A 288358-nucleotide genomic window follows, 5' to 3' on the forward strand; every position below is an offset into this window, starting at 1 on the left:
AATACATTTGTTTGGAGACATAGGAGGAACACTAAACATTACAAGAACGCTAGTCAAATATTGAAAGAGGAAGAAAGAAGAGTTTAAGCTTTAGAAAGAGTTGTTCAAAGGAGAGACATCCGAAGAGCAAAAAGACAATTGAGACAAGTAGTTCATAGATAAAATTAACTTAGCATCCTAGAAAGGTTCCTCAGAAGTACCAAGGAACGGAGTGGGCAAGTCCCCATTTTTTATAAACTTACAGAGCTCAGTTTTCCCATCTTAGATGTTCCAAAGTAGAAAGGTGAAAAGAAAAGTCAGACTAGACCACCTTCCCCTATCAAGAATCAAGACACTAGCACTTCGCATTCTACTTGTCAGGTATTGGCCCTGTACGAAATTACTACTCCTCTAGTTGTTAATTTCCTGCCATACACTGCCAGAACAATCATGGCTGCTCCATGGGTAGTGGCAATAGGACCACTAGCACTAATAGCTTACCATCCCCTCCTGACTAGGTCAAGAAAGAATTTCCCAAAATTCTCAAGAGATGGGAAGGTTACTACAAATGAACATATTAAAGCTTTCTTTGTAGCTACACACATCTTAGGTGTTGGGCATGAGGATGTCACCGTAATATTATTTTTGGAGACCTTGGTAGATGGTGTGGTAGACTGGTTCTATCATCTTGATGATGGCTAGATTATTGATTGGGATACAATGAGAACTAAATTTGAGACAAGGTTCAAAACTGTGAAAGATGAACATGCCATGTTAACACATTTGACTTCAATTAAAAAGAAATCCACTATGAGTATGATAGACTTTGTTGCCAAGTTCAATAAGATTATTAGTAGAATCCCAACTGCTAATAAACCTACAACCAGTAATTTGAAAACTTTCTTCATCAGTATGATGCCTTCAGATGTCAATTATGATTTGAGAAGAGCACATCCCACGGATTTAGCAGCTGCGCAAAAGAAGGCAATTGAACTTGAAGATGATTTGATCTCTATGGGAAAATGGAAGCAAGAACTTCAAACTAAAGGAAGTTCCAATAATACCACATCATCTAATGAGATGATTCAGAAATTGTCAAATGAGCTAGTAGCAGTAAAGAAGCAATTACCTGGATTCAATAATTCCTATCAGTGGAATTATCAGAACCTACCAAGAAGGAACAACGATGGTAGATTCCTGCAACTCACAGGGTTGCAACCCAGGTTACAACTTGAAGCAGCACCAAAGAAAGGAAACATGTGTGTTTTTCCCTTAACCATGGATCATGATAGTGAGAATTGCTCAGAGATTGCTCGTATGATGCAGTTACTGTCGACCAATGAATTGAATACTGCAACTCCTTGTCCTGAATCCAATTTGTATTCAAATGGTGACTGTGGAAATTTATATTTAGAATATGAACCAGATTCTAAACCAAGTGGTGAATGTTATGCAACCATTAATGAAACTTCATATACAGTGCTTACTCAAGGCCAAAGGTTGAAGAGTCAATCTTCTAATCATGCCCACAAAAATGATTCTAGTCCTTTGGCAAATAACATGCATACTGATCAAGGAGTATACACTTCAAAAATGGGTAAGGAAAAATTACCTTTTGATTTTATTCAATTCTGTGAAGAATGAAAAATTTGAATTTCCCCTATAGATTATTTGAAGTCTCACCCTTCTGAGTTAAAGAGACTGCTAGATTGGTATAAAGGGAACACATCAAAATTGAATCATAGTGTGACCATTGAGAAAGAAGATGAAACCTTGACCTTTGCCTTGTTTAATCAAGAAGATTCTACTATTTTAGCAACATCTCCCAGGCAAAAACCCAACCCATTTTATATTTCATTGTAAATCAATGGGTGTAAATTAAACAACTGCATAATAGATTCAAGTGCATCAGATAATGTTAGGCCCTACTCTATGGCCAAAACCCTAGATCTTAACCTCACTAAAGTGTATGGGTGATGTTACTCAATGGATGCTAAACAAGTTCCCTTCCTCAAGAAAATCAAAGATGCCCAAGTAGCCTTAGCTTCACATCCAGAACAGAAGCTCTTATTGACCATTCTAGTAGCTGAAATTCCAGCAAGCTATGGATTACTTTTAAGTAGAAGTTTCTATCGAGACTTAGGAGGAGAAATAAAGCTAGACTGGTCTCAAGTAGTCATACCTATTGGGAATAAGAAAGTTAAGTTAGAACCCGAAGAAAAGGAAAAATTCACGGTTTTAAAATTGGATGATCCTAAGGCCCAAATCCTCTATCAAGAACTAGAATTTAGTAATTACATGTTATTTACTAAAGGAGCTCTAGATGAACAAAGGGATGAAGATCAAAGAAAAGGAACTATGAATGGGAACAAAGATGTAATAGGCATATGGACACTTGAATTTTATGGAAGTTGTGCTTCCTTGGGGTCTAGCGCAGGTGTAGTGTTAATATCCCTAGAAGGAGAACCTGAACCCATGGCCTTCAAATTAGAATTTGGGAATACGAATAACACTACAGAGTATGAGTCCTTATTACTGGGGATAATAATAGCAAAAGAAAGGGGGATAAATATCCTAAAAGCTCAAGGTGATGTAGAGCTCATTGTGAGACAAATAAAAGGACAATATTCTGTGAAAAATCATAAGCTAAAGAATTATAGGAATAGAGTTTGGGATGAGATAGAAGGCCTAGGAACCTTTTCTATTGAATCAATTTCGAGGGAGATGAACACTAAGGCTAATTCCCTTTTAGTCTCCACCTCTCTATTACTTCCTCATCCAAACTTCAAAAATAAAAAGTATCAAATTGAAATTGTGTATCGATCCTCTATCCCAGACAATGTAGAATCTTGGCAAGTCTTTAATGATGATAAGAGTTTGTAGCTATTCCTTGAAAATGATAGTCTAGTTTTGAACATGAATCCAATGAAGGCAATCATGAAAGCTCTGATGTTAAAAGGAAATAGAATCAAAATGGAGAAGTTCAACTGAAAGGTAATATTACTCCCCCATACTTTGTGGCTTTAGAAAAACTATTTAATAGACATGATGCTTACATAAAGAAAAAGAGAGTAGAAAAGGGGCCCACCATGGGTGAATATGGAGTAAACATTGGAGATACTCATGATCCTAAAATGATTAATATTGGGAAATGTTGTTCACCTGAAGAGAAAGAGGCCGCAAGAAAATTATTCATAGAATATAGAGATGTTTTTGCTTGGAGTTATGAAGATTTGAAAAGATATCGAGGTGGGGAAGTGAAACATCAAATCCCACTCAAACCTAATGTAGTCCCTTTTCAGCAAAAACAAAGGAATTATAATCCTAAAGTCCCAGATGCCATGTTTTTGACAAATAGATAAAATGTTGAAAGCAAGAATCATCTACCCAATTCATCAATCCACCTAGATAGCTAACATAGTACCCATCAGAAAGAAGAATGGAGAGATAAGGATCTATGTTGATTTTCACAATTTGAACCAGGCATCTCTAAAGGATAACTTCACTATTCCCAATCTGGATTACTTGCTACAAACGGTGGCAGGATTTGAAATGATGTTCATGCTCGATGGGTTCTTAGATTACAATCAAGTTGAAGTAGAAGAGAAGGATCAGCATAAGATGACATTCACCACTCCTTGGGGTACATTTGCATATTGTAGAATGCCTTTTGGACTTATCAATGTTGGTGCTATGTTCCAAAGATGTATGAGCAAGACATTCACTAATCTGAAAGATCGAATCATAGTTATATACCTGGATGACCTCACTATATTCTTGAAAAAGAGGAAAGATCATATGGAAGATTTGAGGAAAGTTTTACAAAGATGCTAAGAGTTGGAATCTCTCTCAATCCAAAGAAATCAATTTTGTATGTGATAGAGGGAAAACTCCTTGGTCATATAGTGTCCTAGGAAGGCATTAGAATTGATCCTGAATGAGTGGAAGTCATTCAAAGATTAAGCTTGCCTTCAAATAAAATAGAAGTTAAATCATTCTTCAGGCAATTGAATTTCCTTAGAAGTTTTGTGCCAGATTTTGTAGAAACCACTAAGCATATAGTGGATATGATGAAAGGGAATTCAAATTTCAAATGGAATGAGGCGAGAAAGTGGGCCTTTTAGGATATAAAAACTACTATTGCAAATGCCCCGATATTATGTCATTCAAATTATAAATGAGATTTCATCATTTATTGTTATGCTTTTGAACATACTCTATCTACGATACTTATGCAAAACAATGATGAAGGAGTACAAGCTCCAATAGCTTTCATGAGCATACCTTTGAAAAATCATGAACTAAAATATTCACAGATTGAAAAGCATGCTTATGTAGTGGTCAAGTCACTCAAAAAAAATTTATTCTATATCTTGCATTCACATTCTATAGTGTTCGTCCCAGATATAGCAGTAAAGAGTGTGTTAATGCAGTAGGATGTAGGTTGTAATGTTAGAGGAGTGTGGGTAGAGTATGATATAGAAATCAAGCCTACCAAGCTAATAGGGGGAAATTCCCTATGTAAGGGGATTGCAAAAAACAAGATCATTGAAGAATCATAAGAATAGGGGGAGAAGTAGTTGGTTTTAGCTTTAGATCTCTATGATTCATGGTTTGAGAATATTTCTTATCTGCTAACATTTGGTGAATGTCCAGAAGGCTTAATTGCAAGACAAAAAAGAGATCTTAAATTGAAAGCAACTAAGTATGTGATTTGGGATGGAAAATTATTTTAAAAATCCATTGATGGAACTTTCCTTAGGTGCATGGACAAGCAACAACAAGAAAATTTGTTGAGAACATTTCATGATGAAGCTTGCAAAGGACACTTTTCATCTTTAGTCACAGCTTTTAAAATACTAAGGCAGTGTTATTATTGGCTTGGAATGTTTAAAGATGCCTATGCCTGGGTAGCAAGATGTGAGAAATGCAAGATGTTTTTTGGGCGTCCTCAATTAGCTACTCTATCGTTAAGACCTGTCATCATCGAAGGACCTTTTCAATAATGGGGTCTCGACTTTATTGGTCTGATTAATCTAGCATCCACTACATGTCACTAGTATGTAATAACTACAACTGACTACTTCACTAAGTGGGTGGAAGCTAAAGCTACCAAGAAAACTACTTTTGAGGTGGTATGCGAATTCATAAAACATACTAGTCATGTTTGGTGTTCCCATTAAAGTAGTGATGGACAATGCATCTTATTTTTCTTCAATTGAAATTACCAATTTTTGTTTTGAGTATGGGATTATTGTCGATCATTCATCTAATTATTTCCCTCAAGGAAATGGTCAAGCTGAGTCTAGTAACAAGAATTTGATGAATATTGCTAAGAAATTGGTTTCAGATAATCAAAAGACTTGGCATAAAAAGATTCATGAAGCACTCTAGGCAAATAGAGTGACACCTAAAAGGGCAATCGACATATCTCCTTTTGAATTAGTTTATGGAACTGAGGTTAATCTTCCCTTACCTTTGGAATTAGCCACAAATAAACTCAGAAAAATGATTGAAGATGATATTTATAAAGATGGCCTAGAGAAGAGGATTATGTACCTGAGCAAACTTGAAGAGGAAAGAGAGGAAATTGTAGATCACATCACACAGCATCAGATGTGAGTGAAGGATCTATTTGATAAGAAAGCAAGAACACAAAAATTCATGGTAGGAGACAATGTGTTACTCTAGGATAAGCATAATGCTCCCAAAGGTATGCATAAAAAATTTGATACTTTATGGAAGGGTCCATTCAGAATTCATTAGGCATTTGGGAATAATTATTTCAAACTGGCTTATCAAGATGGAGAAGTGTTGCCCCTGACCTATAATGGTCAGGATTTGAAACTTTACCAGATTGTAAACTAACATGTAACCCATGTATTGTATTTTAGTTAGTTTTAGTTTCTTCCTATGTTTCCTTAGGTAGCTTTCCTTCCTTTACCTTTGTTTCCTTTTTTTTCTCTGTTTTGTTTTGTTGTGTTGCCACCTTTTATTCTTTTGTGAAACTAGAGATTTTGAGTTCCTCACTTGGGTATGCTCTACCCAAGTCCCTAGTCAGAGCCAGCTGTTGTGCCACTTTTTATCCCATATCCATGATGCAAAGTGGAAAATGTTATGTCATTGGTTAAGTCTAGGTGTGTCTAGATCAAGTTTCAATCTTTCTTAAGTATAAAGTTTCTCCATTGGATTATCCATTCTTCCCTTCCAATGCATCACATGGCCAGGTGGGTTCCCTCTATGTCAGGAGTTTGTGGGTAGTCTAGGACCTAATCTGATGGAGATTCTGGAAATTCACAAAGTGGTTTTCGATAGTGGACTTGTTTATGGTTTATCATGTTTTTCATGTAAAAATATGAAGCTTGCTGAAAAATAGAGAATTGCCTTCTCCTCGGCGGGTTTTCTACCCTTGAAGGTGATTTTTCGTAGAGATTAACAAATGAGGCTTACAGATTAAAACAAGAAGGAAATGAGTTTTTCTATGGATAAGTGATATCTTCATTATAGTCTTCTACCTTGGGAAGCACTCGAGATTCATCATAGTACTCAGAATCACCTAAATCTAAAGTGACTTCTCCATGGCAAGCTTTCGACCCATGAAGTCAATTTTTTTGACTAAGGCATTTGTGAAAGAAAAAGACAAGTAAGTGGGTCCCTCTTTGACTTTAGTAGCCCTTTTGTGATTTTTGAAACTAAGAGGCATATTGACTTAAAGGATAAAGTGAAAATAAAAGCATGGGCAAAAAAATGGAAATCGCCTTCTCCTAGGCAGGTTTCCAACCCTTGAAGGTGATTTTCCATATCCAGGAAGAAATTGGCTTTGTAAGCAAATTGGGTACACAAATTGCACGTAAGACATCTTAAGATGACAAGGGAAATAAGCTAATCATGGTTGGAGAAGTGTAGTTAGTAGAATTTGGTTGAGTGGATATTTCATTATGGAGTACTATGTTCTTAATTCTCCAAGACTAGGTGAAAGATGGGAAGATAAGTATGTAATAAAGGAAAGTTACCATTGGGCCAATGAAAATAGTGAAAAGACATGGAAAAGTCTGTTAGAAACCCCCACATTTACTAGTTCAACGGATTTATTATTTAATTCGCTCGTGTGGCATGGATCTTGAAAATTGAGGGGTAGATTAAGATTTCTATATAGAGAGAAACATAACAGTTTTTCAAATTACCATTTTTTTCTTGAACTATTATGTTGTTGAATTGCACAACTTTTTCAAATCTCTTATACTTGCAAATTCTATCCCCTGTGCTTCCTTCAATTTTAAGGTTTCAATCCACTTCTATCTCAAATAAAATGGCCTCCAAATTTGTTGGGTTTGATGGACTTAATGGGATCAAATCCACACTACAAAATTTCATAGATACCTCGCTTCATTTCTTTGACATGCAAGAATTTCAAAGGAGGTTGAGGTCGGAGCCAATTCACCCTATAACTGAGAAACTCCAACGAAGTGTGTTAATGGAAGAAACTAGTTTCCCGATGGCCGTGCAAGCTCCAAAATTTATTTTTGAATGCATAAATAATTACAATTTGGACACCAGGAAAATTTTATTACCTGATCATACAGTGCTAATGTCAATTGATAGGAAAATTGTGGTGAATTGTCTCTGAGTCCTAGAACAAGAAGAATTTTCAGAATTGACAATAGGAGGGGCAATGTCTGAGTTCTCCTTGAAGAAAATGGTGTGGAGAAAAGAAATTATGAGGTCCTAGTTCCAAAAGCCCCAGGGCGCTAGAAGTAAGGTTCCTAAGACTCTATTTGGCACCAATCTCAAGCCCAAAATCATAGACATTTTGGTTCTCTTGCACAGACTGAAAGGTGAGGTAGAAGCACTTAATTTTATTGAACAATATTTCTTTCTAGTGCAAATTATCTATTCAGATACACATTATGTTGACTAGGCCTCTGAATTAAGTGAGCATCTATCTAGAGCCCTTAGCACCGCAAAATTTTACAACACATTTTACATGTCTTCTTTCCTGATTTATATGTTAGCTTCTCCACAACTATCATCAAGCCTTTCCAGAATAGAGAACTTCCCTAATGATGTAAAAAGCTATGTATTATATCCATGCTTACAATTGCAAAATAGCTATGCAAAATATGTCAAAGTTAATGACTCATTTATGATGAGAATCTATAGGGAACTCCAAGGATGCCCAAAGAGGAGGTTCAGCCTGGAGGTACTGGAGGCCTTAGTCAGTTTGGTAGCTATTTTATCTAGCTCTCATCCTTTTCATATTTGTGTCTTGCAGCTTTTGACAAATTTCCTTTAAAGCTGCCCAGATATCTAAGTGATATGATCATGCTAATAGAGATCATGAGGCAAGCAATCCAGGTGAAAGTGTTGAGTGCAAGCTTGAAGAAGAAAGGGTATGAATTCCCTATGAAGGTTGGGGCTTACAATTGCAAGTCTCACTTTGATGCTAAAAATATGCTCAAAGCATTTGAGACCAAGTATAAGTTAGAAGAATATGAGGTCATGACACCTATGTTCGATCCAAATGGGTATGCAAGAGAGGTTTTACAGATTGGCAGTGTGATCAAACATGTTACCACTATCAAAGACTATTGGGTGGACTGTAGAAATGAATCTAAGAGCAAAGATCGTGCTTTTGCTAGGTTCACAGTGGAGTAGATCAAAACATATGGCATCAATTTTGATGTAGAAGGCTTAGAGGATGATGGCCAAAATATGTATAGCAATACATATTTAACTAACTTAAGGGGGATTCCCATCAGTTCCAAACCATATTTAGATGTGGAGGAAGATTTTGATATCATGATGGCTAGGATCATCAATAGAACTGGGAAATGGGTTGAGTGGATAGCTAAAAACAGTCAGAGTAAGAGCACAGCCACTCAAGCTTCTTCGACAACTGCTACCCTGACTTCTTCTCAAAGTGCCACACCAGGTGTGATAGCAACAACCACTCAAGGACTATCTCAACCTGTAGGAGGAGGTGACCAACCCCCAGATAAGAACATTTCAATAACTCAGACTTGTCAAGATGGTTCACTGCCAGTTATTGGAACCCATACTGGTGCTGAAGAAAAGAAGATGGAAGAGCCAAAGGACACGGCTTCCACTCTAGTCCCATCCCCTCATGCCACTCAAGTCCCATCTCCTCACACTACCCCAGTTCCTTCTCCTCATCATAGCCTTGTTCCATCAATAAGTGCTTCACTTCTGAGGCCAAGTGGTTCCCCTATACAAATAGTAGAGTTAAGAGATGGAAAGAATAGTAGTAGTGAGTGTACTGAATCTGATGAGGCAACAAAAAAAACCTAGGAGGTGGAGAAAATTTAAAACTCTTCTAGGCTCATTTCCCAAGATCCAAAGAACCCTTTATCCTCAATTGCAATGCTCGTGACCCTAGCTAAAACGAAGATGTTTAGCATAGAATCACTTGGGCTAGACTCCAAGGTAATAAGTATTGATTCTTGGTTGGAGGACACTTTGGAAAGGAAGAGAAAAAGGAGAGATGAAGGTGCCCCTGCCAAGGATACTATTTCTCTTGCAGTTCACTTTGGATCTGCATTAGCAAAAGTTAAGAAGTAGAAGACTTTGTCCATACTTGGGCAAGATCCAGAAATAGGGCACTTGAAAATGGAAATAGCCAAGCTGAACAAAAGAGGGAGAATCAAGGACATGATGGTTGATGATTTCACTCTACATTCAGTTGACCTTGGAGAGGCCAAACATGATACAAAGGCTGGCTTGTAGAGGTCAAGTAATGAAGTAATAGAAGGAAAGTTAGAAATTCTTAAGTTGTCAAAGATTAGGATGAAAGCTGAGATAGAGGAGTTGAACAAGTTCATCAGGAAACTAGTCACCTCGTTGGAAACTATCTATGGTGTATTAGTGATTGAGAATCCTACTACTGCTGAAGTGCAAGCCCTCATTTCTCAACTTCAAGAAGATAGACACTTTGGCTAGATTGGAAAGGAATGGATTGAGAAGCTCAAATTAGAAGGAGTTTCCATCATAGAAAAAATTAGTAATGTTATCCTTAGACTAGAAATAGAAAAGGATAACCTCTTATCAAATAGCAATACTCTGGCTAGAGAAAGGGCAAAGTGTGATGATTACATCTCCCTTCTAAAGATGATCATCCAAATGAAGGCAAAGGAAGCAATTGAAGCAAAGATCTTGAAGAAGGGAAATGAACCTTTGTTGGAGTGGCTTCAAAGGATGTAGTTCAAGCTAGAAATGATTCAACTGGCTGAAAAGTGACTCAAAGAAACAAAGGATAAAGCAAAGAAGACTGAAGATAGAGGATTCAAATTCATGAAAGGGTTACACACTAATTCACAAACTAGTAGCCAAGGAAAGGCTCTCATTGGAACAGATGTAATGAAAGGTAACTTTTCTATATTTTTGGATAATCTATCTGAAGTGACTTCTAGTAGTCAAAATAGAGTTGCAAAACTCTAGACACTTAGTAGATGTATACACGTGGCCACAAAGGAGTTTCCAAATCAATTGAATTTTGTGAAAGAGTGGCTAGGGAACATTCAAAATGGCTCTTGAGATTCACCAACATACAAGTGTCCAACCATGAAGAGCTAATTCCAATTATAGTTTCTGCAAAGGCATATAGAGCGAAAACAAAAATGGGGAAGAAGTATAAATGGTTTACATTATGCCCTCTTTTCATTTTCTTTTGTAATTTTTGTAATACGAGAAATTGGCATCTTGCCATTTGTCATTTTTAGAAGATGAACCGATTAAGCTTCTATTGTAACAGTCATCTTGAAACTCTATATGTATGAAATTGAAAGACTAATGAAAGGTCAACAAATTTTTGGTGTGAGATACTTTATGTTGCAGAGACAATTAATGGTATTGTGTGTCAATTATTTCCTATTCCATTTTCTATCATTTCTAGTTTGTGTTTTCTCTTTTGTCTGAATTGAAGCAAGGAAAGAACATAGTTTCACTCCCTTTTTTTGAGGTAGTGAAAAAATGTGATAAGAATTGTTATTGTTTGTTTAGAGAGAGATCTCTTTAAGTGTTTTCCCCTTAACTAGCTGTAGTTTAAATTTGAATTAGCTAAGTTGGATGTTGGCTAGAGTGTTGTTAAGCCTCATGAATGCATAATATGTTCATGAACTTAATCAAATTTGTAGAAATCTTCATTTTGCCTGAGGTAGATTCTATTTAAGTCTAACTTGGTTTTACCTCTTCTATTCTTGGGTCAAGAACATACCTTGAATTAGCTTTAGGAACAAAACATAATTCACTAAAGATCTATCATAGGGAGTTGTACCTATCAATTCAAAGAAAATCAAGTTTATCCATAAGTGCCTTTTCAACTGTTTGTAACCAGATATTGTTCCAAACTTGGGTATTAAATGGTCATAATCAAAAGAACAAATCTATTTACCAACACTACTATAACCTTAGGTTAACTTGAACTTCCCATGAAGCTATGATGGCTTAGACTTTAACTGTTGTAGTTACCCCTTTACATCATCACAACTTAGAATGTCTTAAGTGAAAAATAGGTCATGACCTCATGATTTCAATGAATCTCCTCTTTGCAACTCAAACTTGAAGGTAAACACTAACACCTATGATTTTGTGATGACCACATTGATGACTATTTTGCAACTTCATAGTTATATAGACAGTCAAACATTATAATAGAGAGATGAAATGTTCAAGACAATTTCGGGACATCACAACTTAAAGAACTTTAGAGGCATGAATTATAATATATGAAAATGATCAATGGACTCGGGGATATGAAAATAAATGTATAAATAAGGTTTTTCATGTATCCCTATTTTATACTTGATGTCAATTTATGAGCAATTCGCCAAAACATGATACACGTTTATTTTCTAGGTTTTTTCATAAGGATGACAACATTTTTAGAAACCCTAAGCAAAAAAACATACTCTCTTCCTAATTTTCATAAGGTATCAAAAAAAAATTTGGATGGGTGAAAATTAAAACCATCAATGGCTCTATCTAGAGATGATGGATAACTTGTATCCATGCAAGAATTTAGAACTTCTGGGATAAGCAGACCACATACATGACAACTTTGGAGGGAAACACCTGACAAAATAGGGGAAAACAATAGAATAAACAAGAAAAAACCAAACAGTATAAAGATTTACATATAATATAAAACTTAACTAATATTCATGGAAAGATAAGCATTTCAATAGAAATGCCTCTTCAAGATTGTCCATGAACTAGCAATTGTATAATATCACTTGATAACTCCTTTATGAAATAAGAGTCTTCTCCCCAATTTTCATGAACATGATATGGTCTATATGGTCCTAACTAGATGGGATCAAACTTTCCATGTTTTCCTTTGTCTTCTAATATCAAATTCCATAACAATACCATATCTTTAGGGTAAAACTTTCTTGATACTATCCTCTTGTCATATAAATGCTTAACTTGGACTCACAATTTTGCATTTTTGGCAGAAGCATCTCTTCTTGTTTCATCCAATTGCATAATGTCATCCATTCTAATATGCATTTCATTAATAAGATCATCATCATAATTCTGAGCAAACTTGTGTATACCCTTAAGTTGTTATGAGGTGGCCTAGCTTGTATTCCATATAACAGATCAAATAGTGCACATCCTATAGCCTTCTTCATTATCACTCTATTAGCCCAGAGTGCTAATGGCAATTTGGAATCCCATGCTTTTTTATTTTCTTCTAGGATCCTCTTGATGATCTTCAACAAATTCTTGTTGCTCGATTCTGCCTACCCATTTCCTTGGGGATGGTATGAGGAAGGTTTTGACCTTGTAATACCATACTTGTCACAAAATTTTATAAATTCTTTAGACCTAAGCACATGGCATTATAAGTTACAATATTTTAAAGGCATCCAAATCTGGTAATAATGTTATTCAGCAAAAAGTTGTACTTTACTAGTAGCATTCCTAGTAGGAATGTTTTCTACCGACATTGTAAAATAATTTTGTTGCCAAAATGATCCATGAATAACTAGTACTAGATTTGGTTGAAATTTCACCTATGAAATCCATTCCCCATTATTGGAAAGGTGCTTGTACTTATACTAATTTCAAGGGCTTTTTTTTGGAGAATTTTACCTTTCCACTGAGTCTTTGACAAGGATCACACATTCTCACAAGTTCATATGCATCTTTGAAAATAGTAGGCCACCAAAATTCTACTTTGATTATTTTATGAGTTGTTGTTTTAGCCATATAATGCCCTTCGCATACTCCACTATACATTCCATTCAAGATTGTGACTAAATGATCTTTATCAACACATTTGTGTAGTACACCCTCCATACTTCTCCACCATAGCTATCCACTCACCATGGTATACTTGATAGCCTATAACTTTAAGTTCCTTCTCTAATTATCACTCAAGCCTAGTGGAGCTTTCATGTATTGAAAATTAAATATTACATCTTTATACCAATCATAGGTATCCATATCACATAGTCCATTTATGCCATCATCATCAAGTTGATTTATCTGATTTGCTTCAAGGTTTGCCTCTGTCATCAGCTTGGCAAGTCCTTTCCCTCTCACCAACTCGGTAATCTGAATATTTATATTGAATTCTTAGATCATGTTGATCCATCTACATCTTCTCCCTAAAACTTCCTATTGTCAAAAAATGTCCTTTAATGCAGCACTTGGAACAAAGGTAATCACATTAGCACCCATTAGGTAACATCTAAATTCCTTAACTGCCTTGACTAATGCATAAGCCTACTTTTCATTTATGTCATATTTCAATTTTGTAGCCTACAATGATTTACTAAAAAATACTATTGGCTGCTCCTACCCATCCTCATTCTTCTATAATAAAAGTGTTGCAACAGTATGGAATGAGGCAAAGGAGAATATGTGTATTGGCTTAGAGTAAGGGGTCCTTAAAATAGGAGCATCTTTTATTTCTTGTTTTATTTTTTGAAAATTCATGCTTAGTTCTTCATCCCATCTGATCTTAGAACCTTTCTTCAACATTTTAGAGATCGGTCTACTTATTTCAGAAAAGTTTGTAACAAATCTTCTGAGGAAATTGATTTGCCCAAAGAAAGATTGAATCCCCTTTACATTCATAGGCTTTTGAATCTTGTATATAGTGTCTACTCTTTCAGGGTCTATCTTGACTCCTTCTTTTCCAACCAAGTGGCCCAGCAACTTACCTTCAATAATAGTAAAGGCACATTTTCTAGGATTCAAAAAAATATCATACTTAAGAGCTCTAATAAATACCTTCTCAAGATGCATACAATGGTAATTTTCATCCTTTGAATATGCTGTCAAATCATCTTGATACACCACTAAGCATGTATTAATCATGTCTACAAAGGCCACATCCATGGCTCTCTAAAAAGTGGCACCATCATCAATTAGGCCAAAAGGTATTCTATTGTAAACATATGTTCCCCAAGGGGTTGTAAATGTTGTCTTATACTGCTCTGATTCTTTTACAACTACCTGATTGTATATAGAGAAATCATCCATCATAGACATCAATTTTGATCCATTAACTATTTGCAGCATGGCTTCCATGTTTGGAAACCATAATTGTATTTTAGTGAAGAAATGTTTAGATTCATAAAATCAACACATAACCTTATGTCACCATTCTTCTTCCTGACAGGAACCAAGTTTGATACCCAGGAAGACTGCCTAATTGGTTTGATGATCCTTGCATCCCTTAACTTTATCAATTCTTCTTGCATCTTTGGTGCCAAAGTTGAATTCATAGGCCTCTGTTTCTGTTTGAAAAGTTTAGCTCCTTACTTCAATGGGACTTCATGCTGAAAGAGATCCTCTCTAGAGGCCTTCAAATCATCATAAGACCAGGCAAATACATGTTTGTATTTCCTCAGTAATTCAATCAAGGTCTACCTAATTTTAGGAGATAATTTCTTCCCTATATACACCTTCTTAGGTGCTTTTATGGTTCCAAGATTTACCTCCTTTAAATCCCTTGCATCATATTATTTTTCATTTGTCTTAAATCTATCATGATTGTCAAAAATAGTTTATAACACAATCGGCCCTTTAGGGATCTTATTTGTTTTCAACTAATCAACTTCTTCACCAAAAATGATATCCTTACCATCTATTCTTTCCACAAGTGTTGCGCAATCAATTTCCTATCCCCAAAATTGGTCCTCATAGTTTATAAATCTTATAATATCCTTGTTTTCCTCAAATACTTGCCAATTTTGGATATTATTAGGGACTAAGAGTCTAGTTTGTACCTCCACTTTTGATAGGCCAACAAAAGTTACATCATTTGGTTTTATAGAAATGTTAGCAAGCAATCAACCATCTTGTTATTACTCCTATCCTTCCCTGTTATCCCAAAAGCATCAAATATTTCTATCATATCCCAAACAACATTTCTATATTGCTTCAATCTTTTGTTCTTAGAAACATATACTTGTCTTACTTGGGAAACAATTAGCTCATAATCACCAATAATATATAAACACTCAATACCATGTTTGTGAGCCAATATCAATCCTAACAGTAAGGCCTCATACTCTCCTATATTATTTGTACATGGAAAGTTCAAAGTAAAAGAGAACTTATAGATCCAACCATCAGGAGAAATCAAAAGAATACTTGCTCCTGATCCTTCTTTACAATAAGCTCCATCAAAGTACACCATCCAGAGATCTCCTTTTTTAGATTTTGACTCATCTTTGATCCTATTTGGGTCATTTAGATAAGGTTTGGTCATGTTTTCATCATAATTTGCAAAAAGTTTTATAAAATGCAAGAAATGTTAAAAAGTTATCAAAAAACTTTTAGAAAAGGTTGCATAATTGTAATTTGACTCCCTAATAGCAAAAAATGATTTGAAAAGTTGTTGCAACTATTGGGGATTCCTACATAAGCCCTTTTAGGTGGGTGGTAGAAAAAAAATGATGTACTTTTGCATTCTAATCAATAAAATAACTCAAATTTCCTACCATTTATGTTGTAGCAAGGTATACAAACACACTAGGGTGATCAATCTACAATTCTAGATAGGTTGATGAAATACCTTTCCAATGCACTTGGTTTGAAGTCCTGATCAATCTCTTAACTCAAGATATTGTTGTTTTTGTAGAAGTTGTTCTAAAAAGTTATCATACCTAGGGTTTTAATCAAAATTTTCCATAACGTGGGATTTCACCATGGGAATCTAATGGCCTCTAGTGACATCCAAGTATTAACCATGTAAATTAAGATGCATTTCATTTCAATTTTGTATGTGTAGGTGGCAAAGAGAAATTTGATGCCCTAGGCATGCATGATCCATGTGCATGCTTATAGCATCGATCAACATCTCCCATAACTTGCTCCAAAAGAGTCACTAGACCTTGTAATCAGGTTTTTTTTTAAATTATGCATGCCCCTTCATTTTCCAATTGTTAATTTGAATTTTGGGCCTTTGGAAAGTATACCTCCTTTGTATTTGGAGACCTAATAGGGCTAATTGCCTAGAGAAGAAACTAGGTAAAACCTAATTTGTTCATACCTTCTAGTCCTAGTGCTTTGGCATGTTTAGTAACCCCCAAAAGGGTATTTAAATATTTTTTTCATAGGGTTATGTTGAGATTTCTGAAGTTAAGCCTCATTTTCATGAAAAAGGGCTGCAAGCCTAAAGAGTGGGTTTGTGAAGCAACTAGTGCCTAAATGTTGCATAGTTTGGTTTTAACCATCAATACACCTTATTTTGGACCTAAATAGACCAAAAGTACATCCTTGAGTCTTCCATGGTCCTATTGTGTGTTTTTGCGATCTTCTGTCAAAATTGTTATTTTATTCCTATGAGCAACTTGTGATAAGTTGTCTTGTGTATAGAGGTCTGCCTTGTTTGGGATAGGTTGTGATAACCTTAACCTCCTATTGAACACTTTTGATTTGTGTTTGAACACTTTGGCAGGGTTAGAGACACTTGTATTAGGTATTCCTTTAGTAAAGAGGATCTAAAGGGCTAGTTATTCTCTCAAGGCTTACTATACCAGGATCCATTTCCTCACATACCAAGATTGAGGACCTTGCTTCAATCTATATAAAGCTTTCATTTTTCTATATACCATATATTTATCTTGAGTCAATGGAAAATCATCGAGTTGTTCAATGTAAACCTCTTCCTCGAGTTTTCCATTAAGAAAAGTTGGCTTTCAACATCCATATAATATACCTTGAAATTCTTGTTAGATGCATAAGCCAAAATTATTATTATTTCTTCAATTATAGAAATAGGGGAAAAAGTTTCCTCAAAATCAATTCCTTCTTGTTTTGAATAACCTTTGCATACTAACCTTTCTTTGTTCCTTACTGCTTCTCCTTGTTCATTCATCTTGTTTATGAATACTCACTTAGTGAAAATGATATTCTCATCTTTAGGTCTAGGGACCAATTCCCATGTCTTTTTCTTTTCAATATGCTCAAGTTCTACTTCCATAGCCTTTATCCAAAATTCATCTTTAAAAGTTGCATCTACAGTCTTAGGTTCAACTTGTGATATCAAACATAATTCTTCACTTACGTTGTTCCTTGTCATCTCTACCTAATTTGTACTTCCAATAATCTAATCCACATGATGATTCCTTGCAACATACCTTAGCATTCCTTGTTATGTTCCAACTTTTTCTCTAGGTTCTATTCTAGGCTCTATTTTGGGTTCTTCTCTAGGTTCTTTTTCCTGTGAATCTTTCTTAGTGTTATAAGATACTCTTACTCATCATTCTGATGATTAGGCATCTAATTAACATTTTCATTATCATCATAATAATAATAAAGTATCCTTTCCTAAATATTAAAATTTTTGTTTTCATATTAGTGATTTTAACAATAGTTCTCAATCTCTAATTAAAACATCTATATGCATTGATTTTCAATGAATATCCAAGAAATGTACCTTCATCATGTCTACTATCAAAATTGCCTATATCACTTATCTTTTGATATAACATTTACTTCCAAACATTCTAAATTATTTCACTATAGGTGTATGATCAAAGCAAAGTTCATAGGGTGTCTTACTAGTACCTTTTCTGATATGTACTTTGTTCATACTATGTAATGTGGTGTTTACTTCTTATCTCCAATAGATATGTGATACATTACCTTCAAACAACATGTTGGTTTTTCAAAACTATAGGTCCCAAAACATTACTAGGATGTAGAATGAAGGTAGATGCCTATGGGTTAGCTACTTCCCATACTCAGTAAGAAATCAATCAGATCTAGACCAACTTCAACAAAGCACAAAAGGATTTCTACACTTTAGGCTCTGAAGGGCCAAGGCAGGTGCATCTAAGGATTAATTTCTTATCTATTCTATGATCTTCTCCATTATATATCTATCTCTTATAGCAAAAAAATGGTCAACTATCTTCTTGAATTTGTAAATAACTCCTTGGTTTACAACAACCAACTATAACTCATAGGAAAGCTATTACAAATAAGTGAATGATCCACAATGTAGCTCTTTGTTACAAAAAATTAAACAATTGATTTTGATTTTAAAATATGTATTATGCAACCAAATGACAGTATCAATTTGCATCTGAATTGATGACTGGTGCCTTATCCATTATTACACAAAGTTAAACTAATAATCCTTGACCTATTTTAATTGACTTGCAATTAAACACCCTAAATTCCATTCTTATGACATTCCTACCATATACTTAGAAACCCTATCAATTCATGGAAGAATTTACTTAATTCCTTGAATTAAAAGCAACAACAAACTAACATACAACCTATCCTAGCTGAATTAAATTGAAAGAACTTTGCTCATTTAATCTCAAAGTAATAAGCACATAATAATGGAGACAGAAATCAGAGACACAAATATTCAGAACTTTATCTTTGTATTGATCTTCCTTGAAAATAATACAATACTAATATGAAACTCAAGACATAACTCAGAATATGAAAAAATTTGTCCTTCAATATTCACTATATTCTTAGAGTATAGAGACAACATACAATTGACATAAAAAATTGGACCAATCACAATAGCATAAACACTAAAATTATACAAGACTTGGCCCTTCACTCCACATCTTGGAAATCCTTTTATAGACAAGGATTGTAACAAGCTTTAGATGGGAGGACACATGTCAAAATCTAATTCCAAAGCAAATAAAAATATATTTTTACATTATTACTTTATAAAACATTCTTTGTATCTGGACAAAATTGGGGAAGTAGTTTTGAAATTGGCAGGTGGGACTTTCTTCAAATGTCTTCAACATGAATTTTTTTGTACTTTAACAACCTGTCACTTTCATTTCCCTTTCTTCACGTTGTCTCTTCTTCCTTTTTGTTGTGACTTTAACTACTCAATCACTTTCCTTGGATGGTAAGGCCTTTATGCTAGCTATGACCTCCCAAATTGTTATATCAATTTCAATGTTAGGCAAGGTGGGCATCTCTAATCTTGTTCAACTCTTCAAGGCACTTATTCCATTTGGCATATCTAATGGCCTCGACCTCAACATTCATTTTACCCATCTCTGACTCTAGTTTATACAACACATCAATCAAATCATATACCACCACAATGTCTACCTCAACATCATAGTATGTCATTAACCTAGAGTGATTCAAAATGTCATCAAAAGAGAATGACCATTCTTGCCAATCCTTCACTACTCGATTACTATTCAATATGCTAGGCATAAAATTTGATGTTCCTGTAGCAATTTTTTTCATCTTATTTTGAATCAACTGCAATTTTCCTGCAAAGAAATCATTTAATTCTTTCACCCTATGAATTAATTTCCTAATAGAGATGATCAACCCTTTTGGAAATTCTTTCTTTTGTATCAACATGGGCACAAGCCTCTCAAAAAAATGGGTGTAAGGGCCCCATGTAGTGAATAAGGGAGACAAAAAGGCAATTTCCTCAGAGTAATGGTACTCTTCCCCTTGTAAAATAATATAGTTGTTATGCACATTATGTGAAGCATATTTCAAGAACCTATTTTATGGATCAACAAATTCTTTAGGGTCTTGATTTCTATCTCTTTGCTAGATTCTAGTTCCTCTTCATTAGTGGTCATGGCTTGTCCTATTATATCCTTTACTTCGGGTGTATAGCCCTATATTTTCACACCTTTGTCCTCAATCTCAATGGTAGATCTAATAGTGTTCTGCAAAACCACTATCTCATTTTCCAATTGGAGATTCTTGTGTTCCAAAACATAATATTTTTTCATCTCCTCTTCATAGTGTCTCATGGTCTTGATGTACCTCTCATAGGCTCTTGCTAACTATTCTTCCAAGACATCAATTTGTTCTTTCCTAACAATGATGTTGAAGTCAAAAATCCATAGATTTGGCTACTTGAGGTGGAATGGACATTCCATAATATCACATTTCCCATAGGGGACTCCTTAATTTCCATAAGGGTTGGCTTTTGGTTTTCTGGATCTAAACTCCATATTGTCATGGTTTGGGCATCAATGTTATATCTAGACCCTCTCAACTGCCCCTATTGATTCTTATCTTCAAATGAGATAGTTCTTTCTTGACTCCTCATTTGATCTAATAGGAATGAAGAACTAATATCCCATCCTGGGAAGACAATCATGTCGCTCCTCTATATCAGCTCCCTTGCCTCTTCCATAGTTAAAGCCTCACTTATAAGATCATACTCTTGTAGCTTCTTGACCATCTTAGCTACTATCTCATTAGAGTCACCTAGCTTCATCTGCAATGACAATTCATTTTGCTTCAACTTAAACAAGAAGCTTTTGAATTCTTCTATTTTGATGAGGTTTTCATCATTCATGAACTCATTAGCCTCAATGATTTTGCCACCAATCATTTGAGCTTGAAGCTTCAAATTTTGGGTCCTTTGTTCATCTTCGATGGCTTGAGCCATCAAGTGGCTTCTTCTTGCATTGTCAAAATACTGATTGCTCCTTGGTAAAATTTGTAAGGCCTTTTCTTTTTCCTTTTGTGGAATCTCTACCATCTTTTGCTTCTTTCTCTTCTAATGAGCCTATTCTGAGCTTTTCAGTTGCTCCTCATCATCACTAACTTCAACAATAATGTCCTAATCAATAGATTCAAGGTCTACTATATTTATAATCTCTTCAAGAACTTGAGATGAATTTTCATCAAAATTCTCAATGTATTTATTGAATCTAGACCAGTAATCCACCCATGATAAAATCCCTTGAAGGATGGATCATCATTTTTCATTTCCTTCTCAAAACTCACTACATCTCTAAATTTTATCATCATTTCTCTACAAATATTCTCATCCAAAAAATCTATAATTACATCAACTTCCCATAAACCCTTGGATGGAGGCAGGTTATATCCCCTCATCTATTTCAATGCATTCCTAACCACACTATAAGGGTAATATGTTCTAGCTAGGGAAGTTGGAAAATTATAATCTCTTAGGAAGGCATCAGTTTTCTTGATTTCCTTTTTTCCAATGTCAAAACCTCCCACTTTGGAGCATCTACACAAAATATATCCCTTCTTGACATTTCAACCTAGGTATTCTATATTCAATGAAATTAATTGCCAGAAGACTTCTAAAATTCGTAATCTTTTTGGAACATATTTTGAGAGAAGGTGTGGGGGCTGAGGGTATCCATAAACCCTAATGACTCTATAATCTTCAAAAATAAAAAAAATTACCCATTCATGCCCTAATTGCTTTCCCTCATCATAACACAGGTTGGGCTTAACCAATTTCCTAACACTCTTAGGTACTCTTTCTATTATAGCCCCTAACATATTCATAACATGGTATACAAAATAATTATAAAAAGAAATAGTATTTGAATAAGGGTAGAATCTTTTCCATACCCTTATCCATTGTTGTACAAGCAGTCTCTATTCCCATTCCTCTGTACTCTCAAAGTAACTTTGATTGATGAATTGTATATTCTTGTACATAATTAGGTGCATGAGTAGGCCCTTAGATAAAACAATGAAACTCTTGGTCCACTCCTTAAGTTGGAGCCTGCCATAGGGGGGCATTGGGTAGTGATGAAATATATAATTTTCCATCTTCCTTCCTATGTTACAACAATCTCATCATGAATTCTACCAGCTATTTATGTAGCATAATCATACCCTACATTAGTGTGCAGGTCCTGAATGTTCAATTCCATGATGTAGTGTGCACTAGTAGCATTCATGGTTCCATCTAAACCTAGGACTTTGTTCAAACCAAACATCGTGTTCTAAAGATATCTCTAAAAATATTCAAGAGGCTTAAAGTCTCCCAACTTCTTTGGTATCTCTCCTTTCTCCTTCTTTGACATTGGGATGTGTCTAGTCATAGCTCTACCCATGTAGAATTTTTTATGATTGCTAAAATTCTCATTGAATTTGTCAGTGTCAATTGGTAATGACATAGGTCCTCCCAAGTCAAAAGCTTCAATGAATGCTTCTTTTTCCAATGCACAGAGTATACTTCTATCTCTTCTATGAAATGCTTCATTGACTAGGTTGTATGATTTAATCAGTGCATTGACTAAATCAACATCTACAAAAACCTCAAGCATGATCAACTTCCCCAAATTCCTAGTCCAAGGGTTGGAAATATGAACCTTTTCCACCTTATTCTTGTAAAAGTACCAAAATAGCTCACTTTCGTTCCTTGTAGGCACCTCTACATCTCTGCAAAAATAGTAGGCGTCTCTAAATGTATGGTCATTAACAATTGGAGATTAGAGGAACCTGGTAAAATCTATAACCACTCATCTACAAAAGGGTTGGGGATTTTTCCTTTTGCTACAGTTTCCTCAATTTGCACCTATGTGATGAAGTCTCCCTCCTTTTGTGCCGTAGCTTCAAGTATCACAATAATTTCAAACTCTGTATACTAAAATTTTCTTTGCATGTTGGATTCTACTCTAAAACATCAAACAATATGAAACTGGTAATGAAAATCCTTGTTCTTTCTATTTTTATCCATTTCTAAAAATAGATTGTGACATTAATTTCATTAAAATTGGCATGCTTGAAATCCTTTTAGTTCTTCAGAAGTTGCATTATTTTTCAAATTGTACATTGTTTGTACCTCCAGCTCATCATCCCTTTTGCCAGCTCGAACATGCACTTTTTAGCCTTGTCTTATGCCTTTAACACTGAAAGTTGTGAAGTGGCAATCAATTCTTAATTTCTACTTCTCAAAAGTTTCCTTTTTTTCTTTGTTTCCGGCTGCAACCATGTGAAATGGGTTATTCTAACTATTTCACAACTTTGCCACCTAATTCTTCCATAGCTAGGTTCACCATCTAATGTCACACTTCAAGTCATTCTCCACTTCGCAACTCTATCTTCCTATTTACCGCATGGACCTATGAAGCAAAAAAAACATCATCTAACTCTTTATCGCCTCCTTGCAACTTTTTATTATTCCCCTATACTAACCATGGAGAGTTGGCGATGACCATCAAACTGACCTTATTGTTGCATTGCAACATTGAAACAAGTTGTGAGTGAGCACCCTGCGAAGTAGAAAATTCATAGAACTTGACCATCTCACAGCTTCACAACCTTTTAACTTTTTATTTCTTTAACTGCAATGACCTAGTGAAACAACTACTTGACATATTATCGCAACATCACTTCTTGGAAATCTAACCACAGCTTGATACTTGCGACGACACAAAACCACTTATCTCCAAATCATTGCTCACATTCTTAACCATCACTTTAAGCCTGCAAAGTAGTGAAACCCTTTGAAATAATCACCTTACAACTTCTCCATGACTTATGATTTAACATCTTTATCACACTTGATGCTACGAAAACCATAACTTCTAACCTTGTCACCACTTCGCAGCCGCCAGACACATAATACTTTTAAACTGTGCGATGTTGCGATAACTATTCTGATTGACTACTAGTTTGTTTTGCGGCTTCACAACCAAAGAATTTAACTCGTGATCAAATATTGCAATGGTGCGATGACTATATATCTCTTCTTTGCTACCTTAACCTCATATCATCTTTAACTATAGGCGATGAAGTGATAGCCTTAATCTTGACTACCTAGGTTACCTTTCACACCTTCACAACTCAAATTTCATCATCTATCTTATTGTCAGTGAAGATATGACACAAGGCTATTGTTGCTTCTCTATTGTAACCCTAGCTCAAATTTAACTATCTGTGATGTAGTGATAGCTTAGAACTTTGACTGCCATGGTTATGATTTGCATCATCACAACTTAAAAAATCTTAATCTAATCCCAAGCTACAACCTTGCAATCCTTAGTTAATCTCCTCTTCACATCTCTGACTTGAAATTTAGCATTAACACCTGCAATGCTATGATGACCCTTTTGATGATTTCTTCATGGCTTCCTGGCTATCAAAATAGTTAAATGGAAAAATGGGGAGATGTTGCGATTGAAAAAATTTCGCAAAGTTGCAACTTAAAATCACATAGGGATATGACTTATAATATGAAAAATAACTAAAGGACTTAAGGATATGAAAATTTTAACTTATAACCTAAGTTTTAATAGCATCCTTATTTTCTACTTGCACACCAACCTTATGAATAATTCATCAAAACATAGGGTATGGTATTGGTTCTAGGGCTTTCTCTTAAGGATGACAACATTTTTAGAAACCCTAAGCAATTAAAAACCAGTTTCTTCCTAATTTTCACAAGATACAAAAAAAATTTAACTGAGTGAAAAATTAGGCCATCACAACATAACTCTAGCTACCTCACTAACTGATCTATTCCTACTTTCTGCTATTCCTTCCTAGTGTGGTGTGTTTGGAGCTGAAAGTTGTCTCTTAATTCCATGATCCTCAAAAAATATGTTACATTCATTTGAAGTGAAGACTCCTCCTCTATCTAATCTCAACCATTTTATCTTCAAATCTAATTCATTCTCTACTCTACTTTTGAATAACTTGAATTTCTCAAAAGCTTCATATTTATCTCTATGAAATACTACCCACACCATCCTTGAAAAATCATCAATAATAAGAATAAAATACATTTCACCATAGAATGTTATTTTTCTTGTAGAACCACATAAATCGGTGTGTGCAATCTCCAACTTAACTAGTGTAGTGATACCTTGCTTGGAAATTAACTCTTCTTGTATTTTTCCACAACATATTCTTTGCAAACCATGTTAGAGGGTTTCACAATCTTAGGTAGATCTCTTGATGCATTTATTGTACTAATCTTCACAATGTTATCAAAGTTGATGTGACAAAATCTCTTATGCCATAATCAATTTTCATCCACTTTTGCAACCAAATATGTCATCTTAGTAGGATTCAATTGAAAAACATTATCTTTAGTCCTTGTACCTATTCCAATGAATTTACCATATTTGTCTTTGATTATGCAAGTCTTATCAATGAATTGCAATTGACATCCCTTATCCATCAACAAAATAGAGATCCTTAGGGTTAGTTTTTCCATCAATAGTAATAGATCTTTCCTTTAATAAGACAAGCCTCTTATTTCCAACTCCAACTACTCCTCCATCATAACTTTTAAACTCAAAAAATTTATTCATATCTCCAGTTGTATGATGAGAGCACTCACTATCTATAATCCAAATTTCAAACTTTTTCTTTTTTACATGTGATAGTAAAGTTTTCTCTTCTTTTACATCTTTTTTAGTTCTTTAATAACAAAAAATCCAATTTCATCATCTTCATCATCACTTTTTGGAAAATTTATCATCTTGAAATCAAATTCATCAGCGAACAAGAAATCTAGCGTAATCTTGGATTTATAATGCTTTCTAGGTTTTACCTTCTTTACTTTCAAGACATTGAGATGAGAAATGACCAAATTCTTTGCAAGTCTAGCAAGCAAAAGATTTTCTACCTTTAGGTTCCCTTTTCATATGTAATGCAAGTCCTTCATCAATATCCTCATCTTCTTCTTGCTTTGTTTCCCATTCTATAGCATAATCTCCACTTATGCTAGCACTCCTTGTTAATATAGGTTTGTCTTTTTGTACACAAAAAATGGTTTATGTCCTAGTTATTCCTTATTTTTGCTTCAATCTTTGTTCAAATCCTTGCAACTTCCCAAGTAGTGTCTCATTGGTAAAGTTGGGTGTGATAGGAATAATTTATCCAATAGTTTGTATCTTGTTCTCATAAATAGGTGGAAAATATTTCAAAATCTTCCACAAAATATCATCTTCAGTAACAACTCCATCACAACTCTCAATTCTTGAAACAATCTTATATATCCTAACAAAATATCCCCTTATTAATTCATCCTTGTGCATCCTATCACTATCAAAAATATCTTTCCAATTTTGAAGTTTAGATTTCTTTGCAAATACATCACCTTAAAAATACTTTGTAACTTGATCCAAATTGTGTGTGCAAGTTGAAAGCTTTTTACCTCAACATATTTTAATTTTGGAAGAGCCGATAGCAATACTTCTCTAGCATACATATTGCACATGAATACATTTTTCTCCTCTTGTGTACATGAATCTAGCTTTGTCATCTATCATTGCCTTGTTTTCCCTTATGATCATCCAAAAATCAACTCCCATGCATAGAAAATGAGTTTCCATTTTTTGTTTCAAATTGTCATAGTTCTCTCCATAAAATTTTGGACTTTACTTCCTAAATGTAGCTATGGATCTCCTTAAGATGTTAAACTTCCTGATCAAGGACCTGATGCTCTAATACCAATTGTTAGAAAGTAAAGCACACCAATACAACTTGGGGGGCGGGGGGGGTGTGGGTGTGGGGCGGTGAATCAATTATGCACTTAAAAAAACTTAAATATACTTTATCAAACCTAAATCATGTAACCAATAGATGCAACAACCATAAGATAACAACCATGCACAACGACACAATATTTGCTAACTAGGGAAACCCTTGATCAAAGGGAAAAACCTAGTGGGAATAATGCACACAAGATGATGTACTAACATAAAAGTTCCTTGTGAAAGGATATAACCCTATTAGAAGTCAATTACATACAATTAGTATATGTAGCCTTTGTTAGGAGACTTTGAATCCCTACTAGAAGATTCCAACTCTATTAGGAGCTAATAAGAAGTTAATTTAACACATTGCCCAAATTGCTTTAGAACTGTCTTCACTAAACAATTCTCAGGATAACATATCCAAGGGTGAATAAACCAATACAACAAAATTCTTTGCCAATACACTTGCTTTAAAAATCTCAACACATCATCAACATCATCCTCTACTCTGATCTCATCAAATTTAAATCCCAAGCTCATAATGTTGAAAAAAATTATATAATTGTATGTTGCCTTTGATGGTACACAAAATATCAAGCCTTATTGAGCAATTCAATGATTGTCGAGCTCACTCGGGTGTTGAAGATAGTTTCCTATGTGTTTCAAGCATTCTAGTTATAACCAAGTTTAGAGTTAGTTCTTACTGAGCTCACTCAAGCATCAAAGGAAAATCCTATGTTAACTGAGTTCACTCAGTTACCAAAGGAAATTTGGCATGGATCCTGAGTTGATCAATTTCACTCGGTTACCAAAGGAAAATTAGTTTAGAATCAATATTGACTGAGTTGGGTTGGTTAATAAAGAGTTTCTTTAAGTTGATTGAGTACTCAATTCTATATTAGTCGACTGATAACATATTGAGTTTGATTGATTTATTGGTTAATGCTAGCTAACTTAACAGATGAAAATTGTTTATTTGAAAGAATATTCAAGACAACTTGATAAGTTTATTCATTTAGGTATAAGGTCAAGTTGAGGATTGAAGAGTGAAGAAGCATGGGATTGAAGAAGATGAATTAAGGAAGCAAATTGGAAGGATATCAAAGTATCTGCATTAGTTAAATTGCAAAGAGCATTGTGATCAAGGAGGATCAAGTATTTAAGCTAGAATAGAGATTTGAAATCAGCAAAGATAGTTGCATCAACAATTAGGTCAAGTTATTGTTACTCTCTAATAATTCTAGTAGTGAATCAAATCTCCTAATAGAGTTAGCCTAACAACTATTTTCCAAATCCTCTAACAAGGTGGCATTTCTAGATTGAAGTGTCTGAAGACCTCTAACAAGGCCACTCCTAACAAGGTGAATTAATTCCTTTGACATGGTCACACCTAACAATGTGTTTTGTAACCATTAACTGGGTTGGCTCCTAATAGGACTCACTTTAGAAGAGTGAAAAATAGTAACTAGTTACAATTGGCGGTTTTCCCAAATTGGGTTTCCACATTAAATCTTGGTGTCTCATGTGTTCATGTTATTTTCATTATGTTTCTATAACTAAGTTACCTATCTCATGTGTTCATGTTATTTTCCTTATGTTTCTATAACTAAGTTAAGTAAGGTTAATCACATTTAAATATCTTAAGATCTGCATGTTCAGTGCTAACCAAGTAACAATAATATATTTAGTGTTAACTAAGCTACAACAAAATATTCAGTGTTAACCAAGTTACAACAAGTTAGTGGTTTTATATTGTGTTGAAATATTAAAGGAACTTTTGGATTTTTTTTTGTGGTAATTGATTCTCCCCTCCCCTCTCAATTACTCCTTTCCATTTCCAATAATTGGTATCAGAGCATTTGGTGCTTGCAAATAAGGTTTCAAGGATCTAAGCTAAATATCAAGATGTCTTACAGAAGGGAGACTCCGAAGCTAAATAGAGATAACTTCTAAGCATGCGACAAACTTATAAAGCTACATTTGGAAACCATTGGAGACACAGGCCTAAAATATCTGGATAAAAAATATATGACACCTATTGGACCTTTGTCTATGGATCAAATTGTGGAAAAGAAGAATCATAACATAATGATGATTGAAATTGCCTCTACTCTCAATTATGTTGAATTTGATGAAGTCAAAGATTGTTCTACTACTCATGAAATGTGGAACAAGATGAAAGATATATATGGAGGAGATGATAATGTGAGGAGAGCTAAGGCAAAAATTCTAAGAGGTCAATTTGATCAGATGAAGTGAGAGAAGATGAAAACATTGCACAATATAGTGTGTATCATTGCAAAATAGAAGCACTTCCATTTAGGACTAATTTAGCCCTCCAAGTAGATGATCTAGGGTCATAGAAAGCATCTTGAGTGGGTATTTAACTAGATCTAGCTTTTCCCCCTGTTTTTCTTCTCTCTCCCCTGTTCCCAGCTCTTTTTTGGCAGCCTTCTTTGAAGATCTAAGATCTTTGACTTTTTGGGTCAAGGATAACCTTCTAGGTCAAGGTCAACCTTGACCTTGACCTAGGTCAAGGATGATCTCAACCTTAACCTAGGTCAAAGTTGACCTCAACCTTGACCCTAGGTCCAAATTTTAGATTCCAGAGGTTTCGAGATATCAAGCTTTGGAAAGTTCTATTTCCCACTTCCGGGTCAGCTATTTTGGATTTTAGAATGATAAAATCTTATATTGTATTTAATTTAGGTCCATTTTTAGGGGTTAAGGCTTAATTGGAATTTAATTCTCCTATGTTAACCTCTCTAGAAGTTTGTACCCTAGACTAGTATAGAAGGAAGCCTTCCTCTCTCATTTGGAGAGGAGGAGGAAGTTTTCTATGATCCAATTTTTCTACAATACACTTTTATGATCAAGCTTCCAAGCATTCAAGCATTCAATTCATCAAGGAGATCCATTGACAACTATTGAAGGATCTAATCTCTTTGGAGCCATCTTGTTGAAATTTTGAACATCCACATTCATTCAAGCTTTCTTTTATTCCAAGATCCATTCCAGATTGGTATTGAAGATCTAATGCAATTTATTTGAGACATCCTGCATTCAATTCTACTTTCATTTGGAGCATCCATACTTTTGGATTCAAGGATTCGAATCCTCCATAAGGATTACAACATAAGCAAGGTGAATAGTTCCATTTACTTTGTTTATCTATATTGCAATTTCAATTTCAAGTTTGAATCCAAACTGGGGTTTAACTAAGGAAATCCCCTCATCCAACAAACAAAACCCTTTTTCTTGTAGGAGCAGGTGTGGGACAATGAATATTAGTGTAGATTTGAGTAACTTATTTGGAAAACTTTCTGGATCCGTAAACATAATTTTTGTTAGAGCAGTGCAAGTCAAGGTAAGAAATAAAGGGGTAAGATCTTACCCCAGCTTTGGGTCAAAGTTGACCTTCTTTAGGAAGACAAAAGGTTTCTAGGTTTTCTCTATTTCTACATTTCTATTCTAGATCTAGTTGCAAGATTTCCTAAAACTATACACAGACATCAGAAAATAGCATTTTCCAGATTTACCCTACTTCAAGGTTAGTATTTTTTTTCAATTCAATCAAGATTTCAATACATATTTTCTATAACAAAATATAAGGTATTTTCCTTTATTCATATTCTCCATAGATTGATTATTTTTTGCAATTAACCTTTTTTTTGTTGATCAATTTGATTTCTCCTTTAGGAATTTGGATTTAGAGGTAGATCTTACATTTCTTTCACCCCTCTACATTTTGATACACACTTTTTGTTGATTATACATTTTGGTGAGCACTTGTTGTGGATCATACATTTTGTTGGACCTGCGATAGACAACTCTCTTTTATGGTGTTAGATCTTGCATGTATTGGATACTTATTATGTATTCTAGATTAGAAGGTTGCATTTTTTATTTATATCAGGCTCACCAAAATGTAAGATATAAAAATATATGAATGAATAAGATATACAATAATGCACATAAAAGATATCCTAAACCCATATTTTAATACACTTAATCTCCTTACAATTCATATGTATGTATAAAATGGGTTTAGGGTCTATTTCTTGTGCATAATTCTAAATCCTATTCATCCATATATTTTTATATCTTACACTGCATACGCTCTGCTCAGTTGTTGCACACATGCACTTTCAATATTTTTTTTTTCAAGGTACTCCTCTCCCTTTATGGATTAATGATTAATCCTTAAAGCATGGATTTTTTATTTTTATAGGATCTCTTGATCCCTCCAGTCTCAAAATCCTTTGATCCCATAAGGTTGAAGGTGTCATTAAGGTTATTTTACTTTTGGTTTTACTCTCATGGAATAGAATATTCCTAAGGGTGAATCTTTGATGGGTTGACTAGTGAGTAGGCACATTCACTAGGTGGATCAATTCCATCTTTCCAGTTGCACTATTTCCTTGTGTAGTTCACAATGGGACACAAATTCTCATTGGGTGAGATAATCTCTCTCTCTCTCTCTCTCTCTCTCTCTCTCTCTCTCTCTCTCTCTCTCTCTCACACACACACACACACACACACACACACACACACACACACACATTTACGTCAGGTTCACCAAAATGTAAGATATACAAATATATGAATGAATAGGATTTACAATAATGCACATAAAAGATATCCTAAACCCATATTTTTATACACTTTGTCTCCTTACAATTCATATGTATGTATAAAAATATGGGTTTAGGGTCTATTTCTTGTGCATTATTCTAGATCCTATTCATCCATATATTTTCATATCTTACATTGCATATGCTTTGCTCAAAATCCTTTGATCCCATAAGGTCGAAGGTGTCCTTAAGGTTGGATCTCTTTTACTTTTGGTTTTACTCTCATGGAATAGAATATTCCTAAGGGTGAATCTTTGATGGGCTAACTAGTGAGTAGGCATATTCACTAGGTGGATCAATTCCATCTTTCCAGTTGCACTATTTCCTTGTGTGGTTCACAATGGGACATAAATTCTCATTGGGTGAGATAATCTCTCTCTCTCTCTCTCTCTCTCTCTCTCTCTCTCTCTCTCTCTCTCTCTCTCTCTCTCTCTCTCTCTCTCTCTCTCTCTATCTATCTATCTCTCTCTCTCTCTCTCTCTCTCTCACACACACACACACACACACACACACACACATTTACGTTGGGTTCACCAAAATGTAAGATATAAAAATATATGAATGAATAGGATTTACAATAATGCACATAAAAGATATCCTAAACCCATATTTTTAAACACTTTGTCTCCTTACAATTCATGTGTATGTATAAAAATATGGGTTTAGGGTCTATTTCTTGTGCATTATTCTAAATCCTATTCATCCATATATTTTCATATCTTACATTGCATATGCTTTGCTCAGTTATTGCACACATGCACTTTCTATATATATATATATATATATATATAAATAAAATTTCAAGGTACTTCTCTCCCTCATCCTTAAAGCATGGATTTTTTATTTTTATAGGATCTCTTGATCCCTCCTGTCTCAAAATCCTTTGATCCCATAAGGTCAAAGGTATCCTTAAGGTTGGATCTCTTTTACTTTTGGTTTTACTCTCATGGAATAGAATATTCCTAAGGGTGAATCTTTGATGGGTTGACTAGTGAGTAGGCATATTCACTAGGTGGATCAATTCCATCTTTCCAATTGCACTATTTCCTTGTGTGGTTCACAATGGGACATAAATTCTCATTGGGTGAGATAATCTCTCTCTCTCTCTCTTCCTTCTAGAGATGTCTCTCGTATTGTGATCTTGGAGTTGATGAGGACTTGAGTCCCTGGGCACTTGAGAGTATCTTTGTCACTTTGATTTCAATAAGATTATCTATTCATTATGATCTCCTTTACCAAGAGTTTGCATCAAGTCCATACTCTTGCTAAAGTGGGGGCTAAATGTATCATCAGAAAATGGAAGCACTTCCATTTAGGATGGGTTTAGCCCTCTAAGTAGGTGGTTTGGGATCATGTCAAGTGCCTTGAGTGGGTATTTTACTAGATCTGACCTTTTGCCCTTGTTTTGCTTCTCTCTCCCTTGCTTCCAGCTCTTTTCTTGTAGTATTTTCTAAAGATATGAGATCTTTGACTTTTTGGGTCAAGGACAACCTTGATCTTAACCTAGGTTAAGGATGACCTTGACCCTAACCTAGGTCAACATTGACCTTGACCCTGACCCTAGGTCCAAATATCATATTCCGAAGGTTTCATGATATTGAGCTTTGGAAAGTTTTATTTCCTGCTTCCGAGTTGATTATTTTGGATTTCAAAATGGTAAGCTCTTAAGTTGTATTTAATTTAGGTCCATTTTTAGGGGTTAAGGCTTAATTGGAATTTAATTCTCCTATGTCAACCTCTCTAGAAGTTCATGCCCTAGATTAGTATAAAAGGAAGCCTTCCTCTCTCATTTGGAGAGGAGGAGGAAGTTTTTCAATGATCCAATTTTTCTACAATACACTTTCATGATCAAGCATCCAAGAATTCAAGAATTCAATTCATCAAGGAGATGCATTGGTAGCTATTGAAGGATTTAATCTCTTTGGAGCCCTCTTGTTGAAGATTCCAACATCCACATTCATTCAAGCTTCTTTCTATTCCAATATCCATTCAAGATTGGTGTTGAAGATCTAATGCAATTGATTTGAGACATCCTAAATTCAATTCTACATTCATTTGGAGCATCCATACTTGTCGATTCAAGGATTCAAATCCTCCACGAGGATTACAACATAAGCAAGGTGAATAGTTCCATTTACTTTGTTTATCTATATTGAAATTTTAATTTCAAGGTTGATTCCAAACCAGAGTTTGACCAAGGCAAAACCCTATTCCAAAAAATAAAACCCTTTTTCTTGCAAGAGCATGTGTGGGGCAACGAATATCAGTACAGATTTGAGTACCCTTTTTGGCAAACTTTTAGGATCCGTGAATAGAATTTCCATCAGAGCAATGTAGGTCAAGGTTGAAAATAAAGGGGTGAGATCTTACCCCAACTTTGGGTCAAGGTCAACCTTCTTCAGAAAGACAAAAGGTTTCTAGCTTTTCTCTATTTCTACATTTCTAGTCTAGATTTAGTTGCAAGATTTATCGAAACTATTCACAGACATCAGAAAAAAAACATTTTCCAGATTTACCCTAATTCAAGGTTAGTATTTATTTTCAATTCAATCAAGGTTTCAATACATATTTTCTATAACAAAATATAAGGTTTCCTCCTTTATTAATATTCTCCATAGATTGATTCTTTTGTGCAATTAACCTTTTTTAGGTTGATTGATTTGGATCTCTCCTTTGGGAATTTAGACTTAGAGGTAGACCTTATGTTTCTTTCATCCCCCTACATTTTGATACACACTTTTTGTTCATCATACATTTTGGTGAGAACTCATTGTGGATTATACACATTGAAAGAATCAAAGCAAGTGTAAGTGCAATTAGAGCGTCCAAAGGGGAAATAGATGATGTGACAATAGTTAGCAAGGTACTCAAAACTCTTCTTCCTATTTATGCAATTAGAGTGTTAGCTATTCAAGAGATGAGATGTGATCCTAAAAATGATATAACTTTGGATGCACTAGTGGGATGGTTGTCATCCTTTGAGTTAGATAACTTTGATAATTATGTTCCTAACTCTAATAGCATTGAGTTTGCATTTCAAGCCAAGCTATCACTCAATAAGAAAAGTGTAAAATCCAAAATAAGAAAGTTTGAAAATGAAGATGAAAATAATTTTGATGATGACCTTGAATTCATTGAAGCCCTACTTGCAAGAAGATTCCCTAAAGGCAAAGGAAAGTACAAAGGTACAATACCTCTAGTCTATTTTTCTTATGAAGAAGTTGGTCACATTGTTGCAAGGTGTCCAAACAAAGAAGGAAAAGAAGAAAAGAAGCATGACAATTTCAAAGGCCAGAAAGACTTCAAAAGCTACAAAGACTACAAGGATAAAGGTAAGAAATTTTGTTACATGGCTAAAGATTTTGATAGTAGTGATGAAGATAAAATGGTTTATATTGCTATCAAAGATGATGAAAATGATAAGATGGCCCTCATTTCTCATATTAGCAAGAATAACACATAAATTATTGATAGTGGTTGTTCTCACCATGATTGGTGATAAATCTAAATTTGAGAACTTGGAACACTATGATGGTGGGAGTGTTAGATTTGGAAATGATGAACCTTGTTATGTAAAAGGAAAAGGTTGCATTACATTGACTAATGAACTTAGGTGTGATAATGCTTATTGGGTTGAAGGATTGAAACAAAATCTACTTAGTGCAGCACAATTGAACAACATTAGATTCAAGGTAGAATTCATGGCCAAGATGGTGGATGGGAAAGGAAATCTAGTTGGGACTAGCAATCAAACAAAAGTTAATCTATTCTATCTAGATCTAACTAAATGTTCATGTTTCCTAGCTCAATTAGAGGAGAGCTGGTTATGGCATAAAAGGTTGTGTCATGTGAATTTTGATAACCTAGTCAACATATGCAAGAACAAAAGAGTGAGAGGCATTCCTAGTCTAAAGAAACCTGATATGGGCATGTGCAAAAATTGTCAACTTGGAAATATGGGAAAGACAAGTTTCAAAAGCAAGAATTATCATTCTAAAGAAGTTCTGGAGCCGATTCATATATATCTCTTTGTGGACCCATTGGCATAGAAAGCTACTTTGGAGATAAGTACTTTATTTTATTTGTTGATGATTGTTCTAGGATGATGATAGTTATGTACCAAAAAGATAAATCTGAAGCATTTCAAAAATTCAAGTGGTTTGGCTAGAGTGGAGAAAAAAACATGAAAGAGGAGGAGAATTCAAATAGAGGAGGAGAATTTATGTCAAATGAATTCAATAAATTCTACAATGAAAGAGGAATCAAAAGGTACGTATCTGCACCTAGTACACCTCAGCAGAATGGCATAACATAAAGAAGAAATAGATCTAACATGGATTATGCAAGGACACTAATGATAGAGAAAAATGTTGCAATCAAATATTGGAAGGAAGCAATCAACACAATAGTTCATACCTTGAATCAAGTTCAGTTGAAGGACTCAGATCAAACACCTTATGAATTATGGAATGGCTATAAACCTAATTTTTGTTATTTCAAAGTATTTGGAAGCAAATGTTATATCTTGAAAGAATCCAAGAAAGGAAAATTTGACGTCAAAAGTGATGAAGGAATATTCTTGGGATACTCTAACAAGAGCAAAGCATATAAATGTTTGAATCTTTCTACCCACAAAGTCATAGAAAGTGCACATGTCAAAATTGATGAGTTTGCTAAAAAGAGTGAGGAACAAAGTAGAAAAGAACCAGAAAACTACAAAAAAATTGTTTACTATGAACCTGATACTTTACGTGAAGTTTAAGAAAATGCAATTAGAAATCAAAAATCTTCACCACCCAAGTCCCCTAAATCTCTAGTTCAACCCAAGTTGTAGCTAGTGCAACCTGAGCCAAAGTCAGAAGGACCCAAGTCACAGTTAGAAGGACCCGAGTTTCAACAAACTGAGTCATAGTTTGAAGGACTTGAGTCATAGACATTGGGACCTGAGCATGATTCAAAAGATCATTTTGAGCATGGTGAACCAAGTGAATTTAGAAAGAAGGCACCTAGACTTGCTAGATATGTCAGAAGACATCATGCACCCAAGTAAATCATTAGAGATAGTCTAAAGGCACAATGATAAGGAATAAATTAAAAGGTGCATGTTTTCATACTGAGTTTGAACCTAGAACTATTAAAGATGCATTAGAAAATGAAAATTGGATTGAGGCAATGAATGAAGAGATTGATCAAATTAAAAGGAACAAAACTTGGACTCTTGTTACTACACCCAAGGACAAAAATGTAATTGGCACAAAATGGGTATTCAGAAACAAGTTGAATGAGAATGGAGTATTTTCAAGAAATAAGGCAAGATTAGTTTGCAAAGGTTATTCTCAAGAATAAGGTATTGATTATGGAGAGACTTTTTCTCCTATTATAAGACTTGAAGGTGTTAGAACACTACTTTCTTATGCTACTCATAAAGGATTCAAAGTATATCAGATGGATGTGAAGTCATCTTTCATGAATGGAATCCTAGAAGAAGAAGTCTACATTGAGAAACCTGAAGGTTTCATTAATCCTAACAAAAGGGATATGGTTTGTAGACTACAAAAAGATTTATATGGTCTCAAACAAGCTCCTACAGCCTGGTATGAAAGATTGCACATTCATCTAGTAAAGATTGGTTTTCAAAGGACAAATGACAACAACCACCTATACATCAAGGAAGGACCGGATAAGAAGATAATGCTAGCTAGAATCTTTATATATGATACATTATTCACTGGACATGATGATTTATGCAAATAATTTTCTGAGGAAACAAGTAAAGAATTTGCAATGTCAATGTTTGGAGAGATTAAATTCTTTGTTGGCTTGCAATTTTAATAGAAGAAAGATGGTACCTACATTACTCAATCAAAGTACATCAAGGAGATATTGAAGAAATTTGGAATGGAAGATTCCAAACCAGTTGGAACAAACATAAGCTTTCCAAAAATGATGATTCCAAAGGGGTAGATCAGATTACATATAGATCAATTATTGGAAAACTTCATTATGCGGTGCACACAAGACCTGATATTGCATTAGTAGTTGGTATGGTGACAAGATTCTTTGCCAATGCAAGGGAAAACCATATGATGACAATAAAAATAACCATGAAGTATCTAAAAGGTATTGAAGATTATGGTTTGTGGTATAAGAAAGGAGGCAACTTTGAATTGAAAGCCTTCACTGATGTTGATTGGGTAGGAAGTATTGATGACAAGAAAAGCACTAGTGGTGGAGCATTCTTTCTTGGAAAGAGGCTAGTGTCTTGGACAAGCAAGAAGTGAAATTGCATCTCTCAGTCCACAACAAAAGTAGGATATGTTGCAGCAATAGTTAATTGTTCCAAAATCATTTGCTTCAAGCAACTGATGGAAGGTATGAAGGAAGAAATCAAGGATCCAATAGCTATATTATATGATAATACCAGTGCAATTAACATTTCCAAGAATCCAGTGATGTATACCAAGACTAAGCACATTACAATAAAGTATCATTTTCTAAGAGAATTAGTGCAAGAAAAGGAGGTGAGATTGGAATATGTGAATACAAAGGAACTAATTGCAGACATATTCACCAAGCCATTACCTAAGGATGTATTTTTGTATCTAAGAGGTAAGTTAGGGGTTATTCCCCTATCTGAAGCTCACTAATCAGATTTTAGTGATGCATCAACCGAGCATTTGAAGATCAGTTGGGTTGATATAGTATTGTTAGAGCAGATTGTATATGAATAAGTACATTAGGTACATGGCATATCCATTGATATTTATATTTGGCATGAGATGTCAAAGAGGGAGAGTTTGATGTTATATCAGATCAAAAAAATTATATCAGTAAAGAAGGAGAGTTTTTTTGTCAAAGGGAGAAATTACAATTAGAGAAATTAGAGAATCGTTCCAGAGGAAGCGATTGATGTCAATGGGAGTTCCTACTAATAGAGGGAGTTCTCATTGATGAGAATCAAAATGAAACTAAGGATATTATCCTTGCTTATGTTTTTCTCTAAAAATTCATTGTACTAGGACATGTTGTGTTGCCATTAATGCCAAAGAGGGAGATTGTTGAAAGCAATTATACAATTTTATGTTGTCTTTGATGTTACACAAAATGTCAAGCCTTATCGAGAAAGAAAGTGATTGTCAAGCTCACTTGGGCATTGAAGACAATTTCCTATGTATGTCAAGCGTTCCAGTTATAACCAACTTCAGAGTTAGTTCTTACCGAGCTCACTCAGGCATCGAAGGCAGATCCTAGACTTGGTTACCAAAGCAAAGTTCACATGGATCCTAAGTTGACCGAGTTCACTTGGTTACCAAAGGAAAGTTAGTTCAGAATTAGTATTGATCAAGTTGGGTCGGTTAATGAAGAGTTTCTCTAAGTTGACTGAGTACTCAATTCTATATTAGTTGACTAACATCATATTGAGTTTAATTGATTTATTGGTTAATGCTAGCCAGCTTAAGGGATAAAAATTGTTTGTTTGAAAGTATATTCAAGCCAACTTGATAATTTTATTCATATAAGTATAAGGTCAAGTTGAGGATTGAAGAGTAAAGAAGCATGCAATTGAAGAAGATGAATTAAGGAAGCGAATTGGAAGGATATCAGAGTATCCAAGTTAACCGAGCTGTAAAGAACATTAAGATCTAGGAGGATCAATTATTCAAGCCAGAACAACAATTTTAAATGAGCAAAGATAGTTGCATCATCAATTAGGTCAAGTCATTGTTATTCTCTAATAATTGTAGCAGTGAATCAAATCTCCTAACACAGTTAGCCAAACAATTATTTGCTAAATCCTCTAATAAGGTGGAATTTCTAGATTGAAGTGTTTGAAGACCTCTAACAAGGCCACTCCTTATTAGGGTGAATTAAATCCTTTAATAGGGGCACACCTAACATTGTATTTTGTAACCTTTAATTGAGTTGGCTCCTAACAGGGCACACTTCAGAAGAGTAAAAAACAATAACTAGTTGCAATTGGTGGTTTTCTCAAATTGGGTTTCTAAGTTAAATCTTGGTGTCTCGTGTGTTCATGTTATTTGATTTATGTTTCTACAGCTAAGTTAAGTAAGGTTAATCACATTTAAATATCTTAAGATCTACATGTTTAGTGCTAATCGAGTAACAGTAATATATTCAGAGTTAATTGAGCTACAACAGAATACTTAGTGTTGACCGAGTTACAACAAGTTAGTGGTTTTATATTGTGTTGACATCTTAAATGGACTTTTGGATTTGTTTTTTTTTGGTAATTGATTTACCCCTCCCCTCTCAATTACTCCTTTCGATCTCCAACACACATACCATTACAATTACACAATGAGACAATTACATCCAAGAAAAGCTTCTTTCCTTTATACCAATTCCTAAAATAACTAATTGATCTGGCCTTGAGGCTTCCCCAATGTATAATGAATAATATAGGACCTCAAAAAGGTATTACATTACAAGTATACATCCAAAACAAATTCCAACACTTAGTTGGCCGAATAGTGAACGTATGATACATTACACTTCAATGACCATCACATAATGATCACTGAATTCTACTATCTCAAACATATCACCATGAACATTCCTTCAACCAAAATCCAATCCCACTAAATAAGATTTAACCTCTCTTAAAAGATACAACTCAAATACCTGTACTTTATTCTCTACACATTAGTCTACAACTTGTCTTCAACATATCTATCACAACTCATACAAATCATCAAATTACTTTTGGTGCACTTAGATACACCATCAAGATATGTCCAACAACAGGATGCTATCCCTATGGAAGAAAACTCTTTATCCTCTAACTATGGTGACCATAACTCTCTACAATTCTAAGTGTTCCAACTATAAAGAAAATTTGTCGACATCAATGACAAACTAAGTCATGAATGTAACACATAAGCACTCAATCATCTCTCCAATATGCTAACAGACTCTCCCAAAGGAATACTATCAACATTCATGCTAACATTTCCCTATTAGAAGCAACCTTGTTAGAGGACTTTATACATTCTACTTGAATTGTACCTTGTTAAAGGATCTACACTAAGAATATGTTAAGATCCCACTTGTTAAGGGATCTCACTGTTACAATTGCTAGAAAGTAATAGCTAAAGTGATCTATGAAATTGCACCACCTCTACATAATCAGATCATATTCAGCTCTGAAATTCTTCTCCATACCCTATGCTCTTCCTTGTCTTGATCACACTTGATTCATCCACTTAATTAATCACCAAATCCTTCAACAGTGCAATCAACAAAAAACTTCTTCTTCCACGTTCTAATATATAGAACCTATTCTAGTGCCTTAGAATAAACCCTAGACATAAAATTAAAATGATCCAAAATCATATTAGGCAATATACAATGTATCTAACCACTTATAAATTATTTTTCTTTGGATGTGTTAGCTTACATATGAATCTCACTTTAGAAATTGAACCATCTCCTAAACTCATTTTGACCAAAAGAAAATTCTTGAAGAATCTACCTCAAACGCATAAGTCGAGAAATGTGATGCCAAATGCTCTTCACAAATCATGAAAATACCTTTGTACTTCACAAAAAAATCATTGATCCCATTACCACTTCAAATATTTTCATTGATCTACAAATCGTAATCACATATTCAAGAACTTGATTTAGTTTACATGATCCTTATGTTAACATTACTTCTAGTCTAATAAACTACATTTACTTATCCATAATATAAGTTGCGATCACAAACACAATATTTGGACATTGCTATTAATACTATCCTATGACCACTCTATTAAATATAGTACTGATATGAAACAACATTCAAACCACTTACTATCTATCATTGATTGTTTTAGTAGTCACCTAGTTTGATCTTATCACACATAACTAACTCAATTCTTCATATCAAAAATTACAATTACAAACATAACAACATGACACATAACATAGTCTTCCTTTAGAATAGAAAATTTAGAAACATACTACAACTCATACTTTATTCATACAATATCTAGTAACATACTAAAAACACTCAATCAATTAGTTGACATCAATGACAACCTAATAATTAATTCAGTTGTCATTAAATCTATACCAATCTTCATCAAAGAAATACCCTACTTTATCTAGGCCTATGAATAGGAGTATTAATTCCTTAATGATCATTATAGGTTCACCTCTTATAAAAAAGAATTTTTCATGAATCCTTCTCAACATTATTCATATCCATTCAGGTTCTTGATCAAATTCATCATAGTTTGTGTACTATAGAATATTTAGGCTCTTCAAGTGTTGGAAATTACTTTTGAGAGTTTTATCATAATTGTATATCTCACTCAAGTCTTCCCAAATATGCCAATCTCTTGTTGAGTCAAATTTGCAATGTATGTATGCCCTTATATCCTCAACATGAAGTACATCTTCTAGGGTTTGTGAGAATGCACCCATTGGATCATCCTCCATGGACTTAACATGATTCTTCTTAAATTGATATCTAGGTTTTTCCTTTACATCATACACTTGTGGTTTGTCCATGTTTTCAAGACCCAACAATAATTCTAATTAATTCAAATTGAAAGCTTCATAATTTGCACAAAAACCTCTTAATTATTAAATTAGAGCTTATATGAATTGAACTAGAATCTATACACAATATCTCTAATCTCCGTCCTTAAGCTCTCTAACATCTATAGCTGCTCAAATGGTGTAAATTAAACTAATTTTTTCTCTTACATCATAACAATTCTTTCTTCCATAAATGTGTTAGGTCACATAGTACAAAAGTTGGCATGTTCAATAATATACACTCAAATATACAATGATCATCCAAATAGGCCAGTAAACATCTGTGGATATACATAAACGATCAATAATGTCTCTTATACCTCATACTAAGCTCACCTACCTTAGTACTATGATTTTGGGGTTTGATGATTTACTTGTGAATGTTCCCCCAAGGCTATGATAGCCAATAAGGTTGATGAGGAGGGCTTGAAGTGCTTGACACTACTTCCCCTTTTTTCATATGCACAAATCTTCTCTTTTTCTTTCCATACCTTTCCATTACCAACATTGCTTTCCTTTACAAATGTATAATTTGTGTTCTAATAATGAGATAAATTAACACTATTATATCTATTTCTTCTAACACTGGGTGTTTCATATTGTTCACAAATCTATTGAATATGTAACTATCACAAATTATTATAATTGTAACATGTAATAACATAGTTTCCATACCTTGGTCCATTTTGATTTACTTGCAATCTGCAATCTTTGGCCATGTCCAAAGTTATTACACTTGTAGCATGTGACACCATTATATATAACATTGTTAATTCCCAAAGGTCTTCTTCTAGTCATATTTCATCTTTCATTTGCTTTTCCATTAGTTCATTGATTAGGCCTTTTGCATTCATGTGATTTATGTCCATAAAGCCAAGAATTGAAACATTATCCAATAAATGGTTTAATATCTATATTACCTTTGCAATCTTTCTTCATGAGTCCGTTTTTGAATTGCCTCATCTATTCTTTAGGTTTTACACTGATCTATTAATTGATTTGGATCTTGCATGACTATGCTCTATGATTCCTTAGAATATTCACCTTCAACATATCCAATTCTTGTCATGTCTCCCTTAGGCTTTTTTTGCACTAGTTGCTCATCAAGTTTATCAATACTTGAATATAACTTATGTAACTTCATCTCAACAAGTTCACCCTTAACAATATTAGTGGATTTCTTAAGTTTTTAATATTTAATATTTGAATCTTCAAGTTTAGATTTTTGTCTTTCCAAGCTAAGCATTTAAATCTTTGCATTCATTAGCTTTACCTTTTAAATCTGATTCAAATTTTCCCATTTGAGATTTGTCTCCTTCTTATTCTTCTTTCTTAGCCAACTGAAGTGATGTGACTTCGAGTTCATGTTTGAGTGTCTGATTTCCTTCTTGATTTTCACAATTGATTTAGGATCCTTGGTTTGATCAACTGGCTCTTTTCTTTTTATCATTGAAATATCAATACGATCCTTGAGTTTCTTTATGTAGTTGTATGCATCTTTGAGCTTTATCCTTAATATTTCTTTTTCTTCATTAACTATGTCAATATCTTCATGTGCTTCTTCAAAGTTGCCTTGAAAATCATCTATATCCATTAGGATTCTCCTCAAGCCGTAAGACTTTTTCTGATTAAATAAGTTCTAATGCCAATTGTTACAAATAGGCAATATTGAGGGTTGGGGGGTGGGGGGTTGAATCAGTATATCAACACTTTTACACCAACTATATATTTCAAAACTTAACCATATGCATCTAAAAATAATAATACTAAAAAGTAAAGCACACAATAATGAGAAACTCGAAACACCATGATTTATTTTCGAGGAAACCCCAACCAAGGAAAAACCCTAGTAGGAATGGTACCTACAATAATGTACTAATTTGAAAATACTTTGTAAGGAGTTTTAACCCTGTTAGGAGTCCTTAAATATACTTAGTACATTAGTCCTTGTGAGAGGACTAAACCTTGTTAGAGGTCGCAACCTATTAGGAGTTGTATTACAATAGGAGCTCACTGCTCTACAATGATATATCCATATATAAAATCTATACAATGATTAATAGAAACAATACCACAATTGATTGTATTGATATCACAATTTTTGATCAGTCATTTGAATAACTCACATCTAATTTTGACTTTACATAGAAAATTCGCATCTTAACATCAATACAACATCATACTATCATCCACAAAGATCACACATCATAAGCATACCATTACCACACTTTGCATGTAAAAAATGATTCCTTTATATACCTTTCCAATTACTTTATCCAACCAACCTTCAAAACTGTTATGATGAAACATGTAACGCATCTCCAAAATTAAATATTAACACTTTAATTGAGTGTCACATCTAGGATGTTGTCCCTACATTGCCAAGTAATTGAACTGACAAGGCAATTCAATTCCTTAGACCAAAATGCCTGATCTCTTTTACTTGCCCTTTACTCTGATATAAACTTGTCTTAGTATTCTTCATCTAAAACATGGGCCAACTAACATATTAATATAACTAATCATACATGTATAATATTCAAACATTATGCTAATCATATCTAAAATTGTGGCCAATAATACTTACTTTGCTAAGCTCACTAATAAAAACAATCTAATTGTTAACAATATTCCTATCACACACTTAGTCATTTTTCATGATCAATCAAAACCAAAACTGATCATTATTCCAAGTGACCTTACCATATGATTATGTTGCCATCAATGACAACAATCATGTCCTTATATCTAGTCACTTGCCAAAAATTATACGCAAATACAATTGACAACACTACAATGATATGTTTATGTTGGAATGATGTATCAAATATTATTGCATTGATATAGAAACCAATGCGCTATGACATTAACATACCTAAGTGGACATGATCACATCCATATAAATATGTCTATATGAAGCTATATATTATTGCTTATGGTTGTTTGTGCTAAATAATTCTAAAATGTTAAAAGAACCCAATCCCTATAATATTGCCTTCTAGTCTACCTCTTTTCATTTATAAGAAAAACTACATCAAAACATAAAACAAGACATATTCTCTTACCCTATTTTTATGTCTTCTAATATTGTAGTACTTAAATAATTATTTATTTCATTTTAAGACTAATTGTTCTTAGGAACTTTCTTTTGCAACCCACTTGCATGAGAGCAAAATCTAAGTTGATACTTCTTTGGTTAGGACATAAAGATTGGACATTATTTGAATCATAAATTAAGTATCATTCTTTGTTATTTACATCTTTAAAGAATAAAAAACAATGTAAGATTTAATTAAGAAACAAAATACAAATCTAATCAATTTTGATCAATTGAACCATATTTATTATTATTATTTTATAATATAGATTCTAACATCATCAATCTGATCAATTATAATCAATCAAACCTTTTGGGGATAGCTACATTTAGTTTATAATATAGGTTCTAATATAGAAAAATAAAATTTGATGATCCATATGTTTGTTAAGAATCACAATAATAACTGGCAGAAAACAAAATACCCTATTTTTTTTTTTATTGACATGGATAACACGTTTGTACGGCTCACTCGATCTCGGATGATCGACTTGTCTGTGGAGACAAAGAAGACAAATAGGTATGACCTAATTTCAAGTTAGACGAGGCCACGACGGCATTGCCTTTCATTTTCACACGGATTATTAAAGTTCTTACATTGAATACTAAATCTCTGCATATTTTTAGGGAAGTTCTCTTCGCCCTCCAATTTTTATCCTCCAGACGAGCGTTCTCCATCACCCATTATAGAACATGGACAAATGTCCACGTTCACTAATTCGGTCCAAGTCTTTCGATTCACTTGTTCGTCATTTGGACATAATTGGCAGCATCTCCATGCTTCCTACTTGCATTATTATTTTCAGATATGAGCCCAGGAACGTGATTGCTCTGGACGAAAACATGTCAACGTAGTGACGATACACTCTGCAATACCCCAAACCCAAGAAATTTAAAGAGGACCGAATAAATAAAAACAATCACACTGCAGATAAAGAGAGATCCTTCGGAAAACAGCTCAGATTGTCGAAGGTTATGACAAAATTTGTGACCAATCCAGTTAACCTTTGCTTTGGATTAAGCAATGAATTTCTGAGAGAGGGATATTGAGACCGGAACTAAGAAAGTTCATAGCAGTGGAATGTGCAACTGAACTAATGCAGGGGAAAACCGTAAAAGACGACATCAGTTGCAAACTAGAAGTGGGCGTTACTTCTTTGCGCTTGTTCATGTATTATTTTCTGCAGAGTTTAGGAAATCAGGAGTTTTGAACTGCTATACTGGCAGTTCTATATTTTTTTCTCCTGGATTTCTTTTATAAGAAATTGAGGAAATGGGTTCGTTGACTGCATCAAGTTTGAGTCTGTATTGGGGTGGAGTGGATAACAGGGGTATATCAGGAAGGGTGTGGGCTGTCTCTCAGATTGGGAAGTCGAGAGTCAACAAGTTCTTTAATGTACAGAGGAAGAATGTATGCTGTAAGATTACTCCTGTAGACAGAGCCGACAGTATATCCAATAGCATAATAATTCCTGCCACGCCACATTTGAGGGAAACAGGTAGGATTCAACGCATCCTTTTTTAAATCTCACGAGTTCTAGATCATTTGCTGCAATCGCTGGTAAAGATTTGATTTGTTTTTAGATGTTTATTAAGGGTTTTTTGGCAGTTCTAGTTAAGCTAAGAGATTTTTGAAAAGTAAAAGTGCTCGATGGATTCTTGGTATGTTCTGCCCCCCAAATTAGCAGGGTGGCAGGGAAATGCAGCAAACAGTATTGGTACCGCACCATGGCATGTTAATGTTCAAGATAAAGATTTTCTGAGATTAAAAAAAACACAAATATACGATGAAGGTGGAAACAAGATATAGTAGTGTTATCATTTGATAAACTTCTTTTACAAATGTATTGTTACAAAGTACAAACTTATACAGTTATGTCTTGCCCTGTTTATTGGTAGCAGGGTTCAACTTCTATTTTGGCATGCGTCCTGAAAGCAGCTCGTATTTGTCCTGTACAGCAGTCCTGTCTTTTCAATCTTCTATATTGTCTTGCATCCTAGAATGTTAGCTTGAACTTCTGTTTTAGATAGGTTACGTAAAGTAAATTCCTGTACGGCGAGTTTCTCATTTGAGTTACAATGACTAGTTACCAAATTTTTAGATTTCAATACATATCATCTCTGCCAGCCAGTCCAGCAAACAGTTCCTACCAATTCCTCAACTTTTAATTGATCTTTTACTTCCCTATCTCATATTTTCTTCAAAAATGGTTACAAATCAAGATGAATGCTTATCCTCTCAATATGACCTAGCTGATTTACTACTAGCTAATCTGGTGAAGCTGAATTTCACCCAATCACACGAGGCTTGTGGAGACCAATTTTAGAACCTGGAAACCATGAAGTGTCATCTGCAAACTAGAATGTTGCCAACTAGGAATAGTTGTATGTTTTCTGATTTTTATGTGATTTTTTACCTTCTGATGCAAAACACAAATTGGAACAACAAACTATGAGCGAAACTAATGGCTGGAAACTTGTTAACTAACGCTCTATTGATGGAACTCTATTTCTATTTCACCCACACCAATAAATAGAACTTGAAGATGATAAATAACTCAAAGGAAAGTGCTGGTTATATATGAAATGGACAGCTTACTAATCTTACTTTGACATGCAGTTACATTCAAATCCGAGCAGTGAAAAATCTCGTCCATCAAACACTGATGTAACTGGCAACAAGTGAATAAACCCCCCAAATGACAACAAACATTCAAGATTGGAACTAAAACAAACTTGATTGGAACAAAATCAAACACCAAATTATCATCGTTGAAATTCCTTTACCTGATTTGCATGTTGTTGAAGAAACTTACAATGGTTCATATGCACAATTTTAGAGACACAATATTTGAGTTTTGATTTGAAATAATGAATGCATAGTTGGCACATGCTCTAGAAACTTTTTATGGCGAATAGTAGTCAAGTTGGTGGCTGGATCTGACTGTATAAGTGCTATATCAGCAGCAATAGAGAGGCAAATTACCTAGGGAGGTCACATGGCAGCTATAAATAGTCCATCAGTGGCTGCGTGGTAGACCCAGTGCTTCCTGACACTGATAATAGTCAACAAAATGTTTACAAACAACAACAGATGTTGATGCCGCTTGCTCAAAGTACTGTTATGGCATTCTCCATTGCTGGAATGCCCAAATATGGCCTAGATTCTGATTAAACTAACATTAGTACGGGCAGATCTGCCCTCCAAGCAATGGTGCTACCAAGGAAAAGGGCTGGAATTGTTGTTGTGACCAAAGTTTGAGGACTCGGACTCAGGACTTAGCAGCCCAAGATAGGACTCGAACTCAGGACTCGGCACGGTTTTGGGGAATAAATTGTCGAGGACTCAGCAAATAACACCATAGTTTACAAAATAAAAACAAAAATTAATGCATTTAGAGAAAATTAAAGTCTTATTTGAGTATCAATTTGTCATAATTCAAATGTTATACCTTTCATATCATCTTCAAACACTCAATATTAAAAACTTCATAACTCATGCTCAATAACTTGTAGGGGTTTGGGAGCAGAGAACTTTAATGGATTTGAGAGGTAGCAATCATAAGTTGGCAAGGTGTTAGATGTGCCAAAAGACAAAGGAAAAAAATCATTTGGAACTTAGAGAATCCTGGGAAGAGTCTTGGATGAGTACTACCTGTTGATGTCAGTTTTGTACCACTACATAACATATAGCAATTGAACACTTGATATGGGATATCAAATATTCAATTCCTCTCTTGAAAAGTTAATACTCATGAAGACATGAGAAAAAACTCCAATGTTCCTTCAACCTGTGGATACTAACTCAGTTATCGATGTGATTTGCTGATAATCATGTAGGTGGCCTTACGTTGTTCATTCAAGGATGACTTGGGTTTTTGGATGATGGTGATGATTTTGTATGAGTGCCAGATGATGTTGATGGTGGTGATGATGGGGGCAATAATGTTCTAATGACTTTTACCTTCCTAACTTTCTTAGAATGAAATCCGATTATTCAACTACTTGCTATTTTACTCTTACTCCTATGAATGGAAAGATTAGCAAATGGAAGGGGATCAAATCTAATGAAAGCTAACTAGTGGCTCTACCTCCATAGATGCAATGATTCAAAGGAAAAGGACTAGTTTACCACATAAGGCTTCCTAACAAGCCGCTAGGATGCTAGTGGCCTAGTTTATAAACCCCTATCAAACATCCACTTATATCACCATGCAACTATCCATCAACTCTTACTTAACAACCTTCTTGAAATAAAATCTACTTTAGCAACTTCAAAGGAAATCTAATTCTAACTATTGGAAGTAGAAACCATGTAGTAACACCAAATGTTCTTAATCACCATGCAATTCACAACAATGATAAAGAGAGGCAATTTTGGTATTATCTTAGCAACAATTTTCTCTGACCCTTTACAAATGAGAGCAAATGGCCTTATATAGAGGCCAAAGTTACAACCAACTGTAGAGATTAAGAGACAAAACCAACGATCCAGATTGGATCCTAGAAACCCTAATTAGGGTTGCCACCCCATTGGCCAATGAGTAAACACCACCTCATCAATGGACCAATGAAAAAAAAGGAAAAGTGGCAACCAATGAGAAGGCACCAAAATGGTAGCCAATCAGAATCAGACACCTACCCTACCCAAGAAGAAGGAGAATTTGCCAGTTGGGCTTACATCAAATGATCTTCTAATATAGTTCTACCCCTTTCTTTCATCTTTTTAGCCAAAGCAATGAACTTGGCTAGCTTGTCATTGACTTCCTTCATGGGAGGGCATAGTGTAGGTTTCATGTTGAGCTCAGCTGAATTCATCATGTTGCTCGCTGCTTGCAGTGTCTTCTCATGATCCTTCTCATATTCTTTCGCATATCCGATAAAGGTATTGAGGGAGGCAAGGGTGCCCACATGTTTCTTCTTGATGGTAACCTTCCCCAACTCATCCAATCTTGATCCAAATTCTGTCTCATTGACATTCTCCTCTTGTCCTCTTGAATTATCCCTTTGGTCTCTAGCCTCAAATATTTTCAAATCACTTCCTCCAAATTTGCTGTTCCTTGAAATTCACTCTTCTTTGAGATTCACTTTTCAATTTTCATCGCCTCTAAATCAAATAAAAGAGGTAGGACCCCATATAGAATTGTCTTTGATTTTGTACGGCCCTAAGTTGCAATTCTAAATTCTCACTTATAATCCTAGCCCAAGCAAATCTTCTTTTTCCATTTTCAATTCCATCAATAAAATAATACATCTAGTTCTCGAATTGCATACCTTGAGTTAAGTCCATGATCCGACTGAGAAGCACAATGAGATTGCCATACTCTGATTTGAAATCTGACTTAGTGAGCTTTGACGACTTGGTGACTCCCTTCTTGCCTTCGTGTAACCAATTTTGCTTTAGATGAATGAAGAAAGCCTCCTGATTATCCTGAAATGACTTGGCCGCCTGATCCATCATTACCACTATCATGCTTTTATACTGGGGAATATTAAATGCTTCTTCGACCACTTGTCCGCCGATGTTGGCCAACACTCTCTTCCCTTCATCAAAAATGATGGACTTGGTAACAATATCAAACCGGGATGCACATTTCATTACCAATTCTGGACAAGGCAAGGTAGGAGGGAAGGCCGTCGTGTGTACAATTCTGCATTTGTAGATTTTCTTTGCCATGGGGGATTGCCCTTCCTTCAATCTGTCTTTTAACTGTATCATGTTCACTGTACCGATATTGTTGTCACTTATCCGCCTCACTTTCGAAAAGAAGGTGGTCTTAGGCATCGTGTCTTCCTTGTCTTTTTGGGTATTCGTTCCCTTTGGGTTCTTGCTTACACTAACATCTACCATTCTAAACACTTATTTTTGCCCCTTCGTTCTAAATGATATGGACTACACTTATCGATCTCCAACCTTCTTTCTATCGATGGAATCTAATTTATTTCTGCCTCTCCAAGTCCTATCTCTGCACTTATCTCTCCAAACTTTAACTTAGGGGTGGGACTACCACTTATTTCTGCCTCTTCGTTACCTTAGGATGGACTACACTTATATCTCCCAACTTCAATCCTAGCGTGGTCTAGCTTATTTCTGCCTCGCCCAGTATCTTATCATGGAATCTACAATTATCTCTCTAAACTTCAACCTATCAATGGAATGATGAAGTGGTGGATGATGAATGCAAGAAGAATATAAGGGAAACGAACTAAGCAAGAACAAGGAGTGGAATCCACCTTTAAACCAATCTTTACCTTTAAAATGAATAGAATAATACCTTAATTTTGTCTTCACCAATAATTGGGCCCTCTTTGAATTTGGATCAGATCTTGGAAATTTCAAGCCTCCTTGCAAATAATGATACCCTAGCAAAAATCAGAGCTTTGACCTCCTTGAAATTGCCTACATTTGTTAAAAATATCAAACCTTGGATCATGTATTTCCTTTACCAAATAAAATCACCCAAATCTAGGGCAGAAATTTGCAGCCTTTGGCAGGAAATCAGACATCAAGAAATCGCCCAAGCAAGAAAAAAGTTCAGATTTGCTCCCAAATCGCCTAGGGCAGGAATTTGCCCATGATGGAAGAAGAGAAAATGCCGCCAAGAAGGAGAAATCTGCTTCAAGAAGAAAATCACCTAGGCTGGAATTTGCCTCTTCGAGAAAAATACCCAACACATGAGGAGGAAGGTGGAATGAAGGAATGAGAGAGTGGGGAGCCTCTCTTATACCAAATTTTCCCATCTCTCCCAGCTGGCCGACTTGCCCTGGAGGAGAACAAAATTAAATTAGCACCTTCATTAATGGCCCAGATTTAAATGCCATGCTAAAATTACTTAGCTCAAAGTGAAATTAACCCATTTAATTGCCGGTTGTAATAAAAAATTGCAAAAATAAAACAAAGAAAGCCTAGGAGATGCCAAAATTTTCATTTAACAACGATTTGGCAATTTAAAATATTATTAGAATCGGATTTAGCAAAAAATCGATTTTCAATTCAAATATACCAACTTCTTTCAACATTTAAAAATCTCCTACGCAATATTTCAACCAATTTAATAAAATTTTGCAATTTAATCCACTTTCGATTTTGCAACGCAATTTTAATTTTTTAACCAAAATAAATCATTTTTCTAGCATCCAAAATCGATTTTCCAATTTTTATTTCACTATCAAAAATTTTCTTTTTGACCAAAAAATTTAAGATTTTCCAAAAAAATTAAATCAAAAAAATTTCATTTTGAAAATGCTCAAGTCTATACAATTATTTCCAATTTCCAAAATTTGTCTAAGTCCAAAATTTTGCAAATTTATCTTGCCGAATATTCGTTTTAGCCATCGAAAAAAAATATTGCTCTTGAAATTTGTTTTGTCTAAGGATAAAATTACATGTTCTGGAAAATTGAGCTTCGGACTAGGTGAAAAAGTAACTCCAACCACATCCCTCCTGGCTCGAAGGCGTCCAAAGTTTAAAATTCTCAAATTGAAAACTTTTGGACAACTCAAAAAAAAACACTTGCCAAGGCAACCAAAAAATTCCAAAAATCCGCAAAAATTGCCAAGGCTTGCCCGATGAAAAAGGGGGTCCCCAAAAATTTTGGGGCAATGGTGTGAAAACCTCACAATACTACCTAGAACTCTGGCGGACTCACTGCATGAGTCAATGGTGAGTGGATTTGCACGAGTCAATGGTGAGTGGATTTGGCCAGTGATAGAAATCACAAGTTTGGCAACCTCTGGAGAGTTTGTAGAGTCCTCAAACCATGGTTGTGACAATAAATGATCACAAATCCTCTTCAAAAACCCTCCAAAATGATGGTACTGCCACTAGACCTAGGAAATGTTAAACACATGATGATGATTTTGCCTTGTCAATGCTAAAATACTCAAGTTAATGGTTGTGTGTGTTGGTTGCTGCATTAATGATGAAGAATTATTCCCAAAAATGTCGATTTCACGATTGGAGCAGCAACAAAATGCATTGAAAAACTCTCAAACTAGTGATGGAAAAATGATGACAACTTAACACAAGTAGTGATATCTAAAATCTAACAATAAAAGATGGTGGAGCAAACTGCAAAATTCTGAATTCTCAAATCTGCAATCAGACCTTTCAAATCATAAGCCACAAACTTGCGAATGCTCCAAATTGGTATAAATGTGATTCCTAGATGGAACTGCCAATGTTGGAGATAAGGCTTTTGTTACTAAATTGAGTAAATTCAATAGTGAAAATTCTAAAAGGCTTTTGTCCTCCTAAATTCTCAAACCAATTAATGGTTTTCTTCCTTGGAAGTAAACTGAACACAATTTTCAAGCTCTAAAAATTGAATGGCAAAAATGATGAGAAAACATGATAATTCAAATGAAGACAAGCTCTCTCCTTTTTTTAGCGCTCCAATTGGGCCCTGTTGATGTGAGTTTTGTTCCACTACAATATGTAGAATCAAATACTTAGTCTTCCAAGATGAAGCACCAAATCTCCGACTCTCTCTTGAATAAGGATGCTCCTATGGTAAACAATGTGTTTGAATTGTGTGATCAAATGAGACAACCTCAAGGTTCCTTCCTTATTTAGGACTTTCACTTAGTTATTATGATGTGACATGCTGGTTATCACAAAAGGGACTTACAATTTTCATTCAATGAATATCAACTTGACTTTAACGACTTCAATCACTTATAACCAAACAATTACAAAGAGGTAACAGTTTAGAAATTCTATCTTACTCTAAGAATGTAAGACAATGTTGATGATGGGGTGAGCCTCTAACCTATTTGTTCTTCATTGTGTCGACTAGGCATAGGAGGGTGCTATCTTCTATGAATGTGAGAATGGTATTCACTTTGTCAGTATTCATCCAAATATCCTATGAAGGTGCAATCTAAATGAACATCTCCGATAGAATTTAATTACTTGCAATTTAGGCATAGACTAACCTTGCACTGTTACTTAGGATCAACAAGTACCAAAAGCTTAGTTACCCGGGTTCGCTGGGTTGCCCTCAGAACCATGTTTGGGTTCAAACCAGTTTGGGGTCTTGGTTCGGTTTGACCAAAATTTGGTCAGGGCTCCATTTTATGGGGGGTGGTTCAAACCCACAGGTATGAAATTCAAACCTGGGCGGATTTGATGAGCCCCGTTCAAAATTACATTGAATCCGGGCAAATATCCAGCAATGAGCAACTTTTAAGTGTTTTTTAAAACATATTTGATATTTTTTTGAGTTCTGCAGCCCTAAAAAGTGAATGTAAATAGGTTATTTTGGCCTTAGCTCTATTGCTGAGTCAACTAATGCAGAAGGACTAGGAGAAGAAGGAGGAGTAGAAGAAGAAGATGATAAAGAAGAAGAAAATGAATGTGATGAATATTAAAATTTAATACACAATGATTAGTTGAAAGTTGAGCTTGAATTAATGATACTTGAACTTGTTGTTATGATTCATGGATCGTGATTTAGTTTTAATGTTTGAATCTTTAATGTTGAACTTAAAAATTGAAATATATGATGGTATGAGCTTGATTCATGAGGCTATGATTACAACTTACATGTTTAAAGTTTATGCTAATGCTGTTTTTGTTGTTTAAATGATTAAATCATATGATTTTATGATACTCTATGCTTCTAGGCTTCATAAATATGTATATATACAATTTTTTTATAATTTTTACTTATTTTTGTATGAACAAACCCAAATGAACCCAAAACCCTTTCCAAACTTTTGTCGTGCCGGCGAACCAGTTCTTCGAACCTGTATTTTGAATCGAACTCGAACTGGTAACTAAGACCAAAAAGCATGGACACTAGCTTCACCATTAATCACCATTCAACAATATCTTCCATTCATCTACTTCTACTTCTATTTTACATGAAATAAAATCCTAAATGAGGAATTGAAGAAACCATGCATACTCCAAAGAATAATCCACCATGAAGACCTACAATGATTCAACAATTACTTTGATATCCTAATGGCAACAATTTCAACATGTCTCCTCCTACTCTACTCTAATCTTAATGTCTCTGTAATGAATCTAAAATGTAACCCTTTAAATGAGGAGGCCTTGGCCTTTTATAGGTTTACAATTACAATGAAGGGCCAAGGTTTACCCATTATAAACCCTAATTAAGATTGCCATACTATATTCAATTACATGAAGGCACCACTCTGTGGACCAATTAGAAAATTACAATGCTTTTGAGAGCCAATCAGAAAATTTTACACTTGGCATAATATGATTGAATGTGCATGAACATGTGTAACTTGAATTTTTTGATTGCTAGAAGACAAGTAGGTGCCACCTCAACATCCTTATCTCATAGACTTGATCAATCCTTCGGTGAAGAGAAAATACCTTGATACTCACAACTATCAAGCTTTCAATTGTGATAGCATATTCCCAAATTGCTTCATCTTCTCAAATTTTCTCCATTTTTTCGTTCTTGGAATTTTTTTCATTTCCATGATTTGAACTTTCTTGTACTTGCAAACTTGCAAACTTGAAACTTGATCTTCTTGAAGTGATGAAGTCTTCATATGCTTGAATCCTTAAAATAAACTTGGATGTCTGAAGGAAATTCAAGCTGGCGAAAATTTCCTTGCACTTGTAAATTTTTTCCTTGTCCTTGTTCTTTGCTTTCTTGAACTCCATTTTGGTCTTGATCTTTGAATTTGCACTTTGATAATCTGATTTGAACCTCCTCATTTGAAGTCCTTGAGCTATTTCCTTGCCTAAAGTTCTGGACTTGATCTTATCATTCCAAATATTGAGAAATTTAGCCTCATAGTGAATTGAAGTAAATTCCATATGTAATATATGTTAATATATATGTGTGTGTTGATGGATTTATGTTGATATCCTTAAATATACCTTTCCAAGAATATCATACTGAGATGATATCTCTTCATATACTTAAGAGCATAATGTGTTCTACATCAATCCTCCCTAACTAAGAGGGAGTGTTAAGAGTATAGCTACAGTCGGATTGATTTAATCTTAACGTACAATGTTGATATAACATATTATTTATAATATTATAATTATACTATGTATATATAATATTATAAATATATTATTTATATATATTATACATATATACTATATCTAATACATATGTTATATTGAGATTTATATTGTTAATATATTAACTAATAATGATTAATCATAGGGACATGTCTCTTCATGAGACGTCTCCTACTCTTATATTTATAAGAGATTGGGATCTGCATTTCGAACACACCTATAACAATGGCAGTGTAAATTACATTTGCAGAAACCAATTAATGTTATTCAACATGGTATCAGAGCCAAACTGTAAATGTAATATAAAATATGTCACTCACAGCCACAAACCATTGAAACATTTGATTGTTTACATTTGATAAGATGAAGTTTATATACAAGTATCCCTAAATTATAAAGAACACAAATTGATTCATATATCAATCTGATTTAAAGGCAATTGATTGAAGCAAACTACAAAGTGAATGATCAAGATTGAGTTTGGACAGAATATGATAGGTTGCGTCAAAAATATGTACAGTTTGGATAGAAGATTTCTTTTCAATACCAAACAACCACATTGACAAGTCATTTGATTGAGAATGATAAATTTCAAAATATGATTCAGACAGAGTATATAAATTGCAGGAGCGAATGAAACATGGTACCACATACAGCCAGTAGTTCCAAAGACTATTTGATCCATGTCGAAACATATCACATATCATATATGTTATTTTTATTAAGTCGGAAACAGAATAACTCTATATCAGAGACCGCTGGACAGTTTGGAAGGTAACAGATGCATTGGCGGCAATATATACTCACAGAAAAACGAATATGAAAGCTTCTTAGTTATCATCGATTGAATACCTAAACTTTCCTGCAAACAATTTCCAGTGCTCAAAGAAAGGAACAAACATGATAAACAATAACAGGAACAATGAATGCAATTAGGGATAATAAACACACGTCATATGTTGAAGTCGGAACGTTGATAAAAGGATGATGGCAAGATAAAATAAATCTTGGTCAACGTCTGTGGGCATCACATGATACTTGCTGAAGATGTTATACTATACTAGATAAGAAAGAAAGCCTGTACTCAGAGAAGTCGAGAAATAGAAGAAGTCTGAGGATTTCACTATGATGTTTTATTTATACAGCATACATGCCAATATCCAACACAACACATGAATGAATAAAACATCTGTCATGGCATATAATATAAGGACGTGTGAGTTAGGAGGTGACATGGAGTTGTGATCAGGTTGCAAATAAATATTCGAGCAAAATGTGTGCCGCTGAGTACATGGAAGATTACAAATTCACTAAAGGAGTTTAGGCTACAGCATACCACAAACCGATAATTAACTTATCTGTGATTCAAATTTGAAAGGGTCTCATTTATTTTAAATAAGATACAACTTTTCATTTGGGACAGTCATGCCTACGAATAAAAGGTATATAAATAAGAGAGAGTTGATTTTAATAGGTGTGAAGAAATATATGTAAAAGGAAGGCAGCGGTAGAAGTGTAGAGTGAAGCGTCTGAAGTAAATAAGACACAAGAGAAGTGTGAAGCAATAAAAAGGAAAATATATATATTTAGATTGAAATTCTGATTCACACACACACACATAGTATTTATATATAGTAAGTAGTGTGATTAAAGAGAATTCTATATCAAATGGCTAACTTTAGGAAGAGAAGAAATAAGAAAGAAGGTTGCCGAATATTTAAAAAAATACATATATTATCAGATTCAAGTCTGACATATATAATTATACTATAAGGGTGTGAAAAGTAGTAAAAGAATAAGGAAGGAATTAAATATAAAATATATGTGGCAGATTGAAATAATATATAAATAGATTTATTTATCTATCATATATATTGATATTAAAAGGAGAGGGCATAGATCAAATATGGAAGATATAAAATAAGAAGATTCATGTGATCAATTAAGCAGACAATGAAGACCGTGGATCTGAGGGAGATCAACGGTTCATTGGGATGAAAAAATCATGGCTGCCCTTGCTGGCCGGGGGCCCTCTTCATCCATTGTTGTTCTAACGGCCAGGATTGGGGATGGATATAATCGGTTGATGTGCTACCATTTCCACCCCCTAGACCTGATTGAATATATATATTTGTGAAAGAAAAATATAAAAAGTGTTTCAAATATCCATCATCAGTTGAGTAAGCAACATCGCCAAGGTAGAAAGGAAGTTTGTGTGCAGTGGGTTGGTGCTAACGACAGCAGTGGGAGTTGGTGCTTCATATATGTCCATCTCTTTTGCTTTTAATAACACGATTGCACTAATTCTTAAAGGGTGATAGGCTTGGATAAAGAAATGGAGATGAATAAAAGATTGAGGAGATCATGCACTTATACAATCCTTATGTGGAGGAGATCGATGAGTTCATAACATTTTTAGATGCATACCTCCCCGGCACAAAGTTATAGGAGATAATGTTACAAGCATTAAGGAAAGAAAGTTGAAGCTGCATATTAACAAGCTTAACATGAATGCAAGTCTTGTAGTATATTCAAAGGGTTCCGTTAAATACATATACATTTGGAATGATAACCATCACCATAATGTTTTACTCAAGATGCGCAGTTGAGACACAAGACTGAAGTGGATCTTATGGGTCAACGATATAAGAGTGAGAATTTTACATTGTGGGGGGGAATAATAATTAATGTTACATTCCCACTTGAACCATCTTCAGAAGGAAGATGCTCCATTCTCAAATTAAGTTAGATTTTGGCAATGTTATTGATGCATGAATTTAGAGAGACTTCTTATAGGAAAAATGGCACCACAAGAACCTTTAAAGAGCATAAGGAACATATCTTAGAGACTATAATATAAGAATTCAGATTAACTATCACTAATAGTATTACTCGAATTAGAAATGAGATCTCAAACAGATAAACATATGAAGAATAGAAACATCAACCCTTATATAGTACATCTCTATGATAAATATAATCCTTTTTTGATTCATATTATAGAGTCAAGTAAGAGGAAAAAGAGGGAGATTGAGAGGGAGACTAACACACACACAAGGATCATCCCGAGAAGACTGAATATGATTATAATTCATCTACAAGTGGAAGTGAACTAGACTATTTTATGGTTCAAATTAATAATAATGAAGTATGTGGGAATTCCACATTGTTGGGGGGTGAATGATTACCTTAATAAATGTTTCATTCCCCATTGGAGGCATTTTCTTGTTTGATGTATATGGACCTTCATTGGAGCAACTTGTATCAAGAATGTTAATGTGTAGATAAGTAATCGTTATATATTTACTTGCTTATTACTTGTAATTCTGCACATACTATAAGAGTTAATTGCCTTGATCCTTTCCTTTGTCCGAGGATGCTCTTTAGGAGGAAAATAAGATTGTTACTTTAGGAGGAAAATAAGATTGTTACTTTACCAAATACAGCATAGACTCAATCTTATGGCAACCACTCTAAAGAAGTTATTCTTTAACCATCTGATGATTTGGTTGGTTAAAGTGAGGCTCAAGAAGCGAATGTCTTTGATGATTGAGATCATGAGTATCCTTTCATATCAAGAGAGAGTTCAATACTTCATCAGAGACAACTATATACAAGGAGCTCAGAAGATTGATACTTAGACGGAGTCTAATCTACCTGTGTATGACTACATGATTGTGATGGGCCTACTCATATGTACATCACGAGGAAGTAATAACTTGTCACCTAAAGATTGAAAGATTAATATCAGATTCAAAGGGAGTCCAACAAACACCCTTGGGTGAAGAGAGTCTCAAAGGAAGTAACTACAAAACCTAACTTCCCAGGAATCATTGTTTAGAGGGAGAATTTTTGAGTTGCAATCCTTTGTGAATTATATCTTCTCTATGAGGAAGAAGTTCTAAGTAAAATTTATTGTAATGCATTCTTCTCTATGAGAGAGAATTGAGGTGAAAGCCCTTGTACCACCCTCTGACTTGGTTCATGGTGGTGAGAGAGAATTGAGGTGAAAGCCCTTGTACCACCCTTGTATCCTAATATAATATTTGAATAAACACACTGCATAAACTAAAAAGTACTGAAAAGATAAGGGTAAAGGCCTCCATTGCCTGAATGGAAGGATTGTTGATCTGAATGTTGAAGAAGGTTTGAGCCCGCATCTCCATCTGGGAATAGTCCTGCAAAAATGTAAAAGAGAACCGTAAGTTCATACGAACTGAGTAGTGGAAATCATTTCAATTATCTTTGCACTACTTAGTGTTCCTATAATGTAATTATTCATATAACTGCATTAAAAGATGTGAAAGCAAGAGAAATATCTGAAAACAAAGCAGGTTTAATGCTAATAAGTTTGTTTCATGTGCAGATACAGGTATGAAGTTTGAGGTTGTTGAAGGATCATGCATAACTTACACGCATGAAACCTTTGAACTAAGATATGTAGAGGCCAAGACTAAAGGACTGAGGAGACTATTGAAGGGACATGCATAAATTATAGGTGTGAAACCTTCTGGTCAAATCATGTAGAGGCGAAGGCTGAAGACATAGGGAGACCATTGAGGGGGCATACATATGTTACAGGTATGGGACCTTCTAGTTGAACCATAGCACAAGATTGAAGACACAAGGAGATTGTCAAAGGGACATACATAAATTACAGGTATGAAACCTTTCAGTTGAATCATGGAGGGCATATGGAATTCTTAGTCTACAAGCTGAAGAAGTGTGCTGATACTCTGGATGAGCTCATATCACATGGGTTAGAACAAAGGTGCTGTTTAAAGTCCAATCAACTTTGAAACAAGATATCAGAACAAAAAGTAATTATAAGCCAAAGTATCTTCTGATGCAAAATCTGTCTCTGCTTCAACTGTTCCAATGAAGAAGAAATCCAAGGCTGAAATATGCAGGCCTCAATGTCATTTACTAAGAAAAACAAAGCTACAGCAGCAAAATACCACGAAATGAACAGAAATAAGTGACCAATCTACACTATAAAGCTAAGCAGCCTTGTTTCAAATGTTTTCTTTTGTTGGTCTATTGATCATTGTACGTTATAAATGTAAATACTGGACATTTGGAGTGTCACTCAGCAGGATTAAAGCTAGTCTGAAATTTCAATGGCTTGTAACATTGGTTTGAGCAAAAAAGGACAAATGCCACACATACATAAGAGCAATGGAGAATGACAAATCACAATAACTCCAGCAAATAACCTACAGCAGGAGCTCATAGCACCATCTAGTAACTCATGGCATCCAAACCTCATTAGCAGCAGAGGTATATTTTATACAGCAGAAAACCATAGAGTTCAAGAACTTCCAGATCTCCTTTTCAGATGCAGAATAACCATGCGTTTTAAACAAGTAAATGGAGTAAAAACATCTGCTACAGCAAACAGAATAAGACTTCATGATTAACAACAAAAAATGAAGCAATTCTTTCAAACCTTCCAGCTACGACAAATAATTTACAGCAGAGAAAAATAATGAAGTGAAAAGAATAATAGTCCAAGTGCAATTTACGAAATAGCATGAGGAAGAACTCACAGCTGTAACCAGGCATCAAGCATGGGGTCACGACATCAACAACAGAGCCACAAAATGGGGAAACCCGTGAATAACCATGGAGTCACAGCATCAACAGTAGAAGGCCCATGAAATAGAAGAGCCACAAAATGCAAGAACCCAGCTCATGGCATCCATCATAGCAAATGCGGCAGCCAAAATCTCAAAGAAAGAATGAAGAAATCCAATGAAACTCACGAAATGTAGAATGAGAGCCACAAGAAGATGAAACAATAGAACCATAAGGTATAATAGAGCCACAAAATGGAGATGGATACTCACGGCAAGTACACAAGAAGAACTAGAACCCAGCATAAGGGAGAGTAAGCAACCCATGAACAAACCCAACACTCATGACTAGCAGAAATGGAAAGCCATGAGATGTAGGATACCATCAACCATGGCTTGAACAACAAGCAGACGTCCATCCAACTCAAGAAAGTCACAACAATAACATGGAATGATCAACCATCAAGCAGAAATTGCATGGAAGAACCAATATGATGACGGCTAGGCTTCTCAAAACCCTGCTTCTCCTTCCAAAAAGTGCCATCGAATGAATGTAACCATATGTTTTTGACTTCCACCAATACCTCTTTGCATTAATCAAATTAAATTCGGTTTGATATACTTTCGGGTCCATTTGTAAAACAAGTGTATTAATTCTATAAAACATTTTATATATTTTTATACATATTAAATGAAGAGTTCTATTTTTATCATTTAATATATATAAAAAATTATAAAATGCTTTATTATACTTGTCTTTTACCATATTTATAAACATTAATATGTTTAATACTTAGCAAATAATATTATTTACTATTTGATATTTATTAAACACATTAATATTGATAAATATAATAAAAGAGGAATATTTGTATAAACCTTATAAAATTAATATATCAAATGGCTATAATTATAAAGCCTTTGTTATTATTTATTATTATAAAAAGGGGGAAGAAGAAATTGAAGCAATACAAGCAATAAGTTAATTATGAAGCTTGGAGTCTATTTTAAGATCTGAAGTGATTTTCAATCAAGTTTTCAGTAAAGGCAAAGAGTTCTATTTTTGGCAGAGATAGACTATTTGAGTTAATTGGACGTTACATAGAGTTCATTCTCGGTTAAGAGCAGTTTGAGTTTTCCATGTAGTGATGGAGCACTTTTAGCGTTATTTTTGGTGAAATATGGACCAGTTAAGGCTAGTTTTGCATGTAGTTTGCTTTGGGAGCCTATTTTAGACAATTTTGCATGATTATTGATGAGTTTCACAAGTTATATTTTTTAGTTGATTTTGAAATCCGAGTTAGGGTTTTATGCATGATTTTGAGGAGTTAGAGGCAGTTTTTTAGTTAGCTATCAATTGGACAGGTGGTTGAGAGCAATTTTTAGGAGTTTCTTCATAGTTTGGATAAGTTTTGACTCATTTTTCTATGCATACTTTTGATATCTGAATTAGGGTTTTGAGCTCTATTTATTGTACATTCACCTCATTATGAGGGATCATCGTCTTCTGGGCCCAGATTTTTTGCACATTGCAAATTTTGAGTTGATTGTAAGAGCACTTTGTAATAGAGGTTTTTCGGCATTGGTTATATAGATTCAATGGTTCCTTCTCATTGATTCTCGCGCAATATTGTGGATTCTTTACTTTTATGTTGTGTTCATCTTTCATTAAAGTTATATTCCTTATTGCATGTTAGAATCTTGATACGTGTGATTGTAGGTCTTTGTTTGTGTCCTTATTCTTTTTGCAAAAAATTGGCAAATCCCAGGTTTTTTTTTCAAAACGAAAGATTTTGGGTCCTTGCATAGAATCACTTTTGTAGTTGCATGTTTGTCTGAGTATTGTGAATCATTTGTATCTTGGGTAATTGGTGTTAAATAAAGGGAAGTTACATACCAATCATCGGTGTATCACCTCATTTAGGTTAGTATTCATTATTTTCATTCACTTCTCATCCCTTTTCCTACATACAATTTAGGTTTTAGGTGATCACTATTTAAGAACTGGCCTAGCGTCCAGAGATTCAACTCTCATTTTAGAACAACCCACCACTCAAGAGAGTTTCCATGTTTCAACAGGATAGCTAGATTCTGCATCTTGCTATAGGTGCAATCCTGATTGACAACAATTACATATTTTAAAACTTTTGCATTTTCTCATAAATGACCTTTTAACTTTATAAAACCCCTACCAACATATAAAAATAGACTAGACATGAAATTTTATGACATTTTACCCTTCCATGGGTTTATTTACATAATTTGACCGTACTAGACAATTTTGACAATCTAGTACAAATTGATTCCAAGGCTTAACTTAGCCTTACATGTTGACTCAAATATATTGACAAACATTAACTTGACATTTCAGAACAAACATTAATGAGATATGTATTCTTTATGTCCATTTTTCTAGGTGCTCCTGCACCAATGACGAACATATCAACTAGAAGGTATCCATTGTAAGGTGACAACCTTATTAATAGTTGATCTATCTCCTAATACCAAAATGTGTTGGAGCATGTGTTATCATGGTTTTTCGAGCTGGATTTTGCCGGACACCTTGATAACCAACTCATCATGGTTCTTCGGGCCGGATTTTGTTGGACACCATGAAAATCAATTTGTTATGGTTCTTCGGGCCGGATCTTGCCGGATACTATAACTTAAATCTATCATAGACCACACTTAAGGTAGTGTTCAAATCTTGTATTATAATTGCTTTAACTCTCGCTTTGCTAAAGAGGGAGTGTTAAGAAATTTAGCCTCATAGTGAATTGAAGTAAATTCCATATGTAATATATGTTAATATATATATGTGTGTGTTGATAGATTATGATGATATCTTTAAATATACCATTCTAGGAATATCATACTAAGATGATATCTCTTCATATACTTTAGAGCATAATGTGTTCTATATTATTCCTTCCTAACTAAGAGGGAGTGTTAAGATTATAGCTATAGTCGGATTGATTTAATCTTAACAAACAATGTTGATATAATATATTATATATATAATATTATAATTATACTATGTATATATAATATTCTATATTTTCCGGCTGGATCTTGCCTGATACTATAACTTAAATCTATCATAGACTACACTTAAGGTGGTTTTCAAATCTTGTATTATAATTGCTTTAACTCTCTCTTTGCTAAAGAGGGAGTGTTCAGAAATTTAGCCTCATAGTGAATTGAAGTAGATTCCATATGTAATATATGTTAATATATATATGTGTGTGTTGATAGATTATGATGATATCTTTAAATATACCATTCCAGGAATATCATACTGAGATGATATCTTTCATATACTTTAGAGCATAATGTGTTCTATATCATTCCTTCCTACCTAAGAGGGAGTGTTAAGATTATAGCTACAGTCGGATTGATTTAATCTTAGCAAACAATGTTGATATAATATATTATATGTATAATATTATAATTATACTATGTATATATAATATTATATATATATTATACATATATACTATATCTAATACATATGTTATATTGTGATTTATATTGTTAATATATTAACTAATAATGATTAATCATAGAGACATGTCTCCTACTGTTATATTTATAAGAGATTGGGATCTACATTTGGAACACAACTATAACAATGGCAGTGTAATTACATTTGTAGAAACTGATCCATGTTATTCAACAGTAGCATCCTTTTGCTCTTCAAGATTCTCCTATTTCAAAGTTTACCTTGCAAAACCAAGAGAGAAAAATGCCTTAAGCTCATGAGATGAAGGAAATTTGAAAGCTTTCATGAATAAAGTTGCGTCAACATCAAAGCAAGGAGGCAAAAGGCATTTGATCCTAGATTCTCTCTAGTTCAAGACCAAACTTCTCTTTCTTCTTGGAAATTGCAAGTTCTGATTTTACGTATAAAATGATCTTAATCTTGCAACTTGAAATGGAATCTTGCAAAAATCTGGAAAATAAATAGGTTTTTCATTGTCTGGCATGCCCAGAATTCATCTCCTTTACGACCTTTTATTTCTGATTTTGGAGGAAAATCTGCTTTGTCCAAAATCATTGCCAAATGTGTTAACAAATATGAGACTGTTGCTTTCACAAGATAGTTTTGTAGCCTCCTTCAGCAATTTTCTCCTACAAGATAATTCACCGACTACAAGGAAGATAATTCATTGACTTATGAAGATGATTTACTCTTTCTACAAGATATTTCGTTGTTAATTAGGGAAGGAATTCACTGTTATAGCAGAGACAAATCTGGTTGTATTTGATTGTGAAAATGACTTGCTCTCCTTAGCCAATTAAAAAGATTTTAATTAATCTCATTTCTTCCCTTATTCAGGCCGACCTGTTTTGGGGGGTGGCAAAGACGTGTTTTGATTATTAAACATTAATAAAATTGTACCCCTTTAGTTTGACATTTGATTTTCTTAAACTCTGGACAGAATTTAGATATGTTGGTCCACTAAGTTTCTGGTTTGGATTCAGGTTCGGATGCGGATTTGGATAATCTTCTATGATTCTATCCCATGAAAGAGGAAATTAACACGAGTATTTTATGAATGTCATATGAGATTGTAAAATTGGTTTAGAAATTCCTGTGTTAATAATTAAGTGACACAAGTTGGAAAGAGCCCTAGCGCACAGTAGTTTGTACTTTGTAGGTCACATTACAATTTAGAAGTTTTAACAAATTTAGAAGATCAATATATAATCTGGTGGTGTGCCAGGAGATTTAATTTAGTAGCATGCAGACCAGGACTCCTCAAGCCAAAGAATGAGAACTGACTTGCTATTTGTCAAAGATTTGAATACAAATCAACAACTTAAAAATGTAGTTTGACTTCAAATTGGCCGTCTTTTCAGTTTTGAAAAGGGTTTTCTTTCAGAACTCATAGGGTTTTTAAATGGAATATTTTATCATTCAATTCCATATAATCACGATTTTGTCAAACTCAACATAATCCCATATTTGAATTGAGGTCTCCATTTTTTAAGGTGATCCTTTTTTCAAATCCATACCCAACAATGTGTTACTTTGCAAATGAGATTTTATCAAAGAGCAATCAGTTGTTTCTTGACACCTACACAGAGTACAGCTCAAGGTTTCCAAACATTTAACATTAAATACTCCTTTTCTAATACATCCTAAGGCTAGCTTTAACAAATTTAATTTGTGATTCATCTAACCAGTTTCAGACAGCCAAATGACATGACAAAAACTAGTATTTCAGCTGCTACCCTATGGAGGCTTTTAAACATTATTTAGTCCATCAAAAAAGGCTGATAAGTAAAAGGAAACTACTCCTGTGAAACAAGTTAAAAAATATAACAGATCAACCATGATTTGCAACAACGATTATTGTTGTCTGGTTCAGTCATGACAACATGCACGCTTCAGTCAACACTAGACACCTTCAGCTATATATTCTTGATCTTATTGCTATTAACTAGAGCATCGGACCCCGGGATTTGAAAATAAGCACCTCGAGTGGCACTAGTCACACAACTAGGAACCAAATTAGTGGGCGACTATGAAGTCAATGGCATTTCCATCGACCTTATTTAATTGAGCTTACAAAGAATCATTTGTATAATCTCTCTCTAGAGATGCAAATCCCGTTTGCAATAAAAGTAGAAATGGAAATGCTGGCGCAAATTATCATGTAAGAAAGATAAAGAGTTTTAAACTTTTAACACCTAATCCATATCCACAGTCAGAGGAAGTTTTCTTAACTGTTCATGTGGCCGATTTGGGGTGCTGAGATGATACTCCTTTTCTATTGATTTCATCTGTTAGATTTTCATTTTGAATAAGCATATATATGTTTAGTTTTATGTTTTAACTGATCTTTTCTTTTTCTTAATCATGCACATATTCTTGGAAATGGTTTCACAGATATCAATGGATGCTATTTCCATTAAATGGAGTATTGGGTGTTTTGATGTTTCAATTTCCTCTAGTGGTCTTCCAATTCCTGAAGCTTATTAAATTTTGTATGTTAGGTGGAAAATATCATACAAATGGAGTTTTATTATGGGCATGGGCACCTGTGAACTAAGGGTTCTTGTATTTCTCCATATTAGTGGATGATAATTAATAGGAGACAAAATTGGTGGCACTTATCTTTCTCTGGTATCATGCATGTGCAGCACGAATTCAAGAAATGGAGGAGCCTATCACTACATCTTCAAAAGTGATAGTTAGTCCAGATTCTGGTAACAAAATGTCCATCTCCTCATTGTTGGCAGCTGTTGCTGATGATCTACAAGCCTTGAATGATAACCTTCAAGCGGTAAGCATTTCAAATTATAAATTCCATTTGTGTCATTCTAGATGTGTACCCAATTAATTACTGTACCCAATTGTTCTGTGCCTACTCAGCAGTCTTATGGTTGAACGAATAATAGGGTATTATCGTCATCCATTTCCTTAGTTCTTACAAAAGGTTATGATGTGGTATCATGGTAGTGCGGTCTGAGTTGATGATGAAGATTTAAAAATGATTAGTGTAATATTTTACTCATGTCATAAAGCCATTGCTAAAATGGAGGGCTAGTGCCACTTGCAAAAACGGCTCGTGAATGCATTTTTGGATCAAGTATGTGCAAAATTTTCATGTCTTTATGATCAAATCTCACAGTTGTGTAGAATCAATGATTTCCCCCTTTGAATGGTGTTCTCTTAGAAAGTTTACAAAGGCCATTTTGTTTGTTTTAATTGGCACAATGGATATGCAAGTGTAGAGAGCATGTTCTATAGCATGAGAATTATGTCACCTGTACATGACTTTGGATATATTTGGGTAGGAAAAGTGTTCATATGAGCTAATCCTTTTCCTTTTAAATTAGACCTTGAATATGCCTTTTTTTGCTCACCTTGTTGGCTTTATGTCAATGATTCCAAGATGGAGAAGTGTCACATACATTTATGATGTATATTTAAAATTACAAATTTTGAATTAGGTTTGCCTCAATTGTGGTGCTCAAAGCAAGAAGTCCCAATATATCTGTACCAGTTAAAAAATCAAAGATGGATTCTCTCCAATGTTTAATTCTAAAATTTCTGATAAATCTTTATAATCAAATCTGGAAAGTGCCCTTTATATATCACAGGATCTGCTCCAATGATTCTGTATTTGGTGTTGCTTAAATTGAGATATAAAGCTGCGTTGATGTCAGTTTTGTACCACTACATAACATATAGCAATTGAACACCTGATATAGAATATCAAATCCTCAATTCCTCTCTTGAAAAGTTAATACTCATGAAGTCATAAGCAAAACTCCAATGTTCCTTACACCTGTGGATGCTAACTCAGTATATTGATGTGATTTGCTAGTAATCATGTAGGCGGCCTTATGCTATTTGTTTGAGGACAACTTGGACTTTTGGTGGGATGATGGTGACGATGGTTTTGTATGAGTTCCAGATGATGTTGATGGAGATGGTGATGGTGATGGAGGGTGAATATTCTTATGACTTACGCCTTCCTAACTTTCATCTTCAAAACTCCAACTACTAAACTACTTGCTATTCTACTCCTACTCCTATGAATGGAAAGATTAGCAAATGGACGGGGATCGAATCTAATGAAAGCTAATTGGCAGCTCCACCTCCATAGATGCAATGATTCAAAGGAAAAGAACTAGTTTACCACACAAGGCTTCCCAACAAGCCACTAGGATGCTAGTGGCCTAGTTGTAGATCCCTATCAAACATCCACTAATACTACCATGCAACTATCCATCTACTTAACAACTTGAAATGAAATCTATTTTAACAACTTCAAAGAAAATCTTATTCTAACTATTTGGAAGTAGAAACCATGCAAATTATTGTTTTGGAGTTATGATGATTTATGTGATCGTCATGTGTATATAGCATAGGAAGTATTGGAGTTATGATGATTTATTTGATCTCCTATGTGTATATGGTGTATGCATGAATGCTTTGATTTATTAGTGAATGTTAAATTAGCATGTAGGCTCTTATTCTCTTTATTATCCATCACATTAGGGCAAACATACAACATTAATAGAGAATAGGGCTCAAACCTATTGGATTGTGGGAGTTGGTAGGAAAAGGATTGAGCTTTGGCAAAGTTTGTGGTTAGAGGATAGATTGGAAGGAAGCCATTTTGATGTTTGGTGGTAAAACACACTAGTTACTATCCCTTGGTTTAGGGGGTTAGGCACCTATAGAGTGACAAATGAAAATGGGGGAATTTTAAGGGATCCTAAAGTGATGCCACTGAAGTCAAGATTAGTTTCATGTCATGTCCCCAAATTTTAATGTAATAATTAAATTTAATTAATAATTAATGGGGCCCAAGTTAATATTATTTGTATTTGTGGGTCCGAGTGATTTTGTATATCTTGGACCCATTTTTATTTTTGTTTTCGTAGGGTTGTCGTCAGCTATCTTTGTAAGCCCTCAGGAGTTCCTTCGAAGGGTATTTAAGTACGACAAGTAGGTAGTAGTTGTTATGCAATTTGGATTATTGTTTTTGTACTGCGAAAATCCTGTTGGAATTCTCTGTTGTTCACCATTTCAGAAGTGAAAGATCTTCCCTACTTGGCTAGTGTGGTTTTGGTGGGATTCAACCCTCACCCTGTTTTGATTCTCTGTATTACTTCTCTCGGATCTGGCAAATCTATGCACCACCTTCATTTGCAGTTATAAATATTTTTTGTGGAACTTCCTCAATTCTGTTAGCATCCATTTATTCTTGCAATCTGGAGTACATATTTAATATCATTGATCATTTGGAATCATTTGTGTATAAAATCAGTAGTGGTGAACTCATTGGTGTAAAGGCATCGTACAACTCCACATTCTTCACTAAACTACTAGAGTCACTTCCGTATAGATTCACCCAACACGTATGCCACTCTCTCTTCACTACTTCGTACCCGCTTGATACACCGCACATGATCACCCTACCTTACGGTCAACAACATTCATTTGTCGTACGACCTTCTGCATTACCGTACGGCCTGCACTCCACACCATAGGAACTGCCTTGGCTCTAGCTGTACGATCTCCTTGGTCAACCATACAGGTTGTCTGTTTATCATACAAACAACGTTGAGTGTTGTTTCGAAGTGTGTTCGACTTGAAATTTATGCGCTAAGTCAAGTATCTTAGAGTTTGCCTTCGAGACATTATAGTGGTATTAGAGCAATTGCCTTCGGGTTAAGATCCCCTTCGGGAAGTCATTGCCTTTGGGTCGAGATTGCCTTCGGATTGAGATTACCTCTAGATAGAGATTCCCTTTGAGCCGAGATTGCCTTCGGGCTGAGATCACCTTCAGACCGAGTTTCCCTTCAAGATGTTACAGTGGTGTCAGAGCAATTGCCTTGAGGTCGAGATCCCCTTTGGGCCGAGATTGCCTTCGGATTCAGATTGCCTCTGGATAGAGATTCCCTTCGGGTCGAGATTGCCTTCGGACAGAGATCCCCTTCAGACCGAGATCACCTTCGGGCCAAGATCGCCTTCGGACAGAGATCCCCTTTGGGACATTACAATGGTATTAGAGCAATTGCCTTCGAGTCGAGATCCCCTTCGGGAAGTCATTGCCTTCGGGTTGAGATCCCCTTCGGGCCAAGATTGCCTTCGGATCGAGATTGCCTCTAGACAGAGATTCCTTACGGGACAAGATTGCCTCTAGACAGAGATCCCCTTTGGGCCTAGACATCCCAGGCTTTTGAGACACCATGACAAGGAAAAAAGGTTGGTAGTTGCAGCATGTCTCAGTGAGTTCTTGAGAATTTTGTCTCCTAAAGCACCGTATGATGATAATACCATGATAGAGATATTGCATTTGATAGTTGACAACTTTCGGAGTCTTGATGACTTCAGTAGTGACCCTTTGTAAGGAGATTTACAATATTGGAGAATTGTGCAAATGTTAGAGTAGGTAACCTCTTCTTAGATCTCAAATTGCAAAATTTGGTCCATGATATGTTTTATCACTTCTTGGTCATGATTAAGGAACATCATGATACTAAGATTTTAGTTGCTATGGAGAGTTATGATTTTGTGCATTAAAGAGATGGATGAAATATCCCAACCTATCACATCTATGTTTTGGGCTGTTTGTAATCTAGAATGTGTCCCCTTTATAGCATCATGTATATTGGTCAGTAATGTTTTCAAGCATTGTGAAGAAAAACTAATATCTCATTTGCACAAGTGAGAGAAAATGGATGACAACGATAAGGGTGATGCATTAGTTGAGGAGAATGAAGGCATGATTATAGGGCTGCTCCAGGAGGATTTGCTAAATCTTTCTATTGCACCAACACGGGGAGAACACCTAAAAAATGAAGATGTTACTTGCATGGATCTTGTGAAGACATGGATGGATCAAGTTGTGATCATCACCGAAGTTGTGCCCGAGGTTGTGCCCGTCGCCGAGGCACTATCTGTCATGGAGGTTCTATCAGTCACTGAGGTTGTGTCCATCATAGAAGCCGTGTCTATTGCTGAGGCTTAATCTATCATTGAGGTTGTATTCGTCTTTGAGTCTGTGTTTGTCTTCGAGGTCATGTTTGTTGCAGAGGTTGCATGTTTGTCACCATAGCTATATCCATCATCGTGGTCATGTCCATCACCAAGGTTGTCTGTTTGGCATTGTGGTTGTATTTGTCACCATAGTTGTGTTTTTCATCATCACCGTTGCCGTGTCTGTCACCGTAGTTATGTGTATTTTCGTCAACATCACCGTGTCTGTTGCTATCATTGTGTTCGTCGCCATTTCCGTCATTGTTATTGTGTCTGTTGTTGTCACTGCCACTGTGTTCATTGCCGAGTCCATCGTCATGTTCCATCATTGTCATGTCCGTCACTGTCATTATGTCCATCACCAACACCGGGTTTGTGTGTGTTGTCAAGTTTGTGTTTGTTGACATAGTTGTGCCTTTTGACGTCGTTGTGGCTGTCTTCGTCATCATTGTGTGTTCGTCATTGGGGTTGCATCCGTTGTAGTAGTTGTGTTTGTTGCCATTGAGATGTTGCTTGGTGTCGAGGCTCTATCCATCGTCGAGGTTTTAGTGGGGGTTCTGTGTGCCGCCAAGGTTCTATCTATAGCTAATTTTCTTTTTGAGGCCAAGGTACTCTCCGTCGAGGCTTTGTCTACCAAGGCACCCTTCGTCAAGGTACTCATGGTCGGGGTTTGATTCGTTGAGTTACTCTCTGTCGAGGTTCCCTTTACTGAGTTACTCTTTGCCGATGCTCCCGTCGTCACGACACCCTTCATCGAGGCTCTTGTTACCATGGTACTCACAATCGAGCCCCCCTTCACTAACATTCTCACCACCAAGGCTCTCTTCGTTGAGGTTTCGTTCGTCAAGAATATAATAGTGGTCGTGATTGTGTTAGTGGCTAATTTTGTGCTAGCATCGGCATTTGTGTGTATGACCATACCCAAAGAGATTTTTGAACATAATGACGTGAAATATTTCGTTGATTTGCGTCATTGGGATCCTGCTGAAAGACACATCAATGTGTATGGTAGAATGGCGCAATGGACGCCTAACGACAGTGTGGTACAACAGAGGTTTGATGACAATTCACTAATCTTGCTTGCGTGCTTGCTTTGGGATCCTGGTGTTGACAACAAAACCAATTTTGAAGTGAACCCCCATAATGCTCTCAGTGTGTGGGATGAGAGCAAGGCTACTAATCTACAGGAGAGCATGGATAATAATCTGGAGTCACATAAATGGAATGATGAACCTAGAGAGTGAGGCGAAGGTTGATGATGGAGTCTATCCTCCAACCGTGCTCAAGACATGTATGACTGCAATCTTTCCGTGTAAGGGACTTTTGCACGAGAGCAATAGGGTTTGCCTAAGTTATGAGTTTCCAGAAGAGATTGATGAACATGATGACATCGATGTATTTTATGATTTGCATCTTTGGGATCCTAGTGACTCAGGACACGACAATATTTATGTTAGAGTGGCGCAACGAAAGTTTGATGGCGATGTGGTGATGCAGAGGATTGATGTCATTTCACTCATCTTGTTTGCATGTTTGATTTGGGACCCTGGAGCTGTTGGCCTTTTGCCTGATGATAGATTGCTTGAGGGAAAACAATCTTTGGTTAGCGAGGATTTGTCATGTCCCCAAATTTTAATGTAATAATTAAATTAAATTAATTAATTAATTAGTCCCAGAATTTAAATAATATAATAAAAGACCTTTAATTAGTTACTTCAATTAATTAATATGGGGCCGAAGTTAATAATATTTGTATTTGTGGTTCCGATTGATTTAGTATATCTTGGACCTAGTTGTATTTTTGTTTTCGTAGGTGTTGCCGTTGGCTATCTTTGTAAACCTTCGGGAGTTCCTCCAAAGGGTATTTCAGTACGACATGTACGTAGTAGTTGTTATGCGATTGGGATTATTTTCTCCGTATTGCAAATTCCTGTTGGATTTCTCTGTTGTTTGCCACTTCGAAAGTGAAAGATCTTCCCTACTTGGCTAGTGTAGTTTGAGTGGGATCAACCCTCACCCTATTCCGATTCTCTGTATTACTTCGCTCGGATCTGGCAAATCAGTGTGCTATATTCATTTGCAGTTATAAATATTGTTTGTGGAACTTCCTCAATTTTGGCTTCCATTTGTTCTTGCAATCTGGAGTACATATTTAATATCATTGATCATTTGGAATCATTTGTGTATAAAATCAGTATTGGCGAACTCGGTGGTGTAAAGGCACCGTACAATTCCACATACTTCACCAAACTACTAGAGTCACTTCTGTACGGATTCACCCAATACCGTACACCACTCTCTCTTCACTACTTCGTACCCTCCTGATACACCGCACAAGATCACCCTACTGTACAATCAACAACATTCACTTGCTGTACGAACTTCTGCAATACCATATGGACTGCGCTCCACACCATAGGAAATGCCTTGGCTCTAGCTATATGGTCTCTTGGGTCAACCGTACAAGTTGTTTGTTTACTATACGAACAACGTTGAATGTTGTTTCGAAGTGTGTTCGACTTGCAACCTATGCGCTAAGTCAGAGTATCTCAAAGTTTGCCTTAGGGACATTATAGTTGTATCAGAGCAATTGCCTTCGGGTTGAGATCCCCTTTGGGTCAAGATTCCCTTTGGACCGAGATTGCCTTCGGATTGAGATTGTCTTCGGACAGAGATCCCCTTCGTGCCGAGATCCCCTCCTTTGGGTTGAGATTGCCTTCGGGCCGAGATTGCCTTCAGGTCGAGTTCCCCTTCGGGACATTACAGTGGTATTGGAGCAATTGCCTTTATGTTGAGATTCCCTTTGAAAAGTCATTGTCTTTGGGTTTAGATCCCCTTCGGACCAAGATTGCCTTCAGATCGAGATTGCCTCTGGACAGAGATTCCATTCGGGTCGAGATTGCCTCCGGAGAGCGATCCCCCTTTGTTTGAAAGAAGTGTGGCATTGTAATGTAATGTTATCATGTTGTGATGGGCACTTTGTATGATCAGTATTGATGTGAACCTGATAGTATGATATTGTACAGTTGCAAGATCAGTTTTTGTGAAGAGAGCCACATAGGACAAATAAGATATTGAAGATATCAGCACAGTTAGAAATGTTTTTGTATCTATACCTTTTGTGTAATGATTGTACCTATTGTATATGCATGTTTGAACAGTGGGTGTACCTTGCTACTTTTGTAATCGTAACATTAACTCCTAACAGGGTTGAGGCTTCTAACAAGGCCTAGTCCTCTAGCAAGGACAAATAAATTATACGAAGGTAATAGACTCCTAACAGGGTCAATATCTTTTACAGGATATTTTTGATTAGTGAATCATTTTGTGGGTAGCATCCCCACTTGGGTTTTCTCTTGGCCATGGTTTCCCTAGTTAACAAATAATAGCGTTATTAATTGCATTGTGTTACTGTTATGTTCATTTTTCAGTTTGATCATATATGCTGGTTTAAAGATTATTAATAATATTCATAGTTGGGCAGAAGTTTGTGGAACACTCGTTCACCCTCCCCTCTTAGCATTCCCTATTTCTAACAATTGGTATCAAAGCATAACTACTCAGAGGAGGCCTAACAACTTGAGTAAGATCATTGATATGGATCACTTACACAAGAACCTAGAGGAAGGTCTTGAAGAACTTGATGTAGTCACAGAAGAAAGAGACAATCTGAATATCAAACTTAAAGATGCACAAGATTTCATTCTAAAATTGAAGGAGCAGATTGAATCTACTAAATGCAAGAAGGAATCAAATGATCAGATCAAGGATAGTGATGCAATATCTAAATTGAAGAAGGAGAATGAGATTCTAAAGTATGAACTTAAGATTACTAATCTTAAGATGAGTTTGATGGAAGATGAGAAGGAAAGTCAATCAGATTTGGGATTTGAGAATGTAGATATGAATTCCAAACTTAACAAGGTGACATCTGAACTTGAGACACAAAGGTACAACATGCAAAACTTGAGAAGTATAACACTATTGTTAAAGGAGAGCTTACACAAACCAAACAACAACTTGAGAAGTTATATTCTAGCATTGAGAAGCTTGATGAGTAGATCATGGCACAAAGACTGTATGATAAGACAGGAATTGGGTATAGTAAAGGAGAATCATCTAAGGGACTAGAAGTTACTGAGAATCCAAATCTAGTGAACCAACAACCTGAATAGCAAGCAGATCTGAACAAGGAACTATCAAATCAACATGATCAACTTGAACAACCTACGGAGATGAAGAAACAATTTAATGGAAGATGTTTTTTATGCAATGAACATGTTCATATGAAGAAGGGCTGCACATATAATTATTTTAAGCCCTTTTCTAGTTATTGTTATAATTGCTTTGCTTATGAACTTAGAGCCAATGAATGTAGGAAACCTATATTTAACAATAATAATGTAATGTATCGGAGCTAGTAGACCTAATGAAGCAACAAATGTCATAAGAAATGAAGTTATTTGTTACAAGTGCAACAATTTTGGACATATTGCTAGGGATTGCAGATTATAGACTAATCAATTTGGACCTAGATATGGAAACAATGTGATAGCATGCCAGATTTGCAACAATATGGGACACATAGAAAGATTCTGTAGAGTGAACAACATGAGAATACAAAATATGAGGACACAAATCATGAACTATAGAAGGAATGTAAACAATAATATGAGTGGTGAAAAATAGCAATGAAAGGCAGAAGCAAAATGTAAAAGAGCAAGTGGAAAACTTCAATGAAACATTTGTTAAGGCAAAGACACCTGCAAGTACACAAGTATGGATTGAGAAGACAAATGACATTTGAGAAGAAGTTGAAATCAGCTATAGTAGCTAACAAACCCTTGTCAACTTAAGCAATCAATTCAGTAGAAGAAAGCAAGGGACATCACAACAGAAATTCATTAGACCCTATAAAGATGAGATAAAGTTTTGCACACTTAGGAGGAGCATGAAAATGATGTCTAGAAGCTACAGTCAACATTGCATAAAATTTTGAGGTCATATGTGAGCTTGAGAAAGAAATCCAGCCTACTGGTTATAGTATTAGCTTTTTGAATTTGCACACTGATAGAATTAATGCAAATCTGATTTGTGGAGGAGATTGAAGAGAAATTTGAAGGAGAATTGAAGCATTTGTGAAGCAATTGTAGACGTTCTTCGTTGAAGCCGTAATCCGTGATTTAAAGGAAAAGGAGGAAGAGAAAAAGCAAGAAATTTCATCTAAAAGATCAAAAAGGATTAAGGAAATGACCACTGGTCTAGGACCCAGTAAGAAACTAAAAGTTTTAATGACCTATGAAGGAAAGAAGGCTACAACAGAGAAGAAAGAAAGTTCACCAAAAAAGATGAGAGGACAAATTACCGCACCTCAGCCACAGCCACAACCACAAACACAATCACAAGAAACACAAAGTAGTGAGAAGAAGAGAAAGAGTTGGAAACGTGAAATCGGCAGGATGAAGTAGTTGATAATTAGAGATGGAAATCTAACCCAGTTGAACAAATACTATGGTTTATATGATCCTTTGTAGATGCGACAGTTGGAGAATGCAGTCACCAGATATATGATAGACTTTAAACAATTATTTGTGCATATACATGGGAATATTCAGAAGACTTGTACAACAAATTGATTGGTAAAAAGCCTAGAACTAAGAAAGAGGACAAGAAAATAGAGAACAGGCAATCAGGAAACTTTGTGATATTAGGAGCAATGAAGAAATGGAAGTCATACTAAATGAAGTTGCACCATTGTTGAGAAATAAGAGGAGATTAATATTATTGATGGGAAGTAATTAAAGAGACAGAGGAGGTAGTAATAAAGGTTATGACAAAATCTTCTCCAGCAACAAGAACAACAGTAGCAGAAGATAAACCACATGATGACACTGCAATGGAAGCAGATGATGCACAAGAAGTGGAAGATGACACCATGTTCTTAGGGGGAGCTGCTATCACTATTGACACTAGGGAAGATCCCTTTGCTAGTGTTAAAATTGACCCCTCTGCAGAACAAAAAGATCAAGAAATTAGCAGTTTGGAGACAGTCCATATTGTGGATTACACCAGTTCAAAGGATAAAGAGGATAGCAAGAGAAAATTGGATTCTAATGTTGTGCGCAGTCAGGTAGTACCTATAGAATTATCCTTAGTACCTACACATGTGAGCGCAAAGTTTGACTTTACTTCTAACTGGTCAAACATTGTTAAAGAAACCACAAAAAGAACCATCTCTCTGAAAGGGACAAGAAGAGAAGAAGAGAGGAAAGTAGTAGTTCAGACAGAGAAAGAAGAGGAGAAGAAAGAGGAAGAAAAGACAGAAAAAGAGCAAGAATAGAGTGATCAGATGGAGATTCAACCATTCTAGCCACTAGAACAACAAGGACCTACAATTGAAAGGCAAATCACTGTAGTACAAGCACCTATTAAGACAGTTGAGTCTACACAAGCTAGTACTTCAAGATCCCCTCTTGAAGCACTAATCAGAGGTTTGTTGGAAGATGTTACTGAAGTGTTTGCGGGTAACATGGAGATACAAAAGTATCTACAAGTAACAACACTTTCACTTGGCAAGACAACAGAACAATGAGGAAAGATGAGCAAGAGTGCCTTGGGCACACTAGATAAGATGACAAAGAAGATGCAAGGTATTGCTCAAATACAAGTAGACGAGTCTAATACATAGAAGAGACAAGAAAAGACAATAGAGGAATTTGATAAGAAACTCTCAACATTGGAAGAAGTTGTAGTAGAAAAAGCTCAAGCTACACACGATGCTAACTTATTTATCACTGTTTGCAACAATATCACTAGTGACTTATCACTTCTTGATACTTGTATCAAGGTATTGAGGAAACGTCTACAAGAAGGGAAGGACTTGTATGGAAAATGTACTTTATCATCTGAGTACACTAAAGATATTGAGAATTACATCAAAGAAAATGAAGCTGAATTGAAGAGCATTGTGGATGAATTACAAAATCCAAATGCACAGATAACAAATCTGGAAGCAAGAATCAACAATATTCATGATGAGCTGAGATTACTTGAATTGAGGAAGGAAAGAGCCCTAAAGAATTTCTCATTGCTACGGAAACAACTTACCTTGAAAATTGACCATGTGCAGAGACAACTGAAGGAGTGTGTAGACACAAACAATTCTTTCACAAGATTTGTTTATTTTGATCTGAATGCAATAGAATTGGCATCTTATGGCTTATGTACACTAATCAACATATTTGAACCAGTCAAGGATACATGGGACAAAGAATTCACCAGTTTGAGGAGGAACTTTGGAGAGTATATGACACTCATTAACAGTGAGAAAAAATTGATGGAGAAGAGAAGGTAACAAAATTTTGACATGTATATAGATTTTGTCTCACCTTTGCCATTGATGTCAAAGGGGGAGAGTATTAAGGAAAATTATATACTTTATTTTAAGGAGTTATAAGTAGGATAAAGTATAGTGAAAGGGGGAGTAAAGTATGTAAAGATGGTAAATATATGAAATGATCCACATTTTGCAAATTTGATTTTGGCCATGTGAAGAACTTCACAAATTTGAAGATTTTGGGGACTTCGCCAATTTTCCCACACGTTGCCATCAATGCCAAAAGGGGAGATTGTTGACAATTTGGCTAGGAGGATATGTAAGGATGACATAGGGTTGTCAGTTATGCAATGTAACGTGCACCCAGGTCAAAACCTTGAAGCATCCGGTGCATGTACGCACTCGAGTACCCCCACCGGCCGAAAAAGTGTTGCCGCATCTCGGCTGCACCGATCGAGCACTCGGGTGGGACATGAGACTTGGCTGCATCACGGTTGCTCGAGTGGAGGGTATGCGCATGGGTGCGCGCAGGGTGCGGTCGGCTGAATGACCCAACAAGTTTAAAATAATACTTTTTGCATTTCTTTTTTAATTTGTTTTTTATGCAAGCTAACCCTAATTGGGTGTAGGTCCCATGTGGTCTATTTGAAGGTTTAATAAGACCAATAGACCTCATTTTCATTTCACCATGTCATTTCATTGTTTTGGAGTAGCAAGGAGCAAAGTGAGCAAAAGAGTTTGGAGGAGTTTGTGAGAGCTTAGTGGGTGATTTTGCAAGATCAAGAGGAGCAAGAGGAGCAAGAAGATTTGATTTGGCAAGTGTCTCATCAAGTTCAAGGTAGGCTTTTTTAATTTTACAACCTGTTTTGGTTTTAGAAAACAATTTATAAATTTATAATTTAATATTTAGTTTTACTTTCAGCTTTAAATTTTTGAATGTTTCATTCTTGAATCTGTATTAATTTTTTGTTCTTAAAATATGCTGAAACGTATTTACTATTTAGTATTCTACTATTTAGCTTCCTTTTTTATATATATAGTGTTTTTAAATTGTAAATGCTAAAATGAAATAGTAAAGTCTTAAGTAGGCTGAAACTAGTTTGTTATAACTTATTAATTACTTGGGCTGAAATGTATCATGATTCATAGTTATATTTATAATTTTATTTTCGTTTTGTGAAATGCAGTTTTATAAATGGCATATAGATTCGGCCAAAGTGCAAAAGACAGAGAAATTAATGAGGGAAGTGCATCTGATTATGAGCCTGAGCCTGAGGGAAGTTATCATGAGGCTAATGCAGACGGTCAATCTAAGGAAGAGCCTCCTTATGTTGCACTAGGGGTGCCTTCTATTGATTGCCCTTCAGAGATTTTGACAAAGTATGCTAGGGGTTCTTATGATTCAAAGTCCTCTCTAAAACAATTTGTTTGGAAAATTACACGCACTACACCTTCAGGTGGTGGCACACATAAATGGAAGTGTAGTATATGTGGCACAAAATGGTTTGGCAGCATTACAAGAGTTAATGCACACCTTTTTTTGGACTGGTTATGGCATGAGCCCATGTGTATTCTTGGCAAATCCTGAGAATGTGAAATACATAATTGAAGTGAACAAACTATGGGGCATTTATGATGATATTGAAGTCCCAGTGCTTAGATCTTTGGCTGCTAGGAAACAAGTACGTAGTATACAACAGTTACAAGGGTAGCAAGATACATCACTTTGTATCTTGCATCAGAGAGCAGGGACTATGTCACCTACATCATCCTTTTCCTCACCCGCACACAATTCAGCAGGGGATAGCAGTAGGAGGAAATAGAAAGCAACTACAAGTCGTAGTGGTATTAACCCTATTGCTCATTTATTTAACATGCACGCAAGGGACCGGTTAGAGGATGCTATTGGTGATTTCTTCTTTTCCAATGGCATCCCTACACATGTGGCTTGATCTACCTATTTTGTGAGGATGATGTCCATGGCAGTGAACGAGGGAGAGCCATCATATGTGCCACCAGGTGATCACGAGTTGAGGACCATAGTGTTGGATAGAGCCTATGACAAGGTTGGGATCTTGATGGAGCATATTAAGGCATGTTGGATGGATTCATGCTGCAACATTATCATGGATGGGGGGACGGACATTAGTCATTGTCCACTCATCAACATTATGGTTACATGCACTGAGGGCCCATACTTTTTGAAGGTAGTTGATTGTTCAGGGCATCGTAAAGATGCTGATTTTCAGTTTCATGTGCTTAGGGAAGCCATTGAGGAGGTTGGGCCACAAAATGTCGTCCAAGTTGTGACAGATGCAACACGTGTGCAAAGCTGCAGGGAGGCTTGTTGAGGCAGCCTACAGGCATATTTGGTGGACTCCATGTTGTGTGCATGCCATGAACAATGCACTTAAAGACATGGGGAAAATTGACTAGATTAGATAGGTGGTTAATGATGGGAGAGAGGTGCATATGTTTATCTGCAATCACCATACATTACATGCACTTTTCAAGAGCTTCGCAAAGAAGCAATTCTGTAACTAGTTGAGACTAGGTACGCATCATATTATATTCTCTTTAGAGAGAATGAGTTGCAAGAGCCATTGCAACTCATGGTTATGACACAAAAATGAAATTGATGGCCTGAGTCCAGAACAGAGCAGGGGAAGAGGGTAAAGGAGACAGTGAAGAGTGATCAATTTTGGAGTGGCGCAAGATACATAATCTCCATCATTACTCCACTATTTCAGGTGATTAGATATGGAGATGCAGATTCACTTAGAGTTGGGGAGGTTTATGAGTGCATTGATTCCATGCTTGGGTAGATGAGGGCTACTATGCGTGAGAGAGACCCCATTGTAGCATTCTATACAGAGCACATTGAGCCTATCATTCACCGCAGGTGGGAGAAGCTGAACACTCCTTTGCACATGGTTGCCTATGCATTGAACCCGAAGTGGTACATACCTAGGCCTGGTAGAGTCACACCACTTTAGGATGATGAGGTGAAGAATGGGTTCTTTCGATGCATTGCTAGGATGTATGATACTGAGACTGCTAGTGAGATATGCATCGAGTGGTCTGAATTTGCTAGTCTTTCAGGTAATCCTTAAATCTTGATTTAATGCTCTAAACTCTTTATAATTATAAGCTATTTTAATTGTTACTTATAACTTAATTAAAGTTATTTTAATATTATTTTGTAAACTTGTAACTTGTAGGATACTCAGATATTGCAAAGGTGGATCTCAAAACTATGGTACAAAAGAATCCCATTTTATGGTGGAAAAGTCATGGGTCATAGGAGTCAAAGATCACCTCACTAACCATCCAACTGCTTTCTCAGGTTTACAATTCCACCCCTTTATATTCTTAACTTTAAGAGTTTTACTTTACTGATTTTAATTTATGATTCATTGATTGAATGATATACCATTTATCATTTGATACAAATTGTATGAACGTTTGTTTGTAAGTTGTAACTTTCAATTTTGTTATCTTAGGTGTCTAGCTCTTCAGCTGCAGAGAGGAATTGGTCCACCTATAGCTTCATTCACTCTATTAAGAGGAACAAACTTACCTCTAAGAGAGCGGAGAAATTTTTTGCTGTATATGGTTTCTTGCGGCTCAAAGATCGCAAGACACGCGATTACAAGGAGAGCCTTGCAACACAATGGGATGTGGAGCCAGAGGATCTAGCTTAGATTGATGAGGATGACGATGTAGTAGAAGCCAATGTAGGGCTAGTTGGTGTTCCTTCAGAGGATCAGGATCTTACCCACGAGGAGTCTAGTAGTTCCAGTGATGAGGACTTTGGTATAGGGGATGATTAGAGAGCACTTGGGATGATTCCATTCTCATTATTGACATTTTGTCATTTTGTTGATTGTACTCACTTTGATATGGCTATGATACATTATTTCATTTCACTGTTTCATGCTACTCGGCTCATTGTCATCATCAACATCTTTATGATATATGATATTCATATTTGAACAATGAATTTTGAATCTTGCATCTTGCATCTTGAACTAAGTTAATTTATGGTCATTGGTAATGGTTATGAAGTTTCAAGTTTCAAGTTTAAACTTATGGTTTGTGAATCACATTACAATTTTCTCCATTAAACTATATTTGGTATGTTATATAATATATTGAAGTATCATTTATAATTAGCATTTTTAGTCATATATATATATATATATATATACTACCCAACCCCCTCCCCCCCTCCCTTTGCACCCTACCACTGCACCCCTGCCAATCCCAAATTGAGGCCCTTTTTTTCCCGCAGCCGAAACTCATCCCGACGTTCCTTGCAGCACCACACCCTTGGCTGGTGTAACACTGCATTTATGGCAACATATATCTACTATGAAGAAGGCAAAAACATTATATTAAGTTTTGGATACTTGGACTTAGAAAATTGTCCAAGTATAATTTAGAAAAATAGTGAACAATCATACATTTTGCTTTAGTGTGGTTTATTGGAAGTAGTTGAGGGAAGGAAGAGCATATTGTAATAAGCATGTGTCTAAGAGCGCTTAAGAATATTCGCTATACGGACATAGTTATGGCATGTTTTACAGGTATAGGTTATATAGGTAGACCAAAGAACATAACAGAGTAAAGGTATTTTGGTTAAGGGATTGTTTTGGTTTACCAAAACAATGACTTAGCAAGGTTGGGATGACATTCTAAATGTTAACCCTTAGTTAGAAGAAATAAATTTAATGTTTTGGAAAGCGTGCAAGGTATTGAAGGCCAACTGGTTAAACAGCTGGGTATAAAGGAAGACACTTTTTGTTTGAAAGAAGTGTGGCATTGTAATGTAATGTTATAATGTTGTGATGTACACTTTGTATGATTAGTACTAATGTGAACTTGATGATTGTACGGTATTGTATAGTTGCAAGATCAATTTTGTGAAGAGAGCTACAAAGGACAAATCAGATATTGAAGATATCAGCACAATTAGAGAGGTTTTTGTATCTATAACTTTTGTGTAATGATTGTAACTATTGTATATGTATGTTTGAGTAGTGAGCTCAACTTGCTACTTTTGTAATTGTAATACTAACTCTTGACGGGGTGGAGGCTTCTAGCAAGGCCTAGTCCTCTAACAAGGACATATACACCATACAGATGTAATAGATTCCTATCAAGGTCAATATCTTTCACAAGATACTTTTGATTAATGGATCATTTTGTGGGTAGCATCCCCATCAGGGTTTTCCCTAGTTAACAAATAATGGTGTTATGAATTTCATTGTGTTACTGCTATGTTTGCTTTTCAGTTTGATCATATATGGTGGTTTAAAGATTGTTAATAATATCTATTGTTAATAATATCGATTTCTTGTAATCAATTAATAATGAGTATGTATATGTCATACCCTTTAAACAATTAATCCTTTGTCTAACTCAAATTGATTTTTCAAACCTCCAAACCTCATGATTGTCTTTTGCGTTGATGTTGAACTTAGGTAATTATAAACATAACTTTACATATCATTTGTTGAATATAAGTACATATGCAATGCAAGGGCTCTTCCTACACTTTTCCTCAAAGAGTTGCACCCTTCCATAAATAATCTCACACAGATCATTGAATGTCATAGTTGCACACAAAGGCATTCGTCAATGTTGAACGAATATCTTGAAAAGAGAATCTCAAGCTTGATAGCCATTGAGGTTTATTGACTAATACGACTGGAAGGATCATTAAATTGAAGAAGTCCTTACTCTCTGAATCCACAACAATATGAAATCCCTTTCTTATTTTCTTTTAATCTCCAAATCATTATAATATACATATATATGTATAATACATCTCATATATATCAAATGTTAATATACTATAATATTCCTTGGTCATTCCTCGGTTATTATCCTTACGATGTCCAATCCACATCCTAGTATTACTATAATCTAGGCAAGCTTAACAAGATGCAATGAATATCATATTGACGAGGATACCATATCTTGTTGTCTTTAATACATTGATGGAAATAATGCTATATCTCTGATATTCTTTATTCTATATCCATGGATTCACTCCCACTATTCCTATAAAGATTGTACTTTAAGACCCTCATTGTGCTTTAAGTTCCTTTAGATTGCATATAGAGACGAAGTTATACATCTAGGTGTATTTAATAAAATGGTATTTTTTATCCAATAATCCATGATTGATTTATTTCCCGAAGATGTATGTATCTTAGAAAATATGAAGAGAAATCCGTAAAAGCTTATGAATAATGACCTAGATGACTCCATATTCCTTTGAAGGATTAATATGGTGCAATTACGTATTAACCCCATACAAAGTTCACAGTGATTAAAATAAAGACGAGTTTCACTATTGTAACTTCATACTAAGAATCTAATGCCACCTTGAAATAATAGGTTAGGAAACAATAGTTGTCAGGTGTGATGGTTGTGATTAAAGTACTTTGATATTGCTCCAATCCTTTTTGTTGGTAGTTTAATAAATATCGACTCTCAATGATATTGACTTTTGACGATATTCATTATATGATTTCAGACTTTGGCATCCCCTATTGTAGATAGTTGTTGTCACCATCTTGATAGGAAAAAAGGTGTCTAATATAATTTCATGATGATCAACAATAATTATTTGGTTGTATCTTATAATTTCATAATTAATGCCAATTTCTAATGTGATTTTATGAATATATATTTTCTGTATCAGACAATTTCCACCCTTTGACTCAATGCAGGTGTCAATATTATAAACTCTCATGGCAATAATTTAGCAAACCACTAAATTAGTTTAAAACTTTAAATAATTTTAAACATAGATGAAACTTGAAAGAAAAACACAAAAAAGTGTTAGGGTTTAATTTTATTAAGAAAGGAAATTATTGATAAAGCTATGAGTTTTTTTTGCGAAAACTTCTAAAAAATAGTGTTAAATCTTCTTCGTTATGCTCTAAAACAATTTAGAGTACATTGGAAATGCTGTTATAGAGTTTATAAACTTAGATGTTGTTATGGTAAATCAATGTTGCTGTAGTTGTATTAAAAAAAAAAGATGAAAGCTCCTTATATAGATTTACAAAGATGATGTTTTTGAAAGAAACAATTGTGAACTCAAGACGAAAATTGAAACTATCTAATAAACAGAAGACTAGCTAAGATGACCATTAAAGAAACATATTAATATTCTAATACCCTCCCTTAATGGTCATTGTCTAACTGACGTGTTTTGGTCACAAATTCTTCAAAACATTTTGTTGTTGCTGAGACCCTCCCCGGATCTGCAAAATGTTAATGACCAAGAAGCCAAAATTCGCCCATAAAAGATCAAAGAAGGGTGCCCCCTTCTTCAAAATGCTTTGCAACAAGAGACAAGAGCTTATGACAGACTCTGCTACTAACCCTTCCAGAATCAGCAAAACATCTAACCATAAATCATCATAAAATATCCAACATGATGTTGGATAACAGAGCTATTCTTCTCTAGAGTCTGAGACAAACACTGAGAACAGCTAGCACAATTTTGAGGAAAAATCAACAAACCCTCCAATCTTTGCAGATGAGCACGAGGCCCCAAAACAAACTACAAAAACGACACGATTTTTAAAGAGAAAAATCAGACAAACTGAAAACATTTTTTGAGCTGAAAAATCGATCAAAACTAAGCATGATTTTTGATGTGAAAAATTAATCAAAACCAGAAAATACAAAGATTTCTTTTTTTAGGAAAAATGATAAAACTCACCAGATAATTTTTGAGGAAAAAATTATGAACCCTTAAAGGAATCCCACGCAACTTTGTGAATTGCTGAATCAGAAATTTTTTTTGAGGGAAAAATTAGGAAAACCCATCAGAATTTTTTAAGGGCGGCAAAATACGACACTTCGCACGGTAAACCAGTACATGCAACAAACATGCAAGTACATGCAACCCTAAAAAGTCAAAGTCTTTTGCTGCAACCAAGAAGAAGATCAAAACCATTAATCAAGCTTGCGATTTCTAGTAAAAATCTTTGAAGACAAACCATAAAAGTTTCATAAAATACCTCTTAAACAAATTTATGGAAAAAATTCCAAATTAGAAGAGGCTTGAATTTTTCTTAAAAAATTCGCCAAATTTTATGAAATTCCATTGACTTGCTCTGATACCATGTTATGGTAAATCAATATTGTTGTAGTTGTATTAAACAAAGGAGATAAAAGCTCCTTGTATAGATTTACAAAGACGATGTTTCTAAAAGAAACAATCACGAACTAAAGACGCAAATAGAAACTACCTAATAAACTAAAGACTAAGATTACCATTAAAGAAACATTATAATATTCTAATAGATGCAACTAAAGCAAGACAAAATGATTGGGAAAAAAAAATTTTTTTTTTATAAACTTACATGTGAATCCTAGTTCGCTTGAAAAAAAATTCTTCTAATATTCTTCAAATCCACAACAAATTGCTCTAACGCTGCAAATCACATGTTTCCTTCTCCAAACCCTTATGTTCCCCTCCAAACACAAATTTGCAAACAAGAAAATGTGAAATGATTGCTTTTTGGGCCATCATTCCCTACTAGTGGACTGTGGTCAATATTTTGGCGATAAATACATGTTTTTTCAGTGATAAGTTATAAACTTATCGGCGATAACTTATAAGCAATACATGATAAATTTATGTGTATCATGATATTATTGTGGCACTCATCACGATATTATCGGCAATATATGGGCACTATTTTAATCTATGGTCTATATATTCTTGACATTAATGACAACATTTCCAACACATATTTTTCTGTATGTGCTTGGTAGCCAAAAGGATAACTGCATGGAGTATCACAATCACTTTTGCACATTCTTCTTCTTCAGTGTTGTTTTTAGTATTTAAAAAATTGGATTGTTGCAGGTGACTCTGTAATTGTTGTTTTTCTTGAATATAACATTTATCCTCTTGAGCAATTGTGCTTAGCTATGCAAAAGACATTGAGTAGTTCAAGTGTGTTTTTAACTTGTTATATTTATATTTTATATGCAATCCCTGTGGAAATGTTGCGTTAGATGTTTTCTGTGACCAACCTTATATTAAATGTTGTAACTTTGTAGTGTCAATTTTTGATGGTCTAAAACCTATGATTTCCTAGGTGGTTGGTGCAGAAAATCCAGTGCTAATGTCTGCAGCAGAGCAGATATTTGGTGCAGGGGGGAAAAGGATGAGGCCGGCTCTAGTCTTTCTGGTATCAAGGGCTACTGCTGAGATGTCTGGCTTAAAGTATGCTTTTCATTTTGAATAGAACTCACAGAAATACTTACTCTAATGTTCACTTGCCATAATCTGAAACTAAGAAGTTGAATGTGCAGAGATGTCACTCCAAAACACCGTCGGCTTGCAGAAATCATTGAGATGATACATACAGCAAGTTTGATCCATGATGATGTGCTGGATGAGAGTACTGTGAGAAGAGGTGTGTTGTGAATACTAAATACCCCCTTGACTCTTGCATATATTGTTCCCTGGAAATTGAGGGTATGCTAGTGTTTAAACTTGTCTCTCTAAAGACATTTTGAACTGGAACAGTATGTGAGCTGGAACCTAACTTCAAATTGTAAGGGGAAGCTTCCTAGAAAACTAAATCAAACCCAGAAAAAGCACATAGCTATTCACATTTTTACAATTATCTCAGGAGATTTTGCATAAATGAAATAACTGATAAACTTCTGTTGTTTTTTAATTGATTTGGGAATGGGCACAAGACCTTAAATAGTTACTCTCACACAATTGAGGTTTTTATATTTATAAGAATCACAATCAATCAAAACAAGTTAACAACAACTAAACTAGACTCAACAAATACTTTCTTACTGGATAAAATTAGAAATTATGAAGCCTACATTCATGAAAATAGAATAGGTGAATAATTTGACTCATAAAGAATCAAGGATTTTTGAAATTAACTAACCTAGGTGCGTACAAAGACACAAACAAGGTGAAGTATAGTGCAAATACAAAGCTTGACGCCATTCTCCACTTTTAATTCAACCACCAAAATCCAAACATACTAATTACACCCAAAATATAGAGTAATAGATTAAGCAGTAGAATGAAAACTTCTGCAGCATATCTTCAACCACCATTATTTATTTATTGGCTACAAAAATACCCATTTTTTGGTATCCAGGGTAATTTATAATTTGTAGTAGAAATCGATGTGTTAGAGTGAAACACTAAAAGCTATTGGAAAGTAAGAAAGATACTATAAGACAAGTACTATTTTAAATATTGGATGAATAAATACAGCTTATAATTAGGCTTTCTTTTCTTGCCAAAATGAGGACACAAACAAAAATTGAATTTGCCAAAATTAGCTACTTTGACAACTCCTTTGCATCTAACTAATCTTATTTTGAAGAAGCTGGTGGATTTAGAGAAGTTAGTTTTGACGTCCTTTTGTGCTTTCCAAATGTCATTCAAACTTTTTGGATGAAAAATCTTCAAATATTTGTTGGAGACTTGAAAATTATTTGTTACTTGTTGACATCGAGCAAAACTTTCCCTTTCTTCAACAACTCTCAGATCTATAATACAAAAATTTATAACAATGGTATTAATTCCAGGTCTTCCAAATATTTAGAGCTGCAATGCCTTGCAAGGGTTCCACACAATGTAATGTCCCCATTTTTATCAAGTTTTTGCAATTGGCTTGGTTAGTTCATCATTGTGACCCTTGTGAGATGATAGTGGGATTTGAGGGTCTTTGTTGTGGAGTTATTAGGCTTTACAATGACCTATGGTGAATTTCGGCTCCCTTTTGAGAGACTTGCTATTTATAGTAAGTCAACAGTTGGGTCCAATGAGTTTAGTTGAGTTAAAGGAGTTGAGTGATGCTCTCAGTTTTCATTTCGAGCTTTTGGTTAGGGCTCCAAGAATCTTGGAGGGAGCATCTATTTTTAGTAGGTCACCCCATCAGATCCATTCATCGTTTTTCTTCGTTAGGATCACTCTTGTGTTGTTAGATTTGGATTCTGATGTTTCTTCAGTCATTTTTGCAATACGGGTGAATTATTATTCTTATTCAACTAAATATGCTGAGGTTGTTATGTTTATTGGTATTGTTTATTGGCCACCTTAGTGTCATAGCTCGTTGGAACTGGGTTGAAAAGTTTTAAATCTTGGGCACAAAAAACAATGGCCTCGTGTGTAAAGAATCTCATGATATGGTTGAAAGGGCATTTTTTGGGAGACAAAAGGAATTAATTTATGTTCCCTGGGGACACGTACCCGTCCTAAAAACAGTTGTTCTGAAAACAGAGACGTCACGGGGATGGGGGGATGGGTATGGGACGTCCCCCAATCGTCCCCAAAAAAAGCAAATTACTAGGGGACGTCCCTGAAACTTGGGGATGGTTGGGTAAGAAAAGGCCATCCCGGGTATGGAAAAGGGACGCCTAGATGTCCCCCAACCGTATTGGGTACAGCCAGCTGTCCCCAATTTTTTTAAATTTTTTTTCTTGTGCAAAACAATTAGAAAGTGAATATTAAAAAATAATTTTAAGGCTCCTTACTAGATCGCCAAAGTGGGCCCCACCCCTCCAAACGCAGTAGAGGCAGAATAGGAGCAGCAGTCTGCTTCATTTTCCTATGTTATGTTTTTTGTATTGAACGTGAACATGATTATGATACATTGATACTTATTACTTTATGGCAGTCCTCTAGCCCTTGGGCATATAGCTTTAGGCATATTTAGATTTAAATTTTCAGATTTATCATGTTTATCATTATGATATTGTTCACTGATATTGATATGCATTTTGACAATTGAGTACTGAAATCAGATATTATTTCTTAGATGGCATTCAAATGTTGTATGTTATGGTTCTATAGTGTTTAAATGACATGCTTTGTGTTGAGTTTCATATGAATGATATGTATATTTGCAAATTTCTATATAGCCATCCCTATTTGCCGTCACCCCCCATCCCCAAAATTGCCCAAAAAATTTGCCGTCTCGTAAGGAATTCATTTAAGGGTTATTATAGTCCCCTTGTCCCAGTTTTGCTTGTCCTCGAGCAATTTAAGACTCCTTCTCTTTCTCAAGTGACATCTTCATCTAGAAGTCCTTTCTATTTGATTAGGAGTTCTCTCACAATTCTATTCCTTTGTGCATTTTCTTTAGTATCTAGGATTACTTCGTGTTCCAAAATGAGCTGCCCTTTGTCATCGAGCCGGGTAGTTCTGCACATGGCACTACTTGTTGGCTCAAAACCTTTTTGAGTCTCGATACATGGAATATGTTGTGAGTCTGGTTGTAACTAGGGAGTTCCAATTCATAGGCCACTTCACCAATCCTATTGATCACCTTTTATGGACCATGAAATTGGGGTTTGAGTTTCTCTGTCCCACTGTTCTTAATGGATGATTTCTTACATGGTTGCAGCCATAAGAAAACTAGATCTCCATCTACAAATAATCTTTCCACTCTATTCTTGTCTGTATAGATGATGTAGGAGCATCCTGGGTTGCCTTTCTATCCTGCTCATCTTTGCTCATTCTGCCTGTTAGTGCCGAGTTCTAGTGGTTGTTGAACTGTAGTTGTTGCCGAGTTGTTTAGTGTTGGTTGAGGGTTCCTTCATGCGCCGAGTGAATTTGATGTTTGCAGATGCTTGGTTTCTTCTTTGATTGAGTTTCTCCGTGATTGGTTCCTAGTGAGAGACGACTTATGTATTTAATTTGGGCTGTGAATTTAATGTAAGGATCTTGTCGTGGGATACATGCAAACCATTTTTAAGGTCGGCCATCTAGTATGTAATAATGTGGAATCTTTTGTAAGCCATTTTGGCAAGTATAAATAGGGGTGCTTAGGTTAGGTTAGGGATGCTTAGAGGGAGAGTGTGAAGTTGAGGGAGTTGGGAGTCTAAATTAAGGATATGTGAAAATTCTAAGTTTGGAATTTCGTAAATCTTGTTGGCCGTAACTCGAAAGGCCTCATAGTCGGGCATGTATGCGGACAATTTTATGAATTAATAAAATATTTTTTTGTTCCTTCTCTCCTTGGTGTTGTTCTCTATGCTGCTTGCTTCCATTGTGTTTATTCAGCGAGGTGGTTGGATAATTAGGTGTGCCTTTGGCCCTAGCTTTTCAGATCCTCCTTGCATCAATAGAGCTTCTGTTGATTTTGGGCATTATGCATGTTCTCCTTGCTGTCATAATGTTGATGTTTCTTTGGATAAAGTCTTGTGCACTAGGCACCCTATTTCTTGAATGATTAATCCTTCAAACGTGCAGCTTCATACCCATACAATGCTTTGAATGGATTCATACCTTTGGACATATGATGTATGATATTATAACAATATTCCCCTAGGTGTAGACACTTTATCCATGTCGTTTGTTGTCTTGTGACATAATTTCTTATGTATCCTTCTATCCATTTGTTTATGATCTTTGTGTGTGCATTAGTTTGAGGGTGATAGATAGTGCTAGGAGTGAGCGAGGTTCCTATTAGTCTGAGTAGTTCTTTCCAAAATTTACTAAGGAATTTATTGTCTCTATCACTTACAATATTTTGTGGTAACCCACAAGAACTGAAGATTTCTCTAAAGGATATTTCTGCTATTTGGGGTGCTTTACTTTCAATAGAGACTGGGAAGAAATTGGCAAATTTTGTGACTTTATTCACCACTACATAGATACTATCTTTCCCTTCGACTTTGGGCAATCTTGTTATAAAATCCATGTATATGCTTTCCCATTTTTGTTTTTGAATAGGCAGTGGTTGTAATCGTTCTGTAAGGGTTGATTGTTCGGTCTTATTTTGTTGACAAATTATACATTCTTGTACATATTTTTGTATATCCTTTTTTAACCCCTTCGATGAGTATTTTTCCCTTATGTGTTTATATGTCTTATAATATCCTGGGGGGCCTGCTAGTGGATTATCGTGGTATTCCCTTCATTTTGGATTGTCGAGTCAAGTATATCCAGTGTAACACTAGTACTAGGGTACGTTAGGACAACATGACAAGTTTCTTGGATGGGTGGACAATGGACCTCATTTTCGGGACGGCTAAGGGACGATGACAAGGGGAGGATAGGGTAGGGACGGGTGTTGTATAGTATACATGTAGAACTTGAAATGCTAGTAATGAAATGATGTTTTAGTATAATCTACCAAATTAACATACTTGAACATAGCAAAATTGCATTAGGAACAAGAACCATTCAACATTCAACATAGTAACATATTACATACCCAATACTAAGATTCAAAAATCAAAATTCAAATAGAAATTCAAGTACCCATCCTAGCGGCGGCATGGTTGTGGAATAATGAAGGTGGGGGTGCTTAGGTAGTCAAGTACTTGGTGCGGAGATGTCTCGGGGATGGGTACTTTTAGGTTCAAGAGGAGGGTGCGATTCCTCGTGTTTCGTTGAGTATATCCTTTGTAGAAAATGATGTCATTTGAAACTTAAAAGTCTTCATTGGGTATCTTTCCTTCCAAAACTTTAGTTGCAAAATGATCTCTGGCATACTTGTTATTATATCATTCTTCCAATCTCCTGGGATACTAGAAATAGTTGGGTTGCCTTGATAAGGCATTAATTGCGAGTCCTCGTGTTTCACTGAGTATAGTAAAACTTCATAGAAAATGATGTCATTTGAAACTCAAGTGTCTTCATTGGGTATCTTTCCTTCCAAAACTTCAATTGTAAAATGATCTCTAGCATAGTTTGGTTATTATATCATTCTTCCAATCTCTCGAGATATTAGAAATAGTTGGGTCGCCTTGATAATGCGTCAATTGCTTCATTATTTACACCTTTCATATGTTCTATATCAAAATCATAGGATTGAATTTTGCTCGCCCATTTTTGTAGTCTATCATTTAGGTCCTTTTGATTTAAGAAGAAACTCAAGCTATAATGATTTGTTTTTACTATGAAATTATGAACTTCCCACAAATTAGGTATTGATGAAATTTTGCAAAGGCATGCATTATTGCCAACATTTATTTGTCATTTATAAACTAATGTTTCTCTTCTTTAGTAAGTTTTACAACTTTCACAAGCTATAGAGTGTTTCCTTTGCATCAATACAACTCCTATTCCTTCTCGACACATCGCATTGCAGTTCAAAGGTCATAGAAAAACTTGGTATAGCCAATACTGGGCATGAACTTATGACTTATTTTAGTTGTTCGCAATCTTATTACACTTAATCATCCCTAGTGAATGCCCCCTTCTTTGCTAGGTCTGTACTGAGGTTGCAATTTTTGAGAAACCCTTAACAAATTGGTGGTAGTAATTGCATAGTCCCTACTATGATAATAGATAGTTTCTATTAGCTCTGTTTAGTATCTAATGGTTATCTATTGTAATCTTCTGTAAATATTAGAATGTTTCTAATATTTAGTTTTCTGTTTCTAGAATAGAATATTTCTATTATTTAGTTAGCTGTAGATAACTATTAGTTTTCTCTTAGCTAGAATAGATCGTTTCTATTCTTTACGATCAATTGCTAAGGAAACATCGTTCCATTCTTTTGTATATATAGACCTCTTGGTCTCTGTTAATAACAAGCAAGTATTTTACCAATTACTTCGTAATATGGTATCAGAGCTAGTACTCTAAATTTTTTCGAAAATAATTATAATTTCTTGGTTGAAATTATCTGTGTTTTATTTTTGAAATTATTTACATGCATACTTACCTCCAACTCTCTCTATAATCTGACTAGGGTTTCTATTTTGAGAGATATGAATCCGCTGACTTCTTGTTTGGTTCAACAACCCATTTCTGTTAAGATCTGTCTATTTTTTCTGCACATTTCAACCATTTTTTGTGGTTTTTTTTGTAGTAGGTCCATTTTTGTTCAAAAGCATAATTTTTTGTATTGGATCAATTTTTTTTAAAGATTCTTGGTGGGTTTTTTGAGATCTCAACTGAGTTGTCGTTTGTTTTTTCTGGGTGCCTCGATTTTCGTGTCTTGACTTTCAAGCCAATGGATCTAGAAACTGACAACATATTCTTTTTGGGTTTTTCGAGCTCTCTTCTCGGTCACCCTTCAAATTTTTTGGGTCTTCCATTTTTTTGCTTCAAAGTACAAATTTTCACTAAAAGTGTGCTATGGCATCTTTGATTAATATCTTAATCGAGGGAAATTAGAAGTTCAATGGTTGCAATTATGGCACATGGAAACAACGGGTGCTAACCATCTTCTAATATCGTGACAACAATAAGGTGGTTCTGGTTCACAACAATCTTCTCAGTAGAGGTCCTCTGCTCCAGATTCAAAAGACTCCCGAAAGAAAAACATTCAATGCAACTATTGCTACAAGTTTGAGCACATGAAGGTTGAATGTTAGAAGCGCTTAGCTGCCCTATCTAGGCAATCTGGTTTGTAGCCCACAACGAACAGTGCAGAGCACCTTGAGTAGACAAAATCTACCTTTTACGTTTTTTGAAAGCTTCATGCTCTGGATAGATTAACCATTAAGGGAGGGTATTACTCTAATAGATAGTTTCTATTATCTCTATTTAGTATCTAATGGTTATCTATTGCAATCTTCTATAAATATTAGAATGTTCCTAATATCTATTTTTCTGTTTCTAGAATAGAATGTTTCTATTCTTTAGTTAGTTATAGATAAATGTTAGTTTTCTGTTAGCTAGAATAGAAAGTTTCTATTCTTTATGATCGTTTCCTAAGGAAACATCGTTCCATTATTTTGTATATATAGACCTCTTGGTCTCTATTAATAACAATCAAGTATTTTACTTTACTAATTACTTTGTAATATGGTATCAGAACCAATACTCTAAATTTTGTCGAAAATAATTATAATTTCTTGGTTGAAATTATTTGCCTTTCATTTTTGAAATTATGTACATGCATATTTGCTTCCAACTCTCTCTATAATCCAACTAGCATTTCTGTTTTGAGAGATTTGAATCCGTCGACTTCTGGTTTGGTTTAGTAACCTATTTCTGTCCAGATCTGTCTATTTTTTCTGCACATTTCCTTCATTTTTTGTGGTTTGTTTGCAACAGGGCCATTTTTGTTCAAAACCCTAATTGTCTGTATTAGATCACATTTAAAAAAAAAATCTTGGTGGGTTTTTTGAGATCTCCACTAGGTTGTCTTTTTTTTTGGTTGCCTCAATTTTCATGTCTTGATTTTTGAGCCAGTGGATCTAGAAACTAACATATTCTTTTTGGGTTTTTCAAGCTCTCTTCCAGGTCACCTTTCAAATTTTCTAGGTCTTCCATTTTTTTGCCTCGAAGTACATGCCTTCACAGATATTTTACTCAAGGAAAATCCAAAGTTCAACAGTTGCAATTATGGCACGTGGAACAACGGATGCTAACCATCTCCGAATATCGCAACAACGATAAGGTGGTTCTGGTTCACAACAGTCTTCTAAGTAGAGGTCTTTTGTCCAGATTCAAAGGACTCTTGGAAGAAAAACATTCAATGCAACTATTGCCACAAGTTTGGGCACATGAAGGTTGAATGTCGGAAGTGCTTAGCTGCCCTATCAAAGCAATTTGGTTCGTAGCCCATAGCGAGCAGTGTAGAGCACCTTGAGCAAATAGAATATGCTTTTTACGCTTTTTGACAGCTTCGTGCTTTGGATAGATTGACTGTTAAGGGAGGGTATTACGATAATAGATAGTCTCTATTATCTCTATTTAGTATCTAATGGATATCTATTGAAATCTTCTGTAAATATTAGAATGTTTCTACTATTTAGTTTTCTATTTGTAGAATAGAATGTTTCTATTCTTTAGTTAGCTATAGATAATTATTAGTTTTCTCTTAGTTAGAATAGAAAGTTTCTATTCTTTAGGATCGTTACCTAAGGAAACATCGTTCCATTCTTTTGTATATATAGACCTCTTGGTCTCTGTTAATAACAAGCAAGTATTTTACCAATTACTTTGTCATAGTCCCAGTAAACCTCTTTGATAGCTTTGATCTTTTCTTCATCCACATTTATCCCTACTTAGTTGATTTTATGCCCAAGATAAAGTATCTCCTCGAGTTTGAATTCCCATTTTTCAATTTTAGCATATAGTGGCTCTCTTTCCAAAATACTCAAAACCTCCTCAATATGTTTTAAATGTTCCTCCTATGTTTTGTTATAAATAAGGATATCATTAAAAATATAAGAAGAAACTTCTAGAACAAATGTTTGAAGGTGTGATTCATTTAAGAGTGAAAAGTTGCTGGTGTTAGAGTAATTAATTAATTATTAATTATTTATTTATTTACTTAAGCTTATTTAGGTAAATGCATTTCATTAATTAGTTGTAGCCTAGGAGTTTGTTATAAGTTGTTGACAATATGGGAGTTTGTTCTCTCCTAAGTCATACTTATCCTCTCACCTTGTTCGAGGACTTTCCATCTCATGTGGATGTATGCTTAGTTGTCACACTTATCTCCTAGCATCTTCTAGCTTGTTCTAGGAGATTCCTTGAGCTCTTTATATTCGAGCTCCCTCATTGTATCATTATCACATATCAATACATTTTGCATATTGTAAATACATATTTTTTTGTGTTGCAATATCTTTTCTCTCTCATGTCCGTTTAGAGTTTTTCCCTAGCTCCATGCTCTTCTCTCGTTGGCTTCCCTTTGATAAGTTATTGCATGTAGGTGATCTTGGATGTCTTTGGAGTTGGATTTCATCAACTCCAACATGGTATTAGAGCCTCCTTGTTGCTGCTTCGTTGAAGGATTTTTGAAGCTATGATTTGAAGTCACAAACCCTAGTTTGTTTGTGCATTTTTCTTCAAATCAGGGGGACAGCGACTTTTCGGAGCACTTTGGACCCAAACGGACGTTGCCATTGGATCCAGAAGGCTGTTTGCAGTCAGGAATCATATAAAACTTTTCGATTTTGGAGATAGAGCTCCGAGAGGCAAAAAATTTTTAGTTGCAGGCTACCATAAGGACTGTACGGACATTTTCGGCGAAAAAAATTAAAAAAATATATTTTGGGCCGCGGCACCGCCTAGTGGCCACCTTGGGGCCGCCCATGCGCAACCCGTGCTCCAACCCAGTCCGGCAGTACCTCCCTCTCTCCTCTCGGCCATTGCCTCAGTCTGCTTGGTAGCGTCTCTACATTCTCTACTAGCGGCATTCCTCCGATCTCCGCTCCGCCAATGTTTTCCACTAGCGCGCCGCTCGTCCTTTGCTCTACAGACTCAGCTGCTAGCGTCAGATTTCCTGCTCCGTCAACATGCATAGTTACCCCTTTCGGTATAGTCAGCAGCCACAACAGTACAGTTTGCGTGTATTCTGAGCCAGTTTGCACTTGACACGTGCCACGGGTGCCACGTGGACCCTGCCATGTCAGCCAGTCTGCCACGTGGACCTGCCACCATTGCACGTGGCTTCTTTTTTTGCGGCGACGACCTTCAAGCCGTCAAATTTAATGCCATAGATTGCTGACATCAGCATGACGTTATCCTACATCATCATCCTTCTTGCACCTCTCCTAGGTCCTTTTTTACCTACTTTTAGTTTTTTGGCCATAACTTGAGCATACGGAGGTATTTTTCCGATCTGAAAGAAGTGCCGAAAAGCTAGTTCCGAGACGGAGACATTGGTGTAGGTATTTTTAGGTTTTGATGCATTTTTGTTGTCTATTTTTTCAGTTGAAGTCCGAAGTTGTGTTTTTGACTCCGGCATGCATATCTTTTGCATCCCATGTCAGTTTTTTGAAAACGTTATATTTTTGGAAAGCTGGTTCTGTCATCTTTTCAGAAATGTAGTCATTTTTCTTAGATTTTGGCCCATGCTCTTTCTATCATGTTTTTGGCGTTTTTGCTCTATGGTGGATATCTTGGGTGTTTTAAGTCCGAGGATCATTTTCCTGGCATGGTTTTTTTTGTTTTAGGCTATACTTTCTTTTGTGTCAGCTTTTTCCTATTTTGATCATTGTAGACATCATTTGTAAGCTCTTTTGTATATGCCTTGAGATAAAGTGCCACTTTTGCATTTCAGGTTCATGAACGTTGTTTTTGAGTCAGTTGTACATGCACTATTTTTATAAAGCACCATGGGGGGGATAGTTGTTTGCTGTTTTAGGCCTTCTGTCTTTGTTAAGTGAGTGTCCCTTCCACGACATTAGCCCCATGTAGCATCATTGTGACCGTGTCTTTATAGGTGTTTGTACCTCTACCTCTCTCATCATTCTTGGTTCATCTGCAGGAGATTTTTGGCCCACCTTCTCAGTTGCTTGTCATCTCACCCTGTCTGCATTAAGGGGGGGTTATGCTGTTGTTCTAATGCATCCGTGGTTCGATGGTTCGATAGTGTGAACTATGTATTCAGTGGTTGATCCTATATACGAGGCGATTGCAGTGGCTGGCTACCTATGCATTTCGGTGAGATAGATCATCTACCATATAGACACGCTCGGTTCATGCCTTCTTCTTCCATGGAGGTTCTTCAGATCAGCAGTTTTCTTTCTGATGGCAGTTTTTGCAGCTTCTACATGCTTTAGTGATGCTTTTTCATGATCACTCCTTATTCCTGTTTTAGGGAACATTCCCTAGTTGGAGGCTTCTTTAGTTCTTCGCTAGGTTCTTACCTCTTTTTGGGGGAGGGTTTTTCTCACGTGGTTTTCTCTCTTTCCCCATTTACAGAGGTTGCATCTATTTCCATTTGTACATGGGTACCTAACATGGCCTTGTTGCCGGGACCCATTTTGCATTTCTGCATTTCTTAGTTTTGTGAGCTTAAGGCATTTCTCTAAGTTGCACTTAAGGGGGGGTGTTAGAGTAAATACTTAATTAATTATTAATTATTTATTCTATTTACTTAAGCTTACTTAGGTAAATGCATTTCATTAATTAGTTGTAGCCTAGGAGTTTGTTATAAGTTGTTGACAATACGAGAGTTTGTTCTCTCTTAAGTCATACTTATCCTCTCACCTTGTTCGAGGACTTTCCACCTCATGTGGATGTATGCTTAGTTGTCACACTTATCTCCTAACATCTTCTAGCTTGTTCTAGGAGATTCCTTGAGCTCTTTATATTCGAGCTCCCTCATTGTATCATTATCACATATCAACACATTTCGCATATTGTAAATACATATTATCTTGTGTTGCAATATCTTTTCTCTCTCATGTCCGTTTAGGGTTTTTCCCTAGCTCCATGCTCTTCTCTCCTCAGCTTCCCTTTGACAAGTTATTGCATGCAGGTGATCTTGGGCGTTTTCGGAGTTGGATTTCATCAACTCCAACAGCTGGTGCATTTGTGAGCCCAAAAGGTAGTACTAAGAATTCAAAGTGTCCATAGAGGCATCTGAACGCCATTTTCGATACATCTCCCCTCATTTTGATTTGATGATATCTAGATCTTAGACCAATTTTGGAAAAATAACACGCCCCATGTAATTCATCCATTAATTTATCAATTCCCCCTAGGGTATCTATTTTTTATGGTTTACTTATTTTATGCCCTATAACCGACACACATTCTCATGGTTCCATCTTTTTTCTTATCAAAGACCATTGATGAGGCAAATGGACTACTACGCAGCTGTATATGTCCCATCTCCAATAATTCTTTAATGTTCTTTTTTTTAATTTCTTGTTTATATTTATGAGGATGTCTATAAGGTGTCGTAATTACAGGTTTTGCACCTTCCTCTAATTCTATGGCATGTTCAAAACCTCTTTTGTGGGCGAAGACTTGGTGGGATGTCTTCAAATACTTTCTTGGGACAGGGCGGATATCTACATGGAATGTTTGTTCCTTATTAGGGGTTTTGATAAATAATTCTATTGGGCAATACATTTACAGAAGCATAAAGGAGTAGAAATGTCTGAAGAGTGTGAAGTGGTGTAATCAAGCTCTATAGTATTAGAGTCATATTAGAAAATTATTTGGTCCAAATATATAGTAGAGTAGTCGAGTAATCTGTGCTAACATTTAAATATTTCAAGGGTTGTATCAGGATCTAAATATGAAGTTTGAATCACGTCTTTGAAGATTTCTTGTCAAAACTTGTATAACATTCATTGGGCATTGGGTTAATATTATACTTTCCATAGGTGACTATATTCGAGGCACTAAAGGCAAGTATGACAATAACCTTTTCATTTTTTGCCGAAAGGACAGTAACTAACTCATTGGAGGAGAATTTATTCAAATGAGGCATTATTAACCAAAACTATTGTCACAAAGCCTGATTCCATGGTTCAAATTTATGAGGATTGTAAAGTGATATGATTGGAGTAATATGGTTGGGACACCAAATAAGAGAAGAGATGCCTCTCAATTCGTCAGAGTTAAGCACTAAGAAGATATCCAGGTATTATGCCTATGTATGGCCAACTTCTATTGGAGTGCACCATTGAACCATTATTACACTTTCATCTCTAAAGACAATATATCGAACCTTCTAAATCCCATGCCACAATCCCTTGAACAATCAATCAGTGATAAATCATTGTCTGCAACTTATTAAGGATTTTGATATACATGTCTGAAGATGGTGTCAATATTGTGAAGGAGTTGTTCATGGATGCAACCTTGATAAATGAGTGCTATTTTTCAATACATCCTATTAGAAGGATGCTGAAACACATATGCATCACACTGGCTGTGTGAAGGAATTCTTCTAGCTACAATACAAGGGAAGCTGGCGACACTGGAACTCGAGATCTACGCATTGCCTTTCATCAAAGAGGAAATTGCATTGAATGAACACGAGCATTCATGATGGATATTATGTGACTTGATATTTGTGGACATGTCATGATAATTAAATCTCTTAGATATTATGGTAGATATCATGAGACTTGATATCATTTGGTAGATCATAATGATCATTAAGAGATATTATAGTGGATAATATATCTGTGGATATACTATGATTAAATATAGATGTTACATCCGAATTTTTGACCTAATTTGAGAAATAGCGGTTGAGCTTCACATGAAGTCACTTGATAGTTAAATTGGTTATAATCTTGTGAAATGATAAGATGGTTAGTCGTTATAATTTCATGTGAAGATAACATGCTAGTTGATTATTTATCATGAATTTATGGAATTGAAAAGGTAGCTAGCCGTTATGATTATTTATAACTTGTTAAGATAATATGATTTAATTGTGGAGAATTTCCTTGCAGGAAACATGTCGAAGGGGTGGAAGCATTGTCAGAAAAGAATTAGGCACATGAGCATCACCATTACTAGGCAAATGGGTTGAGGACCAAGCCACTTGAAAACATGATACATCTGTGGGAGTTGTATGAGCTATTTAAATAAATAATTTGAGAAACATAAAATAATTGAGTTAAAATATAAATCGTACCTCAAAGGATTTAATATGATCTTTCATCTTATTATTATAATAGATATATCTATATACGTACATATAGATATAAAATGAGATAACACCATTAAATTATAATACTTTAATAAAGTGATGTCACCCCATTAATATTTACATGTACATATATAAATATAAGATTATAATAATATTCCAAATATAATAGCATTCGAATTATTATAATATTCAAATTATAATCTTCGAACTAGATTCTTTCCAATATTCTTGCTTTTAACCAATTAACATTTGGCATGATAAATTGATTTATTACTTGGAATTTTGAATCGGCTTTAATCTTTTGAAACCAACGGAAGCCAAGGAGTCATGATCGTTCTCCATATATGGAGGCCGTGAGGGAGAGATGGGAGGACCTTTTTCCTTGGTGCCGATCTTCTTCCTACCTTGCTACGTTTTCAAAATCCCTTCTCTCAATAACCAATTCAACCCTACTTTGTTATGTTAGTATCTCTGTATTTGACACATCTGCAATCTGCAATTAAAACGTCTACAGTTGCCATTGATACACTCGCAATCTGCCATTGAAACATGTTCAATCTGCCATTGATTCATCTGTAATTTACCTTTGATAAAACCTTGTTCTATTTGTATTATTTCAACACAGCCGAGCAAGTATTCCAGCTAGACTACTGAGGTTAAGCATTGAAGAAACGAGAGGGAGCCGAATAGATTTCAAGTTCTCCAAAGGATACATATCTAAGTCATGTGTTATCCTTCCAAAGTTTTAAAAAAAAAAAAAAAAAACAATTCTATAGCAGCCGGCTAGGCATGGAAATCTCTTTATCTTTTTCTTGTGATCATGCTATTTCCTTTACTAGCTGAGTAATCCCTGTAAATTATGATGAACTTTCTTCTTAACTCTCATGGTTTCTAGAATCATAATAAAGAGTGTTGAATTGTATCTCTTAAAGAAGGGTATTTAGATTCAAGAACGACTATTAACTATTCTTAACTGTATCTTCATGTTCAGCTGAAATAAATATATTAACGACTACCCATCATAATTGTAATCATGCTTAACCGAAAATAAACGTATTCCTATTCAAATGAAATATCAAATAACTATTCTAACTGTAAATAAATGACTATCTAACATTTATTTAATCCATGATAAATGATTAACAAGAAGAAACAAGAGGATTGAAAACATACAACTATTATCAAAGGATCTTTTATCTGGTTGTGCAAGCCTTGGCATTGGTGAGAGGAGAAGCATTGACATAGGCTTAACCTTCCAACCTCGGACCATACTTATCTCCACACATCCCAACATATTAGAAATGCCCTCTCTACCTCGGGATCGGGCGTGGGATGTTCTTCAGTCCAGCCATCCGAGCTATCGAGTGGTTTTGAGTGCCCATTCAGTTATACCTATATAACTGATGTTACGTACATCAAGTGATCATTGGATGATACATATGTCTATAAATTACCTTGGCTAAGGATTTCCTAATGGGTACATTGACCCAATCACCACCACTCGACTTGCCAATCATTTCATCTTCTTAATTCTGTTTCATCTTTATGGTTTTGTAGTTTATACATTTGTCCATTTCATATCATCTCAGCCTTTCCCGGCTATTCTGGATGATTTCCTGGTGTGATTTTCTAGTTTGATTGTAATATCCAGTTATGCAAAATAAATCTTTTTCAACATTTACATTTTCAGTTTCTCAAAAACAGTACTGGGCCCAAGGTTTCAGCTTTGAACCCAATGCTTTGATACCATATGTAACAACTAGTTTTCTCGGGTCTTAATTAACAACTAACATACTCAAAAAAATATAGTTATTACTTCAATTTCATAGGAAGACAGTTATACCAGTCATGTTCATGTGACTGAGATTTACTGTTAAAATCAGTTAGACAAAATTTCTTAACTAAGAACTTAAAACACCATCAATGAATTTATTATAGAATTCAAAATCCACATACCATGAAATTTGAACCGATAAATCATTGTAAGAATGCTTCTGCAATCACCCAGGTTAGTCCACAAATACCACTATAACAAAATCATATAACAAATACTGCTATATCAAAATCAAATGACGATTACTATTAAATACCACTATATAAAATTAGGGCATCACAAACCATTGTATCAATTAGGGCATCGATTACCATTGGATGATTTAGGGCTTCAGATACCACTGTATCACTTAGGGCTTTAATTACCACTTGATCATTTAGGGCATCAGATACCATTGTATCAATTAGGTCTTCAAATACCACTAAATCAATTAGGGTTTCAGAGACCACTGTATCATTTAGGGCTCTAGATATCACTATATCATTTCTTTCCTTCCGATTGCTTAACTGTGGCAATAACTCAAGATTAGAAGCTATGCTCATATTTGATATTCATTTAAATTGAATAACAATCCATAAATTTATCTCTCGCATCTAGGTGTAAAATAACTGTAACGATGAAATAACTCAATTGATCTTACCTTCTTGCATATACATCATAAAAGTGATAATACCTGTTTCTGACAAATAATTGAATGTATAGCTTATCTTTGTTTGTTGTATGTCGACAACTTGGGAGAGAGGTGAAACATTGTTAAGAGCTTAACCACCCAACCTCGGACCATAACTTATTCCCCACACAATCTCTAACGAGAAAGGCCTTCACTACTTTGAATTGGACTTGGAACATCTGTCATCTACTGAGCATCCTGGTATCTAACCACACTAGACTTGACATAGGAGTTACAATAACGAGATCATGCATTAGCTATTAAATGATATTATTCTAGAATTAATGTTTTATATTTGACTTTTATTTTCTAAGTCATTGCAGACTCCATCTCACTTCTTCACTCTTTCCATGGCTATACAGCGAGTGAATCCTAGGTGCTCGGATCTCAAAGCAATCGGTTCTGCCTGTTGTTTTCCAACAAATTCATAGATAACATATATGTTCTAGCTTATCACAATCTGTGATTTGAAAAAGATATTCTTAATGATTGCAAAATTTATCAATTAATTAATTAATTTAATTGTATTTGATTTTTCTTTTGCGTTCTTGCAGATTCATTCCACCTCTTCACCTTACATGGCTATACAGCCGATGAATCCTAGGTGTTTGGAAATTCTAAGCAATTTGCCCTTTGCATAAGTTCTAAAAGGATTTATTGATTATTAAATCTTACCACAAACTGTGACTTAGAAGAATATGTTCTTGAAACCAGTTGAAAATATTAACGAATTTTGATTTCCAAACAGAATATTTCATTCAAGTTTTATTACACTTAGGAAACCCTTCTTTAAGAGATACTATTCAACACTCTTTATTATGATTCTGAAAACCATGAGAGTTAAGAAGAAAGTTCATCATAATTTATAGGGATTACTCAACTAGTAAAGGAAATAGCATGATCACAAGCAAAAGATAAAGAGATTTCCATGCCTAGCTGGCTGCTATAGAATTGTTTTTTTTTTTTTTTTAAAACTTTGGAAGGATAACACATGACCTGGTATGCATCCTTTGGAGAACTTGTAATCTGTTTGGCTCCCTCTCCTTTCTTTAGTGCTTAACCTCAGTATTCTAGCCGGAATACTTGCTTGGCTATGTTGAAATCATACAAATAGAACAAAGTTTTATCAAAGGTAAATTACAGATGAATCAATGGCAGACTGAACACGTTTCAATGGCAAATTGCGGGTGTATCAATGGCAACTGCAGACGTTTTAATGGCAGATTACAGATGTGTCAAATGCAGAGATACTAATGTAACAAAGCAGGGTCGAATTGGTTATTGAGACAAGGGATTTTGAAAACGTAGTAAGGTAGGAAGAAGATTGGCACCAAGGAAAAAGGTCATCCCGTCTCTCCCTCACGGCTTCCATATATGGAGAGTGATCATGACTCCTTGGCTTCCGTCGATTTCAAAAGATTGAAGCCGATTCAAAATTCCAAGTAATAAATTGATTTATCATGCCAAATGTTAATCGGTTAAAAGTAAGAATATTAAAAAGAATAGAGTTGGAAGATTATAATTCGAATGTTATTATATCTAGAATATTATTATAATCTTATATTTATAGATGTACATGTAAATATTAATGGGGTGACATCACTTTATTAAATTATTATAATATAATGGTGCCATCTCATTTTTATATATATACGTACGTATATAGATATATCTATTATAATAATAAGGTGAAAGATCATATTAAATCCTTTGAGGTATGATTTATATTTTAACTCAATTATTTTTATGTTTCTCAAATTATTTATTTAAATAGCTCATGCAAGTCCCACAAATGTATCTTGTTTTCAAGTCGCTAGGTCCTCAATCCATTTGCTCAGTAATGATGAATGCTCCTGTGCTTATTTTTTTTCTGACAATGCTTCCACCCCTTCGACATTTTTCTTGGAAGGAAATTCTCCGCAATTAAATCATATTATCATAACAAGTTATAAATAATCATAATGGTTAGCCGCCTTTTCAATTCCATAAATTTGTGATAAATAATCAACTAGCATGTTATCTTCACATGAAATTATAACGACTAACCATCTTATCATTTCACAGGATTATAACCAATTTAACTGTCAATTAACTTCATGTGAACCTCAATGGCTATTTTTCAAATTAGGTCAAAATTGGGATGTAACATACCATTCCCCTTGTGGTTCATCGTCCTCGATGAACTTGAAATTGAAACGAACATTATAAAGGAGTATTTAAAATTGGGATGTAATAGTAGACATCATGAGACTTGATGTCATGGGCCATGGCACATACCATGGATATTTTGAGTTATGAAGAATATCACGTGACTTGATATTCCTGTGTATACAATATCTTCTAATATCACAGTAAGGTGATATCTCTTATGGATCTATTGTGTTGGGTACTTGAATAAATTTTTATCTTCCCTAGCTAAGAGGGAGTTTTGATAATGATAGCTTCAGTCAGATAAACATGAATGGTAGAATAATCTATGTGAATGCATGTATATCAATATACAGTAAGTATATTGATATACATACACACATAAGTATATGTGAAACCATATATCAGTAAACTTATTTTTTGAAGATCAAATTATCATTCATGATAATCTGATTATCATTAATATTTATTCCAAGTATGAATCTGGAACTATATCTGCATTTCATTGATATTGGGGATATTTAATGAGTATCGATTTATCAATATTCGACATTACTTATCGCCATCAATAATGATATCAATAATATATAATCTGCATTGGCTAATGATTGATTACAATTGATATATTACCGATAACAATCGGTTATCATTAGTATGTCTTAAGACACTGATTAAGGAATGACTTGTCAATGGAAGGACATATCCCCACATACAATGGAGACATGTCTATTCAATGACTTGTCTTCTCAAAGATTATATATATTCAATATGATCGATCAAATTGTTAAGTACAGAAATCAACAGTGCAAGTCATTTTGGAGTTCAATCTATTCTCTCTACATACAGAAATTTGTTATACAAATTCAGAGACAAACAAGTAGTATCATTATTGAAATTATTTACATTTCTTGTGACATAATATTGTCTCATCATTCTGATAGAAACCTGCAAAGAAATATAAATCAGTAAGAGTATTATTCTAGAAATAAAAAAATTGAAAGTTATCAACATTCCTAACCAACATAAATCTAATCTACTTTAACAATTTTTTAATCCTTTTTCAAGAAGGGGACATTACATAAGATGAGGTTTTAGGGCAGCTATTGAAAGCTCTTACAGACTCTAGATCAATTTGACACTTTCATAGTTGTTAAGCATGGAGTAAACATGGTGAAAACACATTAGGCATTAAGAAAACATATAAAGATGTGTAAGACACAATGCATACACATGAGTACATGTAAGATACATGTAATGCCCGAAGCAGACACATATATACGCATAAGGTATGAGGTATACACATCAATATAAGTAGGGTTTGAAGTATACATATAAATACATGTAAGGCATGAAGTATACACATAAATACATAAGGCATGAAGTATACCCTGAAATACATGAAGGATGAAGCATAGACATAAACTCACGAAATGCATGAAGGACACACATAAATGCACATAAGGTATAACTTATAAATACACGTGTGGCATGAAGTACATATACATGTAGGGAATGAAGTATACACGTAAATACATGTAAGGCATGAAATACACATAAATAGACGTAAGGCATGAGGTATACACAAATACATGTAAGGCATGAAGTGTACACATAAATACATTTACAACAAGAAGCATACATGTGAAAGGCACAAAGCTAAAGATGTGCAATGTTGGTCCGCTCGATTTTGTTTTTCATTTACTTATGAACAAGCTGAATAGTCAACTCTAATTGAATGGTAGTTAAAGTAGGTTTTATGCCACAGGCTGGCAGGATTAATGCTATAACACCATTGTAATTTCCCATTTGGAATATACCTGATTTTTGCAAATAAATAATAATTCCAATAATATAATATTTTTTGTGTGATTTTTTCACTAAATTGCATAATAACAATTGAACTTAGGAAAATAATCAATTAACATCAACCAAATGATCATAAGGGTTCCTATGCATTTGGATCCTTACCATAGTTTTTTCTGACAGCGAACCATATCAGAAATTTGATGGGAAAGCACAATAGGGTGCTCAGAAACTGCTCTTCACAACTAAGCCCAAGGGTACATAACATCCATCCAAGACAATTTGACCCTGTGGCCTACAAGCAAACTGACTTGGGGTTGTCTACTTATTTGAGGAAACCGGTATTACTGCATCTCCCTACCACGTTTCCTTACTAATCCCATATATGGTGGTTTGTAGGAAAATTAATTGATCTACCACTAGTTCTAACCATCATGATGCATTGGCAAGTTAATAAATCTGTTCTTTACAAATGTCACAAACTAATAAATATTGGATGACAATATGTGGTGTGCCAATTACATCAACAATATAAATTCTCTGCTGCACCTTACTGCCCTTATAGTTCAGATTAGCCTTGCTTTATCATTCCAATTTCTCACTGCCTTATCATCCAGATGAGATCTACATTTCTTGATTGAAATTTATTCGTATTTCTGCTAATTCATCATTCCCTTTCTTCCTTTTTATTTCCCATTCACCTCTTTTTAAACCCCCCATATACCTCTTCATGAAGGGTGCGAATTCCTTCCGAAGGAGACATCCATATCCAAAGGACTCAAGGAGTCATTCACTTTTTAATGTCCCCCTCTGATTCGGAGCAACTAAGGAAGAATTTATTAAATGTTCTTTTAGTTCTCTTTTCTTGCATTTAATAAAAGAGAGATTTACATGTATATGTATTTATGAATATACTCTTAAGTAAATGATATATATATATTTGGTGAAATGGGACAAAGAAGAATATGACAAAAAGAGACTAGAATAAGAGGAACCGTCAGCAGTCTTGGTTACATGGCTCTGGAAGCCAGACAGTTACTGAGCGTTGCTTTGCATTTTATGGTGGCGTGGAGCGCTCAGTTAGGGGGAGAACTGGAAGAATTGCGCTTGATGATACCAAATTGCAAAGAATACTGAGGTAATATTCTACATCAGTGCTATTTTCAGAGCTGGAAGATGCTCTTAGAGTAGCAAAGATAATCCTAGACAAATTGCGAAGTCCTCACTGGCCTAGCTACTGTAGCGACAGGGTCACGTTAGAGAAGGCACACTATTCTTGGTATTAAGATATGTACTTGGAATGGTGTTTGTTCAAAAGTTGATAGGAGTGCAAGACAAACGTTTGTAATAGATTTTTGGGTAACTAACGACTTACCAAAGTCACTTTGGAGGCTCATAGCTGGGAAAGAAAAGTCTCAGCAAGCAAGAACAACGAGATGATCTTGACATTAAACAACCACCTACCAGTTGTGGTTATAGTGGTTTGAACTGGGAGTGATGGGAAGCTGTTGCATGTAGCGGGATCAAGAACCGGTTAGCAAAGTTATGCAAGCAGATTAAGTGACGGGAATTTTAGAGACTAGTTTGAAAGAGATGCATCGTGGCAGATAAGACAGGCACAAATGGAAACCTTTCGAGTAATAAGAAGATTTCTCAATCGACTCGCACAGGATAGGCCGGTAGTGGAAAGACCAACTTTATGCACAGGTACAGGATCAAGTTGTGAGTGAAGAGGCTCTCAGGGAGTGGATGTGGGTAGGAAATCAACATTATCGAGAGTAGCTGGGATAGAAAGTCTCTGCAGTCGAGTACACCCACAAATAAGGGAACAACTGTCAAATCTCCAGATTCATTCATAGTACATCTCACAAGTAGAGTCATGACATCTTATGTGGCTCTGTAAGGAACCCTAGCCTTGTCCCATTTATCAGCATGTGAGGAAGGATGGACTGCGGATGAGATGAGAGACTAACTCTAGTACCAGAAGTAATCAAGCTTCTTACAAGCAGAAAGCATTAATCCACTGTATGTTTTGAAACTGTCATCAATCATTCTAAAGTAAAACTCTTGATATTCTGCGTACTCTTGTTAAGAAGCCTTGAGTATATTTTAGCAACACAACAAATGAAGTTTGATATAAATTGTTATTGTGAAATTTGCAAATTGTAAGTACAAAACTAATTTCCGGATAGGGGTGGGTTACTATACACTGTTTATAAACTTATATTTAAAATTGCTACCTTTTAATTACAAGCATTGCCTTAAAATGTATATCAAAAGCTTTAGTCATTTTCAATAATGAGTGCCTCGTATTTTGTAATTATTGTCAACCATTATAAGGTCAAAACACATTAAACTTATTGGAAATAATGTCTTCTTTAGTTAGTTTCTATTTTAATGGTCAGCCCAAATTTCGTTAATATCTTGTAAAAGATCTTTCTATTTCTTGAATGTTTCTTTCTAGAAGCAGCTTGTTTGTACATTCTAAAAGAACGTTTCTGTTCTTTGTTAATAATCATCCCATTATTCTATCATCTTGCCTGTTTAATATGGTATCAGAGCTAAGTTTTAAAACTTTTTTGAAAATTTTTATAATTTCATTTTCAAAATTATTTGAGCACTAAAATTCTTTGAAATTATTTTTCCTATGGGATCTTCAAATTTCTTTTCTTTTTTTGTTTTCTTCAATTGCAAATCTGTCAAATTTGTTTTATCAATGCCCATGAAGAGTTTCGGTAGCTTATTTTTTTGTGAAAAAAACAACAGGGTTTCCTTAAGTTCTTGACTTGTTTTTTGAGTTTGATGCTTTTTGGGCTTGTTTTTCTCAAAATTGTGACATTTTCTTCTGTACTTTTTCTCACCTTTTTGGCTTGGTGTCTTTTTGTGGGATCCTTTTGCCACTGTTTTGTAGTTTCAAGGAGCAATCCATCATTTTTTGAAGCTTCCTTCAGCTGACTAGAGTTTCTTTTGAAACTCTTGTTTTCCATGCCAATTTAAAAAATAAGTTCAGATTTCTAAGTGGGCTTTTTTGTTGTCTAAATTGGGTCTTGTTAGATTTTTCTAGGTGCCCCAGCTCCCATGCCTCAAATCCTATGTTGTCAGAATTTTATTTTGATTTCAGATTCTTTCTAGGTTTTTAAGATCTCACGTGCGTCTTCATTGGATTTTTCTTGATCTGTTGTAAACTTTCCTTGAAATTCATGCCAGTTGTACTCAATTTTTTGAAGATTGTACTTGTATTTGCCTCTATTTTTTGTACTGCGATTTTTTTTTTTGAATTTGTGCTATCGCCTCTTCTTTAGTTATCGTTTTTTGTGCATTGGGGAATGTGCAAGATGCATCATTGACCAACATAATGTTGGAGGGAAATCAAAGATTCAACGACAAGAATTATAATGCCTGGAAGCAACGCATGCTAACAATCTTTGAATATTGTCACCTGGAGACGATTGCTTTGGGCACAGAGACTCGTCCTAACCTAGTACAATCAGATATAGACAAGTTCGATGATCGGAATTGAGAAGTTGTCATGCTTCTCAAGCTCTTTGTCACAAATGATCAATTGCCTCAGATTCCTTTTGGCAATTGTGCAACAAACATTTGGCAAAACTTGAAGGAGTTGCACGAGACATCCGGCTAAAGTCGAGCGTTCTTTCTAAAGTACCAGTTGTTCTCTATCATGATACATGAACATCCACGAAGATTAAGGAGATTCAAAATCAGTTCGAAGCTATTTGTCAATAAATGGAGGAAGAAGATATGGCAGCCATCACCTTGAAGAGTCTAACTATATCTTATGAGCACTTTATAGAGACTCTCAACATTACTTTCGCTAATGTAGAGCTGAAATTTCTAGGGTTGTGCACCAAATTTATGCAGAAGAATTATTGGAAACAATAGTTTAGTAGCAGTGCCACCTTGTCCTCTTAGAGCGAACCTTTGCAGCCAAATCCTTTCAATAGGACAAAGGCAACTCTCAGTCTTCTCAGCCTTTCCAACAACAACCTTGTAATGTCCCCAATTTAGTAGGTTCCTGGAATTTGGATTTGTCAGCTCATCAGCGCGACCCTTGTGAATTGACGTTTGGTTTTGGGGGTCTTTGATATGGATTTGCTATTTTTGGACTTACTATTTTTAGTAAGTCACTTTTGGTCAGTTCCTATTTTGGTCAAGGCAATTCTGATATTGTTTGTTACTTATCATTTTGTTTTTGGGGCTCTGAGCGAATTGCTCTGGTGAAGTCATATTTATTGCAATTATATTGAGACTTAATGATTATTTAATGCATTGGTGATTAATTATGGTGCTTTATATCATAAATTGATTGAACTTTATATTATAAAAGGATGTTTAATGTTTAAGTGAGAAGTGTCAAAGTGAAGACAGGTTGCACAAAGTCTTATAAATATGACTTCATTCGAAGAGAAAAAGCATCTTGAACTTTACATATTTCTAGCTCTTTCCATTGCCTAGGGGTTTTGAAGAAGTTCTGAGTTTTTCTATCGATAATTGTGCTGAGGTAAACAATTATCCCAATCTCCAACTATATCTACTGTGGCTCTGGAGGTTAATTGTTCTAAAGAAAATCGTTAGTGTTGGGTTTGCAAATCAGCAATCAATTTACACATCAATTGCAAGATTATTATGCTGTGGCGGCTCCCTTGAAAGCAGCATCTGAGATTTCAAGAAGTCACGCTTAAGGTATTGCCGTTGTTCTCCCAAGGTGGTAGGCGGAGTGTATCTTATTCTGACCGGCGGAACCAAACTACAGCCTGGAAGTTATAATGCCCAAGTGTACCTGCAAACACATCTTCATTGGACGTTATTATTGGGTAGCCGATTCATTGCTGGTGCAAAGTAATCAGTCTTTTTCTATTCCCTAGTTCGGTGTCAGCATTCTTTCATGGTATACTGTGAGAGGGATCTTCCAATTGCAAAGTGTGGGCTTTTCCTTTCAGCCGACAGGGTTAGATTGTGGTCTGCATATTTGAATAGGTTCTTTTTTTTATTTTTTATTTTTCCCAAGAAAGGGAATTTAGTTATGATAATGCTGTTATTTCCTTTTAATTATACATGATGTTCAGAGGTTAGTTGATGAGGAACGTTGTTAGTATTTGCTATATCTTTTAAATATCAAATAAAAACCAAAGAACTTGTTCCCTGTTTCGTGGTAATTCTATTGGAGGCAACTTGAGGTCTTTACAAACCTCCTTCTCAACCCTTAGATGGTTCAAAGAAGACTATTGTACAGTGCAATCACTATCACAAGTTTAGTCATATGTAACTCAAGTGCTGGAAACGTTTGGCTGCCAATGCTAAGCAAAATGCTTCACAACCAACAACACAAGTTGTAGAACATACTGACCAAAATGAGTTTTCCTTTTATGCCGTCTGATATTCTAGTCTAGTTAATCGATTGACCATTAAGGGAGGGTATTAGAATAAATGTCTCCTTTAGTTAGTTTTTTATTTTAATAGTCACTCTAGATTTTGTTAATATTTTGTAAATAAGCTCTTTCTATTTCTCAAATGTGTTTTTTTAGAAACCTTGTTTGTACATTCTACAAGAACATTTCTGTTCTTTGTTAATAATCCTCCCATTATTCTATCATCTGGCCTGTGTAATAAATTTAACATAAATCCTTCGTTGGATAATCGCTGATATATGCAAGGAATTGTTGCCTTTAAAGTTTTAATCTCATTTATTCTCTGTCTTCCATCACAGCTCCATTTATATAAATAGCTGCTTATAGATGAATCACTACACATGGATTAATTGTTCTCATCTTTGTGGGTGATTTAGACTTTCTTTTATATACTATCTTTGTCATGTCCCCAATTTCTACCCTTCCTTAGTGACAACATTTTTAGCAAGGTTGGTCTATTATTTGGTTCTCATAGGCCAGCAGAGCATAGAGGGAACCAACCCAGGGGCTTTGAGAGTCATGCATGAGCTTCCCAAGTAGTTTGGAGCAGTAGACAACAGTTTCCTACAATTTAGGAGGGATTCCTAATTTGTAGGGATTGCCTAGGAGTGGTCTAGGAGGCATTTGGAGACCTCGGCGAACGTTTTGGAGACTTAGAGTGTATCTCCTATTTTTTAGGAGGAACTCCCAGTTCAGTGACAGTTCTCTCAGAGGTGCACACAGTAGGGGAGTCATTGAGACTCAATTTTGGTTGATTGGGGCTGTCTCCTACTTTTTAGGAGCATCCCTAGATTTTAGGGATGGACTGCCAGTTGACTCATCTTGTTCGGCATCAGTCACAGATAGGTGACAAGGTCAGATTCATGTTTGATTGGTCATTTTGGGCCTTTTGGGACCATTTGGAAAATATTTTAATATATTTAAATATTTCCTAAGTTGGTGATTAAATAAATTAAAATAAGGTTAATAATATAACCATTTTGGAGTAATAAGGGGATTTTGGCTTCAGTTGATCAGGTACACCTATGTGTTATAGCTTGTTGGAAAGGTCTCGAATTATTATACATGATTTTTACTATCTGTAGACTTTTTGGTGCCTTCAGCTATGGAATTTTAATAAAGTAATGTTTTTCCTATAGCATGGATGACTTTAATTGGGAAAATGTTATTTTATTTAAAGGGCAAAGTGTAATTTCCCTTTAGGGTTCAATTTACAATTGGAAGGGGATATAAGGAGATGGAGACCTAATTTCTTATTATCTTTTGCATATTGAAAAACTTGGTTTTGTGAATTGGCTCTGAGAGAGCAATTCTTCATCTGGGACGCAAACCCCAGGTTCTGGATTGGCTGGGATGTAGCCCTCAGCAGTTATTGGCATTGGATTCTTCAGACAGTGTGCGTTGCTATCAGGGATAGAGTACACCATTCTTTATTGTGGATTCAGGTTGCAGATTTATGGTTTCAGTGTTACAGATTGATTCTTTCAGCTGGGACGTGATTCCTTGCAATCTTACGGCTGCCATTTGCAGCAGTTTGGCATCATTGTTGGATGTAAGCTCCTTGGAACTGCATTGGATTTATTATTTGGCTTTATAAATCAGAAATCTGCCTGGTACGATTTATAGCAATTCTGATTTGGCTCTATGTTCTTATTTATTTTCAGTCTCCTCTCATGTTTATTGTTCATTATTCATTACTATTGTGAAAACTATCAAAAAACACAAAACAAAAACAAAACCTTCTGCAACTTCTGTCTATTCTCAAAGACCATCAAAGAAATCACAGGAAAATATAGTTTATTAATTTAAAAACTACAGCAGATCAGCAAGGGCATCTATTAGGGATCTTTCAGTGGTATCAGAGCCTACATCCTGCCAGCCTGTAGGGTTTGTGACAAATTGTCACAACAGATTTTGGCATCTGGGTATTGGATTAAAAGTTTTGATAATTCATTTCAGCATCTAGGTACTGGCTTAAAAGTTCTGATAATTCATTTTGGCATCTAGGTATTGGATAAAAGGTTTTGATAATTCATTTCAGCATCTGGGTACTGGCTAAAAAATTTTGATAATTCATTTTGGCATCTGGGTACTGGATCAAAAGTTTTGATAATTCATATTAGCAGTACAGGGTCGATTTTTGCTCTGGCATGTTAGTTTCTGTTGGTCAGCGTGGTAGTTCATTATGGCAAAATTGTTAAGAGATATAACCCTGTGGAAAGAATCGGAACAGTCACAACAAAAATTCAAGCTTCAATTGCAGCAGTTCAATGATTCTATGTCAAGGAAATTTGGACATGCTAGTGGATCATCATCTTCTTCTAGAAAGGATCCATTGCCACTAGATAGGAAAACGGAAGTAATTAGCATACTTGAGGAGTATAATACTCTTCCTCAATATGTTAGGGAGAACTTTCATTTCAAAGATTACATTGACATGCATCCAAAAATTTGTCATAAGGTTAAGCTTGCAAAAAAGGAATACCATGCCATAGTTGATGATATGTTTTCATGTGAGAAAGAAGATTTGTGTCAACCTATCCATGTTCATAATAAAAACACCATAATGGATCAGTCACTTGCAGGGTATGCAGAAGAAAGGCATGAAGATGTCTTATCATTTGAGTTGCAGCCTATGAAAAACAAAAATCAGTCATCATGTGGGATTCCTAAAGAAGAAATAACTCTAGATCAGGAGGAGACACATAGCACACCATTGATTCATCAAGTTGATCACAAAATAGAAGAGATTACAATCATGGATTAGTTCATTAGGGATGCTGAAAGCATGTCTCCAAGGTCTGATACCTATTCTAATTTTTGCAACAATAGCTCTAGTCATGTGGTATCATCCATTTCACATGAAGGTAATGAGTTTGTTGAGTCTTCCTATGATGGTACTCAGGTTAAGTGTGTTGCACATGAGATTTATATTGTGGATTCAAACCACAAAGGTTTTGATTGTGTTTACCCCACCTTGGAAGATGTGAAAAAGGCTCAAGAGACGTGCAATGGATGGTCACATAGAGCTAAGAAGGCCAAGATGCTTGCTGCCCAAGTAAGACAACACTTACAAGAGGTCAAGGAAAGATGCAATCAGCTTGATAATGCAAGAAGACAAAGAGAATCATACATTAGATCCTTATTTCTTCCAAGGGAAGAAAGTGAGGATGTTGAGCATACAAGGGAAGAGCTTCTTGAGGTAAGTCCACAAGAAGAGCATGTTGAGATGTGTGAAGAGGAAAAGAGTTATGATTTAGAAAACTCAGTTTGGTCTAGTTTGCATCATGAAGTTTATGACATTCCTCTTTTAAAGAGCCCCTTAAAGGCTCCAAACAATGATGATATTAGTTTCACACTTGATGGACCAGCCACAAGTGTTATTTTCATTTGTGTGGAATGGAACATTATTGATTCTGATTTGATTAGTCATGCATCATCTACAATGGAAGGACAATTGTTAAGATCATATGAAGCATCTTGTCTTAAAGAGATGATTAGGGAGTCTAAGAGGCTGCTTACTAAGAAGATATTGCATTTTGATAATGTTTGGTTTGTTTGGCATACTACACCTTGGAGTTTGTTAGTAATGTAAAACATATCAGTTATGGAGATAGAGGTATGGATCAGATTTTGGGCAGCTAAGGTAGTTAATGGGACATGTTATATTCGTTTGAACACACCCCGTGGACCAGCACCTTTAGAGGAGTCACCTACCTTGGAAGGAGAGGCAAGAGAAGACCGCAAAAACATTGTGGAAAAGTATGAACATACTTCTGATTTTCTGACTTTGAACAGCAATTCTCTTTCATCTCATGAGTCAAACTTTGAACCTTGGGTTGGTTACATTCAAGTTGGGGTGTTCAAGTGTGAAGTTGATCCTTCCCTACTAAGAGTTGATGATATATTAAGTTGCATACCTAGTGGACCAGCCACAAAGAGCCTGTCTTTGTTGAGAATTAGAAACATCTCTCATTCATCAATGGGTTTATCACCTCTTCCATATGATAGGGCAGCGATGTACCTTTTGATTGAAGATTCAGACTTTTTAAATATTACATTGGGCTTTCAAGATCAGAATATAAAGGACTTCGTTGGTTACATGGTTAAACAAAACATTTACTTAACAACCTTTAATGAAGGCACACTAATTTGTGGAAATATAGGTAAAGTTGCAACAGCTGTTTGGAGGACTTGGAAAAGTATTCAACAAACTTTCCTTGCCGATGATTGGCTCATTTGTGAATTCCTAACAGCATTGGTTGTTGGTAGTAATTGTGGCTTCATTTGGAGTGAAGTTCTTAGTTGGTTAGATGAGGTACAGTTTCACAACAGCAACATGCCGGAGGGATGTGTCAGTGCAAAAATTTGGGATCTTGGTATCAACATGTGTTGGGCATTTCTTCAGTGGATTCATGTTGAGTTGCTTCACTTTTGGTATACAGATGTTTACATCAGAGTAGTGCAGTGGTTGGGTGGAGCAACATTTCTCAGATCGATATGGGATTCAGGAATTGATAATCCTACAATGTTGGGTACAAATGACACATGCTTTGGTTTTTCTCATGATGGCATACATACTTCATCTTCGAGTTTGTCATCTACATCCATTGATATAGTAGTGTTATCCTTGTTGATTGGTGATTCCATAGTCTTTGATTCCTTATGGACTAGTGGCTGTCCAAGCTGGAATCATTTACTATTTGACTTGGCATTGACTACATCCATGATTCAGTATGAGGGCATTGAGGAGTGTTTCTTTGGGACATTTGTTGTTTGGCATTGGTATGATGATGTCTATGATATCATTCGAGTTGCTGGTCAGAATTATAGCAGCATTGTTAGGTGGTCATGTGGGTTGGAATACTGGTTTATGGGAGTTCACTTTCACACCTTGCTGGTTTGCTTCATTATATGTATGTTTCATGGAGTGCAGTTGAGATACTTCTTCATCTCATTCAGTACATTTGGTATTTTGGTTTGGGATCCGGGCCTTGGTCTCATTGATACATTGGTGGTTTAGGGTCTTAATGAATTGCTTTACAACTTGTGGTTCACTAATATTTATATCAGAGTGACGAAGCGTCAGCATGGTGGTTCCCTTTTGAAGCGGATTTGGAATCCTGGAATCACTTGGATTTGCAGTTCAATAGTTGAGGATGTGGAAGCCAATGTAGGCTTACTAGAGTTTCCGCCTTTAGTGTTCCAGTTTGGTTCTTTCGGAGAGCAATTCATTGAGGAGTTGACAGAGTTGGTACAGTATTTGATTGCTCTTCCTTCAGGGGGGTTTTCATGAGGCTACTTGTTTGGGTGCCGTGCAGGACAGTGTTTCTAGAAGATGGAACTACAAACCTTCCAGGATGGCTTGGGACCTTGGGATCATTCTTGGTTATGGTATGGACTTGTCTAATGTTTGTGGAGTTGGATTGACATTGCTTGAGGACAAGCAATCTTTGGGAAGGGAGGACTGTCATGTTCCCAATTTCTACCCTTCCTTAGTGACAACATTTTTAGGAAGGTTGGTCTATTATTTGGTTCTTATAGGCCAACAGAGCATAGAGGGAACCAACCCAGGGGATTTGAGAGTCATGCATGAGCTTCCCAAGTAGTTTGGAGCAGTAGACAACAGTTTCCTACAATTTAGGAGGGATTCTTAATTTGTAGGGATTGACTAGGAGTGGTCTAGGAGGCATTTGGAGACCTCGGCGAACATTTTGGAGACTTAGAGTGCATCTCCTATTTTCTAGGAGGAACTCCCAGTTCAGTGACAGTTCTCTCAGAGGTGCACACAATAGGGGAGTCATTGAGACTCAATTTTGGTTGATTGGGGCTGTCTCCTACTTTTTAGGAGCATCCCTAGATTTTAGGGATGGACTGCCAGTTGACCCATCTTGTTCGGCATCAGTCACAGACAGGTGACAAGGTCAGATTCATGTTTGATTGGTAATTTTGGGCCTTTTGGGACCATTTGGAAAATATTTTAATATATTTAAATATTTCCTAAGTTGGTGATTAAATAAATTAAAATAAGGTTAATAATATAACCATTTTGGAGTAATAAGGGGATTTTGGCTTCAGTTGATCAGGTACACCTATGTGTTATAGCTTGTTGGAAAGGTCTCGAATTATTATACATGATTTTTACTATCTATAGACTTTTTGGTGCCTTCAGCTATGGAATTTTAATAAAGTAATGTTTTTCCTATAGCATGGATGACTTTAATTGAGAAAATGTTATTTTATTATATTTTATTTAAAGGGAAAAGTGTAATTTCCCTTTAGGGTTCAATTTACAATTGGAAGGAGATATAAGGAGATGGAGACCTAATTTCTTATTATCTTTTGCATATTGAAAAACTTGGTTTTGTGAATTGGCTCTGAGAGAGCAATTCTTCATCTGGGACGCAAACCCCAGGTTCTGGATTGGTTGGGACGTAGCCCTCAGCAGTTATTGGCATTGGATTCTTCAGACAGTGTGCGTTGCTATCAGGGATAGAGTACACCATTCTTTATTGTGGATTCAGGTTGCAGATTTATGGTTTCAGTGTTACAGATTGATTCTTTCAGCTGGGGCGTGATTCCTTGCAGTCTTATGGCTGCCATTTGCAGCAGTTTGGCATCATTGTTGGATGTAAGCTTCTTGGAACTGCATTGGATTTATTATTTGTCTTTATAAATCAGAAATATGCCTGGTACGATTTATAGCAATTCTGATTTGGCTCTATGTTCTTATTTACTTTTAGTCTCCTCTCATGTTTATTGTTCATTACTCATTACTATTGTGAAAACTATCAAAAACACAAAACAAAAACAAAACCTTCTGCAACTTCTGTCTATTCTCAAAGACCATCAAAGAAATCACAGGAAAATATAGTTTATTAATTTAAAAACTACAGCAGATCAGCAAGGGCATCTATTAGGGATCTTTCAATCTTTGTCTTGGTACCGAACATAGGGGTCTGCCAGCATGAGTCGGTCAGATTTACGAGGACCAGCCACCATGAATTTAATCCATATTCAAATCTTAAATAAGGTCTGCCATAATTAGAATGCTTAACATGAATTGTTTTCATTCCTTATTACAAAGCATCTCATCATCTTTATCAAAACTTCAATAATCACACAATTTATACTCTTACGGTGATTTTGCTTGGTCTTGTATGTCACCAACTTGTCCATTGATTAGTGACCTTTGACAAGGGTCCATTTGGTTGACAGAATTAAGTGACACTAGAATTTGTCAAATCCAGAATTTGAACAATTCTAGAATTTGAAATCCTGACTACGATTTTTTGAATATGGGTGGGGACCATTTGGTTCACCTAGAATTCATAATGAGAATATACACTTATTGTGTTTGGTTGTGTTTTTTTGGAATTGGAATACCACCAAAATAACTGTTTTTAAATTTATTTTAACATGAATTAAATTTGATATAAATATATCAAATTAATGTATTATCAATGTAATTTTTTTAATGTGATTTTTTATATGATTGAAATTTTGATTTTTTATTTGGCTTAAATGTCTTTTGTAAAGATGATTTTTATTATGATTTCAAATGTTATTTTTGTAAAGTGCTTATAAATGTTATTTAAATATAGCTTATGTTTGATGATTTAAATGTGATTTTTATTGTGATTAATAGCACACTGAAAAGAAAAACCAATACCTCCCAAAAAATCCAGAATTAATTTGCAAATACTCATGACATTACGATAAAATAGTCAAATGTATGCATACAAAATCATAAACAAATTTAATATCACGTTAACTCTTAAAACATCAACCAAAAGTTCCCTCTCTTTAGGCACAATCTCGCATATGGTCCCAACATACAAGTGCGATAATAGCATATAGAAGGCAATGTAAAGAATAATTTCAGCTTTGGCCATAGAAGCAAGCTCAACCCTAGCAGCTTTGGCCATTGAATCACTCTCAACCCTAGCCATCTCTTATGCCTTACACACTTTGTAATCATTTCTTTCTTCATGTACAGATGTTGATTGAGCATCATCACGCCATCTAAAATATCTGCAACCATTGTTTCCCTAAAATAAGAAATTTACATTAGGACGTACTAAAGAGATTACACGTCATTAAATTTGGAACACACATTATATAACCTTTAACAACCTTTTTTCTATCTGGGCAACACCAAAATTGGTGCCAGTATTACTCTTCGTGTGCGATATTTTCAAGAGGCATGGTCCAGCACCACATTGACGATAATGCATTGACATGTCTCTTGAAGCCATCAAACCTATATGAAAACTACATACGTAACAACTTAAGCATATATGAAAAGAGGATATATAAAAGGCACAATAAACTTACAAAATTAATCAAATTAGTTGTAGAAAAGACATTGAAACCTAAGTTACCGATTCGGATGCGGACTCAGAAACAGATGTGGGAAGTGTGATTTTTTTTTTTGAGGGATACGGATGTGTATGGATGCCTTTGTGTGTGTGTCTATATATATATATATATATAGTATTGCTAGACATTATATATATAATTGTCTATTTGCTGTCCCTTACAAAACACCCAACATTGCTCACATAGGGCAATATATAAATGTCTATCTGCTGGGAGTTCATTGAGTGCTAACTGCTGTTACAAATTTTCTATCAGCTGGCCATACCAATCTGGGCAATGTTGGGAGTTTTGTGAGAACCATCAAGGTTGGAGTAGGACTTTACACATTCAAAGGCTCTATATACATACCTGGTGGAGGGTCGTATTGCCACAGAAGGAGCTGTCTATGTTAGGGACTCCTACAGCAGTTCCATATAAGTCTGAAATACTCCATTAAGGGTGTTGTACAAGATGATTGAGGCCCGTACCAGGCCTGTAGCTGAGTTCTGGGCAGTGACTGAGACTGTCACAGAGTTCTGGGTAGTGATTTGGTTAGTAAACAGAAGTTAGCAGTCAATAAACGCACCGTGCCAGCATCCAACGCATCCTGCATCTGTCTGCATCTGCTTCCACATCCGGGGCTACAAGGCACAAATCGGTATCTGAGAATAAAGTCCTTTGACCGGGCTTCATCAAAACAGAGATTTTCACAAGCTTCTTAGTGTCTGATAAGCATATATATTCATCATCTATACAGTTGTACCCTTTCTGCAGACTTTCAAACTTGAATTCAATCTGCTGCTGCTGCTGATCCAAATCTCCTCTGTCTTCAAAGTCTCTCCCTCTTTCCAGGCAGTCTTCCTTTCCTTCTTCTTCCCCCAAAGACCATATCCTCTCCCTTTGCACCTAAACTTATCAGCTTCCACCAGATCGATTCAACTGTCAATCACAACCACCGTCCTGCTCCAATGGCCACAGGATATTCTCTTGTCTCATCCAGCAGATAGAGATACTAGGAGGCTGCAATCAAAACACTGAAATACACAAAAAGAGGAAAAAACAACTAGTACCAAACTACATATCAATTTCACATTTCAAATTAGCATCAATTTTCAAATATATCAATGGATATTCTTCTCTCATCCAGCATAGAGAGATACCAGGAGGTTGCAACCAAAACACCGAAATATACAACTAGTACCAAAGTGTATCAAGATGAGGCTAGCAAATCCATTTTAAATACTTGCTGACTACAGAAAGACAATACACATTGACATTGACATTCAAGAGAAGATTTTATATGTCCTAATAATGATAAAAATTATAGATGAAGCTAGCATAGCTCTAGGCTTGATTAAATGAGCAAAAGTTCAGTGTAAACCATTTTAAAATACTTGCTCGCTCAAATTTAAACTATTCTGTGCATTCAACATGCCCATAAACGAATATCCATAATTTAAAAGATTCCATGAAAGTTTTTCAAACACATGCCGTTAACTTAGGAATTCATAAAAATGTTTTCCAAAGTGGCAGTAAAAAACATAGAAACATAGAGGTGGTCAGTCTCAGGTGGAATGCTTTTTCATAATGGGGTAGGTAGTAGAATAGGCAATGCCATAGAGGCTAGAGCCTCTCCTGAGCTTCATGAAGCCTTTCAACCCCCACTGCGGTCCCCAGGAACTCTTGAGAATCCAGTATTTGCCTTCGGATGGTGATTAGCTGTAGCCAATGTGTGTCATAGCATGGCTTAACTTCAACGTGGATCCAGTACAATAATTCTGAATGGTGTTACATTTTGAATGTATTTTGCCAGTTGTTCAGTACATTATATCAGATCACTATGTGTCTCCATGACAATACTATCAACCATCTCTACTATAGGAGATATAACAGACCTTGGATTGTAGAAATACTACATCCATTCTAACTGACTATTCACACCTACAGCAATTCTAACACTGAGAAATCATCATATATCAACTTATAATCTCTTCTAGTCTACCAAGACATGCAAATCATTCCCTTGGAGAATCATTAACTTTGTATTTAGGTAATGGCAGATGTTAATGCATAAAACAGAGTAGAGAATACTGTCCAATTCCGATCAAAATATATAATCTAGTAATTAAAATATGACAGTCGTGCTTTAAACTTGAACCAACATTTGCATCCCAAAGTATCCAGTCTTAAACCAGGAATTCAATATTGATGTAAAATGTAAATTGTTTAGCATATATGCACCCTACAGCATACGAACAACATAAAAAGCTACTAAAGCCCTGGAAACTTAATTTGAATGTAACCTGCTCTCTCCTCTTCAGTCATTATCAAGAACCCTTTTGCTCATTCAGGATCAACCGGAAAAGTGTCAAATGCCACAATCATGGTAGTTCGACAAAGTTTAGGGATGGCTTTTAGTGCGTTGTACACATCTTGTAAATCTTTTCTCATTGAGATTCATCCATTTTGATAACTTGGGGCTTACAGAGGTTCTCATTTAGCTTATTGATGGATTGACACATCCCATCCATCAAACTAGCCAAACTTGCCTTCTTTCTCTTTGGCGTCCTTGATGATGATGCTGAATGAGCTTGTCTGCAGCTTGCTGTGTTACACTGATTGTAGACAGGTTTACTAATATCTTCGTCATTCAAAACATCAGCAGCAAAAAGAGGTGTAAGCATCTCCACATCATCATCATCAAAATCTACGGCTTGATCCATGGGGTTACCTCTTTCAGTCTCCTGAGTTGTTGCAGCTGTGGCACCCTTGGCCATGTCATTGCCCACAAGGAAGGCTAAGTCGCGAAGTATTGAAAAGGCTGCCTCTTAAGCACTCTGGCACTTTTGAATTCCTTTCTCAGCAAGTTGGCTTAAAAATTGAATTACTTATTTGACTATCATTGCTAACTTAATAAGTTAGATTTAAACAAAAACGACCGATTGCAAAGGGCATGTTACTTTCAACAACTCTTCCCAAACCATGCCATCAGCATCCATTGATCGAGTTGTTTCGTTCCATGCAAAACCGCTAGTATTTTTCAGCTCTTTCATTATTCTATATCCTTGTTTCCACATTTTTAGCTTGTTCTTGAAATTGTCTTTTGACAAGTTCAAGTTGAGCTCCTCACTGAACCTTCTTTTGAGCACTGTCCAAGCTTCTTTTTTGAATCCCCCCTCACCTTTCTGTCTCAGCTGGACTTGTTCTTGGAGCTAGTCTAACAACTTTTGTTCCATTACCAGCTTCCACAAAACTTTCTTTGAAAAAGAAGCCAATTGGGTGACTTGGATATCATCGTCCATGCTCATCATAAGTGCTGTGTTTGACATTACAGTCACAAAATAACAGAATACCTTCCTTCTACAATACACATAATACATTGTTCAGTAAATAACATGAATAAGGATACAACAGCAAGTCAAAATATGGTAGTATTACTGATTATTTTGTACAACCGCAAGTTAATAGTCAAAATATGGTAGTATTATTGATAACAAAAAGGTGTCAAATAGACAGTGGAGGCATAGATTAGCGGATTGGTTCTATTCGTTCAATTTCATTAACCATAACAACAAGCTGTGTTCAATTATCTAATCATGGGCCATATTTTAGACTTTTTCAAATATCACAGGTCAAAAAAAGCATTTTTTTTATGGGCTATGGATGTGGGACATTAGTAGCCTGCTGGAAACCATTTACATTGAAGAAAGCACATTTGTCAGTCCTGGAAACTAGCCAAATATTATCACTTTTTGAACCTGTAATAGTTTGGCTTTTTTTGGAAAGTATGTTTTAGTCTTCAAATATGTGATATGTCCACTCACTAGCATTCTCTCTTCACTTTGACAGCTCTCCAGCAACACCCATGCATTTATTATACAATCTCAGAAAAATATCATCCCACTTCTTTGTAACAACCACTTTTCCCAGGTCTTAATTAACAACTAACATATCAAAGAAATACAGTTATTACTTCTTTTTCATAGGAAGACAGTTATATTAGTTATGTTGTGAGTGAAATTAACGGTTAAAATCAGTTAAACAAAATCTCATAACTAAGAATTGAAAACATCATCAATGAATTTACTATGGAAATTAAATTCTACATATCATGGAATTTGAGACCGAAATCAATCTAGGAATGCTTTTGCAAACACCTAGGTTAGTCCACATATACCACTATAACCATATCAAATGATGACTACCATCCAATACCACTATATTAAAATCAAATGACGATTATCATTAAATACCACTTATATCAATTAGGGCATCCATTACCAATGGATCATTTAGGGCATCACAAACCACTGTATCAATTAGGGCATTAGATACCACTATATCATTTAGGGCGTCAGATACCACTGTATCAATTAGGGCATCCATTACCATTGGATCATTTAGGGCGTGAGATACCACTGTATTATTTAGGGCGTTAGATACTACTGTATCATTTAGGGCATCAATTACCACTATATCACTTCTTTTCTTCCCTTTGCTAACTGTGGCAATAACATAAGATTAGAAAATATACTTGTAATTATTATTCTTATAAATGAAAGACTGAAATAAGTTATAACAATCCATCAAATAAATCTATCTCTTGCAAATAAATATATTCCACATTCAATTAGAAGATCAACCGATCTAACCAGTTGCCATTTATATTGACGATAAGATTTGCTTTTATTTAAAGAAATAATTGTAATGGTGATACTACTCACTTAATCTTACTATCTACTTGAACATACATCATAAAAGTAAAAATACTTGTTTGGGACAGATGTTTGAATGCATAACTTATCTTTATCTGGTGTACGTCCGACATTTTGTGGAGAGGGGAAACATTGACCACCCAACTTTGGATCATAACTTATCTCCACACAATCTCTAATGAGAAAGACCCTCCGTACCCGGAATAGACAAAGAACATCTTGTCAGCTACTGAGCATCTTGGTATCTAATCACACCACTCGACTTGACAGTAGGAGAATACAATAAACATGGTCATGCATGAGTTATTAAATAATTCATATTAAAAATGATAAACATTGTTGTCACATCTGATTCTGTTTTCATGTTATTACAGGTTTCTTTCTCTCACCTCTTCATCTTTTTCCTCGGCTATATAGCCGACTGAATCCCAGGTGTTTGAATCTCAGAGCAACGAACTCTTTCTATTGATCCTCAACTAATGTAAAAATATTATATGTTTCCAGGTCATCACAATCTGTGACTTGAAGAATGTTATCTCTAAGACTTGCAGAATAAATTTCATTGAGTCTGACTTTCAATGGTATAAATAGAATATAGTAGCATGTCATAGATACTTGGCTTTATTCATCTTAATTGATGATATTATAAACAATGATGATTTGCTTCATAATCTGGAATTGTATCTTAGTGTTATAAAATCAGACTGCAATAATAACTGATTAAGAAAATATAATGCCATGTTTGGATTTTTGGTTAATCACATAACCTGTAATAATTTGAAGGGAAGAATGGAGTTATGCTGAATGTTCAACTATCTGCCTCAGAAAAGATCTCGACGCCAGTTTCCAAATTTTGTAAATTAACATATATTTGTAACTTGCAGCCCCTAAACTCTATCTCTTCTTTGAAAATCTAGATATGGTCAATCGAATGGCCTTAGTCTCAACGTGCTTCAGATCTGATCGTAATTGCTGATTAATGTCCTCCACAAACTTGGGCTTATTTGAAAATAACATACAACTGATGAAAATCGCACTGCTCTACTTCAACTCGATCTGCCTTGCAAATATTTGGAATCTTAATTGCTTGAGAATGGAAGTTAGGTGCTAGAAAAGAGAAGGTGGGTGCCCTGAAAATATAAATCGGATGCCATGAAAGTAGAAGTCGAGTGCCATAAAATTATAAGTTGGGTGCCATGAAAATAGAAGTCGGGTGCTTGGAATAAAAAATATTGCCTTCCGTCTCTTTCGACTTCACAAAGTGTAATGAATAATGTGACCCCTTGGCTTTCAAGAAGCCTAACAAAAAAGAAATGTAATGGCTCTAAATGTGCCAAGTGTTCAATCGGTTTCAAACAAGAAAAAGAATAAAAGATGGAAAAAGAGTTGGAAGATTATAATTCGAAAATTATTATGATTTATATTTATATACGTACATGTAAATATATTGGTGAGGTGGCATCATTTTATTATAAGAAAATAATATGATGGTGTCACTTTATTTTTATATCTGTGTACGTACATAGATATATATATTATAATAATATGGCGAAATATCATTTAACATCCTTTGAGGTACATATTATATTTTAATTAAATTGATTTATGTTTTAAATTATTTATTTAATAGCTTATGTGGTTTTATCGATTGTATCCTGATGTTCAAGTCGCTAGGTCCCCAACCATGGTGATTCTCGATTCATACCCATTTGCCTAGTGATGGTGATGCTTCTGTGCTCAATGCTTTTCTAACAATGCTTCCACCCCTTTGACGTGCTTCTTACAAGGAAATTCTCTGTAGTTAAATTATATTACTATACCAAGTTATTTAACATAAGTAATCATAATGGCTAACCACCTTTTCAATTCCATGAATTCGTGATAAATAATCAACTATTATGTTATTTTTGCATTATAACGACTAACTATCTTACCATTTCACAGGATCATAACAATTTAACTGTCAACTAACTTAATGTGAACCTCAATAGCTATATTTTAAATTAGGTCAAAAATTGGGATGTAACATTCTTCGATTTATACTTATTGAGAAATGAGAGGAATACCACATGGTTTCCCACAAAAATGTATCATCGAACCATGGTAAAATGAGAAAAACCTCTCGCCCAAGATGAAGAGGCACTTTGAGAATAATAAATGTAGCTTCCAATTAGCCATGGATAACAAAAATAACTTTCATACGAATACTGGATGACACCTTCTTATCCAAAGGGAGACATCCAAAATCATCACCCAACTTGTATGGGATCCACCAACAACATTCAAGATGCTTCATTGCTCAATTTATTATGAAGTAATTGGTAAAATACTTGCTTGTTATTAACAGAGATCAAGAGGTCTATATATACAAAAGATTAAAGTGATGTTTCTTTAGGAAACGATCGTAAAGACTAGAAATATGCTATTCTAGCTAAAAGAAAGCTAAAGAAAGATAACACATAATTACAACTAACTAAATATTAGAAACATTTTAATATTTACAATAGATTACTGTAATGTCCCCATTTTTAGCAATTTCCTGCAGTTGGCTAGGTTAGTTCATCATCGCAACTCTCGTGAGCTGACAATGGGATTTGAGGGTCTCAGTTGTGTGGTTATAGGCTTTCCAGCAGCCTATGGTGTGTTTTGGCTTTGTTTGAGGGACTTACTATTTATAGTAAGTCAATCTGTTGGTTCCGATGAGCTCAGTTGAGTTAAAGGAGTTGGAGGATGTTCTTAGTTTTTATTTTGGGATTCCAAGCTCCAAGAATCTTGGAGGGAGCGTCTATTTATAGTAAAAGTCACCTGTTAGGTTCATTCATCATCTTTCATTATCAAGATCACTTTAGTATTGTTAGATTTTGATTCTGATGCCTCTTTAGTTGTTTTCACAAGACGGGTGAATTATTATTATTATTCATATAAATACACTGAGGTTGCTATTTTTGATAGTGTTGTTAGTTGGTCACTTCAGTATCATAGCTCGTTGGAACCGGGACGAAAAGTTTTAAATCACGGGAACAAGAAACAATGGCCTTACATGTCAAAATTTTAAGTTATGGTGGAAAAAGTCATTTTCAGAGCTAAAAGCAATTAATAAATCAAATTATAATGACACTTTATTATATTTTAATGTTGTGTGTGGGAAGCTTCTTAAGTGAAGTTCATTTGGAAAACTCTGTGCCATTTGGAGATTATAAATATGAGCCCATTTGATGAGTAAAGCATCCAATTTTTTGATTATCTTATTTTGCTCTTGTTGTCGTTGTGACATATCTGAGTCTAAAGTTTGTGCCCTTGCTGAAGTATAAGGGTTTGGGATCTATAGCTGAAGTATTGTAGATTTAATTATGAGAATCCACAGCTGAGGTATTGTGGACTTTTGAGTTTTATTATCATCTCCTCATTTTGTATTAACTGTGGCTGAGGAGCATTTATACAATTGAATATTATAATTTCTCTATTGCTGGATGAGGGTTTAGTCTGCAGATTGGAGTTTGTTTTGGGCAGCATTTGTAAGAGTAGACTATGAACGCTAGATTGAAATTGGACCAGGTGGCTTTCAGTTTGACTTTGCAATTACATTCTACTGCAAAGACCAGGTTCTTAATTTTTAAAATTCAGTTTATATTACATAGTTTGAAAGTAAATAGGTTGGCTTCAAAATCTGATTTATAATTAGCCAACAATTAAATTCACTTTTCATTATATTGTTGTATGGTTTGTTGATGAATGAATTCAGAGGCTGGTGTGAATCATTTCAGAATTGTTTATTGGCATTTGGTATTTATTTATGCAAAAAGCTTATAAGGCCAAAATTAAGTAAATTTGTGATCAGTTTGTTGTACATCCTGATATTATGTTTGAAAATTTAAGACATCATAGATTCAGTGGTAATTGGGCTACTTGCCAAGTGTTTGACAAAATGTCAAACCATCATAATGTGAAAGAAATTGATGCTTGATTTAGCTATACCCAGACAGGGTTATTACAATTACAAATAGATAACCATTAACTAATAATAGAATTTTTCTATTGTCATAATACCCTCCTTTATTGGTTAATCTATCCACAATACCAAGGTGTCCTCTGATTTTGACAAGCTTATTAGGACTAAGAGGCTTGGTGAGAATGTCTACGGTCTAATTTGTGGTAGGAACATACTGCAAGTCTATTGTCCCATCTTCAACCAATTGTCATATGTAGTGATAGTGAACATTTGTAATGTCCTCTTTTTTGCCAGCATCAGAATTTCAGGGATTAGCCTATTATTGTGATCCCCGTAGGCTAATATGGTGGTTAGAGGGTTTTATTGGGGATTGACACTTTACGATGGGGCATAATTTCATATTATAATAAAGTGAAAATATTATAATTTTATATTATAATATTGTAATAAAGTGAAAATATAAGAATATCTTTTATCCCACACTGGGGAGAAAAGTAAGTGAGCTCCCACAAGGAAAGAATAAAGGGGGCATGAGAGGCTCTTTTCTTATCATCCGATTATTGTCATTTACATTTGATGAGTTGTGTGGAGCCAAGGGTTTCAACATTTGCCACTAGAGAACACAGTTTTTTTGTGTGCCTCCATTTGAGCTGGAGAAATACCCAATGAATTTGGTATTGAGAGGACATCATACAGGTGTTCTATTCGAGCATATTGGTGAAAGATCTTTAGAAGGGTTGTAGTGATTGCAGAAGACAACAATTTTTTCATTGTGCCAAATTTGTGGCTTGGGGACAGATTTGTGGAGTAAGATTGAAGGATTAAGTCGGATATTGCTACGGTAACTTTGCTATAGTATCTCTGCTACAGTAACGCCGCTACAGTAACATTGCTATAGTAACTTAGCTACATTGTAACTTAGCTACATTAACTTTGCTATAGTTCACTGCTACAATAACTTGCTATAGTAACACTATTACAATAACATTGCTACAGTGTTGCCGCTACAGTGATCTGCTATAGTGATCTACTACAGAAATTTGCTACAGTGTTGTTGTCGCTATAGGAACTCGCTATAGTAAAAATTATATTTTCTTGAGCAGTTTCCAAGTTCCTATCCATTTCATTTTGCATTGCATGGAGGATAGATTTGAATATGTTAGGGTATGTGTAACAATTTATAAATCATTTGTAATCTGATTTATATCAAAGTTTTTCCTTAGAATTTGTTGCCCTAATGTCTTATTGTTACAGATGCATATTTCCTTATTTGTACCAGTGTTGTACAAAACATTTGCATCTTCATTGTTAGATCTTTTGGAGTTCTTTGCAAGCATATTTATTAAAGTTTGGCATTTAGAAAGCAATCAAAATTTTGATTTGCAATATATCTCTTGTGTGCAAAGTGTTTGACGAAATTCTCAAGTTAATGTAATGTCCCCACTTTCTGATTAGGTTTGAATGCTGTAACCTGCAACCATTTGTCAGTACAATATTGAAAATTGTATGTAAAACATGTTAGCAATATCAAATTTCAGTAAATACTAATCTATACACTACCCAAGCTACCCATCCTAATCCTTCGGGAGAAATCCTTCCTCCAATTACCTAACCCTCTAGTGAGAACTATGTCTCGATTAGGTAATTGTCATAGAAAGAGTTTCTCCTTTAGGCCTCTTTGGCATCTCTGGTAACAGTACTTGGTAGAGATCCCACCTCTACCAAGTCTCTTATCTCTGACATATGCATATGTTTGACCACTACAATATTTATTGTCTCTAAGAGATTCTCTACAAATCTCTCTTTGGGATCCATTTTTGGAATCCCAACATTCAATTATGAATGCCCTCTACCAAGTTTAACTTGGTCTCTATAGTAACCATAGTTATATGGTCTCTAATTTAATCACTAAATTGAATCCCAAAATGATATCTCTGAAACTGTTTAGCAATTGAATCCCGTATATACTACTATTGTAATCATACCACTATGCTCTATGAGGACTATTCATGCTTAGAGTATGGTGTATGTATCTCTATTGTGTATTCTGAAGGGAAGACTATTTATGTTTCTATTATTATATCCTTCCCCCACTATAATTGTTTTGACTATCCATGCTTTGGTCTCTTCTCTAGTATTGTCCTCTTTTTTTATATAATTGTTCTCTTTATACCTGAGTGTTAATGATTCTATAAATTCCCTTATCATTGTGTTTTTCCACTGTCTATCCTTGACCAATATTCCACGTTGTCCTTAAATGTCTACTATTATTTCTTTCTATATCTTTCTAAGACCCTTCTTATTCTGAATATATATATTGATGACCTTTTAATGGTTCTTTATTCTTAACATTAGTGTCTATGTTGGCTGCCTTCTCCATTGCAGTATATCAATAGATTTATTATATCTTTGATTTGATATTATGAAAGGAGTCATGTCTTTGTCTAACTGTACCATTCACTTTTTATGGTGTGATATGTCTACCTACGTAGTTGTCTCTGTTTGCTATTGACCATGATAGCTCTGTGACTTATGAGCTCTTCCTTGCTACTGGTATCACTTAGTGCCTCGGCCAATTATTACTGTTCCACTATTGCCGTTAGCAACGGGTCTTCTTCCACTTTCAATGATTGTCTCTTCGTATCATTTGATGCCTTTTCCCGATATTTATTTGTTGTGGTTGACCAAATTGTCTTTATGTAGACTCCTTCAAATCACTGTGATTGTCTCCACATCTGATATTTGCTGGCTTTCCCACTATGGTTGCGTTCTTGTTGACTCCCTTGTCCGATGTCATTATCTGCGTTGAATTGGTCTATGCATATTTCCTTGCCTAGTTATATTCCACTTCGCTTCAATGATCTCCTGTTATGATTCGATAGTTAGATAAATCTTATCCGTATATTTCTGCTTCCTTCAGCATCTGGTCAATAATAGGACGTATGCCTTGATTCTTTCTTCTTCTGAGATTCTAAATGATGGCCCTTGACATCTACGTTGTCGGAAATGAAGGTTTTTGTTTTCTATGTTCAAAGATGATCTTTCCGCAATGATAATTGGTTCTGCTACCAGCAGCCTTAGATTTGATTGCAACTATATTTCTAAGTCACTTGACAGCAGACATTTATAATTTCCAACTATGGATATATGTCTCCGTATTTCTGCTATGGTTCTATATAAACACAAGTATTTGATTTTGTTTTCTCCGCTTATTCATTGATAGTAATCACAGTTGCTTCCTTGTGCAAGGTATATCCTTATTTCGCAGATGTATTGCTCTATCCTCCTCCTTACCTAATATAGTTCGATTGGTTTTCCCTAGTACCCCCCTGAGATATGGAATGGATTTGATATATATATATATATATATATATATATCTGTTGCAAGATCCAAATGTTGCATCTCTAAGAGACGTGACCTTAACTTCATAAACATTGATAAATTTAATATTATTAATATTATTTTTAGCTTTATTGTAATCCTGTTATATAACTTCTTCTACTTAATTTATTCATGATTTATTTATATTATAAGAACTATAATCATTTTATTTTACTAAATTGCTTGTAGGTTTCTTTTGTTCTATGTTGCTATCTATTCAATGATTATTTCTCTCTCCAATAAGGGTAGTCATTTCTATCTTTTTGTTAACTCTCATATATCTTATTTGATTTAGGGATGATCTTTTAAGAGACTCAAAATAGTTCAATTGTAAATTAGTCTCTTTAGAGATTTTATCTTATCATATTTTACTATTTATATATTTATATCTTAATTATTGTATATTGTTAAAATATTTCTTTCGTAATCAATTGAAATAATTTTTTTTACCCTATATCAAGATGGAACTATCATAGTTAAGCAATTAGAACTCAAGTTAAGAAATCAGAATTGCAAGAGATATTACAGGAGTATCAAAGCTTGCTTGCAAAGTGTTTGATGAAATGTCAAACAATCGAATTAGAGAAGAATTTGGTGTTTGACAAAGTCATAACTGGTTGGGGTTATTACAGTGGTATTAGAGTGGTTTCCTACCATCCTGTGGGGTGGGAAAGTTATTTTATTTTCAGATTTTCTGTTACATGTGGAGTGAGCAACACTCATATTTTCTAGCAATGGACAGACATACGGGGATTCACAGTTCTAGAAGTCAATGGAGTAATGATGAAGTGAGCACGAAAATGAATGTTTTGTAGAAAACGATGGAGAAACTTAAGCTTCATCAACAGAGTTTAACAAAGAGCTTGTTAGATCCATAGACAGTTGAGAGGGCAGTGAGGTATATGGTTTCTGCCTTTAGAAGACTGAGATCAAGGTTGCAAGGAAGGAAGCTTGAGTTTTCCCCGACATGTGTCCAAGGTGCAGATATATCTGTATTGAGTACGACACTAGCTAGTCCTATCCACAATGTTGATGATGGACTTATTTCATAGGGACATGTGGATGTGTTAGTGCCCTTGGTGGATAGTAGTGCTAAGCTTCAGCAGGTTGAGGCTCCCAGAGTAGTCGCTATGGTTAGTTTAGAGGGAGTTAATGATGTAGTTGTCACTAATTGTTAAGACTCTCCTAAGGAGGGAGTTGTTATTGGAGACTTATATGTCAGCTATCGTAGAGTTGCTCCAATGCAGGAGGCAGTTGATTCTTTAAGTGGGATTGAGGCACATATAGAGTTACTCAACTGTGATGTTGGTGATGTGGGTGTTTCAACGGAGTCAGTAGATGTGGGTTCATGCTCTAGTATTATTGATTCACAATCTGGCATAGAGTCATGTGTGCAGAGTCAGGTGACAGCAATTGAGGCTATGTTAGGTGATGGGGATGCAGATAGAATGGACACCTTTGATGATTTGTTTGATGATGCTATGAGCTGCATTGGGTATGACACCCCTTGTTAGATATTGGTTGATGACTTTGAGGAGGTTTTGGATGAGTCCTAGGATCAATGTTTATATGATCTTACCATTGAGGTGCAAGTTGAGAAATGCAGGGAGATTGATACTATGAGGGCTTCCATTTCTTTGGATGAGGAGATGTTTGAGGTACATAGAAGTTGTATCTTGGATGTAGAGTTGTGAAAGGATGATAGCACAGGTATGAGTGATCTTGTGGTGGACAGTTCTGCTTCAACTTCCTATCACAGTACAGTTAGTGAGACACAAAGCTTGCATACGAGTCGAGGGTTACAAAGGCATCATGTGACTTGTCCGCTGAAGGTGAGTGATAGTGACATTTCTTCAACTCTTGAGCATTACGATGCTATCCATCAAATGCTAGCTACATCTAGTTGGGGTCCTCCTGTGTTAGATGAGCTCGGTTATAGTAGTTTTTCCCTAGTAGAGGTTTATGCACTTCGAGAGGCTGTCAGGATCTTGAAGTTGCTGATAGGGATTACCTTCTGGAGTGGGGTAGCACCTGCTATGAGACGTTATTATGAAAAGAGGAGGTGGCTGAGACACATGGGGAGATTGATACTACAAGGGCTTCCATTTCTTTGGATCAGGAGATGTTTGAGGTACATAGAAGTTGTATCTCGGAGGCAAAGTTGTGCAGGGATGATAGTAGAGGTATGAGTGATCTTGTGGTGTATAGTTTTGATTCAATTTCCTATCATAGTGCAGTGGGTGAGACACAAAGCTTGCATACGAGTTGGGGGTTACAAAGGCATCATGTGACTTGTCAGCTAAAGGTGAGTGATAGTGACATTTCTTCAACTCTTGAGCATTATGATGCTATCCATCAGATGCTAGCTACATGTAGTTGAGGTCCTTTTGTGTCAGATGAGCACGGTGATAATAGTTTTTCCCTAGTAGAGGTTCATGGGCTTCGAGAGGCTATTAGGATATTGAAGCATAGGTACACTAAGTTGTTGATAGGGATTACCTTCTAGAGTGAGGTAGCACTTGCTATGAGATGCTGTTATGCAAAGAGGAGGTGGTTGAGCTCACCTAAGGAGCTTGAGGTGACTGTGGACTCTTTAGTATACTCAGTTGGCTCTTCAGGAGTCATAGTCACAGTTGGATGAGGTTACCCTAGAGTTAGAGCGGGTATGGTCGACACCAACCCCAGACCCTATTTAGTTACATATTATGGTTGGTGGTGAATTTGCTTCAATGGTTGGGGATAAGGGATGTGATGATGTGGCAAACACATCCATCTAGGATATGGGTCTAGTAGGTATTGATGAGGTAAGAGTATCAGTAGTGTCGAGCTTTCATGTTGATTTGCTTACTTCTACTCAAAGCGAATCTATTTTTACATCTCATACAACTGATAGCATGGGACAAATGGTAGCACCACATTTTTAGAGGGATCAGTTGTGGGTCGCAGGAGAGTAGGTTGATGCTTCCACATATAATTTTTACTATACAGAGTCCTTTATGGAGTACCTATTGGAGTGTTTAGATGTGCAAGAGGATTCATACAGTGTCTGAGGGTACTCTCATACAAGGCTCTCGTGATATTCAGAGGTTGGTGGGAAACATTATAGAGATTGTGTATTATGTTTCCCCATAGGGGTTTCGTGGTTGGATTTGTTGAGAGGATTGACCAGGATTCCATCCAATCAATGGTTTGAAGTTAGAGATTAGAACTGTCTCATGATTCCCAGTTTGATACTAATGAGCCCTTGATAGCGATTGAGATTTTTTATTGACATCACACACTGAGGAGTGCTCATCACCTTTCTTTTGACTCACAAGTAGAGGATTTGGTTTCATGTTGGTGTGGATTAGCTCCGGTTTCATGCCATCCATTATGGGATGGGTTAGCACCATCTTTTGCAGATGGGATTGACAGCTGCGAGTTAGACCCCTTGCAGTATATACACACCTAGGACCGCTTGGCAGAGGTTGGAGTTGGTGGTAGTATTTCAAGTACCTATAGTTGTTGTCATCTCCACATTGCAGTTCGGTGTGTGTCAGTTTGATGGGGACTCAGTTGTTGATAGAGTTGGTATTTCAGTTGGGTTGAGTTTCGATGAGTTGCCTTCATTAGTGCCTAGGGTCAATTTTCAAATGATTCTGTAGTGATGTTTGTTATTTGGGTGTTGGTGCTTAAGAAGTTGCTTATACATTGCATGGATAGTATGCAATTCCACCCTTGGGATCCAGGTGGGCTGTGACATTCATTTTGTTTATAGGATTGCTTGGGGACAAGCAATCTTAGGGCCGGAGGATTGTAATGTCACCATTTTTTGCTAGCATCAGAATTTTAGGGATTAACCTATTATTGTGATCCTCGTAGGCTAATATGGTGGTTAGAGGGTTTTATTAGGAATTGACACTTTATGATGGGGCAAAATTTCATATTATAATATTATAATAAAGTGAAAATATAAGAATATCTTTTATCCCACATTGGGGAGAAAAGTAAGTGAGCTCCCACAAGGAAAGAATAAAGGGGGCATGAGAGGCTCTTTTCTTATCATCCGATTATTGTCATTTACATTTGATGAGTTGTGTGGAGCCAATGGTTTCAACATTTTCCACTAGAGAATGAAGTTCTTTTGTGTGCCTCTATTTGAGCTAGTGAAATACCCAATGAATTTGATATTTAGAGTACATCATACATGTGTTCTATTCGAGCATATTGGTGAAAGATCTTTAAAAGGGTTGCAGCTATTAGAGAAGACAAGACAAATCAGTCTTTTCATTGTGCCAAATTTGTGGCCTGGGGTCATATTTGTGGAGTAAGATTGAAGGAATAAGTTGGATATTGCTATAGTTTGCTGCTAGAGTAACACTACTACAGTGTTGCCACTATAGTGATTTGCTATAGTGTTTCCGCTACAATGATCCGCTAAAGTGCTCTGCTACAGTAATTCGCTATAGTGTCGTTACTGCTACAAGAACTCACTACAGTAAAAATCTAGATTTTCTTGAGCAGTTTCCAAGTTCCTATCCATTTCATTTTGCATTGCATAGAGGATAGATTTGAATATGTTAGGGCATAACCTCAACACCTAGGTAATAATGCATGAGCCAAGGTCAGTCGCATCAAAAGACCAGCATAAATTCTGTTTGATTCCTTGAATCAAAGATGCCAAATAGCCAGTGACAATCAAATCATCCACATAAATAACTAGAAGGATAATGTCATTCTCAGTAGTCTTGATGTAAAAATTTGAGTCTAAAGAACTCCTCTTAAAGCCTTGATTATCAAGGTATTCGTCAATTTTCATGTAGCATGTCCTAGGGGCCTACTTCAAGCCATTGAGAGATGTCCATTTAGGAAAGCACTCTTGACGTCCATCTGATGGACCTTCTAGCCAAATTGTGTTGCCATGGCTAGGACTAATCTGATTGTGCTCATCTTTGCAGTAGGAGCAAAGGACTCCTCATAATCAATATGCCTTGACGCTCAAAAAAGCCCTTCGCAACTAAACAAACTTTGTACTTATCCAAAGTACGATCAGATTTGTATTTGATTTTGTAAACCCATTTGCAACTAATGGGGTTCTTGGAAGATCAGAAAGGACCCAGGTGTTATTATTCAACAGGCTCTGGCGTTCAGATATCATGGCCTGTGCCCACTCTAGAATTCCTTTGGCTCCATAATATGTTTGAGGCTCAAACACATTGTGAATGTTGGTCATGAGAGAAAAGTTAATAGACTGTAGATTTTCTCTTTTTCCAAGCAGATGAGCTCATCATTACAAATATCAACAAGTGTCTTAGTTCATCACTTAGGCCAAAGAGGAGAACGACCAACATTAGTATCAAGAGCAGCTGGATCAAACTTAGGTGAAAGCATCTACAAATCGAGGTGATCTTGCAGGAGAAGTTGGAGGTGTTTGTACAGGGATCATTGGTATAACTAGAGTTGTAGGACCTACTGGAACCCTCCCATTAGGTGGACCAAATGGAAGCCTAACTCCCAAATCATGAGCCTTCATAGGCTGGTTTGTTGGATCAGGAACATGTGAAACATGCATGAATGGTCCTCGCTGCTCATCAAAGATTACATCATGACTGTACAGTAGACGAGATATTTCAGTGTGAATTAAGAGGTAGGCTTTGTAAAGACTACTGTATCCAGCAAGCATAAGCCTCTGACTCTTGGCATCCGACTTGGTGCGTGACACATCAGGGAACCAAACAAAAGTAAGGGAGCCAAAAACCTTCAAGTGATAGATTCTGGGCTTGTGACCTGACCAGGCCTCTTCCAGAGTCTTACCTTTTGACTGCCACTGTGGGTGACCGGTTCAAAAGATAAATTGCTGTGTTGACTGCTTCTGCCTAGAACTTCTTCAGAACATGTCTATGTTCGAGCATGGAACGAGATATCTCGGTGATTGTTTTGTTTCGAACGAGACATCTCAGTGATTGTTTTGTTCTGTTGTGGTGTGTGGAGTGTAGTTAACTGTCGTTTGATGCCATGAGTATCCTAGAAGCTAGAGAAGTCATTAGAACAAAATCTCCCCCTCCCCCCCCATTGTCTTACCTAAGAGTAATAATAGATTTCCTAGACTCTTTTGCAACTAAAGGCTTAAACTTGTAAAATACAGGAAATGCATCTAATTTCTTTTTTTCTTTTTAAGAAAATACATCCACATTTTTCTACTGAAATCATCAACAAACAACAGAAAATACCTGGACCCAAGAACAAAAGGAAGGGCCATAGGGCTGTAGATATTGGCATCAACAAGATGAAGTACTTGAGAAGCTCGCCTTGAATCGCCACTGGTGAAAGGTGTGCGACGTTACTTTTCAGCCTAGCATTCATCACAAACTCGAAGCTGTCTGAATCTCTGGCAAACCGAGGACAAGCTCTTCCTGAGCAAGCTGAGAGAGATAACACACATTTAAGTGCCCATATCGCTAATGCCAAGGTGTGCTAAGAGAAGACTGCTGAGCAACCATAGCTATGTCCTAAGAATCACCAGAATCAGTAAGTTGGAAAAGACCACGATCCTCAAGACCCATTGCAACAATTGACTGAGTCGCCTGATCAGTGATGGTACACTGATGTGAACTGAAGGCGACATCCAAGTGTGGAGAATGTCGCAATAACTGACTGATTAAGAGTAGTTTTAGTTCCATCCTTGGAATGTAGTACACAGTGAGGAAAATGAGATTCCTCCTAGTAGATTGAAATTGAATGTTGCCTTTACTGACAACGGTGTACTCTTCACCGCCACAAAAAATAACAGAATCTAAATAAGGCTGGTAGTCAGTGAACCAATCTCTGCGGTGGGTGAAATCACAAGAGGCACTTGAATCAATGTACCAGGTAGACGACTTCACATGATCTGTTGGTCTTTTGGCCATGAAGGTATAAAAGGCAAGTTTTGTTTTCTTAGTGTGCTTTGCATTGTTCGCTTTGGCTTGCGAACTTGATTGCTTAGATTGGGCAGCTAAGCCTTCCCGACATTCAACACTCGTGACCAAACTTGTGGCAATAGTTGCATTGAATGTTCTTCTTCCAGGAGCCTTCTAAAGCTGGAGAAGATGACTTTTGTTGAGAAGACAGTTGAAACTCACCTTTATCCCTTTGAAAGGTATTAGTAGCAAAGGCTTGCTTTGTGGAGGTGGAATTGCTACAGAACTATTGTTTCCATTGATCTTGCTAAAGTAGAACTATGTAGAGATCCATGAACTTCAGATCAATATTAGTTAGTAGAAGTGATGTTGAGAGTCTCGATAAAATGCTTATAGGATTTGGGCAAACTTTTCAGGGTTATGACCACAATGTCCCCTTCCTCCATCTTGCATCCAATGACAAGCAACTGATCACGAAATTCCTGAATCCTATTCAGACATTTCTAGAGTGATTTCCGCTCATCCATGATAATAGAAAACAGAGTGTTCTTGAGAAAAAAGGCTCTGCTTTTGTCTAATGTCTCATGAAGTTTCTTCAAATGCTCCCATATCTTGGCAGCTGTTTTGTCAGATGGAATCAGAGGGAGTTGATCATTAGCGATAGATAATTTGAGAAGCATTACCGCTTCCTGATTATTCAAATCCCATGAATCCTTATCAATACTAGGGGCAGTTAGACGCTGTGAAACACCCATAAAAATCTGATCAGTATTCCAATATTCAAAAATTGTTATTATCTACTGCTTTCAAGTGCCATAATTCCAACCATTGAATTTTGAATTGCGTTTGAGCAGAATATTAGTCAATGACGCCATACCATGTTTTTCAATAAAAAGCGTGAAACTCTATGAAGGCACGTTCTTTGAGGCAAAACAATGGAAGACTCAGAAAATTTGAAGGGGTACCCAAAAGAGAGCTCGAAAAATCTAGAAAGAATATGTTGTTGATTTTCGGATTTTTTGGATCAAAAATTGAGGCACAAAAATCAAGGCATGCAAAAAAATTTGATGACAACTAGTCGAGCTCTCAAAATACCCACCAAGAATCTGTAGAGAAAATTAGGTTTTTGAACAAAAACGGCCTTGCTGCAAAAAAACCACAAAAAATGGCGGAAATGTGAAGAAAAACAGAGGACAGTTGCAGAAAAATGGCTGTAAGAAGTAGATATCACAAAAAATAATTTTGAAAAATATTGCTTTGATAATTTTGAATAAGAAATTATAATTTTTTTTGAAAAAATTCAAAGAATTGGCTTTGATACCATATTACGAAGTAATTGGAAAAATACTTGCTTGTTATTAACAGAGACCAAGAGGTCTATAAATACAAAAGAATAAAGCAATGTTTCCTTAGGAAACTATCGTAAAGAATAGATATATTCTATTCTAGTTAAAAGAAAGATAAAGAAAGCTAGCAATTAACTACAACTAACTAAGTATTAGAAACATTCTAATATTTACAATAGATTACAAACAAATAACCATTAACTAATAATAGAAGCTTATTTTATAATCGTAATACAATTCGTTTTCTCAAGTTGAGAGATTTGCTAAATATAGCTTTGTAATGACTATTATTATCTCCACCTCCTTCATGAATGCATAAAATACCCAAGATTCTTAGGGCATCTAAATCACAAATTAATTTCCTATTATGTCATCTGCAATGAAAGACACTTTCTAAGTGTTTTGGAGGCACATGAAAATAAGAAATATGGACCACTCAAAGCAAAAGTTAACACCAAAACTGCCATAGGTCTAGTTTTGAGAAGTTGTGTAGCCAAAAATGCATAAGCAAAGTGAAATGAAACTCAAACTAACAAATCAAGAAATTCATCTAACAAAGAGCTGAATATTTGAGCTACAAAATACAAAGGTGGTAAAAATCATTCCTTTGTCACGTTGACCAAAATGTGAATGATGGAGAATCACAATTTCCCCCATATTTAGGATGTGCACAAAATGTAGTTTCCAGCAAGTTTGGCTATGAAGCCAATATTGAATTTACATATAAGAGGGAGGATTAGTAGACTTAAACATCTAAAAGCCACTAATTGAAGCATCTAAAAAAGCCCACTAATTTTGGGATTAGTTGACTAGATAGAATTACTTGTATCACATGCACTAATGTATAAGTTATCTATGGTAAAAAATAGTAAATTTGATGGAATAGTGAAATAATGTACATATTTGACATACTAGGGGGGAACTATCAGTGGATTCAATCTTGAGAGAGCCGATGCTAGAACCTAACTATTTGCAGAAAACCCCTCCCAACCAGCAAGGATGTACTGAAACTTATAATCAAATGAAGACAACCATAACATTTTGCGACAAGTTGCCTTTGCTATCGTGATATTTAGCTTGTATGTCGATCGATAGTGACTGGATATGGGTTCCATCAATGGCTCCCACACAATTCTATAGTTAAGAAATTTATAATCAAATGGACATTTAGTAATAAAATTAACAGTCAAGGAAACAAAATTGTACCACTAGGAGATATACCTTGAAGTACGGATCAAAACGGTCCTTCCCATTGATTTCTTGAGGAGTGCTTGGACCAGGTGGCAAAAGATAATCCACATGTAGTGTCAAGATAGCCATCAAAACCTTGTGGAAGTATCAACTTATTGTCTCACTTGAGTGACCAAAGTACGAGCAATCTTATGATTCCTCGGATTATGAAAGATCCCTAATGGATCTCTGCTGCTAATCTGCTGTAGCTTTATTAATTTTTTTCTTTTAATTTTGTTTTATCTGTTTATTAAAATTTTCTTGCAGAACTAGATGGAAATGCAGAAGAGTTTGTTTGTTTTTGCATTTTTGATGATTATTCAACATAGAAATGAGAACGAGCAAATGATATGAAAAGAGTCTGAAAATAAATAACAATATGCAGTAAAATCAGAGTTGATACAAATCATACCAGGCAGATCTCTGAATTATAGAGCCAAATAAAGGATCCAGTACATTTTCCTTAACAATGACGCCAAAACTGGCTGATGGAAAAGGGCTGTGAACATGCATACGTCTGCTGCTGATTAACCGACTCTCTATATTTCAAAGTGCTGCAAATGGCGGCTATTGTTGCAAGGCTCACTTTCCCATGTACCAATAATCGTGCCCAACTAAACAATACTGTAGGCCCAAGCTGAAATGGCGTCCTCCTTCCTTGATGACAGCTGATACCACTGAAAATTCCAAGACCCAATACTGCTGAGGGTTACGTCCCAGCTAGTAAATACCCTGGGGTTTGCATCCCAGAATAAAATCGCCCAAGCAGAGCAAATTTGTAAACAAGTTTTAAAATGCATAAGATGTATGAGGAATGGCGCCTCCATCTCCTTATAACCCCTTCCAAAGCAAATCGAACCCTAAAGTGACTCCAAAAGGCATTGGGTTACAAAAGTGATTTAAGTCTTATTTTAAAGTGGCAATGTTACTAAAAATGACCCTTTTTCTCCATAGAAATAAATCCGTTCACTGAATCGCCCTAAGACCAAAGAGAAAGATTTAGAAAAGTTCAAGACCTTTCCAACGAGCTATCACACCAAGGGGTACGCATCCAGATGAGGTCAAAAATCCCCTTGTTACTCCAAAATGGCCATTAACTTAGCCTTATTTAATTATTAAACGCTAACTTAGGAAATATTAAAAATATAACCCAAATAGCTACAAAATGCCCAATTGACATCACAAACCATAAAATCATCCTGTCATCTGTCTGTGACTGAAGTCGGAAATCAAGGATCCACTGGTAGTCTCATTCCTAAAATTTAGGAAACAAGCTCTATCCCTCTGAAACTGAACCCAAAGAGCAAACTCATGGAAACCCAACCCTGTGCATGATCATACCTCCTAAAAAGTAGGAATGAACCCCATAAATGTAGGAACTGTCTCCTAAAAACAAGGAACGTCTCCCAACTGATCAATAACCGCCAGAACACCAAGTCCCCAAAACTGAATAACCATACTAGGTCTCTATCCAACCCTGTTAGCCTACAAGACCCCATAATAAGCTGACTCACATGTCTCTGCTAGACTAAGCTAGAGTGGGGACATGACAGATTATGGCCAAGGGTATGGAGGAACATCACTAGTTCTTCTAATGTTATGTGTATAGAATCTGAAATGCTTCCTTTTTGCCTTGGAATATTTGCTAGATGAAAGAAGGCTCGTCTACTCATGCGAATTTGGTCATGGCAATCAGTCTCATTAGAATGGATAATACATTTGTAAAAAGGAATTTCATCTCTTTTGTGCTTACATATTTCTCTTTCGCCTTCTTGCATAGACGCTGTTATTAATGCAACAAAGGCGGCTAGAGCAACTAGAAGAGCACAAATGACTGTGGTCTTCCTGACATTGTGTCATTAAATGTTAATATGACCTAAAACCAATGTAGAGAGGGAGATGCCAAAGGTTTTGTATGTCAAGGCTGCCAAATATGCTTGTAACAGAATGCTAGAAATGGGCAAAAGAATTGACGAAGATCCAAGAATGGCGCACAAGAGTACAATGAAAATGGCAAAAATCTCTATTGATAATCATGCTATTACAAAATTGAAAATTCAGCCCCATGTTTTTATAGCAAGTCCTAGACACCACTCGACATTTTAGCTTGAAAACATCAAAGAAGCAACATAGATTTTGCTCAATACTGTAAGATTAGGCTGTGTTGACCATAATAGAGAAATCAATAACACTAAATTGACTAGGAATGGACTCGCATCTTTCACAAGATCAACAACACTAGACTGCTTAGAAATAGACTCACGTTTTTACAACTAGGACTGTCTAAGTATGATGTTAATATATGAATATGATGTATGCTTATATTTAGAGAAAACGATTTGTAATTTGCCTATTTTTTATGATACTGGAAATGTGTAAATTTTCTGCATTTCTACAAGAAAGACCTTTTATGGTTTTAGTCCTTTAAAATTAGAACCCCAGTCTCTTGAATCAAGCTTGTTTCTGTCATTTTTTGTTTCCTGTTTTTGATAACACAGTTTGAAGTGGGTTCTTGTACCATAGTTTGTATTGCTTACCTTGAAGAAATGTATGTTTACCTCGTCTAGTATCCTACTTCAACTGTAATGTGATAATCATATTTTATTTCTCCAAGTAGTAATTTTAGTAATTTTATTTTTTAAATCAATGAACATGGAGAGCACAAGTTGGATGAGTAACATGAAATAGTTTTGCAAGGATAGCACTTATTTTTCACCTACATAAACATTATGCATTCTGGATGTTGTTCCCTTTGTTTTGTATTACGATAATAGATAGATGTCTATTATCAGTTAATGGTAATCTATTTGTAATCTAGTGAAAATATTAGAATGTTTCTAGTATTTAGTTAGCTGTAGTTATCGGTTAGCTTTTTTAGCTTTCTTTTAGCTAGAATAGAATGTTTCTATTCTTTATGTTTATTGCCTAAGGAAACATCATTTTGTTCTTTTGTATGTATAGACCTCTCGGTCTTTGTTAGTAACAAGCAAATATTTACCAATTACTTTGTAATAGGGTATCAGAGCCTAGTTGATTTTTTTTGAAAATAATAATTCCTTGTTGAAATTATTTGAAGAGTATTTTCAAAACTATTTTCTTTTATATTTTTACCTGCTTCAAATCACATCCGGCTAGGGTTTCAACAATGCTTGTGAATGGCTTTCTTTAAATCTTGGGAAAAATCGCAATTGTGACCTCTAAATCTGCAAATCGCAGTTGCAACACAAATTTCTGCTCTCCAAATTGTGTCTAAAAAAATCACGATTTCCAACTTTGAAAAATCAAGTTTTTTTCTTGCCTACAATTTCATCCCATACATGGGCTTCAGGCTTCGCTTTTCCTAAGAAATTGTGTCTTTGATTAAACCAAACATCAACTCACAATTTCCTTGGGCATTTTTTATGCAACTCAAGTTCGTAAACAACCTCCATGGTTGTTTGTCCATTGTTCGTGACCAACAACCACTTGAAATAGGGTCGTTCCTGACGTCTATGCAAAGAAACGACCTCAGATCTGCTGCTTGCTACCACAAATCGACATTTTTTAGCCTCCAAAACTCCATTTTTCTGCAAATCCAACTTTCCATGGTTGTCGACTAGGGTTTTCTTTGAAACCCTAATTTTTGACCTTGACAATTTTTTTGATTCTAAATTCTTGGTGGGTTTTTCGAGAGCTCAATTAGGTTGTTAGATTTTTTAAGATGCCTCGATTTTCGTGCCTCCATTTTCGAGTGAGTGGATCTAGAAACTAATAGCATTTTTTTTTGGGTTTTTTGAGCTCTTTTTTAGGTCATCCTTCAAATTTTTTGAGTCTTCCATTTTTTGCCTCGAAGAATGTACCTTAAAAGATTTTCATGTTATTTGTTGAAAAATGTGCCATGGCATCTTTGACAAACATTTTGCTTGAGAACAACTCAAAATTCAATGGTCGAAATTATGGCACTTGGAAGCAATGGATCATAGCAATCTTTGAATATCGGAATACCAATCAAATTGTTAAGGGGGTTACAAAGTGTCCGACTGCTCTTGGTACTGATTAGGATACATGGGATCTAAATATTCGAGAGGCAGTGATGCTTCTCAAATTATCTGTGGCTGATGATCAACTCTCTCAGATTCCATTCGGTAAGACAACTGCTGAGATATGAGCACATCTCAAAGGTCTTTATGAGATTTCTAACAAAAGCAAAGCTTTCTTTTTAAAGAACACTCTGTTTCTATTATCATGGATGAACGAACCTCACTCTAGGACCACTTGAATAAGATTCAAGAAATCCGCGATCAGTTGCTTGCCATCGGTGGCAAGATGGAGGAACAGGACATTGTCGTTATCACTCTCTGGAGTTTACCAAAGTCCTATGAGCATTCTATTGTGACTCTCAACAACACATCTTCTGGTGTTGATTTGAAGTTCATAGATTCTGCACAGTTTTGCTTCAACAAAATTGGTGGAAACAAAAGTTCGGTAGAAATTCCAACTTTACCTCCACGGAGCAAGCTTTTGTTGCTAAATCCTTTCAAAAGGATAAAGGCAAGTCTCAGCCGTCTTCTTAGCATAAGTCCTCTGCTCCAGCTCCAAAAGGCTCTCAGAAGAACATTCAATGCAACTATTGCCACAAGTTCGGTCACATGAAGGTTGAATGTTGAAAATGCTTAGCTGCCCAATCTAAGCAATCAGGTTTGCAACCCAAAGAAAACAATGCAGATCACATTGAGCAGACAGAATTTTCCTGTTACGCCTTCATGGGTAAAAGACCTGCAGATCATGTCAAGTCATATGCCTGGTACATTGATTCAGGTGCTTCTCGTCATTTCACTCACCGTAGAGACTAGTTTACTGAGTACTAGCCTTATTCAGATTTTTTTATTTTTGGTGGTGGAGAAGGGTACATCATTGTCGGCAAAGGCAACATTCAAATTCAATCTATTGGGAGGAATCTCATTTTCCTCAATGTGTACTATGTTCCACGGATGGAACTAAATCTACTCTCAGTCAGCTAGTTACTACGACATTCTCCACATTTGGATGTCAACTCCAGTTCACATAAGTGTACCATCACTAATCGGGTGACTTAGTATACTGTTGCAGTGGATCTTGAAGATCATGGTCTTTTTCGACTTACTGATTCTGGTGATTCTCGGGACTTAGCTATGGCTGTTCGGCGGTCTTCTGTTAGCACACTTTGGCATCAACAATATAGGTACTTAAATGTGCATTATCTCTCTTAGCTTGCTTAGGATGAGCTTGTTCTTGGATTATCAGAGATTCAAACTCAACAGCTTGGAGTTTGTAATGCATGCCAGGTTGGGAAGCAAGCGCTTCTTAGTCACTTCAGGTTGTTCATGCTGATATCTACGGCCCTATGGCCACTCCTATTCTTGGGTCTTGGTATTTTCTAGTTGTTTGTTGATGATTTCAGTAGAAAAATGTGGGTGTATTTTCTTAAAAAGAAATTAGATGCATTTTCTGTATTTCAGAAGTTTAAACCTTTAGTTGAAAAAGAGTCTAGGAAATCTATTATTACTCTTATATTAAACAATGGGGGGGAATTTTGTTTTAATGAGTTCTCTAACTTCTAGGATATTCATGGTATCAAATGCCAGTTAACCACACCGCACACACCACAACAGAACAATGTAGTTGAACGACGAAAGAAAACAATCACCGAGATGGCTCGATCCATGCTCGAACACAGACATGTTCTGAAGAAGTTCTGGGTAGAAGAAGTCAACATTGTAGTTTATCTTTTGAATTGGTCATCCATAGTGGCGGTCAAAGGTAAAACTCTGGAAGAGGCCTGGTTAGCTCGCAACCTCAGAATCAGTCACTTGTAGGTTTTTGGCTCCCTTGCTTTTGTTTGGATCCCTGAAGTGTCACGCACCAAGTTACATGCCAAGAGTCAGAAACTCATGTTTGCTGGATACAGTAGTCATCACAAAGCCTACTGCTTGATCGATACTGAGACATGTTGTCGCTTTTACAATTGTGATATAGTCTTTGATGAGTAGCTAGGACTATTCATGCTTGTTTCTCCTAGTTCCTGATCCAATAGACTAGCCTATCAACACTAATGATTTGGGAGTTAGGCTTCCATTAGGTCCATCTGATGGGAGGGTTGCAGTAGCTCCTGCAGCTCCAATTATACCAGTGATCCTTGTACAGATACCTCCAACTTCTCATGTAGGATCACCTCGATTTGTAGATGCTTCACCTGAGTTTGATTCAGATTCTTCTGATGAGGAACTTGATCACCAAGAATCTCTGGATACTAGTGTTGGTCATTCTCTTGTCTAGTCTAAGTGGTGGGCTAATACACTTGCTGATCTTCAGATGAGCTCATTGATGGGAGAACTGCTCAAAAAAAAAGAAAACCTACAGAGTTTGTTAAATTTGCTCTCATAGCCAACATTCATAGTGTGTTTGAACCTCAAACATTTTTCGAGGCTAAAGGAATTCTAGAGTGGGAACAAGCCATGATATCTGAATACCTTGGATCCTTTCTGATCTTCCACTAGGGAAGAAACTCATTGGTTGTAAATGGGTTTACAAAATCAAATACAAATCTGATAGTACTTTGGATAAATGCAAAGCTTGTTTAATTGTGAAGGGCTTTTCTCAACGTCAACGTTAGGGCATTGATTATGAGGAGACCTTTGCTCCTACTACAAAGATGAGCACCATTAGATTAGTCCTAGCCATGTCAACACAGTTTGGCTGGAATGTCCATCGGAGCTTGTTTAATTGTGAAGGGCTTTTCTCAACATCAGCGTCAGGGCATTGATTATGAGGAGACCTTTGCTCCTACTACAAAGATGAGCACCATTAGATTAGTCCTAGCCATGTCAACACAGTTTGGCTGGAATGTCCATCAGATAGACGTTAAGAGTGCTTTCTTGAACGGTGATCTCCATGAAGCGGTCTACATGATATAGCCTCCTTGTTTCAAGGTTGTTGGTAAAGACCATCAGGTTCTCATATTAGTGAAACTATGGCTTGAAGCAGGGCCTTTGGGCATGGTGCATAAAAATTGATAAGTACCTCAGTGATCAAGGCTTCAGGGACTCAAATTTGTATATCAAGACTACTCATGGTGACATCATCCTTGTGGTTATTTATGTGGATGATTTGCTCATCACTGACAGTTTGACATCTTTGATTCAGGGAATCAAACAGAATTTATGCCAATCTTTTGATATGACTGACCTTGAGCTAATGCATTATCGCCTAGGTGTTGAAGTTTGGCAACAATTTTCTGGTATTTTCATCTCTCAATCCAAAGATGCCTAGACTCTGTTAGACAAATTTCGTATGTAGGATTTCAAGCTTGCATCTACACTAGGGAGAAAGGCCTCAAATTATTACGAAGTTTGATTTTCCTCCCGTTGATGATACTACACACAAGCAACTAGTATGCAACGTCATCTACCTCTGGTTATTTATGTGGATGATTTGATCATTACTGTTAGTTCGACATCTTTGATTCAGGGAATCAAACATAATTTATGTCAATCTTTTGATATGATTGAGCTTGGGCTTATGCATTATTGCCTAGGTGTTGAAGTTTGGCAACAATCTTCTGGAATATTCATCTCTCAATCCAAATATGCGAGGGCTCTGTTAGACAAATTCCATATGCAGGATTGCAAGCCTACATCTACACCCATGGAGAAAGGCCTCAAGTTATCAACCAAGGCTGATTCTACTCTTGTTGATGATACTATATATAGGCAACTAGTAGGCAGCCTCATCTACCTCTCTGCTACTAGGCTTGACATTAGCTTCGCAATCAGCTACATCTCACCCTTTATGACAGCACCCAACGCTGATCATTTGATGGCTAGAAAGCGTGCGCTTTGTTATGTGAAGGGCACTTCAGATTATGGACTTCTTTATTCTTGAAGTTCTAATCCTAGACTTAGTGGGTTCACAAATTCAGATTGGGCAAGTGCTATTGACAATAAAAAGTCAACTTTTAGATGTGTTTAGTTTAGGATCTGGTGCCATCACATGGACAAGTAAGAAGCAACAGGCACTTTCTCTCTCCTCTTCAGAAGCCGAATACTAAGGGACTGTTAAGGAAGGATGTGAAGTTGTTTGGCTTTGTCGGATGCTTGGGGATATGCAGATGTCACGAACAGGACCAACTACAATGTTTGTTGATAACAAAGGCGTTATCAAGTTAGCTTGAAATCCAGTCTTCCATCAACGAACCAAGCATGTGGATGTTCACTGTCACTACATATGACAACTGGTTGAAGAAGGGACAATAAATTTGCAGTATGTTCCTGTCACAAATTAGAGTGCAAACATTCTCACCAAGCCTCTTGGTCTTGATAAGTTTGTCAAATTCAGAAAACAATTTGGTATTGTGGATAGGTTAACCATTAAGGGAGGGTATTAAGATAATAGGTAAACCTCTATTATTAGTTAATGGTAATCTATTTGTAATCTAGTGTAAATATTATAATGTTTCTAATATTTAGTTAGTTGTAGTTATCTATTAGCTTTTTTATCTTTCTTTTAGTTAGAATAGAATGTTTCTATTCTTTACGATCGTTTCCTAAGGAAACATCGTTTTATTCTTTTGTATATATAGACCTCTTGGTCTTTGTTAATAACAAGCAAATATTTACCAATTACTTTGAAATATTTTGTAAATACATTTTTACGTCAAAATTACAAGATCAGGATAAGTATTCAAAATGCTATCTATTAGAATGGACATGGAAGAACCATATTAAAATTATAATTCAAATTTTAGAACAGTTCCTCATAATGGGATCATAGAAACCGCAGATGTCATATGCCAAATATAGAATTTTAGAAAGTTTTGTAAGGACATTCAATTTACAATAGTAACATAAGTCAATATAAAGCAAATATAAGACAAATTGTAAAGTACCAAAAACTGGCTAATTCAAGAGGAAAAAATAGATGGAGTTAGCAATTGGACTGTCTACACTAGCCACTAAATGCAACAAAGAGAACTGCAAGATTATTCATTCGATCAATGACATGAGCAATCCATTCCAATAATAAAATTAGTATAAAGCAAAACACTTTAGAATCAATCATATAGAGTCACAATAAAATCAATATCTTTCACCAGTTATACAAAACTCTGAAGGTGCTATAGGTAGGGGAAAGAAATATCATTCAATCAGAATTGGTAGATGATTTTTAAACTCAAAATTCAAGATATTCTAATTGAACGAGATTGCTTTTGTTTACAATATGGTTATGAGAAAAAGTTTTAATCCTTGGATCTTAATAATTGTCACATATATGATATTTTTAAACAATAGTAAATTTTTAATTTGTAAGAACTTTCCGGAATGACTATTAAAATTAACTATGTTCCCCCGAGTTTTCGGGACGGGGACGGCAGGGGACAGCGGGACAGGTTTCCGGGACGGCTTTTTTTTTGCCAATTTTGGGGACGGCGGGGGACGGCAAATGGGGATGGCAAAAGTGACATTTTTTTTTAGTTTTTTTAATTTTTTGTGTTAAAAAATTGGGGACGGATGCAAGTCCCCAATGAAGTTTTCGGGGCGGGGACGTCCCCGTCCCCGAAACACTGGTTTTTTTGGGGGGGGCGCATCCCTGGGGAACATAGTTAAAATATATAGAGTGAACTCTTCATAATACTCTATTCTATGCTCACCGAGCTTCTCAAGAACTCTCTGGAATTCTTTATAAGGTCTGTAAATACAGTAGTTTCCCATACTATGTGTATCAAACCAAACCACAGTGGTTGGTAGAATAGAAATTATTATTTCTTAGTGTGCATAATTGCCAGTTCTAATTTAAAATAAAATAAAATAATAATGATGAAAATTCAATAATAATGGCATGAATTAAATATTTCAGGGATTGGTGTAACAACCACTTTTCCCGGGTCCTAACTAACCACTAACATGTCAAAGAAATATAGTTATTACTTCATTTTCATAGGAAGACAATTATATCAGTGACGTTCATGTGAATGAGATTAACGGTTACAATTAGTTAAATGGAAATTTCATAACTAACAGTTGAAAACACCATCAATGAATTTACTATAGAAATTAAAATGTACATACCATGGAATTCAAAGCCGAAATCAATTTAGGGATGCTTCTGCAACCACCCAGGTTAGTCCACAAATACCACTTAGGATCAAATGATGATTACCATCCAATACCACTATATCAAAATCAAATGACGATTACCATCAAATACCACTATATCAATTAGGGCATAGATTACCATTGGATCATTTAGGGTATTACATACCATTGTATCAATTGGAGCATCTATTATCATTGGATCATTTAGGGAATCAATTATCATTAGATCATTTGGGGCATCAGATACCATTGTATCATTTAGGACATCAGATACTACTGTATCATTTGGGCCATCAGATACCTTTGTTTCATTCCTTTTTCTCCTATTGCTAACTGTGGCAATAACATAAGATTAGAAGATATGCTCATAATCATTATTTTTATAAATGAAAGACTGAAATAACAATCCTATAGATATATTCCATATTCAATTGGAAGGTCAACCGATCTAAATGGTTACCAATTACATTGACAAGAAAGGTTGCTTTCATCAAAGGAAATAATCGAGTTCAATGATATAAATTAATCCATCATAACTTCTAGTTGTATAAATATCATAAAAGTTAAAAATACCTGTTACCAATAAATGTTTGAATGCTCAACTTATCTTTATCTGATGCACGTCCTGACATCTTGTGGAGAGGGGAAACATTGTTAAGGGCTTAACCTCCCAACCACAGACCTTAAACTTATCCCCACACTTTCTCTAACTAGAAAGACCCTCCTTACTTGGAATAGACATGGAACACCTTGTTAGCCACTGAGCATTTTGGTACTTAATCACACCACTCGACTTGACAACAGAGAATGAATTGGACATGCATGAGCTATTAAATGATTTCCTTTTTAAATAATATATATAATTGTTATGCCATATCTGACTTTGTCTCCATGTTATTTCAGATTTCCTTATCACTTCTTCACCTCTTCCTTGGCCATACAACCGGGTGAGTCCCAGGTGTTTAAATCTCAGAATAAATCAACTCATTCTGCTGATCCTCAGCTAGTGTATGAATTTTACATGTTTCAGTATATCACAGTTTTTTATGACTTGAGAAAATAATCTTAAGACTTGCAAAAGTACAATTCGATTCTGACTTATCTTGAACAATTGGTCTTGACTTAGCATGGAAAGATTTGACTCATTGAGAACCTACTCAGAGATACCATGCAAAGATGAAGTACTGTATTTCATGGAAGTATACCTTACTGCTGTAAACACAATGCAGTTATAATTTGATAAAATATATATATATATATATATATATATATATATATATATATATATATATATATATATATATATATATATATATATATATATATATATGTCAATTGGATATGGGAAGTCGTCCACATAACTTGGTTGTTTGAAGAAGGAATAAGCCTTGGCTAGACGGTAACAATCAGTTCCTTCTTTGGAGTAATTCCGGATGCAAAACTTAGAGTGAATATCAATCATGACTTTCAGCAAAGGTAAAATGAGAAGGAATAACGTGACAAGAACTGCAGAGGTAAATCATAAATCGTGTGGAAGGAGAAATCAATTCATGTTCATCGGGTTTCTCACCGCTCTCAAATATAAAGAGGCATTCGATATATCAAAACTCTTAAAGAATTAAAAAGATTTGTCTTCTTGAACACTGATATTATATGCCAAGTGTACATTTCGGTTTCTAAAAAAACTTGAATAAATATGGAAAACAACTTGAAGGTTATAAATCAAAAGGATAATTTATAAACATATTTATTTACTTGTACATAAATATATTTTATTAAGATGGTATAATATTAAATGTTTATCCAAGGTGGTACCTTTTAAATATGTATATCTAAATACATGTTTCATTTGGAAGATTATTTTATCTTCTTGTACACCAATTTAAATGTACATATTAAATAGATAAAAGCTTGTATAAAAATAATACTATGATGTCACCTTTAATTTATATTTGTGTACGTACATAAATATGTATTATAATGATGTGGTGGAAAAGTCAATCAAAAGCCATTTGAGGTGCGCATTAATTAAGTTAAAATGATTAATATTTTAAATGTTTATTTAATAGCTCGTGTGTCTAATGTGTGTATCCTGTTATGCAGTCGCTAGGTCCTCAACCATGGTGATTCACGATTCATACTCATTTGCCCAGTGATGGTGATGCCCCTGTGCCCAATTCTTTTTTAACAATGCTTCCACCCCTTTGACGTGCTCCCTACAAGGAAATTCTCTACAGTTTAATCATGTTACCATAACAAGTTATTAATTATAAATAATCATTATGGCTAACCGCCTTTTCAATTCCATGAATTCATGATAAATAATCAATTAGCATGTTATCTTCATATGAAATTATAATTTCTAACCATCTTACCATTTCGCAGGATTATAAATTTAACTGTTAACTAACTTCATGTGAACCTCAACAGCTATATGAACATTTTAAATTGGGTCGAAAATTGGGATGTAACAATTGGTATCATCATCATACCATAATGAAGCCCCCTTGTTGAATGCAAAACAATAGAGAACTGCCAATGTACGTTAGTCATGTATACAGAAAATCAGCACACAAATCAAATGGGTCAAAGGGAAATTGTTTCAAGATCACCCACAAATGATGCAGGCATCAGAGACAATGAAAATCCAACATCAAATGAAATGACCAAAGAAAAAACCTTAGCATGATTAAAGAAAGCGCTCAGACTGAGACAAGGCTTATTTGTAGAACCCAGAATGCAGACTTGCCTACAAATAGAGAAAAAATCATCCACCATAAACCTCAAGGTAAGGAGCATCGAGGCTCAGCCACACCGCAAGAGAGAGGGGCTACAGAAGGAGAGAAGCCTAGAACCCTAACAAGGATAAAGATCCAACATAGAAGTCTTGGAAACCATCATGGATCAAGTGGTCTTCTAGTACATATATATCCACACAATATATATATGCTAGCCCAGAAAATGGGCAGAGCCCAAAGAGGCACAAAGAAGTGGCAAAGAAGACACAATGGAAGAGAAGGAGGGAGCGGCAATTGCCCACCACATTACTCAAGCACATTGATGCTAAACACTAACATTCTCTCTACAAACAACTGGTTACAAAGCACACAATGAAGCCCCCGATGAAAGCAAAGGGAGTCACAGAGAAAATGCAAGGAGCCGCAACATTGATCATCAGTCTGCTAAAATACACAATGCCGGAAATAAAACCACATCCAAAGTAGGGACCAAATAAAACCACAATGCCAGAAATACAACCACAATGGTAGTAATACACGCTCACACCTATGATTTTTGAAGATACAAATGCCTGTAAGCTTTCACGTTAGCAAAAACCAGCAAAAACCCTCATATCTTCTTCTCAAAAAAAACTCTCGTCTCCATCAATGAGCACCAACAGCAGGATTTTTAGATGAAATAGGGTAAATTGGAATTGTAGAAATTCCCTATTTAACAATTCTGGAATTCTTTTTCCAAGTCCACCTATTTAGGTGGAAGATTGAAATTTTGAATCTGAGGGTAAATGGGGTTTCACCCATTCCTATTCACTTTTTCGATTTTTGACCCAAATGTTGAAGATGGCAAATCCGGAATTAGCTGATGCCAATTTGTTGAGGCAAATAGTTTTGGTTCAAAAAATTGCACTGATCTCATGAGACCATACTCATGTATATATGCATGTCAATATGTAGAATATCGATATGTATATGTACATGAATATCATATGAATATTTTAATGAAGATCGCAACATTCAGAACTGTCGATGCATGTTATTATTGAAGTAATATCTCAGATTTGAATTCTGGGAACAATCGTATTTATATTGATTGTTATCAATTGCAAATCGACTTAGTTAAAGTCTTAAATGGAATTAGTTCTTGTTATGACTAATCATAGGGTGTGAACATTCCACCGATCAGGCACATCGGTGAATGGACATGTCTCCAAATGGAGACATGCCCATTCACCCATGTACCCATCCACATCATATATAATCTATATGTCGCCTGATATTGCAACATAGTAATTGATTAATGTGTGTAGATCGAAGGCATCTCAGACGCCGATCTTGAATAATATTTATCATCATTTTGCATTGTACAACACTTGTATACTTCATTGGCATTGACTGTACCTGTAAGAAATAGACATAATTCAGCAGCGAAAAGGAAATCTGTAAGTAAACTTTACATGGTATCAGAGCTTGGCTAAGGAAAGATCACATAAGTTTATTGAATCAGATTTTTACTTTAAGACAAACAATTCTCTCTCCCTCCAAAATGACAAACACAATGAGATTCGAACATCACCTTGGAAGTGCTGATAACTTTGAATCCAGGAAACTTCGAGTATGATGTTATTAAAAGAAAACAAATTGGAATCATTTATAAAGGAGGACAAAGAGGAAACTAAAGATGATCCTGAAAAATCAGAATGGATTGAGAAAAGTGAAAAGGCAATAAAGATAATTGTTGATACTGTTCAAGACCACATAATACCTATTGTGGCAAAACATACCATAGCTTATCATATGTTTTGAGCTCTTGAAAATGCATTTATAATCAATAATACTGGCAAAAAACTTGCTCTTAAAAGGAAGATGAATAGTATAATCATGAATAAAGGAGAAACTATAAATGTGTTTTTAATGAGAATCACGAACTTAAGAGATCAGTTATTTGCACTTGGTTATGAGATTGAAAATCAGGAGTTATCCTTAATAGCATTAGGAGGACTTCCAAACTCATGGGAATCCTTTGTAGAAGGCATAAGTGCTAGGTCTAAAATCCCTAAAATGGATCGTTTAAGATCAGATTGTCTTCAAGAAGAATCGATATTAATGATTAAGGGGAAACACAAAACCCTAGATGAAGATGTTCAAGTTCTTAATACAAATGCTCATAAGAAAGGAAAGAAGAAAAACAAAAAAAAGAAAAGAAATTTTTATGGAAAAGGACAATCCAAATAGAAGAAAGATTTGTCCAAAATCCAATGCTTCAGATGTGATCTATATGGACATTATGCAATAAATTGTCCCTATAGATCTAAGCCTCAAGCATCTTTTGCAAAATTTGAGAAGTGAAATGAAGGAAATGAACATAAGAAATATGCTTTCTATTCTGCATTATCCAACCAAATATCAACTAAAAGGAATACATGGATAGTTGACAGCGGGTCTTCCAGACACGTCACTGGATATTGGGATAACCTAAAAAGCATGGAAATAGAAACAGATGAAGAAGTTACAATTGGTGATGATTCTGCACACTCGGTAAAAGGAATTGAGACTTGCACCATAAAATTGAAATCTAGAAATTCTATTCAACTTTTTGGTGTTCTCTATGTGCCAGGTATTAAGAGGAATTTAATATCTATATCCATTCTTGAAGATGATGGTTATAAAATTACTTTCACTGGAAGGGAAAGTACTAGCATGGCCTAAAAATTCAACCATTAAAAGGGCTCTAATAATAGGAGTATGACAAGAGCTCCTATATGAGCTATGTGCTAAGACAAACTTTGCCCTTGTACATGAGACCTCTGATTCAAATGAAATATGGCACCAAAAACTAGGTCATATTAACTTCTGTGCCCTAACATCAATGGAGAAGATAGTAACTGGAATGCCCAAGTTAAAACATATTCACAATGAATCATGTAAAGGTTGTGCCTTAGGGAAAAATGCTAAAAAGCTATTTCCTCATAGTTTGAGCAAAACTAAAGAAGTGTTGGAACTAGTACATTCTGACCTATGTGCGCCCTTGTCTATACCATCTATAGGAGGATACTTGTACTATTTGATATTTGTTGATGATTTCTCAAGGAAGACATGGATATACTTCCTTAAATGCAAAGAATCTAAAGAAATTCTCTCTAAATTTAAAGAATTCAAAACTATCACTGAGAACTCCTCCGGTAAGAACATTAAAATTCTGAGAATAGAGAATGGGAAGGAGTATACTTCTGAAATATTTAAAGAGTTCTGCAAACTAACTGGGATTAAGAGGGAGTTCACAGTCCCTTACAATCCTCAACAAAATGGGGTTGCTAAAAGAAAGAACAAAACTATTGTAGAAGCTACTCGGGCCATGATTTTTGATCAAAACTTGAGTATGTCTTTCTGGGCTGAAGCATCCAACACAACAATCTATATTCAAAATAGATGTCTTCACTCACATTTGGACAATAAGACTCCTGAAGAAGCATTTCCTGGAAAGAAACTTGACATCAGTCACCTAAGGATATTTGGGTGTTCTATATATGTGCATGTACCTAAGGAGAAAAGAACCAAGTTAGAACCTTCTGGAAGAAAGGGTATTCTCATTGGTTTTAGTGAAACAGTAAAAGGATACAAAGTCTACATTCCTGGACAGAAACAAATAAAACTAAGCAGAGATGTTATCTTTGAGGAAGACATTGCTTTCAGAAAAGCCAAAACCACCGATGAACTGGATACATTTAATGTATCTCTAGAAGAGACTCCGGCTCCTGAGAATTAGAGGGAGTTTCTTGAAGAGAGTACAACTGAAACTGAAATCCTTCCAGAGACTCAAGAAGAGAGTCTTGATCACTTTAAAAGGCCACTTTGGGCAAGGAAAATAATATAGGAAGGAGATGGATTTGCAGCCCCTTTAGGAAACTTCTGAAAAAGCAAGAGACCTAGAAAATTGACATATAATGCTTTCGTATGTGAGAGCTTGAATCTTGAACCTTCTAGCACTTCTGAAGCACTTAAACGTAAAGCTTGGAAAGACGCCATGGTGGAAGAATACTAGTCTATACTGTAAAATGATGTTTGGGAGATAGTTCTGAGACCTAAGGAAAAATCTGTTGGGTCTTCAAAATGGCTCTTCAAAGTCAAGTATGCTACAGATGGCAGCATTGAAAAACATAAAGCTCGTTTTGTGGCTAGAGGTTTTTCTCAAAAGGAAAGAATTGATTTTGAAGAGACTTTTGCACCAATTGCCAGGTACACTTCTGTTAGAGCTGTAATAGCCATTCTAGTAGCCAAAGGTTGGAAAATCCATCAAATGGATGTAAAAACTGCTTTTCTTAATGGAAAGTTAGAGGAAGAAGTATACCTAGAACAGCCAGAAGGACTTGTAACTCATGATGCTGCTTCTTATGTGTGTAAATTGAAGAAGGCTCTATATGGACTTAAACAGGCTCCCCGAGCCTAGTATGAAAGGATTGACAAATACCTCTTAAGTCTTGGATTCACCAAGAACGTGGCTGATCCGAATCTCTACTTCAAAGTAACTAAAGGTGATATGTTAATTCTAATTCTTTATGTTGGTGATCTTCTGATTACAGGGGAAGAACACCTTATTGATCAATGTAAGAAAGATTTGGCTTCTTAATTCCAAATGAAGAATTTAGGAATTCTCCATTAATTTCTTGGTTTGGAAGTACATCAAAAGTTTGGTAATATTTTTCTACATCAAAAGAAGTACACTATTGACATTTTGAAAAGATTTGGAATGTGGGACCGTCGACCCATGTCTACACTTGTGGAAACCAATCTTCACAAGCTAAAGAAAGCAAGTGTTGATTCCAGACTAGTTGATCCCACCTTATATAGACAAATAATTGGGTCCTTGATGTATCTTGTAAATACTCGACTTGATATCTGCAATGTAGTGGATGCATTAAGTTAGTTCATGTGTGAACCTCACGAGATTCATCTTGTAGCTTTGAAGCACACATTGAGGTATCTTCAAGGTACTATTGGATAAGAACTTAAATATGAGAATACCAGCTTGAAATTACATGGATATACTGATTCTGATTGGGCTGGAAGTGTGAAAGACCAGAAAAGCACATTAAGATGTTGCTTCAGTTTAGGATCAGCCATGATCTCCTGGGTATGAAGAAAGCAAACTTCTATTGCTCAAAGTTCTATCGAGGCAGAGTATATTGTAGCAGCGATGGGAGCTTGAGAAGCAGTGTGGCTTTGGAAGTTGCTTTCAAACTTGTTTGGTGAACCTTTGAAACCTACTATGATTCATTGTGATAATCAAAGTTGTACTAAGTTATTTGTGAATCTGGTATTTCATGATAGATCCAAGCATATAGAGATTCCTTACCACTATGTGAGAGACATGGTGGAAAGAAGAGTTATTCAATTAGAATATATTAATACAGGTGATCAAACTGTCGACATTCTCACCAAGGCTCTCCCTAAAGTGAAAGTTGATCATTTCCTTGGCTTGACTGAAATGTAAGTTTATGAGATCGAGTCTCAACCTTGTAGAATTTGTTTAATGAATTAAAGATGTATAAAGTGTAAACTCTTTCGTCATATGTGTGACTCTATGACTCATGGGCCTACCCTATGTTCATTATATAAGGAGATAATCTTTTATAATGGAATATTGATTCTGATAATATAAGGTGACGACTTTATTATTATTAGATTACTATCATGATGAATATCATGCGACTTGATATTCAAGGAAAGATTATGTTAGTTAAAAGAGCATGTTGATGGATATTAATGATATCATGTCACTTGATATCTGTTGAAGATCAATATGTTCAAATTCATGGTGGATATTATGTGACTTAATGGATATACCATGAATTGGTATGGTGCATATCATGTGATTTGATATATTTATACTCACCATAACTGATAAGAATATCACGAGACTTGATTTTCTTATATATATCTTGAGGATATTACTTCTTATAATGAGAATATTTATATGCACTTTGTCTTCCCTAGCTAAGAGGGAGTGTTGAGGCAAATAGCTTTGGTTCAGAAAATTGCATTGATCTCATGAGAGCGTACTCATGTATATATACATGTCGATATGCAGAATATCGATATGTATATGTACATGAATATCGTCTGAATATTTTAATGAAGATCGCAGCATTCAGAACTGCTGATGCATGTTATTATTGAAGTAATACCTCAGATTTGAATTCTGGAAACAATTGTATTTATACTGATTGTTATCAATTGCAAATAGACTTAGTTAAAGTCTTAAATGGAATTAGTTCTTGTTATGACTAATCATCGGGTGTGACCATTCCACCGATCAGGGACATTGGTGAATGGACATGTCTCCAAATGGAGATATGCCCATTCACCCATGTACCCATCCACATCATATATAATGTATATGCTGCCCGATATTGCAACATAGTAATTAATTAATCTGTGCAGATCAGAGGCATCTCAGACGCCAATCTTGAATAATATTTATCATCATTTTGCATTGAATTTATATATATACTGTACAGCACTTGAATACTTCATTGGCATTGACTGAACCTGCAGTAAATAGACATAATTCAGCAGCGAAAAGGAAATCTGTAAGTAAACTTTACACAATTTGTGATCAATTCTTTGAACCAAACATGGTCTTAAGGATTTACGATTATCTAATACTTCTTTTGTAATGGGGGCAGGACAAAGCCTTTACTTAACCCTGCCAGGTGCACAGTTTTTCTTGAATGGTAGTTTAACTTCCTGACACGCACGCTTTACTCTTGTTTGTCACTTATCTGTGGTTGAGACTCTCTTCTGGGTGCACTTTGCATCTCTTCACGATGCCTTGATAGGACCTCATCAGACATGCTTGATACCAAAGATTAATCAGACCTCTCTTCTTTCTCTTGAAACTTGCCAACTTCTTGAGGTGCTACAACATGAGTGTTTTCACTTCTACAGAATGCTACCTGATCTTTCCTTCTCCTGTGGTTTCCCTTAAACATATCCTATTTCTGCACATGAACCTATCGGTGAGCAAAACAACTTTGATGGCAATAAATCTTGCTTATGGCCTGGACATGCAAGATAGGAGATGAATTATAAATGACACTCTCAACTCTCATTCTTATGCTTTGACAGATGACTTGGAAACATCAGAAAATAATGTTCAGAAGATGAGTTTCCTACGGCTGGAACAGGGTACATTTAGATTGTATGTGTACTGTGCATCTGAGCTTGAACTTGCCTAGCAGAATCCAAGTATCTAAGGTGAAAGAATTGTGGTCTGAATATTTTAAATTGTTAGTTCATAAAAACCATTTACCCTCACATGTTTATGGACATGCTATCAAAGTTTTAATTTAATACTAATACTAATCAATATATTAAAAAATATAACATTTTTATGGGTGAAAGTTATGCTGGTATGTTTTCATGGTTCATGGCTATATGACATTATTGATTGTATGCACAGAATGGTTTACAGTGCCATTGCTGACAGTGCAGAACTTCTTGAAAATAAATCTCATTTGTTTGGCATACATCTTATATTTAACTAGAGCATGTAACAATGTCAACATAACAGTTCATTCAATAGGTTCTTTGAGTGACCTTGAAGCTTCATTATATGGAAACAATAGTTTATAGATAACAAATAAATGAAAATGTTAGGAAATATTGCTCACAGGTGACCAAACTCATAGAAGCAAGTGCTATTTACCTGGAACTTTTTAGCCTAATACGTTTATCTTTCCTTCAGAAAGTGACAGGTCTGCAAAGAACTTCATGACTTGTTTTCTTATATCACATAATTTTGGTATGCATTTCTCATTGAACGCCCTAGCACAGATGCTAGTGAATTATTTAAAATGTTGGATCCTAAAAGTCAAAACGAAGAGTAAACTTTTTGCATAGTAATAATTTGGAAGCAAAAGATGGAAGTCTTCGTTGGGTCTAGTTTAAGAGAAAATAATCAAAATGAATTTATCTTCAGAAAATTGGAGAGAATTTATGGAATATGCCAGCTTTTGGAGAGAAATAAAACTGGTTATCTTTTCATCCCTCACAATAAAATGCTCCTTGTTCTGCAGGAAAACAAACCATACACCAACTCTATGGCACTCGAGTTGCAGTTTTGGCTGGAGACTTCATGTTTGCTCAATCATCATGGTATCTAGCCAATTTGGAAAATATTGAAGTTATCAAGCTCATAAGTCAGGTATCTAAGAAATCTGATCCCACTATTCAGCACTCAGATCATTCAAAGTCTATTCTTGTGTTGAATTAAACAAATGGTGGTAGATACTAGTTTATTATCTTGAAGGCAAACATGGTCTTTAATGCCCTTAGGCTTTGGATAATTGTTTTAACTGATTGTCACAGGTGATTAAAGACTTTGCAAGTGGTGAGATAAAGCAAGCTTCAAACCTTTTCGACTGTGATATTTCTCTTCAAGATTATTTGGACAAAAGTTATTACAAGACTGCCTCCTTGATTGCAGCAAGTACAAAGTCTGCAGCAATATTCAGCGGTGTTAGCTCCAGTATATGTGAGAAAATGTATAATTATGGCATGAATCTTGGCATAGCTTTCCAAATAGTGGATGATATTCTTGATTTCACACAGTCAACAGAACAATTAGGCAAACCATCTGCAAGTGATTTAGCAAAAGGAAATCTGACAGCTCCTGTTCTCTTCGCGCTTGAGAAAGAGCCAAAACTAAGAGAAATAATTGATTCTGAATTCATTGAGGAAGGTTCGCTGGATGTTGCTATTAATTTGGTTTACCAAGGTGGTGGAATTGAGAGGTCTCGGTCCCTTGCCAAACAGAAAGGTGACCAGGCTATAGAAAATCTTCAGTGTCTTCCTCCAAGTAGCTTGAGATCTTCACTTGAGGGTATGGTCAAATATGTACTAGAGAGAATTGACTAGAGTGATTCCTTGGCTTTGGGGCATTGTTATTTACCTCTAAAAAAGTTAAATATTGGCATCCGGGAACCTGAATAAATAACTTGGTTGATTCAAATAAGTTTTCCATCCCTTATAACTCTGCTGCAGACTTTATTGTTCTGCAGCAAGTGTAATAGCAGTTCAATGCTGTCCTCATGTAAGAATATATCAAATGTCAGCCAAGGTTTAATATTTTCAGTCTACTTTTGAGATCTACACTTCTTTTTCCCTTAATGTTTCAGATGGTTCACACACACAACCCAAACAAGCATCTGAGCGAACTGATACCAATATTTTGCTCCTAATGAGCAATAAAGTACTCATCTCCTGAAGAGTGTTAAGAGAATGAACTATTAAATAACCACTTGCAAAGTTAATTTTAGAAGCCAAATGATGGAAGACCAGGATCTGAGAACCCAATGCTTTAAGCTCTATATAAACCTCTTGGACAGATGTACAGTTTCAACATATTGAGTTCTTATACTATTTCTTTTAAAACATTTATTACAAGAGAGCTTGATGTTTTAGTAATGTAATTCAATATTAGATAAGATGTATCATTTCCCAATATGAGTGGACATATGATTGATCAGGAGCTTATCAAAATATAAATTCCCAAGTAAGAAAATGAAAAGATCAAACGTATTGTTTAATTCAGCTCATTAGTCTAAAAGACGTATTTTGGTGATGGATTTCATGCTGCCCCTCAAATGTATAATAAAGTTACTAAAATAGGCAATTTAGTAGGGAGCCTTCCAACATTTTTGACATGGGGTTAGATGTTTCAGTTGGGTTTCTCTATATAAATTAGCCATAAAGTAAAGTAATCTTCTTCTCCATGTTCCTAATATCCACTTATGGATTTCATCGTTGGCATTGCATGTGGTCTACCAATTTTATCATTGCGATGAGTGTTGTTAGCGAGAATGTAAAAGTTGTATAGGTTGTTGGAGAATATGCAAGTGTCATATTGGATGGTGGGGCCATATAGAGGTGCCATATGGGTGCTATGCATTAGGTTGCTAGTATTGTATAGATGCACAGTATGAGAACATTGATTGCTGCATCAAAAAATGAATCCCCAACCTCTACAAACAATGTTGAACAATGCACAAAATGGTGGGACCGCACATTGTACACCTTTAATAGAGGATGTACGAGGGATCGTGGAATCATTTTAGGGGGCGGCTGCTCCATCATTTGGTATAGTCAAAGTAACGTGAATTAGAATCGGATCGGAATCGGCAGGCCGAATCGAATCGTGAATCGGCAAATTTGAAAAAACTCTTTAAATTTAAATATTTTAACAATTTAAAACTTATTTCATGCACCTTTTACTGAATATAACTTAAACACACTATAACATCATCAAATAGAAGTAAAAACTTAACATACATAAACATGGAAGTTTGGAACATAGAATCCTTCACATACATAACTATGTTATCTAAAATGTAAATTGTAGGCTAGCTGAAGTAAATAGAAATCAAATGATCATAATGATTTAAAATTTTAAATCATAGAATGTATGTAAGATGATCCATAAGACATCAAATCATAAATGTATGTAAGATTTTAAGATGAAGATCCATAAAAGTTTGAAACATATGTCTATCTATGATTCAGTATCAATATTTATAAACAAAATATAAAAACAAGGCTCCAACTCAAGCCTCAGACTCATAATCATCATCATCCTCAACATCATCCTCAAGCTCGGCTGCAGCCTCAGCCTCAGCCTCAGCCTCTGAGTATCCAGTTTGCCTAGTAGCAAGGCATCTAATGTAGGTCTTAGAGGACTTTCGAGCCATATCTCCTACATGTAATATGGGCTCACGAATGTCACTAGGGCATGTGTTTGTGCGTGCGCGCATGCGTCTACCAATGCCTGAAGAATGTACTCTAGCTGCCTCACCCTCTATATCCACCTGGTCAACTCACGCACGGTCTTCCTCAGTGAAGACTGGATCCACAACCTCTATGAGCCACTCTGATTCTGGATCAATCTCCTCTAGAATGATAAGAGAGGAGTCAGTGCCCAAAATCTGTTTGATCTTAAGACGAAGGTTGTAATGAACAAAGACAAGATCATTCAACCTCTGCACTGTCAACCTGCTTCTCCTCTTTGAGTGGATGGGCTCGAACATGGACCAATTGCGCTCACATCCAGAAGCGCTGCTTGACTGACTCAGAATACAGATGACAATTTTTTGAAGTTTTGGGGTTGTGGCCCCAAACATTTGCCACCATCTGAAATAAGGGAAAATAAAAACAATTAGTCTAATTTACAAATTACAAATTACAAGTTAACTTTAAAATTTAAATTACATAATCAACTTCAAGTTTAGAATCTAGATTCATGAACATTGAATATATTATTTAATTTTTACCTGGTTATATTGTTTCCCGAGCATCTATGGCCATCCTGCTAGAGAAAAGTGGCCCTTCTTTATTATTGAACTTATCAAGCTCAATAATTGCAGTACTGTTATCCTCATTAGTATTCAACCTCTAGATCACTGTATATAATTTGATGAAAACCTCCTCATCCGCCTTGAAGTCAGGATGGAAACGAAATGCCGGATTCAAAAAGTAAGCTGCTGCATGGATGGGTCTGTGGAGCTGATTCTGCCATCTCCTATCAATGATGTCCCAAATAGGGGCATACTTCTCTTGCACTTCTACATACTAGGCTCTAATGGCCTCCTTGGCCCTATCCATGCCCTCATATATGTAGCCCATAGAGGGCTTCTCACCATTAGCAGTTTGTAGAAGAGATACAAGGGGCTCAGTGGCCTACATATAAAGTTAAACAAAAATTTGTGTCAAAACTTAAATATAGAACAATTCAATAATATAACTTAAGGTAAAACTAAATCATTAAACAATTAGCATAGTAAACTGTAAAATATTAAATGTTAAATTGCAATAAATTTACCTTAAGGATTTCTCTAGCAGGTTTCCAAAAACCATCATCATCAAATATGCAATCCACCACATCTATCCCTGCAGTGGTCGCAGTATAGGAAGATGAAATCTACTCCCATCCAACAAACATGCTAGTCAAGTCATCCCTTGATGTCAACAATGACTGCAAGGTGATGAATTCAAGGTAGACCTCGTAATCCTTGGGCGCGCTAACTCTTTATCTCATGTGTACTTCCTCATTGTGCTAAGGACAAATGAATGATTATAAATAAACTTGCATATTTTTTTGCCCTTTTCACACATGACTTGACCCACTCAAGTTTGCCAATTTCCTCCAACATGAGATCAATGTAGTGTGCTGCACAAGGGGACCAAAATATGGTGGGGTGCGTCTCCATCAAAAGTTTACTTACAACAATTTTAAGTTAATTAGAATTAGACATTCAAATTTCAAAGAATTAGAAAAAGTTAAAAATTCAAATAAATTTATTTTCAAAACTTGAAAAGTTAAAAGTTTACCTGCAACAACATAACTTGCTGCATTATCCGTCACCACTTGCACCACATGTTGTTCTCCCACCTCTACTATGACTTCCTCAATAACCTGACATAAGTATGTGGCATTTTTTACATGAGTAGAAGCATCAATGGATTTGAGGAACATGGTATATCCTACAAGTAACAAAGCAATGAATTATAATTAGCAATCAACAAATTAAAATTTGAAATAGTCAATCACGATTTAAAATTATGTATGTAGGAAAGTAGAATGATCAATCACCTCCACAAGATAAAAGAAAATTGAGGAGTGTTCTTCCCCTCCTATCTGTCCAACCATCAGTCATGATTGTGCAACCTTTTTCGATCCACTCCTTTTGGTTGTCCTCAAGCTCATGCCTCATATCCTCAACCATTTCATCCAAGAGGTATCCACTCAACTCAGCCTCAGTTGGGGCTTTAAACTCTGGACCACAAATAACAACTGCATCTATCATGTTCTGCCAATAAGGAGCCTTGTCACAAATAGATAATGATATTGATTAGAAATTTAGATGTCAAAAACTCAAATCATAAAACAAGTAGATATAATTAAAGTTTTACTTTTATTTTTAACTTTAAAGAAAACAAAGAAAAAAGAATCAATTACCTGGCTACAATAAATGGAATGTTGCAAAAGTACCAAAATTTGCATATCTCTTTTCTAGCAGCATCATGAATCTCCTTGTTCAAACCTATGCCCTCAAACGTGGGTTGGGAGCTAGGAGTAGTGCGGGGCACAAAGTAACTATCCATTCTGTTTTTCTACACTCTAGTTTGCAATAGGTTGGTGTTGGATTCTGTCTCAGTATAAGACCGACTACCACTAACACTTGCATGAGCACTAGAACTAGGACGAAAAGGAGGCCTAGAAGAACCCTCTCCAACACAACCTACGGATGTGGAAGCTGATGTTGATGCAGATGTAGATGCGGTTGCAGATGTGAGAGCACGGGAGCTAATACCTCTTAACCCTTCAAGTTGCATTTTCCTATTCAACTTGTCTTGTTCAATTTTTTCTAATGCCACTAAACAAGTGCATTTTGCCTCAGCAGTTTGATGAGTGCAAACTGTGATATCATGGTCAGGTATGCCAGTAATGTGGTATTTCAATCTATAGATACCTTTGGAATTTATTTTTTCTTTACAAAATATACATTTTGTTTGATATTTGGTTCTTCCAAGAAACTCTTCATTATATTTCCAGCATTCATCTTTTTTACCCATTGTGGAAATTGGAAAATGAAAACAAAGGGCTGCTGCAATAAAAAAATTCATGTAAAATATCAAAGTTTGCAACTAATAAACAAAAGCTACAAAATAACAAACCCTAGTTTGCAATTTAGTAAAAATAAAAAACATTCAAAATTTGCAAATGGAAACTAAAAAAACTAAACAAAAAATGCATCATACACTAACATGCAAAAAAAAAAACTAGCACTTACCTCTTGCAAATGAGTTGAGTGTTAATGCTCCCAATGCAATTTATGGCCTCCCCAAATGACTTTTGATCTCTTTGGTGCTCTTCCTTCTTGCCGGTTGGAAACTTGTGGATTTTCTTTTCTCTTCTTCTCTCTCACTCTTCCTCTCTTCTACTTATGCTAAGAAAATAGAAGGCTCTTTAGGGTAATAGCAAAGAGGAAAGACAAATTAGAAAGCAAATAAAACATGTGCTTTTTTTTTAAAAAATCCAACTTTTTATGCTTGCTGCTGCGACTGATTTCTGGCAATACCCAATGGCGATTTGGGTGATTTATGCGATGAATACCAATATTGGCGATTCAGGCAATTCATATGGAAAAATCACCGCCAGCGATTTCTGATCTTATTGCCAAATCGGGAGTCATGAATCTTATCGCCAAATCGACGATTTTGGCGATTTTTGGAACTATGGCTATAGTATTGGCTATGCCTTTGCTGTTTATGAACTTGTGCAAGAATGCTTTTTATCCTTCCACCTTTGTACTACCTAGTTCGTCATAAGGTAAAATCCTGCCAAGGATGCTTTTGATTTTTGCCAAAAACAAACATACCCTCATTGAAAGTGGGATGTATAAGTTTGCTAAGAGTGAATTCAATAACGGCCTTTGGATATTCTTTTTTGTTTTTTGCTTTCTAGTTTCCATCCCTCCCAATCCTTTGTTTTGAATGTTTGGTGAAGTGGATTTCCCTTGACAATCCCTTATACACTCCATGGTACATATTCTACTCTTTGGACTCTCACATGTTTTGTCCATATCTTTTCATAATTTTAGTAGTTGCTCTTCCTAGAACGTCGTGGCTTCAAAAAGTTTACAAGTTGGAAAAAATATATTATAGTCCTCCATTTTCCAATGGAATAGTCCGTTCAGGGAACTCCTCTCATTTTCAAAACAATCTTTGATGCAATCCTTTGTCATTTGGTTCCATGTCTTCTTCTGTCCATTCCCAACTTTCCATCTTCTAGCACCAATTAGAAGATGCCAATTCACTCACTTCCTAGTTTCTTAGATTAATGAAATACTTCCTTCTTTAATCTTGATCAAGAGAGTGCTTCATTCAGATACTTCCTCCTTTATTGTCGACAAATATGCGTTTCAATTTTAATTATGGTTTTCCTTGATAATAATCAATCAACTTCACCTAAGAAGCACAAAAGAGGTTCTTCTTGCAAGGTTACAAACATCTGAATTATGGATGAAACAAAATGGAAAATTGCCTAGAGTGGGAATTGCTTTTAGCGTACAAAGAGGTGTACATATATTGACAAGAAGTGCAAGTACTAGTACAAATAAAGATTATGCTAGTAGTAGCCGAGCAACAAAAGAAGAAGAAGATTGATGAAGGACTTGCCCTACTTATGAAGAGAGAACCTAAAGGTTTCAAAATTCTTGTTTGTTGGACATGTACAAAACTTGGTCATTATTCTTCTAAATGTCCTAAGAGAGTAAAGAAGTTTACGCCTAGAAAGCTTCAAAAGTCAAAAATGCCTAAGGATTGCTTCTTTCTTAATGAGGAAGATGAACTTGATTTTAAGAAGAGGATAGTGATGATGCAATAGGTTTTGTTGCTATTAAAGAAGAAAGCCCTGAAAAAAAAATGAAAGAGGAAGTAAAAGAAGAAAAAGCATTAGTATCACAGATTGAGAAGAAAAAGTCTGATTGGATTATAGATAGTGAATATTCCCATTATATGACTAGAGATATGATCAAATTTGTTGAATTCCATAGTTATGGTGGTGGTATAGTTAGTGTTGGAAATAATGCAAAATGTCACAGAAAAGGAAAAATATTGAAACATAATCTTTTGAGTGTTGGACAACTTGTTGACAAGAGATATTAGTTGCAGTTTACAGAGAAGACTTGCATAATCAAGGATAATAATGGTACATTTATCGGTACTGGTACAAGAACGAGAGGTAATTTATTTCAATTGAACCCTACTAAAATGACATAAGTATGACATAAGAGATTTTGTCATATCAACTTTGATAACATGTGAAGGTTAGTACTACATTTGCAATTAAATGTTTTCCTAAGATTGTGAAACCTACTAATATGATGTGCAAAGAATGTGTGTTGGCAAACAAAATAAAAAGTTCATTTCCATGAAAGATGTTTACCACTTTGGTGAAGTTGGAAATTGCGCATATAGATCTAAGTGGTCATACAAGAACAAAATCTTTTTATGGTGCAACGTTTTTAATGCTTCCTATTGATTATCTTACTAGAATGATGTGGGTTGTATTTCTTAGAGATAAACCTGAAGCTTTTGAGAAATTCAAATTATTTAAGAGTAGAGTTTAGAATGAACTGATTTGAAGATTAAGTGCTTAAGATTTGATATAGGAGGATAATTTATTTCAAATAAATTTAACAACTTTTGTGAGGATAATGGTATAAAGAGACAACTTTCAGCCCCTAAGACTCCATAGCCAGAATGAGATAGCAGAAAGAAGGAACACACAAGTAACATAAACAACTATAACAATGATGTTTGAAAACAATGTAACACACATATTTTGGAAAGAAGCAGTGAACGCAACAATATACACTATGATCAAAGTACAAATTATAGAAAGTACTAGTAAGACACCTTATGAAATTTGGTTTGGACATACACCTACAGTGGAAATAAATGCTATATTAAGAGGGATGATGATATTGGAAAGTTTGATTCTAGAAGTGATGAAGGAATGTTTCTTGGTTATTCACTGAAAAACAAATCATATCGACGTTTTAATCAGAGATTGAAGAGTATTGTTGAAAATGCTAATATGAGAGTTGATGAAAAGTTTAGAATATAAGAAATGATACTTGATTATAATTCTAATGAAAAAACTAATCAAATGACTAACAATCAGAATGTTGAACATGAATTGTTTTATGAAACTAACATTGATTTGCAAACTGAATTACACGAAGAAGTATGAAGAGAAGAACTTAGGTTTGAACCTAGAAAAAAGGTCATAATCTAGCAAGTGACACCAAATAGAAATGTGGCAAAAAATCACCCTATTGAACAAATCATTAGAAATGTGAACAAAGGAGTTATGACAAGAAGCAAGGTTAGTGAAGAATTTTGTTTAATTTTCAAGTTGAACCTAAGAATGCTGATGAAGCTTGTAAAGATGGCTACTGGACAAAAGCTATGAAAGATAAATTAGAGTAGATTGAAAATAACGAGACTTGGGAATTGGTTCCCAGACGTAAAGATTAGAATGTTATTGAAACCAAATGGATATTTAGAAACAAGATGAATGAACAAGGTAAAGTTGTGAGAAATAAAGCAAGATTAGTTTGTAACAGATATTCACAGCAAGAAGGAATTAATTTTGAAGAAACTTTTGCACCTATTGCTAGATTAGAAGCAGTAAGAATATCTATGGCATATGCAACTAACAATAACTTCAAAGTTTATCAAATGGATGTTAAATCAGCTTTTACGAATGAAGAACTTGAAGAAGTGGTATACATTGAACAACCTGATGGTTTTCCATTGACATGTGACAAATATATGGTTTGTAGATTGAAGAAGGCATTCTATGGACTAAAACAAACACCTAGAGCTTGATATGAAGAATTGGATAAACATTTGACAAATTTGGGATTCGTGAAAGGTAATGCTAATAGTAATTTGTACCCAAGAAAGAATGAAGATGGTTTGATGATTGTTGTAGCATTTGTGGAGGTAATGATGAAGCTAGCAAGGCATTTTTAGAAGAAATGAAGAGGGAATTTGAGATTATTATAATTGGAGAGATGAAACACTTCTTAGGATTGTAGATTATACTGAATAATGATGAAATTTTCATATCACAAGCTAAGTATCTTAGAGATTCATTGAAGAAATTTGGATTGGAGAATTGAAAACCTATTGGAGCATCTAAGGTAGCTAGATGTTAGTTATCTAGAAAAGATGAATCCCCTAGTGCTAAACAAATAAAGTACAGATCTATGATTGATGGATTGCATTATTTGATGCATACAAGATCTGATATAGAAAATACAGTTGGAATTGTTGTGAGATTTCAAGAAGATCCTAAAGAGACACCTTGTAACAGTGAAAATAATTTTTAGATATTTTAAAGGAACATTTGATTATGGTTTATGGTATGACAGATCACATGATATCACATTGTGTGCGTACAATGTTGTTGATTGGGCAAGAATTTAGATGATAGAAAGAGCACTAGTGGTGGAGTATTCTTCTTCGGAGGAAGATTGATTTCTTGGCTGAGCAAGAAACAAGATTGCATTTCATAGAGTACAACATAAGCAAAGTATGTAGTAGCAACAAACAGTTGTAATCAGATTATTTGGATGAACCAGATGTTGAACGACATTGGAATTGAGTTTATTGAGCCTATTATCACACAATGACAACACAAGTACAACCAATATGTCAAAGAATCTAGTTTTTCATTCAAAGACAAAGCACATATCTATTAAGCACCCCTCTTTGAGAAAATTGTAGAGAATGAGATCATATTAGAATATGTTAGTACAAATGAGAGGATAGTAGACATATTTAGCAAACCTTTGGCTAAGGAGACATTTGAGTATTTGAGAGGTATCCTTGGGGTTATGCATCAACCCAATATGTAGCAAATCACTATTCCTTTTATATGAACTAGATGCTTGATGCTTCTCAAATGGGGGAGTATCTTTGTTTGAGCCGAGTCGTTGAGGACTCTTGGTACTGGTATTTAAACAATGTTTTTGGACACTTGAGCTTGAACAAATTGTTTTGGAAATTATTGAACTTAGAGAATTGACATAATGATACTTTTTTCATTGATGTCAATGGGGGAGAGTTTAGTCTATGAAAAATATTGTTTTGATACACGCTTGATAGAGGAAATAGCAAACATTCCTTATGGGGGAGAGTAGTACATTGATTGATGTCATTAGAGGGAATTTTATGTATGGGGGGCATTAACACCTTCCTTGTTCATATTGGTTATGTATGTATCTATGATTGAGCTATATGTTTACATTCATGGGAAAAATGAATGGGGAATAAAGGCAGTTGGGGAAGAAATATATTTGGCATTATGGTTCTTAGATTTTTTCATCTATGTTGCCATCAATGCTAAAGGGGGAGATTGTTAGCATGAATGCTGATGGTATTCTCGTGGGAGAGTATGTTAACATTGGTGGAGACATGATTCAGTTCTTATGTGTTGCACTCATGGTAGTTTTTGTCAATTGAAGTCAACATACACCTTATTCTGTGAAGATTTCCAGAGTTGTAGAGGTAGATGTATTTGGTGCAAGTAACGATCAAGGAGTTAATATGTGTACTCTTAGAGATATATTTAGATATGTACATAGATGCTATAGTTAAGTGCAAAAAAAGAGATATGTAGTTATGACAAAGTTATGCAATGTTTTCTAGATGTAGCTTTCTAAGAGAGTTTCAAGAAAGCGGGTATTCGTAAATTGGCTGAATCTTTTGAACTAAGATGAAATTATGTTTAGTGTATTTAGAGGTTTGTTAGAGACATGTTCAAGATGCTATGTTACAAATGGTGAAATTAGGTATGAAGCTTGAGCCGACTTATGAAGTCTGTTCAACGTGTTTGTTCCTATGAGTTGACTATAGATAAAGAGTTTAATTGTAATGTAACATGTATCATAATATATTAACGATGTCCTATATTATCATTGTAAATTGAGAAAGCCTAAAGGAAAACTCAATACTTATTTTAGGACTTGGTATAATGGAAAGATCATTGCCTTCTGGTAAAGTAGATCAATGACACCATATGCATTGTAATGTTTGGTTATGCAAACTTGGATGCAAATTTGTATTTGATCAGAGAAGAGATTGATGTTGAGGATCTATCATGATCTTCAAAGGCACAATATTGGCAAAGAAGTTGTTGTTTAGTTAGTTTAGAGATTGGATATCTTATTTTGAAGATTGTTTATAAGCAAAGAAATCTTGAGGCTATTTTAACGGTGGGTTTAGTTGTCCTCCTTTCAACTCCTAACAGGGTTGACACAACTCCTAATAGAGTTCAAATCTTCTAACAAGGATTCAAAGTCTCTTAACAAGGACTCATATATACTGATTGTATTTCATTGGCTCCTAACAGAGTCTATCTTTTCACATGAAACTTTTATATTAATACATCATTTTGTGGGGATCATTCCCACCAAGGTTTTTCCCCTGATCAAGGGTTTCCCTATTTATCATATCTGGTATTATTGTGCATGGTTATCTTTCTATGGTTGTTGTATCTATTGTTTACATGTTTTAGAATTAATAAAGATTTTGAGAGTTGTTTCAAGCACATAACTGATTCAACCACCCTTACCCCACCCTCTTAGTAATCTTCATGGACTTTACTTTCTAACATTTAGGACAATTACTTTTTGTGTCCCTACATTGTGCACTCATTACACCATTGCTCATTACTTTCTTTATTGGTTCTTTTCTTGGACTTCATTTCTTTCATCATTCACATCATATCTTGTAGCAGGGTCTAAACTATTGTCCATCCATCATCACTTCTATCCTTGGTTCTCTTGTCATCATTTATCTTCCTCTTGCATGAGGAGGATGTCTTGTGTTCATTCTTGATGCCCATCACTAAATTATAGGTATCAACATACAAAAATGCACATACCCCTGTAAATTTCTTTCTTAGCAAAGGGATCAACTGTGTTGGGCTTACTTTGGAGCACAATAAAGTGTATGGACCTTATGACTAATTATATTCTTGATCTCATTAATTCTTGCAATTATTTTTTGTTTCTCTATCTCTAAATTCATCATCATATACATTGATGGATCATCTTGATTTTCTAAGGAGGATGTAGAGGCTTGCATTCGATTGAAGGTGTGTGTTGGCTACTCCATTTATCTCCCACAATCCTTTATGTGTTGCTCAATGTCTCCCACAAGCTTCTTGACTTCCAAGAAAATGTATAGATATTACTGCCCTCATTAATTGCTTCAATTATATCTTTTATCCTTTGATTCAAGGCTAGTCTATCATATTATTCCCTCTTCTTGAGTTGTTCAAAGTGATTGTTATCAATTTTCCTTCTCACTTTTATCTCAGTAGATTATTCAAGACATACATATTGTGAGCTCACCTCACTGATTATCTTCCTAAATTGTATAGGAGGAGTGTGAACAATGTTTCTTGTGTGAGGTGAGATCGATTTTATAAAAAAACTAATGTTTTGCTCATCAATTAACAATCCTCTAAGTGACTCTTAGGCATCTCCTCTTTGGTTGCTTCTTCTTCCCTATTTGTAAACTTGGACTTCTCATGGAGATAGTGTAGCTAAATTAATGGGTTCATGAGGTATACATGTGGAATATGGAATATTTTCCACACCCATGTCTTGAGGCCTTACAACGTGTTCAGGCTTCCATTAACTATTTGCCCTTATAAATTAAGTCTATCTTTACTTTCTCACTTGTACTTGGTCTTGTTGTATACATTAGAATTATAGTGATTAATGTTGGTTTAACTTTTGTAGTTGAGGCATGTTCTTCCTCCTTCCTCTTTTCTCCTATCTCCTTTTCCTTTGTGGTCTCTTCCTCTATTTCTTTTCTATTTTCTTCTTCTCTTTCATTTTCTACTTCTTTCTTATAATGTTTTCTTTCCTTTTTATCTTATTCTTGCTCTTGCTTCCTCCTCTCTCCTATCTATTTCTCCTTCCCATCACCACTCCTTGTTTTGGTCTTAGGGATTCCATGGCTAACATTATGACATTAAATTGAATATCATCCATGTCAACTTCAAGTTTTGCCATTGGATGAAGAGATGTTTGTATCATCTATTTCTCCAATTGTTACTTTCTCTTGTTAGACCCAAAGAAGGCAAGCACAAACGAGAGGTGGGTGGGATGGTGGTGGTAGAGGTGGGGGGGGAGAGAGGGGGTGGTTGTGGGGGGGTTGGTTGGTGAATCAATTGTAAAAATTAAGTACATAAAACCTCTCAAACACAAACATATTTGAATAATAAACAATAAATGCAAGATCCTCAACAGATAACATGAAAATACTAGGTGAATCAATTGTAACAATATATTAAGTGCATAAAACATCTCAAACACAAACATATTTGAATAATAAATAATAAATGTTAGATCCTTAGCACATAACACATAAACATTAGATTTGTTCTCAAGGAAATAAGTTAGGGAAAACTCCGGCGGGAATCTAACCCATAAGTTGATTTACTCTACTAAAAGTACTTCCTAGTTAAGGGAATGAAAAATACAAAACAAAAGGTTCATATGCACTTAAAGGCTTACAACCAAAACAATAAGGCACACTACTCACATACAATCTTAGATCTAGCTCTCAATCGAGTTCACCGATCTGATTACAACAATTACATCAAGATGGACAAGGAGTCCATTACAACTAAATTGATAAATAGCATCTTATGCCTCTATATTTCCAATAAAGTACAATATATCTCTTCTCATATAAACCTTGCATACATATTCCTTTCAAACATGCACTCACACTTCACAAACTCACATTGATATCTCATTTATATCGATTACAAAAAATAAACAACTAATACGTGTAATAACCCACCTAACATAATAAAAGATATAACAATTATGCTCAATCAATCGCAATCCAAAATAAGTCGATTAAGACTTAGATAGGACCCAAATCAATTACGAACATGCTATACCATTACCTATGCAACACCAAGCACCGAAACATGTTACCTCATCAAATTGGTCAGGGTCTAAATGAAGATATCTCCACGCGCTATGAAACTAGCAATTCTGATATCCTTAATCAAGATGGACCACCAACACAAACAATAACATGAATACAAACAAAAACCATTACAACATCTTTGACATGAAAACCAAACTCATCTTTAGCACAAAACATCAAGAATAGTGAACTGCCAGACTCAGTCAAATCAAAAGATAGTTTGTTGTACTTAGAGTCATGAATTAAAAAAATTGTTGACACAATGATAATACCAACATTGCAACCTCATAATCATCAAAACTAGTTCTTACCAAACCAAAATTTCAATCTCTACACTCAGGAGCACTGTATCACCAATAACCAAAAACTTGACCAAAAATCATCCAAACAACCACGTAGACCTCTATAAGTTTATAGGCATCAACCTACAAATATCTTAATAACTCTAACAAGAATAGGATGTGTAGATCTTGACTGCAATACCGAAAGTGTAGAAAAAATACCAAAATAATGCATTGTTTGGAGCAAGTTATGTGTTGATAACAAAACATTAATGCCAACATACATCAATCATCACAACGACATCTAAAAATCTCTCCTTATGTCCAACATCATCCAACAATCTCCAACATGCAATAGCTCCACTTGTGCAATGCTAACTTTGGGTTCTTGAAGGTGCGTACCTCTTATTCTTATTTGAGGACCTTGTGCACTCTTCATTTGCACATGTACATCATGCACATGAATTGTCTTAATTTTATTTCTTTGTGCATTAGTAGATTTGGCTTGCTTTCCTTGAACACATGGGAAAATAAAATGATTCGCTTTTGTTTCTTCACTTACAACTTCATAATTTTCCTTCTCAAGATATTTCTTCATGATTTCCTTTGTTTCCTTTATGACCAACATTGTTTCTCCAAGCATTACTTTATACATTCTCCCCTTGTTTTTGAATTTAGGTACATACACCTGTAGAATTATTTGAACTTCATGTTGTGCAATGACTAGGCATTAGTCAACAATTACCTTTTTTCTTAACCTATTATCCTCTTGTAATGCATAGTTATTTCTAGCATCAATTTGAATAAACTCTTGGGAAATTATGTGTCAAGTTCAATAACTACCTTTACAAATATCAAATATCTTATTCCCACCTCTTCAATTTTACTTCCCCCTTCTTTATCAAATTTTTCACAAAACTTTAGAACTAATTTATGTGTGCTTTCATTTAAAAAATGTTTTATTACATTATCAATAGACATACCGTGCTGATTAGATGAATTTGGTTTCTTCACTTACATGATAGGGATCATCAATTGGGTGCTCTTGTTCTCACTATGATGGAGCATACTTCTTTTCTTTTGAAGTTTTCCACAACTTCATTTGACTCAATGCTTTCATCATCAATATCCTCAATAATAACTTCATCTTTCTTCTCATCCTTCTTCTTTAGTTCACCACTCTTCTTACATCCTAAGGATTTACTACTCTTGTCTTATTGGTAGGTCTCCATTCCTCAAATTTTCTTGCATTCTTTTACATCTCTAGTTTCTTACTTTCTACTGACATCATCTCTTAAACCTTCCTCTTTGGTTGTCTTCCAGGCAATGTCCTCTTTGTTTGTCTAGCTAGAAGTGACACATTTTTGATGTCCAATGTAAAGTTGTGAGTCACGAACATTATTTAGTGGCATGTTTCTCATGTTCAACATCATTACATAACCCAGATTTTATTTAACTTTGACTTCATTATTCTAGATTAACTCATTTTGCTCATTAAAATCAATCATGTCAACACTTCATGTTTTTTACCATTTTTGTGCACATTTTAGAGAAGGTGTTCTTTGACCAACTATCATTCTCTATGTGTTAGTGGTACCTTTTATGATAAGTTGTTTCTTTAAAATAAAATAATAGTTTTCATTTTCTAATGTAACATAATTCTTAAGTCGTAAATAATGCAAGCCAAATAGTTGATAATAGATAAGAAAAATTCATATAATTTTCATTTATCTTTTTTTTTTTTTACAAATAAAAATTATGAAAATGAGATATTTTCTTTCATCATTTACATTTATCTTATCTTAATAATTTTCTTTGGAAAGCTTGATTTTTTTTAGGTATTGTGTGCCACACATTAATAGATTTATGTCTATTTTTGACTACATGATCTTTGCTTCCCTCTAAGCCATCTTTTGAGCTAGAAGTCTCTTTATTTCTCAACTCAATAGAAAATCCCCAAGCTTTCTAAAAAAGAACTCTTAGGAAGAATTCCTCTAGCCATTTCTTGTCGAATTCTGCGTCCAAGTCTATTTGTTCAGAAATTGGGTGGTGGTGAAGGTGCTCAATTTGAACATACAACCATGAACTAGGGAGTCCAAGGACTATGCAACCCTTGGATAACTCAAACTTCCAACTATCACCCTATAGTGCTACCACTAGCCCACACCACTCAACTAGATAGGGGGAAATGAAAGGATCTGAAGCACCAAAATCAAATAATATAGATACAAAAATACCATGCATCATTCTTCTATTCTTAGCAATAATTCCCTATTGCTGAACTTTATGTTAATCAACCGCCACAAAGAATCTATGGGATATACCTACATCCCCTATGGTAGGCTTAGAAGTATCCTACCTTTGGCTAGCTCCTAGAACAACTCTTTGTGGATACATTATTGCTCTATGATTATGTTAACCACAAGTAAAACATTCCCCTAGATTATAACTACATCCTTCCAAGGGTGCACTGGACTATTGATAACCCGCTTTACTAACACTTGGTTGAATACTTTGAGATGGATGACTATGTAAAGTTTTCCTATTGGGGTATGAAAGTACCTTGTGAAGATCCTATGGGGCATACGTGGGTACCTGTATAACTAACCTAGAAGTCTGTGCACTATGAACCTACACACTTGTCCTGCTACTAAAGCCTCTAGCAATATTGTTGTTATCCAATATTTCCTTCATGACGACTAAAGAAAGTAATGGAGGATGGTGCAAACAAATGTCCTCAATAATATTACTATCAAGGCTCAAGACAAAAATCATAAATTAACAAAGGATAATCATGATTATAGATGGAATACTACCAAAGCTCAAAGGACCTCTATTCATTCTCATCCATTATCATAGTCCCCTAGTATAGATCATGTAACAAATTAGCTCGTGTGTGTGTGTGTGTATATATATATATATATATATATATATATATATATATATATATATATATATATATATATATATATATATATATATAAAGATTAAGAAGGAAATGCTCATGGAATCGCTCCTCAAAGATCTCCTAAGAAAAGATTGCAATATCTAACTAGATATTCTTCTCTAATATATGCTACCAAGTATAAAAAAAATTCCTAAGGTGCACATTAACACATTGAGATATATTTGTGCTTGCATAAGTGTGCATAGAACAACAATGTACAAGACCTATTAGCCATGTCTTAGCCTTGTTTTTGTTTCCTATACTAGGTGCAAACAAAGGTGAATGAGACCTTATAAGACCTCTAATGAGTCCTGCATAGATATAATCCTCATCCAATAATGCATTGTCTCTCCTATTATCGTTGCTCAAAGCGAGTGGATTATGAGAATGCTTACACTCTCTCCTTTCCTTATGCTCTCCACACCTAGCTATAAAAAACAAACAAAACTAGATTTCAATTTTTGAGCTCTTAATATCTGTAGATGCTATATACCATGGCCTTCATTTAGAGCATTCTAAAGGCAATTTGGGTGACTTGAGGTTGTGCATAGGTGGTATATTGAGAAAAATGTTAGAATCAAAAATTCAAATTTTTAGTATTTATCTATGTTTAAGAAAAGTGCATTTTTGCTAGAATCTTTCCAATGCGCCAAACATCCAATCCTTGATCACTTTTTCCTATGGAAAAATTCTTGTGTTTGTTTCATTTTTTATTTTGTGGTGATTTTTCACAAGGAATAGTGAAAACTTTCCATTTGTCATTTAACACAAAAAACCAAAATAATTCATTAACACAATTTACCATTTCTCTAATGCCCTACCTAAAGATCCTTGGAACACAAGGATAAAACATGCACTAAATAAGTTTTTCTTAAGATAAGAAACTTAACAACAACATAAAGTAACCAAGTGCAAAAATGAAACATTTACTCAAGATAATAAAATAGGGAACATGGCTAAGCTCACATGTCTACCTACACCAGCAAAAGTCTTACAAACACTTCCAGAGATCCCCAAGCACTAATAATAACTTACAATCCAAAGATCAAACGAATCACAAGAATACTCAAAGGAGATCTGGATAACATTCAACAATTCTACGGGGGAAGTATTGACCTAACAATCCTAAACAAGATGTTCATTTTAAGCACAAAGTAAAAGTTCCTAGCATGGTTAAACATAGAAGTCCATTTCCAACTAACCATAACATAATCAAGAACAGGGGTTTTAGGGTTTTTTGGCCCTCACTTTTGAATTTGCATGCTTGGATTTCCATATATTGGGAACCAATCTTTTCAGGTTTAGTTTAGATTTACCTTGTGGTAAGGGGTTTTTTTATTGAGAAATTTGTGAATGTTGCTGATAGAAAGTCCATCCTGTGCCATTGTTTCTTTTGGGAGGAGAGTTTCCCCTTGATGGCCAAACCTTGGTATCAAGATTTTGATCTATATATTGAATCCTTTAATAAGATTCCTCTATGGGTAAGATTGTTGAGTCTTCCCCTTCATTTTTATCAGGATACAGTTTTGGAGGTTGTGGGGGATGCCACCGGGGACTTCAAGTTGGTTGATTTAGAGTCTTCTAATGTGTATAAGACAATATATGCTTGCATTCTTGTGGAGAGTAATGTATCCAAGTGTCTCCTTGAAATGATTGAGTTGGTTTATCCAAATGGTTCTTGGATTCAACTTCTTGATTATGAGGGTATTCCCTTCAGATGCAAGAAATATCATAAGATTGACCATCTTGCTATGCGATGTTCCTCTAGCAAGGCTAGATCGAAGAAATCACCTTCTTGGTGGTTGGGGGTCTTGGATGATCGCTATATGGTTCAGAAAGTATCCATGGATGCAGATGGGGTGGATAGCTCTTCTTAGAATGATCTTTCTTTGGCTAAAGATTCTATTGCTATCTTTGATGATACAAATGTTGTCCCTATGGCAGAATTGATTTAGAATGTTGTTGCTGACCCTTCTTTTGATGCTAACTTTATCCATAAAATTGTTGCTAGTGTTGATCCAACTAGTTTATCTCCTATTGATGGGGGTATAGAGACCCATTTTTCTTCTACGTGAGTTTTGGGGGCTAGTTTTGGGTCTACCTCTTGTCCTACAGTTTGCCCTGATTGGTAGAAGGCTGCTAGGAAGGTGGAGGATGGATGGATATCAGTTAAAGGAAAAAAAGTCAAATCCTCAAAACCTTCATTTGATATGTCTTTGCGCTCTCAAAAGATTGAACCAAAATGTAAATCTTGATGGTCTTTGGCTTTTTGGGTTGTTTTCCCTCTTGTGGGGATCTTTGGTGTGTCCCTCTAGTTTGTCATGTGGTGTTCCATAGTTGTTTTAAGTTCCTTCATTGTTATATCTTTCTTGTCACATTGTAAAAGGTTTCAGGCCCTTTAAAACCTATTTTTACTTAATAAAAACATAATCAACAATGGTAAGCAGATACCCTCAAATAGTCCTGCATGAGATGAGGGCTCATGGTTATAACCACCCATCTACTAGACACCATGTTGAAGGACAAATGCCAAGTCCTAAAGTTTGGCTAAGTGTGAAATTCTGAAACCCTGAAATAAGGCTAAGTCTGAAATTTTGTCACCTAAAGAAATATCAAATCTTTATCCTAACTCCTGGAGAGTTGGAACCTATCTCAAATGAATCATTGCATATATAAAATATATGTTAAGTATAAAAAAGAAGAGTAAGCCAACTTACACTTAAATGATATATTTTATACACCTTGTAACCAATCTATTTTGATCCAAGAAGATGCAAGATCCAAAAGGTTATTTAAAGCTAACATTCAGACCTTCAAAAGGCAAGCACAGATGCCCTCTATTTGTCGCATGAGAAAAAACAGTCAAGCTCTCAAGAGCTTTCGCCCATACTAGGTGATTTTCCCTTCCAAAATCACGTGAGACTTTTCTCTCCCATGTGAGTAAATACTTACTCGTGTGAGACTTCACTTTGTAATGCAAGAGAATGCCCTTCCCAAGTGACATAAATCTGACAATGAGATAAAATGCAAGAAGGAAAGCAAGAAAATGTGAAACCTCCACACTAGGGAGTACGAGATCCACATAAATCGAGGAATGATCACTTTAGAGCATAAAATGAGATCCACAATAGCATCTAACCATCTAAATCATAACATCCTAAGTAAAATATGAACATAAGCAACACCATAGTGAAAAAGGAAGAACACAAATGTGATATAACCAACTCAATTCAGTCGTGCTCGTTTCTTCCCTACCATAATGACATCATGAGACCTAAAGGGTCCTAACCATACCCTCAAGCATGAATCTCAATTTTCTAACAAGATCATTGGAGTTGTCTCATGAGATATTTCTTACCAATAAACTATCCAATAACATCACTTGTAGCAAGAAACATCTAACATGCTAATCTACTGGTAGCATCACTAATCCAAGGCAATCATAAGGAAAATCATCAAAGAAATAAGATACAATCATCATGATAAAGTAATGCATCGAGTAACATACTAATCAACATCTAAACTTGATATCAAATGCATCCAAATTAAAGAATAAATCACAAGGGAACATATTCTTAATACACTTAAGTACCAAGTGAACATCCAACACTAGCCTCAAATTGGAAGTAAACTATCTCTGTACATTGGCCCTTAGTAATGGTATAGGTAGCTACACCTCGCAACCACATTGTAGCCACATGCCCACACCCGTCGTGCTCATGGAGATAATGACCCAACCAAAATCACATATGACAATCACCCATGGCTAAAACACATGCCAATCAAGTATGATACCAACATCTATACTATCATGAATGCAATGTAGTACATTAGGTCAATAGTCAGACCCACTAATGATAACTATGTAAAGATTCTAGTGGAGTTTCATTACTTGCCATTGGGTAGAACAAGTACTTCAAACCTTCAATCAAATCCCTTGGAAGACCAAGCTCAGAATCTATCTTTGATGAACTCCTATAGGAGGATAGATACCATGTCTTCAATCAACTCCCTTAGAAGGCTAGACACACACCTTTGATCAACTCCATTAAGAGCCCAGGTGTTCCATAATTTAATCTTTCATTAAGTTTACCTTCCCATTAGTTAAATTGGTTTTCACTTATTAGAACCTCTTCACATTACCTTGTAAGCCACTACTAGGCTAGGGTACATGAGAGAAGCCACTCCACATGTCCACCATACATATCCATGCTCATCACACAATGAGTGCCAAAAGACAATGCAAGTTCCCAACCCAACCCCCAAATGAACAATCCCTCAACTGACCTATATACGAGAGTTTGGGTCTCACAAGATCCTGTCAAATGCACACACATGTGCTCGTGTGTGGGATAATTGTTAGGAATAAGGTGTCTCAACCTTGTATAATTCCTATTCTTATTATTACTTGTTTTGTAAAATGTATTTTTGCAAATAATATGTAAATGTGAGTGTACCTGTCTAGTTGGCATGTTGATCACTTACATGTGTAGGCATCTTGAAGTGTGTGAAGGAGATCATGGTTGAAATGGTTATGACGGATTCCTATGATGCGTAAGAGCTATTTAAGGAATAAGCTATGACAGGTGTAAGAGCATCTTATGACATGAGGCCTATTTGGGCGCCCAAGAATGAGTGGTTGGTGTGTGTAAGAGAATATGCCAAAAATAGGTTGGTATGACAGATTCCCTTACACTTCTCTTGTGATCGCTATTTTTGGCGGATTCTATGACAAGCTGTCATTGCCTATTCAAGGGATGGATGCCCTTTTCTTGGTATTGGATGTACATGTGGCATTGTGCATGTTTCTTGGTGGTTGAGCCATGAAAAATGCCCAACTCCTTTGTGGGCATTTTGTTGGGTCTTAAGATGTTCATAAAATAAGTATTGCATGTTGTAATGCAATAGTGTGATAGATGAAAGTTTGCAGGTACTGAGGTGTTGCTAAAGTCTTCTATTGTTGATGTTGAACTTGCATTGCAAGTGTATTGTAATATTGTGTTGAAGATAATACATTGTGCAAGTTCTGGAGGGGTGGGGTTGTTTTACCGAAAGGTTTTTGCCCACCAGAAAATCTTTGTGTTATGTGTTTCTTTCTCTGTCTATTTTCTGTATGCATGGTTGGTTGCAATAATGTTGTTTACATGATATTGAATCTGTAAGTGTAGAAGATTTTAAAAGGATTTGCACCACACTTTCCTTATGAGATTAGTGTAGGAAGTTGTTTCCGCACCTGAGTTTCCTTACAATAACCAACTTCACAAATCTAATCACATAATACCAATGCAAGGGTTGGATATGCGAAATGCAAAAAATGATACAAGTATAGTACACTCATTGAACCAGCCTATATCCAGGAGTATAGATTCGACATGAACCATAATAAGGTAACAAATCACCAAGCATCACAAACTCACTCAACCAGCCTAAATCTAGGAGTGTCAATTCTACACGAATCCCAATGATGGTAAAGTAAAATTTTGGTTAGATTGGAAACCTAACAAACATTCCAAATTAATGATGAAACAAATGCCAAGAAATATCCAAGAAAATTGGGCTACATGTAAGACATGGCAATGCAAAAATTTCTTAAAAATCAAAATTGCCAAAAATTGATAAAATTACAACCCGTTATCCAGATGGTTGCCAAAATTCCAAAAAAATCAAATAAAATCGAGTTCCAAGCTCGTATGCAAAAACGACCCACATAACAAACAAAAAATTCAAACTAAAACCCTCAAAAACACCCAAATGTTCATACCCACCCAATCGTGTAGAATTAGTATACCAAAATAGAGGGGGACATTATTTCTCAACCTCCAATCAATTTACTATAAAAAATGGGAACTAAAATAGAGACAAAAAAATAAAATGAGAGAGCCCTACCTCACAGCCTAGTGGGAAAAATGAAAAAAACCACAATCAAATAAATTTGCTGCAAAATTTGACCAAACATTCAATAAATAAAGATCTTCCCGCTATGAATCCAATGAGATTACTCTCGCTTTCATTTTCCAAGCCAATCTCTTGCAATGAACAAAACAATAAAAGCTCATTAGGGGGTTTTGGAGGATTTGCTCTAAAATCATGATTTCCCAATGTGAGAAATGAGAATAAACTCACTTTAAGCCAATATATGAACTTTTACAAAGTGACATATAAATTAAATTATTTAAATTAAATAATCTATTTATATCCCTTTATCCAAATAAATATGGAAATCCCAATTGCCTTGAATTCAACTATGACAAATTAGTTAATAAAAGAAATAAATTTAAATCAAATATAAAATTTCCATTAAACTATTAAATCACAATATTTTAATAACTTTTGTGACCATTACATATTCCTATATGCACAGACGCCCTCATGAGTCAAGTCCAAAATGCATAATGAATCTAGATTTACCAAATCACTAAAGGTTTAATTATTTAATTAAACAAGATACATCACCCATATAAGGACGACATTGGCTAGGTATGAACAAATGGATCATAACTCCATGTGCCACTATCGAGGATATAAGTCCTACACAATAAATGACTTGATCAACTGTAGATGCATGATAATATTATAAGTGAAGAAACAATGCATAAAATAACATAAATAATCATTTGATTAATTTCATTAAAATAATCTATTAAAATAATTCATTTGCACCATTACAAAGTTCACTTCAACAAAAATAAAATCACCTCAAGGGTGTAGACCATTCACGCATCTTAATCATGATAATTTACACAGAAAGATCATCAAGGTTGCATCTATCAGGATGACTTACATAAATCAAATGGAAGATGCACTACAATTACCTTCTCTCTATCTTGTTTTGCCTGTACAAGAGTGCAATTGATAGAATATTAATAACTCCATCTGTACTTCTCATAATGACTTGCAGTCTAAGATGTAGTATGATTATACCTCTTTCTAGCTACCCTACGGTGCACATGTGCCAATTCCCCATGTATGAACTTCATAAATCAGAAAGGTGTTTGTGCTAATAGATAAACTATGTGATACTTAAACAATTTTCTAAGACTTCAAGCCAAAATTTTATCTTCATGATATGCTGACTTAATAGGGATGATGTGTTGCCATAAATGAAAAATTTAAAATATTTCCATACTCACCTCTTAGCCAAATTTCCAACTGAATGCTAAAACAAAGAATCTAAATTTCAAATCAGAATTAGGTGCTAAAAAGGTAGTTCTAAATAGTGGTCCAACTTTCAAAAAACATTAAGTTTGATCTGAGACTCCGATTGATGAAATTTTTACACCATGTGAAAACTCTTTGCATGTTATAAAATACTATGGATGACCTACAACCACCTCTAATTTTTGAGGGCCATACAAGACCATTCAATGCCTCAAATCTAAGTCTAAAGGTTTTTTAGAAGGCTTTTGTAAACTTAAAACAACCATAACTTTCAAATGAAACATGTTGAATTGATTACTTTTTTAGATTTCTTAGAATTCCAATTTCCACTTTCCCCTGAATTCACACCCTCTAATTATTTATAATTATGTCCCTCCTAATAAATAACTCATTTTTTCTACAATTTCAATGTAGGTCTAAAATTTTGAAGACTAACCCAAAAAAGTAGTAGTGGAAACCTAAGAGTTGATATCTTTAATTTTTCCAAATGGAATACAATAAATTCAAAAATATCAAACATAGACTATTAACATACACATTTTTGGCTAATGCAAGATTGTCGTATACTGCTTGATGCTTCTACAACAAACACCCTTGGTAATTTGAGAAGTGATCCCATCTAGTCTAAGTTGGTTGAGTGAAACCTAAATGATCAACGCCCACCTTGGATAACTAGGTTAAGTATTCCATAGCTTATTCTTTTCACTTCATTATGTACTACTCATAGTAACCATTCCTATTATTCTATACCACACAACTATCTTGGATTATCCTATTATCCTCCTTCTTAGAGGTAGGAATTAGAATAGGATCATCGATCAAGTACACGTTTATGGAACCTTCTCGATACTCTATTAAATCTTCAATGTTGAAAACATTGGAAATTTGGATTTTATCTTGGAAACCCCACCTCATTCCCTTAATCATGCTTCTTCAAAATATTTTAGGGACCGAATTTTCCTCATTTTTAGCTTGTTGTAGGTTCCAATTGGAAATCATTCTCTCTGGAAGTACACATTAACCTCAATCCCAATTTGAAACTCCTTATGCCCCATCTTTCAATCTCCTATAGTCTTATATTGCATGATTTGAGGATATTCTTGTACACTTCTTCATTTAGGTTCTAGACATATTTAATAATGTTATGCCTTAGTACTAGGCCTTCCTCCTTAATCCATATTCCTTAGTTTTCATTTTGTCCTTAGACTACCCCCATATAAAATTTATAATAATGACTTACTAAACTGGGTGAGTGCACCAAGATGGTGAACAAAAATGGGGTATAAGTGAACACCTTTTTTTTGAAATCAGGTAAACCTAAACTTGAATGAGATGTTTGAGGGCCATCCACTCAAAATGACAAGATGTGTAAAATATATAAATTTTAGTACTCTAAATCTACATTCTAAACTACTAGAATTTTAAAAAAAAGGATAAGATTAGGTGGTTCAAATCCTATGCACACAATAAATAGCTCCTATTTTTTTCATAAAAATATAACATAGCTGTTCTCATGTGCAATAATAAAGATAGTTATATTCACTATTTTGAACATCCCTTTGGTAGGATGATAGTTAAGAGTCATATCTAGAAGTTTTATATATTTTTTGTAATTTTTTGATGAGTATTTTATTTTTTATGAATTATTGAACTGACTACATCTTGAAATTTTGGTACGTGTTTGTGTGTTGAGCATAAATTGCACCAAAACAACGGAAAATGGAAACTTTTTTAAAACAAATGTGTATAGAATCAAGTGTAGAACAATAATATATAGTTTATTTTGAATTTTTTTAAAGCATATCAAAAGTTATTAAAAAATGGTAGACATATGTTTGTGAGGAATGTCAAGGCATTGGTAAAAGTAATTAAATTTTACCATGTTAATGTTGTCCAAAAATAGAAAACTTTATATTGTTAGAAATATAAGAAGACATGTAAGATTATGGTGGTGATTTTATAAATACTCACTTCACCATTAGAAAATCTAGTGAAGGCAAAGACGAGAAGTCATCCTAGAAGATGAAAAAATGTTTAAAGGAAAAAAAAAATGGAGGGAAAACAATCACCCAAGCCTTTGGGTTGTTTCCCTAGGTTATGCTTGTTGTTTCAAAATGGTTGTTAGCAAGTCCATTCGCAAAAACCCTAAGTCTAGTTTACTCCACTTTATATCCTGTATCATCCATTGGTAAATTATTTGTTGCCCACTAAAATCGAGTTGTTATCCAAAGATTCATGTTTTGTCAACCCAAGTGAAAGAAATACTTAGCATAGTCACTATCTTAAACCAAAGTTGAGATAAACTTAAAAAAATAGTGCAATTCATGTTTATGAAACTAGGGGCGTATGCTTCTATATAATTGAGGGCTAAAGCTTCTAGTCTTATGGAAGCTTTTGTCCCATTTCTTGTTCTAAAAAACATTTAGGACCAATCGGATGAAATATAACCACCTATTTGTGCAATCAAGTCTCTAGAAAGATAGATTGCAAAATGTGGTTTGACCTCAACTACTAATATGTCTTGTGTAATAGTACAACCATGGAAAGTATGCAATGCCATTTCTATACTTTTTAAGACACCTATAGTCTTGATAGAGCTACCATCCAACTCGAGCACATCTCTCACCATTGGTTCATATTTAAAACCAAGGAGGTCAGCTACACTTCTAGGCATTACTAAACTACTAGCCTTTGAATCAATCATGCAACTATGGACTAGTTTATCTCCTATGATCAAAAAGACATAAAAGGGAGGAGGCATGATTTTCTTACTTGTTTCTCCCCCTTTTATTGGTTGCATCCTCTTCTCTAGGTGGTTGATCCTTCACTTATATGCTCTCTAGCTCTTGTTGTAACAACTTCTTCTATGATAGTTAAGTAGCAACAACATCTCATATGGAGATTTTGATGCTAGTCTTTCTCACTTGATCTACCCTATTGAAGAGAGTATTAGTTATTTTGATTGAAGTCATGGGAGCTACATGGATAGGTGGCTGAATTTGAGGAGTCTAAGATTTAGTAGACTTCTTGTTGCCAATATCTTGTCTCTATTGAGGAGTAATATTGGATTATTCATTCATCACTGGCACATGAGGAGCAGCCTTTGAAGTTGAAGCTTGAATTGGTAGAGGAATAGCATCCTCGATAGCTCTTGTCTTACTTATAGTGTTGTGAGCTATGGCATCATGGCTAGCATGGAAGTGCTCCCCTAGGTGATAATTCATGAAAGGGAAATCACCTTGTTGTTGTAGATGAGAAGCATCAGTAGGCTAATTAGCATTGTGTTGCTACCATATTACTTGCTCTTGTGTGGTCAATGCTAAGTAAGCCTCTACCTTCTGACACATACAATATCTATAGGAATAGTTATGAGAAGGGCACAAGTCTTGATCTTTAGTAAGATTATTCTGAGGGACTAAAGTCCTACTTAGGTTTGTATTTGTAGTAGGGGTATTGCCAATAGGTCTATTCTGACCGTACGAGACATTTCTTTGATTTTGACTTGGGGGCTTATTGTGTATAGGGGCTTGGTATTTGTTGCCATGATATCAATCCCCTATATATTTTTAAGCCTTTAGGAATAGGGTTGATCCAACGTCATGTCATGTTTGAGTCTAGATTGCCTATAGGATGATCTTTCTTCTCATCATTCCTTTAAGCTAACCTAATTCAAGAAATTATGTGAGCAATTCATTAGTCGAAAGCTAGGTGATTAAGGTTTGAAGGGTTTATTATGCATTATCCTGATGAGAAGAAGGCCTGGATATTCTGCTAATTCATATTTTCTTGTTCCAAATAATGTTGAAGGAAAAGATCCATGTTGAGAAACAATTCTTCATGAAAACACTCCCACATATTTCTGAGAAACCCTAATTCTATGGTCAAGTGTTCCATTAAAGGAATTGATATAGGCAGGATGAAGAAATTATGGGCATATATAGAGAAAATATAGTAGAGAAACATCAAAGACTAAGGCTTAAAGAAAAATACAAATTGTGAGAATGAGATACAAGTGAAATCAGTTGAATTCAATGTAGAATGAATTCTTAAAAATGTAGAAATGGTGAAGAACATGGTTAAAGGTGGCAAAGACCTGATTGGAAATCAATTTGAAAAATCAAAACATGTCTAATCGTCCACATCACCAAGCTAAAAAGTTAACTGAATGAAAGAACGTATGCTATTGGCTAGTTGAAAAGTCAGATACTTACTTGTCATATTAGGTCTCGTTCAAACAAAAGTTAAATGCATTTCTTTGATTGTCAAATCAAAGAGGATCTACGAAGGTCTTTATATCATTAAAAAGATTCTTGATCATTATTCTATGCAACATAGAAACATGAAGGCACATGTCTGGTGGGCCATTATCTCTCATGAAGCGTCATGTAATGGGCACCCCTGGATGTCCCAAAAAACTAAACCAATTTGTTAAAAGAAATTTTGTCAAACAGTTTGCATTCAACCTCTTATTTCTCCATTTAATGTTTTAAACCCCTTATAACTCTGAAAATCAAACGTTTATTTGTTTGTTGTGTTTTGTGCATCGAATTGGTATCATACAACATAAACAAGAAAGAAACTACAATAATATGCAAAGTGGAAATGAATTGCTGCAAATAAAATGTTATTTTCAGAATTTATAAAACCAAATACATGGCAGATTTATCAACTCACTAATTACTTTAGCAATATTGACATAATACTCTAGCCCATGCTTTCGAACTTGCTGCTACAGTGCTTTGTCCTTCAATTAGTCCACTACCTTCGTAATATCATTCCCTCAAAGCAGCATAAGCGTCGAAAAAGTAGTGAAGAAGATATGAGCAAAATACCAAATCTGCTTGTAGCTGAAAATGCAACTAAATTACCTGATAATGAAGCCAATAACAAAGAATTCCAAAGGCCAAACCCCAAGGGAATGACGTCTAGAATGTTACAAGAGAGGATAGATGTCCTCAAATGCCAATAATGGAGCTGCAACTCATACACCAATTTCTTCTCATATTCAACCTGGCTAATGAAGCCACAAATGCTTCCTTTTATTCTATTTCCAAGGGTCCGCTCAACTCATATGGGCAATGTGGGATAAAAGATGTGTAGTATATAAAACATATATTAAAATACCCCTTTATGTCTCCCTTGGGTACACATCCCCATAAAATAAATATTAAAGTAACACTTTAATATTTTACAATTAAATTAGACGTTACTTTAATAAAACTTCAGGCATTAAAATGTATTAGCAATCGGACTCCGAATAATGCAAGTGATAGCTCATCGAAAAGCTCTCACCGAGGAGTATCAAATCCAATCACCAAAATTGACCTGCATTGTGTCCTGTCGACTTACTAAAAATAGTAAGTATGCCTGAAACTGAGTAAATCAACTTCGTTTTGGCCCAAACTGGAAATGACTAGGCCAAAACACTCCAGGATCCCATTAAACCCTTCGTTAGCCCTCGAAACCATGTAGAACAAGGCTAAGGCACACACACTTGGTCAACTACTAAAATGGGGACATTACAGTCCACCCCCCTTCAAATTGCTTGTCCTCAAGCAATCTCGGTCCAGCCTGCTAAATAACCTGCTCACTCTCCCATGTAGAATCTTCCTCCGGCAGGTCTCTCCATCTGACCAAATACTCCTTCACTATCCTGTTTCTAAGCTTCCTCTCTCTGGTGTCTAGAATAGCCTCGGGTACTAACACAAGCTTTCCCTCCTCATCCAAAGGGGGTAAATCTGCAGAAGGCACTACATTCTGAGCAATGGCTTTCTTAAGCCTAGACACATGAAACACATTATGCACTTGATTGCCCTCTGGAAGCTCAAGCTCATAGGCGACTTTGCCCACTTTGCGAATCACCTTGTAGGGACCATAAAATCTAGGTTTCAACTTTTCAGCTCTGCTCTTCTTGAGCGATGATTGTAACCTCAAGTAAACCATATCCCCTACCTCGAAGCTACGCTCTATTCGGTGCTGATCAGCATACAATTTTTGTTGATTCTAGGTCTGTTGTATATTCTCTTTGAGCACTTTTAGGATGTCCTAACTATCCTGCAATAAGTTTTTGGCTTTGGGCACTCTATTCTCCCCCAAAACTAAATCCATGAAGCTAGGTGCTTCATAACCATAGAGTGCCATGAAAGGAGTCATCTTGATGGACATATGATAAGTGGTGTTATAACAATACTCTCCTATATGAAACCATCTGATCCAAGCCTTTTGTTGTGCAGTTACATAGTTCCTCAAATATCCTTCCACCCATTTATTCACAATCTCTGTTTTCCCATCTGTTTGTGGATGATAACTAGTGCTAGGTGTAAGATCTGTACCACACAACCTAAACAACTCTTGCCAAAAAACACTCATAAACTTAATATCCCAATCGCTGACAATGAATTTGGGCAGCCCATGTAACCTGAATATCTCTCTAAAGAAAAGATCTGCCACCTGTGTTGCTGTGTAAGTGGACGGAACAACAAAGAAGTGAGCAAATTTTGTCAAGCGGTCCACCACCACATAGATGCAATCCCTTCCCTACACTCGTGGTAAACCAGTGATGAAGTCCATCGAAATACTTTCCCATTTCCTATCAGGAATGGCCAAGGGTTGTAATAAACCTACAGGAAATGTGTGCTCTCCCTTATTCTGTTGACAAACCACACACTCCCTGACATACCTCTAAACATCATCCTTGAGCCCTTTCCATGAAAATCACTCTCGGATCTGCCTGTAGGTCTTGAAGAACCCCGGATGTCCAGCTGTGGGTGCATCATGAAATGCCTTTAGTATTGCCTCTCTCAAATGTGATGACGGAATCAAATAAACCCTATCCTAAACTCTGATCAATCCATCTATCACCTCATAGTGATAATCCTGTATGGTACTTGAAATTAATCCAGAAGCCCAAGCATCTCCAACATACTTTGCTATAATCTGATCTCTCCAATCTCCTGAAATCTCTGCCAGAGCACATAAGTGAGGTCTCCGAGATAAGGCATCAGCCACCACATTTTTCTTACCTTTGACAAACTCTATGTCAAAGTCATAAGCCTGCAATTTAGTCACCCATTTTTGTTGCTGGTCATTAAGATCACGCTGGCTCATGAAGTATTTAATACTGTTGTGATTAGTCTTGATCACAAAACGTCCACCTACCAAATATGATCAAAATTTGGCCAATGCATGCATTATGGCCAACATCTCCCAATCATAGACAGAATAACTCTTCTCAACTCCCTGGAGCTTCCTACTTTCGAATGCAATGGGATGCTTCCCCTACATCAATACTACTCCAATCCCATCACCTGATGCATCACAATGAAGCTCAAAAGGCTTCGTGAAATCTGGTAGAGCTAGAACTGGACATGAAGACATTACCTGCTTGAAATGCTCAAAACACCTCTGTGCTGCCCCTGTCCACACGAAGGCTCCTTTCCTGGTAAGATTTGTCAAGGGTGTAGCAATCTGTGAGAATCCCTTAACAAACCTCCTATAAAAACCACATAAACCAAAGAATCCCTTAAGCTGTGTAAGGTTTGTGGGAGTAGGCCACTCTACAATAGCTCTAATCTTTTCGGGATCAACTCGAACGCCATCTGCACTAATGATATGCCCAAGGTAAAGGAGCTCAGTCATGCCAAACTCACATTTAGATTCCTTGGCATACAATGACTCTCTCTCTAGAATAGATAACACCTCCTCTAGATGATGTAAGTGCTCCTCCCAGGTCTTATTGAAGACCAAGATGTCATCAAAGAAGATCAAGACAAATCTCCTCAGCTGCTTCCTGAATACCTGGTTCATACAACTTTGAAATGTAGCGGGTGCATTGGTTAGACCAAATGGCATAACCATGAACTGAAAGTTGCCATAGTGACATCGGAAGGCTTTTTTCTTAATGTCCTTTGCTCTCATCCTGATCTGATGGTATCTTGATCACAAATCAATTTTGGTGAAGAAGCATGTCCCATGCAACTCATCAATCAGCTCATCAATCCTAGCAATGGGATACCTGTTTTTAATTATTTTCTTATTTAGTGCCCTGTAATCGATGCACATGCGCATCGTCCCATCCTTCTTCTTTACCAATACTACTGCTGAAGCAAAGGGGCTCTTACTGGGCTTGACATGCCCCATCTCCAAAAAATCCTTAATTGCCTTCTCTATCTCATCCTTGCGTTTCTTAGGATGATGATAGGGAGTAATCATAACTGGTTTGGCTCCCTCCTCGAGCTCAATAACATGTTCCATCCCTCTGTCAGGAGGAACCCCATGAGGAATATCGCTAAATACTTTAACGTGTCTATCAAGTATCTTCTGGATATCTGGTGGATGACTCTTTTCTCGTGGCTCTGGTGAAGTTGGCATAATGTAGCACTCTGCTGCCCACTCTATGTCATCATGACGAAAAAGTCTCTACATTCTCCTCAAGGACACTACTCTGCAACCTCCATCTGAAAGTCCTCTAAGTACCACAGTTTTTCCCTCATGCTGGAATCTCATCTCCAATTTTGCTAGGTTGAGTGTGAACTCCACTAGTGAAGCCATCCATGTCATGCTGAGGATGACATCATAATCTCCCATGTCCACAACATAGAACTCATCCTTCAACTTGTAGCCATAGAACTCATCCTTCAACTCGTAGCCATCTCCAACCCTGATGTGAAGATTAGATTTCTTCCGAGTGCATAATAATTTATCGCCGTTAGCCACCATGACTCTAAACCCATCATGCTCCTCTGTCTGTAACCCTCTCCTGGCTACCAACTGTGCATCTATGAAGTTATGTGTAGCCCCAGTGTCAATAAGAGATATCACTTTCTGCCCCTGGATAGTACCCTTGACCTTAAATGTGATTGCCTTTTGGGCCCCTGTCAAGTGTGCCAACGATCTATCATCCTTAGGAATGCTGCTCTCCTCTCTAGTGTTACCCTCATCTAAATCGGAGTGTTGATCCTCCCCCTCTGACTCTGAATCTTCTGCTGAAAAATACTCCATTTGATTTGCCTTAGCCTTGAGAGAAAATTTATGAGATAGGTCCCAAGGCTCTCTATAATGGAAGCACAACTTCTTCTTTCAAAGTTCATTCAAGGTTTTATTGTCTAGTCCTTTTGATCCTTCTTTGGGTTTGCTATACTCTTTCTGAAATGATTTTTTCTGTTTGTCGTTGCGGTAGGAAGAATCTATTGAATGGTTTTTTCCTTTGTATATCGAAGGGACTAAATCTCGTGCCTTTTTAGTTGCTTCAGCTAAGGTGAGTGGATCATGTCCCTTCACCCAACCTCGTAATGGATCAGCAAGACCATCACAAAATAACACCACCAATCTCCTAGGAGAGATATCAGTAACAAGTATAGACAAGCGCTAAAACTCGGCAATGTAAGCATCCATAGAACCTGACTATTTTAACTATGCTAGTTCCTTGAAATGTAACTGGGGATCCCTAGTGTCAAATCTCTCAATCAATGTTTCGGTGAATTCCTCATAGGATGTAATCTGATTATGCCCCAAAGTCACCATGCCATGATGCCACCATTCATGTGCAACGCCATCCAAGTGCATAGCCGCATACTTGATAGCCTCCTCCTCAGGCATAGGATTTAGTTGCAAGTATGTATCTACCTTCTGCACCCAAGCTCGTGCAGTCATCTTCCCTGAAGCATCATAATAAGGTAAGGAAAGTTTTCCAACTTTCTTTCTCAGCTCAAAGTTTTGATTCCTCCCTCCTGCTCTAGGCATGTGTCTCATCCTCAAGTCCATATAATCTCTGAGGGAAATATCCGCTTGAAACTTCGGCCTACTAGCCTCCCAGTCCCTCCTGAACTGATCCTGTAACTCGATAATCTGCGGTTCATTTATTGGTTGAACTGGATCTCTGGGTGGGAAGGTGGGTAGAAGAGGTCTTGAGCTCGCAGTCTGCGATGGGCGTGCAACGTGTCTAAAGTTATCAGCCTCATTCCCATTGTTGCCATGTCCATTATTACCATTAATGTTATTCTCAGGACCATTGTTGTTGCCTTGGCCTCCATGGTTATTGTTTCCCCCATTGTTATTGTTTCCCTCATTGTTATTGTTTTTGTTGTTGGCATCACCTGGATTAATATTGACACCCATCTGTCTAGCCATGAGCTACAACATCGTGTCCATTCGCCTATTCTGCTCCTACTGCATACGCTGCCCCTGCTCTAATGTATCCAGTAATTGTCTGAACATTATGTCCCCCTGATCTAGACCGGCATTCCTGCCTCCGCCTAATCCTGTATTCCTGTCATCTCGATCACCCATATTGTTGTCCTGATCAAAGAATATCTCCTCTGTGTCTGTATGGCTGGATTCGATGTCCCCCTACACGGATGTACTAGACTGTTTGCTTTGCAAGTCTGAAATCCTATATTGTCTTGCTCTAGTATCGCAGAAATTATAAGGCCCTTGTCGCATGCTCAAACATAAATGCTTAGCCTGTGTTTTTTTTTTTTTTTTTTCTTCTGATTTTAGTGTTTTGACATTTCGTCAAACACTTTTCCCTCTATCCGGCTGTTCCAAATTCCCTATAAGACCTCCACAGGATGGCAGGACTTATAGCTCTGATACTACTGTAATGGGCACCCCTGGATGTCCCAAAAAACTAAACCAATTTGCTGAAAGAAAATTTGTCAAACAGTTTGCATTCAACCTCTTATTTCTCCATTTAATGTTTTAAACCCCTTATAACTCCGAAAATCAAACGTTTATTTGTTTGTTGTGTTTTGTGCATGGAATTGGTATCATACAACATAAAAAAGAAAGAAACTACAATAATATGCAAAGTGGAAATGAACTGCTGCAAATAAAATGTTATTTTCAGAATTCATAAAACCAAATACATGGCAGATTTATCAACTTGCTAATTACTTCAGCAATATTGACATAATACTCCAGCCCATGCTTTCGAACTTGCTGCTACAGTGCTTTGTCCTTCAATCATTCCACTACCTTCATAATATCATTCCCTCAAAGTGGCATAAGTGTCGAAAAAGTAGTGAAGAAGATATGAGCAAAATACCAAATCTGCCTGTAGCTGGAAATGCAACTAAATTACCTGATAATGAAGCCAATAAAAAAGAATTCCAAAGGCCAAACCCCAAGGGAATTACGTCTAGAATGTTAAAAGAGAGGATAGATGTCCTCAAATGCCAATAATGGAGCTGCAACTCACACACCAATTTCTTCTCATATTCAACCTGGCTAATGAAGCCACAAATGCTTCCTTTTATTCTATTTCCAAGGGTCCGCTCAACTCATATGGGCAATGTGGGATAAAAGATGTGTAGTATATAAAAAATATATTAAAATACCCCTTTATGTCTCCCTTGGGTACACATCCCCATAAAATAAATATTAAAGTAACACTTTAATATTTTACAATTAAATTAGACGTTACTTTAATAAAACTTCAGGCATTAAAATGTATTAGCAATCAGACTCCGAATAATGTGAGTGATAGCTCATCAAAAAGCTCTCACCGAGGAGTATCAAATCCAATCACCAAAATTGACCTGCACTGTGTCCTACCGACTTACTAAAAATAGTAAGTATGCCTGAAACTGAGTAAATCAATTTCGTTTTGGCCCAAACTAGAAATGACTAGGCCAAAACACTCCAGGATCCCATTAAACCCTTCATTAGCCCTTTTGACCATGTAGAACAAGGCTAATGCACACACACTTGGTCAACTGCTAAAATGGGGACATTACACGTCGTCAGAGTCTAGTCACAAGGTGCCAATGAGGAAAAATAGTCTAACATCAAAAAATAAAGTACTACCACATGTATGCCACAAGGTATATAACTGGAAAGAAGACCCAAAATGCAAAGGGAAATTAATTTCTTAAAATCTTTAAATGATCATCGTTACATCAAGATGAATCTACGTTAGTCACTATCTCACTATGTAGATTTTCTCGACCGTTATTCATAGCGGCATAGCAAGGGAATGACATGTGTCTAGTGGGCCATCACCTTTCATAAGGTATAGTCAGAACTCACCTTTTAGCCATGATGTAGCTAGCTAGAAAAGTGGAGCCACACTGTAAAACAAAGAGATTGATGTTGTTTTGTTATCACTATTAGATCAAAGAGGATTTGTGGAGGTCATTATGTCTCTATATGAAGTTTCTCAATCGTTATTCTATGTGACATAGCAACGAGAGGGACCAATGAAGGAAGTTATAAAAGAAGTCATAACATTTTAATCTTGACTGTCAATTTGAGATCAATGTCAAAAATTTGAAAATGCAATGACTGTTGGAATATGAAATGCATAGGGTTGACATGAAATAATAGAAAATGAAGAATAAATGAATTTCTATAGGATTTTCTAAGACTACATGAAGATGAACAATCATGATCTATTTTCAGGAATATCATGGGTTCAAAATCATCAATAGAAGAGATATCACATGCTTGTATCACAATATAAATTGGATATTTCCATATTTTATTCTTTATTATATGAACGTTGCTCTACCAGAATTTATAAATGATAAAAACATACTATAAATGTAATCTCTTTTGATATAACAAAGGTCGACAAACTTTATGGTGAATTTGTAATTCAAATTACTTTCTGTTTACTAGTCATGTTTTGCTGCCCATTCTTAGATTAGTTCAGCATAAAGAGTTGAAGGACAATTTTAGGTGAACCTATGATAATCATGTGGATTCCATTTCATTTTGATGTTTGTAGTAAAAGTGATTCCATTTACTTTCTCATATATGATTCTAGTTCTTCTCTTGTTCATTTCATATCATGTTAGATAGTTTCATTGGGACATGAAAGATATATGTATATGAATCTATTAGTTATTTGTTGGATTCCATTTCATTGAAGGCTAAAAGTGAAAGATATTCCATTTTCCCTCATGTACATATCTCTTCATTCCTCTTTTGAATTTAGATGGTAAATTTGCACTTAGAAGTAGGAGTAGATGTTAGAAAAACTTCAAGGTAGCTTGTGATGTCCATTCCACTGGGTGTTATAGGTTGCCCAAATCTATTTATGCATGGGGTGTTTGTAGTTATGAACATCCTAGTTTATCCTTTTCTTCTTGTAGGTTAAGAGCATACCCTATATCCCAATTACCTATTAAAAACATAACTCATTGCATATATTACATATAAGGGAGTTGTACCTTACAATTTAGAGGGAAATGATATAACACATACACTGACCTATTTGTTGGTAACATACTTTTGTTTCCTTACATTTTGGGTATCTAGAGTCAAGGTAAAGCCAAGTTAGTAAGAGGGACAAATTGTTAACCAACAGTTTTCAGTGACTCTATTGTGGATTGGAATCTCAGCCTAGTGTTTGGTTTCTCATTCTCATAAATCTAAAGGTGTCTTCCCTAGGATGATGACTATTGATTTTGTAAGAAGGATCTATTCTCTTTGGTCAAAGAAGGTCTAATGTAACTCAATGGCTATGCCAAATTCAAAGATTGGAGAAGGCTAAGGCCTAAACCCACTCTCCAAGAACTCAGTGAGAGTACTGACAAGTTGTTGCAAAAGATTGTACTTATTTATAAAGAAAGCATCTCCCATGTTGTCCAAAAGAATATTAGTTTTGAAGATGATCATGTTTTTGCATCCCTTTGGAAATGCGTATGCTCCAGATTCTACAAGTTGAAAGACATGCAAAGAGAGGAGCTAAGGTTGAAGCAAGCAAAGCTAGGACTTGAACCTACTCTTAAAGAGCTCTATTCAATTAAAGACAAGGTCTTTTAGAAGATCTTTTTAAATCTTGCAGAGAGTCTCAATAAAGGAGATAATCCTAAAGAAAAGAAGAAATGGGACCACCTTTGTAACCTATTATACAAGTTGAAGGATCAGCAAAAAGACAATAGAAAGGAGTTAAAGTTGAAGATAGTATCTACACCTAATTATGAAACTTCCATGGTAATGTCTCCTGAGTCTAGTTCTCATATTATTGCAATCTTTGGTAGACAAGAGAGTATTCCTAATGTTATCGATCAATATGAAAATGCTCCATTAGATTTCTCTAAAGAAGAATCTTCTGATGATCATATTCCTACACTAGAACATTCCACTTGTGAAAAAAATTTGACTCCAAGTGAAGAAAGAAGAAATGAAGTTAAGCCGGAAGAATGGTTGTGTCAGCATGAGGAAGAACTTCATGAACCCACTAGTAAGAATCTTATCATTGATAAAGAGGTAATTGAAGAAAAGACTCTTGAGACCAACTGTCAATATGAAGAAGAAACAACTTGTGCATTTCTTGCAAAAGAAGAAGAAGATGTGACTCCATTGAAGATCAAGAAGAATGATGAGGAAGAGCCTTTTTATGAGACTACTTCACTTGGAAATTTTATTTTTGATCATCAAGACCTTACCTCTAATGATGAAGAACAAATCCTAGATGACAAAAAGAAAGTAGAAGACATAGAAAGAGAAGTTGTTTTCTTTTGGTCTTCTCCTATTGAGAAATGCTCACCCGATGAAGAAGGGCTTGTTGAAAAAGGATTAATAAAGGATGTATTATTGAGAGCTTGTTGAATGTTCATAACTCCACTAAAGAAGTAGTGAAGTTGAGAGAAAAAATCTTTCATAACAACTCAGGTATGACAGGTCAAACTATTAAAGATTAGTTGTTTTATGCTTCCCCTTGTCATCTTTACAAACCATACATTGTCAATCTAAAGTATAAGGTTGTTATTTAAAAAACCATTGACATGTTAGAGGATGTAAAGAAAGAAGAATCATTTGATAGCCCAAATATAAAACCAAATCAAATTGAAGAAGGGTCATTAATGGTTGAGTTTTATCCTCCTTCTTTTGTATTTATTCCTACTGATTTTATTCCTGAAGATAATGAAGATGCAATGGAAGATAGGGGGAATGCATATCACTATGTAGCTAAGGGAGATTTGGTTCTTGAATGCAATGAAGTGGATACCCATCCAATAATAGAGCTTGTACAAGAGAGTTTTTTTTCTACCTTGGTTGATGAATACCAGTTATGTGAGGGGGTAATTAGAAGTTCATGATGCCAACTTCTTCTCTCCTAATAAGGAGATGCCTGATCATTTTACTCTTCTAGAAGATTATCAGAAAGAGATTATCTAAGAGAGAAGGGATGAAATTGATTTAGTCTTTCAAAGTAATGAGGTGACTGATTATCAACTAGTTGATTCCATGCTAAAGGTGACATCTTCCTATTCTTAGGCTCATGAAAGAAGTTCAACCACTACAAGAATGAGTTCATTTTCCCAAAAGAAGTGCATGTCTTCGGAAAAACAAGAGACCATTACAAGAATGACATAAAACATGAAAAGGGAGATAATGAAGTATATGACCAGTCATGGTTGTTTAGACCTAAATGGATGTATAGCTAGCTAGTGCATGTAATCAAATAAACATGTGGAGTTGCCATGTTGTTGATGTTGTTACAAGTATGGATCCTACTTAGAGATCAAAATCAATTGTGGAGGAGGGGATCCTACTTTAGTCAATCAGTAAGTGGATTCACTTGAATATCTTTTGCTACTGGTTCTCAAGGTTAGATTCATCTCACCTTTGTATATATGTTAGATTAGGTGTGTGTTTAGTATAGTTGTCTTTCCTTGCTTTCCAGCTTTTTGTGTTTGTTTTTCCTTTTGTGTTCGTTACCCTATTTCCTCATCACCCAAATGCATGACATCTCCCTGTGATATTTAATACTTTGAAACTCAATTGACTAGGCATTGATTTTTTCTATTTGGTATTTTCTATAATAAAGGAGGCAGGTATTGCTATGTTTTTTCTACTGAGCTTTTGTGAATGAGAGATTGCTAGGTTCCTGCCTAGGCACTAACATGCCTAGTTCCCTAGTTAGAGCCAATTGTTGCCATGATATCAGTCCCCTATATTTTTTAAGCCTTTAGGAATAGGGTTGATCTAATGTGATGTCAATTATGAGTCTAGATTACCTATAGGATGATCTTTCTTCTCATCATTCCTTTGAGCTAACCTAATGCGGGAAATAATGTGAGTAATGTATTAGTCCAAAGCTAGATGATTAAGGTTTGGAGGGTTTATTATGCATTATCCCAATGAGAAGAAGGTCTGGATATTCTACTAATTCATATTTTCTTGTTCGTAATAATGTTGAAGGCAAAGATCCATGTTGAGAAATACTTCTTCATGAAAACACTCCTACAAATTTCTGAGAAACCCTAATTCTATGATCAAGTGTTCCATTAAAGGCATTGATGTAGGTAGGATGAAGAAATTACAGGCATATATAGAGAAAATAAAGTAGAGAAACATCAAAGGCTAAGGCTTAAAGACAAATTACAGATTGTGAGAATGAGATACAAGAAAAGTTAGTTGAATTTGATGTAGAATGAATGCTTGAAAATGTAGAAATGGTGAAGAACACGGTCAAAGGTGGTAGAGACTTAAGTAGAAATCAATTCGATAAATCAAAACATGTCTAATCATCCACATCACCAAGCTGAAAAGTTTAATTGAGTGAAAGAATGTATGTTATTGGCCAGTTGAAAAGTCAGATGCTTACCTGTCATATTGGGTCCCATTCAAATGAAAGTTAAATGCATCTTGTTGACTGTCAGATCAAAGAGGATCTATAAAGGTTATTATTCCACTATATAAAGATGCCCAATCGTTATTCTATGTGGCATAGCAATATGAAGGCACATGTCTGGTGGGCCATCACCTCTCATGAAGCGTCGTCAGAGTCTAGTCACAAGGTGCCAATGAGGCAAAACAGTCTGATGTCAGATACTAAAGCACTACCACATGTATACCATGAGGTATATAATTGGAAGGTGGACCCATGATGCAAAGGGACATTAATGAGTTAACATCTTTAAATGAACACCATCAGATCAAGATGAATCTATGTTCGTCTCTATCTCACTATGTATAGTTGCTTGACTGTTATTCATAGTGGCATAGCAAGGGAACGAGATGTGTCCAGTGGGCCATCACTTTCATAAGGTACAGTCAGAACTCACCTATCAACCATGATGCACCTAGCTAGAAAAGTGGACCCGCACCGTAAAACAAAGAGACTGATGTCATTTTGTTATCACTATCAAATCAAAGAGGATCTATAGAGATTGTTATGTTGCTATATGAAGTTGCTCAATCATTATTCTATGTGACATAACAATAAGAGGGACCCATGGAGGAAGTTATAAAGGAAGTCATAGCATTTTAATCTTGACTGTCGATTTGAGATCAACAATGGGAATTCAAAAATGCAGTGACCATTGGAATATGAAATACATGTGTTTGGCATGAAACAACAAAAAATGAAGAATCAGTGAATTTCTATAGGATTTTCTAAGACTAGATGAAGATGAACATCCATGGTATGTTTTCGAGAATATCATGGATTAAGAATCATCAATAGAAGAGATAGCACATGCTCATATCATGATATAAATTGGATAGTTCCATATTTTATTCTTTATTATATGACTGTTACTCTACCAAAATTTAGAAATGATAACAACATACTATAAATTTAATCTGTTTTCACATAACAAAGGTCAAAAAATATAAAGGTGAATAAGTCTGTAATTCCATTTACTTTCTATTTATTGGTCATGTTTTGTTGCTCATTCTTATATTAGTTCTACATAAAGAGTTGAAGGAAAATTATATGTGACCCTATGATGATTAGGTGGATTCCATTTCATCTTGATGTTTGTAGTGAAAGTGATTCCATTTAGTTTCCTCATATATGATTCTACTTCTTCTCTTGTTCATTTCATATTATGTTAGATAGTTTCATTGGGACATGAAAGATAAATGTATATGAATCTATTAGTTATTGGTTGGATTCCATTTCATTCAAGGCTGATTAGTGAAAGCAATTCCATTTGCCCTCATTTTCATATCTCTACATTCCTCTTTTGCATTTAGATGGTAAATCTGCACTTAGATGTAGGAGTAGATGTTAGAAGAACTTCAAGGTAGCTTGTGATGTCCATTCCACTAGGTATTATAGGATGCCCAAATCTATTTTTGCCTGGGGTGTTTGTAGTTATGAACATCCTAGTTTATCCTTTTATGCTTGTAGGTTAAGAGCATACCCTATATCCCAATGATCTATTAAAAATACAATTCATTGCATATGTTGCATATAAGGGAGTTGTACCATACAATTCAGAGGGCAATAATATAACACGTAAACTCACCCATTCATTGGTAACATCCCTTTATTTTTTCACATTTTGGGGATCTAGAGTCAAGGTAAAGCCAAGTTAGCAAGATGGACAAACTCTTAACCAATAGTATTGAAGTTGAGGAGGCATGTTGCTTTGAGCTTGCTGCCTTTCTAGGGTCACTACCTTGTTGCTCATTTTTTATACCACTAAGAAGCTATCCTCTAACTTCTTTTGTTGAATCTACAACTTCTTATCTATATTTTGTAGTAGAGCCATCAACTCACCCAACTCATTAGAAGATGTAGAGGCTTGAGGAGCTATGGAAAGAGGTTGGTATGTAGAAGTAATAGGAATAGGGGCTACAATAGGCTAATGATTGGGCATGTCAAGAAAGAAAGGCATTAAGGCCTTGGAGATAACTTCCCTCCTTGTATCAGTAAATTTTTTGCCCTTATAGCAATCTCATAAGCATTTGGTAAAGTATCTGTTTTGATGTGGAGCCTAATCAAACTCAGAGGTTTATTCGATAAAGTTTCTGTCCAGATTATTTCTATGGGGGTTTGAGGGCAACACCCCCAACACAAGGTCAAGGGGCAGTGCCCCTGCAAGGTCCTAAGGCAACACACCAAGTGTGCTCCCTATTGTAGTATAGGGTGGGGTTGAGGGGCAATGCCCCCATGGGGTTTTTCAGGGGTAGTGCCCCTAAATCCTTTCTCATGACCAAATTTTGGCACATCTTATTTTGTATTTGTGATTTTATCACATGTTCTAACAATGTCACACATGTTTTGAATTGATGTATACCGATCCTCCCTGATGCATACCCCCTTGATCCCATATAATTATCTGTTAGTTGTCTTCAATGACATCAACGTATATTTCTAGTTCTTATTTTATACAATAGATCTTATGTTTCTCATTCTCATTCAATGTGGTATATGTGTTTTCTCTTCCATTATACATATAAAACTACCATAACCTCTCTAACAATTAAAAAAACCCATTCATTGACACAATGTTAAACAAAATTGCACTATGATATGTTTTGGTTTGGAATCTCATATTTTACAATTCCCTCCACCAAATATTGATCTCCCTACTACAACTAGATAAAATAACATTAATTTGGATGCATCATCCTCCTTATCTTGAACATGTCAACTATTTCCTATTTGGATTGATGTTTGTAGAATGTACTTTTACTAATTTGATATATTCATTAGCACAAATTTATCTATTTGGAATCTCTTTGATCTAGTTTTCAATAATTCAAATTCATGCATCTACATTTTGTGTTGGAACACACCATATTAGGTGATGACTAGTTTTGTAGATGGATAACTTTCTAGTTTTGCTTCTTCTAGTGAAGCTGTTGAGATTATGATTATTTATTTGGTTGATTTGTTGTAAGACATAAGGAGTGAGGTGATTGTGTTATTGTCTCCAATGAAGAGAATGGGGAATTTAATCCAATGATGTGTCATAGTGAAGAGGAGGATGAGATGCTCTTAAAAATTCTATTGGGGGCTTATTTTAAGCTAGCTTAGAGGTTGCAAAGTATATTGACATGATTTTTTGGGGGTTGATTCAATTGGGGGATAAGAAAATGACTTCTCTAAAATATTGAGAATGAACACATATTGCTTATGGGTTTTATCAAGAAATGTCAGATGTTGAAATTATATGTGAGTTAGTTCTTTAAGTTGTGTAGTAGTGGTGTCTTCCCCTCTTGTTGTTTTTCTTGTCTCATCCTCTAGAATTTTAGAGGAACTTTAGAATGGCTAAGAGTATTATTTCTTCTTGTTTTGTTGTTAGAATTACAAAGGTCATACTGAGGTCCTCATATAAGTTGGAAATATAGATGTCAAATTGGATTAGTATGACCTACTTCTTCATCCTACTATTAAGTCCCATAATGCATTGATTAACAATTTCACTACATTTTTTTGGGATTCTCTTTAAATATTTTATGTAAAACTTGAACTTACATAGACTGTGAAATATGAATTTAATTATATATATTTTTAATATATTAACTTTGTAACTTAGAATGTAAAGGTCATATATGTATTAAAAAATAAAATGAAAACTAACTAAAATATAAAGGAGCATGATAATTACTACCACTTATGACTTTTATGCTCTATGATTCCAACATTGGCCACATGTAGAACTTGGGAATGTGATTTTATGTATAATAATATGTTTACAAGTTATAAAATTGATATTCATGAAAAAAAAACCATAGAAGATATTTTTGAGGGTTGAGGTGAGCCTCTATGGGGCAACAAAAATGCACTTTCACGATGTACAATTAGAATGCACTTTCTAAAAGGAGCATTGTAAAAGGGTGCATATTGTAACCTCATATTGACATATGAGTAATATAAATATATGTATTCAAATCATTACCCTTGTTTGTCAATGTTTCGAGTAAATACTATTACCTAATAAAAAAATTGAGTATATCATCCAAATAATGATATAGTTAATAAATATCAATATAAATACTAATAATATTTACAAATTAAATAAGATTAATTATAATTTATAAAAGTCAATCACTTACATTATTTAATTCTATTAAGGGGTCGATCAATAGAAAGGCCATGCACTTGTTAATGTGCCATGAACCACATATAAAAGAGAGGAACATAACATATAAAAAAAGGGGAGAATTTCAAGGCAAACATATAATTGTAATGAGACGGGCATGAAGGATTGGGAATCAATGTGGAATCAATGTGGATAGTGTATCAGCCTACTAAAAAGAGGAGTAATTTTTTAAAAAAGTTTATAAGTTTAATAGCATCATTTTCTACAAGACGACCAAAGATTATCTTTACATGCCACCATCCAATAACAATAAATATTTTGTTGATTTTCTTAATATAAAGATATGGAATTAATTGCTTTCGAATTAGTTTGAATTAACAACATGACATTGCAATAAACAACATAAGAAAACATAGCACAAAACACCACATGTACATTTTATTTTGGTTATTTGAAAAAATATATAATTAATGCGATCAGATTTCCACAATCCATAATAGTTATGATAGTTAGTTTATGGATTAGATTGTGTAACGATTTTTGTCATCAATGCTTTGAATCACACTACGTGATCCATCATCAGGATGAAAGAGCGAGAGATGTAAAAAATGTAAGTTGCAGATTTAGCATAGACTCATGAAATAAAGGAGACCAAGAGAAAGGGTTTGCACACGTCCCAAAGTTAGAAAAAATATTTATAGGGTTTGCACATGCCCCAAAGTTAGAAAAAATAATTATTATTTCTAACTTTGGGGCGTGTGCAAACCCTTTCTCTTGGTCTCCTTTATTTCATGAGTCTATGCTAAATCTGCAACTTACATTTTTTACATCTCTTGCTCTTTCATCTTGATGATGAATCACGTAGTGTGATTTGAAACGTTGATGACAAAAATCATTACACAATCTAATCTAGAAACTATCATAAAATATATAATTACTAAGAAAATGTAGCTCAATTTATTAATTTAGTTTTTAAAATTCCACCTTTAAACTCAAGTTTTCCTTTATTTTTATAAACTCATCATGCATGTCATGTGAACTAACTTAATTTTTTTTAAATAGTATCTCTAATTGAATTACTTAAATATTTATACTAAAGCTTCTCTCAACTTCAATAATATTTATTAGTAAAAAAATTCTCTAGTAATGAGGCTAACCACGTGCATAGTTTAGTACTATGTTGATAATCTTTATAGCAGTGCGATTGATAATTTTTGACAATTTGTTTAAAATATAGCTTTATTGTGAATAGTTGGTTTAATTTGTTGTTCATGGTTGGTTGAGATGGGTTTCTACTATTGAAAAAGGGGACATGTTGGTTATGTGTTGATCTTTTGCAATTATTTTCTTGTTAGAGGCTCTATGACATGCATGTACTAATGGGTTAGCCCCTTGTTTTGGTTGTTTTTAATATTAAAAAATGAGGCTACCCACGTGAAATGGAAGCTAAAATGGTCTCACCTAAGATAGACCTAACATGACAAACATCAAAGCACCACATAGCAACAACACATGTAAATTTAAATTTGTTTATTTAAAAGAACATATTTTGATGAGGGCACAATCCAAGACAAAAATGAACACAATAGGAAAGGGGGAATATTATTATTAGAAATGACATGCTATTACATTCAGTACAATAAAAGTAGAATCGACAACATGCCTTATGGGCTTACAATGTTATCAGATTTTGGAGAAAATCCTTCTCACAATACCTTCTCCCAAACTCTACCAAAAACTACCTGTACAATGCTAGAAAGGTCCTTAAGTAAACTGAATTAGGTTTAGGTTTAGGAATACCTTTTAGAATATGCTATTTGGCATCCACTGCCAAAACATAAGGTTATAGAAAACACGCTAGAAGTTGGTGTAAAATTAAAAGAATCCATAAATTGTTAGGATAAACCACAGACATAAATAAAAATACATGCAAATATAACCAATAACAAAAAATAATAGATCACACAGAAATGAACACAAGGCACCAAAATTTAACGTGGTTCACCCAATCCCTGGGCTATGTCCACCAAACAGCAAGTCTGATCTAATTACAATCAAATTATTACAACCTGATTACAATCCGTAATCCCTTACAGCTCAATACCGCCGCAAGAACCAATACTGATGATGTGCAAAACTAGACTTCAATTCTATCTTCAACTTCTTCCACAAAGTCCTCTAGAAATACCCAACAAATTTAGTATCTCTATCAGATAAACTACTTTTTGGGAGACCACGTAACCTCACCACCTCTCTAAAAAACAAATCCATAATATGCACTGCATCATGAGTCTTGTGGCATGGAATGAATTGTGCCATCTTGGAGAACCTATCAACCACCACAAATACTGAGTCATTACCCCTTTGTGTCCTTGGCAATCCAAGAACAAAATCCATACTTATGTCCTCCCAAGGCTTTGATGGAACATGCAATGGTTGATAGAGTCCATTATGTTGACTAAATTGTTTGGTTGTTTGACATACTTGATAACTCTACACAAACTTCTTCACATCCTATGACAATTGAGGCCAAAAACAATGTTCTCTAATAATGGTAATGGTCTTATCTCAACCAAAGTATCCTACCATTCCTCCACTATGCTTCTCCTTGATCAAGTTCTCCCTCATGAAACTCCTTGGAATACACAATTGACTTGTCTTGAATAACATACCATCCTAAATCATATAATCTAGCCACCTAGTCCTATCTAGAGTAATAGGTTCTTTACAAGCCTTTCAAGCCTTGGCAAAGTCAAGATCCTTAGGGTACAAATTCTTGAGTTCATCAAACCGAACCAGTTCAACCTACATTACTATCAGCAACAACTATCTCCTACTTAATGCATATGTAACCCTATTAGACCTTCTACTTCTATGTTTCAATACAAATGTATAGCTTTGCATGAACTCTACCCATTTTAAATGTCTCTGATTCTATTTACCTTGGCTATTTAGGTACTGCAATGCATGGTGATCAGTATACGAAACAAATTCTTTTGGAAACAAATAATACCTCCATTTCTTTAAGGCCTGAACTATTGCATAGAACTTTTGATCATAAGAAAAATACTTCTTTGCATTTTTCACTAAAATAGGCAATAGGTTTACTTTCTTGGCTCAACACAGCCCTAGTAGCACTGCCACTAGCATCGTAATCCACTTGGAACACCTTGTTGAAATTAGGAAGTGCCAACACATGTTGCTCTATCACCTTCTTCTTCAGCAATTCAAAACTCCTCGCAACTCTTATAGTCCACTTGAACTCTTTTCTATCCCCCTTCATTGTTTTAGTTCGGAGTCCACATATACTACTGAAATTCCTAATGAAATTCCTGTAAAAACTAGCTAGGCCATGGAATGACCTCACCCTAGTGGCAAACCTTGGAGTAGGCCATTCCAAGATGACCTTCACCTTCTTTGGGTCCATTTTGAGACCCTCAACTGATACAAAAAACCCTAAATAAAATTACTCCCTTTTGACAAAGCTACACTTCTTCAAATTAATCAACAATTTCTCTTCCCTCAACCTTTCAAGGACACACTATGAATGTGCAATAAATGTTCATCCAAAGACTTATTGAAAATCAAAATATCATCCAAATAGACAATAACAAATTTTCCCAAAAATTTCTTTAGTACCTCATTCATAAGCTGCATAAAGGTGCTTGATGCATTGGTCAGTCCAAAGGGCATGACTAACCACTCATATAGACCCTCCTTGGTCTTGAATGCAATCTTCCACTCATCTCCCTCTTGTATCTATATCTGGTGATAACCACTCTTGAAATCTATCTTTGTGAAGTACTGAGCTCCACTCAAACAATCCATAAGATCATCCATTCTTGGCAAAGGAAACCAATACTTGATGGTTATTCTATTTATAGCCCAAGAGTCTATACACATTCTCCACTCTCCATCCTTCTTTGGTTCCAACATTGTAGTTACTACAAATGGACTCAGGGTCTTTCGAATCAAACCTTTCTTCAACAACTCCTGAACTTATCTGTTTAGCTCCTCAGTCTTAGTAGGAGTCATCCTTTGAGCAACCTTGTTAGGCAAAGTAGCTTTAGGGACTAAATATATTTGATGAGTGATTTTCCTTATTGGCGGCAACCCTTATGGAACATTATCAAAGATGACATCTCCATACTCACTCAATAAACTTGAAACTTCAAGTGGAATTTCACTACTACCTTCCTTATCCTTTCTAGGAATTAAAGCATAAGACATGTTAATGTTTCATGCCATTGAGAATTTTTCTTCCATCAACAAGACATACCCTAACACTATTGCACACCTTTTCACCCTCCTTTATCAAGGGCTTCAATTTGTGGCAAACTCCATCCTTTGTCAAAGTATGTATTTGCATGACCATCATGTATAGCATGCCTATCAAACTACCACGACCTTCCCAACAATAAATGGCAGACATCCATTGGAATGATGTCATAGAGAGCCTCATCCTGGTAACTCCCAATCTTGAACTTTACCAAACATTGCTCACTAACCAAGGTTGTACGATCATCCTACACCCAAGCAATCCAATAAGGTTGGGGGTGTTTCTCCCTCTTGAGCTTTAGCTTTGAGACCATCTCCTCTGACACCAAGTTGTCAGTGTTTCCACCATCAACAATCACATTACAACATTTACCCTCGCACTTGCATCTGGTACGAAACAAACTCCTCCATCCTAGTTCAGTCTCACCGCTCAGTAAGACCCTTTCATTAACTAGAACCTCTCCTCTTTTAGCATGCTCTAAATGTGATGATTGTGCATCATCATCCACATGAGCAACCCTTGCTTGACCATCGGCTCTCCTATCTGTCCTTCCTTGGTGTTGAGGGCATTCGAAGGCATGATGACCTTCATTATAATGAAAACAAGTACCACAAAAGCCTCCTCTTCCCGAACCTTGTCCACATCCTTTGCCTCTTCCACTCTGATCTCCAAAGTTTTGATCACGAGAGTGATGGAAACCCTCGTTCCTCTGATTTCAGCTAGTGCCCACATCTTCATTTTTCTTCTAGTTCTCATTTCAGCTTCCTTGATTGCACCCTCTTTGCCTTCCATCAAACTTTTTGTTTAGCTTCTCCTCAACTCGCAAGGCAAACTAGTACGGTTCTTCAATGTTAGTCACTCTAACCAAACTTAACTCCTCCTGAATGTTAGGTCTTAACCCACTAAGGTAACAGGCAACCTTCTCCTTGTTTGCATCTGCATGCCCCACCCTAATAAGGACTCGGTAAAACTCATCTATGTATTCTTAGACAAATTTTCTTGCTTGCTTTAATCCTTGCATCTTCTTGAACAAATCAAGCTCGTAATCAACAAGAATGAACTACTTCTTTAGTTTGTCCACCATGCGATCCCATCTTGTGATTTTCTCCTTCCTCTTCTATTTCTTTCCAACTGAATCTCTTGCCACCAGATTTTGGCATGGTCTTTCATTTTGGCCTTTGCAAACTTAACCTTATCAAGGTCGCTGATATCCTCATACTCAAAATATTCCTCTAAATCATTGATCCAATCAATCAACTCATTTGGGTTTAGATTTCTCGAAAACATACTGATGTCAATTTTAGGTCTTTTTCCAAGCTTGGCAATGGCCCTTAAAAGCCTCTCCTCCACCTAGTTTAGGACTTCTCCAACTCCTTCTTGACCAATATTTCCTTCTTCTTCATTTTCTTCCTCAATTTCGTTGCCTATGACAAAATTCATCCCTCTACGAATCTCCTCCTGCAATGCCTGGACTTGTCTCTAGAGGGCTCTAACCTCATGAGTAACAACTCTAACCCTTCCACCACACTCCCTTTGTGGAGGCATCTTCTTATATCGAAACCCACAACCACACAGTCCTAGTGCAAACCACCTCACAGTTGGCGCTCTATTTACAAACTCTAAAAAATATAAGCTCTGATAGCACTTGATGAGATCACAATCCAAGACAAAAATGAACACAATAGGATAGAGAGAATATTATTATAAAAAATGATATACTATTACATTCAGTACAGCAAAAATAGACTTGACGACATGCCCAATGGACTTACAATGTTATCAGGTTCTAGAGAAAACCCTTATCACAATACCTTCTCCTAAACTCTACCAAAAAAAGGTCCTTAAGTGAACCGAATTAAGTTTACAGTTAGAAATACATTTTAGAATATGTCATTTGGTATCCACCGCCAAAGTAGAAGGTTCTAAAAAACACAATAAGTCAGTGTAAAATTAGAAGAATCCAAAAATGGTAGTCCAACTTTCGAGAGACATAGCTCTTGATCCGAGACTCCGATTGATAAACTGTTTACATTTTCGAAAAGCTTTTCAAGCCCTCTATAGCCCTATGGACAAGCTTTTCTTGTCCCCCATTTTTTCGGCCTGTACAAAGCCATTTAGTGCTTCAAATTTGACTTTGAAGTGCTCTTAGAAGGTCTCCAGGCAACTTAAAAATGCAATAACTTTCAAACCGTAAAGCCTTTTGACCTAATTTTTTTTTCTGAAGCGCTTTAAATTACAAGTATAATCATCCCTTCAACTTACACCCTCTAACTCATTATAATTGTGACTCAATTACAAAAAATAACATTTTTCTACATTAGCACATAACCCAAGGTGCTCAAAAACTCGAACCCAAAAAATCAATAGTGGAGCTATGAGAGTTGAAACCTTTATTTGACTCAAATGGGTATCCAGAAATGAAAACACTCTAAATAGAAACTAACACTAAGCATATTTTTGGGTGATACTAGATTGCCCTTACACCACTAGATGCTCTTGCATCATATTTACATACTTCTTAATATGTATTGATGGCTAAAAAACCATATTTAGATACTTGTAAAGACAATTGTCACATGAATTACATTTATAATGGGAGTTTATAATTAAATGTTATGTTATGAGGGTAATTTATGATCCATTTTGCATAATGTTGAGAGATCAAAATATTCAATTTTTCATTATGGTAGCATGTTTTAAGTCATAAGAATTATGTCTATAAATTTCTTTCGTGAGGGATGTAACCACAATTGTCATGTGAACTACAATAATAGGAGTTTATAATTATTTTTTAAATGTTATTTTATAAGGGTAATTTATGATATTAGGCACAATGTTGATAAGTCAAAATATTCAATTTTTTATTATGGTGTCATGTTTTACATCATATGAATTGTGTCGATGATTTTCTTTCATTAGAGAGGTGAACACAATTGTCTTATGTAACACAATTTTTATAGGGAGGTCAACACAATTGTCATGTGAATTGCATTCATAAAAAGAATTTATAATTATTTTTAAAATGTTGTTCTATTATGGTGCACAATTTTTATAGGGAGTTGAACACAATTATCATGAGAATTGCATTCATAAAAAGAATTTATAATATTTTTTTAAATTTTGTTCTATTATGGTACACAAAGTTGACAACTCAATATATACATTTAAAAACATACTAAAGCTTCTCTTAGCTTCAAGAATATTTATTAATTTAAATATTCTCTGCTAATGAGGCCAACCACATGAAGGTGGAAGCTAAAATGGTCTCACCTAATGGACCTAAGACAACTATGGCTCCTAATTGGACCTAAGACAACCATGACACAACACGACATTTCACAACACAACACGACATTACACAACATAACAAAACATAATACAAAACATCACATGTACATTTATTTTGTTTATTAAAAATAACATAAACATACTTCTAAACATGTAACTAAAATAGAATATAAACATTGTAACATACTTTTAAAATATATACCAAAACTATTTATGACCATAGAAAAATATATCAAATGTCAAAGTAGTCGTAAATTGCATTCATGATAGGAGTTTACAAATTTTTTTTAACATCATTTATGATCCTTATGATCCATTGTGCACAATGTTGAGAGGTCAAAATATTAATTTTTTATTATAGTGGCATGTTTTGCATTATATTTATGTCTATAAATTGCTTTCATAGGGAGGTGAACACAATTGTAATGTGAATTGCATTCATAAGAGGAGTTTATAATTATTGATTTAATATTGCTTTATAAGGGCAAATTTTGATCCCATTATTATTCAAGTTATCATTATGGTGGCATGCTTTATGTCATATGTCAATTATGTCTATAAATTTCTTTTACAACTTTCTTCTTAAATGAAAGTCATTTTTTTGAGTGCAATGACGTGTGTTTATTTTTATTTTTATTTTGAAAATCTTATTTATTTTATAAATAAATTTATCACTCAAAAAAGGTAAAGATAAAATGCTAGGGGACACAAGAGACATACCTTAAAGAATGGTCTTGGCCTATTGACCATTCTTTAAGTTGTCAAAAAAAGACCTTAAGGAATGGCCATGGCCAACAACCATTCCTTTCAGTATTTAGAAGGGGGTTTTAACCCCTTCCAAAAACACTTCTTTTTATTTAAACATTGTATTTTTATATGTTACAAGGCTACTCGGTCAATACAATTGACAAGAACATCATTGAAAAATGACAAGGGACCAACCCCATCTCCTTTACTACTCTTAATTCACACAGCCAACTGAAAAAGATGCCTAGTTCTTTGTGATCCTTGCCAGGATTGCTGTGAGCTTGCATTTTCTGCTTGAATTGTGTGTAAACCTGCCGTCACCAAGTCATTATCAATTTAGAAATAAATCAGTCACCACAAAATATCATCAGTATTGAATTTGACAACATTATGAGTCCTAATGCAATCTGAAGTAGATTAATTAATTGCATCTAGTAAAAACTGAGTTTGGAGACAATGTAATACTCTCAATATTTTTATAAAAACAGTATATAGTATTTGATTTCCACTATTTGTAGTATATTTTCATGAATCTCTGCCATTTACGTTTAGCTTTGGACAGAATTCTAGTCTTGTATGGGTCACCGTTCTCCAAAGCATTTCATTTCTTTCAAAATAGACAAAAAAGGGATAACATTAAAGAAAATAGTCATCAAAGCAGGCTATAGAATCAGGATTTGTACATACCAAGTCTATTTATTTTTTCTTCTTGTCAAAACCTCACCAAGCATGTCAACTTTAATGATTTCAGCTTCTCCCATATTATGATAACCCATGTGCAATCCTGATAGCTATAAAATTCTCTTGATTATCAGTCATGGCCTGAACAAGTCAATAATTTTCAGAACTACGGAACAGAGAATTAAAAGAAATAGAATATTAAAGAAACAAAGAAATCACAAACCTAGACTCCCTCCTTATTCTAGCATATTTTTCAGAGTCTTTTCTGCAAGAAAATAAAAATAAACCCAAAGTCAATATCAGAAATAGACTAAAATGGCTGTCGCCAAAACAATCTATAACATCAGACATTTTGTACATACCCAGTCTACTTTTTTAAATTATTCTTGCCAAATCCTTACCAAGCACATCAACTTCAATGATTTCAGCTTCCCCATATTATGATAACCCATGTGCAATCCTGATGGCTACAAATTCTCTTGACTATCAGTCCGACATTCAAATTCTAACAAGGGGAAATATGTTGGAACCCATTGACCTGAACATGTCAATAATTTTCAGATTAAAAAAATAGAGTTATAAAAGAAAAAAGGAAATTACAAACCTAGACTTCCCTGTTCTCGCATATTTTTCAAAGTCTCTGCAAGAAAATAAAATCAAACAGGAGTCATTAAAAAATGAAAACATACATTCCTGGAAATGTAAAATCAAGTTAAAATTGGCCACTGAATATAAAGATAACACTGTCACATGCTGTAGAAAGCATATCATGATGATTAGAAACAACATTATGCCTATCATTATCATATAATATACAAGATGATTAGAAACAACAGTACGAGTATCATTATCATATAATTTATGTGAGCAGTAAGAAAGAACAGCATGGAAGGCTCAGTTTGGAAGTAGTACAGTTTGAAGGAGACAACAACAATATTGTAGAGCAGTTCAGAAATTGGATGGTATTTCTCGTCATGGTGTTTAACAGTATACCAATAGACAGTTAAAAACTTGGGACTGTAGAAAAAAGTGTCTATATTTGACTTTTACCTCTTAAGGATGAACTGTCACAAAAGGCAATCATAAGTCGACAATTTAGCAACAAGCAAAGCTTACCAGACATGTTTAACCCCTAATTTTCATCAAAAATTAGATTCCTAAATGCTCTGATGAGATTCACTCGGAAAGATTTGAAGAACATAGTAAAAAAAAACTCAAGCATCATTGGACCATCAAGCTGATCACAGTTTTGACAGCCAATCTTATTTCTAAGATAAATTGAAAATGTCCTGTTAACAGAAATATCAAAATGCTCAGAATTGAGCTATCAAATTGCTCATCGCTAAAACCTTCCATATTCTCATTTCTTAAAAAGCTTGATCATAATTGAGAATCTAAACCAAAAGCATAAATTAAAGTTACACTACTCTAACCTTAAAAAACGATCTGGGAAAGGTTATATGCATTTATCGATACATCAGGAAAATTTGTTTATCATAGGGGCAGTGAAGGAAGGCATTTAACAAATATCTCCATCCTCATGCAAGTTGTCTATTGCAACTTTTGACTGAATTTAGTACAATTACTGATTGCCAATTCTCACATTATGCCTACAATTGGAATGGACAGTGGTAAACTCTTGCTGATGTCATGGGAAAAGTTATGTTACCAATGGCACCCTAAGAGGCAAGATATGAGCCAATTGATGTGCAACCTTTTAAGGAGGTGAGGGCACCGATTTTAATGTTTTTACATACAAGACCAAAACATGAAACAAAAACATGATGGCACAAGTAATAGTACAAGAAAGATACAATTGGAATTAAGTTTTAAAAATGATGTACATCAATCAGTATTTACAATAATTTTATGAGTCTTAATAAATTTAACAACTATTGGCATAGTTAAATATCAGTTATCTTTATAATGAAATAAGAAATGGTGTCCAGAAACATACTACTTCACTTGTTCTTGCATCTACTCGTGTTTCTTAAAAAAAAACATGAGAAAAACATTAGGCATGGCCAAACATTGTTCAAGAAGACTGCAAAATACTTCCTCAAGCACGAATTTCTATCAATGCCAAAAAAATCTTGTCTCGGAAAAATTGGCCAACAAGCACAGAGATGGTCTCAAAAGAACTTTAAGCAAACCTCATTTGCTCATTAAATTGAAGCAAGAGATAGTGACAGAGAACACAACTGTCCTTTATGCTTCTCTAAAAGAATGCATATGATAGTTTCAGACCAAGAGATGCCAACATACCAAACACATGTATTTCATATGACAGAGGAAGTATGCTTGGAATTCCTATGGGCTTCCTAGGGTTCAATGGAGCCATGTTTTCAATAGCATGAAAAATTAAAATATTCCTCAAAATAAATTCCTGAATTGGTATATACTCTGGTCAATCTTATTATCCCCAAAATCCACTCAGCCTAAGATGCAACAAATTCCTAATTACTCTCCCCGCTCTACAGTCTCATTCTTTTCTTCAAGATATCTTTCAATATTGAACACTTCTACTTCACTCCTTATACTCTTAATGAAGCCCAGAAAATTCAGTGTGCCAAATTTGAGCACATCCTCTGTCTCTAAATCATTGAAATCCACAATTGATATTACCTCTCTAGATGCTCACCTTCAGTCAATTTAAGCACAATTTGCATACATATACAGCTGAAGGTATTCAACCAGCATTTAACTAGTTTTAACACACTCAAATAACAATCTACACCCGCAATAGCATGGTAGAATGTTCACACCCTGTTTTAATGAGGCAACTACTAAATAAAAAGTCATCTCAGCCTAGGTTTATACAGTTCAGCAAGTATACCACATTCATCATGTTGTTAAGTTGGGTCAAAGAACTCGTTCCATAGAAACTTATCACTCATTATCTTTCTGTTGTTTGACAACAGTCAAGACCACCTCTTAACACACTTCATGCATGTCTACGGGTTTCTGATTTTACTTACCCACAGTGATATCTTAGTGTTTTGTTATTGAAAGCAATCCTTTACATTCATCCATACACAGAAAGTGAGTTGTTGCTCTATGTACATGACCCCAATCCAAGATGAATCATTGGAGGTTGGAATATTCATCATCTGCCGAACAAACTGGTTGACAAATACCACAGCTGAGAAATGCAAACAGATAAAATAGAATAATCACACTAAACTGACTGCTAAAATGGGAACACACAAAGCAAGGACTGCCACAATGCAGGAATAAGAAATTAAAACATTCCTCAAAATAAATTCCTGAATTGAGAATTATTAAGGGCTTCAAATTTTCAATACCATGAATGATCATGATGAAAGAGGCCTAATATTACTTCTGGAGTTAACACAGATGACAACAAACTTGCCTATTGCATGACGAATGTAGTGATGGATGATAAACATGACATTTCAGGAAAGGTCGTCCAGAGCTCGGAGAGCTCATATAAGGAAGAAATATTTTGCAATAAGATTGGAGAGTTCATAGAATCTATACTTTCAGGAAAATCTTTTGAAACAGCTCGCCTGCTCAATGAAAGTAGACTTACAGATTTTATTCAAATATTGAAGGAAAATAATGCAGATCACCTCACCGACAGTAAATTGAACCAGGTAGGTTTGTCATATAATAATAATAAAATGACGGAGACATTACTTTCATCTATAATATAGAAATCATAGATCTAAGGCAAAATGATATATTCAATGAATCATATGACTGGAAAGAGTAAAATAAGTATGGAAAGGGCAATCTAGAGCTGAAAATAATCTAGAACCCATAAATATGACTTCAATAGTTTTTAATCCGAGTTGGTTGAATATCAATGAATTATCCAATCTAGCTCAATCCAGGTATGATATTACTCTGAAAATGTATGTTGCATCCCTAAAGTAGACCATAGATAAATGACAGCATGAGTTACCGAGTAGTATGGTATGGATAATAAAATGAAAATGATTGCAAAACAAGAATTCCAGTTGACAGTTACCATACTATCAAGTTTTAACATGCTGATTCAGCTTTAATTATCAACATTTTCACAGTATTTCAGCCCGTTTGAAGGGATCTCAAAGGAGACTGGAAGGGAAAAAGAACAGAACACTGTAAATATTGGTGCCATGCAAAAACGACTATTAAAATATTCTAATGTATCATTCAAGACAGTTAAGAGGCTCTAATGGATTCAAGAATGCATTGGCATTTCCTCTTAGTAGAAAAAGGTAATGAGCAAAATATAAACTGAAAAATAGAGCAATCTTGCTAGCATACTGAAATTTTGAAAAATAAAGGCTACCTGTAGCCGTGGACAGAAGTAATAAAATCCTTTAGTTAGCTCCACGCCATATCACAAATAGGCTTTTGCCTTTTTGGTTTCAATATACTTAAAAACCAAAACTAGTAGAAGTTTTAAAAAAAAAAAGATAGTCAAACGTAATAAAGATAGTCAAATCTTTCTGGTATATTCAGAATTTTGAGAAGGCAATGTGCTGTTAAATGATGGATATAAAATAAAAACTAGAAACTAAAATTACAAAGATTTGTTTGTTAAGGGTTTAGCAACTATTGATTAAAAAGCATTTGAGTTTCCTATGCATGACCCATGTAAGGGTTTAGCAACTATTGATTTAAAAACATTTGAGTTTCATGCATGACCCATGTATCCACCAGCCATCAAAACTTCTGGTTGCTTTCAAAATGAATATTAAACACATTTGCAATTCACCTAATATGATGTAATACGCGTGTTTCAGGTGCCAAAGGATCAGCTCAAGGGCAAAGTGGTGGGCATCTTCATTAGTGATCTAAATACGCCTGAATATATGAAGTTGGAGCAGATGTATAAAGAACTCAAATCTGAAGGCCAAGATTTTGAAATGATATGGATTCCTCTACTTAAAAATGAATTATATGGGCTTGGTACTTACAAAAAATGAGATGGACAGGTCTTCCTAATGCTAATATCGTTGTTTGTAGAGGAGAATGAGGTCAAGGGTTTTTGACGCTTATGACTTTGGTGCAGGACAAGGTGAGAATTCCCCAGTCAGGATACCAGATTGTTTCTATTGTAATCATGTTATTAATCATCTTACAACAAATAATATGAGGACATATTATAAAATCATCTTACAGCAACATCTTACAGCAATAGACACGATGGCATCATTGTACAGAAAAAGATATATAAAATTGAAAGAAAAAAATAAACTAGGGTTTACAGCTTCAAGTGTAGAGCATTTTTTTTTTAGCAAACTTACCTACAAAAAGAACACCCCACCACAACTCAATGGATTCCTTGGAAGCCATTGCTGAAAACCACCTCATCTCCACCCTTTTCATCACCCTCTCAGCAGCCACTCTACTTCCTTGTTTCTCACCGCTGGTGCTCTGCATCTTCATCTATCCTCCATTTTCTCTGCCTCTGCCTTTGTTCGGCCAAATCGCGAACCAATCACAAAAAAAACAAGAACAAAAAATCACAGACAAATTAACCAAAATGAAAGCACAATTAAGAAATCATTGATGAAAAGACATCACAAACATCACAGACAGAAAGAAGAAATCAAAGAAAAAATCAAAACATCGCAGACAATTCCAGCGTGCACGCTGTACAAAACCCTGAAAAAAATACACAAATCTAAAGAGAAATAAAAGAAGAAATCAAAAGAAAACAGGTCAATAAAAATTCATGGAATTCCTATTAAATAGGGAGTTTCTCACCCGCAACGTTCATATTCGAGAAATTCAGGCATTTTTACCGTCCATCTGAATTCAAATTTTTTTAATTGAAATGGAAGTCCAGATTTTTTAGATATACGAATTGGAGATAAACTTGCATTTCAAAGGCAATTAGGTTTTTTCCTATACAAAATATAGTTTTCTATATGGAATTAGAGTTAAAGATATGTTTAGTGGGTAGTTTGGCCATTATAGAATGGTACGTGTAAGATGTATAAGAATTCAACTTGCCATTTTAATTTGTAGAATGTTCAAAATTAAAATAATTTTTATAAAATGATTTTCTTATTATTCTAAATAACTTTTAAATATATATGCATTATAGGCATTAGTATTCTTTCTTAAATCTTTACAAGCTAACACGTGTCATTTTGGCAATGGCAAGAAATCGATAAAGATTCAACGTGTTCTATTGTGTTACCATATGAAGAAGTGAAATACTTACATTCACCAAAGATATTAAAAATAAATTATCAACTCTAAAATTAGACTATGTGTCCATTTCCTTAAGCCTAACTTTTCAATCAAATGGAATGTACACAAAGGTTGTACTAGATTAACTTTTGTCACCATTGTTGGATTTCTTTTAATATAAAAGAATTTATATTAGGTCACAATGTGGGGTATTTTGGTTTTGGAACTTTTTTTAGAGCAGTTTAAGAAATGCTTCAAAATAAACTTATGGTAGTGTGATAGGTGAAAGGTCCATTTTTTCCCTCCTCCTGCCCTTTGTCCACCTCCAATTTAGCTTTGATCCATTATTACTATTGTGGCATATTAGATCATATTTTCACACATGATTTCATTTGAATATTGATTACACATAATTCTCAAACAGCACCACTATATGATATTTATGGTTGTAACAAATCATTAACAGACACACCTTGTCCATATGTTTTTATGTGTCATGATTACATTATGTGCAATGAACCATGGTTAGGTCCTCTTGGAGAGAATAGTGAACCACCTTGGACATATATGTAAATGATGTATTCCATATGTCATCTTTTGTAGTTGCGGTTACAAGATCTAAAGCAAAAGTTGAGACTTCAAATATAAGACAAAAAATAGGGCATCAAGGGTAGATTAGAGTTGAAACAAGGAAAACATGTCTTTCAAAGATCATTTGTGTTATTTCATTATGTGTTTTTTTTGGATTTAATATGATAAATGATTAGTTCTAATTTATCTAAACAGGATGATAATCGATTATATAAGAGGATCTTTTAAGATTTTATCATATTACTCTTTCTACCATTCAATTTTCCCTACACTTGATGATATGCATTTTTCTACATATCTAACCTTTTTAATTATATGCATTTCAAATTTGTGAATGTTGTATATGTTGGAGTTGATGAAATCCAACTCCAAAGACGCCCAAGATCACCTGCATGCAAAAACCTGTCAAAGGGAAGCCAAGGAAGGAAGAGCGTGGAGCAAGGGAAAAACCCTAAACGGACATGAGAGAACAAGATATTGCAACACAAAAAAAAATGTATTTACAATGAGAATGTGTTGATGTGAAATACAATGAGGGAGAGACCGCTTATAAAGGCCTCAAGGAATCTCCTAGAACAGGCTAGAAGATGCTAGGAGATAAGTCTGACAACTAAGCATACATCCACATGAGGTGGAAAGTCCTCGAACAATGTGAGAGGATAAGTATGACTTAGGAGAGAACAAACTCTCGTATTGTCAACAACTTATAAATAACTCCTAGACTACAACTAATAAATAAAATGCATTTACCTAAGTAAGCTTAAGTAATAGAATAAAAAATTAGTAAATTAATTATTTACTCTAACACCCCCCCTTAAGTGCAACTTAGGGAAATGCCTTAAGCTCACAAAACTAAGATGAAATACAAAATGCAGAAGGGGTCCTGGCAACGAGGCCATTTTAGGTACCCATGAACAATGCAAAGAAATGTAACCTCTGAAAGCGGGGAAAGAGAGAAAACCACGTGGGAAAAACCCTCCCCCAAAAAGAGGTAAGAACCTAGTGAAGAACTAAAGAAGCCTCCAACTAGGGAAATGTCCCCTAAAATAGGAACAAAGAGTGATCATGAAGAAGCATCATTGAAGCATGTAGAAGTCGCAAATCTGCCAAATTGTTGATCTGAAGAACCTCCATGGAAGAAGAAGGCACGAACCGAGTGTGTTTATATGGTAGATGATCCATCTCACCGAAATGCATAGGTAGCCAGCCACTGCAATCGCCTTGTATATAGGATCAACCACTGAATACATAGCTCACACTATCGAACCATCAAACCACAGATGCATTAGAACAACAAAATAACCCCCCCTTAATGCAAACGGGGTGAGATGAAAAGCAACTGAGAAGGTGGGCCGAAGTCTCCTGCAGATGAACCAAGAACTACGAGAGAGGAAGAGGTACACCTATAAAGACACGGTCACACTAATGCTACATGGGGCTAAAGTTGTGGAAGGGACACTCACTTGACAAAGGAAGAATGCCTAAAACAGCAGACAACTATCCCCCCCATGGTGCTTTATGAAAATAGTGCACGTACAACTAACTCAAAAACAACATTCATAATCCCTAGAATGCAAGAGTGGCACTTTATCTCAGTGTGATACATAAAAATGCTTCAAAATGATAGAGACAATGATCAAAATTGAAAACAAGCTGATACAAAATATAGTACAGCCTAAAACAAAGGAAACCATGCCAGGAAAATGATCCTCGGGCCTAAAACACTCAAGATATCCACCATATAGCAAAAACGTCAAAAATATGATAGAAAGAGCCTGGGCCAAAAACTAAGAAAAAGGACCACATTTCTGAAAAGATGACAGGACTAGCTTTCCAAAAATATAAAGTTTTCAAAAAACTGACATGGGACGCAAAAGATATGAATGCCGAAGTTAAAAATAGAACTTCAGACTTCAACTAAAAAAATGGGCAATAAAATTGCATCAAAATCTAAAAATACCTACACCAATGTCTCTATCTCGGAACCAGCTTTTCGGCATTTCTTTCGGATTGAAAAAATACCTCTGATGCTCAAGTTATGGGCAAAAAATCGAAGGTAGGTCCAAAATGACCCTAAAGGAGAGGTAGGAAGGTGTTGATGCAGTGCTGATGTCAGCATTTTACTAGATTAAATTTGATGGCCTATGGCTCGTCAACGCAAAAAAGAGGCCACGTGGATGCCACGTGGTAGTCGGAGACGTGGTAGGGTCCACATGGCAAGGTGCCATGTGGCACCCAGGCCACGTGTCACCCCCACACATTGTCGAGTGTGCTCAAACTACTATAGACAGTGTTGAGCTGGTTGGGTGATGTCGGAGCGGTGTTGTCTGGGTGCGGGCAGAGCGGAGCGGTCCTAGAGCGACAGGAATTGGTGCAAACACTAGGCTGAGTGGCGCAGAGGGTGGCTTGTCGACGAAGGCCGGGTCACGGTGCTGTCGCGACAGGGGCTCCATGGTGGCGTGGTGGTGGCAGCCCCGCAGCGCAGCTTTAAATTTTTTATTTTTATTTTGCTCACAGATCCGTACGAATAAGGCCTTCGACTAAATTTTTTTTGCCTCCCAGAGCTCTGTCTCCAAAATTGACAAATGTTTTATGGATCCTAGCTGAAAAGTGCCTTCTGAATCCCATGGCAGTGTCCATTTGGGTTGAAAGTGCTCTAAAAATTCACTGTTCCCCTGATTTGAAGAAAAAATGCACAAACAAACTAGGGTTTGTGACTCCAAATCACGGCTTCAAAAATTCTTCAACCAAGCAGCAGCAACCTAGCTCTGATACCATGTTGGAGTTGATGAAATCCAACTCTAAAGATGAGGATTCCCTTTCCGATTCCTCATACATTCTCCTCTAGGCATCAACTAGGCTTTCCAGTTTTGCCTCTCATTCAGGGATTCCCTTGTTATGTACCCTTGCTTCTTCCACATTGGATTTGCATTCGTTCGATCCCTCCTTCAAGGGCTCCTTTATTCTAGGGAGGCTTTAGTATTTGTCATGGGGGGGCTAGTTGTACTTATGGTTTTGAGCGGGTCTCTTGACTCTTTTTCGAAAGAAGTTGTCCTTGGGGGGATTGGTTGAGGCCTTCCTTCCTTCACTTCATGTTTTTTTCCTCTTTGCATTGTACATGGGTACCTAACATGGCCTCGTTGCTAGGACCCATTTTGCATTTCATCTTAGTTTTGTGAACTTAAGGCATTCCCCTAAGTTGCACTCAAGCGGGGGTGTTAGAGTAAATAATTAATTAATTATTAATTATTTATTCTATTTACTTAAGCTTACTTAGGTTAATGCATTTATTTAATATTTAGTATTTAATAGTTGTAGTGGTTAGTTGTTGACAACACGAGAGTTTGTTCCCTTCTAGCATGTTCCACCTTTTTGTGGATGCTTGGTTGTCAACCTTATCTTCTACCACTTTCCAGCTTGTTCTACAAGCTTCCACGAGGCCTTTATATTTGGTCTCTCTCTCATTGTAAAATCATCCATTCACATAGCAATTTCATTTTTCCTATTGTGAAATATTTTCTCTTGCTTTGTTTCCTTCAAGCTCTTGCTCCTTAGGTTTCTCTTCGGCAAGCTATTTGCACTGCAGGTGATCTTGGTGACTGTGGAGTTGGATTTCATCAACTCCTACATGGTATCATATAACTAACTCCTAGACTACAACTAATAAATAAAATACATTTACCTAAGTAAGCTTAAGTAATAGAATAAATAATTAGTAAATTAATTATTTACTCTAACATTATATTCATTTATATTTTGATGTTATTCTTTTCAAGTATATTCAAGAAATGACAACACAAACTCAAGGTAATAAAATTAATTTTTTATCTACTTGTTAACTTGGACAATTTACAAATGATTTAAGAGATTTTGATGTTACTTTAAAATTTATAATGAGTATATGTGTGTACTATCTTATATTATTATCATTATTCATCAATAAATTTTTCGTTGGTTCATCCGTGATATATCTTTCTTAGTTAATGTAAGAAGCATCATCAATAGTATATGCTAAGTTTCTCTTAACTAGTATAGATTATTCATTTATATTTCCAACCTATTTTATTTCGTGTATTTTATTTTTTCAATAATTATATTAAAGTTACTAGTTATTTTACCATTATAGTCTAACTAGAAAGTGAATGATGTGAAACCTCTACCATCATACCTCACATAGACTCTTGACATCCGAAGCAACCATAATTTTTGAAATGCATCACGAAATCAACAAAGATTGAGTAGAATTTAATTTCACTTTCATTAATAGTTAGAGAAATTATAATCAATTATACTAATTCAGATGATAATTTTGAAGTTCTAAATTGTACTTATAGAAAAGTTTATATTTTCTAAACTAAGCACACTTAGGCTGAATTAGTACTAGGATGGGTGACCTCACGGGAAGTCTCGATGCTTCACCGTTGTGAGCATCACCTAGATCCAATGATTGCTAAGTGTTCCATTTATTCTCATGAAAGATGGATTCATGTTGAATCACTACTCATGAAACATGGATCAATGAGTTTGACTCAAAATCACAAAGTTAAATCCTAATAGCAATATCACAATTTGACTTGCTGTGGAAATTATCTCCTACTTATAAACTATTTACTTATCATTAAAGTAATTAATCAAGTTTATGGTTTGAATTATTATAACATTAACATTTGTGTCCATCAACTTTAAGAATCATTGTACCAAGAGGCCACAATATGAGGGTTCATGATAGTTTGAGGGTCAACTACCTTGCTATAAAATATAATGTATTCCTTGTGTATATATATCCATAGCTTGAAGCTTGGAATTTGAATGTATGTTAAATTTAGGTTGGTTAAGTTATAAGAATAACATTTAATAAATGGATTCCTTGTTACACATGGTTTCTCTACATAGTAGAAAGATCATATGGTATCTCCTACCTCAATACATATCAATCATGATTGTCATGGTGCTAGTTAGATATGTGATTATCTTAGAATGCCATGTGACCATTTTTTCTAGATCAAATGAGTTGCTAATTATTTCTCTGTGAATACCCTAATTAGTAACAAGTAATAAAAGGTCCTCATTGAATTAAGTACTTCTTTTATGTCCTCATTTTAGATGTATTAGCAATGGCAAAGATACTTGCACTAGAACCAATATGGTATTGAATATTGATGGACTTAATTGCATATGAGTCAATCATTGATATAGATAGAGGTATCAACATTTTCTTACCAAGAAAAACGTGGTTTTATATAGGATTATCTTGAATATCCAATCATAGTGTATGTCTTAATCCATAAAAATATCTTCATATGTTGTATTCTAAAGGGTCTCCAAAGTTAGATTAATGAATCATCATTATTGCAAAAGTAAAGTCTCCATTGACAAGTCCCTAAATTGTTTCTACATTAGGATTTTACAAATAATTTTAAGAATCATTTTTGGATTTCATTTGACAAACCACCCAACCACAATTGTCATGTACCTTTATATATTCTTTATAAAGTGTATGTAGAATATATTTCACGTCACTACGTGAACTATAAATTGGTTTTAATTATTTAAAAAAAGGTTAAGGCATGCTTCAAGACAAAGCTTTGGAAATGTGATAAGTGAAATGCCCATTTGTTAGATCCTTGTCCTATCCATAATGCACCCAAAAATTAGATCCAAGATATTGTTTCAATTGTAATACATTGAATCATTTTTATCATGCATGTATTATTATCGCATTTGATTACACAAAATTATTACCTAGCACTACAATATCATATTTATGAACAAAGTTGATTAATTAATATTAATAGACTCTCCTATTCTACACATTATTTTATGTACCATAACTATGAAATATGTGCAATGAACTATGCTTAGGTACCTCATATATCATCTTCTTTATTTAATCTAGTGAGATCTAGAATAAAACTAGGGTATCAAACTTACACACACAAGTAGGGGCATTGAGGGCTAGAGTAGGATAGAAGCAAGGCTAGTCTTCTTCTTGGGGAAAAATTTTGTTGTTTCATTGTGTATTCCTATGTCCTGGTACAAAGAATGTTATATTCCTAATTTTTTATAGAGTTGTTACCTTCCTCCCTCTCTCTTTTAACCTTTAAGAAATCATATTTATATACACAGATGATGTCATTCATTTTAATAATGATTTTTAAAAGTAACTAGTACTGAAAAGATCTTGAAATGGAAATAATTTTAATGCTAATTTTTTTTCTTTACTAACATTGATTACAAAAAGATTCCTTGCATCTTGAAATGAGAAAAAGTTTACCTACCTTAAGTGGACTGTCTCTATATGCATCTAGTTGTATCTCCATGAAAATATTGTAGAGTTTGATGTGCCTTTCTTTTTCTTTTAGGACGAAGGCAACCCTGCAATGTTCCATATAACTAGTTTTCTCTTTCTATGTTATTGAGAGTAGAAGAGAGACAATATCAACATATTCTAGTCGAGGATAAAACAAGTTGGATTAAAATTTGGTTCTTCATTCCAAATTTCATTGTTTATAGGAAGCCCCATTCTAAGAAATTATTTAGTCATCATTATGAAAAATATAAGTTAAAAAATGTCACCACCTTTTCTCCAGTCAAGCCTTTTTAGCTTATTCAATTTTGATGGTAGATGATGTAGAAACTTAAATCTGATCAGTGATGTCATGATCATATTTAGTTCTCTTCTAGGTATTATAATTATTTAATTAAATTATTCTAATACCCTAAATAAGTAATTCAATTTTAATTAATAATAGCCCATTTGATTAAATATGTAACCCTTGGCTATTTAATTAATTAATCCCCCTTCTCCTATTAATTAAAACAAATATCCCTATTTGGTTTAAATAACGCATTTTCTATAGTTTACTTTTAGAAAATATCCAAAATTGAGGTGGAGGAGGGTCTAAAGCAAAGTAATCTAGATAAATCTGTAGGACCGAATAGGTTCCCTGCTCTCTTTTTTAGAGAATGTTGGAGCTTTATAGGGGATGAGGTTGTAGAAGTTCTAGAAATTATTAGGAATTCTAGAACATTACTTAGAGAACTAAATCACACCTTCTTAGAAATTATCCCCAAAAAAGAGAACACTTCTTCTCTTGATGATTTTAGGCCTATTGCTCTATGCAACATTATCTATAAACTCTTTACTAAAGTTACAGAAAATAGGCTAAAACCTATTTTACCAAGCATACTTTCAAAGGAATAAACAAGCTTTATTCCATACAAATCCATATTGGATGGGGTCAATATTGCTAAAGAAATCATCCATTTGGTCAACTTTAACAAAGAAAAATCTATATTAATAAAATTATATATTAAAAAATCATATGACAAGGTTAGTTGGTCCTTCCTATGTAGATGTCTCAAAGCATTCAATTTTTGCAAACAATGGATTATTATGATGTGGAGCCTAATCAGACTCAAATGTTAATTTAACTCACTTTATCTAGCATAGTTTCCCCCCATATTATTACTATGGGGGTTTGGGGACAACGCCCCTTGCAAGGTCTTGAGGAGAGGATACATACAGATGATAATCCAACATAGTTTACTAAGGAACTGATGAGGGAGAAGATGAACTCCTCTTCAGCTTCAGTTGGTCTTCTAGATTGAGAACAACAAATTCTAGGATGGTTTGATATTCGAGTGGGAGCTATAGGTTCAATGGTGCTATGACTAGTCTCTAAGTGGGAGATTATTGGTGTGGAGTCTAATCAGTCTCCAAGTGGGAGATTTTTGTGATGTGGAGCCTAATTAGACTAAAAGGTTAATTTCTCTCACTTTATTTGATGTAGTTATCCCCCATATTATTACTATGGGGGTTTGGGGGCAGCACCCCCCTGCGGGCTCCTAGAGAAGAGCCCCAGGTGCACTCCCTATTGTAGTATAGGGTGGGGTCAAGGGGAAATGTCCCTGTGGGGGTATTCAGAGGTAGCACCCTTGAAGGCTCAAATGAATTTATGATTGTAAAAGGCACTGCCTGCTATTTTTCTATTAGGCTACTTATTCTAGCCCTAATTTTGTAAGTGATAAAAAGCTTGTATACAAATGTCTTAGGGTTAGGGATTTTATAATGTATGATGAGATTGTAGCTTCTTATGGTAGGATTGAGTTGTAATAGATTACACATTATAATCATTAGATAATAATAATATTGGACTTCTTGTTGGTGGACATAGCTTAGGGATGGGGTGAACCATGTTAAATCTTTGTGTCTTGTTTTCTCTTATGTGTGAATTATTATTTTTTGATATTGATTATATTTGTATGTAATTATTATTTGTGTCTATGGTTAATCCTAACAAGTAGTATCAGAGCAAAGTGTCATTATCATTTTTTTCTTTTGGCTATCCTCTACGAGTAGGTCTCATGGTTGAGTGGGAGTCTTGCAATTGAGTGGGGGCAATGACAAATGAGGGAAAGCTAAAGGTTGGAAAGTTCAATGGGAAGAACTATGTCTTAGCCATCTTCTCCATGTTTCTTTCACACCAGATAATCTCCTTAGTATCCTCCTTCACAACATTTGTTACCCTTAGGTTTACTTCTTTTATAAAATCAAGGAGATGCAATTACATTAGAATCAATGATTGTGGTTGATCCATATTGCCGCTTAATGCTTCCCTCAATCTGATTGGATGCATGCATAGCATATGGATGTGTAATATGACTCCCTTCTTATTTATTATAATCAAAAATTGATGTTCATGTCGGCCAAAAATGGTTTCAATAGAAGTTTGTGCCATTGCAAACATTTATTACATAAACTATTTACTCGACATCAATAGGCTCTGATGTGTGGCCTTCACTATGCTCTATATACTACTACTCAGCTTCTGAATGGCTTGACACTCACTCTTGCTCCACACCTAAATCACTCAAGACACTTTGTTTGCTCGGCTCCTTCTATTTTCTTGGCATCTAAGTGACATGGCACACACTGGCTTCTTGACACACACTAGTGCTCAACACTAACTATCATATTACTTGGCATGAATTGTCTAGAAACTTATGCTCGTCATGCTCTACTCACTCGGCTCACATTGATCACTCAGATCACACTATTCTTTTCTAGATAATGACTAAGTGTTTTGTCACTGCCTTACTAAAACCAAATTAAGATTAACAATCTCCCCCTTTGACATGAGTGGCAAAAACACTTTGTCATGGCATATACATTCCTTCATGCATAAGTCAAACAATGTATCTTCTTTGCTTGACTTGTATGCAAAAAAACTCTAAAATTTCTAAATTTGCAAAAAAATTGAAGTTACCTTATTAATTTTACTCCCCCTAAGTGAATGTTTCACTTATGTTCTATAACTCCCTCTGAATAGATACTTTCCTTGAAAACATCTTCAAAATTCAAAAATTAAGATAATTCCACTTTTGACACTTATGTTAGTTAGGTGTTACACTTAAAGTGTATTTGTCCAAAAATGGCTTATGCACTTGCATTATGATTCCCAATGTGGAATCCCAATTATCTCTTGCTACAACTAGTGTTTGAATCTAGATTTCTTGTTTGGAAACCGTATCAACTAAGCCTTCATGAGTAGAAAGATGTGAATCTTTCTTATTGTTCCTTCTATAAAACTTCCATGTGTGGAGTGAACATGGACTATATGCTTATCAAAGTGGATCTAAAATTTTCATCTTTTGCTTGCAACTCAGCAAGTCTACTTTGTGATAGCATCAATCTCTGAAAATGTAATTGGCTAGTTGTAGGAGATACTTGTAATGAATTTCTAGTTGATTTCAACTCTCCTTGCAACTTGTCAATTAATTATTTAGTCTCTTGGGTAAAGATATCAACATCACATAGCTTTGTGTATAGAGAATAAATGTGTCCCAAAATTGTCTTCACACCCTCTATATTAGTTGCTAAATCAACTTGACTAAGTGCAATCACACTAGATATCTTATCCATAACTTTGGTGTGAAATTCTCTCAGACCATTCCAATAACTTAACATTGGTCTCTATATTTTCATCTTTTATTTTTTCAACTATGTGGACAAGTTGCTCTATAATAAGCTTATCAAATAATGAATCTTAGAGACTAAAAGCATCAATGAAAATTTCTTTGATGTCATACAAAAATTTCTTTTTCTTGTGCTCTCTCCTTAAAATGTCTTGCATTTTCTTCCTTTGTAGAGCCTCTTGAAGAACATTCATTTCTTCAAGTATGATTTTTGTTAGATCAAGTGTTGGTAATACAATCACCTCATCTAAACTTACATCCTTCTTCAGTACTCTTGGGTGTGTTGGTACTTGGCCTTGATATCTACAATGGTATAGCTTGAGTACTTGGTACATGAAGAATCTGGCTACTAGAAGGAGGTGCAGTGATTGGTAAGGTAACCAATGTCTGAATGGGAATTTTCTCCTATGGTTCAGTAGTCTTCTTAACCTCTTCCTTTTATTCATTCCTCTATTGTCCTTAAATAGGTTTCAATAGCGCTATTGTTGGGTTTTCTTCCTTATTATTTCTCTTTAATTGTTTGTATTAAAGATGGTACTTGATTGATCTCTTCTTTCTGTTCAAGAGTTACACTTTGATTTGTGCTCTATTCTTGTGGCTCATTTTCTTTCATCTCAACAACACTTCATTCTCACACAACTTTTGATAAGTTTCCCTGATTTCCAAATCTCTAACCTTACCTACCTTACAGGTATAACAACATCATACATCTTGTATCATTAAAACCTTTGGTGGTATCATCAATAGAGTACCAAATGGATCTCCTTTATAATAAATCTCAAGAATGACACAGAATGGAGGTTGTCTTACATCATTACTAATTAACTGAACATTAAAAGATGTCTTCCCCTCTTTCATAGGTGTTTTTAAAGAACTTGTTGCCATCTTGACTCTCTAGGGTTTGCACGACACAAAATAGTAGAGTACCAAATGGATCTCCTTTATAATAGATCTCAAGAATGACATAGAATGGAGGTTGTCTTACATCATTACTAATTAACTGAACATTAAAAGATTTCTTACCCTCTTTCATAGGTGTTTTTGAAGAGCTTGTTGCCATCTTGACTCTCTAGGGTTTGCAAGACACAAAATACTGTAACTCAACACAAGTTAAATATCTTTCAAATATGTTGTTTGATGTTGAGTTGCAGTAGAATCTGGTTTGCAAACACTTGAATCTCCTTGCACAAATTGCCTTTGTGGTCTTCAAACTTTGGTAAGTGAAAGTGACTCAAAAAATCAAGTATATATCCTTTAAAACCTTGCATGTAATGCTTAGTGCATATATAGTTGTTTACTTGGTTGCTATAGGGTTTTCCAATATGCTTTGCTATCATAGTGAGCTTGGTTATCACTACCATACCTTCATTACTCAAAAATAACTACAAAACTTTCAATGCTCGATAGCAACAAAGAAATTAACAAAATGATAGATTTTCTCTTTGTTCTAATCACTTTATTGCATCTTAATACATGTTGATAGATCCTTTACATTTCTTAAATATTGTTAACTGATGCAAAATATATCATTTCAGATGTTAGTTCCATAAATACCTTTGATTACCTAGTTGGGGGTGATGTGATCACCTGATCCATTGGATGAAGTGACCTCATCTTGGCTTGATGTGTTCCAATCTTCTTTCTTTTTCCATGTCAAGTGTTCATCTACATCTTTGTCTTTTCAATATCTATCTTTTCTTTTCCTTTGCTAAACTCATTACTCAGTGCAAGTGATTGAGTTGGACAATTTCTGCTCACATGACCGGTCTTAAGACAACTAAAGCATACAACCTCATTCAACCATCTATTCTAATTACCTCTAAAATGTGTACTAATTCAATTTATAGAAACATGACCATACTCACCATAGTAATGACAATTGCACCTTGTATTGTAATCTCAATCATTAGTATTCCCATGATGATGTACCTTGGTTTTCTTGTTTGATGTCCACTTGGGTTTAGATCTGCAATCATATCCCTTGTGTCCTTACTTCTGACATTTGTAACAATATCCTTCAAATCTTTGAGTGTTGATGGTCTTAGTCCTATATTCATGTGCCTGTTATTCTTTCTTTTTGTAGTTATAGCAATGTCCCTTGAATTTTCGCTTAGGGTTATGATCTCCGGTGTTGCTTCTATAGACATTTGTTGTGTGACCCAATTTTCCACAATGATAAAAAGTGGTCTTGTTGATCCTTCCCTTATAGTTCCTTTGTTCAACACTTTTAGATGATTCTCCTTTCTTAGTAGTAGAATAGCCCAAACTAGCAATGTCATTGTTTGACCTTGGTGCTTCCATCAGTAGGCTTGTTAAGATTTTATTTCTTAGTCTTCAATTCATTCTATAGTAGGGTATTCTATGTTTCCAAAGTTGTAATCTCAATGTCTTTCCTATTCAGTTATTGATTTGTAATCATTAGCTGATTCATCAGATCTAATTAAATGTTTGATAACGTTTGCACATCTAATGATTTTTCCTCAAGTCTATTAGCTAGTAGTCTTTTGTCTTCTTCAATCATGACTCAATCTTCTTTAGCTTTATTTTTCAATTCAGTTGTCTCACATAACAATAATAACTGAGTTTCTCATTCCCTCTTCATATTCCTTACTTCTTCATTTATGGCACTATTCTTTTCTATTAGATCTACAATAGCTACATCAAATTCATTTGAGTTTTTGTCCTCAAACAATCTAGTAGTGTCTTTTTCTTGATATTAAGTGTCATTTAGCTGAATGGCCAATTCCTTTCTTCTTTTCAATGAATATTGTAATTCATCTCTTGCCTCCTTGAGTTTATGCAGGGCAAGTTGTATTTCAATTTTCTAGTTCTCAATAGTCTTTGTCAATTTGTAGACTTCCCATCTTAAAGATCTTACCTCCAAAGTTGTCATACTTTTTTTTTTCTACAAAATAAGGCTCTGATACCAATTGTTGGAATTAACAATGTGAAAGTAAGTTTTGAGAGGGGGGTGAATCGACATTTAAAACTTTTACCACTAAAAAATTTCACCTTACATCCATCTCATAACTTAACATGTAAAATGAAATATGTAACCATTCATCACATCCAAAGCATGAAATAAATCAAAACATAACACATAAGATTTTGGTTACCCAGAAATTCTCCAAGGAGAAGGTAAAACTGGGGTGGGGATGACACCCACAAATCTTCACTACTGTAGTTGTAAAGTGTATCCTATTATGGCTACGAAGTTTTGATCATAAACTATGATCTACCATGTGAAAGGTTTTCCCTGTTAAAGGCTTACAAAGATTGTTAGGTCTCACCTTGCTAAAGGAATCAAACTCACAATGAAGTAAGCACTTGGTTAAGAGGTTTACAAAATCTTGTTAAGACTACCCTGTTAAGAGATTTACTCTATATCACTCTATATCCTCCTAGAGAGATTCAAGATCATTACGATGCTCTCACTGTAGTTGTGTCTATTAATAAAAGAACCATATGTAGGAGTTTGTTTGATAATGTATCTAATTTTAATATTTATAGTATGGACATGTTAAAGGGCATGAATGTTCATCTTTCTACTATACAGCTAGATAACATTTATATTAGATGATTTGGTAGCAACACTAACTATGAAATTTGGTCTAGTAATATTGGAACTACTATACATGTTTCCTGGACCCCTTAGTTACATAATTCTTTTATAAAGACCTTGGTTGTACTCTATGTATGTCATTCCTTCTACTATTCATTGTAAAGACAAGTTTGTGTATAATAATATTATTTATTCTCTTCATGTTGGTGTTGCACATAACCCTATTTTAAATGCATATTATGCTTAGGCTTCTCAGCTCCTACATAGGGAGTGAAAAAACCTAAAACTAAAGAAGTACCTTCTTCTTTTGCTTTATCCAAAGATGATTGGGGTAAATTATATTTTAATCCAACTTCTATTGGTGAGTATAGAGTTAATGACCTTTCATTCATGAAACCTTAACAAACTATCCCTTCTACTAAGATTCTTGCTACTTCCACTCATGATAAATTTCTTTGCAATATAGTTTCTTGATATAAACATTATATTCCCTTAGGAAATGGGAGGCATAAGAATTCTTTAAATACCTTTGCTAGTCATACAATAGGATGTGTGCAAAAAAGTGACTCTTTGTTCACATCCTCTCCTTTATCATCTTCTACTAATAAATAACTTGATTTTCATAAGCTTCTTCATGCTAAGGTAATTACTAGCCTTAAAAATAGAAAGAAACATTCATTAACTTATGAACCTTTTGTTTTTCTTGTATCATCCTTATCATGCTCACTCTACTAATGATTACCTGACTTTATATTACAAGATTCAATAACTCATTACTAATGGGGTTATTCACATAATTCCTTATGATGAGCTCTTTTTCAATCCTTGTTTGTATAAATAGCTTCTAGTTCCCTATTATGTTACTCCACACCATTTAGCATTGTTAACCTAACTCTTGGGGGCTGATTGTCATGTATGGTTGGCTTTGTGAGTATCATAATAGGTCATATTTTCTCTTTGTTCCTACACTTGGGGGGAAGGGGAACCATATTCATCTTTTTTCATTTTCTTAAGGATCCACTATTTCCTTTGGTTGTGTTTTATCTATTTATCATTTGTCATTCGATCTTATATTATTTATAGTTGAATTTCCATGTTAGATTGATCACTTACCTTAGAGCCTCATAATAGTTTGTTATCCTTTCCAAGGATTTAATTTTTGACTTTTGAAATGGTGTCTCATTGCATGCTACCCTTCTATGAACTCATAGGAGTTGTTACCTCTTTGGTTTAGAATGGGTGTTTCTTTTGGATACTATCTTGAAACATGTTTCTTTATCCTTATTCATCACTTCCTTAAGATGCTAAAATAAGAAATTGTTTTTCCATCTTAAGGGAAGCATACATGTTCCCTTTATTTTCATATGTTTTTCATATAAAGTACACTATCATAACAAAACTTGTTAGGGACAATTTTTTGTCCTCTTTCATGTCTTGAATTAGTTGACTAGTATGACATACACACTTTCTAGATCATTTGACCTATCCTAGCACATTCTAAAATCATTCTCATGTACACTTAGAGTACTTTAATCTTGGGAGATTTGTATTCTTTCTTGGTTATCCTCAAATCTATGTATTGTTGCTTCATCAATCTTTTTTAATGCACATCTTCTAAATCCATTTATAGATTACACACAATCCTAAAAAATGTAATTCTCCATGCATACCTTCAATTTATGAAGTGAACATCCTTAATATGGATCTTTCTTTCTTTTGCACACATTGAAATATGATAATTCTAATATATAGGCAACACATAGAAATTATCTAAATATCATAAATTGGTAACTGATCCACATTCAATATGCTAAATCTCATACATGAGTAATGCATTCAAGCACATGATGAATCCATACATTGGTATCACTTTTTTGTATGTAATGCATAATGAGATGTGCATGTGTCATTGACAGATTAATCAAACCCCTCTCAACTTTTCTCAATTAGTAATTTTGTCTATTATGATCTTCTAGTTAGTAAAGACTTCATCCCTTGGGGGCTTGATGAATTATTTGTCTCCTTTATTATGATAAGATTATTTTATGTCTTGTACTCTTGTTTACAAATAGTTTGAATTGATTCCATAGTCTCGCTAAAGTGGGGAATAAATGTAGCATCTTGAATTGGAAGCACTTCAATATAATGATGATTTAGCACCTATTTATGATATTTAATGCTAGACTTAAATTTGATTTTCACTTCTGCCCTTTCTTCTTATTTTTCCTAGCTAGAATAAGGTAGGACCTAATAGATCCTCCTTGGTTTTCCTATTTCATAGCATAAAGAATAAGGTAGGATCTATCGATTTGGGTCCTCTCTTACATTCCTTTAATTAATTAGAATCTATATTCTACATTAAAATTTGTTTTTCTCAATAAGTACACCTAATTTCCCAAAAGCACTATTTTTATAGGTCCCAAAGGGATTCCAAGAGATTACGTGTCTAGTTAGTAGGGATGCACACATCCCTTATTGTGAGCTATTTTTGGTCCACTTCTCAATTCCCAAGTATGGATTAATTCAAGGAGCAAAATTCAACATATAGTTGGCCTACGAGAGAAATTTTATTTTGAGACCTTTATAAACTCGTCCATTTTCCTCATTTTGCATCTCATATCATACCCAATAATCCATCGAACACTAGCATTCAAGGACTCAAGTCTTCAAGTCTTCAAGCATTTAAGTGTTCAAACATTCAAGTCATCTTTAAGTACATTCAAGGATATCATTTTGTAAGTCACTTGAGAGGAGATCTCTTCCATTCATACTTATTCTAAATTTACATCCCATAGATCCATTCAATTGGTGAAATGAGAATATTGTATTTGATTTGAGAGATTCGTCTATTGTAAGGTGAATTCATGCATTTACTTAATTTTTAACATTATAGTTATTTCAATTTCAAGGTTAATTCTTAAAATTGGGTTTGAACAAGGAACCCCTCCCCTCCCCATCAACCAAAAAAAAAAAAAAATAATAAAAAAATTTCTTGCAAGTTGTGGATCTCAAAAGGAAAAAAATACACAAATTTAGATATCTTTTTTTGCAGAATTTCAAAGACTCAAAATATATGTCATGATCATACACTGTCAGGAGCACAAACACCCTTCATCCCTACCATTTTTGCCCTATTAATCCATTTGAATCTTTCTTTATAAATTCAACTCGAATGAAAAAATTTGACCCTACTACCTAAATCAACCCTACCGAATAGCCAAATGATTCTTGGGTTTTGTAGATCTTGTAGTTTTTATTCTAGAGCCCAAGAATCAATAATTTTAGAGATCATTTGACAACTCATTTATAGTTTATATTTTGCAAGGTATATCATATTTCCTTCTCCATTTCAATATGCATTTCCATTTCTATGCATTCAACTTTGAATTTTACATATAATTTCATTATTCCATTTCATAGCTCTTTCTACACTAGGGTTTTAAGGATTTGGCATCCTTTCTCCAACTCTATAACCATTAGATATTTTCTTTTATTATTGTTCCTTTATCACTTGTTTGGCACTAACCTTCTTATATCCAGTTACTTTAGAATTGTAATTGAAAGGATAAAATTCCTTGGTTCCCCTTTGAGGTGTTAGGTTATGTGATGAACTTATGTTTACTACATTGCTTCACATTTCTCCCTGTATGCCAAACATTCAACACACTTCTATAAACCCTTCTATCTAAGATATCCAAGGGAAATGGATTCTTGAATGGAATCTTATAACTCTCTATCCATGATGTGCACACATCAAAGAGATGTGATAGTGGTAGCTCTCAAATGAACCTAAGATAGGAGACCCTTGCAAGGTGTGCCATAGAATGACAGATTCAAAATGAAGATGCAATGCAAATTAAAGAAAGATGAAGGTGAAAGATATGCAAGAAACCTTAAATAAATGATAATGGAAGAACTCAACTAATGCTGAATAAATCAAATGAAAAAGTAACACTATCACCTTAGCATAAATCAAGATGGTCTATGATGGATGAAAGATGCAAGATGCCAAGATGCAAGAAGACTCTAAGAAGAAAAGTAGTATCATAATGATAGCATGAAGAAAAAAAGATTGAGACTACCAAATGAGGGGGAGAGTGTCCTTATAAAGAAAAAATGAATGGTTGAGATTAAGAGGCAAAATCTATGACGGAGGATTAATCCCATGTTTGACTTTTGCACAAACTTCCAAGAGGAAAAATCAATTGATATTTTTAAGAGTCAAAAGATGTGTGAAGGAGAATTAAATTTATTTAAAAAATAAAGACTACTCTCACATAAGAAAGTGTACCTCCATGTGTAGACAAAATCCCTTTTTCTTTTTCTTTTTAAAATAGGAAAATGTATTTATTTGTGTACATAGCAATAAAGTTGGGTTTGGAGATTTTATTTAATTGAAAGAGAAAAGGTTCTTTTAGTTAAATAAGAATTAGGATAAGTTGGTCAAATATAAGATAAAATAGGTAAAATATTTTTGAGATACCTTGATCTAGGAATTGATAAAAAATATGCAAAATTAATTAAGCATAGATTGTAGTCTATTATAGAGATTAAAAATGTTGAAAATGGGGCTTAATTTTACTAGACCATTTTTGGGTGATTATACTATCTGCACAAATACCATTATGCTTTACCAATTTTTTTAGGCTCAAGAGAGATGAAAATTTGCTAGGACTAAAGAGACATAAATAAAAATTACATACTAATATAACCAATATCATAAAATAATAAAGCACATAGAAGAGAACAGAAGACACAAAGATTTAACATGGTTCGCCCAATCCTTGTGCTATGTCCACCAACAAGGAGTCCAATATTCTTATTATCTATTGATTATAACCTAATTACAATCTGCAATTCCTTGCAACTAAATACCATCGTAAGAAGCTACTAAAACATCATACATCATAAAATCTCTAACCCTAAGACATTTTATACAAGCTATTTAGATGCTTACAAAATTAGGTAAGGAATATTCGAATGACCTCTAAAAAATTAAATCTCAACACCTTTTCTAATAGTAAATTATTTTTTGGCTCTGGGGCTGCTACCCCTTGACCCCCACCCTATATCACAATAGGGAAGGCACTTAGCATCATTTACCCCAGGACACCATTATGGGCACTACCTCTTGACCCCACCTAGAGCACTACACCAAGACCCTATAAGGAGTGTTGGAACACTCCTAGTATGGGAACACTTCCCAAAAACCCTTATAGAAAATTTTAGGAGGAAACCTTACCAAATGGAGTGGGAAAAAAATTAACCTCCAAATCTTATTAACCTCAACATAACAACAAACTTGGTATCTTTCCATTGAATTTTGGGAATTAAATACAAACACCATTAAAATTTCCATGTACATTCTCTCACATTGATAGCTTGTTAGATCAACTTTTGGGGGTGTTCACTCACATTGGTATCCTATTGAAACAATATCAAGGTGCAAACATTTTTTCTAGGTAATTTATATATAAACTATATATTATCAGGTCAAGGTTTAGGTAGACTATACTTTTAAATTCAATATCGGTCTTTTTTTTAAAATTGTGATTTCATTTGGTCTTACCAATTTTGTTACCACTTCATGCAATGACATTCTTATATTTTCTCACACTTACAAACTAAAACTTTAAATAGTTAGAAAATATTCTCCACTTTCTTTAGTAAAATAATGTATGTAAACCTTTCAAGTATTCTTTTGGTCAAGCATCCATCTCCTAGATTAATATTTTTATTAATTTGCATATAGTTTGTGCATTTCAATGAAAGTTGAAATTTGTCCAAAGTGGTCAAAATATATTTTACCCTTGTAGACTTTACTAGATCTTGAAAATTCTCCTACAAATTCATCCTTTATAATTATGACATCAACACACCTTTGCATTAGTTGACAATGAGTATTGTTCACTCTATATGATTTAAAAAAAAAATTTAGATAGCATACACCATGTTTGAATACCAAGGTAGTGGATTACCCTTTGTGATCCACTATCAAGGTTTGGATGTTATTTTTAAGCATATATTTGTTAAATCTTATTTTTTACTTTATAATAAAGAAAAATCTATAATTCAAATAAACACTCTTTTTCTTTTTTGATCGGTCACTCAAATAAAAAGTCTTAATTCTCAATACCAAAACTTTTTTTTTACTTAAGTAATTATTGATAACCATATGACTAAAAAATCTATGAAATGCTAACTAGTTTTAACACTAAAGATTGGTTCGATATTATTTAGTTGAGTAATTTAAATCCATAAACATAATAATCTATTCCTCCTAAACCATACCCATATGCATACACTCTTATATCACACTATCATCTTCATTAATCATATTTTCTTCCCTTTCTTATAAAACATGTTTCCACACCAATTACTTATAGTGTCTACACTCTTTTGCATTTATAAATAAAATGTATTTCACCAATATCTCCACCTTTGTTCCTTGTGATGGATTTCATCATTCTTATTATTGCTCAAACTCACTTTCTTGGTGAAAGCACAACTATTAAATTTCTCATACTCTCTTAAATGTTGATTTTGACAAAGATGTATGCTTTTATGAAGTAGGGTCTAATTTATGGTACAATTATTTCTATACCATCATTTAAATTTATTGAAAAAATAGTAGACAAATTTGAAAGGTAATGCTACAAATCAAATAATAATTCATAACTTCACTTTTTTTTTTTTAGTTACAAAAGTAATTTAAACCATTGGGGTAATTGTATTACCCATTTTAGAGTGAGGGCCATTTATACACTAGACTGTGTTTTAAAAATTTGGGAAAAATCATAGGTATTAGGCAGGTACCATGTAGGTGGCATCTTATAGAAAAAGCATACGAAGCTTCATTTTAGAAGAACAAAAAAATGGAACAATTTAGTTGGTCTAAATTATGACACAATTCTCAACTTTCAGCCTTGTGCAACCTAAATTATTGTTGAAAGTGTTTAGGTAAGCATAATCAAGCTAGATTCTAGGTAGCAAGTAAAAAATACATGCTTATAGATATATTTTATTGTCATACTCCTAAAAGGTTAATATATTATTTTTAATTATCATACACCTAAGGTTAATTAAGTTGATAGACTTCTTTCCTTTAGAAACATTGGCTAGATTGTCCAGATTTCTTGGTAGTTGTTGTGGTGTCCACAACACATGCCACATTCCTCACTAGGAATGGGGACCCCCTACTTTTTTCAACTCCAGGACTCATAGTTTAGGGGTTGGGAGAAGAAAATTTGGTTAGAAGTTATAATTTTAGAGTCGAAAAAAAAAAAAACTCGCGTGCGTGTGCATCGAGGCATGGTGCGCTTTGCAAAAGAGAGAGAGGGTTATAAAACCCTCCCTCCCCTTCTTGCCTTGCTCATTTTTCTCAAGAGCAAGGAGGGAGAGGTAAATGCTCTTCCCCCCCCCCCCCTCCTCTTTTTTTTTATGCTGCGCGCCCATGGGGCGCACTCGCATTGCTCCGCACCCTGTGCATGGGTGGCGTGCCACTGCAGTGTTGCAAGCAGCACCCCTTTGGGAACATGTGAGGTGCTCCTGCAAGGTGCGTCGCACACCTATTTTAGGTGCGTGACCCTTTTGGGTGTGCACACTGTGCCCATGCCCGAGTGGCATGTTGTGCACCCTTTTTGGGGAGCCTGCGCCACCGCACGAGTAGTGTGCGCATGCATGCCATGCACCTTTTTAGGGAACGCGTGCGACATCCTCACGACCGCATGAGTGGCATTCCATTAATTTTCAAAATAATAATAATAATAATAAAAGAATATATATATATATATATCTAAAATAAAAATAAAAAAACAAATAAATAAGTTCTCAAGGGGGAATTTTTTTTCTTTTACATTTTTTTTCTTTGATATCCAATAATTAATCATGTTTTCTTTCTCGTGATGTGTAGGTAATATAATCAAATGATGTCCACATCTAGATCAACAACAAAACTAGTTGTGTACAAGTTCCAAGACATAACCCCAAAATCATGATTATACGATGAGTACTCTGAGATCAAAGACATAGAACTTGGACACATAGACTTGGGAGAGTTCTTGAGAGTTTGTAACAATCCAACCGAAAGATCATCTTTGAGATCCACCCTAATCCGTTCTGGATTAGTAAATGCAACATCACATCTCGGGATCATGCAGTCAGCTAAATTGATTATGACCCTATCTAGACATTTTGTTCCTGATGAAAGGGTGGTAAAGAGCATCACCGGGGAAGTGGTCTTAGATCTGCAGCCTAATAATATTGAGAGGGTTTTAAATCTACCTAGAGCCGATCAGTTCATAAGGCTTTCATATGAAGCAGTTGTAGTGGGTCATCTCACTCCATTCATGGTCAACTTCATTGAGACCATCAAAGACACAAAGATGCCACTAGATTGGGCCACCACACTTAGTGAGAACTTGTGTGACCAATTGCGGATAGTAAAGGACAAGAAGAAGTTCTATATGACTTCTTATGTGGTGTATCTACTTATAGCAAGGGCAACCGACTATCCTAGGTTGTACAAGAAGGGCAATATGCAGGACCCTAATGCATGGCCATATATAGTTTATCCTCAACTGGTAAAGAAGAAGCTCTCACTGTAGAGCAAGGAGTATAGAATTGTGAACAATGCCTTTGTCTTTGCCATCATTTGATTCATTGACGGGGATTATGGGAAGAGGTTGTCCGATGAAGCCAAGACGCAGCTCATAGCTCTCGATGCATATTTCATCCAGTTCCAGACATTCACATACATTCAGGTTGGTAGTGCATCCATCAATCCAAAGAAACTCCCAAGGTACACAAGTGACAAGTTGGTTTTGATGGAAATATCCCGATAGATTGAGTTAGCTTATGAGAGGATCAAACTACAAGATCTACAAAAATTGAGACTACAGAAGAAGAACCCTCACTACAAGAGACTCCAAGAAAGAGTGATAGAGGGAAGGAGGTAGTCAAACACATCCCTTCATCATCTAGAGCCAAGGTTATAGAAAGGCATATTCCAAGATGGTTTCAAAAGGAAATAATGAGAAGTGCCAAGCATCAATTCCATGCTTCAGAGGATGATATTTGTGACATTGCGAAGATTTTGAACAAGCCTGACTCTCCATTACATGATGCAAATCCATTTGCGTTCATTACTGTAGAACCAGAATCAGTATGCAAAGAACATTAACAAATAAAGTAAACATTCACAAACTAAAAACTAAATTCACATATATTCTTAGACAAAGAAAGAGAACAAGAAGTGCAAACCTCACAAGAGAAAACACTCCATGCTTTCTTGATTCTGTAGATGTGTCCTTTTGCTGTGGATGTATGCTCAAGATGCTCAAAAGCTGCTTCAATGGAGATGGGTAATGGAAAATTGGTAGCTTTGTGAGCTCTCAATTTGGCATTATAAGGGTATGGTTGATGGCTTTGGTTCTCAAAATAGCATGGTAACTTTAGCTCAAAGATTGTTGATGAAATGGCTTGGGATGGGATTCAATTTATAGGCTAATGGGTAGAGGGATGGAGGGCTTAGATGCAAGGATGGATGAAGGCTTAAGGAGGGCTAAGATGCACTCAAAGGGGAGCACATGGATTGTGCTTGTTTAGCACCAATGGGAAGGTGACACTTGTCACAAGGAGGATGAGTGTGAGAGGGTAGGGTTAAGGGTTGGTTAAGGGCATGATGAGTGGGGTTGAGTATGTAAGAGGGATGTAAGACGAATGAGTGTGGAAGAGGGAAGAGTGTGGAAGATGGGTGTAAGAGTCATGAGTGGGCTTGTAAGAGTCTTTATGTTTTGTAAGAGCACTCATGACTTAGTGGTTGGGTTTTTTTGAGGGGAGACTTTGGTTTGGATTAGGAAAGTCTTAAACTTGTTTAAGGAATGTGACAACATTAGGGGGTGGATTAGGCTTGGGTTTAGGATTAGATTAGGGATGTTAGAGATGTGCAAGTGGATGGCATTAATGAGGGTGGGTGAGTTAGTGGCTAAGCTTGGTTAGTATGGGTGGATGGGGTGGATTAGGCTAAATGGAGGATTAGAGATAGGTTAGGGGTTTTTTAATTTGGGGATTTCATTTATCAAATAGATTTATTTAATAAATGGGGATTTTTGGAATTAGATAGAAGAATAGGATTTAATTGATAAATAATAGATTATTTGATTTATCAATTAGGACTATAGATGATTAATTAAATTAATCAACTAGGGGATGACAAAGGATTAATTAAATAGACATTTAATTAATAATGCCCTTTTTAGATAACTAAATAGGATTACTAAAATAGTGTAATCAAATTTAGGTGTCTACATTTTGCCCCTCTTTGACATAGTGTTGAGACAACACTATTTCAAAGAAGTTTGAATGAAGACGACACGAGGAAGATGTTTTAGCAACAAGGTTGCCCCAGTCTCGGATAAGAAGAGGAGAGACTAGACTTAGATGATGCCCCCTCAAGAAGGCGGTGGGGAGAGAAATGAGGGTCGACGACTTCTTGAAAAGTACAAGAAATTGAGATGAGCTGAGACGCAGGTTGGCAAAGGGGCTGAATTAGCTCAAACTCTCACTACGGGAGAATGATAAAGGGAAATCAGAGGCACAATAGTAAAGCAAGCTTAAGACTTTCTAGGATTGGGGGGGGGGAGATGGAGGAGCGGAGTGGTATAAAAGGAATCCATGATAGGGAGATGGATGATAGAATGATAAAGCTGATGCAACAGGATTTCAAAGAGTCAGATTGGCAGAAGATGGGTTTCGGAGATCCCTAGGACTAGGATTGTGGATCTCGAAAGATGAGGCTTGGTGGATTGATTTGATTGGTGGATCCCTAAGACTAGGATTGTGGATCCCTAAAGCTAAGCGTGAGGAGTGATTCAAAGAGATACTGATGCATAAGCTGGGGTAGGAGCGATAGATGTAGGATATGGATGGGGATAATGGAGATGAAGGGAATCCATTGAAGCTTTTTGAGTGGGGGGATACTTCAAAGAGAAGTACCACCATGTAGTTGAGCACTAGATTTTCTATAAGACTGTTGGTTAATTGCCAGGGTTACCAAGAACATCAAGGCCTTTTTACCAACCATCCAGAGGACTGACGAACTGACTCAAAACAAACACACAAGGATTGCCCCAGTATCACACATGAATCCCAGAGGAAGCAGCGTGGAAATGACACTAGGTAACCCACAAGCAGAAAAAGAAAACAAGCAAAAGACCTGATCAAGACCTTACGCTCTAATTGCCCCATTCACAACATACCATGATATGGAAGATCATGGCAACCTTGAGGAGGGAACAAGGAGATTGCTTGGAAAAGATATTTCAAGACCCAAAAGGGAAGATTCCAAATCAAAAGAAAGTGAAAATCCAAAAGAAAACTGTTTGCCAACGAGATGGGTAGGACGAGGTACTAACGGACCAAGATTAGACATGAGGAAAGCTATATCCTGCAAGGACCTATCGGAGAGCACCTAAGTTGATGGATCGGGATGAGTGATGTGTCTGGCAAGCTGAACTAAGAAGGTTAACACTTTGGTGATAGGAGATCTAGCTAAAGGATGCATTGGAATATCTAACCAAGGTGTGCGATGTGTGCAAGATGTTGACCAAGGATGAACTAACACGAAAGCCGGATAGATACAATGATACTAAGCTAAAGAGGATGTACAAGCTGACAGACCAAGATATGTTACAAATGTACAAGTTTGTTCATGTTTTGGTTTTTTGTGAGATGGAAATGTTTGTGAAGGATGGGGTGTCTATAATAGTTGATAGGTGGATAGGTAGATGGTTTGTAAAAAGCTTAAGGAAAATGGGATTCTGTGTGTGCATGTGATAGGATACAGGCTAGGATACAAGATTATTTACAAGCTGGAATATGGTACAAGCTTTGGACAAGATTTGGATATATGCAAGGTATGGTAGAAGATTTATAAGGTATAATACAAGCTTTGGTACAAGATTTACAAGTTGTATAGGAGGTATTGACAAGCTCCATTATATTTTGGATATTTGATTGGAACACCAAGGGAACAAGCAGGTGTTTTATGGGATGGTGGGTGGATGGATGAGGGATAGGATAGTGATAGATAATGGATTAGTCTTTAGCACACAAGGCACCTGAATTACCAGGTTTTCACCAAGGTACCTATCCAAGGCGCTTGAATTGCCAAGTTTTCACCATTGGACGCTTATTTCTCTTTACTATTTTTTTTTTTGTATTTTTTCAAAAGCTGGGTATACCAAGGATCTTCAAGCATAGAACTTCTTGAGATGAATGATGTTAGTGGGATCATTCAAGAGTTCTCCTTCTGGTGTAGATAATTGATAGGCTCCGGAGCCAAAGGAGGCAGTAACCACATAGGGACCAATCCATGTAGGTTCAAACTTGCCTTTCTTTTCTCGATCTGCTTGGACTTTCATATTTTCTTTGAGGACCATGTCACCTGGCTGAAAGTGTCGTGGGAGCACCTTCTTGTTGAAATTCCTTTTGAGACGAGTTTGATAGACTGTGAGATGGTCATAGGCTTGTTGTCTCTTCTCGTCTAAGAGATCTAGCTGGGTGAGTCAAGCTACTTTGTATTCTTCATCTAAGATTTGCCCTCACAAAGATATGCGTAGTGAGGGAAGTTCAACTTCTATAGGTAATATCGCTTCAGCACCATAGACTAGGGAGTATGGAGTTGTGCCCGTGGATGTATGGAAGGAAGTTCGATAGGCCCATAGAGCCGGATTTATTTGAAGGTGCCAATCAAAGCCGGAATCATTGACAACTTTCTTTAGGATTTTGAGGAGGGTTTTATTAGTTGCCTCTGCCTGGCCGTTACCTTGTGGGAAATATGGGCTAGAAAAGCGGTGATGGATGCGGAGGGAAGTGCATAATTCTTCCATGTTGAGATTTTCAAGGTTACCTTCGTGGTCAGTGAAGATGGTGGATGGGATGCCGAAGCGGCAAACAATGTGGTACAAGATGAACTTGGAGACTTGAACTCCTATAGCTGAGACTAGGGGGACTGCTTCCACCCACTTAGTGAAATAGTCTGTAGCTGTTATTATCCATTTATGTCCATCAGATGAGAGAGGGGTGATAGTTCCAACTAGATCAAGGCCCCAACAAGCAAAAGGCCAAGGTGGTGCAATAGGCTATAGATCCTGTACTGGAGCATGCACAAGATTTGCATGCTGCTGACATGGGAGACACTTTTTGACAAAGTCACAAGAGTCTTCTTCAATGGTAGGCCAATAGTAGCCTGCTCTAAGGATTTTTCATGCTAGGACAATACCACTCGTGTGGGCACTGCAAAGTTCAAAATCTACTTCTTTTAATGCCATCGCGGCCTCATTTTCATCTAAACATCGAGATAGAGTATCGTGATAACCCCGACGATATAGGGTATTGGCTATGATAACATAGCGGGATGATTTTCGGATGAGGTTCTGGCGTTGGGTGCGTGTGAGGTGAGGGGATATGATACCATCGTTAAGGTAAGCGTGAATTTCATGGTACCAAGGGGATTGGGGACCAACCAAGATACAAACACAGTTTGAATCCTCATTCGCATAAGCGGGTGTGAGGAGCTGCTCAACTAAAAATTCATACTACGTAGCATCTTGGGGAATTTCCAAGAGCGAGCCGATAGTGGCCATGGCATCTGCTGCCTTATTCTACATTCGAGGTACTTGTGTAAACTGAAGCTTTGTAAAATGCTGGGTCAGCTGATCAACTAGCTCTTTGTAGGGTAATAGCTTTTCATCCTTGGTTTGATATTCATTTAAGACTTGTTTGATGATGAGCTGGGAATCACCAAAGATTTCTAACTTAGTGATATTCCATTCTGCAGCTATCTTTAATCCTGCTACAAGAGCTTCATATTCTGCTATATTGTTGGTGCTAGGGAATTGTAGCTTGAAGGCTTTTCAAATGTAATCTCCTTGAGGTGTAACTAATAATATTCCTGCCCCTGATCCATGAGAGGTGTATGAGCCATCAAAATAAAGCTTCCATGGGGGCTGTTCTTCAATTAGGCAAATATGCTCATCTGGAAATTCTGTGAGCAAAGGATATGCATCTACTAGAGGTGCATCAGCTAGGTGATCTGCTATAGCTTGCCCTTTGATTGCCTTTCTGTCCACATACTGGATGTCAAACTCACTTAGTAGCATAACCCATTTGGCCAAACGGCCTGTAAGTGCTGTTCTGGAGAGCATATACTTGAGAGGGTCAATCTTGGAGACTAGTTGGATGGTATGACTTAGCATGTAGTGGCGAAGCTTTTGAGTTGAGAAAACAACTGCCAAACAAGCTTTTTCCATAGGAGTGTAATTGATTTCATAACCAACTAGGGTTCTACTGATATAGTAGATGGCTCTCTCTCTGCTATAATCATCATGTTGTGCTAGAAGTGCCCCTAGAGCAGTAGGTGTTGCTGATATATACAAGATCAAGGGACGACCAGGAACTGGTGGAACCAAGATAGGGGGATTGGTGAGATACTGCTTGAGCTGATCGAAGCTGCGCTGACATAAAAGATCCCACTTGAAGTTCTCATTCTTCTTTAGCAAGTGTGAAAATGGTGTACACTTATCTGTAAGTTGGGAGATGAAGCGCCGGACAGATTGAAGTTTTCCCTGAAGAGAGCGAAGCTGTCGCAGTCTCTAGGGAGGAGGCATGTCTAAGATAGCCTTGACCTTTTTGGGGTCGATCTCTATACCCCGTTTAGAAACTATGAAGCCTAGAAGCTTGCCAGATGTGACCCCAAAGACACACTTCTTGAGATTTAGCATGAGATAATATTGAGCCAACCTATCAAAGACTTTTTCCAGGTCAGCAAGATGATCCATGAAGGTGTGAGATTTGACCAAGATATCGTCCACATAATCTTCCAAAATGCTATGGATAAGATCATGGAAAATGGCTGTCATAGCTCTTTGATAGGTAGCCCCAGCATTCTTTAGGCCAAAAGGCATCATGGTGTAGCAAAAGGTTCCCCAGGAGGTAGTGAATGCTGTCTTATGCTGATCCTCTTCTGCAATCTTGATCTGATTATACCCAGAAAATCCATCCATAAGGGACAGGATTTCATGTCCAGCTATAAGATCTATAATCATATCTATGTTGGGCAAGGGAAAATCATCCTTTGGACAAGCTTTGTTAAGATCTCTAAAATCAGTATAGATTCTGATGTCACTGGAAGGCTTAGTGACAGGGACCATGTTGGAGATCCATTCTGAGTAGTCGATAGGTCAGATAACCTTAGCAGCTAACATTCTTTCTAGTTCAGCTTTGACTAGTAATGCCACCTTGGGGTGCATTTTCCTAAGCTTTTGTCTGACGGGCTTGATCTTTGGATCGACTGCAAGATGATGAACTACAAGCTTTGGATCGAGTCCTGGCATGTCCTGATATGACCATGCAAATCGGCCAATGTTCTCTCGTAAAACCTCAAAGAGGAGGTCAGCTTGGTCTTGTGATAGGGATGCAGCAATGTGAATAGTTCTAGGGATCTCTGAAGAACCAATGTTGACTTCTCTAGTATCCTCTATTAGAATAGAAGACACCTCTAGTCGATTATCTTGAGGAGGCAATACTAAATCCTCATGTTCTGCTTGTGGCTCTAGATTTTCTTGCTGAGGGGTTCTCTTCCCTGCCTTAGCTAGTCCCAGATTTACCTTAGTTCCAGTTTTGGGTGTATCGAAACTAGGTTGGGGATTTTCTCCAAAATACCCCTTGGGATCTAGCTTGTAGATGTAGGCAGAATCTGGCTTTGTCTTCTTATGAGGAGTTTCAGCTCCCATGAATCTTAGAAGCGCTTCCTCTTATGCGAACTCATCAATATGTATGACACTTGGTTGGTCCCAATCTATGAGTTGTGGATGAGCAAGTGGTAGGTCAATGAGATGGATGGATAGTTCTCGGAGAACAGAGTCTCCTAGGAAGATTTGGTCCGGGATATCATCGTAGGCTCTCTTTTCAACTTCCTCAGGAATGTCTTCAATTTTGACAAGGTCGCGGTGGATGTTCAAAAAAGCGTGACCATTCTTGTTGGTGCCCCCAGTTGTGGGTATGCCAAAGCCAAGACCTGACTTTATTTCCCAATCATGTGCTTCGATGGGACATTGCATGCCCCTTTCTTCTGGTCCTAGTCCACCTCCTTGATAGTTCCATTTTTCAGTGATGAGCTTATGTTGTTGGGGATACTTCTGGCTGAAGTGACCAAGGCGTGCTTGATTTCTTGGAGGTGCATCCTTATGTAGCCAATTGTTGATATCTGGAGTGAGCTCCTCATGAAGAGGGGTTTTTGAGGACACAAAGGTGGTTGGGCCAAACTGTTTGTATCAAGGAGGTGGAATCTCCTTAGCTTTGTGATATGTTTGCCGTCCATGGGTATGTGGATCAAGTGGGATTGCTTCGACAAAAAATGCATCTGATAGACTATATTCTCCACATCCTTTGTTGTTGATCTTTACAGTAGATAGGGTGGAGGCAAGGATGGTTTCTGCATCATTACAAGTGTGGGATGAGCTGGCGATGGCTGTGCCGATGTCTATTCCAGGGCAATGGTTTGTATATGAAGCTTCAACCGCATTGCAGTAAGCAAAGGGTTCTAGATCGGCATGGATGGTTACCTCAGTGCCTTGATGCAGAAATTTGATGCACTGATGGTAGGTGGATGGAACAACCTTCATAGCATGAATCCATGGGCGATCGAGGAGGATGTTAAATGGTAGGTTTAGATCAACAACATGGCAAACTGTCTCTTGAATGACTGGCCCAACCTTGATTGGTAGCAAAATAGTCCCTTCTGTGGTCCTTTCCAAGTTGTCATAAGCTTTGATGGTGATAACCTCACTGATCATATTTGCCTCAGTATACCCAGCTTGTTTTATGAATTTTAGGGTTCAAATGTTCAAGGCTGATCCATTATCTATCATTACTCTTTTCATGGAAAAATTGGATACCATGATGGCTATGCGAAGCGGAAGGGTGTGATCTGGCTCAACCGTGGGTATGTCGGTGGGTTTGAAAGATAGGGCACATGAGGATGAAAGGTGTCCAACAAGATTACGAAAATCAGTAGCATTGATATCAGAAGGGACACGGGATTCTATGAGAGCACTGTCAAGGATGTCTTTGTACATAGGACTAGTGCGGAGAAGGTCTAAAATGGATATTTGGGCTGGCATGTTCCCAAGGTGTTCCAAGATATTGTACCGGCTTTTTGATGGAGCTGATGGTGTTGATGAAACTGGTGGGCCTGCGATGTTAAATTGCGCTCTTCGAGTGGTGACTGCACACTCATTGTCTGGTCCTCGGATATTGATAACATTGACAGAAGGCTCTTTCTTAGATATACAACCTATAAGGCTACCATAGTCTATATAGGATGAAGTGTGGTCATTGTTCTTCCCATGCTGTTGGTTTGGCTGGCGGTTGTTGGTGTTGTTTTGGATAGGTGTTTTTCCAGGATTTTGGTTGTTGTGTGGAGGAAAGGCATTTTGATAAATCTGTAAGCCTGCATTGGGAGAGGTTTGGGCACCAACAGTGATTTCCTTCCGATCAATGAGGTCTTGCACATAGTCTTTCAGTTTCATGCATCTGAGGGTGGTGTGACCGTTTACCCTATGGAACTTGCAATACTCATTGTCCTTGTACCATGCAGCTTTGGATTGGCTTGGATCAATTTGCTGGGTAGGAGGAAATTTGATGAGGTTTTCCTTAGCCAATTTCTCAAAAATAACATCCAATAGCTCACCAAGGGGTGTATAGTTTCTAGGTGCAGGTTGGAATCTGGGCTTTTGCCCTACAGCTACATTGATGGCATTAGCTTGATTGTTAGACCCTTGAAAGTTGGGTCTTGTATTGTGGTTTTGATAGCTTTGGCTATTTCGTTGTTGGTAATTGGTAGCTTGTTGGTTGTTTGTTTGATATGGTGGGTTAGACTGGTTTTGAGAAGGACCAACGATATTCACATGTCTGGTGTCAGTAACCCCATCTGTTGCAACATGCTTGTTTTTGTTCCAATACCTAGACTTGTCATTGGAATGTGATTGATTTATTATAAATACACCATTGTAAAATGTAAGAAGGGCTGCCATTATTATGCAATAAAGTTATGCTTTTGGTGCTAGCATTCAGAGTGTAGTTATTCTTACCTGAATATGTCATTGTTTTGTGGATTTTATTCATGAGATTGTGATTGAGCCAAAAGTTTATTGCATTGTTTCTCGATGTGTGATCTTTTAGTTTTGGTGTTTGCTACAGATATATGAATTCCACTGACGTAATGAGCTTGAGAGGAGATCACCCTATTGTGTCTAAATAGCTTTTTGTCTTGCATGAGTGCACTTTTCGTGGCTTTGCAATTTGATGAAGAGTGAAACATCATTCGATTTGTTAAAGATTCTCACCGACGATTGCATTAGTGAATTCTAGGAAGCGCTGCTCCTATTTTCATTAGTTTCCTACCAATTTCTTTGAAGGTTTAACTCTTAGTGTGTTGTGTTCTGTGGCTTATGTTTGTTTAGGAATTTCAATTTCAAAGTCATTTGATTTCATGCTATTTTCTTTCAGTTTCGTTATTTGCTTTGCTAACCCCTTGTTAGAGTAGGACCTCATACTAGCTGCATTGTTAGAATTGCATTAATTGAAAAATAGAAAAATACAAAAACATTGTCCTTTTGGTGTGATATTTTTGAGACAGTGAGCAGATTTTACTTCAATTCTAAGATAAAATAGTTTTAGAACTAGCAAAGGCCTCCTTGTGAACACTCACATTTATCTTCTACTGAGCAGATTTTGGTACGTCACAAGAAAAACACTAAACCTTGGAGTGGATCTTTAAAAGGATTTTCTTTTCAAGGGAGGAATTACACTATGGATTGGTGTCGTTGACCTCATGCAAAATGAACGCCCAACAGAAGTGGCGCTAGAAGGAGGGCCCAAAACAAAGAACCTACTATTGGAAACAAGAAATATTTGATAAAGTTTCAAAATTTTTGCACCCTTGCAATATTTTGCACTCCATAAAAGTTCAGAAATCATTTTGAAATTTTCTAAAATTCAAATCCATAGGTCTGCAGGTTCGCAGAACTCTGTGGTGCGCAAAATTTAGAAGAAGTGAGGAAGTGTACTTCTGCAGAGGTGCACTTTTTTCAAAATTGATACAAGCTGGAGGATATTGATCCAAGATCCCCATTCCAGTGAGCATTAAGATCTTCACCAAGTGCCCAAGAATTTCTAGAGCTTAGCCATTTTCATAAGCCATGTAGTGACAGAGGAATGCCCCGAATTCAACCACTTCCATTCAACATTTCATCATCTTCTTCTACTCCACCACCCATTCAACCACCAGGTGGACCTTCACATATTCCAATAGTCCCATCACAATCCCAGCCACCTTTAGGTCCACAAAATCATCCAATGGCCTTTTTCGCAAATGCAATTGATTCACCCATTAACTTGAGAGGTGCCCTCCATGACCTCCCTAAGAATCCCAAGAAATTTTGTCCAAGGTTCATTTACAGAGAAACAAGAACTACTAAAGATCATGTCAAGGTTTTTAAAGAAATTTGCAATTGAAAGCAAATTGCTAATAAAGATGTGGTTCTTCATTTATTTCCCTACTCTTTGGGGGAAATTTCCTTCAATTGGTATGTGAACCTACCACCAGGATGTATTGGAGACTGGGACACTTTCAAAAAATTATTCTTGGAAAAATTCAAAACATTCATCAATCCAACAGTGATACATCAACAATTCATATCAATAAAAAGGGACCCCGCTGAGATAGTTTCACGCTTCAACCATCGCTTTCATATGGCCTACCACAAGTTGGAAACACCATACACAATACCAATTGAAGTCGCCATCCAAATTTATTTGAATGCTATGGACCCTCTTATTGTGATCTTTCTCAGAAGACTTCCTGGGGAAAATATTGACACATTGGACAAAGTTTTTGTAGAAGCGATCACGTTCACAAAGCAAGCTAATCCTAATGGGGGAGGAATGATACTTTTGGCACAAATAGTCCCTAAAATGCCAACATACCCCGTGGGAGCACCCACCACGCCTAGTCAGCTCATACCTATGAACCCAGTTCCATTGCAGCAAGCACCTGCTCCACAAACTCAAGCGATAACATATCCAGGGTACGAGCCCCCAAAAACAACTTTCTTTGAACAAAAAGCTATAGTTCCTGTGGAAGCAGATAACAATCTCCTTCCAAAAGTTGTTCAAATGAAGAAGACTATGTCACAAATGAATAATGAGTTGACACATCTTAGATTGTCACAAGGGAAAAATAACAACTTCCAAAGAAATAATGCTGGCCCCTACAACAATAATTTTGGTCATAACTACAATAGGAACTTTAACAATAACAGTAACAACAATGCAAGAAACAATGGCAGAGGAAAAAACTTCAATCCTCCTGATCACAACAGTGGCTTCCAAAGACAAAATTGACAATGGAATACTCAAAAAAATAATGGAAGCATTCCTGCTGATAAAAATAGCAACAACATTTAGTATGCTGATATCAATCAGTATGATGATGGCCAAAATATGCCTAGCAACAAGGGTGCGTACTATAATGGTAATCAGGAGGTGAATCAAAACCCACAAGTGAATGATAATCCTCCTCTTGTTCAATTCAATGCAATGCTATTAGAATCTTACGATTCTACACATAATGTACAAGTGGAACAACAAGAAAGTGAGGAATTCTCATTCCCTTTTAGTTAAGAACCTGATCTTCAACATGATGAGATGTTTGCCTTTCGAAATGACAATCAAAATACATATAATCTCAAAAATAAAAGGGATCCTTTGACCGATGGAATTCCTCCTAGTTTACAACCAACTCCACCTGATCCTAGAGCAAACAATAATCCACCACCGGTAAGGCTAGCCCAAGGAGGATAATAGTATTAGAATCAAGTGAACATACCTACAATACTAAAGAACCTTGCTTGGTCTACTGAAAAGTATAATGCGGTTGAAGATCTAAAGAAAATGAAAGCCAATATGTCCTTGTTCAACATGTTGTAGAATTGTCCACAATAAAGAGAAGAACTCATGAAGGCATTGGATAATACAAAGGTTTCCCATAATATGAATAATGTCCCTCAAAAGACAGTGTCGCAACAAGTAAATGCTGCAGAAGCAATGCCCACTATGTTCAAGGACAAAGTTGAGGTAACCCCATTTTTGCTAAGCATAAGGATATATGGGAAGAATCTTCACAATTGTCTTATTGATTCAGGAGCTTCATGTAATGTGATGCCATTATCAATAGCTCAAAGGCTAGGAGTTAATCCTCAACCCTCTAACTGAGTGGTAATATAGTTGGATAAAATAGAGGTAAAAGTCATTGGGGTATTCAAAGATGTGCAGATACAGTTAATAGTTGATCCTCGGATCTAGGATATTATTGACATACATGTGGTTGATATCCTGGAGACATATAGATTACTCCTAAGCAAAGAATGGACAAAATGTCTTAGAGAATGGTTCTCTACAGACTTCACTCAATTATGGTTGCCATGGAAAGGATTGAACAATCAAATCAAGAGAGATACTGAGACCAAACTGAAAACAATGATCATAGATTACAATGCCCCAAATGAGATAGCATTCTTACAATAGGATTTGGGTTTGTACAAAGTGATGGTATTGAATATGGCTTTAAACAATACATCTCAAGATCAAAATGAAGAACCTAAGGTGTTGATACCCAAAAGTGAGACCGTGACACAATTCATAAAGAGTATGGTGACTAATCTACATTGATTAGGAGAGGAAGCTGACCCTAGTATCCTCCTCCTTCCAGGATTTTGCTAGTTGCACAAAGTTAGTCATTCAGAGTTTGAATGTTCAGTGTGCCAAGAAGCAGTAGCAAAGGTGTTGACACAAATAATGGAAAACAAGAGTACAAAGACCTCAAAAGATGAAATTACTAAAAGTCAAGATTCAGTGATTCATCCAACCTTATTGAACAAACTGAAGAAGGAAGTGAAGATTTAAATGTATCATACAATGATACCTCTTTAGATGGTGGAGGTTTATCTTCTCCTCCTCCAGGGATGATTAAAATTCATAGAAGAAGATGATATGTCAAAGGTAAAGGATGGACTTTAGTAGTTATTCATCCTGAACCTAAAGTTGAACAAATTAGTGAGCTAATAGGGGAAATTTAGGAGAAGCAAGAAAAACACACACTTCCTCTATCCATAAGATATGAAGGAGATTCATCAAGCCCTACATGAGAAAGGTTACAATGGGTTCCCAAGAAACAGTCATTCAAGGCTCAAGTAAAAGAAAAGTTAAGGACAAATAAGCATAAAGTTAGAAAACCTAAGGAAAATGCAGTATGGGTACTCCACTTCAATGGTTCCAGATGCAAATTAGGAGCCGATGTAGGTATTGAATTAATCAACCCAAAAGGTAGGTCTTTCTATGCCACATATCAATTGCAGTTTAGATGTACTAACAATGGTGCAGAATACAAAGCTTTGATTCGAGGACTTCTCTTTGCATTGGAAAAAAGAGTCACCGCTCTTATAATCGAAGGGGATTCTCAATTGGTTATACAACAAGTAAAATCCATATACTCATGCAATGACAAAAGATTACTCGCTTATAGGAAAAGGTATGGGATATAATGGATGACTTTGAATGAAATTGTCCCTTTTTCTAATTTTTTATGATATTTCAAGCTTCTAATCATATTTTCAAAATCAAACAACCAATATTACAAAGATCTACCAATTTCTCAATAAACCCCAAGTCGGGTATGTCTGAAATAGTGCCAAAAACTTCACAACTTCACATATTATTAATAAATCTGAAAATGAACATTTTTACAGAAATTTCAGCAACATAATGGCCTACAAAATGAAATTTCTAGATCTACATAGCATTTACACAATAGCTCACAAATGTAGGACAAAAACTATGCTCATCGGGCTCCCGAAATTAACACAAAAATGCCCGAAAACACCATAAAAACACTAATAATCTATCTCAAAAGTTTAACCACATCCCAATACATATATTAAGCTCTATTTTAACATCTTAAAGTCTGAAATACAGCAGCAATCCAAACTGATATGAAATACTCAACCGAAAACACCAAACTCTTACAAAAAACACACCCGAAAACCCACAAATTTGCACTGTTCAGCACAAGGGAAAACTCTGCATGAGCTTGCATATGGAATGGCTTTAAACTCCCATCCTTAGCCTTCCTAGAAACCTACAAACTCCCATCCTTGGGTCTCCTTCTCCACAGGTTTGGCAGCCTCTTTTTTGGGCCTGCCTGCGTTAGCAAAGATTATTATTTTTAAATATTTGAAAAGGGGACATGACAATTCCTCCCCTCCCAAATATTGCTTGTCCTCAATCAATGAAGATTGGAATGTTCAAGAATATGTGCTCCTTCCCAAGTTGCATCCTCCAGTGGTAATCCTTTCCATTTGACCAAATGCTCTATGATGCTCCTGTTTCTCAATCTTTTCTCTCTTGTATCCAAAATCTCTTCTGGTATCAAAACTAATTTCCCTTCATCATCAAGAGGTGGTAATTCTATAGATACTATGGTCTGTTGGCCTAGAACCTTCTTTAGGAAAGATACATGGAAAACATTATGTATTTTTCTGTTTGGTGGGAGCTCCAATTCATAAGTTACCTCTCCTACCTTCTTGGTGATCTTATAAGGCTCATAGAACCTTGGCTTGAGTTTCTCTACCCCACTCCTCTACAAGGTGCTTTGCTTATATGGCTACAACCTGAAAAATACCAAATCTCCCACCTCAAAAGATCTTTCAGTCCTTTTCCTATCAGCATACAACTTTTGTTGGTTCTGTGCATGTTGTAGATTATCCTTGAGGGACCTTATTATGTCTTGGCTTTGCTTGATGAAATCACTTGCTGCAGGTACTCTGCTATCTGAAAGTACTAAATCAACAAAGGAAAGGTCATCATAACCATACAGAGCATTAAAAGGAGGCATACCAATAGACATGTGATGAGATGTATTGTAACAATACTCCCCTAGGTGCAATCATTTCACCCAAGCATGTTGTTGATTTGAAACATAGTTCCTCAAATATCCCTCTATCCATTTATTAACTATCTCTGTTTGTCCATTTGTTTGAGGGTGATAGCTAGTACTGGGAGTGAGTTTAGTTCCTACCAAATGAAAGAGCTCCTTCCAAAAAGAGCTGAGGAATCTACTGTCCCAGTCACTGACAATGTTTCTAGGCAAGCCATGTAATCTAAAAATCTCCTTAAAGAATAATTTGGCCACTTGTGATGCCTTGAAATCAGATGTGATATGAAAGAAATGTGCATACTTAGTTAGTTTATCTACCACCACATAAATGCAATCCTTACCTTGAACCTTGGGCAACCCGGTGATGAAGTCCTTGGAAATAGTTTCCCATTTTTGTTCAGGAATAGGAAGTGGCTGCAACAACCCTGCACGAAAATTTTGCTCACTCTTGCTTTGTTGGAAGACCATACATTCCTTAATGTGTTTAAGGACATCCTCCTTCATACCCTTCCATGAAAACTGCTCTCGAATTTGCCTATATGTCTTGAAGTATCCCTGGTGACCAGCCAAAGGTGTGTCATGAAAGGCCCTCAATATCCTCTCCTTAGTTTTTGATCCTGGCACTAAGAAGATCTTGTTCTTGTAATAAATCAATTCATCAACAACCTTGTACCTATTATCATCCACTAACTTATCCAAAATCTTGGTGGCAAAGGAATCTTTAGCATACTCTAAAATTATGGAGACTTTCCAATCAGTAGAGATAGATGTTAAGTAACACAGAGTGGGCTTTCTTGAGAGAGCATCAACAACCACATTATTCTTTCCTTTCATGTATTCAATATCAAAATCATAAGCTTGCAATTTTCTTACCCATTTTTGTTGACGATCATTCAAATCCCTTTGGTTCAAGAAGAACCTGAGGCTATTATGGTCTGTCTTTACAATGAATCTCCCACATACCAAATATTGTCTAAAATTATGAAGTGCATGCATGATTTCCAACATTTCCTTATCATAGATGGAGTAACCTTTCTCTGATTGATTTAGTTTTCTACTCTCAAATGCTATTGGATGTCCCCTTTGAGTTAGGACAACCCCTATACCTTCTCTAGAAGCATCACATTCAACAACAAAAGGTAAAGAGAAATATGGAATTGCAAGCATAGGGCATGAACTCATTACCTTCTTAAGCTTATCAAATATTTTTTGTGCCTCTTCTGTCCAAAAAAAAGCTCCTTTCTTTGTCAAATCAGTCAAGGTGGCAGCAAGCTGAGAAAATTCCTTGGCAAATCTCCTATAGTAGCTACACAACCCAAAGAAACCTCTCAATTGTGTAAGATTAGTGGGTGGAGGCCAATCCAAAATTGCCTGAATTGTTTGTTGATCAACTTGTACTCATTTAGAACTTATAATATGTCCCAAATATAGGATCTCTATCAAACCAAACTCACATTTAGATAGCTTAGCATAGAAAGATTGCTGCTCCAAGATTCCCAAAATAAGTGTCTATGTGCTTTAGATGCTCTTCCCATGTTTTACTATAAATCAAGATATCATCAAAAAATACCAAAACAAATTTTTGAAGATGCTGGCTGAATACCTTATTCATACAAAATTGAAATGTTTTAGGTGCATTAGTGAGGCCAAATGGCATAACAAGAAATTCAAAGTGCCCATAGTGACATCTGAAAGCATTCTTTTCCACATCTTCACCCCTCATTCGGATTTGTGGTACCCTGATCTTAAGTCAATTTTTGAGAAGTATACAACACCATGTAACTCATCAATGAGTTCATCTATGCATGGTATGTGATACCTATTTTTTATGGTCTTCTTGTTTAGAGCCTTGTAGTCTATACACATTCTCATTGTACCATCCTTTTTCTTGACAAGTACCACAAATGATGCAAATGGATTGGAGCTAGGCCTTATGAATCCCATGTGCAGGAGTTCCTTAATAGTTTTTTCAATTTCTTCCTTATAACCTCTTGAATGGTGGTATGGGGTTGTTATAATTGGTTTGGCACCCTATTCTAACTCTATAACATGCTCAAAACCTCTATCTAGTGGTAATCCTGGAGGTAAGTCATTGAAAACTATACTATGCTTATCAAGAATATTTTGAATTTCAAAATGGAAATTACCTTGATTCTTTGGAGAGCTTGTTGGATGGATTATGACTCCTACTGCCCATGCTACGTGTCCTCTTTGAAAAGTCCTCTCCATCCTCTTTGCAGAGACTGCTTTAGGTGCTCCATTTGATAAGCCTCTCAATAAGACTTCTTTCCCATTGGAATGAAATTTAAACTCCATAGTTTGATGGTTCATGTAATAGCCTCCAATAGAGTGCAACCATTGAACACCCAATACAAGATCTGTCTTCCCAATGCCAACAACATAGAAGTCATCACATAACTCATAATCTCCTAAGGTCATCTTGAGTTGTTTCACCACTCCTGTGCAAGGCATAGTGAATCCATCAGCTACAGTAACATTGAATCCTTCAAAATCTTCTGCTTTAAGCCCTCTTTTCATGACAAATCCCTCATTAATAAAATTGTGAGTTACCCCACTATCAAGAAGAATCGTCAACCTTTTCCCTGCTAGTACCCCTCGAATTCAAAAGGGATGGTATCTTGGGACTCCTGATAATGCTGCTAAAGTGCCATCCTTGCTGATTTCTTTTTCTTTCTCTTCTTCTACCTCCTCCTTAGTGTCATGAAATTCCTCATGCTCATCTGAATCAGATTCTAAAGCAACTTCAATATAGTGCACTTGACCTTTCCCCAAACATCTGTGTCCTGGAACCCATGGTTTTCTAAAAGTAAAACAAAGCTTTTTCCTTTGTAATTCACTCCTAGTCTCTTCATCTACCTTCTTTTTTGCCACATTTATCACATCTTTTGGTGGTAGTGTTGGGAAAGTCTTTTTTTGAAAATTCCCCTTATGTTGCCAAAGATTTGGGGGTTTTTAATTAGTGACTGGTTTCATAGGCATGCAAGTTTCAAGTTGCAAGCTTCTTTTGATAGCTTCCTGTAAGGTTGAGGGTGAGAAATCCTTAACCAAACCCTTAACAGAATCTTCTAAACCATCAAGAAAAATATAAATAATCCTCTTTTCACTCATATCAGGTACCATAACAACCACTTTTTGAAACTCTTCTATATACTCATTAACTGATTAGGTTTGCTTCAACTTTGACAATTCTTTAAAGTACTCTTCATCATCCTTGAGGTCAAATCTATCTATCACTCTTTGACTGAAATCATCAAATGTAGTTACCTGATCATGACCTTGAGTAGTCATTCCATGATACCACGAATCATAGGCTGCATCTTCCAAATGTAGACTTTTAAATTGAAAAACATCACTCTCCTTCATGGGGTTAAGTGTGAAGAAAGTCTGTAATTTTTGTAGCCATGCTCTAGCTGAAATTTTATTTGTTCCATAAAAAGTAGGTGTTGTAAACTTGCTGATTTTATTTTTGAGCTCTCTTCCACTTATGTCATGCTCCCTCCTATTCTCTTTCTTGGGCATCAAAGTGTTCATCATATCCACATATTCTCTAAAATGAACTGAACTGTGAAAGTCATCATCTAAGCCATTGTAAGTAGCTCTTAATGCAATCAAGTTACCTGTAACCTCTTCCACAGGATTAAGGGCTAGATTTGGTACTCGTGGCTCATCTACAGGCAGGAAAATAGTTTTTGTTGATTTAGAGGGTGTGGGTTTTAGATTTCTTGGCTCCTCTGAAGTGCTCCCTTTCTCATTAATAGATGCAACTCCTTGCAATTTTTCTATCAATATCTGCAAAGCCTCTCTAGTTTTTGCCAAACTATCCACTGTTTGCTTCTGAGTATTTTGGATATCTTGAAAAAATTTCTTTGCCATCTCATCTTAATCAGCCATGCTTTTTCCTTCCTTAGATTTTTTACTTTTACTTTTAACTAGAGGTTTGATCAAAATTTCTTTATTCTTTTCTCGCTACAAATATCTCTTTTCTCTTTCACTTGGTTGCATGCAAACTTCTACAAACCCTTAGGCTGGCAAGATCATAGCTCTGATACCACTAAAATGTCCATTTAATTTTTTTTTTAATGATATTTCAAGCCTCTAATCATATTTTTAAAATAAAACAACCAATATTACAAAGATCCACCAATTTCTCAATAAACCCCAAATCGGGTATGCCCGAAATAGTGCCAAAAACTTCACAACTTCACATATTATTAATAAATCTAAAAATGAACATTTTTACAGAAATTTCAGCAGAATAATGGCCTACAAAATGAAATTTCCATATCTATATATCATTTACACAACATCTCACAAACGTAGGACAAAAACTATGCTCATCGGACTCCCAAAATTAACACAAAAATGCCCGAAAACACCACAAAAACATTAATAATCTATCTCAAAAGTTTAACCACATCCCAATACATATATTCAGCTCTATTTTAACATTTTAAATTTTGAAATACAGTAGCAACCCAAACTAACATGAAATACTCAACCGAAAACACCAAACTCTTACAAAAAACACACCCGAAAACCCACAAATTTGCACTGTTTAGCACAAGGGAAAACTCTGCATGAGCTTGGACATGGCATGGATTTAAAATCCCATCCTTAGCCTTCCTAAAAACCTACAAAATCCTATCCTTGGGTCTCCTTCTCCATAGGTTTGGAAGCCTCTTTTTTGGGCCTGCCTGCGTTAGCAAAGATTATTATTTTTAAATATTTGAAAAGGGGACATGACATTGAAGCTCTAAACATCAAATCCATTCCAAGAAGAAAGAATGTGGTAGCAGAAACCCTTGCTATTTCAGCTAGTGCTTTGCAACTATATGAAAAAACAAAGTTAAAAAGATTCTTAGTCAAACTAGTTGCCATTCTTTCCATTCTCGACAATATCACTAACTTTTAGGTCTTTTAGGATGATCAACATATACTTGAGTTTATTATGTGCAGTCACCATTTTCAAGGACAAGAGATTGATGATACACCTGAGGAAAAGCTTGAATATGATGAGCTTGAGGATGATAATGGAATCCTTAATTTGAAAACCAACAGCATTCCAAAAGGAATGGTTGAACTTGAACGCATCTTTGATTGTGATGAATCAACACTCAATAGAAGGGAAACTCAAGAGAAAGGAATCAAATTATGTGACTCGTACAATTTGGGTACTGATGAAGAACCAAAAATGGTGCAAATAGGAAAAGCATGCAATAAAAAAGAAAGGGATGACATACTCAAATTGCTCACCGAGTATAAAGATATTATTGCTTGGAGCTATGAAGAGTTAAAAACTTATGATCCTGAGATTATCACACATGACATCCTGTTGAAACCAGATGCTAAACCTTTCCGACAAAGACAACGACCAGTAAATCTAATAATCGAACCACTGATTATGAAAGAAGTTAAGAAACTTCTGGATGCTAAGATCATATTTCCTATTCATCGTTCCACATGGGTGGAAAATTTGGTTCTTGTATGGAAGAAGACCAGAGAGATTCATCTTTGTGTTGACTTTTGCAACTTGAATTTAGCATTTCAGAAGGCTAATTACCGTCTACCCTCACTAGATGAGGTGTTGCAAATCGTTAATGGTTCAAAGATGATGTCATTCTTGGACAGTTACTCAGGATACAACCAAGTGATGGTCGATGAAGAATATAGGCTAAGGACTACTTTCACAACCAAGTGGGGAACATTTGCTTACAGAAGGATGCCTTTCGGGTTGATTAATGCAAGAGCTACATTTCAACAAGCAATGGATGAAGCTTTCAAAGGATTGATAAATAGGTGTATAGTCATCTACATGGATGACTTGACTATCTTTTCAAAGGATCATATTTTTGATCTAAGGTAGGTATTCAATAGATGTCATAGGTATGGCATATCACTCAATCCCAAGAAATGTCCATTTGGTGTTACTAAAGGGAAGCTCCTGGGACATGTCATTTTTTAATTCAGAATTTCCATTGATCTAGATAGAGTTGAGTCTATTTTGAAGTTAGCACCTCTACATAGTTGGAAGGAATTGAAATCTTTCTTTGGAAAGATAAACTTTGTACGCAAATTCATAAGTGGTTTCACAGAGATAGTTTTCCCCCTCAATGATTTACTCAAAAAGGGGGCTAAAATAGAATGGGTACCAGAGATAAAGAAATCATTCCAAGATATTAAGGTTGCCATTTCCATAGCCCCAGTTTTGGTGAGCCCAGATTATGAGTTACCATTCAAGATTTATTCCTTTGCTTCTGAACATTCTTGCATAGGGATCCTAACACAAAAAAGAGAGAAGGAAGATGAGTGACCAATTGCTTTTATGAGTTGTCCTCTAAAGAATGCTGAGTTGAAATATTCAAATCTTGATAAACAATCTTTTGCGTTAATCAAGGCAGTAAAGAAGTTTCATCACTACATACTCAGAAGTAAGGTGTATGCAATTGTACCTAACCTAGCAATAAAGATGCTTTTTTTGCAGAATGAACTTGGTGAAAGAAGGGGAAAGTCGATGGAAATACTTCCAGAATTTGATCTCGAAATTCAATTTATGAGATTAGTCAAAGGCCAAGGGTTGTAAAAAATGATCACTGACAACTAGGATGGAAACCAAAAGGAATTCAAATTTGACAATATAAATGATGAAGATGATCAAAAGAAGATGGTTATATCACAAGTTTATATTAATCAAGGTGTGGTGATAGATGTGTGGTACCAAGATATTGTCTATTATCTCTTACAAGATCAATGCCCCAAATGGATGAACAGTTCACAACGTAGGGGACTTAAGATGAAATGCGAGTCTTACAAGTTACTTGATAACAAGCTATATAAAAGGAACTATGAAGGGGTTTATTTGAAATTCTTAGGACGAGAAGAAGCTAAGGATGTCTTGGAACATTTTCATGACAAGTATGGTACAAGACATGGTTCAATAGAAGCAATAGCTCACATGATTTTGAGATTGGGTTATTTTTGGCCCTCAATATTCAAGGATACTTTTGAACATGTGCATTCTTGTCATATATGCCAAACCAGTGCAACAAAGAGAGGCACCCAATAATGCCACTACAACCGGTATATGAGGTGCACACTTTCACAAAGTGGGGACTAGATTTCATTGGTCCAGTAAACCCACCATCATCAACTGGACATGCATTCATTCTTATGGGTATGAATTACTGCACATGATGGACAGAGGCAGAGACTTTAAGAAATTGCACTACTAAGGTGGTGACTGACTTTTTGGAAGAACATATTGTTACTAGATTTGGAATGCCATTCGCTCTTGTATGTGACAATGGATCTGCATTTGCATCTGCATTTTTGACACAATGGGCATTTGAAAACAAAGTCATCATCAAATTCTCCTCAAATTACTACCCGCAAGGAAATGGGGTAGTAGAATCTACAAACAAGAACTTAATCACTATGATAAAATGATTGCTGAAGGAGAATCCTAGGGATTGGCATACACAATTGAAATATGCCTTGTGGATAAATTGGGTCAGAGTTAAAAATGCCTTGGGGACTTCTCCATATCTACTTGTTTACGGGCAAGAACTGGTATTCCTAGTCAATCTTAAGATTCCTGTCTTAAAATTCATGTGTGGGTATGCTGATGAAACTGAAAAAGTAAAAATCTAATTGATGAATCTTCTGGAAATGGATGAGAAATGAATAGCTGCATTAGAGCACATGGCTAAAAATCAAGCTATTGTTAAGAGGTGGTTTGACAAGAAGGCCACGATAAAATCCTTCAAGATTTTTAACCTTGTTCTACTATGGGATAAGACAAAAGAAAAGTCAGGTAGCCATACCAAGTTTCAATGCTTGTGGATAGGCTCATATCAGATTGCAAAAATTCTTAGAGAAAACACTTTTAGGCTAAGTTCGTTATAGGGGGAATTTCTACCTGCGCCCATAAATGGGCAATTTCTAAAACATTATTTTGAAGCCTAAGAAAAAAAAAGAAAAAAAGAAAAAGAAAATTTAGTTAGATTTTATTTCTACATCTACATTAGATTTTCATTTTTGCAAGTGTGTTTATTTCTACAAGTTGAGTTTTTTCTTTCAGTTGTGTGTTTCCTTTCAGTTGTGTGTTTCATTTTCAAAGTTGTGTTAGTCTTGGGGGTAAGGTGTACTTGGGATTTTTCTCGATTTTACTAACCACTCTTTGGTCCTGATTTCAGGAGGAGGTATTTCTTGGTCAAAACATTTGAACGATTGTGTGTCTTATACCAACCAAGCAATAGATGTTTCTTGTGGAAATAAGGGACTTTCAGTGTGGAAATCAGAAGCCTAGACCAACAAGCTCTCAATACTTTGAAAATTTTAAGATTTGATCATTTTGGGTACTATTGAATTAAATTCAAGAACAATTAGGAATGATCCAAACTTCAACTGGTTCAAGCAGGAGAGATCCCCTCGAAAGGTTACTAAGATCATTGTTTGGCATGAGAGTTTCCTAAAAAGTTCTAAAAGAGGAATGCAAGGGATGTTCATAAGAGATCAAATCCAAGAAATGACACTGATGTTCTGGCTACATAGTCTAAGTGTAGTCAGGATACAAAACAAAATTTAAAAAGAAAAAGAAGAAGAAGAAGAAGAAAAGATGGTGTTAAGTCTAAAGGATTCTAGAGATCTGAAATGGCTAAAGATATGTTACAAAACAAAGTGTCTTGTATTCAAAAGTATTGTTTCATCAAAAGTAACGTGTTGAATGACATGGAACATTTATGCAAAAAGCCAAAAATTAAAAGAACATGGCATCCTACCAAGAGCCCTCGAACTGATTCTCTCATCTAGTCAAGCAATTGATTGATAAAGAGCCTTTGTTGAAATTTTGAATGAATGAGTTGGGAGGAGTGGAAGATTGTTTTGAGTTGTCAGAAAACTTTGATTGATTGCATTCTAAAACGTTAAAGGTAATGAATACACAATGCACACACTGAGCTTGAAGGTTTTGACATCAGAGATTTCGATTGCAAAGTCATCCGAAATATACTTGAGGTGTTTGAAGTTTGCTTGGTGTTTGACACACATCGAAAGGATGTTTGCTGATAAAGAAATGCCTTGGTCATTTCTTCCTTTTTTTTAGGGCTATTTGTTGTGGTGTCCACAACACACGCCCCATTCCTTGCTAGGAAAGGGGACCCCCTACTTTTTTTGACTCTCGGACTCATAGTTCGGGGGTCGAGAGAAGAAAATTTGCTAAGAAGTTAGAATTTTAGAGTAAAAAAAAAAAAAAATCATCTCATGCATGCGTACATCGAGGCGTGGCACACTTTGCAAGAGAGAGAGAGGGTTATAAAACCCTCCCTCCCCTTCTTGCCTTGCTCATTTTTCTCAAGAGCAAGGGGGGAGAGGTAAATGCAGTCCCCCCTTTTTTTTATGCCGCGCACTAGCCCATACCCTACGCACGAGCAGCGCACTGTTGCGCCCCTTTGGGCTTGCACGTGGTGCTCCTGCAAGGTGTATCATGCACCCATTTTAGGCATGCGAGTGGCACCTTCGAGGCACCAAGACTATGCCCCCTTTGGGCATGTGCGCTACGCCTGTGCCCAAGCGGTGTGGCACGTCGCGATGCTTGCCCTTTTAGGGAACGTGTATGAATGCTCGAGCATGCATGCCATGTGCCCTCGCGACCATGCGAGTGGCACTCCATTAATTTAAAAAAAAATAAAAAATAAAAAATAAAAAATAAAAATAAAAAAATAAATAAATAAGTTCCCAAGGGGGAAATTTTTTTATTTTACATTTTTTTTCTTTGATATCCAATAATTAATCATGTTTTCTTTCCTGTGACATGCAAGTAATATAATCAGATGGCGTCCACATCCAGATTAGTAGAAAAACTAGTTGTGTACAAGTTGTAAGGTGTAACCCCAAAATCACAGTTGCACGATGAGTACTCTAAGATCAAAGACATAGAACTTGGACACATGGACTTGGGAGAGTTCTTGAGAGTTTGTAACAATCCAACCGAAAGATCATCTTTGAGATCTGCCCTAATTCGTCTTGGATTAGTAAATACAACATTACATCCCAGGACCGTGTAGTCAGCTGAATTGATTTTGACCCTATCTCGGCATTTTGTTCCTGATGAAAGGGTGGTAAAGAGCATCGCCGAGGAAGTGGTCTTGGATCTACGGTCTAATAATATTGAGAAGGTTTTTCATCTACTCAGAGCCAATTAATTCATCAGGCTTTCATATGAAGCAACTGAGAGGTGGCATGAGGATCATTATTAGGAGGTCATCGACATCATATATTCCTCATACTTCATTGAGAAACCACCTTGGGGGAAGACAATTAGCAAAGTGGATATGACTCGAGGATACATGAAGGATGACATCGGATATTCAATTAGTCTCGTGAGTAGAGTTATGGGATTACCTGCAATGGGTCATCTCGCTCCATTCATGGTCAACTTCATTGAGACCATTAGAAACACAAAGATACCACTGGATTGGGCCACCACACTTAGTGAGAACTTGTGTGACCAGTTGTGGACAGTAAAGGACAAGAAGAAGTTCTATATGACTTCTTATGTGGTGTATCTACTTGTAGCAAGGGCAACTGACTATCCTAGGTTGTACAAGAAGGGCAGTATGTAGGACCCTAATGCATGGCCATATATAGTTTATCTTGAGCTAGTAAAGAAGAAGTTCTCACCGCAGAGCAAGGAGTACAAAATTGTGAACGATGCCTTCATCTTTTCCATCATTCGATTCATTGAAGGGGATTATGGGAAGAGGTTGTTTGATGAAGCCAAGACGCAAATCACAGCTCTTGGTGCATATTTCATCTAGTTTCAGACATTCACATATATTCAGGTTGGTGGTGCATCCATCAATCCAAAGAAACTCCCAAAGTACCCAAGTGAAAAGCTAGTTCTGATGGAAATATCCTGGCAGATTGAGTCAACTTATGAGAGGATCAAACTACAGAATCTACAAAAACTGAGACTACAGAAGAAGAACCCTCACTACAAGAGACTTCAAACAAGAGTGATAGAGGGAAGGAGGTAGTCAAACACATCCCTTCATCATCTAGAGCCAAGGCTATAAAAAGGCATATTCCAAGATGGTTTCAGAAGGAAATAATGAGAAGTGCCAAGCATCAATTCCATGCTTCAGAGGATGATATTTGTGACATTGTGAAGATTTTGAACAAGCCTGACTCTCCATTATATGATGCAATGCCATTTTCATTCATTACTACTACTCGAAATCAGGACTTATTTGCACAAGTGGCTCACCCTAGCCTCTGGAAGGTACAGATGAAGAAGTTGTTAGCCTTCAGGACTATGAACTCAAAGATATCATGTTAGGAAAACCTACATGGGATACTTCCTGACAAATGATGACTATGGGAGTCAAGGAGGTCCTCAGCCATATGGAATAGGATGAGATTGAAATCAGAACACTTCAAAGGCAAGTTGAGATCTTAAAGGGATATCTAGCTGAAGTTATTGGCCCTCTTGATTCTGAATGCCCTGAGGAGACTTTGAATACCATTCTTAGAGAAGGGGAAGGTGTATAGCTTAGTCCATTTTTGAGATCTTGTCAGGATTGGAGAGACAACCTTGAGGATAAGGGTATCACTATAATCACAAGAAGTCTGAAGTTATTGCATGCTACAAAAGAGAATGTTGATAAGATCGTGGTAATTTTGAGGTAGGACTTTAGCATCATGGATGAGGTATGGGTATGGAGTAGGGATTTACAAACTCTACAAGCCATAAAAGGGAAAAGGTACCGCATTTTGATTGATGTATACACCAGAGAGGAGTTAGACATGATAGATGATTGGATAGAGAAGATTGTAGATGGAAATAAAGTGATGGAAACATTGCATGATGAGATACACAAGCTCAAGGACCAAGCCGAGAGCAAATTTTGGAAGTAGAAAAGTTGTACAGTGATGCATGCTTGGACATTTTTGAAGATGAAGAGTGAGAGAAGCTTTTGCCAGTTGAGGTAGTTGTGGAAAATTTTAGAAAGACTTTAGAGGAAGCATCCAGTTATGAAGACATCATACAAGCCTTCAGGATAGATGAAGCACTGTTAGAGTTGGACACCAAACTCAAAGATTTTGTAGAAACTTGAATTGAGGTGGACAACTATAGGCAGAAGGTCAAAGACAAGTATGAGGCTTTGGATCTTCCAGATGCTGCTAAGATTACTGAGATTATAGTGAAATTCAAGGGCAAACATCCAAACATATCTTTAGGATAAAGATGAGCAAAACCCAGATGCTAGAATTTCAATTTTGACACTTAGTAAAATTTTGAGATTTTGACCCAGTCAAGGTTTGCAGCTCTGCAGCTCCACAACTTCGTAGGTCTGTAGCTCCGCAGCTCCATAGCCCCACAATTTAGAAGTGCGCTAACAGTTGACTACTAGTTCCAAAAATAGCACTTTCCATGCATTGGGAACACATTTTGATGGCAAGTTAACTCTGACACACACCTAGTGAAGGGCCAGTTTCCATTTTTGTTGCCTCCAAGCACTTCTAGTTTGACTGATGGCTTCCTCCTACTTTCTCTCTCATGCTTTCTCTATTTTTGACATGTAAAGGACTCATGCATCCAATCAATGAATAAAATATGGATGGAGTTCCTCTAAGCACTAGTTAGATTGTTAGTTTGTATATATGTAGTTTATTTAAATGTTTTAAAAGCATTTTATTGCATCAAGATATCTCTCACTCTCAACACAAATTGAGGAGATGATTTCTTATAAATACCCCATTGTAAAATGTAAGAAGGGCCACCGTTATTATGCAATAAAGTTATGCTTTTGGTTCTAGCATTCATAGTGTAGTTATTCTTGCTTGAATGTGTCATTTTTTTGTGGATTTTATTCATGAGATTGTGATTGAGCCAAAGGTTTATTGCATTTTTTTTGGATGTGTGATCTTTTAGTTCTGGTGTTTGCTACAAATATATGAATTCTTTTGACCTAACAAGCTTGAGAAGAAATTACCCTATTATGTCTACATAGCTTTTTGTCTTGCATGAGCACACTTTTCGTGGCCTTGCTATTTGATGAAGAGTAAAACATCATTCGATTTGTTAAAGATTCTCACTAATGATTGCATCAGTGGATTCTAGGAAGCACTGCTCCTATTTTCATTGGTTTGCTACTAATTTCTTCAAAGGTTTAACTTGCAGCGTGTTGTGTTCTGTGGCTTATGTCCATTTAGGAATTTCAATTTCAAAGTCATTTGATTTAATGCTATTTTCTTTCAGTTTCGTTATTTGCTTTGCTAACCCCTTGTTAGAGTAGGACCTCATACTAGCTGCATTGTTAGAATTACATTCATTGAAAAATAGAAAAATACAAAAACATTGTCCTTTTGGTGTGATATTTTTGAGACAATGAGAAGATTTTACTTTGATTCCAAGATAAAAGAGTTTTAGAACTAGCAAATGCCTCCTTGTGAACACTCACATTTATCTTCTACTGAGCGGATTTTGGTACGTCGCAAGACAAAGACTAAACCTTGGAGTGGATTTTTAAAAGGATTTCCTTTTCAAGAGAGGAATTACACTATGGATTCCTGCCATTGACCTCGTGCAAAACGAATGCCCAACATTAGTTTTATTGAAAAATCGGTAATTGGGAAGTCTTTATGAATATGTCTATGCGGATGTTGTGAAGTAGTATTCCATTCACAATGATTGGAAATTGTCACTCTCCAACCTATTTAGATGTTTTGGTGTCAGGGTAGATTTTTTGGGAAGGAAATAAATATGTGTTGCAAATGTTTATGAGTCTTAAATACTCTGTATTTAACTATTTGACATTAGCCTATTTGGGATTCCTAGCTAGAGTGTAGATATTCAAGCACAACACATCTACAATTACCACATCTATACTTTTCCTTTCTATATTAGGCATTGAATAGTCATCATCATATTTCTTGTTTGTGTTGTCTAAGATTCTTATTCACCATGGGAGTGAAAACTAACACCTTCAATTCTTGAGATAATGGACAGTTTGAGTGAATCATGGTTTAATTCCAATTGAAGGACCAAAAGAATTTGAAATAATAAACACTCAAACATTGGGAAGTGAGAAGAATTGATAGAAATGTAAATTAAAGGATATCATATGGGGTTAATCAACTTCAATGTGAAATGGAAACAATAAAAAAATAGTATTAGTCTAAGAAGAAAGGAGAGAAACAAATTAAATGAACATGAATCACACAAAGAACAATATCATCCTAGCTAAGTAGAACAGAGAAGAAGAAAGTAAATGAAACCGTATGTTTTTATCTTATTCTATTTAATTTGAGATAAAGTAGTTTTGATTAATGGGTATGATTGTATATTGGATTAAATGACATGTTTTTTTACATGATTTCTTCCATATGGATAAACATCAAAGTCTTCATTGTGCTAATGTATTAGATTTATGTGGGTTAATTTATCCTTTGTTGTTTCATAAATATTTATTTAGCCTATAACACAATAATCTCTAGTGAATTTGCTAAATGTATTAGCCACTACACTATTGTGTTCCTAGAACATTCATTTTAAGGAAAAATGATTTTTTGGGGAAAATGAGTTTCTTGGACTATGCATTTGTAATAATAAATCTCAAATAACCATAAAAATGTAGTAGATTTTTCTATGTTTGTACACTTCCTATGCAATATAAAACATTATATATGGGGTGTTGAATCAATCATTTTGCCATTTTATTTGTGATTGTCGAGTTCAATCATTTTCTTTTGGCATTTATTCTACAACCATTATATGTAGAGTGAAAGTGGGCCTATCATTAATAAATTTTTATCTTAGATGATGAGAGAATTGTGCCAATTTTGGCATTTTTTTAAAGGAAATTCGAAATTTAAAATATATTTAATATGTTATGTGGAAGCTTACTAGGGTTTTTTTAGAATCATGCCATATTATGTGACCCTCCTTTCTAGGGTAAACTTTAGGAAAGCCGCCTCCAAAAAAAGATACAAAATATTGGCAAATCTTTCATTATTTTGCAAAAAAAAATTTATTTCTATTGGCAAATATCTCAATTTTTTATTCTAAATATGATTAATATTGACGATTATTTTCAAATCATAATTTTTTTGTATAAAATATTAATGAATCTCAATACTGATAGGAAGATCATTAATCACCATGGAATATTACAAATCAAAATTGAACATTTTTTGCCTCATGGAATATTATGAGGATCGTTACATATAATTTAAATCATTAGTGAAAACTAAATATTGGTGATATATCCCTAAAGTAACTAATAATTATGCTAATTATTGGTTAGTTCAAATTGATTTCTCCAATAATATATTATATTTAGGTGACTCAAATCTAATCATGTAACGAATATTATGGAAAATATTTGAGACTAAAATTTTCAATAAAATAAATTATTGAGTGATTTTAAATATTCTAGAGCTAAATTGTATAGAAATATGGTGAGTTAGGTTGTATCAAATCTTAAATTATTAGCCAAATTACTACCCCAAAAATTCTAAAATTAGCCAATTTGTGAATATTAGCCACTAAAAAATACTTTGATGCAAATGGAAGACTATATTTATTAGAAGGACTTATGGAAGTCCTTAGAAGGAAAATCCAAGAAACAAGGAACAATGTCAAACAAGGACTAGGATATTTTAAACAGAAAGGCACTTGGAAGAATTCAATTATTCTTGGCACCATAAGTGACATTTAACATTACAAAAGTGAAGATGATGGAAGAGTTGATGGAAACCCTAGCAAAACTATATGAAAAGCCTCTCCTTCAAACAAGGTATTTCTCATGATGTGTTTATTTAATATGAAAATGGTAGAAAGTGGATTTGTTTCAAATCATTTAAATGAGTTTAATGCTATTATTAGTTAGTTATCTTCTATGGGTATTAATTTTGATGAAGAAATTAGGGCTCTCTTGAGTTTGTGTTCTTTGCTTGAAAGCTAGAATGACATGGTAATGACTGTGAATAATTCCATTTCTAGATCTAATACCCTAAAATTTGATGATGTGATTGGTGTTATTTTGAGTGAGAAAACTCATAGGAAATTCTCAAGTGGATCTACATGAGAAAGTGCTTTGAATGCACAAAGAAGAGGTAGAATGATTGAGAGACGAATTTTTTTTGGAAATCATGGAAATCAAGAGGAAAGTCATAGGGGAAGAGGTCTCAATCTAGAGGACCAAAAAATTGCTGGTACTATGGTAAAAGAGGGCATAAGAAGAAAGATTGTTGGATTGGAAAGAACAATGAAAGAGATAAACTAGAAGGGAACAAGGAAGAAAATGTGGCAAGTAACAAATCCAAAGTGGATACTTTTCTTGTGTCTTTAGAAAGTATTGATGATTCATGGGTTTTAGATTCTAGTGCTTCATTTCATGCTACACCTCATAGAGGTTATTTTATTGATTATGTCTAAGGGGATTTTGGGCTTGTTTATTTGGGGGACAATGAACCTTGTCAGATTGATGGAAAGGGAAAAGTTAAAATTAAATTGCAGAATGGGAATCATTGGCTACCACATGAGGTAAGACATGTTCCAAGGCTGAGTAAGAATTTAATTTTCAACAGGGCAACTCAGAGATGAGGGTTATGTAGTTACTTTTAATAATAAAAATTGGAAGGTTTCAAAAGGTTCCCTTGTAGTAGCAAAAGGTGTGAAAGTAGACATCTTATATCTTTGTACAAGTTATATTTTTTCTTCTACGTTGATTATTTTAGAGAAAAATGAATGTTCAGGAACATTTGCTACAGTTGAGCAGGGAGAACCGATGGCTAGTGTAGATTCTGATACAATGCTATGGCATAGTAGACTTAGGCACGTGAGTGAGAAAGGTATGAAAGTACTTCATTCAAATAAATTTTTACTAGGTTTGAGATGTGTCAATATGGATTTCTATGAAATTTGTGTGTATGGAAAATAAAAGAGAGTGAGTTTTGTGAAGACTGGGAAGGAAAATAAAAGTGAGAAATTAGAGCTTGTGCATACAGATGTATGGGGAACAACTTAGGTGTCTTCCCTTGGTGGCTCTCATTATTATGTTATGTTTATGATGATGCAACTAGAAAAGTATGGGTTTATTTCCTTAGACAGAAATTTGATGTATTTAAACCTTTTAAGAAATGGAAATGCTTGGTTAAAAATGAGATTGGAAAGAAGTTAAAATATCTTATATCTGATAATGGTAGTGAGTATTGTAGTCAAGAATTTGAAGATTATTGCCCTACTAATGGTATCCATAGATTAAAGACTATTCCAAGGACTCCATAGAAAAATGGAGTGGCTGAACGCATGAAAATGACTATAATGGAGCATGCAAGAAGCATGAGGTTGCATATTGGGTTGCCCTTAAACATGTGGGTGGAGGCTGTCAATACTATTGTATATTTGATTAATAAAGGTCCCTCTACTCCTTTGGGCTATGGTATTCCAAAGGAAGCATGGATTGGTAAGAAGGTGAGTTATTATTTTCTCAAAACCTTTGGTAGTGCAACATTTGCTTGTATAGATTCTAAAAATAGAACTACGCTAGAAGCTAAGTCAAAAAAATGTGTATTTGTTGGATATGGCATTAATGAATTTGGTTATAGGCTTTGGGATTTTGAAAATTTTAAGATTGTAAGAAGCAGGGATGTCATATTCAATGATAAAATGTTGTACAAAGATCTATTGCAGCAACATGAGAAGAAAGAAGATGATTATGTAGTGACTCCAAAAGCTAATGTTCTAGCAATTCCTCATGATTTGCAACAACCACAACAAAAAATACCACACACACCAATGAATGTTAGATGATTAAAAAGGCCTAGTAGACCTCTAGAAAGATTTTCTCCTTCTTTGTATTCTATTTTACTTACTAATGTTGGTGAACCTAAATGTTATGATGAAGCTGTGCAGGTGGATACAAAGATTTAGTGGGAGTCTGCAATGAAAGAAGAAATGGACTATTTGTTGAAAAATAAGACATGGGATTTATGAAAGTTACCTATAGGTAAAAGGGCTTTACAAAATAAATGGATTTATAGGTTAAAAGAAGAGGATGTAGGTAAGAAATTATTTAAAGCTAGGTTAGTTGTAAAAGGATTTGTAGAGAAAAATGGCATTGATTTTGATGAGATATTCTCTTATGTTGTTAAGATGACTTCTATTCACATTGTTTTAAGTATTGTGGCTATTGAAAATTTTCATTTGGAGCAACTTGATGTTAAAACAACCTTCCTTCATGGTGATTTAGATGAAGAGATATATATGGCACAACCATAGGGATTTGAGGTCAAAGGTAAGGAGAACTTAGTGTGTAGATTGAAGAAAAGTTTATATGGCTTGAAGCAAGTACCTCAGTAATGGTATCTAAAATTTGATAGGTTTATGCATGAGCATGGATACAACAGGCATCATTTAGATCATTGTGTTTATTTTAATAGTTGGATGATGATAGCTACAATATTTTATGTTTATATGTTGATGATATGCTTGTAGTTGGGTCTAACATGGATCACATTAAGGGGTCAAAACATCAATTAGCACATGCATTTTCTATGAAGAATTTGGGAGCACCAAAAAAAATCCTTGGTATGAAGATTTGTAGAGATAGGAAAAATAAAAAATTGACATTATCTTAGGCTGATTATATTGAGAAGGTGTTGAAACGTTTCTCTATGGAGAATGCTAAAGCTATTAGCACACCTTTACCTAGTCATTTGAAGTTGACTAAGGAGATGTGTCCCAAGACAAACGAAGAGTAGGATAAGATGTCTAAGGTACCTTATGCTTTAGCTATAGGAAGCTTGATTTATGCTATGGTATGTATAAGACCAAATATTGCACAGGCAGTTGGAGTTGTTAGCTGATATATGAGTCATCCAGGAATTGAGCACTGGAATGTAGTTAAATGGATTCTTAGGTATCTAAGAGGCACATCAAGTAAGTTTTCACACTTTGGAGGCTCTACTAATAATTTATAGGGATATGTTGACTCAGATTTGGTAGGGGATATTGATACCAGAAAGAGTACTACATGTTATGTATTTACTATTGGTGGGGCAATAGTTAGCTAGGTTTCTATGTTACAATAGGTTAATTATTTATCCACTACAGAGGTAGAGTATGTTGCTTCTATTGAGGTAGCCAAGGAGATGATATATCTTCAATTCTTCATGGAAGAATCGGGACACCCATAGAGGGATAAGTATTTATTCATAGATTGCTAGAGTGCCATTCATTTTGCAAAGAATTCATCTCTTCATTCAAAGACAAAACATATACAATTGTAGTATCATTTCATTCGATTAGTTTTGGATGATGGACAGTTAAAGCTAGAGAAGATACATACAAATGACAATCTAGTAGATATGTTTACAAAGGTAGTGACAAGGGAGAAACTAAACTCCTCTTCAGCTTTGGTTGGTCTTCTAGACTAAATAGATTAAAAGAACAACAAAGTCTGGGTTGGTTTTGTATTCTAGTGGGAGCTCTAGATTTCGTAGTGCTATGATAAATCTCCAAGTAGGAGGTTATTATTTTGAAGTCTGATTAGTCTCCAAGTGGGAGATTGTTGTGATGTGGAGCCTAATCAGACTCAAAGGTTTATTCGACATAGTTTCCCTTTAGATTATTTCTATGGGGGTTTGGGGTAGCATCCCCAAGACATGGTCAAGGGGTAGCACCATTGTAGGGTCTTGGGGTAGTGCCCCAGTTGTTCTCCCTATCATAGTATAAGGTGGAGTCGAGGGGAAACAACCCCACCAGAGTTTTTAGGGGTAGCGCCCCTGAAGCCAAAAATTGCCTTATATTATAAAAGGCATCGAATACTATTTTTCTATTATTCTAGTGCTAATTTTTGTAAGTGGAAAAAAGCTTGTATAAAAAGGTTTAGAGTTAGGAATTTTCATAAGGTGTGATGCAAAAATTGGTTCTTACGGTGGTATTGAGCTATAAGGGATTGCAGATTGTAATCAGGTTGTAATCACTAGATCATAATAATATTCAATTCACTATTAGTTGATGTAGCCTAGTGATTGGGTGAACCACATTAAATCTTGGTGTCTTATGTTCTCTTTTATGTGATCTACTATTTTCTGGTATTGGTTATATATACATGTATCTATTATTCTTTTTGAGATTAATCCTAATAGTATCCCCTCCCATAGTTTGTATTGTGGTAGCTATATCACTATTGAAGGCTTTGAGGTAATGTAAGAGAGCATTACTAGGGGAAGACATTACTCTAATAGGTATTCTATCCCATGTCCTGTAAAATCTATAATTAAAATCTATCATATATTCATGGAATTCTCTCTTGATAATTGTTAGCTTCTCTAAAAGGGATTGGTGATCACTTTTTTCCTCAAAATGATTACAAAGCCCTACTACTAACCCATCCCAATTACTAATAGAGTTATGTGGAAAACCTATATACCATTTTAATGCTTTTCCTTTTAAGAATGAAGCTAGAAGCCTAATAGAAACATCATCCTCTATAATACCATGTATATTGAAAATATTTGAAATCTCTTGAATATGTTCTATGGGGGAGATGAAAGTTTCACCAGTAAAATTAGGTATGCTTTTGAGAGATGACACTGCAATATCATGTCTTTGAACTAATAGGAGAGGAATCCTAAGATTAAAGGTAGAAAATGCATGTTCTCTAGGCTGTTCCATATGGATAATGCTGTATTTTATGAAAAGAAGACAACCTAGGTTGTGATCTATCAATAGGAGGAGTGGAGAGACATCTTGCAAGTGTATGCACTCCTACTGCACTCCTTACTAGTGACAGAGATAATCTACTTCTCTTCCTTCTAGGATTTGAAAATGAAGGCTTAGTATATTGAAAATTACCTCTAGAATATGCCTTTATATGAGCCTTGGGAATGAATCACAACAACCTTGGTTTAGAAACCAAAATGTAGAGAGAGACTCACCAAGTACTTGAAAGTAAGCCTCTTGAAGGCCTACAATACTGAGAACAACACTATCTTCTTAGCATGAATTTTGAAGTTCTTCTCTTTGACACTAGTGAACTTATAATGCTTCAAATGTTAGTCACATTGGGTGTGCCAAAAAATGTTACCACAAAAGCTTGAACACTGTTGGTGTTTTGAAACGAGGATGGTTACAAATTACCCTAATGAGAATAAGGTACATCTAGGGGTAGCTAACTCCCATCTTCAACATACTATTTCAAACACTAGACCAACTATAAGGCTAGACCCTTCTTCTACTTTAGGCTCTACAAAACCTAGTTGGGTGGACCTATAGATTCAATCTATATGGTACCAGTGCTAAACATATTCTTGAATCTATTAATAGCAAATAAAAACTCTAAATCTTCTTTAGACTTATGCAAGGATCTCCAACATGGAATAGCTAATAACATGACCAAAGAACTTGATAAGCTAAGTGAGGGCATCACATTTAGGTTCTTCAACATTAAAGGGAAAATATTTGATTAATGATGTTGATTTTCACCAAAACATGACATGAACAACATAACCCTATGATCCTTCAAAATGATCAGTGCCTTATCTATTGGGCAGTCACACAAACTGCTAACACACATCCCTGAAAGTCATTGACATATGCCATACATCAAGATTTCCTGATCCATCTATCCACATTGTGAATTAGACATCTATATCTTTATGGATCTAATACTTGACCTATCCCTTCATGAGATTTGCAATCCTATGATGATGAATCAAGCATTTACATAACTCTTTCAGTCATAAGCAAAATATATCAACATATACAATAATAGATTGCAACTAAGTTTCATAATCTTTGTTTACAAAATATAAAAGATCACAAACAACATGAATGGGAGACAAGACATCAAAATGAAGACTAACTTTGCTACTACCTTTTCATTTATTTCTTTGAAACAAATACAATAAGATGCATAAAATTGAAATGCAAAACTACCTAACAGATTAGTACTATCTTTATTCTCACTATTTGTTGTTCATTACAAGAGAAATTACTAAAAGAAATTGGTGTCACAGTGATGAGAACACATCAAGACTAGAACCTTGGTTTCACAAATCTAAGAAAACTCTAGATTGGAACACACATGGTATCACAACAATGAGTCATTTTTTCTCCAAAACTAGAACCCTTACAAAGAATGAGAAAGAAAATGATATAGTGGAATGAATTCCTAGATTTATTGTGCACCTAACATGTGTCCACTTGGAAAACATCTCTTGACAATGAAAAACATCTCTCTAATCTCTCTCTAAACCTGGTGAATCAAATCCTCTATCATTTTGCCTCCTAAAAGCATAAAGATATATCAGATAGTTGATGAAAACCATTCTATTTGCCAAAATATTTGAAAGTATCATGAAATGCTGGTAAAAATTTGGGTTTAAACTATTTTAAGGTGATCAAAATCGACCCCAGCCACATTTTTACCATGTTTTACCAAGCATGTAACTGCATTTTCAAATTTCATCAATTTCATCGAGAAGGCCCAAAATTTACATTTCTGCCTATAACTCGAACTAGTGAATTCTTGTGCAAAAACAAACTCCATAATTAGAAAGATCATCTTCTCCTAGTTCTGGTGATATATAATATGCCTATGCTTGCTTATCGAGAACTCCCAAAATGTCATTTTGAAAAATCTACTCCTTTGCTATAAAACTATGGTCTGCACTTTGAAATTTCAAAAATTTAAAATTTCCTAAAGTTTAAACTTTAGAAAATAACTTGATTAGATTTAAATATTTGTACATGGTATTTTTAAAAAAAAAATTGAAAAATGACATTTTAAAAATATTTTTTTTTTTCCTCATTATGCCATTTAGGTCAACTGAGGTTTGACCAGCCTACCACATGTCAACCTCTGATTCATTCACTAGGCATTGCCACCTCACCATCGGCCTAGGCCCACTACCATGTGCCACATAAGTGCTTTCCTACATTATTTATCTTCCTTGCATCTTCATAATATAGGAATGTGCCAACCATCCATTTCACCATGTGGTGCAATCTGATGCATCTTCGAGCTTTTGATGATCTCATCCCTGCCACTTGTCAGTCTCTAGTTCACTACCAAGTTCCATGTGACCATGCTGATCAAGTATGCCACTTGACCTCTGACCTGGGCCCACTACCACGTGGTGCCTAGGCACATTCCTACTTTGTCTAACTCTCGAGCATCTTCTCGAAGTGGGGAAGCACCCATCGTAGGATGCACCACATGGCATAATCTTGTGCTTTCGTCATTTGGTTTGCCACATCAACATCCTAGTCAGTTTGTTTAAAATTTTCTTTGGTCTTCATCCGATTGGGTGGGACCCTCCATGTGGGTCAACGACTCCCAAAAGAGTCGTGTCTTGTTAGAAAACCTATGATATGAGTGTTGTTGTATTTAAACAACATGACATCTCAAATCTTGATCAATGTGGGATAAACACTCATAAGAAAATCCATGTCCCATGGAATTCCATACAACAATGCCTTTCCTTATGGACTTCTTTACTACCAAGTATGCTGCTTTCTCCCTTTGGTGTCCCCTGTTGCTCAACATAGATGTTCATCTGCCTTCCTTGGTGCTAATACTATCACAAGCAGTGGCCCTTTTTTGTGGATGGCTCCCACCCTTTATATATTCACCTGTACATTTAAAATGGATGACCTTGCAATAAAGTTAGAGGCAAAAATCACATGGGCCTCTATCATGCATACTGTTGCCTTCAAAATGATGTACTTTTCTTCTTGTGTGGAGATGGGAGCTAGGATTTTGGATATGCTTTGCCTTGGAATGTGGATGGGTGGATTGCCTCTTGCAGATGATGTCTCCCTCTTGTATGTAGTGGCTTCTTCCCTTGTTGCCTATCGTGAGAGCTCTTTTTCTATTCTTGTCTTACACTAGGGAGTCCTCCTTTGACTATGGTCTCTTATGTTAAAGTGGATACT

The 288358-nt window shown here is 35.5% G+C and overlaps 1 protein-coding gene and 2 long non-coding RNA genes across 7 annotated transcripts; 2 read left to right on the top strand and 1 right to left on the bottom strand.

The window, feature by feature from the left end:
• Positions 1–45384: 45384 nt before the first annotated feature.
• On the top strand, positions 45385–45958 carry LOC149553046 (uncharacterized). The gene is made up of 2 exons (XR_016353010.1): positions 45385–45489; positions 45597–45958. It is a non-coding gene; the product is annotated as an uncharacterized LOC149553046 (long non-coding RNA).
• On the top strand, positions 45760–166482 carry LOC149553047 (solanesyl-diphosphate synthase 2, chloroplastic-like). The gene is made up of 6 exons (XM_089788545.1): positions 45760–46468; positions 67719–67861; positions 88549–88676; positions 88766–88869; positions 165421–165548; positions 165713–166482. The coding sequence occupies exons 1-6, from the start codon at positions 46243–46245 to the stop codon at positions 166259–166261; spliced, it is 1278 nt and encodes a 425-aa protein (XP_089644671.1). The 5' UTR covers positions 45760–46242; the 3' UTR covers positions 166262–166482.
• Positions 166483–219337: 52855 nt separating this feature from the next.
• On the bottom strand, positions 219338–225927 carry LOC149553048 (uncharacterized). 5 transcript variants are annotated; one of them, XR_016353390.1, is made up of 7 exons: positions 225773–225927; positions 225310–225477; positions 220653–220688; positions 220450–220515; positions 220272–220313; positions 220055–220189; positions 219338–219678 (listed from the first exon to the last, which is right to left on the bottom strand). It is a non-coding gene; the product is annotated as an uncharacterized LOC149553048 (long non-coding RNA). The 5 variants fall into 5 exon arrangements; XR_016353391.1 differs by having other exon boundaries at positions 225310–225473; positions 225773–225923; XR_016353389.1 differs by lacking the exon at positions 225773–225927 and having other exon boundaries at positions 220055–220158; positions 225310–225766.
• Between the last annotated feature and the right edge of the window lie 62431 nt (positions 225928–288358).

Source organism: Cupressus sempervirens, chromosome 6 (assembly GCF_028749045.1).
Source record: "Cupressus sempervirens isolate cs-2001-9-10 chromosome 6, ASM2874904v1, whole genome shotgun sequence".
Classification (NCBI taxonomy): Eukaryota; Viridiplantae; Streptophyta; class Pinopsida; order Cupressales; family Cupressaceae; genus Cupressus; species Cupressus sempervirens.

Coding starts and splice junctions, on each gene's coding strand:
- LOC149553047 (XM_089788545.1), top strand. CDS start 46,243: ATGGGTTCGTTGACTGCATCAAGTTTGAGTCTGTATTGGGGTGGAGTG. Junction 46,469..67,718: donor GCCACATTTGAGGGAAACAG/GTAGGATTCAAC, acceptor ATGCATGTGCAG/CACGAATTCAAGAAATGGAG. Junction 67,862..88,548: donor TGAATGATAACCTTCAAGCG/GTAAGCATTTCA, acceptor ATGATTTCCTAG/GTGGTTGGTGCAGAAAATCC.